The sequence below is a fragment of the Sphaeramia orbicularis genome, chromosome 5, assembly GCF_902148855.1.
Source record: "Sphaeramia orbicularis chromosome 5, fSphaOr1.1, whole genome shotgun sequence".
Taxonomy (NCBI): Eukaryota; Metazoa; Chordata; class Actinopteri; order Kurtiformes; family Apogonidae; genus Sphaeramia; species Sphaeramia orbicularis.
In genome coordinates, this window is record NC_043961.1 from 37,921,645 (window position 1) to 38,195,430 (window position 273,786).

General features: G+C 38.7%; 1 protein-coding gene across 1 annotated transcript; it reads left to right on the forward strand.

The window, feature by feature from the left end:
- The first annotated feature begins 24,936 nt into the window (after nucleotides 1–24,936).
- Nucleotides 24,937–214,259, forward strand: chd6 (chromodomain helicase DNA binding protein 6). Its single transcript, XM_030135292.1, has 46 exons — nucleotides 24,937–25,302; nucleotides 35,169–35,305; nucleotides 70,687–70,736; nucleotides 112,890–113,550; nucleotides 120,126–120,258; nucleotides 133,550–133,703; nucleotides 133,923–134,072; nucleotides 134,648–134,713; nucleotides 135,564–135,625; nucleotides 140,285–140,402; nucleotides 141,918–142,004; nucleotides 142,116–142,253; nucleotides 147,800–147,921; nucleotides 151,246–151,489; nucleotides 151,748–151,924; nucleotides 153,013–153,156; nucleotides 153,726–153,824; nucleotides 156,709–156,865; nucleotides 157,168–157,378; nucleotides 157,793–157,988; nucleotides 160,261–160,425; nucleotides 160,558–160,737; nucleotides 162,014–162,124; nucleotides 166,265–166,467; nucleotides 167,199–167,279; nucleotides 169,788–169,906; nucleotides 170,895–171,054; nucleotides 172,919–173,008; nucleotides 173,197–173,300; nucleotides 177,667–177,796; nucleotides 185,771–185,849; nucleotides 188,317–188,374; nucleotides 189,354–189,726; nucleotides 190,407–190,615; nucleotides 190,756–190,853; nucleotides 191,598–192,380; nucleotides 193,239–193,493; nucleotides 195,203–195,524; nucleotides 195,886–197,355; nucleotides 198,386–198,513; nucleotides 200,949–201,212; nucleotides 202,884–203,525; nucleotides 204,761–205,000; nucleotides 207,002–207,142; nucleotides 207,437–207,541; nucleotides 207,864–214,259. The coding sequence occupies exons 3-46, from the start codon at nucleotides 70,707–70,709 to the stop codon at nucleotides 209,007–209,009; spliced, it is 10,605 nt and encodes a 3,534-aa protein (XP_029991152.1). The 5' UTR covers nucleotides 24,937–25,302; nucleotides 35,169–35,305; nucleotides 70,687–70,706; the 3' UTR covers nucleotides 209,010–214,259.
- The last annotated feature ends 59,527 nt before the right edge of the window (nucleotides 214,260–273,786 follow it).

Here is a 273,786-nt window from a genome sequence, read left to right on the forward strand (position 1 = left end):
CAGCTCAAGGCCGGTTATATTCCCACCAGAAATGAACTGGCCCAGGGTCCATTTGGAAATGGACCAAGACCACCTCCTCTAGATTGTCTTGGACCAAGAGGTGGTCTTGGTCCGCTTGTTTAGTTCGAATTTTAGTTTGCATGTTTGTATTCACACCTAAGAAAAAAAAAGTTCAGACTTTACGGGGAAACAAACTCTGGTCTGTTTTAAATGGACCAAACGAAGTAGGTGTGAATACACCCTAAGTGCATTTTGGGGTCCCAGTGAACTAAAGCTAATTGCAGCATCTTCTCCTTGGGGTTAACAAAAAAAAAAAAAGAAAAAAACAAAACCAAAAACCAAAAAAAAAACAACAACTTAAAAACTCATCAAATTGTAGAATTTCATCAGTGGTGGGAGTTTATTGTAGCCACTCTGTGCAACATCACTCTGCAGCACAAATGTAGACTGTATGACTGAATCACAGGCTACGAAACAGGTAAATGTACCTGATTAGTGCATGCTGTCTATCTGTGCCATTATAGATGTATAATGAGGCTAAACTTATAATTGCACTGTTACAAATGTGACATTTTTAACCAACCAAAACCTCCAAAGTTGATGAGCAGGAAGTAGAAGAATATGGACTTTTTTTTACTTACATAAACTTACACATCATTGGTGTGTGTTATTTCATGTTGAATTACTATAAGTTATTAAGCAGATCACTAGCAGTTGCACTGTGAGATGGTCTTCCTAAAATCTGGACAATGCCAGAATTTTTTCTCAGGTTAAGAGTAAAACCTTCCAGTGTACAGACAGTTTCATGAGGTGATAGATAAACTAATTTTCTCTCTCTTTTTTTTTTTTTTTTTTTTACCTTGTTCCCACTGATTTCTAAGATTTACAGTGTTTTCTTATTTTCTCTTTAGAAGTGACGAAGGACACATACCAGAATAATCAGTATTTATGAATACGTACAGAACATGATGAAAATTAAAACTGAAAACCTTAAAATGCTTGAGATGCTTTGTGTAACTTTCAAATACAGGGGAACTCATATTTGGGTGGCAATAAGGCCCTGTCCATACGAAGACGGCTTCAGGTGTATCCACGAAAGTTTTGTATCAGATAGGCCTTTCATCCACACAAGAGCAGTATTTTCAGTCACGAAACTGCAGCTTTTTGAAACCAGGTCACAGGGTAGATAAATTTGAAAACACCCGTTTTGCGTCTTTGTCTGTACAACCAAACCACAACTTTTCTAAAACGATGATGTCCTAGCCACACCTCTCTAATCTTTCACCCCGGAAGCAAGATGCCACTTCACAACAACAACAATAATGGCGGACTACAGAGTAGTGTTTGTCACTACCTGATCGGTTTGCGCATGCTCCACATCTTGTTCTCCGTTTTTTGTGAGAGGATTACAATGCCACATACAGGCCTGGCATTTGTAATACATCGTTTTCAGTGGTTTCATGTGGATGCAAATATTTCCTGAAAAAGATCAGATAGGAAAAGATGCGGTTTTGTGTGGACATGACCTAAATATAATACATAGATCAAACTGCCGATCCTGGGTCTGACCAAAAGATCTGGTCTCAGTCTAGTTCAAACTGAACCATGGTTCAGATCATGTACAGTGTGAAGTCACTTACTGGATATTTCAGACTTTTAGACCAATTTACACCAGAAAAACAAACAAAAGGATGGAAGGAGTTAAAAATTAGGTGGACTCACAGCCTGTAGAGGTCACATGTAGCACATGTAGCTGATGACAGGATGTATTAGTCCACCACCAGAAACGTAGTGTGAAAGCAAGTCTAACAGGACCCAAAGTTTACAATGTAAAACAAACCAAACCCCAACATGGAATCTTTTAATGTCTCATATAATCCAACAAAGCCACTGTATTTGTGTACACCATGAACCATTAAGTTTATGGAAAATGAAAACAGCTTATTTTATATTCTTGCACTGTTAATCTTTTCCTTTTATTAGCCTGTTGTCTGAAGTGCCTTTTTCTTCACTCTCTGTTGATTCTGTCATGGTGTGAAGCATTTTGTGCCCTCTGGCTGGGAAAATGGTAGACAGTTATTATTATCATTCAAGATCTGGTTGAGGTCAGCTAACCACCTGCCCTGAGTTGAGTCCCGGAAGTTCACTCCGGCTTCATCTCAAAAACCCTGCAATCATCTGTTACTGACTGGACTTCTTCCCTGGAGTCTCTGTCTGTGCTTTATCTCCTCAGGTTTTCTCTGGATCATCTCTGGACCTGCTGCTGTGGTCCTTCTTCTCTCCTGCCTTCATCATCATCACTCACTTATCCATATAGTTGTGATAGTGTTTATTATATAGTTCCATAGATGGTAGAGGTTTCTATTATTTGTACTAACAGTTGCAGTAGTAGTGTATCCACTGTTAATACTTGTATTTGTAGTAGTAGTATTAACAGTTATGGACATTTGTTCTTGCTATACCAGTACCAGCTGTTCTACTTTTTAACAGTTCTAGTTCAGACTGCTGTGCATCCATGTGTCTCCCCCTACTTCCCCCCTTCTCCCCCTCCCACTCTCTCTCGCTCTCTCTTTCTAGCCACTTTTACACAAAGATCCCGGAAAAAAGATGAGATGGTGATCTCACCTTTTTTCCACCATTGACTGATTTCCACAGCCCAGCCAAAGGAGTAACAGAGGTGAGACAGGCTGGACTTTTACACAGTGGACCTACGTTCCGGAATCAAAGGGGCGGTGATGCAACGTAGCAAATAGTGTGACATATAACTTGCATGTTGGAAATATCCAGATCATAGCGGTGTTGCTGGCCTCTCCAGAGTCGGCCTGTCTTTCACCATTCCACAAATGTTAACATGGATAGAGTCCTCCACCCAAAGTGAACTTAGCTTGCAGATCTTGGCATCTCCCCAGTTTGACATCTTTCTGGTTGCGTTGATATGTTTGTTTTCTGTACACAGCCTGCGCTCATTTTTAAATCTCCCTGGCGCAGGGTTTGCTCACACGATATGTCATCAAAACGTCACACCTTGGTTGCGAAACAAGAGGTTTTCCTTTTACATAGCGTTCCGGAATCCTGAGTCCAGGTGGACTATATATGGATAAAGGTACCTTTATCACAGTTCTATTACTACCTCCAGAGGCGTTACAGAGCCATGGTAAAGGTGGAACCAAGTGATCCCAGCATTTCATTTACACAGACATCGTTCCGGAATAAAGGTGAAATGTGAAGTGTTGTGTAAAAGGGGCTTCTCTCTCTTTCTCTCTCTCTCTCTCTCTCTCTCTCTCTCTCTCTCTCTCTCTCTCTCTCTCTTTCTCTTCCTTTACCCTCTCTCTTTAACCCCAACTGGTCAAGGCAGATGACCATCCTCCAAGAGTCGGGGTCTGCTCCAAGTTTCTACCTGTTAAATGTAGTTTTTCCGTCCACTGTCACTAAGTGTTTGTTTCTGGAGGATTCTGTTAGGTTTCTGTAAACTGGCTTGAGAGTCTGGTTTCGACCAGCTCTATAAATAAACGGTCATGAGATAACTTTTGATATGATTTGGCGCCATATAAATAAAATTTGATTGATTGACTGATTGATTTGTTTGTTTCCATGTGACAATGAGTCTGTTTACATGACCATAAAAATGTGATAACTGGGAGTAATCACTTTGTAATAATCACATCTGATGCATTTACATGCACTTTGGAAATGCGATAATCGTAAACCTTAGTTTGGATTGTCACAGCCCAGCGTTTCTTTTCCTTAGTTTTTTCTAGTTGCTCTAGCTCTAGGGCCTGCAGATGCTCTGTCTCCTGCAGTCACCTGGGGTGTGGCTATAAAGCCAGAGGCATCCAGCCTCTCCTGCTCTTCCCTGCTCATTTTGGGCTGTGCAGACCTTTTGTTCCTTTGTGCTTTGAGCTGTTTGTCATCTGGCCAGGTACGGTTCCAGTTTTGGTTCTTGTCTTTTGGTTTGGTTTATTTTGCTTTCTTTTCTGACTTATAATAAATTTTGGTTTGACGTACTTGTTTTGTTTGGTTGTTTTGTTATGGCTCTGAGCTAGGTCATGACAGGACGCTCCAGTCCATTATTGGATTTCTTTCAGAATACATACGTACATAGTGATGGTAGAATCAAACTTCCTGTTCTTCTGCTCACGTTTGACTGGGCAACTGTAAAAAAGACTAAATAAATCAGATGAACAGATACATCCAAGTATTGGGGAGAAATCCAGGTGTGTTAATCCAATGTCTCATAATCAGATTACTACTGTTATCTGATTAAACAGATCAGATTATCCTGTTTACATGATCCTAGAATAATCTGATAAAACCGGATAATGATCTGAGTATTAGAGTGGATGTAAACAGGCTTAATTAGAATTCACCCAACTTTCACATTCCTAAAGCCCACTAAGGAAATTGTTCTCACACTGTTGATGAGGTTATAAAGTTAGCGTATACCCGGCTTTTACATAAAACTACCTCTACATAAATTCCATGCACTTCTCACCAATTCCTTCAGTGTGAACATCAGCACTGATTGTTTCTGATTCATAATATGCCTTTTCATCTAAAATTGTTAATAAATCATAGAGTGTAAAATGTTTCTTGACTTATGTTCTTAAACACAACACTTAAAGTGTAAGGTGATTGAAATTCGCGTCCATATCCAGTCAAATAGAAATCCGAGTTTTTACATGCATGATGCAGCACGGCTCACATCCCTCCTCCCCCAAAAGAGATGTCATTTAGTGAAACGCAGGATACACACAGGCAGGTAAACATCTACAGTGGCTGGCACAATAGTTATGTAACGTGAGGGTTCGTTGGTGGTTAATGGTTCATTCTTGATAAAATGAGACTGCAGGATGGAGACGGATTTCTTCTTACAACAGTGATTTTACTGAGCATATGTCCTGACAGCTACCACACTTCCTGAAAACAACCACACACATGACCAAAACCAGCCAATCAGGAACCAACAGTACTTAGATTGGCAAATGTCAAGTGATATAGAAAGGCACATTCAACAAGCCATTCTAGCTGCTTATAGACAACAAATGAAAATAATTAAATGTATAAATGTGTAAATAATAATTCTGCAACACAAATGTAAATAGTTATTTGTGCAAACACTGTCAACACATAAATTATTTTAACTTCTGAGCCTTGCATTCTTTCCTCCTTCACAAAAGAAACGTCCTCGTTTCACAAACATTAAGAAGAAAACAGTTAACTGGCAATGAGGAGAACAAGAACAAAGGAACAGTTCATTTCAACACATAGTCCATGAGGTATCTTGGAGGGTTAACTGCACGTCTGGAGCGCAACGAAGGACCAGGGCCCTGACCCAGGCTGGGAGAAGGGACAGGTCTGGTTTGGGGCACTGTCACATCACCAGAGGGGGAAGCAGTTTCACACTGAGTCCATGGAGTAGGTGGTGAGAGAGGGGGGGGTTGGGCCTGTGGCTGGGGTTGAGGTAGAGTCTGTAATTGGGGTTGTGACTGAAGCAAGGGTGCAGTTTTGGGCTGGAGAAACTGAGGGGCCACTGAGGTAGAAACGCTGCAATCACGCATGCTGGAGTTCTTAGTAACTGCAGGTAGTGAGGGTTTAAAGGGCAAAGCACCTGACAATGCAGTCAAAGGGGGGAGCTGGAGATGCACAGAGGGGTCACCTGCACGTTTTGTAGGTCCGTGATCTGGCACAGGAGCATTGTAGGGTCTGAGACGGTTGTAATGGACAATGTGGGACTTATCAGGTTGATCCAGGAAGTGACGAATTCTGTATATCACACCAGAGGAATCTGCATCAGATCCAAGGCACTCCAAAACTTCGAAGGGACCTTTCCAGTGAGGCGCGAGTTTGTGTTTGGATGTAGTAGGGTCATTTAACCACACGAGGTCTCCAGAAACATAGGGAGTGTGATTGACAGTTTTATCATAGTGTTGTTTCTGCTTGTTGTGGGCACAGTCTCTGTTTAATGCAGCAGAACCAAAAGCTGACTGAAGTTTCTGGGTCAACTGTGTAACATAGTCAACAGGAGAACCTGATGTAGCTATAGACGGTGTATTGTTTGGTAACAGCAGGTTAGCAGGCATTCTCGCTTCATGACCATGTGTAAGAAAGAATGGAGTGAAGCCTGTAGATGAGTGAGGGCTGGTGTTGTAAGCCAGGGCGACTAGGTTCAGACAGTCATCCCATTCACCAGGCTGCTGAAGAAGTGACTTGGCTAACTGATCGATGAGAGTTCTGTTGAATCTTTCAATCATGCCATCACACTGAGGATGATATGGACTGGTTCTGGTTTTCTGAATGCCAAGCAGCTCACAAAGGTGTTTCACAAGGTCAGACTCAAATTGGCGACCTTGGTCAGTGTGCAGCATTTCTGGAATCCCGTGTTCACAGATGAACTTTTCAAACAGACATTTTGCTACTGTTGTGGAGCGCTGGTCTGGAATGGCATAGAGGTTGACATATTTGGAGAAATAATCTTGAACCACAAGCACATACCTGTTTCCATGGCTTGTGATGGGGAGTTCAAGTATGTCGGCCGCAACTTTTTGGAATGGCTCAGTAGCAACAATGGTTTTCATCGGAGCCCTATGATGAGGTGTGGGACTCCGTCTTGCATCACATGGAGCACACTGTTTGCACCACACTTTGATATCACGTGACATGAATGGCCAATAACATAGTAGCTGAGCACGTTTCAGAACTTTATCAGCTGACATGTGAGAAGTTACTGGATTTCCATGCAGTAGCTTAAAGACAGAGTCTGTTAAACTGTGAGGGACCACAACTTGATGTATAACTGACTTAGAGGATGGATTGACAACTCTACGACAGAGTAGGCCATTATGCAGAATAAGTCTGTGGTATTCTTTCCAAAGTACTTTTTCTGCAGCTGTGCGTTTTTTCATTTGCCAGTAGGGTGGTTTCCGACCTTTGGCTTTCCAGCTAAGAACCTCTGAAAGCGCAGGATCTTTTTGTTGTTCCTTTTTGAGATCTTCTTCAGGGAGCTGAAGCACAAAGGTGGAAGAGACAGACTGTGCAGAACACTTTGAGTTTGGACAAGGGGACTTTAAGTTAGTCTGGTTAGGGGAAACTGGCTGTGGATTACCATCGTAAGAGCAGTGGGGCTGCACAGAATTAACAGGGCATGATGGACTAACAGGACTTGAATGTGTCTTGTCCAGATGGGTGATGTTCTGCTCAGTTTGTGAGGTGTCAGCAGGGCGTCGTGACATCGCATCTGCATTAAGATGTCGGTGGCCATCTTTATGAATTACAGTCCACTCAAAAGGATCAAGTTCAAGAGCCCAGCGGGCGCGGCGACCAGTTCTGTCATTGTCAATGGGAATTTTTCGGAGACCTAAAAGAGGCTTGTGGTCTGTGACAATAACAAAGGGCTGTTTGTGGAGATAGTGGCGGAAATGTCTTATGGCCCAGACAATAGCAAAGAGTTCTCTGTCATAAGTTGACCACTTTCTTTCTGCTTTTGTGAGAACATGGCTTGCATAGGCGATCACTTTTTCCTGATGTCCATGTTTCTGGGCTAGCACAGCACCAACAGCTGAACCCGAAGCGTCTGTATAGAGGGAAAATGGCAAAGTGAAGTCAGGAAATGCAACTACTGGGGGATTTGAGAGTGCATGTTTCAGATAGGTGAATGCATCTTGACACTGAGAAGTCCATTGGAAGAGGGCATTCTTCTCTGTGAGTGCATGTAGTGGGACACTGTGATGTGCAAAGTTCCTGATAAACTTGCGGTAATACGAGCAAAGTCCTAAAAAGGCTCGCACTTCTGTTGTCGATCGTGGAGTAGGCCAGTCAGTAACACTTTTCACATTCTTTGGGTCTGGCTGAATGCCATGCTTGGAGACCACATGACCCAAAAACTGTACCTGATCTCGAGCAAAACAGCATTTTGTTGGATTTAGCTTGAGGCCACTTGACTGGAGTCTGGAGAGGATTTCCTCTAGGTGCTGGAGATGTTCGCTGAAGGATCGACTATAGATAAGTACATCATCCAGATACACCAGGCATATTTTCCATGGGAGACCACGAAGCACTGTTTCCATCAAGCGTTGACATGTGGCTGGAGCATTTGTGAGTCCCATCGGCATAACTTTAAAGTGATAAAGTCCACTGCCTGTTGTGAATGCTGTCTTTTCACGATCTGACTCTTCGAGCTCAACTTGCCAGTAGCCATGTTGAAGATCCATGGTGGAGAACCAAGCAGAGCCTGACAAAGCATCAAGCGCGTCGTCAACTCTTGGAAGAGGGTGAGAGTCTTTGATGGTCACCTGATTGAGTTTTCTGTAGTCTAAGCAGAAACGCCATGTGCCATTTTTCTTGCGCACCAAAACAACGGGTGCTGCCCAGGGGCTGTAGCTCTCTTCAATGACATCTGCTTTCAACAGGTTGTCAACCTGAGATTGTATTTCTGCTCTCTGTTCTGGTGTTACTCTGTATGCTCTCTGTTTAAGTGGCGTGGCGTCACCAGTGCGAATATGATGTTTTATTATGCCTGTACGACCTCTGTCCTCTGAATTTTTACTGAATACTGCTGAATATTTCTGAAGTAGTGATTGCAGAGACTGAATTTGGGAAGGTGTCAGGTTTGTTTCATTTAATTGGACAGGTGGAGCTACAGCACATACAGGTGAGGTTGCACTACATGTCCCTTCAAAAGGTATGATGTCAACAGATGAGGCTGTATGAAACTCACCAAGGTGCTGACCAGAGTGAAGCTCAATGTCTTCTCTTGAGGGATTTAACACTCTAACCACAGTCGTGCCATTTTGAACTTCACTGAGAGAGTGTGCCACCATGATGTCACAGGATGAGTTGGGCATAAGTACACCACAATAGTCAGTTGGCACAGGGGAAGCAGGTGTAACGGGTGATACACAGGCTGTGATAAGGGTTTCACTCATAGCAGGGATCTTAGTGGGGGTCAGTACTGACACATTACAGCAAGCAGCCACTTCATATCTTTTGGGCAAAAGGGGAATTTTCATGTCCCAAAGCTGTAGCACTTTGTTTTTGAGATCAAGGAGAGCACAGTGTTTTATCAGAAAATCCCAACCTAATATGACCGGTTGGTAGGCATCTCTGAGAACTTCAACTTCCTGTTGCCATACCTGTTTTCCAAGTCTCAGTCCAACGGTGAATTTGCCTAAGATGTCCAAGCACTGTCCATTAACTGAGCGAGCTGGTACAGATGAAGCTGATAGTGGACGCTTTTTCAAAGCTGGATGAGAGTTGCGAAAGTCCTCACTCACAATGCAGACAAAAGAACCAGAGTCAATTAAAGCACATACTTCAATGCCTTCAACAATAGCAAGAATGTTAGCAGAAACAGCATCATCAGACTGTAAATCACTGTTATCAGTCATTATGGCATCATGTATGAGGGTATCAACCTGGGGCTGTGATGCAGTAGCTGATGTTTGCCCCTCAACAGCAGCTACTGAAAGTTTCCCTGGTGGCTGGAGGGAGAGTGGGAACGTCTGTCAGGAGACTGAAAGCGAACACTGTTCTTTGTATGTGGGCTTGGCTCTCTGTTTCTTTGTGGAGCTGGACTAGGGCTGCGTCTGTTTCTGTTACTGTCATTGTAATTTTGACCATACTTGGAGTACTGTGAGGATGGCCATGAAGGAGAGTAGTACCTGCCACGTCTGCCATTATCATCCCGCTCAGAGCGTCTTGGATGAATAGGGGGAGGAGCATAATGTTCATAGCGAGAGTCAGGATCATGACCATAATGCTGCTCAGGTGAATAATGGTCTCTAGGGTAATGTCTGTGGTAGTAGGGGGGAGGAGAGACACTGCGTGAGCTGTATCGAGAATCATGGGAAGGGGATTTGTTAGATCTGGTGTCCAAACGCTGAGCAAGGTAACTGTGATTCTCCTGCAACTGCTGTACTTCATGTTTTAAACTGTTTACAGTAAGTGTAAGCTGCTCAACTGCATGAAGGAGTTTGTCATCAGATGGTTTAGATCGAATCATGGCTACCTGCTCTGAAGGCTGAGTGTGTGAGAATCCAGCAGTAGTCATTTGAAGCGCTGCACGTGCTCTCTCACAGCGGCTGGCATAACGTAGAGCATCCTCAAGGTTCTCTGCTCCCATCTCATGTATTTTTGACTGTAGGGTTGGGTCCAAACCAGCAACGAAGCGGCGAAATTTCTCACCTTCCAGTGCGTTGTCATCATAGTCAGGGAAAGCTTCTAACACAAGACGTGTGATGTCAGCACTGTACACATCCAAACTTTCACCTGGTTTACGAGGACGAGCATTTACATTAGTCTGGAAGAATGGTAGAGAATATTTTGGTCCAAAAACTCCTTTAAGTTTCTCTTTCACCAAATCATAGTCTTTCTGGGTCAAAGGAGGTAAGCTATCCCAATACAGAAATGCAGCATCAGCTAGGCGAGTAGGAAGAATGGAAGCCATAACTGCAGACAAATCAGCATCAGGTGTAGTCATAGCCTGCACTGCTACTTCAAAACGGCGAGACCAACTTGTGAAAGATTCAGTACCATCTCCTTTAAAAGCAGCTGGAAGATCAATTTTCAGGGCACTGGAAACAGTATGTGGAGTCAGAGGGCTGGCGTTGTTGTTTGTAACCAACACTGACCTCTGCTGGCGCATTGTGGAAGGCTGTCCGTCGTACTCAGTTTCACTTTCGTTTTCCGACATGATGGTAAAAAAAGTCCGGTTCAAAATTGACAAAAGCAAGAAAAAAAACACACTGCAAAAATCCTCAATATCTCCAAAACGTTTGCATACAGTCCACTTGCAGCTCAAAAGAATGAGAAAAGTTCATGCAGCACAAAAGTGACGATGGCCACACGTCAGGGAAACAAAACTCACCAAATTCAGAAAAACCACCAAAATAACACCACGCTGCCACCAAATGTAACGTGAGGGTTCGTTGGTGGTTAATGGTTCATTCTTGATAAAATGAGACTGCAGGATGGAGACGGATTTCTTCTTACAACAGTGATTTTACTGAGCATATGTCCTGACAGCTACCACACTTCCTGAAAACAACCACACACATGACCAAAACCAGCCAATCAGGAACCAACAGTACTTAGATTGGCAAATGTCAAGTGATATAGAAAGGCACATTCAACAAGCCATTCTAGCTGCTTATAGACAACAAATGAAAATAATTAAATGTATAAATGTGTAAATAATAATTCTGCAACACAAATGTAAATAGTTATTTGTGCAAACACTGTCAACACATAAATTATTTTAACTTCTGAGCCTTGCAGTTATGTATGCATGGATGCTCGTCTGCCTCAAACATTTGTTGCACTGTGAGTGCACCTCATGGCATTTAGCAGTTAATTCACATGGACTGAGTTTGCATTAACACCTACATTTCACTGATGTAATTTCATATGAATGACAGAAACAAATACTTTAAATATTTATGAAATAACACAATTTCTTTAATTTTCTTATTTCATTTGCTGAACAAAGAAGCAAGTACTAAATAATTGCTTGTTTTTTGTTTGTATGTTTTGTGTCTTTAATGCACTGTTGTCCATAATGTTGAAATAAAATATTTTTACCTCCTCTGATGAAATGATTGTGATGTACACCTCTGTTTTCTGGTTTGATTTTGGATCCTGCCACCTCCAAAAAAATTTCCAATGACTCTTCCATAGTCAAATGCATCGGCAGTGATGATGAGGAGGAGTACAGGGGATTGATGAAGCGGTTGGAACCACCTTAAGCTCAACATCAGCAAGACTGAGATGGTGGTGGACTTCAGAAGGAACCAGAGTCAACCTGCCCCCATCACCATCCAGGGCGAGGAGGTGGAGATCATGAACTCATACAAGTACTTTGGGGTCCACATCAACTGGTCTGGTCTGACAACACAGATGCACTTTACAGGAAAGGCCAGAGCAAGATGTTCTTCCTGAGGAGACTGAGGTGGTTTGGTGTCTGTAGTGGGCTCCTCCAGACCTTCTGCCAGTCTATGGTGGCCAATGGACTATGTTCTGCTGTAGTGTGCTGGTGGGGCAGCGCTAGGACTGGTGAGGGTAACAGGCTCAACAAGCTAGTGAGAAAAGCCTGTTCTGTGGTGGGACTGGACCTGGACAGTCTGGACCTGGACATTCTGGATACGGTGGCTGAGAGGAGGGTAAAGGACAAAATCTGTGCAATCCTGCACAACCCTTCTCAACCTCTTCATAATGAGCTGTGGCTGATGGGCAGCTCATTCAGCCGGTGGATTATCCCACCCAGGTGCAGGACTGAACGTTCCAGACGCTCCTTTGTTCCAACTGCCATCAGACTGTACGACAGCAGCTTGGCTTGAATTACATCCTGCTCTAAAGAGTCTTTTTGCATCTGTCACGCACACTTGTCATTGTCACCTACTGCATACACTTTATTTTTAATCAGTTTAACACATTTGTATATTTTTATCTTCTCTTCATTTTTCTCTTGTATTTGATGCCTCTTGTCTTGTGCTGCTTATCTTATCTTATCTTAACTTATCTTATAATGTGATTTATTCTTGATAGATGATGTGTAACTGAGACTCCGTATGTAATCATTGCATTTGGTCAAAGATGATTACTGATACGTATAAATATGAATAAAAACAGGAACCCTGTGTCTGAAAACAAAATTATTCCAACTTAACCAGTGGATAGAGATTTAAAAAAAAAAAAAATACTCTGAAGTATTTGATGTTTTTTGTCAGTGCAACATGTCTCTTCTCTCTTTATTCCAGTTCCTGCTAACTGTGATCACTTTCTATCCCAACTTTTGTTATTTTTTTGTACTCTGTCTATTTCTTATTCAGTGTTTTTATCCTCTTCTTTCATAATTGTTTTATTTCTGTATTATTTCTGTGCCCTTTTTTTCTTTTTGTTCATGTTACACTGCCATTGTCATATAATGTAGGGTTTGAAAAAGAGCACATTGTTGCATTATGATCAGAGAGCCTATGACTTTTCCAGACACACATAACACTGTGGAGCAAAGATGAAAATGCTGTAGAACTGACCTGAGTTGTCATGCAGGGTCTGGTAAGTCCCACCAAGATCTATAGGTGACACAGACCAAATTGAAAGTTGAATAAAACCTGTATGACTTTGAAAAATACAATGTATGAAATACAGTGATGAAACTTAGCATTAAAGTCAAAGCAGCAGAGGTCATGTGGTCTAAGAGTGATACATGTGTGTCAAATTCTGTCTGTGAAGGTCAAACATGCTATAAGTAGGCATTTTTACACACCTATTTATAAATCCCACGTAGTATAACAAGTTTTCAAGCATGTTAGGCCCCCCAAAAGGTTATTCATTAGACCTAAGGTATAATAATATTCTTTACAGTTTCAAGAGTTTCACTGCTGTTGGCAATAGAAGTGGCAAATGTTCAAACATTCTTTCCTTCAGAAGAACAGATACAGATAAGAAGAATACTCTGAGGTGGAAGACCTGAACTTTGACCTCTTTAGTAAAAGTTCTACATTTCTACAACAACTAGTTTGGTGCAAATCTATCTCACAACATCCACTTCATTATGAGTTCTCCTGGTCTCAGATGTTTCAGAGTCAGAATACTTTATTAAACCCAGAGGAAGTTGTGTAAAATACAGTAGATTACCTGTTTTCTATTGTCTTTTTTATCTTGTTCTATCGTTTGTGTCGCTATCTATCATGTGTGACATGCACTCCTCTGTAAACCAAGGGCTTGTCTTGTCTTTGTGGTATTGCCCCATCAGGGTCAAGTCACTCTTGATGTTGGGAGGGGAGCGCAGGACCTAAGTATTTATACTTCTTTTGCTAGCCATGACTGGACTATTTGCCATGACTATTTACAATGAATATATATTATTACAACAAACAAATTCTAAATTTGATTAGGTTTTACAGTTTTTCACATCACACAAAAACTTGATCGATCAGATTGGTTTGATGTTCTGTCCTGCCCTGTAGGAAAGCAAGGGTACAAGTGTGTCAAATTTAGCTGCTGCGTCATTTTACACCTCACTATAAAGGTCACAAAAAGGAGAAGTTTCATTTTGACTAATTTCCTTTTCAAATAGAGGAAGTGTTGAATTACACTGATATCACTATGAGTCAGGGGCAGACTGGCCATTGAGAGTATCGGAAGTTTTCCTGGTGAGCCGCTGGGTCAGTGGGCCGGTATGAAAGGAAAAAAAAAAAAAAAACCTGCTGTAGCCAATGCCTACACAGGGTTGTAGCGAGCGGACCACAACAGGGTGAGTATTGGAACAGTTAGGCCGGCCTTTAATATGGTTAATATTTGGTTAGTTGCTTATTTTGACAACATTGATGCCATTTTAACAAAATGTGACTTCTGCATTAAATGTTATCCAAAGCTTAATGTCCAGACTTGTTAGCTTTGAGTCATGGCACTGACATATTTACCTCCGCCAAGGAGGTTATGTTTTTGCCAGGGTTTGTTTGTTTGTTTGTTTGTTTGTTTGTTTGTTTGTTTGTTTGTCTGTCTGTTTGTTTGTCTGTCCGTTAGTGTGCAACATAACTCAAAAAGTTATGGACAGATTTGGATGAAATTTTCAGGGTTTGTTGGAAATGGGATAAGGAAGTAATGATTAAATTTTGGTGGTGATCGGGGGTGGGGGGGCCCACGGGGGGGTGGGGGGCCACTGATCGTTAGTGTGCAACATAACTCAAAAAGTTATGGACAGATTTGGATGAAATTTTCTGGGTTTGTTGGAAATGGGATAAGGAAGAAATGATTAAATTTTGGTGGTATTCGAGGGCGGGGGGGCCCACGGGGGGGCCCGCTGATCAGCCTTGGCGGAGGTCTGCGCTCTCCGAGTGCTTCTAGTTGTTATTGTGTCTATACTATTCAGTATTAACGAGACAATTAACTGACTGAATTTGATATAATATTTAATAAATTTGATAAAATCTGAATAATATTGCCCATGTCATTTATTACCTCCGCCAAGGAGGTTATGTTTTTGCCAGGGTTTGTTTGTTTGTTTGTTTTTTTGTTTGTTTGTTTGTTTGTCTGTCTGTTAGTGTGCAACATAACTCAAAAAGTTATGGACAGATTTGGATGAAATTTTCAGGGTTTGTTGGAAATGGGATAAGGAAGAAATGATTAAATTTTGGTGGTGATCGGGGGTGGGGGGGCCCACGGGGGGGGGGTGGGGGGGGGCACTGATCAGCCTTGGCGGAGGTCTGCGCTCTCCGAGTGCTTCTAGTTTCAAATCTGATACGATTTCATGTTAATATGGTATATTGATCACTTTTGTATATTGATGTATTGTTAATTGAATTAATGTATTATTGATTGAATCTTGACTATGTATTTAATACAGCTAGTATTATTTATGTAATTATGTGCGCACTAGATTTAGATTATTGACTTGTTTAGTAATTACCTCCACCAAGGAACGGCGGAGGTTATGTTTTCATCTGGGTTTGTCTGTTTGCTTGTTCGAAACATAACTCAATATATTCAAATGATTAAATTTTGGTGGTGATCGGGGGGGGGGGGGGGGGGGGGGGGCTAATCTGCCATGGCAGAGGTCTGCGCTCTCCGAGTGCTTTTCTAGTTTGGTCCTGTCCTCTACACAGGCCAAGTTTTCTGATATTTTGATAGATGGCGAGTTAACGAAGCAGGGCTTGAGCCTAAAGAGTACTGCACTTACCGAGTGTGCAGATCCACTCTACTGCCTCCTGCTGCTGGGCCAGTAGGAGGGCTTCTTGCAGCCCACAAACCCTTTTTAGACTCCCCCACACATACTTGTTTTACCATTACCCACATCCAAAATGTTTTCCCCCATACAAACTCTGTTGCACTTTTCTGCACACATGGACTCACCTCCGTAAAATACCCAGTGCGAACTGTTGGTGGGCGGACCTTAAGTTTTACAGACTCTTTCAATCCTCTTTGTTTTGTCAAACCAGTTATTGAATACAAATTGGAATATAGTGTTGAATTCTGTGTTTAATGTAATTTCTGAACCATTGTTTTGAATGGCCATTCATTGATGCACTGTTTGTTACATGTTATTGTTTGTCTTACTTTCAATATATGGAACCAGTTTAAAAGCAAACTTTCGGTCTCTGCCTCTCTCTCCTAGAGCTGATCCTAGTCTTCTGGTCATTAGACTATTACCATATAGTTACTGTGTTACATTACATAGGCCTTTAATAGTATTCACACAATACATATTAGTCTTTGTACCTTTGTAATAACACAGATGCTACTCTAGTTTCATTGGTGACAGGCCAGATAACTTTGGTTCTGAGTGAGTCAGTCAGGTACAAATTCCTGGGCCGCTTTTTTGCCCCAGTCCGTCCCTGTTCTGAGTTACGCTGTGATAAATATAATATGACTAACAAAGGCTTCATGTTCATATATGTGGGACTTAGCTCTCATTGGCTCTCATTGGGTTTTAATCTGGCTGTCAAGTTAAAACCCTGAATGGGTAGAAGCTTACTTGAGGAATGTACTGATAGTAAACAGTCAAGGTGGGCTAGGATAATTAGCTTTGTTGACCAGAACATAAAGTTTAGTTAATAGAGTGTTTCAACTAAAACTTTTCTGCAAAACCAAAAGCCATGAAAGCCTAGTACTTCAACAAGAACTGAATGTGGCCTACAGCATGAGTTACATTTTTATGGCAAAATGAACTCATAATTACGGGAGAATAAGTTATTTTCCTTAAGATTTCATTATTTTTGTGATAAGCTCATTGTTTCCTCATCTGTATCATCATATTGTATGAAATATTCAAATCTGCTTTCATTCATGCTTTGAATGTGAGCCAGACTTGACCATGGTTTTACTGTGGCCGACAAGGGCCAAACACATTGCAACGGCCCAGTGCATCTCAGTTCGAGAAAACAGCTGCAAGTACAGAAACAATGCAAATTCACAAACTCAAACACAACTCTAAATGAGGTTCAAAAAGAGGAACGTGGTGCAAATGAAAAAATGTGCCACAAGACACAAAAACAAATGCATAATCATCAAATGCTCTGCAAGTAGAGAAACAATGCAAACCAAGAAAACATCTGCAAACAGAAAACGCTGCATAACTGGTCACTACAACGGAAGTGCCCCAAACCTGCAGCCAGCCAGTGTTTATAGACAACTGACTGGTGTCAAATAGAATCAAGTAAAAGTCACATTACCGAACTACACTGTAACTTCAATTTGTTCCCCCTATAGTTTGAAACAGTGTCAGTCAGCTGTTCTCTGTCTCTCTCTCCATCCTGTGTGTCTCTGCATTGAGCTGTACTGCTGACAGCGCCCCCTATAGGCTTGGAACACATCTGTTGTAGTGACTGGTTATGCAGAGTCTTTCTTTTGCAGATGTTTTCTTCGTTTGAATCATTTTGTGCTTTGCATCGTTTCTGCATTTGATGATTATACATTTGTTTTTGTTTCTTGCAGCACATTTTTTCATTTGCACCACATTCCTCTTTTTGTACCTCATTTAGACTTGTGTTTGACTTTGTGAATTTGCATTGTTTCTGTACTTGCAGCTGTTTTCTCTAAATGAGACACATTAGGCCGTTGCAGTGTGTTTGGCCCTTGTCGGTTACCGTATGTTTTGCAAATTACAGACAACATGCATGAGTTTTCAGTCATATGTGCGAATGATGCAACACAAGGCAAAGCTGTAGATCATATGATTACCTAAGTTTCACATTCAGTGTATGTGTGTGCTTTTTTTTAGTGGAATGAAAATAAATTTCACAATTGCACATATTTTTTCTTTTTTTACCAACATTCTTATTGTTGTCTTCACAATAGTCAAGCGATTCAAGATTCAAAGTGTTTATTGTCGTGTGCATAGTAAAAAAAACAGGTTTCCCTGTCCAATGAATATCTTACTTTGCTGAATGCACTGAATGCCACAAGAATTTAAGATAAGTATAAAAAGTGTAAGTATAAAAATTGAAATAGAATAATTTAACTAGGAAATTACAACAACCAAAACAAAGTGGCATTTAAAAAATTGTATGCAAGACAAAAAGACCATAAGAAACACAAAAATAAAATAAACTACTATTACTAAGAGAAAAATATATTTTCACATAAATACGCTACATCTGGTAATTGTGTAAGCTGTCAGAGGTAAACAGCATACAGGATGTGCAAAATGGCATGAGATAGGTGAGATGTTAATGTGCAAAACTGTCAGAGATAAATAGTATGAGCAGTCAGAGATAGCAGTATGATATATGATAAAGAGTATGATATATAAGGTGCATAAAATGTCAGAGGGAATCCTTATGGTGTAAACATATATATATATATATATATATATATATATATATATATATATATATATATATATATATATATATATATATATAAGGTGTGTAAACAGTATCACAGTTGAGGTGTAAACACTGTAAACAGTCAGTATGGCTGTTGTTGTGGACTCCTGTCAGCTGTTAAGGAGCCCGATGGAGGAGGGAATGAAAGAGTTCCTGAGTCTGGATGTTCTGCACTTCAGACTCCTGTATCTCCAGCCTGAGGGGAGGAGAGTGAACAGTCTGTGTTGGGGTGGGTGGGGTCCTTGATGATGGAGGCAGCCCTCCTGTGGACTCTGCATCGGTAGATGCTCTGCAGAGGGCAGGGGAGTCCTGGTGATCTTGGATGCAGTCTTCACCACTCTCTGCAGGCATTTGCGGTCCATGATGGTGGCGCTGCCGTACCACACAGTGATGCAGCCGGACAGGATGGACTCAACACCGCAGCTGTAGAAGTTGTTGAGGATTTTTAGCGACATGCCAAACCTCCTCAGCCTCTTCAGGAAGTACAGCCAAGCAGGAAGTACAGCCGTAACCAAAGAAAACACAATCACATGTGTTGAACAAACAAATCAAAACTAGCCAAGCCCCCCCACCCCCCAATTTGTTTCATTTCTTGGTTGGGGATCAGGTTAAATACTCTAAGTTATACTTAATTTTAGTCTATTTTATGGGGGAAAAATACATTTCTGTTAAACTGAACACCACAGAGGGCTACTGTTAACATGTCCCCAAGTACTGCCATCATACCATATGTCCCCAAAAAAATTTCAATCAGACTTTCCGCACTGATAACTTTCAAAATAATTAAACAATCTAAATGCTATTTCAGGGTATGAAACTATAACATATTACCTACATCTTGCAGAAAACCCCATTTAACTTGGTTATGTTGGTCATGGAGAAATGTGGATCTTTCTATAGCATGTCATGGCTTCGTTTCTTCCAAGTTTGGCACTTGGATGCTCTTGGCATTCACATGAATGAAAATATTTAGCTCACAACTGACAGGGCAACTCACAAATGAATTCAACTTCTGTGCATAACATTATATCAGTGCTGTGTACTTTTGTGAGGTTTTGTTGTTGAAAGATGTATTGATCTCTCAATTACCATTTTGCATTTGTTCCCTGAAAAGCTAACATCTGTTGACAAGCATTTCACTTTGATTCTTACCTATCCAATTCTCAAACTGCAAGTTCGCTATGGTTGGTCAGCAACTAACTCCTGCTCAGAGAGCATTCATTGTGTTAGGGTTAGGGTTAGGCTAACCCTTACCAACGTTTGCAAAACTCAGAAATCTGCTTCCTTTTTGATTTAATTCATTATTCATTTAGTTAGTTGAAAATGAAAAGAAACAGGGAGTCACTTTTTCAAAGGAGATATTTTTGTGCGAGAACACAATGAACAACTTTGTATTTGTAAGGTGTGGACACAATGGACAACGCATCTCCTTGCAAAACTTGGAGGGAAGGGACTTCTGACATGCTTTACAAAGATCCTCATTTCTCCAGGACCACTGAAGCTAATCGAATGGGGTTTTCTGCAATTTGTAGGTAATACGTTATAGTTTCATGCACATAAATTGCAATTTGATTGATTCACTATTTTTAAAGTTATCATTGCAGAAAGTCTGATTGCAATTTTTTTTTGGACATACAGTATGTGTCATGTCTGTTCATGTTACATACTCAATGAAGGGGTCCCAGATCTGATGAAGATTTGATGAAATTATGTTGTTGATGTTTAATTGTATAAGTAATTTTCTCTAATGGGAGAGTTGTAGATTGCTCAGACAGCAACCTACTTACTCTACTAGTACTTAGTCTTCCGATGCTTCTCCAAGACAGCTAGTACTCTTTTTGCCAATAATATGCTTAAATCTACAAATATTTGTTAATTCTTATTAATCTTCAGATTATCAGGATATAAACAGCTGTGGTACTTGAATCTGTAGAATATCATGGATATATTGTTTCATTTCTTGCCAGAATTCTTGTATTTCTGCATTTCTGTCATAGACATTGAGGGGATACATAACATTGGATTTTGTTGTGTTCATAATAAAGATTTTCAACTGTAGGTATTTAAAGAAGTGGTTATGGAGTATGTTGAATTTATCAACTATTTCTTCAAATGTCATCAGCACTCTTTGTGGGTTGTAAGGATCTGCTAGTTTTCCCAGACCCTTTATAACCTAGCGTTTAAATCCTCCATCTGCTTTCTGGAGAGAAGGGGTCATTTCTCTATATTGGACTGAAGACAGAGAGAGAAGGTCTTTGTTGCACATATATTTTTTTCTTGATGCCACACTGCAGTTAGCCAGGCCAGCCATCCATCTTTCTCAATGAGAAATCTGTCTGGAATCCAAATGTGAAGGCGGGACAAATAGGCACCGAATAAACCAATCACAAATAAGACGGATGTCATCATCAGAGAAACTTGAGCATAGAGGGTGTAATATGTAATTCAGTCCTTATTTTTGAATCAAGTGAACAACCGACAACAGTTGTAAAGAGATTTGTGGACTTGGAACTGACTTTGACTCGTGACAAAAAGAAGTCGATGTGTATGATGCATCGTGAAACACCTGACCCCCAGACTTGTGATTGGTTCGGTATAGAATAGATTGTGCATATTTCATTTAATCTAATCTAATCTGAAAATGAAAATAAATAAATAAAAATTTTGCAATTTATTAGGGTTGAAATTATTGCACAGTATAAAACACAGGGCCACATTTGCATTGATGGTACCATAGACACATGTGACTAAAAAGCATAGCCTGACTAAGTATTCATTGTGGATTGTAGGAAAAATGTTGAAGTGTATTTAACCCTTTTTACTCAGAGAAATACTCTGAAATTCTAAAGTTCACCCTTAGTGTGTTATTGGATGACATAACAAGACTTCATTACTTGTCAAAATTTTCCAATTTTTGCATTGTCAAAAATCATGGTAAAGTTACCATATTTGGTTCCTTACCCATAAGTGGCAAAAAAACAAAACAAAAAAAAACAAAAAAACAAGAAATATATATAAAAACTATATGAAAATCACATGTAAGGTGCTAGGAACATGTATTATAGAACATTAGAGCATGAATTTTAGAACATTATAACAACATAAATGCTGATCCAGACACATTACCCCTTTGAACATCATTCCTTACATTAGTACCATTACTTCATGGTACCTAACAAAGCAGGTACACTCACTGTTCATGCAGAGGTGGACCTTACAGGGTCTGTAAGGATCTGAGATTGGTGACTCACTGTCCTCACTGGAACTGTTGATGTCACAAACTTGTATGCATGCGGAAATCACCAAAAATAGTCACTTGCCCAATAAAGGGTTAAATCTCAGTGTATAAAATGCAGAATGACAATACAGAGTTAAACTGGAGTAAACTGTATGAGCTTACTCACTAAGACAAGAAGACATCCAAACTCAGACATCATTTAGAATTCAAACAGCTTCACCAAGTTTATGTAAAGAGAAACCAGACTGTTGTGTAGGATTTACTTTCATGTAGATTATTTTATTCATATTCTCAAGAATCAAGAGCTTACAGTTCTGATGTTCACTCAGTTTACAATCCTAAATGGGGGTATTTGAGGGTAGAAAACAAAATTGCAAATTCAACTTTGTAGACCATTTCATTGTAAGAACACAACATATTTCATGTTTTGTCTCACTGACTTAATTTCATTTGCAAATATACATCCATCCCTCACATTCGGCTGCAACACATTCAATTAAATCAGCAAATAGCAAATAATGAAATACTGAAACACTGTGGAACAGATGATGTGTAAAATGTGATTTGGTCAGACAGCAAAACAACTTTAAGGGTTCTGAAAAGAAAATGCAATGTTAGAAAGTGGTAAATGCATCATATTCAATAAGATCATCATGTTTGTGTCATCATGAGACAGTGAAACCATGTCTAAGCGTCAACTTTTCATAATCTTCGTTCCATCAGACAGAAGACTCTGCAGCATCAGAGCCAGAACCACCAGGCTCAGAAACAGCTGCTACCTGGACGCCATAAGACTGGTCAACTCATACCATAACTGAACACACTCTGGTGCCATTCATTCATTCGCGTGCAATATAATAACACCTTACAATATTCAGTCAGTCTTATGTTTATATTCCAGTCATTTGTCCTCCTCTTTCATGTTTATTATTCATTATTATATTATTTGCACCTTGCTTTTATTGTTTTTCTATGTTGTTATTCTATTTTCAATGTGTAGTTCTTTTTTATTTAACTTTATAACGTCACAGTCGATCCTGTGGATGGTAATTTCGTTCTTCATGTCACATGCTGAATGATAATAAAGGATCTTGAATCTCTTAAAAACAGACCTGTTTCTGCTTTGTGATAATGCAATGTCCAGTGAATTTGACACAGATTTTAAAGAGTTCATCTAACTTAAGCAGGAGTAGTAGTAGGAGAATTTCCATAAAGGAAACACATTATCTTTCAGTTTATCACAAACACATGTGGAAATATTATGTGGTTTCCGCTGGACAGGAAGGGAGTAAAAAGAAATATCATTTGAAAAGGAAGGAACTGAAGTGGTGGTAAAGGATATTTATGGGTATGTATTATCCATTTCTCTGCCTCTTGTATGCACCCATATACCAACACCAGTTCTCCTGCTTTTAGGACTACACGTGGTAATGATCTGATCCTGTTAAAATGTGGGTAGTGGAAGTTTGAATTGTAATAGTATTTAGTCAGCTGTAATGTATGAAAAGGTGTTCATTTCTCTTTAGACTTGTAATAATGCATGCTCTCCTGGCCAGATAAGAGTTGGAAATTCATACTCTTAATAATTTAACCCAGTGGTTCCCAACCTTTTTTGGCTCGTGACCCCATTTTAACATCACAAATTTCTGGCGACCCCAGACATTAAAAACAGAGACATTTTTTTGCTAAAATTAATTGGTTTTTGATCATGTAATAGTTTGCTATACTATGTTGCAAATAAACATTAGTTTTAGATGACATTTAGTCTATATAATGTATATTATTATGGACAGAGGCAGAAAAGCCAGGTGTAGATTACTGCACAAAGTGAGAATTTGATTTTCCTTGGTCAGGATATGTACAGTCAGTCCAGCTCGTACTTACAAGGCTGCAATGAATTACTGAACGAACTACTGAACAATTAAAGAATTTTGAATCAATAAATACATCCTGGCCACAATGAACATTTGACAGATAAACAGTACCACAGTGCTTCAGTTTCAGCTACAGAGTTTGTCATGTCTTTTATGCATTATGATTGTCTCTGTCAAGTCAACATATATTTTAGTAGTACGGTTTTTTTTTTTTGTATTTTTATCAATTACTAGACATTTCAGGCGACCCCGTTTGAATTCCAGGCGACCCCATGTGGGGTCCCGACCCTAAGGTTGAAAAACACTTATTTAACCTGATTAAAAAGAGGATATGATAAAGTAAAGAGTTGTCAGAAAAGGAAATGAAGTCAGTCAGTCTATATTTACCTTTGCTATGTATTTCAGTTGAAGTAAAGTTGTATAAACTGTCAACAGTCATATAAAGAAAAAAGACCTCATATTTGTCATTTCCAGGCATTTTGCTGTTTACTTAATTGTCAGTACATGCATTTGTTAATGTGCCTGGCCCTTAAATGTCTACATTTATCTTTAAAAAAATTCCAAAAACAGGCATTCTTCAAATCATCCTCAGTCTATTCCTGTCAGAGCCAGGAGCGGCTGGTTGTTGAAGCTTTACCCGACATCAGGTGAAGCTGAGGGAGAGGGAAGGCACAGAGCCCCACCTCACCCCCCACCCCCCAAAAACACATCCTCAAACCCACAAGGACACTGCGACCACATCAGAAAAACACAGTCGGTCAAAAAAAAAAAAAAAAAAAAAAAAAAACCCGGCTAATTAAAGTCCAGCACACAAGCGGAACATCCGGGAAACACAACCTGATCTGCAAAAGACGTGGAATGCCTTATTTTTTTCTTCCGCCCTTCAAACCCGGTAATGATGGAGAAGTAAAAAGCGACATGATTGGTGGATGCAGCTAGCAGAGGAGAAATGTAAACCTCTCGGTCTTGTTGCATCGGGGGGGTAGAAAACTGAACGCTCCCCTCTTGTTTTTTTCCCCCTCCTTCCGTCAATGACAGCAGCAGGAGCCAGCCGGCTGAAGACACGGATTTCCCTGAAAGTCTGCGGTAAGGGCACCCAACAGCCGCACTACAGGCACACAGACAGCAGGCAATGTGCGAGAGGCTCACACCAATGCGAAGCACCAGGAAGGGAGGAAAAATGCACACAATACACAATGGTGTTGCCTGGGGCTGCCGCGATAGCTCTCAGACAAACCCGGGACAGACTCACTCGTTCGTGCTTGCTTGACAGCTGCAGGGCCAATGGAAATATGCATGGAGCCAGCTGCGCTAGGCTGCAGCCAATGGCAGAATGTGAAAAGCTGAGCTGCGTCTGGATCCTCATGCTAATGTTAGGCTGGCTGCAGCAGCCACACCGCCGCCGCCGCTGCTAAACTTCCACCAAATAAAGAAAAGCTGTTTGTGTTTTGGCTGCTGCAGTGGCCATTTTAGGTAAGAAACGACCTTTAATTTTGAGTCTTTGTGGGTGTTGAAGAGGAGAGGCGTGTGTCTAGACTGGACTGTGATGGCAAGTCTCCGGCATCCAGACTGAATGAACTCCGTGGAGCTGCCCGCTTTATGTGGATTAAATAGATATTGCACAGAGTTCCACTCCTCCTCCCTCTCCTCCTCCTCTTTCCTCCCTCCTCCTCCTCCTCCTCCTCCTCGTCCCCTCCTCACCTCCCCTTCCCTCTCCTCTCTCCCCTCCCTCCCCTGCCTGCTAATTTTTTATGCATTTTTCTAACTGTCATGGCGATTTGTGTCCTTGGAAATAAAAAGCGCCAGTGTTTTTCGGGCTAACCGGGGGGATGTCTCGTCGGTGAGAGCGTGTGTCCGGTGTCCGGAGCAGGTGAGCAGTCCGCCGGGGAGGGTTTTACGGTGGAGAGATGTGTCTGGGAAGGAGTTTTAGCGGCTGTCCACACGTGTAAGGACTCGGAGAGGGCTGGTATAATGTATTTACAACAGCGATGCAGTGACATTACAGGGCTAGCGGAGAGGGCTAGCTCGGTAGCTACGCTTGCTAACATAAAATAGGACACAGTGTCTCTTTCCCTCTGTCGGTGTATGTGCTGTGTGTTTGTTATTTTCATCTCAAGTTGCCGTTTTGCTTGCCGGGAACTTCCTTTTCCCCCCCTGACAAGCTAGCTCTCCCAACTTGTGGCCATCTACTGGCTTGCTACAGATAAGCTAGCTGCTGTGTGTGTTAGCCCCTGCGTCTGCTAGCAATCATTAGAGCCAAAACCTCAGAGGAGGTGTAAGCTAGGTTGTTAGCCTGCTAGCTTCTTGAAACATTTGCAGCTGTAGATGTGTGGTTTGTGTGCCGGCAGAAAGTGAGTCATTCAAGTACACTGAGTCATGAAGACCATCCACTCTACTCACTTTCACCTGGCCAGGTGTGACAGTCCTGCATCACAGACAAAGGCTGTGCTACGGACCAACCCAAATCACTCTGGGCTGCCTTGATGGGTAATTGGAGCAAATATGAATATGCAAAATACATTCGTGATCCTGAACTTATTTTTTCCAAAGCAGTCTACCTTTGCTGCACACTTGGATTCTAGTGGTCCTAACTCTAACTCTGTGAATTTTCTTTGAAAAGCATGCATTTGACACAACTCAGCTGTCAATTTGTAAAATCCATAAAAAAAAAAAAAACCCTATTGTGTAAATGTGGGTAGTTCAATTGCCACTAAGAGGAACCCATTTTGCTCATGTAGAGATTTGAGAATTTGTTACTGTCATTATGTGTACACATAACAAAATTCAGGCAGGTAGTTCTCGGCTAAGGTGCAAAGTTAAATAGGACTTATCCAGAAGTCCGAACTTTCCCAGCACACATTAAAGTAAAAGTAAAAGTAAAAGGTATTGGTTATTTTAACTAATGAATTATATTATTGTGATATATATGATGACTATTTTAATTTTAAGAATATCTTTGGAACATATTGAAATTGTCCCATAAAAAACTTTGGAAACTCCTTCAGGAGGGGAGCATTTTCAGGTATGAACATGCACAGTAAATCTTCCAAGATCTTTGGAGTTTGTTGATTATATAAAACTTTGGTACAACAAAGTGGAAACTAATACAATCTTAGCGATACATTCTACTTTCAGACAGCTAGGCTAATTATTTTATCCTGTAAAACATTCATTATTTACATGAATAGATGTTGTAGATTGCCTGTATTACATGTTCTTTTGGTTAAAAAAAAAAAACATTATTAATGAGTAACCTTTTCAGCGGGGTTTGTTTGAAGACATGTAGGGAGTCAATCCTGATCACAGAGTGTAGTACACTGAAGACCATCCACCTGGCCCCACCCCTAAGTCTCAGACAAAACCTGCACAATGGGCTAACCCAAATCTGTCCACTCACTGTAGTCTGGCTTAATGCATAATTACACCAAATGTGAATGGGCAAAGCACGTACAAGGCCTTGAACTTCAGTAATGTTTGAGGATTCTGCAAGATAAATTGCTGGTGTTTCTGTTGCTTCACCCTGTTGAGGCTGATTCCTCCAATGATTTTTCATTGAGATAGATGCATGTTTTTAATCCTTTATGTACTGCATGACTTGTTTGTTTGACCTAAATTAGTGATTAATAGCCTAATTAGGAACACTTTCTTGTAACTTAACATAAATGTAAAGTTTGAAGGTTCAGTTATTGAAGGGTTACTCAATGCCAACTCACACAATTTACAACTTTAATCATTACATGTCAGTTCTTGTAAAAACTATTAGCCATTTCCAAAAAGTTATGGAAAGATAAAGTTATATTAAGCCTTTACATTTGTTGTTAATTTGTTATTCTCACAAGAAGTTTCAAGGGCATTAGAATAATCAGCCCTTCAGTAGATATCTTAAAAAGTGATCTTTTATCCCCTAGATGAGGAAAGAAATATATTAATACAACACACAATTAATATATTTTTGCAAGAAAGTGAAAACTAGTTATTGATTTTGAAATAGAATCATCATTCATTTGCAGCAATTAATTTATTTTGAATGTGAAACAATTTATCATCAGCTATATACATGGACACACTGTGAATTATCCTAAGTGTTTTGTTGGCTGTTCAGTACAAATTCCAACCTGATCCATTGGGAAAAAAAAGCAACTGGAGAGGTGTAGTTTGAACATAGTAATGATGAAATTTGGCTCTGAAACTTCAAAAAACTCAGACCTTAAATGGATTCAAAGAAGTTCCATGGACTAAAGAGACATTTTCACAATTTCCCTGACCTGAACAGGTGAAAATTGTGAGCTTGGATGAAATGGCCCCTGACCTTTCTTGGAGTATCTGGTGGGGTGCACTGTATGTGTTTAGGGACAGATTTGATTGCTGTGGTGTTTCATCACTGGGCAGGACCAAGGCCCATTGGTTGGACACAGTCACCTCTAAACTGTTTACATGTCACTTTGTTCTTCCTCCATACACTGTGATGTCTAGGGCTGGAAATCTCAGGGTACCTCATGATATGATATGTGATAAATGACTCACAATGATAATATCTTGATATGGCAATTATCGATATGTTGCTCTTAATAACCTGTGATATATCTGTGTGTTTATAGGGATGAAACAAAAACAAACAAAAAAAGTAAATTTCATAGTTTATATTTTGCAGCATAATTTAACCGGAGTACAAACAGCAATAGTGCAAAAACAATGACACTGTTTTAGTGCAACAGAACTGTAAACAGGATTTTTTTTTTTTGGTATCTGACAAATAGTGACACTGTTTTAAACAATTTGATATGATGACTCGCATAAATATACACACCACTTTTAATTGGTGTGTTATCTGTACACATTATAAGCTTTCCACATGTATGTTTAAACTGTTAGTAGCCCTCTGCCCAACCTGAATCGGTGCATCAAATACCACGCACTGAGGGTTAGGGTTAAGGCGGCCTTACACTGTGCGAGTTAAGAGACGATTTCTCACTCGTGCGACTATTTCTGGGATCGGGCCCGATGTGCCTCTAATCGTGTGTCGTGCTTCGTGCAGTGTACATGGGGTAAAGAGAAGCGATTAGCACCTCACGACCACCTCACGACCATCAGTCGTGTGTTCGCAAGGAAAACGGAGCTGTTTGAAATCCTGCTCGCTCCTCGTGAGTGTATCGTACTGTCAAAGCAGTACCACGAACCGATGTGCCTCAAATTCTCACACTGTGCATGCGCGAACACAGACGCGTACAGTAGCGTACAAGCTAACAGTAGCTGGCTGTTGTCCTAGTGCAGTTTAGCTGTTGCAGCTTACCTCTAGTTCCTGCTGTAGGATGACAGCCCATACTGTCCACGTCTGGACAACCAATTCCTGCACCAAACACGTCGTCGTCTTTTCTTCTTTTTTGATTCCTCACAGATAATGGCACATATTGCCAAAGCAGCTCGTTGGTTTTTGTTTAGCACTACCATTTCGTGACTCACGCCAATACACAATCGTCTATACACTTTTACGGATTCCTTGGTATTTTAACGTTGTATTTCCGGATACAACACTCAAACGTGTCGTGCGTCCTGTGGTGTTTGGTCCTACAGTGTGAGCAGTCAGGTCGCATACAAGCGTCGGTCCGTGCAATGTGAGAACAGGAATCGTGAGTCTGACTGTACGCCTGATTCGCACAGTTTGAGATGGAGCTGCGTGCAATGATCGAAATAATCGCACAGTGTATGGCCGCCTTTAGGGGTTACGGTTATGCGAACCGGAGATCTTGGCATACATTGACACACCATCAAATGGCGTTAAATACCACGCGAAAGGTTGAGAATTGTGTATGTACAGCACGCCAAATGCTATAAGAACTGGCGTGACATACAATGCCATTTCATGAGGTCGGTCTCATTTTAAACTCATTCAGAAAACATGACGTCTCATGTCTCTCAAGGGTGCATGTTTGTTGTGCTGCCCGTGTATTGTGTTTTTGTGAGGCAGTTCTTACTTACATACTGCAAAGTTCTTATCCAGCTCTGTCCCATCCACAATAAAAGCCAAAATGAGTCCACACTTTGGATTTAAATGATGCTTGTGCGTCTTTCAGTTTAACTGCACTGCTTGAGTATGCCATATTTGTGCCTTTGTTTGTTTTTTCTTCTTCTGTGACTTCGGCCCAATTTTCAGCCATTCACATGAGGAGCGCCCCCTGGATGACATTTAAAATGGTGACTTGACTCATTAAGGAGGAAGTGAAGTAAAAGTGAACGAAGTTTATAACGGCTATATTTCACTAATAGAAAAAAATAAATGATACATGGTGAGAGCGCACTGATAAATCATCATAAGATTAAATATTGCGATAGTTTGCCATATTGATATTTTGTCACACTCCTAGTGATGTCAACATTGGAATTTGTAAATAAGGGATATTTTTCAGTGCCCTGCCATGGGCATTCACACCATCCCACCACTGTACCCCCCCTTTGCATTTAGACTACTTTCACACCTATAATGTCTGATTAAGACTTTCAGACCTTTCAGTTTGATACAAACCAAATTTACAGATGTGAAACTTCCCCTGGGCAACATTGTGGACCAAACAGCCATTCGTTGGTCTGATTAGAGGTGGGCTTGGTCCATATCAAACTGAACCATGGTCCACTTCATTTACAGTGTGAAAACAGTTTGTGGGTGATTCAGTCAAATTGCAGGATGTTACACAAGGCTGTTGTCACCAAAAGAACAAAACAAAAGAAAGAAAATCATACAGAAAATAAATTAGGCCTGACATGACGATGACAGACAGAGCTTATCTATAAACTAAGCTGTGTAAGAACATGTAGACGAAGTCAACGGGACCTGGGAATATCATACAAAATGTTTTGGTCCAGGCCCAAAAGTTTAGTGTCCAAGAAAAACTAACCAAGATGGCTGTATAGAATGTAAAAATAATGTGCCTCCTTGAAACAAGATGCTGTGAACTCCACTGTAAATAGGGTATATCAGTTCACTTCTAAGGTTGGGTTGCATGAGCATCAAGGAATTTTTGTCTTTCATTAAATCATGGTTAAGCTAATGGAGGTTAATGTTCATTATGTTTACATATGATCCAATGTTATATTGAAACTAGCACTTTTTAGAAGGACCTTTTGGACAAATGAATGAAAGTTATGGGACCGACTCAACCAGTGGAGTTTTTTGATGCTGGTTCAGTGAGGATCCCGTTCTGGAACCATTTGTTCTACATACCTTCACTGTGCACATTTATATATCTTCTGTATATTGTGATAACATGGAAAATGAGTTATTTCTTTACTTATGTGTATTAAGTTAGGTAAGCAAGCATCTCTGCATTGATGAAACTCTGTTTAAGTTAAATTTACAACATTTTAAGTTACTCAAAGGAGGTTAGTTTTAAATTTAGCAAAGTTGTACTGCACAGTTAAAATGGGGATTTAGTCATTTTAAAGCTAATCTGACTAGAATTAATTTTAGATTAAAGAAAGTTTAGTAGGTGTAACTCAGGTTTAGAGGCTTTTGTATTAGGGTGTAGTCACACCAGGAAAGTCCGATGGTTCACTTGCTTTGGTCCAGACCAAATTTTTTTTTACATTTTTTGAATTTGGTATGGTTTGCATTCACATTGTAAACTGACGGAGCGGGGTCAGCGGATGCTGAGGCGCATAGTGCGAAGAGGTCGCCAACTTTCTGCAGAGTCAATCGCTACAGACCTCCAAACTTCATGTGGCCTTCAGATTAGCTCAAGAACAGTGCGCAGAGAGCTTCATGGAATGGGTTTCCATGGCCGAGCAGCTGCATCCAAGCCATACATCACCAAGTGCAATGCAAAGCACTGGATGCAGTGGTGTAAAGCACGCCGCCACTGGACTCTAGAGCAGTGGAGGCGCGTTCTCTGGAGTGACCAATCGCGCTTCTCCATCTGGTAATCTGATGGACGGGTCTGGGTTTGGCAGTTGCCAGGAGAACGATACTTGTGGCACTGCATTGTGCCAAGTGTAAAGTTTGGTGGAAGGGGGATTATGGTATGGGGTTGTTTTTCAGGAGCTGGGCTTGGCCCCTTAGTTCCAGTGAAAGGAACTGTGAATGCTTCAGCATACCAAGACATTTTGGACAATTCCATGCTCCCAATTTTGTGGGAACAGTTTGGAGCTGGCCCCTTCCTCTTCCAACATGACTGTGCACCAGTGCACAAAGCAAGGTCCATAAAGACATGGATGACGGTCTGGTGTGGATGAACTTGACTGGCCTGCACAGAGTCCTGACCTCAACCCAATAGAACACCTTTGGGATGAATTAGAGTGGAGACTGAGAGCGAGGCCTTCTCGTCCAACATCAGTGTGTGACCTCACAAATGCGCTTCTGGAAGAATGGTCAAAAATTCCCATGAACACACTCCTAAACCTTGTGGACAGCCTTCCCAGAAGAGTTGAAGCTGTTATAGCTGCAAACAGTGGACCGACGTCATATTGAACCCCATAGACTAGGAATGGGATGTCACTTAAATTCATATGCCAGTCAAGGCAGGTGAGCAAATACTTTTGGCAATATAGTGTATATCCAAACACTGTTATCAAAAGCATTAGTGCTACGTAGTGCTTACCTGTTTGTATCTGTCCTATATCACCGTTCAGTTTAGCCAGAGACAGAATTCCTTAACGCAGGTAAAGTTTGCTGGGGGTGATGAAGTAGTTTATTATTTTTTCTTTTCAAGCACAACAGACAAATCTAACTGTCATCCTAATCATTCTCTCACTGAACAAGCTGAAAACGTCAGAGTTTTTATGTGTCCTTTCTAGCAGTTGTGTTATATGTACATTTGCCCAGATGTCCAAAAGGCTGCGTGTCTCTTCCGAGCTCCAAGTTTGACCACGGCTCATTTTCAGCTACGTAGCCTATCCTCACTCTGAGCGGTTCTCTGGTCTCTGGTAAACCTCTGTTGTCCATAATGCTTGACACATGACGGGAGCTCGTTAGATACAAAAAACCCAACTGTGTTGGATCGGGTCCGGGCTGCTTTCACACCTCAAACAAACCGCACCAGGGTTCGTATGGAACTGTGCCGAGACCACCTCTTCAAATGGGTCTCGGTTCGCTTGTTTGGTCCAGAACAGAGTTCGGTGGTTTTTATTCACACCAGCCCAAAAGGTCCGAACCAGGGAGCAAACGAACTCTGGTCCATTTTAAATGGACCAAACAAGGCAAGTGTGAATACACCCTTACTTGCATTAGGATATGTATGTCAGTTACACATTATGGTAAATTTGTGATATATCCTCTCATCCCTTCATCTGTCTGATGCTAAAATCTGTGAACCTGCATAAAGTTTGAGTCTTTATGGCAGATTACTGTCACACTTACCCTCACACTGTTGTTGTCCTATTGGTGAAGGCCTTTTGATTGAATGGCTTCCATTCATTACATGGCCTAAAAATAGAATCTTTATGTATTTTCCTCCATTGTCATGGGCAATGCATTTTTTTTCTAAATACATTTTTCTTATTCCTGTTTACGAGAGCTCAAGAGAGAACACGAGTCAAAATAAATTTCTTTGATCAAAAACTAGGCTATATGCAGTTTATATGACACATCATCAGTCAGCAACCAGAACAAAAAGCTGAAATTTTGATTGTGTCAGTGTGACAAAAAATAAAGAGAAATATTCACCATGAGCAAACGGGTTGCATTTTCAATTCTTGATGAGCAAGTTTATCGTAACTTAAGATTTGGCCCCAACAGAGTGGAGCGTACTTGACTCCGTGGACATCAGCGCACATCAACCTGTTTTTGAATGTAGAATTGGCATGCTTGACTGAAACCTCCAAGGTCCGCGGACAGCGCACACAGACAGTGCACGCGGAGTACGTGCTGCTCACACGTGCACAATATGTCTGACTCTGTAGAAGCCTTTAAAGGCCACTGCTGTTGTACAGCTAATTTTCCTTTAACCTATCTTCGGAAACTTTAATCTAAGGGGCAACACGTGAGTCCTCCACATACATGTCTGTTGCGTTATACTCTTAGAATAATGTATGTCAACACTATGAACCTGTTCAATCAGCTGAAGAGACAGCATCCCAAACAGTATGTTCTGTATTTTTTTTTTTTGTATTTTTGTATTTATTTATTTATTTTTTACTTTTCATTTTTACTGAAAGCTACCTCAAAGTCAAGTGCACTTTAGTTTTTATGTTCAAGAGTGCATTTAATCAGAGTGGTGTTCACATTTTAGTATGTTTATATTCTTGGCACATGTTGGCAAAATTGCACAAACAATATTAAAAATTTTCTGGAAGGTTCTTTGGGCTAAATAATGGTTTTTTTTTAGGGCTATGTTTTACATAGGGAAATTGTTTGGTTGCACTGTTTTGAAACTTGCAAATTAGTCTCAAATATCAGTGTAAAGAATCGTGGTAAAACTGAGATCGTGATTTTATTTTTTAAAAATCGTGATATGATATTTTTGGCATATCGCCCACACCTATTTGCGATGTAAGTCTATATTATTAAAACATCAAGTGCATTTATTTTAACCCATAAAGACCCAAACATCAAATGACAATCAAAAGCATCTACTGATCTAAATTATTTAATACCTGTTGATCCACTAATCCTATCAATACCTGTAAATAATTGGTGTAACATGCAGTTTGTCATCTTTTCATGGTCATCAGCTATGACCCATTTGGACGTTCAGAGGCTCTGTAGTGAATGTGGAAACACTGTCATCTTCTACAACATTGATTTACCAGTAAAACCCATGGAGTTGGATCAATGACAGTGGATGGAGACACTGGATTTATGTTCAGTTAATGATAGATTTTACTGAAAAAGTCCCCTTTTCTTTAGTTTTCTCTGTTTTTGATTAAAAAAAAAAAATTAAATAAAGGAAAAGACATGATTTACACTTAAAAATGCAAAATACAGAGAATAATCTTGTAATAGATGCTGATAATTCACTTAAGAAAGGTGAAATGGAGAGTAAAAATTAATTGTGGACTGCCACAAAACTAGCACTGGGTCTTTAGGGGTTAAACTGATCACTATCCTAGACTCTGATTTTATTATGACAGTTGTGTGAAACAAATATCATATAATTATTTACTGTGAAAGAAAATAGTCTTGCATTCATCAGACAGATGAACTATGAGCTCAAACTGTGTTGTCCAGTGAAGTGTCCATGTTCCCTTGTAGTTCTCAGTGAACACTGGGTGTCTGTAGGATGTTTGTGTTTTTGAGCTGCTCAGAGCTGCAGTGTGTGACAGAGCTGACCTGTCCCTCAGAGACCCAAACCCAGGTCTCTTATCTCATCAAATCACAAAAATGAATCACAGATGAATGCCTTCGAAATAGAGTCGGTGACAAGTATGAGCTAAATGACTTTTGAGTCACTGTATTACACATAAAAACTACTTTTCTTTCTCCAGTACAGTTAAGAAAAGGGATAGCATCAGAGCTTATTCATACTCTCATCTTTAATGACTTGTCTGTTTAGTACTGGAGTTTGGTAACCATCCCTATGTTTTAAACGTAAGTATAATATTCATCTACAGTGTTATTGTCATAGGGTAAAGATGCAGATGGTGTGAGCCTATGTTCACAGAAAAAGCACAAAGACCATTAAGCTAGGGCAGGGTTGAGTACTTGCAGCTGAGCAGGTGACCTTTCGGCTACAGCAAACCTTTACCCTTCATATGAATAACTCCTTATTCCTAAATCTGTTTTCATTTGAGACACTCTGCATCTTACAGGGGGAGCTGTCAGGGAGCCCACCTGTTGTTTTGGAAACACAAGAGCAAAGATGATACAGCTGCAGCATCAGTTTTCTACATGAAGTGGTTTTTGCACTTCCACATCTTCTGCACAGATCTCTACATCTAAACTAAAGGTCAGTTTATAGTAAACACACTATATATTATCAGTGATGGAAATCTAGCACATAGTTACAGATTACTAGTTTTTCTGTTGAAAAGCACTGTAGTTATTTTGATAACTTCTCCTACTATAATTTATTACGGTTAATTACTTATTCAACAAATGTTTTAAAGATAAAAAAAAAAGTTCCTAAAAACATTTAAACCAAGCAGTGTAAACCTCACAAAATACAAAATTCACACTTGGACTAAAGGTGTTCCTCAGTATGACTTGAATTAAGGCTTCTTCTATGTTTTCATGTAAAAATCTTATTTTAAGATGTCCATCTAAACAGGCATCTGGTGAACATGCACCTTGTCGCATGCACCTGTTAAGCGGGGTACACAAATAAGGATTTTCTGAATCTGAAGAGATTTTTTTTATCTGTTCCCAACCCCACACACGAAGACAAAGAATCAGGCATTGAACAGTTTTGATTGTACTGTGTGTGGTGTGCTCCAATAATCTCAACACAGCACATCACACACATAACGATTCTGTCCCACCACCGATCTAGAATCTAGTCCTCCAAGCCACAAATCTCATGTGATCAAACGTGATGTAGCAAAACGAAGAAGAAGAAACATAGCAACAACTGGAAAAGACAACACACAACATGCCATTTTGGTTGTGGTACGACTTGGTGGAGACGTTGAATAGACATTCTCGGGGTTCCCACAGCCTCACGAGCTGGTCCTCCATTTCTGAGGTCCACCGAACTTTCTGTTTCAGTTCTGTCATGCTTGTTTTTATTTATGCCTGCTTCCTTGTTCCTCAGTCAGCTCGCTTCTTGATTGGCTACATTCTGTTCCATGTCACAATTCACAGTCATGACTCGAGAGTCGTTGGCTTTCCCCACACACACACAAAGATTTTTGGTTGGAAATATTGAACAAGTTTAATATTTACGATTGTTGGCTCCGAATTGTTTCAGTGCCAATTACTGGGACAAATTTACTCTTAACACACCTCAGACCGCAGGATAATCTTATAGAATAATCTTATAAAACATAAGATAATCTGGCATTTGCTGTCCTTGATCGGGAAGGTGGAAAAGCGGGACAAAAACAGCCTGATTACCTTTATGTGTGTACCCCATTTAATTCAGTATCCATTTATAATAAATAGGCGGTACTCAAGTGTGATATCTTGTTGTCATCTGGAAAGTGGCTCAACAAATTAGGGAGAGATCAGTGTCTTTATCATTGTTTCCAAGAATCCATCCACATTATAATGCAATCCAAGAGTCTGAAAGATATGACAAGGTCAGCTGTTTTAAGGAACCTGTCATGTTGGAATAATGGAAGTATAACATTCTATATAAATATATGTTGTTTTTGTCAGCACAGATGTATTAGCCATGGCTTTTGGATCCTGTAAGCACTGAAAGGTGTCCTAGTTTTCGTGATGTGGTGGCAGACTGATGTTGTTTAATGTACATTGATTTGATTGAGAGGTGGTACAAAATAACAAAGCCCAATATGTGAGTGTGTACTGTCATACTGAATAGCGTCGGTGGAAATGTGGAGATGGTTTCCTGTAAACCATTCTACGCTTAATGGCATTTGATGCAAATTTGTCCCAATAGCTTTCCTGCCAGATCTGTCCAGAAATCCATCAATAAAAGACGTTCCTACTCAGAATGCAGTATTCTACATTTAAGAGCTTTTACTGAAAAAAATATATTCATATACAGTCCCTTTGTAATTTGCATGATGGTGAAAGTGTAATTTATCAGAATTTTTCTTACTGCAAAAGTAACTGATTACATTTAGATTTATTATTATTATTAATTAATCATTATTATTATTATTATTATTATTATTATTATTATTATTATTGTTGTTTTATAGAAATTACAATTTTTAGACAGGGTATAATAATACATCTAAATGTAGTAATAAATGTAGAAATAACAGGAATCCCGTTCGTCTTTTCCTCTAGTTTACAGTTACTAGCTACAATTATTATTAGTGCTTTTTCACTTGTTTTGGAATTGAAATATACTGTTACATGTTATTAGTAACTCAGAAACTGTACGCTAGTATGCAATAAAATGACTAATGTCCATCTATGGAGGACATGAAATACTGATCCGTGTGACGGAGCAGGGAGATTCAGTGTTGGTTTGTTTCTGCTGGTGTTCATGTGTTTGTAAATAAGGGTTTGCCACATTTGTTGGTTTCTTTACAACAGGAATTAACTGATTTGGTGAATATTATCTCTTGTGTTTCAGTTGGTGCAGAAACATGTCTGTCTTCTTTTACCCACTGACTTTGTGTTTGTAACTGAAGAGACTCCTTAAGATATACAGGAGTCAATCATATTAAACATTGATAAACTTTGTTGCCATGTCACATTGAATGATATATATTTTTTCTCTTATTGTGGACCTTTGTGCAAAATTTCAGTTAAATACATGACAAAATGTTCAGTCTCAATGTGTATAATATAAAAATAGGAAGTGTAAGTAGAAAACACTTCTTAGATATAGTCATGAACAAAATAAAACAAATACCTTTGAATGGTTGAGTCTGGGGATTGTTTTAGCACTCCACTGTGCTTTCATGACTCTCATTCTGAGTAGGTGATAAAACAGATTAGAGGTGTTTGAGTCTGTTGTGGGGACACGTCTGAGGTTTCCTGGTCTGTCAGAATTTTCAGATCCAAAACTGTTATAGTGATGCCTTTGAGGTGGGGTTAGTTCTAGACTCACACCGATTACAACTTTTTGGGCCGATTCCGATTTGCAGAGTGCTTGGATGGCTGATACTGATTTTGGCCAATTCCCATCAAATTTTTTCCAAACACAGCACACAAGACATTGCAATGTAACTTTCCCATTACAACATTTATTTTAAAAACAGAAGAAAAGTGTGCTAAAAGGTGCCATGTTTTCTGTCTGAAAACAGGTGCATTGATTGAAATGATTGATTGATTGGTTTTTAGTGAGTCCCGTATCGTACCAGCAGCTGAAAATTATCATATTTGAAGGAAAATTATCATACACACCCAGAGTTTATATTCTGATGTGGCTCAGACCATCTGCTTTAGTAACACATTATTGTAGACTGAGCATATTACACACTGCAACCCAGTTTTACTTTTAAATAATCTAACAGAACCTTGGGAAAAAAGCAAGCGTCTCTACATATGTGGAGCACAGGATGAACCCCTGCACTGAATGGACCAGAACACCATTTATACATTCACAACTTCTACATGCTTTGGGCTGAACAAAGGTCCTGCCTCACAAGTAGAGAGGCACGTGAGAGGATGGATAAAAACAAGTGCCGCGCTATGCAAAGGATCCGTATCCTATTTGTGTTTGGTAGTTTATTAATTTAGTCATGTAATGAAGGGGTCAAATTATCGTAATAATTAAGGGATTTTTGGAATTATTGATCATACATCGTACAGAGGGTAAAATCGTTAAATAAATACAATACGATAATTATTGTAGGTCTGGCAGGTTCGGGGGGGGGGGGGGGGTGCAAGAGTGGGCAGTTCCCACCTTAAACAAACATTCTGCCCCTTCAAATGAAAGTTTCCGAAGGTAGGGAAAAGGAAAATGAGCTGCGTAACAGCAGGAGATGTAGAGGAATTAGTAAAGCATCTTAAGTTTCACTTTCACTTTGTACTGTTGTATGGTTTGCATGTACTCAGTGTGAGGTACGTATGGCACGGAACGCACCCCCCAGTGTAACCCCTCACCCATCGCCGCCTCCATCAGTGGCATGTGCCCCCTTCACATTCCTGATTGCATTCCTGATGACTATCTGGAAGCGGCCCCAGGTCTGGCTATGTGGCGCGGCAGGAATTTGACCTGCTCTCAAAATCAGTCAATTTCAGACTGACCGGCCGGTCGCAGGTCAGGGCTGATCACGTGCATATTGGACAATTTCCGAGCATGACCTATTAATAGTTGCAAGTCCAGTTAGTTCTCAAGAGTTTTCGTCTGGTCCAGAATGACCCTGTTGTGTGTCATATTCACTCTTCTCCATGTTTACAGTGGTACCTTCCTTTATTCATCTGAATCAATGTGGAAAAACACAACATCTTATTCAAATTAGACCTTGGGCAATGGGGCCACAAATGTTCTCAGTTAAGTACTATTAACCCTGCACAACATGATGAAACAGTTATATTGCATTTATTGTGGGCAGTATTGCAATTGTGATGCGAGTCCACTTGCTCAGTTATGAAGGAAGATGTACTGGTTATTCATTTATAGTTATACATACATACATACATACATACATACATGCATACAGTACGTACATACAGAGATATATAAAAAAGTGATATCATATTGTTATTTTATAAAACATTATGCACCATTTTTCCCTGCTTGATGTCACCAAATCCAAAATGTAATCCAACAGTGTTTAATTATCGTTTATGTTTTTCCCCCAGCTTTGCATTTAGCTCACCCTCATACCTCCTAAATACAGACCTTAGAAAATGCAGTCTTTTCTGAATATATAATTACACAGGCCAAGATTGTGATTACAATCGGGGATTTGATTAGTTCAGTCTCACTTAATATAATTCCAGATATCAACAGTAGCAGGACAAAGTTAATTGTTAACAACTTGATGGGAGTCATCAGTAAGAATAGGCCAAACCTTTTTTGTAGTTCTGTCTTCTTTTGTAGGTTCAAACATCTACTTGTACATTTTAACAATCCCTTCCAGCCCATTCCGTTTCTTCGTAACACACATTCCACTGCTACATGTCGCCATTAGACTAGCACCATATCAGTCCTCAAAATGTCATGAGTCAGGAGCAGAATCCGCCCAAAACTAAAATTCATACTTCTTGACTGAAGTCTTTTAAAGTCTTAACTATATCAAGTTTATTTACATTGATGTAAACTGCAACTTGACTCGTTGATGGAGGCATGTAAGCATGAGGTGGTAATTCTAGTCAGAAATGTACAGAGCAGAAAAAACACGACAGACCAGTTCTACAAAATATTTGTTGGTTGACCTCATTAGGGAACTTTAGGTGGGAGAGATGTAAGAAGTGTTGGAGGCTGCTAATTATAGCTAAAGGCCCTTATTAGGTTAGAGGAGGTGGACCTAGTCTACAAGAATAACAAGTGTTCAGAGAACCCAAACCTCCGCCAAGCACCCCGAACGGTGTGCATGTGTGGATCGACTATTTCTTTTGGAATTAAACAGTTTCAAGGTTGTTCCATACAGCAGAAAAAGTTGAAGCTTGGTACCAGTCGTGTATGTCAAATTATATTAAATTCCAATCAGTATTTGTTGAGCTATAATGAAAAATGTGTTGTAAATGGGATTTTCAATGTTAAATTGAAATGTCTACAGAGTCCACGTTCCACAGTGGATGTGGACAATTTTGTGCCAGACACAAGATATTGTTATAAGCTACAGGTGTATCAAATTGAAGGCTAATTGGAGTTGTTTTGAATTTTTTATGAATTTTTGAATATTGCTCAATGATGAGAGATAGGAAAATTTGAGATTTTGTGACCTTGAACTTTGGCCTACTTGGCCCAAAATTTAATGGGTTCATCCCAGGGCCTAGGCCTATCTGTGGGTAAAATTGGGTAAACATGGTTGTAATAGTTTTCCCGTAAAGTTGCTAACAAACAAACACACAAAGCAAAGTGATCACAATACCTCCTGGTGGAGGTAAAAATAGATAAACAAAAATTAGGTGTACCCCATCGCTGTTAGTAATTGTTAGTGTTTGGATGACTTGGAGGAGTCAGTTGGGACTGTAAGTGCACCATGTGACAGTGTAAATACTGTATCAATGACCCAGGAAGTAAAAGGGGAAAAAAGCTTTTGTGGTGATGCTGCAGGAGTTGGGATTTGGAGGCGACTATGATTAACAGCAGATCTAAATAATGGGAGACTGTTTATTGAGGGTGAACATCTTCTAACCCAGACTGGGCTCACACTGACAACACTGTCCATTCCTTTGTTTGTTCCCCTTATGGGAGCGTTGTACAGCGTAGAGCACAGATGGAGCAGGCAGCACTGTGTTCCATTTTGAACACACATACACACTCATGTTTGTGCATACAATCGTATACACGCATGGAGGGAGAGAGAGTGGGAGAGAGAGCAGGGACAAATTTGGGTCTGATTTAGCACGGCTGCTCCTCCTTGTCCTCCACCGAGTTGTCTCCCAATGACTCGCAGATACAGCAACAGTTAGGCTCTTCTGCTCTTTAGTCCAAGGGCAAGTGGCTGAGTGAAAGGATTAAGGAGAGAGAAAATGTACAAAAAACATTTCCTACATATTTGAAATGTTTCTTTGCTAACAACACTGAAAGGCTTTTTTACAGTCAGCGTCCTTATTGAGGTAATTTCATACCTACATTAACAAAGATATCATAATATACGACTTTTTGTGTCAATTCTTTCTACTTTCTACATAATGACCTCATGGAAGGGTTTAGTTCATATTACATTCTGAATTATACACTCAGATTTCCAATTAAGCAGTGAACAGAATATACACAAGAGGATCATTCAAAAAGCACGGACCTCCACCAAGGAAAAAAAGAACTTTCTTTGTCTCATTCAGTAGTAATATTAAACCTCTAACAAACTACACTTTTGACCGATCTCTTCCTCTTTTTTGTCAGTTCATGCCACCTATTAATTTAACTGACACGGGGGATCTCCAGATTCTCCCCCTGTAAATGGATCTATCGCCAAACTGAAAGATCCATATTGTCCTTGGCCCATATCCAAATCTTGCATACAGTTTTATGAAGATCTGTGTCCTTGGGAGAGGTGAATCAAGTATAAAATAATGTGTGAATTATAAAAATGTAAAAAAAAACAGCCAAACAAAAAATGGTTATCAACTATAGTTATAGTTTTATAAATCAAGTCCTTGACCCAGAAACACATTCCCATGATCTGTGTGCATGTTCTTGTGGTTGTGTGCACTCTCTGCTAAAGTGGGCTTTGTAACATGTGATAATCTAGGATCTGGATCTGAATATTGAAGATATAATAGAGACCTACTTTTTTTTTAAATGGGGAAAAAAGTGTTCTTTTTAAGTCGAAATGTGGTCTAAATTTTGCATCAAACAGACACTACAGACTTGCTTCTTGCTGTCACCAGTACAGAGGTATTAAATATAAAGTTATGTGAATATGGCCAAAAATATCAAAACAAAACAAATAATACCCTTGAACAGTAGGACTGTGAATAAACAACAACATGAATGCAGGGCAAATGGAACATGGTCTTCAGGCTCAATAAAAATATAGGGGTGGACAATATGACAATATTAGATTGTGAAGGGTTAGAACGTATTGACAATCCAACAAAGCAGAGAGGGGTGCGTTTCGTGCCGCACGTACCCCACAATGAGTACGTGCAGTGAAAGTGAAACTTAAAATGGCTGGGCAAGTCTATCATAACTTAAGACTTGACCCCCACAGAGTCAGGCGTACTGGACTCTGTGGACATCCGTGCACATCAACCTGTTTTAAATGTCAAATTGGTACGCTCGATTATGAAACCTCAAACATGCTCGCGCGGAGTCCGTGCTGCTCACATTACGTGCACAGTATGCGTACAGTATGCGTACAGTATGCTGACGTGTGTCCTCCACGTCCTCCACATACAGGTCTGTCGCGTTATACTCTTAGAATAACGTATGTGAACACTACGAACCTGTTCAATCAGGTGAAGAGACAGCATCCCAAACAGTCTGAGAGCCAAACTGGACTAGAAGACCAGCCACACCACAGCCAGAGGCAACAGGTAGAGTTAAACAAAAGCAAGCAACTGTAATGCAAGTATTTAGTAAAGGCATTCTATGAGAAGAGTAGCAAGTAGTTCCACATTGATCCTGTTTTGGAGTGCCTGGATTCTTCTTCTTCTCATTTTGGACTTCTTCCTCCATCCAAGACCACCCAATACACTGATTACCAGTTGAAAAACCAGAGCTACCAGCCACCTGTTCTGCAAGCCTGGATGAATATTTAAAACAGACATTTCTTCATTGAGATTTTGTTCTGTATTTTTTTTTTTTTTTTTACTTTCAATGTTTATTGAAAGCTACCTCAAAAACCAAGTGCAGTTTAGTTTTTATGTTCAAGAGTGCACTTATTCAGTGTTGTTTACATTTTAGTATGTTTATGTTCTTGGCACATGTTGGCAAAATTGCACAAACTAAGTTTAAAATGTTCTGGAAGAAGGTTCTTGAGCTAAATATTTTTTTTTACTTTTAGGGCTGTGTTTTACACAGGAACTTTGTTTGGTTTCGCTGTTCAGAAACCCTGTAGATTAGTCTCAAAGATCAATGTAAAGAATTGTGATAAAATTGAGATCATGATTTTATTTTTTAAAAATTGTGATATTTTTGCCATATCGCCCACCCCTAGTGTGTATATATTAAAAGAAAACATTTGTCAATGTTCACTCGCTTCTGTGTTTTTTTTTTGTTTTTTTTTTACATTTCCATTATACAAAGGGCTGTCCAAATATTAGAAATACTGGCATATAACTGGACACAAAATGAATGATTGAGGATATGAATGTGACATGAATATGATGATGAATACTGATAAAGATGTATGTTTTGTGTCATCACATCAGATACAGCCTCAGTAAAACAATAAAAATCACCTTTTTGAAAAAATAACACTGCATTATCAATATACTCATATTTTGTTAAGATGAATATGGATAAAAGCTGCAGAATGTATCTTTTACCGAGCTAGGTTCAGTTTTTTGAAACATACTTGTCAATATCTACCAAAATATGGCCAGTTGCATGAAAAAATGTCTACAAAATTAGAAAAATAGCAAAATGCTTGGCATACAGTTATCGATGCCAAATAAAAACTCATAACTAGTTTAATTATTTTTCAATAATAGTCTGAATCATAGCTTTGCACATTTAAAATGATGGGTATGTGTACAATTATTAAGGAAGAAAACTGTATTTGTGGGTGACTGGTTGGTTTCAGCCTTTGTAGACAAGTCATCCATACATACCTCATTCCACACATTTTGGATGTGTGTTTTATTTTTTGGTGAGTTGGCTCTGCCACGCAAGTTTGCAGGATGTTTGAGCAGCAGACGGTCGTTTCATTTCTGCTTCTATATTCATGAGTGACAGGTGTGCAGGGATAAAACAGCTTGGCACTAAACTGAAACAAACTTCCACATACTGTTCTTCTCACTTAGATGTACCTTTTCCTAACTTAGATTTATCTACTGTCGTTAGAACACTCCCCCCCCCCCCCCCCCCTTTTTTTTTTTCACCGTGCCAGGGTTCTCCCTACCGTTATGACATATGCACAGCAACTGAGCTAGAGGAATGGAAAGAACTCTGCTGAGAGTTTTCTGCTGATGTGAAGAGAAAAGTACTGTAGTAGCTCAAATGGATCATGCATGTTTCTCTGGAAATGCTTGTTATTCTTAACCATTTCATGACAATTACTACAATTTATCATGATAAAAACTTTGATAGTCCATAGCTCATTATCACAGTAAATGTAAAGCCTTATTTCTGTCAAAGCAAAGGCTGATGTTTGGTCCTGATTAGAATAGGAAGAAGTCAAACAGTTTTGTGTTTTTAAATGATTTATAAAAGACCATAGATGAAAACGACACAAAAGATTTAATAAGGCAACAATTAAAATGAAAGAAATAAGGATGACTTACAAGATGAAAATGAGATAAAAGGTTTAACAAGAGGAAAATACCTTAAAAAAGACTCATGACAACATGGAAAACACCATAAGAGGCAACAAGGGACAAGATGGAAACAGCACAACAGATGCAAAACATAATACCCCTCAACCAAATATAGTGTAAGATTCTGTTGAAAGTTACTGCCCTATAATTTAGATTAGAATGTCTTTGCATAAAACTTATTACAGACATATTTATATTACTCAGATTTTACGCACAAGGCCATTGGACCTTGAAAAAGTAGGTCAAGGTGACTTGTTTTCAGTAGGCTTTTGCTCTGTGCCGAGATGCATCCACAGTATAAATCTGGTGCACATAATGTGACTATGTTGTTGAATGGACAGACGGACGACAAAATGATTACTATATCCCTTCGGCCAGAAGTTGACTGAGGGGTAAAAACCAAAACAAAAACAAAGAAAAAGATGTAATGAAGACAAAACAAGTTAAAAATAACAAGACAAATGACATAAAAGACAAAATTTGCAACAAAATCAATAGCATTGTCTTTACAGAAGAAATGATGAAGGTGGAATCCAAACCCAAAACTTTGCTGCAAACGTCAGAACCATAAAGCGCTCTGGAAACGATGTGAACATCCACACTGATGAGCGATAACGTTCTGTGAACAGTGATGCCAAGCACACGCTGCTCAATCCAGCTGGAGGTGCAAAATGAATATTTATCAGGTTTACTGGCTCAGGTTGTACTCAGTTGTATTTGTTCCACACAGCAGGGCGGATTAGTAAAATGGTCTTTGAACATATTCTGTCACCAATGAAGTGTCCTTAATGAAATATACAGCATCTTTGTCTGTGTTTGGTGTGTGGTGGGGAAGGACACAGCAGACTGTTCAGCCACAGATGCAGCTACTATCTAACAGGTTATTCATTAGAACAAGGTAAATAAAAGCTTGATCAAGTGATTTGCAGGGAAAATGTGGTGTATTGAAGAGGAAATCTTGTAAATTAAGATGGTCTTTGAAAAGCATGAAATCCAGAGCACTCTGAAGTTTAACAAAGTGTAATAAAGGTGCTCTTCCTTTTTAGACAAAAAACTAAATAGCCTTTCGGAGCATGAGGTGATTTTCAAAACATTCTTGTGCCTGTTGAAGAAACAGCTGTATAGTGCCTTCCAAGGTTATTATTTTTAACGAAAACGAACGAAATGAAAACTAAAATTGAAAGAACATTTTCCTTAAATGAAATAATAAAACTATAATTAAAAGAAAAAACGATAACTAACTGAAACTGTATTGTGTGCTTACAAAACTAACTAAAGCGTATAAAAATGATGGATAAAATTCCCTTCCATTTTGTCTTTGTCAATGTCGAATTGATATGAAAATGATTTATTCCACTCAAGCAATTTTAGCTGGTGGCACCATATGTCTGATTGTGAGGGAGGGGAGGGGTCCGTGGCCACACCGGAGTAGACTGTCACATAACCATCAGATAATATCAAATATATCAGGCTATATATCAGTAAATATTTTAGCCTGTTATAGGGAATTTATACATCATACTATACAGATTTTGTGTCTCTGCTCAATCAATGACCTGCCTGAATCCACCCTGCAAATAAAGTGTCCTGGGTAACCCGCTGATTCACACATCACTAATTTCTTTGAATACGATGGCAAGGAACATGAAAGATATGAAAAACTAAAACTAAACTAAAACTAAGCTTTTAGAAAAGAAACAAAAACTAATAAAAACTAGCCAACCTGCTCTAAAAACTATTTAAAACTAACTGAATTAGAGAAAAAGTCAAAACTAAATAAAACTAAACTTAATAAAAAATGCAAAACTATTATAACCTTGGTGCCTTTTTCAACCTGTGACCCCAAGTACAGATCCAGGGGCTAAGGGGGGTGGGGTGGGGGGGTGGGTGATCATTTTTTCAGCAGGTTGAAGTGGATTAAAAGTAAACACCTAATTGTTTGACATCTGCTGAAGTATCATTATAAACCGGTTTAAGTAAACTGACCTTGAGATATTAATTCTACAAACTGATAGTGTAATGCCCTTTACATTACTTTATAATTACATGGGTACTTGGGCCAATCCAAACAAATGTCAGCTAAGTAGTGAGGTTTTCACAATGCTATTGTTAATTTTTCTAATGAAGTGTTTTATATGATCGCTTTGAAAATGAGGTGATATGACAAATTAAGATGGATCATGATCTAAGATTATGAGATATCCTAGACCTTTTGGAGCCATTTCCAAAACTGTGAGGTGATTTAGTTGTTGTTCTTGTTGTAGGTGACCTTTAAGTCTGGTTTTACCGGTTTGTCCATTTGGGGAAAAGCTTCAGGATATGGTGCTTATACTTCATTGGAACCTTTACTTTGCTTTTCTTCTGTCTTATGTCTAAGTGTTACAATGAGGCCATTTACATGACCATACAGGTCAGATAATTGGGAGTAATCAGATAATTGTAATAATAAGGTTTAACACAATTACATGCACTTAAGAAATGCGATAATTGAAAAACCCTGGTTTAGACGTTCCTAGTCCATTATCGGATTTCTTTTGGAGTACTTACGTACATAGTGATGGTAGACTTAAACTTCCTTTTATTGTCTTCTGCTCATGTTTGACTATGTAACTTCTGTTCTCTATGATTTTAGTTGTTTTTACACATGCATAGATGTAAAAGGATGAAATAAATCAGATTAACAGGAATACGTTGATCTGATTTCTCATAATCACATTACTGCCGCTATCTGATAAAGCATGTTATCCTGTTTACATGGTCACTTAAATAATCTGACAACTCCAGAAGTTGAATAATGATTGGACTATTTTTGTGTGTGTAAACAGGCTCAATGATATCAGCTCGAAATGATGAGAATCTGCAGTTTGTAGTCAATGACAGCATATTTTCTAATGGGAGGACTCCTAAAACCCGTGACCCACCCATCGCCCAAGTCCTCTAGAAACCCAGAGAAAACCCTGCTTTGCTGTTTCCCTCTTTTTTGCACTTCTGTCTTCCATGTAATTTCTATTTAAGCATTAGTGTGTTGCGGCTCTCACTGTTTGGTTCTCGTAGTGTTGGCGGAGTTTCATTTGTTAACTGCAGCTATGGAGGACAATGCGTCATGTTTCAGGTGACAAAATAATCCAGTACAATGTGTGAATGCATAATGCCATGTATGAGGAGTTTGAATATGTCTGTTTGGGGTGTCCCACTTGGTTATCTCTCTGGAATGTGTAAAGATGTCTGTTACTGCATTTTAAGTGGTTGTCTTCATTGTGAAATTTTGGTAAAGATGAGTGTAAGGTAAGATGTTTGTGACACCAACAGTGCTGCAGTGTGAACACCAACACCAGATTTTTATTTTCCACAACTTCAACAGACAGTGAAGAGTTTATTTAAAATATCTACTGTCACAGGAAATGGGCGAGAATCCCACAGGCATAAACTGTAATTCAGTAATTGTGCTTTTATTTCAATAGGTGTGTGAATTCTACCGTAATCACCCAGTTTTTGTGGTTCACAGGGCAGTTTGTTTTAGTTTGAAAAAAAAAAACAAAAACCGAAATGTTACTAATTTACTAATGAAACACAGGTTAAATTTAATTATAGGACATGAACAATGATAAGCCTGGGTTTCCCTTAGGCTTTCACAGGGCCAGGTCCTCATTGGGGTTGACCATTTTCCCTGACATTGTGGGTTTTTTGTTGTTTTTTTTAATTTGTTGACTTGTAGACGACTTCAGTGTCATTGTTCTGTTTGCAGCTTCTTAATTGTGATTATTTCCTGTTTTCATTCTCTCTATATGACAGTAAATTGAACATATTGGGGTTGTGACCAAACAAACCATTTGAGGACATCATCCTGGGAAAAAGTTTTTCACCATTTCTTTACCTTTTTCTTACCAAAAGATTAATCGATAAATTGACAGTTGCAGCCCCAGTGATATTTCCAGAACAGGAGCAGAACAGAATGTCTTATAATTTGAACAAATGTTCTCGCTGACTACATTTTTTTTTTTTTTTATGCTGTAAATGTAAGTGGGAGACCTGTATGAACATAATTCCACTTTTATAATTTAAAGCAGTGTATGACTTTCATCACAAATTTTTGTTTCAAATTTCTAAAATCCCAGTGATAGCCTAATTATTACTAATCCATTAATCCTTCCGTGCTTATGGACCTGAATCACTTCCCTCACGGTGAACAACTTCAAAGATGTGAGAAACCACTTCAGCTTGGTCACCATCTTTGTTGCTGCTGCTGTGTGGAATTCCCATTTCCACAATGTACTTTGTGACGAAATTCCTGAAAAGGCCTGAGTGACGTTTCGATTTGTTATGTAAACAAGTGGAGTGTGTTTATGATGGAGTCATCTTTGAAGTTGTTCACCATGAGGGAAGTGATTCAGGTGCGTAAGCACGGAAAAACTAATGGATTAGTGAGAATTAGGCTATTACTGGGGTTTGACACATTTGGAAAAAAAAGTTGTGATAAAAGTCATATGCTGCTTGAAGTACTTTGATGCTCAGGGATTCTGATTTATTTCTTAAGGAAATTAGGACCGATGTACGGTGGCCCAGAGGTGCAACAGGCCAAAAAATTATCCACTAGACGAAAAAAATTATCTACTACAAGAAAAAAAAGAGAACAGCCTAAAAAAATTATCCACTAGATGAAAAAAATTATCTACTACAAGAAAAAAAAGAGAACAGCCCAAAAAAATTATCCACGAGATGAAAAAAATTATCTACTACAAGAAAAAAAAAGAAGAGAGAAAAGCCCAAAAAAATTATCCACTATAAGAAAAAAAAGAGAACAGCCTAAAAAAATTATCCACTAGATGAAAAAAAAAAAATCCCCTATAAGAAAGAAAAGAGACCAGCCAAAAAAATTATCCACTAAAAGAAAAAAAAAGAGAACAGGCAAAAAAAATTATCTACTAGCCCAAAAAATTATTCACTATAAGAAAAAAAAAGAACAGGTGAAAAAAATTATCTACTATGAGAAAAAAAAAGAGAGCAGCCCAAAAAAATATCCACTATAAGAAAAAAAAAAACATCATCCACCTTTTCAATTACGGGGGCGCTGTTTACCCAAAAGGTGCCTTGCTTTAAAATTAAGACCACCACAAAAAAGAAAAGGATAGGCTGAAAAATTTTAAGGCTTTCGGCTAATGTGGCTAATGCTAAGGAAGTACCCCACCGGAAGTGGAGGTCGTGCGCTAAAAAATAAAGTTATTTTAAAATATAGATATTTACATTAATATAGTTTGCAAAGCAGTTAAATGATTAAATACGGTTCCAGTGTCTGCTCAAGGTTAGGCATGGGCGTTAAATGGTTAAGGTTAGGGTTAGGGTATGGTTGGGGTTAGTTTTCAGTGGTAAATGGCCCTTGTGTGCACTGTGTGAAGGTTCGTTGCTAAGCTAATGCTAACGCGAAAAGTTGACGGCAACTTTGTGAACTACCAGTGCGAGTAAACAATTGTGTGATTACGGTGTTGAATTGTTCAACTGCCTGACATCCAATATCATTTTGATGAATATTGAATATACAAGAAGTTCTAAAATTATTTTATTTTGAGAAGAGGAGCTTCCTGTGGAGCTCCACTGTCATGGCATCGCCCATTTGTTGAGAGACAGCGAGTGCATATTGCGGTGCCGTGGCACCACGGTTGATGCCGCGAGGTGCCGTGACGTACCGCGGTACCACGGCTCGGTGCCAACCACTTGCCGTGGCACTGCGGTGCCGCAGCTCGGTGCCAGGTACCCCAGCACGGCACCGCGTACCATGGCTCGGTACCACAGCTCAGCTCGTTGCCAGGTGCCGAGGCACTGCGGTACCACGGCACACAACTTTATCTCCACAAAATGTCCTTCTTGATCTAGTGTTAGTGAAGACACTCCGTTTGAGTTGAGGAGGAGAGGTCTACCTGCAAACAAATGGGCGATGCCATGATAGTGGAGCTCCACAGGAAGCTCCTCTTCTCCTCCTCTCAAAATAAAATAACACAAAGTTGCCGTCAACTTTTCGCGTTAGCATTAGCTTAGCAACGAACCTTCACACAGTGCACACAAGGGCCATTTACCTGGTCTCTTTTCTTTCTTATAGGGGATTTTTTTTTTTTCATCCTGTGGATAATTTTTTTTAGGCTGTTCTATTTTTTTTCTTACAGTGGATAATTTTTTTTGGGCTGTTCTCTTTTTTTTCTTGTAGTAGATAATTTTTTTCATCTAGTGGATAATTTTTTTAGGCTGTTCTCTTTTTTTTCTTATAGTGGATAATTTTTTTCATCTAGTGGATAATTTTTTTAGGCTGTTCTCTTTTTTTTTTCTTAGTGGATAATTTTTTTGGGATGTTCTCTTTTTTTTCTTGTAGTAGATAATTTTTTTCATCTAGTGGATAATTTTTTTAGGCTGTTCTCTTTTTTTTTTCTTATAGTGGATAATTTTTTTGGGCTGTTCTTTTTTTTCTTGTAGTAGATAATTTTTTTCATCTAGTGGATAATTTTTTTAGGCTGTTCTCTTTTTTTTTTTCTTGTAGTAGATAATTTTTTTCGTCTAGTGGATAATTTTTTGGCCTGTTGCACCTCTGGGCCACCGTACTGATGGGATGTTGTTGCCATTTTCTATTACCAAAAAAAAGTCATAGTTTGAAAATAGAAGAAAACTTTAAAAGTTGTCCAGCTTGAAAACTAATAAAAAGCCTCAAACTAAGTTTGAAGTTCTGCATGTTTTGAAAGGCTGAAAACAAATCTGTCAAATCTCTACAAGAATGATTTTGTATTTCTTTGTTTTTCCAAGTTTTAGATGAGACAGAAGTAGCACCAGCATCACCATGACTTTGAATGGGTCAAGCAAACAATTTTTTTTACAAGCGACATGTTTATAGGTAGAAAGGAAATGGTAATTCCCATGTTAAGAGTATTGTAATTGGTTTTACTGTTGCTTAAACAAACACTTGATCAAGTTGGCAGAAACATGGTGTATATGACAGAGATACTATGTGGGACTGCTTAGATCTCATCCCACGGTTTACACATATGCCATTGTCTGTTGAAGGTCTTATTGAAAAAGTCTCCTTTTTACACCAGTAAAGTTACATTTCTTCTTAGAAAATGGGATTTCCTGAAAAGAATTTCAAGTTTCTACAGATTCACAGATACACGGATACACATATTTAGAGACAGAGGTTTGTCTCTGTTCTCCTGATGCCTGTATTAGTTTGTTTCCTTGTTCAAATCCTTGTAGTGTGAAACGTGGCGCACGTATGTTGGGAAGATGTTCTGAGATGTTGAAATTTGATTTTCAAAGAGGAGAATCTTTATTTTGAGGATTTTGTGGAGGCACATTTTCAAACGTGTTGCAGTCCATCCTCAAAGCTGAGCTACTTCACATCACCTGCATTTCAGAAATCTTTCGACATGGTTGTATGTAGCCTGAAAGTTTAAACCCTGGGCAAAAAAAAAGTCAGTCGAGTTTGTGCTGCTTATTAGATTGACTAACCATCTCAGTGTATCTTCTCATTTCCATGTATCCTGGTTGGTAGGCATGTGAATCGTCACTGTCCTCACAATTCCATTCAATTTTGATTTTCCTGTCCATGATACTGAACATCACTTCCTCAGTTTTCTATATTATTGTAAATTGATACTTTTTCAGCAATTAATGCTAGTAGTCAGCTAAATCTGAACTCCCAGTTATTTAGAACAGTGATTGTCAACTGGTGGGTCGTGACCCAAAAGTGGGTTTTAAACCTGTTTTCAGTGGGTCGCAGGCCTTTGTCTGGGCAAAAAATAATGTTAAGAAACCAACCCTGTGCTTTATTTTTTAACTTGATCTTTTAACTATTTTTTATTGAGCTGAGCTCTGCCCGTTCACACTCCCCAACTGTAGGTGGCGGTAATGCGCTGTAATGCTAATTAATAGCAGGCATTTCATAACATAAAAAAAGACCCTGAAGTTTTTATTCATATCATGAAGAAACTCAGGTATGTCAAAGACTGCATCAGATATGGTTTTACCCACATGGACAACAAAAACCTGAGTGTGTTTAATTCTTGAATAAGTGACTGAATGCACTTTGGTTTTGGTTAAAATGTACCTAATTTAGTGTTTAAGGGAATATTTCCCTCTTCAGCATCACCATCTGCTGGTCAGTTTGGTTTATCATTAAACTTGTCTTCTGCGTTTTCATACTGTGATATTCTGTATTACCTCAGGTTCAAAACACCATATTTTTATTAAAAACATTTGAGAAGTTTAACTGTTATCAATTTGGATCGCAGCTTGTCATTGAGGGATGATAGTGGGTCCTGATAAATATAAACACCTGTGTTCAAGTGAACATTCTAAAACATTGTAGAACATGAACATTTTAAAAACATGACAAACCAGTACAGGGCATTACACATAGATTTGTAATCTGTGAAACTGCAGTTTGATTTCACATGTCAGCTCTAAGCCATTGTTCACACTGAAGGCAAAATTAGCTGGATTTCTGACCTTTTAACTAATTTGCAACTCAGATCTGTTTTTTTCCGTGACACAGCACAGAGTGAATAGCACAAATCACATGGAATCTGATCTTTCTAATTGTAATCTGGGCCAATTCTGTCTGTGGTCCAGAGTGAGATACAGATCTGATCTTTTTCAGTGCGACTGAGTCCATACAGTCAGATCTGAATTGATGTGATATTGTGTCATTGCAGATGGAGATTTTTCACAACTTTGCACTGGACGAAATCCTTCACATGCTATAAAGAAGTTCAAATGCAACATATACATGAATATTACAATAAAATCTAAAACATTTTGTAAGGGAGAGTCAAAAGGTTCTCAGACAAATGTAATGAAAAGTTTATTTATCAAAATAAAATTATTTTTCTACATAAGCTTCATTAAAGTCTAAACAATTTTGCAATTCAAGTTTCCATTTGTAGAGTCTGTCTTTGTAGAATTGCCGGACCTGAGCGCTATGCTTTTTGAAATGATAATATTTGTCTGAGAACTTTTTGAGTCCCTCATTGACATTAATAATTTCATTTATATCGCTGCATAAAAATCTTAATTACCTGATTGTTTCAATTGTATTTTATGGTTTATGTGCTTTAAAAAAAAATCTGCTTCAAAAACTGGCTGAAGATATCGGCCATTGGCTGACCAAATTTTGTCTATAGGCATTGACCTTAGAAAAACCCACCTAATTGAAACACTCAGATAATTAAGATTTTTATGCAGCAATATAAATGAAATTATTAATACATGTACACATAGTACTTGTAACATTCATTGACTTTCAAGTGCTGCCCACAAAGGTGCCCGATCAAATATCTTATAACATTTTTTCTATTGATCAAATATTGGCTTTCAAAAAAAAATTAAAGCTGGAATTGAAAAAAAATCAATATATCAGCCTGATATATTGGCCGGCCGCTATATCAGTCAAGATCTAGTGGACAGGAGTACATTTAATGAAGGAAATGATCTGTAGACATCTAACTGTCCTGGTTTTGTGGATGTGTTTCAGTTCAGGACTGTGATACTTCACATTGGAAACTGATATTGGCCACATTAAAAAAAAAAAATAATGTGAACAGCCAAACAAACAAGACATCAGATCTGAGCAAGCTAAAACAGGGAGCTTCACTTCCTGGACTAAACGTAAAAACCAAACCTACTCGTACAGCCCTCTGGAGTTGGTTGGAACAGAAGTGCATCAATCAAATGGAGGAGTTACCTGAATAGCTTTAAACAGACTCACTACTTTGACTTAAGTTTCTGGGTAGAGCACGGGGATAGGCTGTTAGTGTCAAGTGGCTTCAGCAGGCGCCCAAACCCTGGGCTCTTGGGGGCTGTGGAGCTTTGGCTGTGAAGGCCTCCATAGACTGGGTAATTCTTTGCATCCTCTGAGTTGGTCAGTAAAGTTAACAGCTCCTTGTCAGGTCATTTTAGCTGGGTTTGGTGTGTTTATGTTTTCAGGTGTTAGCTCAGGGTGAAAACTAACGTCGCGCTTCAGATTCACTGTATTCCCAATTTATGACAGCCTTGAGAGGCAGATTTTACAAACTGGGTATGTCTTGTATGGTCATTTTTCCCAGCATGTTAAAATAATATGCCCTGATGTCCACTTTCACTATCTCTACTTTATTTTTCCGCTGATGAGCCAAGTGTGGTTTTTAACACCTTTATACTTGAGGTGGACTTTTTTAGTGACAAAATCCACCTAAAATAATACCAGTGACAAAACAAAAGACATTAAACATTCTATTTATTAAACGGTACAATAGTTTCATACCTTCAAATGGCTGGAGCTGTGTGTCTAGACAACCTTAATAATATGCATTTGCACACACTGTCTGGCCTAATAACTGGGGCACTTTATTCTACAAATATTACTGGCATTCTGTTATCATATTGAAAGCAGTAACGTTATTAGCTTTCTGAAAATAAAAAGCTTGGCAGAGGAAGACAGAAATAAGGTTAGAGAAGCACTGAACAGTGTTGGAAGCAGGGGTTGTACAGCGTCAGGAAGAAAGGAGAGGGATAAACGGTTACCATGCTCACGTACTGGAGCAGTAGTGCAAAGAACAAACAAGAGTCATTTATTTCCACAGTTTATTTTAAAGGTGTGAAAGGCTAACTATGAATGTGGTGGATTTATTCAAGTCCGTCCTGCAAAATCTTCATTTAGTTTCATTAACATACAGTTTCTTAATAAAAGAAAATTTGGCAACACATATTCATTGTAATTCTAGTTTTTTTTTACTTGTTAATCTCTTTGGGTAATTTGTTCACATTCTGGATGAAGCCTATATAATGAATGTAAACATCACACATGCTGCTTCTCAGACTGCAGTCAGGATTGGTGGAGGGTCCACCAGAACTCAAAATATTTAACAGATCTGGCTTCAGTGTTTTACTAAATTAGAAACGCTATTATTTTGTTGTTTAGTCACTAATTTACATTCTCAAGAAGTCCAGTGTAAGAAGTTTTCTAAAGGCTTCAGACACAAAGCAAGACCTCTAACTTCAAGTATCCATTCATTATTCCTAGATCAGCAGTTTTTCAGCTTGACTGGAAATAGCTGAGAAAACTGTGGAGACCTGAATATTCAGCGTTTCAAATTTTGTGAGATGGGTAGACATCTGATTTGCAATTTTAATATTCACAAATTCTCTTTTTTTTAATGTTATAGCAGTGTGTTGTAAGATGATCTTTCTAAAATTGACTTCTAAATTAAAGAAGAAGCGTTATATCCTGTCTTTGAGATGGGCTGGTTATGTTCACATCAGCTACTGTTTTCACTCACATTGTCAGAGTGTTTCATCATGGGTTGTTAGCGTTACTGTGGTCAGGCTAATGAATTTTATTCTGTTTGGAGTAGGGATGTGGGGATGTATTGACTGCAAAATTGTTGCCCCATACCACTAATAAAAAACACATCTTGGCCGATAGATGATACTTGCACCGATGTTACGTTCATTGTCAATTTTTTTTTATTTACCTCCCCTTAAAAAAGACATCTTCATTATAAATATATAAATATTTAGCATTTTAAAGTCTTTCATGCCCTCTTCAGATTATATTAAGCTTTCAATCTAAAATGGAAATGAAAAGATGGTGATATTTTTTCAAAGTTTGCTTTGTTTTACTGTCAGTTTTGCCGTATGTGCATCATACAAAAAACTGAAATGACGAAACTCTAAGGCCCCATGGTGCAAAATTGACATAGTCGAAAAGAAAAAAAACAAAACTCAAAAGTAGAATAGAATATAACTATAAACAAAATATAACTATAAACAGCAGGGGGGTGAGGAGACAATAAAGGTGCAACAGTGAAGTTAAACAGATGAGTTACTGAGTTAAAATGACATATGCAATATGTGCAATATTGTATATTAGCCTATATCAGCAAAAATTGGCTGATACTGATGTCCAACTGATATACTGGTGAATCCGTAGTTGGTAGTGATTCTCTTCAGTTTGTCAAAATGGCTAGAAATGTAGTTCACTTTAAACTGCAGATTTTTGGCTAAAGTGCTTTGCTTCCACTCTGAAGACAGTGTCAGTGTTAAAAGGAATTCATGTATGGCTTCTCTGAGTTGGAATGTTGGGGAAGTCCTAGTTTATGTATCAATAAGTTAAACATTAGTGAAACCGTTACTCATTTTACTAGATAGATAGATAGATAGATAGATAGATAGATGGATAGCTAGATAGATAGCTTCATTGTCTGTCCTGAGTAAAAACAGAAATTCCTCTTTTGTCATGGCTGTAAGACAAAGTTTAAAATCCACACTCAGGATTAAAAACATCCAAACACAATCAAAAACAGTTCAACAGATAAAAAAGTAAAACCCCTAAAATAACTAAAAACACAGTGCAGTCTTTTCTGTGTTACGTTTTATCATCTTTATTGTCATGCGCATCATGTGATGTGTTATTAAATATATGCTGAATAATGAAAGCTGTGACAGAGTGAGTGCTCTTGTGCTGAATTGAAGTCCATTAGTGGTCACAGGTAGGTTTGAAAAGACTAAGGGAGTGATGCTGGACTCTGCTTGGAACTGGCATTGAAATGGCATTAAAGTCAGGTCATTTAAGAAAGAGTAGTTTTTACCCCTTGGCCAAGTTCAGGCTGAAGGGGTATTGTAATCATTTTGTTGTCTGTCTGTCCGTCTGTCCATTCTGGCCAAGGGGTATTAGTGCGCAGCATATGATTTTTTTCCTACAATGTTCTTGGTTTATTATGAGCCAGAAAAAACAAAGAAACCAAAAAAGCAAAAGACCGTTCATTACATGACAGTTGGAAATTGCATAGCTTTTGGCAATAATCACAATAAGACTCATCATCCAGATCCTTCAGCCCTAGTCCCAACCCTCTGGTTGGCTCTCCTGTCTTTTGTGGAAGTATTGCTATAACATACAGTGACACTACCTGTCAGAATACTCACTATGATGCCATGGTAAAAGATCACAAACTGCTGTGTGCTTTTGCTGCATTCCCTAAAGCCTTGCAGGAGGTGCTTTATCCAGAAAGGTTAAAGTGACTAAAGAGAACAGTATTTGTGTGCTTTTTGGTGGCACTAGTCTTCATGACAGGTGTCTGGGAAAAATTTGCTTTTCACACAATAATCAGACAGATTGTTTTCTTCATTTATAATTAACGTTTCGTATTGACAGCAGTGTTTAGTGTCACTCGCTTGAAGAAGGCCTGGTTTAAACTTTGTGTGCAGGTACTGCCGTTATCCTTTATGGTACAGTAGGACAGGTGCTGCTGCTGCTGAGTAAAGCAGCACAGATGCTGGTTTATCATCCATGTGTTAAGCAGTGGAAGGTTGTCACGTACTGAGTGTACAAAATATGAGGAGAGCAGTGTTTTTGTGTGAAGCGCAGTGAAGCTGACCTGCTTGTGATGACATGTTTTTTTTATTTAAACATTCCTCAGTATGTGTTTAATGAATCTGTTAGAAGAAGTTTCTGCACAACAGCACAGCACACATTATTGATTAGTTGTGCATTTAAGTGCATCCAACCTTTTATCCTATGTGTGCCTGCAGTTCTTCATGTGACCAGTTACTGTAATGTGTTTGTCAGAAAAAGCAGTCATTAACATCTAAATAAAGCTCCAATATGGATTTAAATCTAATTACTGTAAACAGCAGCTCCATCCTCACATGAATCACTGTGACTTCAGAGCTGTGTATGCACTTCATAGTAAAAGCTCCAATTAATTATTTTGCTGGAAGGCTTTTACCGTGAAGATGCAGGAGGAAATGATGAGTTGGCATGAACTGCTTTTAAACGGTGCGCACATACCTGTTTTCTGACAACAGCTGTCTGCTGCTGTCTTCACCGAGCAGTAAGTAGTTTATGTGTTCATGGGCATACATGTTTGGTTTGTTAAAGTTGCTAAAAAGAAAGACATATGACTGTCTGCCTAGATAGCATTAGAATGGGATGGAAGTGGAAATCTGCCCATGTGCAACAGAAGAGGCTAAAACAGCTCAAAATGAAACTTTGGGCTGACTTCTCACATGAAACGCTGAAGTCAGAGTAGCTTTTTTCTGTTTGTTCTCTTCCAGATGCCAATTAAATGACTGAAAATAATACATGAATTACCATTTACTGAATAAAATGGGTTCAATCAAATGCATGAAGACCCTTCACTGATTACTGTTTTACCAGCGTTGGCCCAAAAAAAATGACTATATAATAATGAGTGGACTGTAATATAATAAGGAAATTGGTTTATTTTAGTCATTTTAAAGCCAGGAATTACAGGCTTCACTTCTGTCTTTAGTTTTAAATTTATGCTTAATTTTGTTGCTTTTTTTTCTTTTGAAGTAATGGCAAAGTTTAATGATACTTTCATCTTATTTCAGTAAGTTCCATCCATGTATTATGAACTATCAATACAATTAATGCACATTTTGTGAACGATCAAAAGTGTCAAGTGAAAAGTAGAAATAAATTACAATAAAATGACACAGTATTATTATTATTATTATTATTATTACACCCGGGTGGAGGTATATAGATATAACAGAAATTCTGTCCGCCAATCCGAGAATTTTGTCCAACTGATTTCTCGAAGACTAACTACTGTTTGATGACTGAATTAAAATTTTAGTTTTTTTACTCTTTTTAAAAAATTTTTTTTTGCAAATTTTAAGTTAGAAAATTTGTACATCTGATTTTTCTTTTTGGACACTATTCTGTATCAGTGTGATAGTGGAAATTCATAAATTGTGGAATTTTTTTTTTTTGCCTAAATGAAATCTGACAGGACAAACACTGTGCAGGTGTTTTTCTGTTTCTGCTGAACGTAGAATGACAGAAGGTTTCAATGCACTCACCTCAAATCTAAGATTATGGTGCAAGTTTGTATGTGGGATTTGTGACCGCACATGTTGGTATGAGCCAGGATCTGGTGCGCTACTTTTACAAGAGCAATATGAATATTTAAAGCTGAGCACTGTACACACTAAAAATAGACATTTAGAAAGGTCAGCATGTCCAGGACTTAAAAGTTTTCAAATGAAATTATATTTTTTACTCAGAAATACTGGATTTTTATTTCCATTTCTTTTGAACTATTTTTAACTTGATATTTCAATAACTATCGAATACAAATATTCCACATATATTCTTTAGTCTTAAAACATGTCTGTAGGGAATTTTAAAATGCTTGCATGGAAAAACTTGTTTTCACCAGCTGTGAAATATATTTACAATATAAAACATCTGATCAGTCAGATATATAACAAAACAAGTAGGTCTGACTTTTAGGCTTGCAATTAGATGTTGTTTTCAGTACTGGGGCTGGATTTGGTTGATGTTGGTGGAGCTACATTGATTAATCAATGAATTGCCAACTATCAATTGAATTGGCAATTGTTTTGATAATTAATAGTCACTTTGATTAGTTAGAGAATTAGCAATAGGAGAATGACTGAAATGTTTGATTGCAGCTTCTGAATGTGAAGATTTTCTGGTTCCTTTCTTCTGTGACACTAAACTAATATTCATTTATCTTCTCAACTGAAGAGTCTGAATCTGGGGAGTTGGAGCTTATCCCAACTACCTATGGGTGGAGGTGGGGTTCACCCTGGACATGTCGCCAGTTCATTGCAGGGCCGACATATAGAGACAACCAATCAATCACTCTCACTCTCACACCTGTGAGCAATTTAGATGAACCAATTAACCTATTAGTGCATGTCTTTGGATGGTGGGAGAAAGCAGGAACCCATGCAAACACTAAAAGGGTCCTACCATGTCAACTGGTGTTGGAATAGAACCTAGGAGGCGACAGTGTTATCCACCTCACCACCGTGTCGCCCAGTAAACTCGTATATCTTGATCAAATAAGACATTGAACAAGGACATTATCTAGGGTATTAAGAAACATTTCTCACATTTTTCTGACATTTTGTAGACCAACCATTTAATCATTTAATCAAGAAAATAGTTGACAAATTTCTGGACAATGAAATGAACTGTTAGTAGCAGCCCCAGTGGATATCAGTCCAGTCTTTTTACCTCCATGTTTGTGTCCCTTCTGGAAACTTGTCATGTCACCTCATGTTATCCCTAAATCAGTCTTTCTCAAATGGGGGTGTGTGTACCCTCAGGGGTACTTCGATGAAGCTCAGGGGGTACTTGAATTTTTTGGGGAAAAATACATTAAATAAGTCATGTACGAATACAAAAGAAATAATGAAAATTAATGCTGAAATTAATGCTTAGTAACATTTGTATTTTATGATATTCGAGATGAGTTTGAGTAATTCAGTAATTATTTTTTGTTGATCAAAGGTACATTTGTTCATTAATGACCAATTAATTTATTTTTCTTACCAGTAAAAGAGGGCACTTTTCCGTTTATATTTTGCAAAATTTTGTTTTTATTGATTTGTTATTTTTAATATATTAAACTTAAATATATGTTGTTTGTTTACAGAGTTTTGAAAATAAAAACAGACACTTGTCACAGGAACAAATTTTGCCAGATTTTTTCAGTCAGAAATGCTGAAGTGAGAATTGGAAGTACTTGACTGAAAAACTAAATTTCAGGGGGTACTCCACTGTAAAAAGTTTGAGAACCACTTTCCTAAATGTAGCAAAGCATGAGCTGGAAAAATAGATTTATTTCAACCAGATGGCTATTTGATTGTTTACATTATTATAGTATATATTACAAATTATTTTATTTTGCAATTGAATGGATGATCAAATGTTTATATCACATTAATAATAATTCCTTTCGATAGGTCCAGTCATTTCTTATTTTTTCCGTTTTTTCCAGTATTCGTTGGTTATTTCTGTCTATGGAAACCCAGCTCATAAGAAACTGCAGCCAAATAAGTTAGATAATATCTGAAAAAATGGAAGATGTCCTAGTTCCTCTAGAAAAGAATGTTTGGAATGAGGCTCCACCTACAGTCACGGATAGTTCATAAACATACATACATGTGTATACCCACATGTTAGTAGTAGCCATGTTGCACCTGTACTCTTCCTGTGGAAATTTCCATTGCACTAGTGGAACTGCACTGTGATGTGTAGATTTGGTGAAAAGCAGAAGAAGCCATCAAATGGGACTGTAACAGATATGAACACAACGCCATACAGGGATGCACCCTCTTCTGCCTCCTTTATGGATGAATGCTGAAGACATTAGTAGTTTAAGGTTACTAGTGTAAATGTTAACAGAACAACTGTCTGGACAAATAGCTGCATGTTTTATTCACCAGGTTTATTTATTATTCTGACTTTTATTAAAGGTGAACACTGTTCACAGCACAGAACAATATAAAGAAAATAGCACTCTTATTTATTTATTTATTTATTTATTTATTTATTTTTACTTATACAGCTTTATATGTACAGTTTATGGACACAGTGACACGGTGATGCAGTGGTTAGCACTTGTGCCTCACAGCAAGAGGGTCCTGGGTTCAATTCTAGCACCAGTCGATGGGGGTGGGACCTCTCTGTGTGGAGTTTGCATGTTCTCCCTGTGTCTGCGTGGGTTCTCTCCTGGTACTCCGGCTTCCTCCCACCATCCAAAGACATGCACTGACAGGTTAATTGGTTAATCTAAATCATCCATAGGTGTGAATGTGACAGTGATTGTCTCTATATGTTCAGTCTGTGATGAACTGGTCACATGTCCAGGGTGTACCCTGCCTTCACCCATAAGTAGCTGGGATAGGCTCCAAGTGACCCCCGTGACCCTAGTGAGGATAAAGTGGGTTCAGAAAAGGAATGAATGAATGAATGTACGGTTTAATAGTGATGCTAAATGGACACATGTGTTCCCTTATTCACATTTTAATCTTTGTGCCCCGCACATTGTCATCTCTATAAAATCTGGACAGTGTCCTGCTTGCTTTTTATGTTGTTGCTGTAAAACTTATACTTTTTAGCTTTGTAGTTTCTCTCTTTAAAAACACAGCTTGTTTTTAGTTTGCGTCTGGTCGACAAACTTGACATTAATCCTGTCAAACCCCGTTGTACAGAACCTCTACCCTTCATAAGGAGAGAACATGCCCTGAGAGATAGAGATTAGGCAGTGAAAATTACACCATTTGTTTTAACTATGCCCGTTCGTACTACCTGCTTAATGTTAGCTCAATTTGTTCAGTTTTCAATTATTTATTTATTTTCTAATTTCTTTCAGGCTCTTAAGTATCAATTTAGTACTCAATGTAGCAATTATGTAAAGACTGAGATAGTAATAAGGAACAGTGTAATGCTTGCAAGTTATAACCATGCAGTCATACTATAGTCATGTTGAACATAGGCATTTAATTTTTGTTGATAAGTCAGTGTTATAAAAAAAAATCTTTTTCATGTAAAAATATTTTAAATAAGTTGTTATACTAATACAACAAACCCTTTTGTCCTGGAGTAGACACTGGGACACGCTTGGCACTGAGGGACACTGTGTTCACACCTCAGACTGTGTTTGACCAGTAGAAGAACCATGACATCATCCATTGATTTCTGAGCTGCTGTTTTAAGGCCAGTAGTTTGCTATTTGGCTGTCGCCATATTGGGTTATTGTGACCAGAAATGACCATATTTAGACAAAAGAATGTGTCTGTGGAGTGAATGAATAATGGCTCAACTGTAAAGTACTTTGAGTGCCTTGAAAAAACACTACATAAATCCAATCCATTATTATTATAAAAGGGGTGGGGCTACAGGAACACGACGGGTCAGAGCCATCTGTGAGGGTTAATGGGTAAGCTGATAGTGCACCTGAGTATGTTGTTTCTATCATCCACACTAACAGATATTTCTTCTAAACCGAAAAGTATGTGGATCTAAAAAAAAATTACCTGTCTACATTACCTTTGTTTTACAAAGTGACTCTGCCCACACAACCATGCATAAACAACCACAAACTAGTCCAAATAGTCAGACGAACCTTAGTTTGTGTTGGACAGGAATTCCGTCCGTCTGCCCGAGATTTTTGTCCATCCCATTTTTCTTTCAGTTTTTTTATTTATTTATATATTTATTTTTGTACAAATTTGTGAAAATTTCAACTTACAATTTTTGTCCAACTTATTTCTTGGACACTGTTCACCTGATTTTTTCAAATTGGACACACATGTTCATTATCACTAGGAGAGGTGCAATACACAGTTTGATGGCTGAATTTTCAATTTTTTTTTTCTAAAATGTCACCTCAGACAGTTTGTCCAACTGATTTCACAGACACTATTCACCCAATTCTTTTCAAGTTACACACAAATGTACTTCACATATGGGCATTTGTTTTTACTCATTTTTGAAAAGTTTTTAAAAAGATTGAAGGTTTAGGCTTAAAATGAATCCCTGGGTAGGCAAAGTATCACTGAGCCGGAGGGGCAAAGTGTTGTGTGACCGGGCGGGGGTATTAGTGGGCTCTGCTTACTTTTCGACTTGTTCTTTACATCATGTGTATTGGTCCATAACACTGGTCCAGTCAGTCTCCCAAAGGTGTCCCTGCTGACCTAGATCTGCTGCAGGTCATACACTGATTTATACACCTGGATCTGACATCAAAGTTTTCCAATCTCTCTGATGACAAGGAAATTGCAACATTGCATGTTAAGATTCTCATTAGAAAGGGATACATAAAAATCTAGACTTTGGAAAGTGTTTTCAGTTTGGAAAGAATCACAGTTTTTGCAGCCTAAATACTATGTGTGAATGAAAGGCCCACTTGAGGGCTGGAGAAAAATATTATTGGTGTTGCAAAATATCAGTGTGAATGTGGATGGAGTAGGTAAAATGGGAAACTTCAGCAAGCACTGGAAAAAAGGTCATTTTACAATCTGGGTAGTGGAACGTATTAACTCCAACTTCAGGGGAGCTCTCTGTCAGGAAAAATACATCTGATTAAAGGTGCCCTGCCACACATATTTCATTACTTTTGTAGTAATGTCTGAAGTTCTACCATGGACTCTGTAACATTTTTTTGTGGAAAAAATGCCTTGGTTACCAAATTTCAAGCCATTCTAAGGTGGTATAGAAAGTCTGCTTGAAGACTCAGCTCAATTTTTGCCAGTTCTTATGAATATTCAACTTGCTAATCTGCTTGACTCTGATTGGCTAACAGCTAGCCAATGAGAGCCTGGTTTTTCAGAAGACTGCCGCGATGGTACTGCTCCAGGCTTCAACAGCAACCTTGCTGCAAAGCATCTGCTGAACTTACTGAAGTTGATGATGTCACTCTTTATAATGTGAGGAACAGAGAGTTAATTTCAAATTATAGTGTTGTGGCATTATTCCAAAAATAAACTGAAGCCTTTTGATCCTCAACTCTGGGTTCTTGGGTAACGTGCATTTTTGAAGTTCTGTTCGAGCATATAGTGCACAAGAATTTTGACATTCCGCCATTCTTTCTGTATACGAAAACTGCCACTGAGCTAGACGAATTCTGTGGGCGTGGTCTCACTGGGCGAGCTCATGAATAGTAATGAGCTCAGGCAACAACACGTCACATAGACCAGCTTCTCTAATTGGCCTGATTTGTCTGCTTATTTCTTTTCAGTGGCAATAGCAGACAGAGGGGGTAGCGGTTCATTTTCACATTGACTACATAACGCAAACACCTATGGACCTAACATATTTCAAAAAATACAAGTAAAAAAAATGGTTTTGTGTGGCAGGGCACCTTTAAATAAACAGAATCTCAGAAAATCAGACTGCAGATGAGTGAGCTGTTAGTCATATCTGTCAGTCAGGGTCAAACCCAGATGACGTCAAAGCTCAACTCAACCTGCTCTTCTATTAATGGAGGAGCAATTTAAAGATGGGCCAGATCATTTATCAGAGAATCCAAGTCAAATGAATGACACCAGGGTTTTGTGGAACAGCATCTAGTGGCCATCAGTTGTATTACACTTCAAAATACATTCAGTGACTTCATTTGGGAGCTGAGGTTCCCTAACCCTTGATTCAGTCTGACACTTGACATTCAGAGAGGGGTCACTTCTTACAAAGTCTACTGTTTAGAACCCAAAATGTTTGTTGAATATAGGTCACATGCCTCTGGGTTCAGATGGGAACAGGAAAACATTTGACTTAGTTCAGGTTTGTGCTTCTCACTAAGTAGAAAATATCAGGTCTATGTCACATGGAGGGAGGTGCCAACACAGATTGGACATTAGAACAGAAGTTCAACTACTCCTCTCAACATTTTGAGATCAACATTGACGATCTAGATTGTTTTCCAACCTGATTGAATTTATATTTTAGTTTGTTTTTAAAGAAATTGGATTTTTGTTGTCATTAATCTTAACAGATTATTTCTTGAATGCATTTGGAAAGCAAACATTTATTGTGTCTTTTGCCACAAGTCACATTTATAAAAAAATGTTGACTTACCTTTCACACTACCTGTAATTACTAAAAATTAAAAGGCTGCAGGCATTTAATAAAGTTGCCTAGTGTCTCATAAAAAAGCAGCAAATCTGTCACTGAGAATGAAGCTTTGACTGACTGATGCTGAGATGGACTGTTTTATCTTGATTCAGATAAACTGGTCTCCAATAGTGGTTGGTGTTTATATTAATGTTACTGGAACTGCTGACTTTTAGGGAGAATATTTGCTAAAATATTAAAACCACACCTTGAGCTATCGAGATGTTTGATAGTTCAGTTTTAGACTTATTGGTTTATTCCTCCAAGTTTGATGATTATCCAGTAGTCCAGATGAGGTTCTTATGTACTCATTTGAATTTTTATAACTTTGACTTGGATATTTGACCTCAGTACTGTACTGGTCTTTGAAAATCCATGATTGGTTGACCTCTAATTCTGCTTTAATAAGTCTCCAACTAACTATGAGTAACAGTGGATTCTTCCTCTGTGGTTCAGAAGTGTGACCCAAATTACTGACCTCTACCTGAAACTTTTTCCATTCCTCTGCAGTAAAGCCTATTGTTGAGTTAAATTTAGATGCAGTGTATCATGGAAAGTCAGACTGAGCTGAATTTTACTTTATGCATTTTTTTTGTCTAACGTAATGTTGGTGGTATTTTCATTTGAGGTACAAAATTGACTGCATAGAAGAAGTTTTCAGTGGTAAAGCTGTGGAACTGGAGCTGGAGCTGTGGAGTTGCTGTAAGGCTGTTCTTCAGAACTCTGCTGGATCTTCACAAACTCTTGACCATTTGTACTCTGTGATATCAGTACTGGAGATGCACTATTCTTATACTCCTGTCTGCCCCATAGGTATATAGGGGGTATATAGTATATTCCAGGAATTCTGTCCGTCTTTCCACCTGTCCGTCCGACATTGTTGTCCAACTGATTTCTCGACCACTATTTTCCCGATTCTTTTCATTCTTTTCAGTTTGACACATTTTTAGCTCTATGAGAGGCACAGTGCAAAGGTAGATGACTCAATTTCAATTCATGGACTTTTCACAAGTTTTGGAAAATTTTAACTTTGTGCAACTGTTTTTTTTTTTTTTTCCCAAGACTATTCAACCAATTATTTTCAAATTCGACACACATTGGTGCAGTGCACAGTTTAATGGCTAAATTACATTTTTGGAATTTTTGAAAATTTGAAATGAGAAAAATTGGCCAACTGGTTATTATACCCCCACCCTATAGGGGGGATGGTTATATAGTACAGGGTGTCCCAAAAAATGTATACACACTTTAAATAATGGTAAAGTAGGTGTTTATTAAAATTCATTTAATTTTCAAAATGTAATAGAATTTACAAATATCATTTTATTGTTTTGTCACCGCCTGTTCTCAAACTGACGTCCATTCTGGTCCAGACACTACTGACAACGCCAAGCAATGGAATCGCACACATTACAAAACAAATCTCTTGGTATTTGCATGCATTCATGTTCAATGGCTGGTCTCAATTCAGCGACTGTTGCAGGTCTCATAGCGGAGACTTTGTCTTGTAGGTATCCCCATAAAAAAGTCAGTGGTGTGAGGTCTGGTGAACTTGCCGAACAGGTGGATTGGACAGAGGGGTTTCGTTGAATACCCTCCCTGTTCACCAGACCTCACACCACTAGACTTTTTCACTTGTTAAACTTACTACATTTATTCAGGGTTTAGACTGTTAACTCTACCTTGTTCTCTATTTCATCTTGTTTTGCGTTTTTGCATCGACAGACACTAATGTGAAACCCCTGTAAGGTGTTTGCCTCACAGAACACTCCTGTATTGACGTATTTTAGAGTGCTCTACTCTGACTTACAGGAATTGGTCTGTTGCAATAAACCTGCCACTGTCCAACCATCACACTACCCATTATATACCCATTTTACTATCTTTGTGTTACTGTTTTTAAAGTTCCTCTGACTGTGTGAAATCCTGTAGTTCCAACTACACAGAAAATGGCAGGTTTTGATGAAATTTTGATCATCCAACAAGGCATGTTTTACTTATTTGTCTGTAGTGTGTTTTGTTGGGGGTGGGCCAATTCCATGCCATTGTATGCTGAGTTCATGTGTTCATGTCTTGTCACTTCTTGATAAATCATTGATTTTTTTTTTTCTTGTTTTGTTTTACCTTTTATGAACTTGTTTATTGATGTGTCGTGTATGTTTTCATCTTATACTGCTGTTTGCACTGTTTTTGTCCTGTGTCTTTTTTGTGTCTAGTTGTTCTGGTTTCAGTGTATTTTGTGTTTTATTCATAATTTGATACCACAAATAACCATCTGGTTGTGTCAACTTTCATTAACAACTAGAAATTATTCTTTAAATGATAATGAAAATTTTGGACATTTTGCCCAACTCTACTACCAGCTTGCAAAACAATAACTTTAATTACTTTTTAGTCAAATAAATGTAATTTTGGTAAAAATATCTTTGGCAAATGAGTAGTGATTGTTACTGAATCCTGATACCAAATGTGCCCCAGGGCCACATTATTAAAGACTGGAGTATGAAAAAGGTATGACGTTATTAATTTCCCCAATGGTACTGGAGAAAGAAAAATAGTTCTCATACGTGTAACCGCAGCTTAAAATTAGTTTGGCTAATATCTCTGAGTAAGGGTCCTTGAGTGTCGGGTCAGCTTTCTGTCACACACTGCAGTTCTGAGCAGCTCACACACTCAGACGACCTAGTCACAGCAGCCAGTGTTCACCAGACAACTACACGGGAAAATGGACACTTCACTCGAGGACACGGACCAGCAGGTCTTTTACATATTGGTGCACAAACATTACTGATCTGTCACCAAACCTAGCTGTCTAGTTTGGTGTTTAGCTCATTGTTTATCTGCCCTTTTTGTTATGTACCACTATGTTAGCAACCCGCTGCCCTAATACAACTCCGAGTTAATGATTTAAAGTGTCCAGTAACAGCTGATTGTTTTACTGTGGGTCCGTTCATAAATATGGGAAATGGTCGGACTGCATGGACTGCACCACCCTGTGCCCCCATAGTATTATAAGTAGGACGGAAAGTGACGCACGCACGCATCCCCCAGCTGAACTGTGCGCATGTGGCAGAGTACCCCCCACACACACTGACGAAACGCATGCGTGTGCACCCCCCCATTACACACCGCCGCATCAACAAATGAATTCCACAGGAAACACTGACTGTATCCAATGGTTCAATAAATCAATAATTAAGGAATATGACATGTTTTTTTCATGAAGCATATAAACAGTATTTAGCTTTTATTCTTATAGACCATATTGAAAAAGAAATTCAGGTTCTCAGGAAAATCGCCGCTTATCAGTTAATTGTTAATCGATCGATAAGATCAACCAACTATTGATTAATAAATTAATCGATAATTTGCATCCCTAGTATCGATAAGAGTTGTTGTGTCAGTAAAGTCTGAACGATACCCTTCCTTATTGTTAAGTGTTGGTATGTTTGTAATATTCCTTCATCGGCCTCTGATTTGCTCTGACCCTGATGTTCTTTACTGAATGCAATGGGGGGAAGTATAAGAAAAATACAATAAAAATAAAGAAATAAATGTGTGCATGCGTGTTACTTTTCCCTTCTTGAGCAACAACCTTAAAACATATTGGAAATGAAGAGAACTATTGATTTTATACTGGAGATGGCGTCATCTGACTCATCTGATACCATGCAGCAAAAAGGCCAAAATATCCCTGTAGCAAACAATGGGGCGTCCACTGTCCGTGGCTCAGATATAAGACAAGGTATGGGGGGGGGGGCAGTGGAAAGTGGATAGTGGTCAATTATTGTGAAAAGACTTTGCAGCTGCTGTTTACACTTGATGTATAATAGATTTCACTCTTTGTATATTACTGCTTTTAAAATGAGCTAAATAAGCACTATGTCATAAAAATCAGTATTTAAGTATGTTATCTTGATTTATCTTGTTTTGTTTTCATTTTGTTTATATGTTATGTAGTTTTCACCTTGTTTTCATCATGTTTTTTGTTTTGTTTTGTTTTTTTTTGCAAAATTTATTTAGCAATTTTTGTCTGTCCTGTCTTGTAGGTTATTTTCATCATGTCTTATTATTTTATTTTCTTTTGCCCTTCTCTGACCTAAATTCTATGTTGGTGCAGTTAATGAAAAATAATTACGAACAGAGTAGTAGGTCCATTTTTCTCAATTATCATTTCTTCTGAACATTTTATCTGTAAAACTGAAAGTAATAACAGCGATGTCCTCTTCTGTTCACAGATGCAGTGAAGGTATAGAAGATGAAAATACACAAGAAGGACAAGCAGCAGGTTTGTGCTGTGACATCACGCACACACACATTCTCTCACATTAGAAAAGTAGGTCATTTGTGAGAAACTCTACTCATGCAGCTCTGCTCTAAATATATTTGAAGTCTCAGTGTTTGAGTGTTCGTCAGCTTTTGGTCATCTTCACACAGCTTCAGCCACTGTGGTGTAAATGTGCACATATTAACAGCAGCAGGTGCTTCCAATAAAAGCTATATACATGGGGGTGCGTTCCATAAGTGCTGTAACTACCATAACCTGCGTGAAACCGACTCCCATCTTTTATGCCTCTTTTACTTCAGAGCTTACATGAAATTTTCACAACTTCCAACCTATATCCACTGGACCAAGCACTAACCCGCTACCTAGACTTGTTATGGCTAGAGGCTAGCAAGCTATAGTCTTCAACCAGCTCTGGTTATGCGGTTAAACGTGCAGGCATGCCTAAATACTAACATGCTCAAGACCCAATGAATCGACTGCCGAATTCGTTGCCAACTCTTAAGAATTGATTTGGATTGATTTAACCCATAAAGACCCAAACGGCAATTGACAACTCAAACCATCTGCTGATGTAAACTGTTTAATACCTGTTGGTCCATTAGTCCTATCAATACATGTAAATAACTGGTATAAAATGCAGTTTACCATCTTTTTATGGTCATCAGATATGGCCCATTTGGATGTTTGGAGACTCTGTAGTTACCGTAGAAATCCCGTCATCTTCTACAACACTGATTCACCAGTAAAACCCATGGAGTTGGACCAATGACGGTGGATGGAGATGCTTATTTTTACATTCAGTTAATGATATATTTTACTGGAAAAGTCAAATTTTCTTGAGTTTTCTTTTTGATATAATAATCCTCAAGTGTATCATCAGAATGAAGATTAAAGTACGATTTATAAATGAAATATCGAAAAATTCCTGATTTTCACTGAAACAGTGCAGAAAGACAAAAGATAATATTGTAATAAATTGTAATAAATCACTTAAGAAAGGTTAAATAGAAAAAAAAAAAAAAATTTGGGAACTGCCACAAAAGTAGCAGTGGGTCTATATGGGTTAATCGATTCGTTGTTGCAGCACTATTGCTGTCCTTTGCAAACTTAATTTTAATACAATACTTTTTAACACAAAAAAACGTGCGCACAGGACACACACAAGGGGGTACTGGACATTTTACTCATTGTGTTCTGTTTTTTTTTTTGCAGGGGTTCAAGGGGGGTTTTGTGTTTATGCCAATGTCAAGTTGTTGTTCACATGCCATTATTAAGAGCTGTGTTCTTCTAAACTAAAAGTACTTCCTGTACTTCTGAAGATTTGCATAGCAAACTTACTTTAAATTGAAGAATGTCTTGATACCATCATTAATCTATTGCAGTGGTTCTTAACCTTGTTGGAGGTACAGAACCCCACCAGTTTCATACGCGCATTCACCGAACCCTTCTTTATTAAAAAATAAAATATGATTTTTTTCAAATTCAAGACACAGGTATATGTTTTACTGGTGCACAAAATGAACCGTGCATTAACATCACTGTGTTCAAAGAACAAAACCAATACAATGCATGAACTCACAACAAATTACATACCTTTTCACAAAGACATGACCTTTTTTAGTACTACCACACTGAAATGGTTTTAATTTTTAACCTTATGTATTCCAATAATGAACTTATTGTATTTATGCTATTTATCATTTTTAACATTTTAACACACACCCATCACCTAATTTCCATCAGGCTACAATAATAAGGAATATTTACTGCAAATCAGTGTGACTTCTGCTGTTGTCTTTGAGAGACCAGTTCAGAAATGCGTGGCTTCACCTTGGCAACAGTGCGTCGGTCGTCACATGATTGTAACTGACCAGTGCGGTGACTGAAAATGTAAACAAATGCTACACATGTCTGCCTCCGTGGTTAACAGGAAGTAGCAAAAGTCATAACAACGATGTGGAAAATAATTCATCGTCAGACGAGTGGAAGAGATTATAAACACTTACGGATGTGTTGTAGTGCTATAAGCAACAACAATACACCACGTATATTGGATGTCAATCAGAGAAAGAGTCTCCAAAGCCGTTTGTTTACATACACGGACCTAGCCCGGCACACACACCCGACTGATGAGTTGAGCGTGTGTCTTGACCTCCGCCAAACCCCTGAGACTGAATCACCGAACCCCTAGGGTTCGATCGAACCCAGGTTAAGAACCACTGATCTATTGTATTCACCTCAGAAATTCATCTTGCGACCCCCTGTTAACACGACCCCCAATTCGGGATTCCCTGGTCTAGTGTATATCCACTTTAATTAAATCTCATCGTGTCAGTGCCCCTGACACAAATGGATTTTACGCATTTTTATGAACGACCCCAGAAGTCATCTAACGAGGTGGCCGAGTGATGAAGGCGATGGGCTATTGTACATACAGTATTAAGATGTTTTACTGTTTTGTAGTAGTTTTTATTCTATTCTATTTAGCTCTTATCTTTTTATTTTTTTATTCATTATTGTAACCTGTTCCTTCATGCTGCACACACACAGACCTGGGTAACTGTTTCATTCTGATTGTGTCTAATGATTGAATGACAATAAAGCTGAGTCTGAGTCTGAATGGATACCCTCAAGCTGTGTTAAAAAGGTTCTTATTAATTTTGTATAACTGCCTTGTGTGGAAATATGCCACAGAACTAAATTGACAATCTGGAACTGAAACATTAATTTAATTTCCTTCAAGGGATTAATAAACATCTGTATCTGTTAAAGCTGCAGTGCTTGATATATTTTTCCGTATTCTGTTTGTATATATTGTATGTTACCTTTCAGCATGTGGTAAATCAAGTGGTCGGACTGTGTGACGGAGCAGCTCTGGCCCTCACTGCAGCTCCATCTCTAGCCGCAGCTCACACACACCACACACAACATGCTCGCGCATGCATGCACACATGCATGCACAGATACCAGACCACGGACAGACGCGTGTTTTCACTCACCTCCAAATTCAGCAGTAATGATCCTGCACTCTACTTTTGACCTTACTCCACCTTTGTGCCATCAGAGAGAGTTCACAGTGGCTGTCCTCATATGTGTACACATATATTCACACTTTACCTACCTTTCAAGTACATGCAGCCTAACACAGATGGCAAAACCCTATTACTGGGGCTTCTGTGTTTAAATAATTGAATGTGACGGGCTTGGAGAAGATGTGCCATGCCCAGGAGAGGGGCTATGGGTTTAAAGCGTGCTGTTTTGTCACAGTAAGGAGAGAGAGTTTATAGTGGTTACATGAGAAAGTAACAGTGAGTTTTTGAGAGAACGTTGAGAAGATTGTTGTGATTTTTTTGTTGTTGTTTTTTTCTTGATGAATGGAGTTGTTTGTGAACTCCTTTAAGCAGTGTATATATTTGTAAATAGTGTTTGTTTTTTTTCCACCCTTTTGTTTTTTTTTTTTGGCTGAATATTTTTCGGACACTTGTTTTCACTGTTTTTTCCATACACTTTTGGTCAGTATTTAAAGAACCCCACAACAGACTAGAAATAAGAATATTAACCCCTGTGACAGCCTGTATGGGTTGTGGACTAATCACTAGGGCAGCAACTCATGACTCAATACCAGTCACCGACTACTGTAAGGACTAGTCAGATTATGAACTGCAAAAAAACAAACAAAAAAACCCCCTAACAAACCATGGCTCTTATTTATATTCATTGCAGCAATAAAATACTGTACGCCAGAAGGATAGACAAGGGTTTATTCCACACTGGTTACTTTATTGGAAGAACAGTATTGGTTAGTATTGGCCTTAACCACGCCAAAGTAACTGACAGAAAAATGAGTGGGAAACTGCTGGCCCTGTCTCACTCATCCACTGTTTTTTTTCCTGCTCGCACCTGTTTCGCACACACCAGCTCACTGGCTCCGCCCCCATATCTTACTCATCCACTCATCTTTCCATCATAGCCCCTTACACACTCAATGCATCACAGAATGTCAGTAGTTGTAATCTTGGTTGTGTCACATACGAAATGTTTGGACCATTTGTTTTGCGTAGCCTCGTTTCAGCAGCCTTCTATTGCTGCCCCATCTGGTTCCTGTCATTAGTGCACATGTGCAGTCAGTCCATGAAAGATTTGAGAAAAGTGTTATGTCTCACGCTGAGCTACTTCAATTGGCTACAGTATGAGATTGCATGCTGTGCGATACACATGATGACGTCACTAACGACCCGTCAGTGACTAAAATAAAATCGCATTGTTTAAGAAGCGGTGTTGGAGCCATGTTATTAGGCCTTTTGGTCTTTCTCTGCCTATACTTGATGTGTTCAGGGACAGGAGTGGTTGTAATTTGCACACATTTTAGGAGCACTCAGAGCAGTCACCGTTGGAAGAGGAAAGTTAATATTAGTATGTGAGGCTAAAAGGTTCTAGAGAAGCTTGACCCCAAATTCTGAATTAAGGCAGTTCTTGTCAGTGTTGAAACGCATGAATAGCAACTTTTATTAAAGAGGCCTATGCAGGATGTAACCTTCTTCTGAATGGAGTGATAATACTGCTGAGGATGAGATGTAAAGGATCATGTAATTGAGATAATGGTACTGTCAGTGAGAGCCTGCTTTGTTTCTATAAGTGTGTTATTGTCAGGCTGCCTGCTTGGAGACATGTTTCAAACTTTGTATTACTTCAGTACATGAAGATTTTGTATTCATATTCCACATTGTAATGGTTTTATATAGTGATGATCGAAAACACAGTTGATTCTGGAAACAACTACAGCAAGAACAGAAATGTCGTAATAAGCGGAAGCTATCTGTGGTGATGTACAGTATTATCAAATACTATGTGCACACACAAACCAGGTAGCTTGAAGAGCTGCATTGATTTATGTGCCTAAATGAAGACCTGATGTCCCTCATGTTTGGCATCATGGTGACAGTCAGCGTCAGCAACTAGAGAATGTGTGTTCACAGTTTGAGCCTCAGTGCATAGTTCAAATACACGATGTCCCATAAGTCTCCATACATAGGAAAAATAAACGTTTCCTGACATAAACCATTTTTATTTATATAATATGCTCTATATGACTGCCATTTTGTCGGGAACACATTTCAATGCGTGTCCTCCACTGCTGAAGAACTATAAAGAAGAAATATAAAGAAATACATGTTAGAACCATATATGTATGGAAAGTATTATGTCTCCTATGTATGGAGACTTATGGGACACCCTGTATATTGCTGTGATCTGTGTGGTTAAATACTGTGCATTCAGTTTCACACAAATTTAAGATTAGATGCACACATATTATGCTGTTGCACAAGTCTGGCACAGACTTATGGGAAATAATATGTAGAAATATAGACATAATATAGGGCTGGGTGATACAACCATAACGATATATATCGCAAAATAACTTTTCCTCAATAGAAATATGAGACATGCTTGATACAATTTTGATAGAATTCATCCATCCATGTTTTGACAGACTTAAGAACAGCAATTAAGTAACGCCTCACCAAACCAATCACGCTAGAGCCACGGCAAGTTAGGTTGACGCACATATATCTGTTTTTTCAGGGAGGATTCTTGAGCGCTCCACACTAATAGTATCTCCTGATATGGAGAATACCCTCTCTGAGGGAGTGGAGGATGCCTGAGTGCACAAATATGTTTGTGCAACATCATACAGAAGTGGCAAAGTGTTGTTGTTCTGCCACCACCACAGAACAGGGTCAGATGAGGTGGGACTGGCAGGCAGGCCTCTATACATTTGTATTTCTAAGTCTAGACACTCACCAATGTTCTGGGTCTCTTGGGGAGCTACCTGCTGTGTGTCTTGCTCCTCCTCTGTAAACAGCTCCTCTAAAGCCGTCTTAGGGTGCTTTACAGGTAGTCTGACATTGAAAGGACCATAAACGTTTTAGGTTTGTTTTAGTGGTTTGAATTGATTAAAGCTTATTAATATATACCATATAATCATTATAATAAACTATGCTTACATGGCCTTCCTCCTCACCTTCCTCTTCCTCCACATCCTCATGCTGTCTCTGACTCTGCGTGTCTTCTGGCATTGGTAGCTTGAGTAGAAACATATTGTGAGAGTCACATGCATGGAACCGGAGTATATAAGCATCACAATGGAAATGTGCCCCAGACTGTGATTCGAATACCTCTTCTGCTGCTGTGAGTGTAGCTGCTACTGCTGTGCTCCTCAGTCTGTCCCAGATGGCATCATCATTGTCCGTCTTCAGCTTGAACCTTGGGTCCATCACTGTTGCCTCCTCCAGGAAGTTCTGGATCTCTTCATCCTTAATTTTAGAAAAGAAGAAACATTTATGTTAAAAAACCTGGGAGTGTCTGAAATCTGCCTTTCATGGAGTATGAATTAATATCAGCTATGGTACCTGGTAACGAGCAGAGAGATCAGTCCAGATCTTCTCCTTTATATTTCTAGCAAATGTGAGTCCCAGGAGTCCCCTAGCTTCATGGATGGAATAGTGGCACTCCAACTTCTTTAAGATGGGTAGAATTTGACCACTGGTTGGACTTTTTTTCACTTGAGACACGGAGTTGATGTGTAAAGCACCTGCATCAGCTGGACAAACTCCTCTGCCTTTGTGAAGTCATCAGGCTGCAATTTCTCCATCAGTCTAAAGTAGCAAATAATTAGCAATTAACACACAAGTCCTCTTGCAGTCTTATAATCCACAGTTTTAAAATAAGCCATATTTTAACAGTTGCAAAATCTGTCCCTTACTTTTCCTTCTCAATCTGCTTTTTTATCCTTGGGTCCATCATTACAGCCTGAATGGCAGGGAACTGCTCAGAAAATCTCTATCTGATAGAGAGATTTTTCTTTTTCCACTGTGTTTTTACATCAATAATCAGTGAGTGCTGGGACAGGTCTGAAAAACAAAATCAGATGAACATCAGCATAAGCACATCACACATAACAATGAATATCATATAACCATAAATCATCATTATTTGATTTATTTTATATCACTATATATTAACTACTTATTTGAATCTAGTGAAAACAGCAGTGCATGGATACTTACTCAGGAGTTGCTGCTTCTTTGTGAGGATGGTTTTGCCCATGTGAGATTTCCTCATCCACTTCACCACAGCACGTGCCCTTGCTGCCCAAGTGCTAACAATGCTGCATTGGTGGATCTTTTGGGCTGTGAGGTTTAAACACACGCTGTGACGTTATTTTTAAAAGCTCTGTGCAGATATGCCGTATGGGCTCAAATGGGCTGTAATATACAACCTAAAACATTGCACATACTAGTTAGATGTGCATCTGCTTTGAGCTGTAGGCTTCATAGACTGACTGATCGGGTAGCTGTATGGTAGAAAAAGGATGTAAACCTTTTCACCATGAACTTGGTCACTGCCTGGTGACATTCTTGCATCCTCTCCTCACTCCACCCATTTCCCTGAGCAGCAAGCGTGAAAGGGGTAACTTGACATGGGGCCAAATTGAGGGGCCTGCTGCCTGAGGACTATCTGTGTAATCATCAGCCTGCCTGTGCCTTTCATTATCTAAAATCCATGAAACGGAAGGATATTTGTACGTAGCTCGACCTTATTAGTCAAAAACTGTACATACTGCTTGAGCTTTGGATCACTTTTTCCTCTCCATGATTCCTTGCAGTTGAAGCAGGTCAGTGGGTGATGTAATTACATAATGTACGACGATGTGAACTAGGGAAAACCAGAAAACACTGTGCTAGGAAATGAGAGAATCATTAAGAAGAATTGATAATGCTTGAGGTGTACAATCTCAATGAAATTGATCAATTGGAACCGGTTCTAAGTCGGAACCAGTTTTCGATTCCCACCCCTGAAGGAAACCCTGTGGAAAGTTTTTTTTTTTCACCTTTTTGTATGTAAATTTATACAAACTTCCTCCAGTGAAATGAAATATATTTGTAGCATAAACAGTTTTTGCTTAAAAGCCCACATTCATTGTTAATTCGATTATGTGATAGTACACCTGTCTGCAATAAGATTTGTACTAAATTACTGCTCACTCTAAAATAAAGCACAGTTGAAGATTAAGTTTGACATAACATTAATTACACGCATCAGTCTCCACACTCTGTGCTCCTTAATTGCTTTGTTACTTAAGTCTGACAGAGGCCCTGCTTCTGTTTGCAGGTGTCTTCACACCTTTGTGATCAGTGTACTTTATTGTTCTTTATTCCAATTGGACGTTGGCTTGTTTGTAATATTTGTGAGTCACGCACAGTGATGAGTCAGAATTTCTGTAAGTGTGATGTGGCACAGCAGTCTGTCACTTGAGCACACAGCCTCGTACCGCAGCAGCAGCAGAGGCAGTAGCGCCAGCTCTCACTGTCACCACACCACCATTTGTTTGTTTACAAAGCAGTGTTAGGGCCACACTGAGGATAACACAAAAAAATTTGACATTTCCAGCATTAAGTTAAAGCATGGGTGGCCAACCATTTTTAAACTAAGGATTCATTTTAAAGTTGCCAGCTTGTTGACATCTATCAGTTTACATTAGAAGCTGTATCCATTGCCTATCTATGCATTTAATATGTACACAACAAACTGTCAACCCTTTCAGATATACTCAAAACTAGTTTGTGAGTGGCAATGCTGTTGCAACAATTATATTTCCCTACCTCAGCTAGATTATTGGCATTGGAGGAGGCAGCTAGTTTCAGTAGGAGCTGGTTGCAAGCCTTAAGCAGGTCACTAGATGAATGTCTGCCATTGTGGATCTCTACTTCAATGTGATGATTTTCATGTAGAAGAAAGCAGTCTCACGCAAATAAGTTGATCCAAACAGTGCAGTCAAGTTCAAAGCACATCTGAAGTTGGGATATTTTTGTTTCAGCGGTAGGCTCCAGAAGTCTCCTTTCATGCCAGGTATTGCCCTGGATTTGATCTCAATGTCATTTTGCAGTGTGAGAATCTCTCTCAATAGCAGAGCTATCCAGTTGGAATAGTGATGCTGGTTTGGAAGTAGTGATATCCTCCCCAAATGAAAAACACAGACAGCTGGCACCAGGCTCAATGGATGTAAAGTAGGGATGCACCGATGCGGGTATCAGTCCGATACTGAGCGTGTGTACTTCTGCTCGTACTCGAAAAAATGCTCCGATACAAACACACCGATACCACTTTACAGTAGCGTGACGTTAACAGTTAAGTGCATCAGGTACGTGGCAGAGGAGTAATGTCAGCAATGTGGAGATTTTTCAAACTAAATGATGGTGACAAAAGTAATGGTGACTGAAAGTTATGTTAAAGATACAGATGGATATGGACGGAGCGTTCTGTCCGTCCTCTGCCTACATTCTGTACGTAATTCTGTCCATTTTCTGGGTGCTCACAGATGCGTACCCCGACAGAGAATATGGAAATATGCAAATACCCAAATGCAAATATAAAATATATGGAAATATGCAAATAGGCAAATACCCATAACTGTTAATTCTACTTCTCCAAGTACTAACAGTGGATATTCTACTACTACTGCAGCTGTTAGTAACCAGCAATAGAGACCTCTATCATCCCAGTAACTATGTAATAAACACCATCACAATTTACTACCGGGAAGAAGTCTGGTTTCATTAGGTTCGAGGGGTAAGTATAACTGGATATCATCAGCGTAACAATGAAAATTGATGGAGTGTTTCCTTTTTAAGTTACCTAAAGGAAGCAAGTATAAGGTGAATAGTATTGGTCCAAGAACTGAGCCTTGAGGAACTCCTTGATTAACTGTGGTCCATTGAGAACATTCATTATTAACATTAACAAACTGGAAGCAATCTGTTAGATAGGATTTAAACTACAGATAAAGTGCCAAACTTTATTCTCTTCATCTGAGGTCACAGTTAAGTTTCTTTATGAACACAGTCTGTGCAGCTTGTTTTCCTCAGGTCGCAGCTATTTGCAGTCTTTCACACCACCTTTGTAATTGTATGTAGAAGTGGACTTATTAGGAATTTCTTTGTCTCTATGATTTACAAAAAAAAAAAAAAAAAACGGTGGAAAAACACTCCAAAGGGTGTAAGACAAGGTTGCACCGATCATATATTAGGATCGTATATCAGCCCCAATATCAACATTTTAGCTGGATCGGAGATCTGTAAAAGCAACCGATCCTTCCCCTTGAAATTTTTGCAACACGGGCTGCGTCATGCATGCTGAAAGTTCAGTGGAGCTGTTGCAAACACAGACAGACAACATGGAGCAAACTAAGGGGTCTGTGATTTGGAGGTTGTAGTGTAGTTGGAGTTTTAGCAATTAATGACTAGACAGGTTTCTTCTCAAACCGAGCGTTTATTATAAAACATGCTGCAGCTTACAGAACACAAACAGGTAACTGGCACTCCACATCTTGAAAGTGTAATTTTTTTTCTTTTGTACACACAGTCTAATGCTGCGTTTCCACTACGTGGTACCGGCTCGGCTCGACTCGACTCAACTCAGCCTTTTTGCATTTCCATTATGAAAAAGGACCTGGAATCTGGTACCCGGTACTAGCTTTTTGGTATCACCTCCACTGAGGTTCCAAGACAGTCAACCAGATGCTAAAATGTGACGTGTAAACACTGCAGACCACTGATTGGTCAGAGAGTTGTCTCTGTGACCCACCGTTTTACAAAAAACAGATGCAGAAGTTGACATTAAATAAAGCGGTAGGTTAATCCACATGATAACAGCCCGCAAAACTACACCATTCAGTCAGGAAATTCAGTCTTTGGTGGCCGATGTAAAAATTCAGCATGAGTTTGATGAGACAACACACAACAAGCGAATTTATCAGCAACTCTCTGAGCAGACAACATGGAAGTAATGTGCCACATCGCTATGATGTCCAGGTACTCTAAAGTCGTTAGTATCCTGTAATGGAAATAGTCTCCAGGAATAGTATCTGGTACCTGAGTCGAGTCGAGCCGAGCCAGTTTCCACATAGTGAAAACACAGCATAAAGGTACTTCCTGTTTTGACAGACTTCCAAATAAAAGTACTTTCTGAAATTACTTAAAGTGTTTTCTCTGAATAATTATCGCTCTCTTTTACTATTAACAATCAACTGAAATATCTGAAAATAAGTAAATAATGCATCCTTTTAATATAAACTTAAACCAACATGAATTGCCTGGTTTTCTATGAACTTATTTTCAGCCTTAATACATTAGGTATGGCTTGTAGCGTCTTAAATCAACAGTGATATCGTATCGCTATTGGGTATCGACCGATACGCTAGGCCCCAGCATCGGTATTGGAACTGAAAAAGTCGGATCGGTGCATCCCTAGTGTAAGACAAACAAATCCAATGCCTAGAAAAGTGAAATTGTCTTTTTTGTTGTTGTTGTTGCAGACCATGTAAAAACTCCCCGAGCCTTTAAGACACACAGAGCTTGTGTTCATCCTGATTGTAAAAGGCTCCATCTGCTTCTGAGATGACTGCAGAAGATCTTTTAAGTGTCCAAATAAATATGCATCTATCACTTTTCACAAACATGTTTAACACTTTAAGTATTTTGCTAATTGATTTACATCTACTTCATCTAGAAATACAGTTTGCCTGCTGATTTAGGAGATATTATTTTTAAAACAGCTGATGGGTGTATTTAGATTAAGTTTATGACATGTGCAATGTAAAATATAGAGGCTTGAATCTCTTTAGTTAATAATATCAGGTAAGATGAGCTTTAGCTTTGCTAAATATGTGATTTTGATTGATATGAGCATTTTAAAGGCATGCTTGTTGTGTCACATGAGAACAGCATATTTCTGATGGCAGGGATTTGATGGAATAATATTTGGCCTGAGTGGAGGAGGAGGGGTAGAAGTAGGAGATATGCTTTACAGTTAGTTTACGCTCATTCGTAGGTAGGAGGTGGTGAGATTTCCACTGATGCAACACCATTGTCTCTCATATCTCATCTTCATTTCAAGTGGCCATCAAGTAATCTGCCACATCTTGAAACAACACAGCGATAACGGCATCCCAGCTGAGGAATTGATGTCTAATGGGAAATGTTTAGAGAATGCATAGTGCTGAAGGAATGATAACAAACCAGTGATAGTGATGACATTAACACGCTCCTCTACATTCTGTACAAACCCACAGCACATCTGCAGCTGCAGGTTATTCGAAGCAGAACGTTGTCAAGATGGTGAGGATTGCAGTCCAGAACAAAACCGAAAACACACTGTAAACCTGCACCTGCTTAGACGTTCTGGAGATGATAACATCTGTAAGTGTGTCAGTAGATGTGAGAGAACTGGAATCATGGGACAGAGAGCTTTTTGTTTTTTTTTTTTTTTAACCAAGGTCTTTTTTTATTTTCAATTTTCAACATACAACTTTAACATGAAACTGTTGTATCCAGTTTTTGTCCGACTGCCCTCACACCCCACCCCGCCCCACCCCAAGTGCTGGACCTTTGTTAAATTTATATAGAGCCAGACATAATATACTTGGGTGCAAAAATATATAAGCCCCCCTCAAACACATGTACAGACACATATACACACACACAGAGACATGTTTTTAATATATGTGTGTGTGTGTGTAAGGGGATAGAGAGGTTTTTACCATAATTCCTGAATATCAGCCAGGGAAGTAAGTTTCCCATCAAAGTCTGGGTCTGCATATAGCAAACTGAAGTCAAGGTCTAGTTCCAACTGTTCTTTTATCTTTATCAGCACATTAACAGAGGCTGGTCGTGAACTGAGTTTTGTCCATCTCAACAACATAAATGGTCAGAGGTTGTGGGGATACAGCTGCCGTTGGGCTAATGAAAAGAGGAAATCATGATGATAAAGGGTTACTATTAGCATATATAGATTATTGACTGCTCAATTATAGAGTGAATAAAAGTATAATAATTAATAAAAAAAAAACCATATATACATATATATATATTTATTTATTTATTTATTTATTTATGCCTGCAACAGTGCTACATTGTGCAGCATATTGTCATTGCACATGCAATCTGCATATAGGCATGGGAGGGGGGTAACACTGGAAAAGTGGTTGTGCTGTTTAAGTAACTGTATTTTAGAATTCTAAGAAGCTGTGCCACACTTACATTGGTAGGTTGTATGGGCTCTATGCTCAGCCCCACTACTTCCTGAATTGAAGGCAGCTCCTTTACGTCCTGTCTTTCATTATTGGACACACTGATTAATCCAGGTGTTCTGACCACAGTAGTCTCAACAAGTAACTGGAACACCTGGATTAATCAGTGTATCCAATCATGAAAGACAGGAAATAAAGAAGCTGCCTTAAATTCAGGAAGTAGCGGGGCTGTGCATAAAGCCCATGGAAACCAGCAACTTGAAGGCAAAGAAAAAATGACAAACATTAGACCTCTACCAGGAGCATTTAAACCCCAACTCAATACAACAATTTCATCACTATTAGCTTACAAAAACATGAATATGGAATACAGTTTACACCAAAAGTAATCATGGAATTATGGAAAGAGTGAGATTAATTCATCATTTATCATTATCAATCATTAGTCATTCATTAAATGTCTTGTTTTAACTAACAATTAATTTGCTTTATTTTGTTTCAAAGTTATTATATAGCTTTAAATTGTCTGTGTGACAGTATCAGTTTGAAATCCACCAATGTGTCATAAATGTATTTGGTGTCAAAGAAACTGCTGAAACTCTGGTATTTGTTCTACAATCTATGAATGGGCAGAGTGCTGCAGCTGCTCTGTTTTGTGTACTTGATGGTAAAGCAGAGGATAAGCTGAATGTCGGCCTCAGACACTACAGAGGAGACACTGTTTTTGATCAGACTTACTGAAGCCTCTCAAATGTCGATCTGCAGCGCTCTCCTCTGTTCCTCCTCTCCCTGCTGTTCTTCTCAAAGATGTTAAACAAGAATGTGGATCTCAAGAGCAGGCAGTTTTTATTGGAGTCTCCGTTTTCCATGCATCTTTTTTTCAGTAGAATCTGCAGATAGGTTCAGTGTATGTCTCTAACCCTTTTTACCCTTGGCCACACTGGTTGCAGGGTATTGTCATCAGTTGGTCGTCCGTCCGTCTGTCAGTCTGTCCATGTATGTGCAAAAAATTTTGGCATGCACCAGTGGTTCTCAACCATGGGGGGCAGTAGATAGTCAACAACAACAATGATAAGGCGAGGGGAGCTCACCTTCACTCTCTCAGCTTTATCAACTGGTCCTTCCTATACAGGTTACCATTACTTGTAGAATTATGTATTGAGGATCCAGATGGAGGACGGATTGAGGTCTGTGAGTGTGTGTGTGGTGGTGGTGGTGGGTTTCAATTGTGTACACGTTATGTTTTCTTAGATGAAGTACATCTTGGACAATACAGCTGTAAGGATCAATCAGGGAGTCAGTTAAGACAAAAAATTTAAAGTTTTCTTTCAGAGTGTTTTGTTTTTTTTTTTTAAGCCTCCTCTTCACGTAACTTTTTTGTACGTGTTTTGATCTCTTTCGCAGCAGGGTGTTTTGAGGTTAAACATACTAGTTATTTACTCGTTATTTAATATAGCCTATACTAGCCTTTTCCCCTACTCATATTTTCTGAAGACAGTTCTATGAAGACTGCTGTTTCTCTGCCTCTGATTGGATAGAGTTTTGATGCTTGATTATAGCAAAAGTATTATAGTCAAAAGTCCAGTGGTGGAATTGAATACTAGTTACAGATTTCAACCAACTATTTAGCCCCAAGGTCACCATTTTTCACAGGCCACAGGTCTTCATAACATTCTGGCTGTAAAATGACAGTTTTCAGACCGATTTGGACCAGTAGAAAACTGCCTTTATGTGAGGCCTGCCTCTGTCTTATCTGATCTGGCAATACAAAGCTTGTGTAGTAGATCTAAAAATGAGTATAAATGGAAATTGTAATTATGATGTCAGTTACCAGTGTAAAAAACCCCCAAAACCCCCAAAATAAAACATGTTAATATGTGCATTTAAATGTTATGTGGATATTATTTACTTGCCAACTTTCATTCATCTGCATGGTGTTCTCAACCCTTCTGACCATGGTCACTTAGGAGACAGGAGGTGAACTTTCTTCGTATATAGAGCATCTAACCTGTCAAATGACAAGTTAGACAGTGAGAGCTTAGACCTCTTTTAGACCTGTGACAGACAGATTAACACCCATATACTGACAGGCCTTTAGATTACACCTTGGCTGGGCCGATTAACGGTGTGCCCAAATTAAATGTCCCCAAATTAGTGTCCCCAAATTAAAAATAAAAAAAGGCCAGAGCAGAGTGTAAACGAAAGTATCGACTCACTCGCCCCTGCTTTTTTCCTCCCGTAAAACACATCGGTTATAATATACAAGGCTTGTTCATAACGACAGAGAAAACATTGACAACAACACATATGTACTGAACAGGAAAGCACAAGTATTCATGCTTCCCGCAGAAGTCATATTTTGTGATAACGTTAGCACAAACACAGAATCCAAATGCAGAACTCCGACAACAAAAGTTAGTTCCAAAAGGTTTATTGTTCACACACACAGGTGAAAAAATATAATGAGTGACAGAATCTTGAGGATAATGGTTGGGGATTTCCTCCTCAGATTCGTCCTCCGGATTGAGGGCAGCAGCCCGTCTCCCCGAGCGGTGTTAGGAGTCTTTTCCCCGACTGGGGAAAAGCAAAGGGAGGTCAGGGACGGAAACAGGTCATACACAGGCAGGCTAACAATCGAGCAACAGGACATAAGGACTAGGCAAACTCACGTACCGGTAGTCAGGGCGAGAAGGTCAAAACCAGATCAGATGAGGCAGACAAAAACCGACAGGGATCAGGCAGAAGACGAAAAACCGAGGAATCCAAAACAGGTCAAAAAACAGGCGAACAAACGAGGTCAAGTACGCTGGTCTGAACTATTGGAGTTACAAACTGGCGACTGACAAGGGGAAAAGACAGGATTTAAATACACAAAAGGGAGGGAAGACAACTAGACACAGGTGAAGCAAATTAGGGCGGAGACAGGTAATCAGGACAGAGGTCAGGATGAGCGGGGAACAGGAAGTAAAGACGACAGACAAGACACATGAGGGAAAACTTAACAAAATAAAACAGGAAGTGACACACAAAACATAAAAGACAGACAAGACCAGACTATTGTCTGGCAGCAGGTATGACATATTTGCGCCGTTTGATTGGTCTAAATCACCCGTTTCGGCCAATGAGAGGTGATGAGAGCTTGGAGATTGACTCGTACGTTGTACGCCAAAGGTTTTCTCTCAACAACCATGCCTCGTGGGCGACCTATAAGTTCAGGCCGCTCACATAACAAACGCAGTGAAACATATGACATATGAATTATCTACCTGCATGCAGTCCTGTGATTTTGGAATTAAAATCAGCTGGCCATATGCTGATCAATACTTCTGGAAATTAGACTTGTGGAATCCATGCCTTCATACTCTTGAATATATCTGAAATAGTCTGAGAAAACAGGAATTACTGTTGAAAAATCTAATCCCGCACCCACCCCCTCCGCCGATTCCAGCATCTGATGTGCCCAAATTAAGGTAATCTAAAGCCCTGACTGATGATGGTGACCCTATTCATATGCACTGGGTAGTAAATCTGACCAGTCTGCTGTGACATGTCTTCCATCAAAACTGTCATTAAAAAACAAGTAAGATAAGACCGAAGGTTTGTTGGAAGTCTTATAATAAAGGAATGATGTGTTGTTTCTGCAGATGAAGTGTATTAACTACCAGTGGTAGGGCCACACAAGAGGAAAATGTCACATATGTCATGAGTAACTGATTATTTGGATAATTATCACAACAACCTGCTTCTACAACATCTTTTTAATAATTTTATAATACTATTCATATACTTAGTTAAAATACATGCATAAAATGAGGTTTTAGCTGAATTACCCCTCAAATACTGTTATATGACTGCAACTGTGGGACCTGAGCCCTTAGAAAACAAGGGAAAATCCTGCCAGTGCAACACTTTGATTTTCAATTGAATACATAAACTGTTTACCATTTAGTTTTAGTATGAAATGATAGCTTAGCGTTATGACCAGCAACAGAATGTTACAACGGACATTTGTGAAATCATTAGGGTTGAAGTAAAACACAAAATGCATAGGCCTAATGTATTGTTTAAATAGTTTATTAATATGTAGTATGTTTATTAATAGATTATTATTCTGACTGAAAAATGCACTGTACATTTCCTCTTGATTCTTGATTTCTCACAAAAGCAGAACAGCATTAGAGCTGTGTTCAACCGGCCTGGAGGATGGGGGCGGCCTTGTTTTGGATTCGTGTGTTGTCCAGTCATGAACCCATCGCCAACGATCACAAACAGTGTTTCTTTTTTAATTGTTAAAGTGAGTGTCACTTCAGCATAAGCCCCACTTTCTAATCCTCCTGGCAGTTGTGGTTGTGAAAGGAGGCAGCAGCATTGATGAGACTGCGGTGTTCATGGTCTGTGTTCGTGACAGAGAGACAGACAGTCATTTTGTGTGTGTGTGAGTATGTTGCTTGTTTGCGTGGCTGTGTTATTGATTCATAGGCAGTGTGATTGCAGGCAACCTCTCTGAGCTGCGTTGGCTTAGTTTTTCTGCCAAAGCCTGCTTCACTGCAGCGCATTACTCTGTGTGTGTGTGTGTGTTAAGAGAGAGAAACAGACTGTGTGTCTTTGTCGTGTGCATGTAGTCCATGTAAGCACATTGAGCCGTGAAACTCATGAATGTGTGTTTCAGTGTGGATGTGTGTTTTTAAATGGTCTGATGTGAGTTGTGTGTGTATGTAGACGGTCATGTAAGTGCATTGAACCATGATGTGATGCATCTATGTTGTGTGTGTTTGTGTTGTGGTTGTTGTGGAGATGGGTGGCAGCAGTTCAGGTTGTTACTGAGCTTGTGTTAGCGTATTAGATAATTCTAGCTTGTGAGTTACCTGTATGACCAGAATAATTTTCATGTACAGTATGTGGAGAAAGAACAAGGAGCGAGGCTAACAGGAAAATGGTGTTCTTCATTTTCTTTCTATTTTTTCTATCTTTTCTATTTATATTACCTTACTATATGTGAATGGGTTCGCGCACATCCCAACAGATGTTATGAGCATAGAGGTCTACACTAGTAGCAGATAGAGTAGAATGCTTTTATTGTCATACATATGTACAACAAAATTTGAAAGACAACTCTCTTGTGGTGCAGAGTATGGAAGTATGGAAGGCAAATAGACCAAAAGAATTTTTTAAATAAATAAATATATAAATAAATAAAAAACAAGCATGACAACCAACAAATGGTCGATATAAATATATTGTACTATTGACCCTGGCTGAACACTGAGGACATATGTTAAATATATGTCCTTATTCGAGATATTGACACTATTATATGTTTTAAATATAAAACCCTGATGGTGTCTTTTCTGAATGGATGATGCTGATCATATGGTAAAGCCTTCACATGTCACCATGTCTCATCCCAGCTGAACACCTATGAGAAGCTTTCTTAAATGACACTCTCCATCATCAAAATGCCAAATGAGGCTCTCACAAGACTGGATATGGATTTTAATTGATTTAATTGTCGCAGTTAATTTCAATTGATTGTATCATTGTCCTTTCTATTAACACTGTAGTGGAAGTGTAAAATGATGGCCTTAAAAAGGAGAGACATTCATTGACATAGAATTTAAAACATGTAAAATGAATTATATATGTGTGCCTTTTGTAAAATTGAACAGAGCAATAATGGTGTGACTAAAATATACTAAACCCATTAATGAAATGCTAAATCAAGGAAAACTCATAGCAGAAGAATGAGATGTAATGACATGATGTCATGAAGAGAGTCAGTCAGATGATGTTAAAATTATTTCTGATATTTTCACTAAGTTTCATCCAGGTAAATGGAAACAATTATATTAAATAATCAGTATTATTTCAAATACTGATATGGTGATTATGCCCTAATAGTGCCAGGTTTAGGATTTTCTTTTGTTCATTCATCCCTCAGAGGTCACTGTAGTGCTTTGTCATATGGTACAAAAGTGCACTGTACTTTCACAGTACACTGTGTGGTTTGACAATGATGCCAGTCTGAAGAGAATCCTGAGCACCTGAAAGCTAAAGAAAAATCAAATTGGAAGGCAGTAAGACTAATTAAAACCACTTTTTCCACATTTAATATTTGCAAGTGGTCCTCAGTGCACCTTGATTGCAAGATTTTTGGATGCTTTTCCACATTTTGTATATATGTACAATATCAAAGTGTCTCAAGATTATGCAAAATAATATATTTGTTAGTGAGGTCAAATCTACTTGCAGAAAGACCTTCAGACTCCACAATGTCTTCTATAAAGTCTAACTATAAACTATAATAAGTTAATGCATTTCATACACAAGGGCAATTCTATGTGCTTTAAGGAAAGGAACATCCAGAGAAGAAGAAAAAGTACTTAAATGGTAAAGTATCAGCATATTGGAATATATAAATAGAAGAAAGCCTAGAGTATACAAAATCATAATAGAAAAATAGAAAATACTTTAAAAATCTGCATTAGAATGATTAAAACGTCATTCAGTCCTCCAGGCCTACATAGCACTAAGAATCAGTAATGACTTACAGTGCAATTAGAATGAGTGTTAGTTATAGAATTCAGTCATCAGCATATGAAAAGAAAAATGTTTTCAGTCTATATTAAAGTAATCTCTACCAGCAGTTTATTCCAGTTTGCAGCAGAACAGCTAAATGACCGGCTAAAGTCTTGATGTTTAGTTTGAACTCTGGACTCGATTAAGTCGCCTGAGTCCGAACTTAAATTACACCTAAGCCTCTGAAAAATACAGGAAAGCCCTGGATGTGGTCACATCTTCTGCCATGGCTTCAGTGGACAGCTAGCATAGCCAGATGTTAATGTCACAGTGTTTAATGTGATAGTATTTGACTGCATTTTGGATTGGAATGAAATTGCAAGTTGTGGACGCATGTAGAGTTTGAAAGCAAATGGGAAAGGAGAGCCCAGTAACATTCAAGATACAGTTTGTGGGGTTTGCACCAAAAAAGAGAATTCACCAAGCTCAGAGAAGTAACCATTGTTCCACCCTGATCACTGGCCATCACTGAAGATTAGGGCCAAGTATGTCAAAAATAAATGTGACCAGACAGCACACATCAACCCATATCATATCTGCCAAAAGGCAAACATACATGTAATTAATTTTATGTTTGAATTTTTTTCTTCAAACAGTATTTCTAATTTTTCAGAATTGTATGTATGGTGTGAATGTGTGAGTGATTGTTTGTCTCTATATATCAGCCCTGTGAACTGGCAACATGTCCAGGGTGAACCCCGCCTTCACCCATAAGTAGCTGGGGTAGGCTCCAGCAACCCCCGTGACCCTAGTGAGGATAAAGCGGATTTAGAGAATGAATGAGTGAATGAATGTAAAACTATTATTATTAGTCTCATACAACAATAAAAATTTTATTTCTCTGAAACGACAGTGGTTGCAAAACTCCAATGTGAAGCGGCCCTGGTTTTTTGCAGATACTTTACCAGTATGTTGGTACTAGGGATGCAAATTATTGATTAATCCATTAATCATTAATTGGTTGACCTTATCGATCAATTAACAATTAATTGATAAGCGGCGGTTTTCCTGAGAACCTGAGTTTCTCTTTCGATAGGGTCTATAAGAATAAAAGCTAAATATTGCTTATATACTTCGTGAAAAAAGCATGTCATATTCCTTAATGATTGATTTGATTTATTGTACCATTAGGGATACAGTACAGACAATGACATTTATGGAGTAGAACTAAATAACTTCTGCAGAGAAATTCAATAAAATAAATGGATCTGACAAAGGCAGTTTTAAAGAAATGGGCATTTCAGACTTTGCATCACTAGTTGACACATGATGAGTGAGATTTCAGTGGAGATGCCGCCCGCCCACTATTTTCCCGTGACCACCGGGATGACCACGGACATAATGTAGGACATACCTGTGGCCCGGATCAGGAGGCTGGAGGACGTTTTCACAGCAAGACAGCATTAGGGATCATTTACCTTCATATGAGAGGTGTAATATAGTAATACATAGCACGAATATGCGTACTTGGTTCATTATGAATCTATTGTGAGATAAATGAGTCTAGGTTGGGACATTTTAGTGTAGAACGTTAAAATGAAACTAACAAAAGAGAACCATTCATCAGAAAACATATCATAGTGTGGTTTGAACTCACCTGCATGGACTGTGATTTTACCTTATCAGAACATCACTTGATATTTGCCCAATACTACCGTGAGGTTTGTTTATTCAGACAGACTTCATGTATTCTTTATGTGCTTTAATGGGGGTCTGAATTTAGGTCAGACAGACAAACAAGTAATTAATCAGGTTTCTTACTCTTGATAAACTATCTGTGGTTTTATCACTCGAGTCTATCTAAAAGTGTTTGTTGGATATGTGGAGCTAACAGTGGCCTGGAGATCAGCTCTTTTCCTTGTCTAGCTTTTTATGTCAGGTGAAGTTTGTAGCTTTGTGCGAATGTGGCCTACTTGGCGAGCACAGATTCTCTTGTTGCTCATCTTGGTGCAAGTGGCCTAGTTACATTCACCCATGTCCTTCATCACTCAACACACAGAACATACAAATAACACTACTAATAGACACAAAAGTCTCTTCTTTAACATGTTGGAACTTCTTTCTTGCTCCATCTCTTTGCCCTGTACTGTATGTACAAAGTGTGCTGATATGATGTGAATGGACCAAAGCAAATGTAATTTAGCTTTCACCGCAGGTGTAATTCAGGACGCATTTAGATGACTAGAATCAAACTCAGCAGGGTTCAGGATGTAAATCTGCGCCACTGGCGCAAACTTGAATAGGTAAACAGCCCCATGCTGTTCTGTAAGGAAAATAATGCTTAGTAAGGCCTGGTCAAGTCTTCCTTTGCCCAGTAGGATTAAGGTTCATATTTTCAGAGCCTCTGATCTCCAGCTGTTAACGTGTTTGCTGCCAGATTTAAGTCTGATTTAAAGAAGCTGGCATAAGAGCATGTGGAAGGGGTGTGCTACTCACTGAAAATTATTTTCACATATAATATTCAAGACAAAGAAGAAGATAACTTGTTTTAGTATTCATGTTTAGCATTTTTGGTTCTTCTATTTTTCTTCTGTTTTTGAAAATTAATCTTTTTTTATTTTGCTCTTATTAAACATTGTGTTTGTTTAGTGTGCCCCCCTTTCATTATGCCTAATTATTTTACTCTACACTAATTACACTAACTATTTAATCATTTAATATCAGTAATATCAGTAAATATTAAAGTACCTCCTCTTTTTAGCTTTATATTTACAAACAATATAATATACTGAACATGAGGACTATATGAATGTTTGCAACCGAACTGCAAGGTGACACTGTCTGTATGAAATTAACAAGGTGTTACTGCATAATCTCAAGTGTTTAAGAATTTACTGTGAAGAACAAATACATTGGTTCTCTCTTGCAGGGCTGCAAGAAAAGAATGAGATTCTTTTTTTGCAGCAGTGGTTTGGGAGTTGTCACATCTTACTCTTGATGCATCATCCGGGCAGGCCTTTTTTTCTCATGTGGTGTCCAAAGACTATTATGTGATTGGTCAGGGATTTGAAGTGGGTGTGGTTAATATGGAAGCATTCTCGAAGTGTCCTCAACAGAACTAACTTTGTTCTTGCTCTTACAACCTCAAGAAAAAGAACATGTTCCTCTGTTGTAGCAGAGTATGTGCAGGCCTTTATTTTGAAGGACAGAAGCCTGCTAAAAGATGTACTGACAACATTTATGTCAATGTGGTTGTCTCAAAAACAGGATAAACCAAGCTAAAGAGTCTTCAAGTTGAACCAAGATAAGCTTAAATAATAATATACATCAAAACTCAATAGGACAAAGGTAATGTGCAACGAAGTCACTAGCAGCCGCAAAGAATCAGTGACCTTCTGCAGAAGTCTTTCTTCTCAACTACATATTCTCACACATGTTTATGTTTATGTTTATGTTTACGCATTTGGCAGACGCTTTTTTCCAAAGCGACTTACAGGGGAAAACCAATTAAATCACTCAATCAATCAAAATTATATTTATATAGCGCCAGATCACAAAAAAAGTTATCTCTTGACATTTTATATATAGAGTTGGTCAAAACCAGACTCTAAGGCAATTTACAGAACCCCAACAGAATCCTCCAGGAGCAAACACTTGTGACTGGTGACAGTGGCGAGGAAAAACTTCCCTTTAACAGGCAGAAACCTCGAGCAGACCCAGACTCCTGGAGGATGGCTGTCTGCCTTGACCAGTTGGGGTTAAAGAGAGAGGGTAGAGAAGGGGAAAAAGAGAGAGCGATAGAGATAGAGACTGGGGGACACATGTCCTTTTCAGATTAAAAGCCTCCGTAGAGTCATGCGATCTCCTTTACACAGTATTTAAAAATTCGGAAAGCAGCACTTGGAATAAATTTATACTGGTACACCATCCTGCAAAATGTATACAAACGAAACCCTGGAGTTGTTTACTTAGAAAGTGTATGAGGTTTAGTTGTGTTGTCTATGTTTAATTATTTGCTGTGAAGGTCAGCTGCTGATCAGAGGGATTGAGTTCAAGTAGGGTTGTAACGACGTCATGGTGTTAAGGTTGATCACGATTTTAAACATCACTGTTAATTAATCGTCAACCATGCCAAAAAACATCTCATAAAGTAGAGCAGATTAAGAGTGGAACCAAAGACACGCCAATATGTGCTTCCCGCATGGAATGAAACCAACATTACAGAAGCGCTGCAATCAACATTCCTCAAGTGAAAACTACAGAGAAAAAACAAGCTCACCGTCTGTCTCAGGAGGCAAACTTATTTCTGAATTGTTTTGACCGTAAATATATTTGTGTTGCGGGTTCACTTTCGTTTCCATAGAGTTTGCGTTCGTTACTGTCATCTACGCAGCTTCAGGTAACCATTGTGCAACCTATTCACAACAATCTGTCTGCATAGCTTTGGTAGAGTAAGGCCATTCTTCTCCGGCAGTTCAGACTGTCATACAGGATTCAAGAGGGTTGACTTGTGAATTGAAGCAGTAAACATGCTCTGTCTGATCACAAGGCACAATGCTGCCTTAAACAAACGTCCTGCCCTCTCAAATGAAAGTTAGCAAACTTTCAGGAGGTAGTGAAAAGGTAAATGAGCTTCACAACAGTGGGAGACAGAGAGGAATTAGTAATGTGTGTTGTTTCACTTTCACTCTGCGAAGGGACGTACGGTCATATTGTCTGCACATACACATTGTGAGGTACACACGGCACAGACCACACCCCCATATATAAAAGTCCTAAGAGTCCTAAGTTGTCCCTGATTGGAGGAATTGCAAGAGTTACAACTGACCTGAGTGACAACTGTCCCCAGTCTCCCCTACACTGTTAATACCCCGGCTGCCTGCAGAATAAAACTGTGAGGTTAGTAGTCCATAAAAGTGGGGGGTGTCCACGATTTTCGGACGAAGGGGGTTAAGCGGTCCTTCCTCGTCAAAACGGGGGGGGGGGGGGGGGGGGGGGGTATTGGAGCGGGGGGATTAGCAGTCCATCCTTGTCGGAACGGGGGGTAGCAGTCCATGATTCCGTGATTGTATGTGTGTGTGTGTGCGGGGGTAATAGCATGATTGTCTGAAAAGTTAATAAATCGGTTACATATTAGCCAACTTTGATTAATGGGTGATAAGCTATAATCGGCCTGATTAATCGACCAGTCGATCAATCAGTCGGACTCTACTGTTGACAACATTACTTACCTGAAAAGCATGTGCATTTCAGCGTATGGTCTCTGCAGGTCCTGTAAAAGCCAGTCATATAAATATTGTAACACAGGGTTTGTACAGGTGCTTGAAATCCTTGAAAATGCTTGAATTTCAATGTTGTGTTTTCAAGGTCTGAAAAGTGCTTGGATTTCAGTTTAAGTGAATTTCCCCATTGTAGGATCAATAAAGGAATATCTTATCTTATCTTATCTTATCTTATCTTAATTGTAACTTGATGTGATTTCTTTCTTTCTTTCTTTTTAATATTAACTCTGCTAGGTTAGAATGCAAACCAAAGCTACTTACAGAGAGGTGACACATTTTGAAAAATAAAACTTTGTCAAAAAAAGAAAATTGCCAGGTGCTCTCAGTTCAACTCCAGGTACATTTTTATCTTAATCTTTGTATCAGTGTGAGTGTGTCTGAAGGAAGCCAAGTGGCTTCCCTTTTTATAGATAAAACTTTGTGTTCGCCTATAATTTCTAAACGTTTTGCTATTATGAAACATAATTTTCGCTGTTCATAGCATAATACAATGTATATCATTGTGATAAAAATTGAAAAAAATAATTATGAGTATATGTATTCCTGTAGTTAAGTATTTTACCCCAGTGATAAGGTACTGTGCTGGAAAAATTGAAAATGACCCTTTAAAGTGCTTGAAAAGTGCTTGAATTTGACCTTGAAAAATGTGTACGAGCTCTGATTTTACTTTGGAAGTCCTTTAATAGTTTGAAGCATTTGATGTCTTTTTTTTTTTTTTTTTGTGAAACCTACCTCTGTACAGGGCTCTATATAAACACCTTAATTTTTATATTTAACTGCAGTGCTTGAATAAGAAATTGGACAATTTTTCACCAAAATTCAGACTTGGTGAACATGATAAAGTCTTGCAGTCCAGTTAGAATTCATCACAACAGTGATGTCTCAGTGTGGTGTGAGGGCTACTGTAGAGTCTCCTCATTAAAAATAATAGTTATTTCTAGAGGTGATAGGTTCAAATGGTGCTGTTGATCTTACTTTCATTTAAGTGTAGATCCTTCTTGAGAAGAGTGCAATCAATGCTTAATTGAAGTGAAAGAATGTTGGTTGGGTAGAAGGACATAAAGTGGCTGTAAAACACACTTGCAAATGCCTGGCATCAAAGATAGAGTTCTGTATTCTCATTGGGAATGTCCGACTCTGCAGTACAGACACGGCAGCCAAGAGGGCCCGGTGAGAGGACGTTCCTGTAAATTTCCCCCCTCCCTGCTTGTACTGTGAAGTTCCTGTGGTGAAAACGCACCTAATGACTTGACAGAAGGGTACTCTGACCCTGTGTGTCTCCACTGCAGTCGGACCCAGCGCTGATGTAATCAGTCGCGATCATTGTGTCGTGGATTTGGCCATAAAATGCAAGCAGTGCCTACACATCTGCGTCCATCCACTTATACATTTTTCTTTTGCCTGTACAATCCATCGATACTCCTGAAATCTACAATTTACTACTTGTCTTCTGCAGGGTTTTAAAAATGCTGCTTGTGTCCTTTCCTGCTCCCAGTCCCAGTCAGCATCAAGTATATCATTAAGCTCCGCCCAGGAGTTTTCAGGGCCGTTTGGAGTATCTACCCTGAAGCATGGAGTTGGTTAGACCCCATAAAGGTTTCTGTAATTTGATCCGCGGGGGAAGTTCCTTCAGTGGAGACACGCACCAATGGCCCCGGCCCTGTAAAACTACCCCAAAGGTCCTGCAGTGGAAATGCACCTTATGCCACCAGTGTTCAGGGATCTGATTTATGTTGTGCATTTGTGTTTAGATTGCACCAGAAACTGTACTTTTTTTTTCCTGGATAAAATGATTTTCAACATGTGAAACACAAAAACTACCTACCTGTGAAAGTTGCAGTACTCACTGAGTATTTTGTAGTAGTATGGACAATGACATGTTTTGTTATTTCGCTCTCTGGTCCTTTTTGATACTCTGTTCATGCCTGAAATGAAGACATTTTGGTAGTACAGGTAAACAGGTGTGAATGCACCTTGCATCAAAGAAGGCAGTTCTAATTATGACATTAATAGACTAGTGTCCCCATCTCATCTCAGCTTACCTCTTGTAACTTCAAGTTAGGGCTGGGCGATATGGAAAAAAATCCCGATATTTTTTTTTTATATCAGACTATATCGCCATGTATCACGATATAAATCAAATCACTATTTTTGTCAAGCTTAAATTTTCTGTCACTCATAAGTTAGTTGTGTAGACATCAGAAGATTATTTTTGATTTAAATATGACTTACTTTCTGTCAGAGGTTGAACATGACAGATGTGCTGAAGAACATTAGACAACTGTTTAAACAAATAAACAAACAATACATCATTTGGTGACACTGTAGGACCATTTAAATACAGAGATGTACCTTGTGACAGTTGGAGTTCGACGCTTTATTTATTTTATATTATTTTCTACTTTTGGGCAACACGGTGGTGCAGTGGATAGCACTCGTGCCTCACAGCAAGAAGGTCCTGGGTTCAATTCCAACACCAATCGACGGGGGGTGTGACCTTTCTGTGTGGAGTTTGCATGTTCTCCCCGTGTCTGCGTGGGTTCTCTCCGGGTACTCCGGCTTCCTCCCACCATCCAAAGACATGCACTAATAGGTTAATTGGTTTCTCTAAATTGGCCATAGGTGTGACTGTGAGAGTGATTGTACCCCGCCTTCACCCCTATGTAGCTGGGATAGGCTCAAAGCGACCCCCGTGACCCTAGTGAGGATAAAGTGGGTTCAGAAAATGAATGAATGAATGATTTTTAAGGGGTACTAGCCAGGTCTCTCTCCTGGCATTTAAAATGTTAAGACAGCTAGTCGTTTTAATTCAGTCTTTTCTATATGCTTGAGTGTTTGTTTTTAGTTATTTAGTTTTTGTCTGTTTGTTGTTCCTCAAACCACAGAAAGGATGCAAGTCTAACTTAAACACCCTACACATTAAATGACAGAAAAAGAAATCGCACATTTAAACCAACTAAAATTCAAAATCATCTATTGAACAATTAATGCACAAAAACACATAAATTCAAACACACAGTCCCCCCCCCCAAAGTCCAAACTCAAAAAAATCCACCAACCAAGCAAAATCAAACACAAAATTTCCACTCTGGTTTTAGATCAGTTCATCATCAGAAAAAAAAAAAAAAAAACAGTTCAGTTCATTTCAACTAAAAATTTCGCTCCGGGTTTTCTACAGTCTCTTAGAACAAAGAAGAAAAAAGAAAAAAAATATTTCAGTTCATCTCAGTTCATTCGTAAATAAAAAAAACAAAAACAAAAACACACAGTTCCATTTTTGGGGCTTTGAGAAAAACCAAAAATATTTTACTCACGCCCTTTTACTCACAGTCCTGTCATTTAGTCAGTCAGTCCAGTCCAGTCCAGTCAGTCTACGATCTGGTCTGGGTTATGGCTGCTGGTGGTCTGGCATGAGAGGATGACTAGCTTTTGATGCAGAGGAGTGAGTGGATGAGATGAACCAGAGGGAGAACGGAATGGCGATGAATGCGGTATGGGCGAATGAGCTAGCGAAATGGACGTAGTAACAGGGTTAACTGCCGTACTTTTTGCCTTCTTCACATAGGCTACATGTATCTCCATATTGTATTGAAAGCTCCGAACCCAAACGGTTCACACCCTACTTTTCAGTAACCTGATTACCCAAGTTCTTCGTCACATTTTCTCCTGAGGGAACACTCATTATCTCCCACAGCAGTCCAAACATTAGTCTGCTGTGTGCGTCAACCTAACTTGACGTAGATCTAGCGTGATTGGTTCGGTGCGGCGCTACTTAATTATGATTGGCTGTTCTTATGTCTGTCAAAACATAGACGAATGAATTCTATGGAAATTGTATCGAGCATGTCTCATATTTCTATCGAGGAAAAGTTCTATCATGATACATATTGTTATTGTTTTATCACCCAGCCCTACTTCAAGGCTTACATATTTCCATAGTGCAATGTGTGCATTTTCCCTCTCCTTCTACTGAGGTGTTATTCTAAAGTTGTAGCTCCTCAGATCCTTGCTTCAACTCATTGCCTTTCCCACTACAGATGCAAAAAGAAGAGTTGAGGTGAGGACCCAAGGCGCTGCAGCTTGTGGGTCACAATCACAGCAATCACCTGAAAGTGGCATGGTTCGATCCAGAAAGGCAGAGAACTTTGGCTGAGGGCCATAGTTTTTTTTATTTCTTTCTTCAATTTATCTGCACCAGTACTATGACTGTGACTATGACTACTCCTTTATTGTTGATAACATACACACAGATGACCAATATTGCTGTGTAAGCAGCACCTTCAGCTGTCCCTGAAGCCCAAAATGAATCCTGATGGCCTGCTGTAGGATATAAACTGTGCAGACGCAAACTTTAAATCAACATGTTTCTTATCTTATCCACTTTTGTCACCATCAAAAAGGCAAAGACGTTTTTAAATCTACTTTTATCTTATTTATCATTGTCTTAATAAATGTGTTCTACTAAATATTTAAAGTTGGTGGTTGTCTCAAAAGGGTCATAAATATTCACCAAGTCAAATACAAGGTCATAAATGGTCTCTCTCCTCTGCTTTCAACTGTCACTGGCTGTATATGATAGGATTGTTCATTTAACAGTGCTGGGCTGTGGGACCAACTGCTTCCTTATTCATATTTTTAAAAGATTAAAGTTCAGTCAAGCGCTGTCGCCTCACAGCAAGAAGGTCCTGGGTTCGATTCCGACAAGGGACCTTTCTGTGTGGAGTTTGCATATTCTCCCTATGTTTGCGTGGGTTCTCTGGGTACTCCGGCTTTCTCCCACTATCCAAAGACATGCACTGATAGGTTCATTGGTCAACCTAAATTTGCCCATAGGTGTGAATGTGAGAGTGACTGGTTGTTCATCTCTATATGTTGGCCCTGCGATGAACTGGTGATGAACCCCACCTTTGCCCACAGCTGGGATAGGCTCCAGCATCCCCTGTGACCCTAGTGACGATAAAGCGGGTTCAGAAGATGAATGAATGAATGAATAATAAAAGTTCAGTCAGGTGACAGTTAGTGGTAATATGACATGCTGAGTCCCTCACATTGCTCTGAAAGCTTTTACAACAATTTATTATTGTCATAGCTGTGGTGTGGATAGTCCTTTTGTTTTGGTCAGGAAAATGCGGGATGTCTGTTATGTAGTGATCAGGACAAAAAGATCTTTTCTGACTTTTTTTTTTTTGGCCTAGATTTTATGTGCATCTCCACAACAATCCCACTGACTTTTTGACTACTTCATGCATTGATGGTTGTCAAATTCTTTTTTAATACATTGTCAGATGTTCGTGTAGTCAGACAGTTTAATGCACAGACTGTCGGGATCTTGTGGCAGTGACAAGGTTACTATGGTGACCGCATGTTTACGTCCGCTTCCCGCAACTTGGAGAGCCAGTTTCCATAGCAACGGCCTTGATACCCCATCCTCTCCCTTCCAAGCCAATGGGTGATGAGGCCACTGAGCTCGTTGTATGTGTGATCCTCGTACCTGTGTGAGAAGGGAACTCTGTCTGCATTCACTTCAGCCTCACAATGAGAGACAGCTGCAGAAATACACATCTGATCCATGCATGGCATACTCTGGCTATACGTCAATCTGTCACTCAGACAAAAATATACACACACACACCATGTGGATATTTACATGCCTACACAAACAGACATGGGTCATCCAGGCGCTCCACGTCAGACTGACCCTGCACTACGCGTGTTTCTAAATCCACTGAAGAGTCACAGAATGAGCTGCAGCCCCATTTAGACTCTTTATGGCTCTGCTGTCATAGGACCCATGTGGCTACAGCCTACAGTAAAACGCATGTAGGTGTTGTGCTATAGGCCTCTGAAGGTTGCCCGGGTGCATTTTCATCAGCAGTCAACCTTTTCTGATTCACAATTCTGCATAATCACAGTAATGAGATGGTGCTGGCTCATTTTGGCTCATTCTCACACAACTGCTTCCTGTGCCAAGTGCAGAAATGTGCTACACTTTGTGGCAGTAACACCAGTACAGAAACATACGGGCGACGCATAGACTCATATTCCACCCAGATGGAGAGAGCACACACACACAGACGGATGGCCAAACGCCGCATACTGGAACACTGCTGGTACATTTAACAGCGAGCTGCGTCTGCCTCTGTAGTCAACTTGCCAGCCCTGACCGGTTAATAGTTTTAATGTAGGCAGTTCATATTCAAGAGGAAGCCCTCTGTGTATCATTAAAGGATGAATTTTTGATTGTGTTTAATATTTAAATACTCAGCACATTTTGTACCACTGCATGGGAAAGTCAGACCCTTTGCAGGCTTGATTTGAAGGCTGATGTCTTCTCACAGTTTAGCCTTTTCAGTGAAATTCTGGCAAGTTGTTTGGAAGACTAGTGTGCATGTGTCTAAGACGATGTTAATGTTTTAGGGGTAACCAATTTGGATTTGCCATGTTTTTTTTTATTTTTTTATTTTGTGAACAGACTGATTTTCTTTCACTGAGTGAAAGGCAGTGGCAGAACAAAGAATCACAACACACCATATGAGGGTCGGTAGCAGGTTAGTTTGGACTTTGTACCCTGTTACGAAATGTATATGATTTTAAATTTACACTCTATTTTCCCTCTTAATATGTTATCATACAGTTCTTTCCCACGTTGAAATGAAGCGCTGAAGTATTCTTCAACCAGACTCGCCTGGCAATTGCATTCCTCCAGCCTCCTTGATTATCCAGTGTGGTTTTGTGCATCTATGACTTTGGTGTGTTAAGACATTAGGTCACATACAAACTGACAATTGAATCTGGTAGTCTAGAACAAAGTGATATAAAGGCTTCAGTCCAGAAAATATATAAGGTTTTTCAGACTCGTCCGAAAAGCAGGTGGACCACTCAGCCCTGATTAGAGGATGTTAACGTTGTTCTTTTTATATACATTTTAATGATGTAGACTAATCCCAAACTGTTGACTACAGCCCAATCCCAATTCACCCCTTAGCTCTCCCCTTTACCCCGACCCCTTGGCCCCTGCACTTGGCACTACCCTTTGAAACGGAGTTGCAATCAGAATTGAGAATTTACCATGCTGTCAGCAGCTGTAACATCTCTGTTGCATGGGCTTTGGTCATCTTTTCACGGCTATCAACTGCAAACCACAGAAATGCGGGCTATAACCCATTGAAATGGTATTAAACAGTCGATGAAATGATTAAGTTATTTACAAAGAAAATACTTACATTTGTGTGTTTCTTTCATCACATTACTGCACTTTTTTGTTGTGTTTAGCTCCATCTTGCTGATGATTTGAGCAGAATTACGGGAGATTTCTCATACCCCTCTGTTTGTAGTGAGAGCCTGAAAAATCTCAGTTTTGAGGGCCAAACAGCCGTCCCCCTTAGCCCTTCTCCTCTGATCATGAACGTGTAAAATGGTGGGGTAGGGTTAAGGGGGAGGGCTAAAGGGTTAATCAGGATTGGGCCTAAATTTTCATTAAAGTGGGAAGGTTCAAGACTATTTTGAAAGACGTAATGTGGAAAGCATTTTCCACCCATAAAATGCAGATTTTTTAAAATATAGATTTTTAAAAATTTTATGGGAAAAAAGCATAGGTTTTATTTCTGCTTGAGTTAATGAAATAAATTTTTCAGCCTGTAAGCAACTTGGTGGGAGGGGGGACCATTGAATGCGTTCCAAAGACCCTTTCATGGTCTATGTGGCTTAGGAGGTAGAGCAGGTCGTCTAATAACTGAAGAGTTGGCGGTTCGAATCCCTCTCTGTCCTAGTCATTTGCTGTTGTGTCCTGGGGCAAGAAACTTCACCCATCATGCCTCCAGTCACTCACACTGTATTAATGCGTATGATTGTATGGTGGTGGTCGGAGGGCGCGTTTGGTGCATATTGACAGCCATGCTTCCGTCAGTGTGCCCCGGGGCAGCTGTGACTACAAACATAGTTTACCACCACCATATGAATGAATAATGGATCACAAATGGAAAGCGTTTTGGGTGCCTTAAAAAGCGCTATAGAAATCTAATCCATTAAAACCTCCTGTCATCGCCATGTTTGTTATTTTTGACTTTCTTCTTTTTCTTTTTGGTGCCCTCTGGTGGATTGATTGACAAACACTCAATCCAATGCAATGGACGCATCTAAATATGAAGGCAGTGCTCGATACACTTTGAAACAGATGTATCTATTTACGTACGTAAAGTGAGCATGAATGGGCCTTAAGTGGGATAGTATTTTATTATCTCCAAGTTAAATGGATTTGTCTTCCATTGTAGAAGTGAACAGGCTCAGGGTTCTTTCTCAGCATCTTTCCAAAATAAACAAAAACATCCTTGGGCAAACAGCAGCATTGGATCACTGTAAGACTGACATGAACAATGCAAACAGTAACATGTAGACCAGACTCATTGTGGTCTCTGTTCTTTATACGGCACCAGAGGAAAGCCTCCTCTTGTAGCCAAGTGTCTATCAGTGGCTTCAGTCGATGTCCACATCAGCTGTGCTTTGCTGTCAGATGGACTGAACACACACACACGCCTTTGTCATTGAAGACTGCAGTGTCCCACCCTCATTGACTGGCCATTCTTCATACACCCGTCAATGTGAGGATAAAGGCCTGCTTCTCACTTCCTCCTGACAGTCAGTGGTTGTTCAGTATTGATCGTGCCTGACAGAAAACTGACAAGCTTCACTCCAGATAATCAATTAATCAAGCAGAATGTCACACATCTTCTTGTTATTGCGCTTTGCTTTTCATTTATGACAGTCAGATTATGAACTTGAAGCTTGAGGCCAATAAATACTGAGCCTCATGGAAGAAGATTTTCATATTCTTGTCTGAACTTTTTGGATCTATTTACCAGAAAATTGCCTCTCCACATAATATCAGTAATTAAAATGTATAAAAGCTGTGTATTGAAATTTTCTCCTTAGGTAATAAAATGTAGATCTATCGACAACAGACATTTTTTGGTGATTGATTGTATCGAAGGAATTCAATCAGTGATATAAAAGTATTGAAGTTTGGCACCTAGATGTGCTGCAATTCCAGACATTTTCAGAAATCTTTATATTCTGAGTTTTATTTTGATGAAATCTTCAGGAAATATTGATTCTGGCACAAGGAACAAATGATTAACTTTTGGTATTGATGGGGGGGGCTGACCTGCCTTGGTGGAGGTCTGCACTCCAAGTGCTTTTCAAGTTTTTTAAATGGTATTATGCATTTTAAAACATTTCCCTGTGGTCTACATAAACTGTAAATGCTATGCTTGGGTCTGAATTCTTCATTAATTCAACTCCACAGGTCCATCTTCAACCTGATTTCTGAGTAATGACACTAGGAAGGTAATTTTGAGCGCTGGCCCTTTAAATGGAAATGAGCCACTTCACACCCCACCCCCTCCCGGTTGTTGTCTGTGCTGCTCTGTCCTGTTCAACCAACAACTGAACATTTTAGGTAATTGGCTCAAAGTTTGGACATATTTTCAGTATGGACTACAACCACTACTGCTAACAAATAATTATGGCGCACTCAGAGAAATGTTCATCGGAACTCTTGACCTTATATGTGCAAATGTCATGACATAACTAGTTATAGACTTAACAAATCAAGGAGGAATTAAAACGAGTTGTAGAAATCCACTCGATTTTTGCCAAAATGAATATAAAGATAGCTTTGCAGCACCTGAAGGGTTCAAATTCAAACTTTTTAACTATTAGGGTCCAAATACACAAATAAATGTACCAAAGACTAATAAAAGTGGGTTTAGCAAAATATGACCCCTTTAATAGTCAATAGAGCAGCCTTTGTTCTTGATGCTGGTTTCTGTAAGTGTCCATGGGCTTTCTGCATGTCTCCTGTGGGGTGATGGCCCACCCTTCCTTGGCCAAACCCTCCAGCTGGGTCATGTTAGATGGTCTCACTCTGGTCTGCAGCTCCATCCACAGATTCTGTTGGATTTAGGTCACAGCGTTGTCTTGGCCATGTCCTTGAACCACTGCTTCACTATCTTGAGCAAGAGGGGCAAAGGGTTGTGTGGCAGGGCTGGGGTGTTAAGAGTAAATTAAGTTTTATTCTGAGACACCATATTGGTTATATTAAAAATATTGATCAGAGTAATCATTGTCTTTGAGTGATTATGGCTAAAGATAAATGAGTAGAAATGCAGTAAGAATCTCCCACATTAGCCTGACATCACCACACAGTACCTTTTTAAAAACCCTTAAGTTCCTTTTTAAATGTTTTCTCCTTCTCAGGGTTAACATCATTCTTGGGAATAAAATGTAAATGTCACACGTTGGTGTTTAAAGGTGCATGTTGGGTTCTCTTTTTAACTTAATGGAGTATAAGTTATAACTGGTACAGATATGTAGCTCAATGATTGAGTTACATGTTGACTTTGGAGTGTCGGAATGTTTTAGATACTGCGAACAGTTTCAATTTTGTATGAAACAATCCCCACTGCGTCCTTGTGTCCTTGAGCCAAGAGTCGTCACTAGTTCCACGGTGCTGGTTAATAGCTGACCCTTTGCTTTGAGCATCCTGTGCTGCTGTAAAGAGAGAAGGCAGGGCATTGTGATTCATTATTCACACACTCACATTCATAGTGGCAGAAGATTCTGTGAGCAGAATACTCCCACCTTTGAATCTGACTCGTTAATGCAGTTTAATTCTGTATTCCTGAGCAATGCTGCAGTCTTTAGTTAATTTAACAGTGGGCACACACAATACAGAGCTGAGGTAATTGCAGGAAATAAGTCGCAGTCATTATTAAAATCACTGCTGACTAAAGCTGGACACTGAATGAAATTAATAAAGAGCTATTTGATGACTTAAAACAGCACATTTTACTATAACCTCAATTCTATATTGCGAAAGAACTTCCTGTTTATATTTTCTGAAGTCAGCAGTGAAGTTTTGTTAAATCCTCCTGCATCTAAAACTATTTCTGCCCTTGGACTTCAGGAGGAAAGAGATTTGTGTGTATCATTTGCTGAACATGAGTAGGATGAAATTTGCAAAACACCCAGAAACTCCAGAAATCTGAGGGCGAGGCTTATTCTCTTATGCTAATATTTAAACCTTGACTTGGCTTAAGCATTCTGCAGCCTGCATCCTGTGTTATAGATTTGTGCCAAAACCCATGAATTCTGGATCAAGATCTACCAGGGGCTTTTCCATAAATGTATCTTTGCTTATTTGGAAGTTTCACATAAAAAAAAAAAAAAAAGTTTTTTGGAGTTTGTAAAATTAAATTATTTTTTTCCAGTTTTATAAAAGTTAATGTAATGGGATATGGAAGTATCTTTTACCAATACATTCTGACATAGTGAACAACAGAGGCTGATCAGTTGATTCATCCTTGGTGGCCCCCCAGATATTCCCATAAAACATATAGTTAAACTCACAGACTGATGAAGAGATCACATTATTACTCAGTCTCATCCATCACAGCCATTTTAGAGGGAAAAATGATCTGATTCCTCTGCTCTTTTTATTACAATCATGTATAATACGGACTAATGCCCCCCCCCCCCCCCCCCCCCCCCCCCCCCGATGACACAGCTTTCATGAATTTTCTGAAGGTTGCTTTTAATTCACTTGACACAGAAACACATTCTGCTGAACCGGTAAAAAAGTGCAGCAGTAAGACTGTCATCTTTTGGTTGCTGTCACTTTGGCTTGTGTGTCAGATTGCATCAATGTGGGGTCATAAACCTGGGTCATGTCAGCCTTTAATGACATGTATGATGTACTTAAGAAGGAATTGCTACCAACCCACTGTAGAAAAAAGTCTGTAAATGTCTATTATGGTGGCTAATGCTCAGTGAATTTCTAATTGTAATACCCCCACCTGCCTCAGAGGGCAAAGTGTTGTACGACTGGGCAGGGGTATTAGTAAGCTTCGATTACTTTTACACCTGTTTCACATAGTGTCCATGTCTATAGGTTTTATAGTGAAATGTAAGAATGGACACAATGAATTTCAGATGTTGCATTTGAATGAGCACTAAAACATTCTGTCTTGGGTCTGATAGAGCCTCCATGGCATTATTTTATAAATTTCCATAAATATAGGAGTGATTTTTAACCTGCAGCTAGGCTCTGAGTGGATGCATGTACTGGGGAAGAGTTTATACTGATGAAGCTACGCTATGTAGGTAAAAGCCTAAAAAAGAAGAAAAACTATGGAGCTGTGCTGGGGTCACACGAAGAGAATGATGTAGGCTGTTGATCCTTTACAGACAAGTGGAGGCACAAATACTGATCTCTTCTATGTGTGGTCCAACTGTGAGAGGGTGCTGTGTTCCTATTGGTCAGTTTTACAGCAGTGTATTAACCAATTTAGTGAAGTTCAAACTTGCTCAACTCAGCTGGTGGTCAGGTCTTTCAGAGGCATTCATCAACTCCAGCATGAACTAACTCTTCATCAGCTGGATTTTGTGATGGATAATGCCCCTTTGTGTTTTCTATAAAACCCAAAATCATATTTGAGGTGGCAGTTAGATTCACATACCATATATATAGTCTTCATTTATATAGTACTTTCAATTGGGAGGTGAACTTTGTTTGGGGGGGGGGTCTTCAATTTCACGAAGACTATTCACTCAATACTTTTCCAATTTGACACACATTTTCTTTATTACCAAGAGAGGTGCAGTGCCATGTTTAATGGCTAAATTAAAGTTTTGGGATTTCTTATGAATTCTTGAAAATTTGAACTCAGAAAATTAGTCCAATCGATTTCTTGAAAACTATTCACCCAATTCGGCAGACAAAGTACATTCAGATTGAAAGTTAAGACTCTTTAATTCACATAAAAATTTGAAAGCAAATGTAACGTGTTTAATCTCTTTAAAAGATCAAGAAGTAAAAACGTAAACAGAGCTTACTGTTATCCCCGCCGCACAACACTTTGCCCCTCCTGCTCCCTGATACCCTGCCTAGACAGGGATTGATTAATATTTGTGTAAAGATTAGTTTTTATGTTTCATAACTGAGGTTGATACCAACACATAATTAAAAAAAACCCACAAACAATCTAGAGAGCTCTGAGAAGTTAACAAATGTTGAAGGCCAAATAATACCCTAACTGAATATAAAGAACAGATAAAAAGGTTCAGAAGAGGGTTATAGATTGGTTTCTCTTTAACCCAGCGGAAAACGAAAAATGTTTGGCAGAGTCAAGAACATTTTTTTTCCCCCAAAATTTCATGAAGAAAAGTAATAAACCAATACAGATCTGACTCTGCTTCATGTAATGTGCGGGAAGACTCCAAAAAGATTTACAAGAAACAGCCAGCTAAGGTGTTTTTCCTTAGAAAGCCAAATCTTTAAATATTTGTACATTTCTATGTGCATTATCACTGGTGATCAGACCTATAATTTAGTTTATAGCTCAAAATCATGTTATAGTGTTCAGTATCACTTTAAATCCATCTGTTTTCAGACCACTGTGCCTCTGGTCCTTTGGCAGCTTTCTATTAATATTTCCTAACTTTCATCCAGGGCACTCATTGTTGTAGCTTTGTGTGTAGACCTTTAGTATGTTACTGACAGGGAGGTAAGGCTCTACTGTGTGTGGTCTCACTTTTGGCTCAGCTGGGGTTTGTCGGATCACAATAAAGCAGTGACAGAAAATTAAGAGGGAGTGTATCCAGACTTACAAGTGCAGAAAATCGGCTTTATATTTAATTTTATGCCAGTGAATACAGGACTGTATCTCCACCTGTAGCCTATATAGAGTGGTTCAGCATGCCTAATCAAACATGAAGTATTGTAGTAAAATCTACATTTAACCTCAGTGGAATCACATTTTGAATCTGCATGAAATTAAGTCACCAGTCAAGGATCTTTGTAAAATTGATTTAAACTGATACCATTATTTGCCCACATGCTACTCTGACCTTAAGGTCCATATACCAATTATGAATATTTATGTAAGGAAGCACTTCTGCAGACACCAGAGGAATTCTTATAAAAATATCAGGTGTGTAAGTACTATTCTGCAGTTGCTTCCCTCCCAGTGTCTTTGAGCTTTTAGTCTGTATGGAAACATAGTGGCACGCCTCTAGTTTTGCATCTGTTCTCCATTCCACCTGCAGAGGCAGCAGCTGTGCTGGAAATCCCCCATGTCTGTGATACAGTGCTACTGCAGGACTTTTCCTTTCTGAGATGACGCTATGAAGAAGTAGCAGCAGAGCATGCACTTTAGCATCTACAGCTTATACATGTGTAAGCCAGAGTTAAATTCAGAACATCTATAGACAAAGCTTCTGTGACCTCAGCCACTGGTCTGTAGACTGCTATTTTTGAAGCCTTGAGTCTGGTACTTTGGTCATCACCATCTTGGATTTTTGGAATCAAACAAGACCATATTTGGAAAAGAAGACAGGGTGTCAGAAAAAAAAGGGGTGAAACAGGTTAAAGCAAAAACACAAAATGTCAGGTTAATTTGACCCAAACTTTTTAAAGGAGTGGTATTTTGCTTTTTAAAAAAAAATGGAATTATGCATTTTAAAACGTTTCCCTGTGGTCTACATAAACTGTAAATGCTATGCTTGGGTCTGAATTCTTCATTAATTCAACTCCACAGGTCCATCTTCAACCCTATTTCTGAGTAATGACACCAGAAAGGTTGTTTTGAGCACTGGCCCTTTAAATGCAAATGAGTCACTTCACGCCCCACCCTCTCCAGGTTGTTGGCTGTGCTGCTCTGTCCCGTTCAACCAACAACTGAATATTTTAGGTAATTGGTTCAAAGTTTGGACATATTATCAGTATGGACTACAACTGCTGCTGCTGACAAACAATTATGGCGTACTGGGAGAAATGTTTATCGGAAGTCTTGACCTTATATGTGCAAATGTTGTGATGTAACTAGTTATAAATGTCACAAATTAAGCAGGAATTAAAATGGGTTGTAGAAATCCACTTGATTTTTGTCAAAATAAATATAAAGATATCTTTGCAGCACCTGGAGGGTTCAAATTCAAACTTTTTAACTATTAAGGGTCCCCAAATACACAAATAAATGTACCAAAGACTAGTAAAAGTGGGTTTAGCAAAATATGACCCCTTTATAGAGGTAAATGTGAAATATGTTGAATACCTTAAATGAGCTTGGAGTGAATAAAGTAGGCAGTGTGGTGTAGTCATACGGTGCTATGTTACTGGTGACTATAATAAACAGGTAAAGAAGTAGAGCATCCTGCTGTTGATGTGTTTTTGCCAGATCCCACCCCTACTGTGATGACGCATGTGCTTCTTGTATTTTTTGCAAACAGCCCTGAAATTATGAATGAATAATTAATTTTTATTTCACATTCAGCTGCATTCCTCAGCACACAGCAGCACCTCCTTGTTTTGGAGGAACATGTGCCATTGAGTCTGCATTTACTGTTTTTGGAATGATCACTAAATAATAGCGAATATCATAAAATATCATTGAATTGGTCGATTAATCAATCTGCCACTAAATACAGCTGTATATCTCTATTTAAAAATTGACTTATAGTTGCTGTTAAGGTTACTGTATCAGTCACTGATGAATAGTGAAACCGACTCCCAGCTGTGGGAATCCCCAGGATTTCAAAAAAATATCAGCCACAAAGTGAAGGTTGACGTCCCATCTCTACAACTCGTGCAAAAGAGACATCTGAAACAGCATGATCCTACTCCAGTACAGTGATGTGTTAGATGTGTCTAATCTCCCCATTTGTTGTCGTTATCGCTCAGTTTCATGCACTGTAGTGTAATATATGATGATGATATGACATTTTGCAGTTTTATTGTGACGGCTGCTGATGGGGAGAAACTGTCAGCAGTCTTTGAAACGAGGTGACACAGTTGACAGTCTCACTGCTCAGCTCTAGTCGGTCTTCGTCATCTTCATCACTGCCTGCTGTCTTTACCAATAACATTTCTTATTCCAGTCACATGGGTTTTTTTGGGAAAAAGTCCCTAGTATTCAGGAAGTGATGCATTTCATGTTTCAGTTTTATTCATTTTTTGGTGTTAGATAAAAGAACCACTCCATGCTGAGCAGGAGTTGTAGCATCTATTTTAAGTCCCCTGAGGTGCTTCACAATAGATGTGTACACAGTCCTTCATTTACTGGATTCGTGTAAAGCTCTTTGTGGGATCAGCAATGTGGCAGAGTAGCCGAGGAGATATTCAATCATTGATGTAAACCTGAACATGCCATAAACCTCCCTCAGTGGGAGCATGTCCTATTCATAATGCCGACGCACTGTGTCACCGCTCAACAGCTTGCATGGGGCAAGTAAAATGCCATGTCAGGCATCTGTGGTGGTGTAAACATACAGAATTATGCATTTGATGGAAATGGAAAATTAGTTAGCAGTACTTCGCTCTTTCATCTGTCAGTGTAGCTCATGAATTGAGTGAAAAGGGAAAATTATATAACAAACATTAAGCAACTAGTGATAATGGTTTTATGCCATAGTTTTTAGAGCATGCACTTTTAGTTTGAAGTATTTAACAGGAATTTCTAACAGCATTTATGTAAACAAAACCAATAACTCAACTGCATAGTACAAATTCATATTTACAGTTTACAAAGATAAGCTATAAACCAGTTATAAATAATAATAATTTAAAAAAAAAACTTTAGAGAGTACTTAAAGAAACTGAAAATTTTATAGACCAAAATCCCTACAGAGAGAAACTATAATCAAATTGGGCAATTCAAATAGTAAGAGTAGTTAAAAAGCTGAACACTGTTGAACAAAGTTGATAAACTATAAACACTGCAAATTTTACAGGGAAGAGCTCCAAATAAGCCTAAACCTCTGCAAATTAAAAAAAAATGTAATAAAAACAAGCTAAAAGCTCTATGGAGTGTCCAAGGAGATGATCAAAACACGGTAAAAGCAAAGATTTGGGTGAAGAGGACAAAGATGATGCTCGACTAAAACAATGATGACACTCCTCTCCTGACCCTGATATCATTTTATTGGTAGTTAAAGGATTCTGTCTTTTTTTATCACCATATCGTCGCTTCTCATATCCATCATTTCCAGTTAAAAGTCCACTGCAGAGCCATGAAATGCAACCCCGTGATATAATATTTCATAAAACTGAGGCAGCAGTGGCAGCTGCCACTGTAGAATATATGAAAAGGAAACACTGGTTTAGAACCTAGCAATCCAAGACCTAGATATTGAATGGATTGTGCAGAAGAATCAAGTGCTAATGATGAGTGGATTTTCTGACTCTTTTCTTTTCCGCTTTTTTTTTTCTTACAGATGTTCACTGGTCTCCTGAAGCACACACCACCTTCGGCCCCTGCTGCAACAGCCTCCTCCTCTGCCTTGGACCAAAACAGCAACTCACAAACCACAGTTCCCACAATCCCACGGGGACACCTGGTTGTGGGCCCCAAGGACCAGCTCCGCCTCCTCACCCCTGTGGGCAGTACGGCGATGTCCAATCACTGCACAGCGGCGGCGGTGAAGCACTCTGGAGGAGTGCCACGGCCTCCCTCATCCCTAAGTGAAGAAGATGATGGGGGTGGAGGAGGAGGAGGAGGCGGCGGCGGCGGCAGCAAGGTGAAGAAGAAACGAAAGAAAAAGGACAAGAGGGAGCGGGAGAGAGGGGGAGGGGAGGGGGAGGAAAGGGAAAGCGGCAAACCAAAGAAAAGGAAAGAGGACAAGGAGGCAGTGATTGCTCCGAGGAAGAGCAAGGAACCGAAGGATGGAAAAGACAGAAAGGAACGGAAGGAGCGCCAGCCCAAGCCCAAGGAGGGCAGGAAGGAAAGTGCGTCTCAGCTGAAAAATGTGACAGGAGGCGGGAGAATACCAGGTAGCGCTGTGGCCCTGGGGCCCACTGAGGCTCCTGTCAAGGTGCCCGGGAAAAGAGGACGAAAACCCAAGGTCAAGGTTCTGCCCCCTGTACCTCCATATAAAGGTATGGAATAACCCTGGGCTATGCTTTATGAGTGTGAGTGTGTGTGTGGGCTGGTTGACAGGTTTATGTAACTGTAAATTAAATGCATGTGGATCTTTTGAATATTAATGAGCAAAACAAACAAGATGTTTCAAGTTTCAAGATGTCATCAGGTCATTTATTTCAAGTTTTATATCATTTTATATCATTAAACAGGGGTCCCGTGGGGTCTTTAAAAGTCTTAAAAGTCTTGCAATTACAAATCTACATTTAATACCATAAAAAAGTCTTTAAAAGATATTAAATTTGATCTGGTAGATCTTAAGTTCTGTTGCCATAAACTTGTTGGCTGTATTGTGTTTGAATGTGTCTGTTAAATGGCCAAGCTCCGAAGAAAGTAACATTTGTCTACTCAGTTCCACCCGTTTCAACCCGACAGTTTATATTGATATAAGGGACCAATTTTTGCTAACTTTGCAATCCCTGGTGAGAAATGACAGAATGGTGAGAATCAAGGCATTGGAGTAAACAAATACATTTTCCTAAATTCGAGGAGTAACAAATTTTTGCCAGTATGGTTGTGAAATAGGCTGTGAAATGGGTTTTAAATTCTGTTCTAAGTAGTCTTAGAAAGGTCTTAAAAAGTATTAAATTTAACTTGTAGAAACCTGTAGGAACCCTTATAAAAGTATACTATAAATGTGTTAATTATAAAAACACACACATTAATTAGCTCCACTAGGATATTGTTGCAGATGCAGTGTCAAAAACTGAAGTAGCACTTTCTCTGCTTGGGTAGATACTTGTGTGAAAAAAGACTTAGGTAAAAGAATTGCTGATTTTTTTTTTTTTTTTTTACTGCAGTTAAAGTGAAGAAGTCCAGACTATGAAATACCTTCAAATATTGAAATCATCCTTCAGCATTCAGGGCATTTCTGGTGTCTGATGGTGAAATGAACCTCATGTCATATTAATATAAAATGGAAGCTCTTAAATAATATGAAGAGAATATTGACAACTAAAAGAATGACACTAATGATCAGCTTTAAATCAAATCACAAACAGTAAAGTGATATATCTATCTACCCCTGCCTGCCCCAGAGGATGGGAGTACATATACAAGGAATTCCGTCTGTCTGACATTTTTGTTCAAACAATTTCTCTGACACTGTTAACCCGATTCTTTTCAAATTAGACACACATAGTCATTACATTACATCAACAACAACATGGTTTAGATTTTGTATTTCATAGGCTTATGTAAAACTTGAGCTGTTACTTGAGGTGCTGATAGATACACAAGGTGATTTGCCAAAAAAAAAAAAAAAAATACAAAAGCTGGTTTTAGCCTTTACTTCCATAAAAAAAAACTCTTTTCTGAATCATACCATTTGAAACTCTTCCACTCATCAGCCACAGTTTGTCAAAGCCTTTGTCTAACATGTGCAGCAACATGTTCTTTCATACCTGGTGGTATTGTGTTGTTGTCTCCATCGTATATGGCTTTCAGTTGTTTCTTTACAAAGTTGTTTTACATCAGCGATTCTCACCTGGTGGGTTGTGACCTAAAAGTGGGTCACAAACCCTTTTTCAGTGGGTTGCAGGTCTTTGCCTGGGCAAAAAATAATGTTAAGAAACAAATCCTGTGCTTTACTTTACATGGAGCGAAGTCCTATCTATCCACACTTCCCAGTAGTAGGTGGTGGTAATGCGCTGTAATGCTAATTAACACCAGACATTTCACAGCTTAAAAGATGACCCAAAAGTTTCTATTCAAATCATGGCAAAATACAGGTGTGACACCGACTACATCAGCTATGATTTTACCTACATTTAGGACAAAGGAGGACAACAACCTCGGTGTGTTTTTTTCAGCCAGGCGTTCGCATCTGAAAGTATGAAACCGTCAAAACTGAAGCAGCGTTTGGAAACAAAACATCCTTCTCAAAGATAAGCCAGTTGAATACTTTCGAAGACAATTTCAAGATCTGAGGACATCACAAAAGTGGGTTACATCTTCGCGCTAAAAGCAAGAACAGGCACCCGGTGCATCCTACCGGGTGGTACATCATATTGCTAAGTTAAAGAAGCCCCACTCCATCGCAGAGGACCTTATCTTACCTGCAGCCATGGACATGATCAGAGGTGTTAGATCAATCCGCAGTGGAGAACCTGAAAACTATACCACTGTCAAATGACACTAAGTAGGTGAATTGAAGACATGTCAGATGACATCGAACAACAAACAGAGCAGGTTTACTTGTTGATGTGAGATGTGTGGGACGGAGATTTACAGGAACAATTTCTCTGTACAAGGGAGCTCCCTATTACTATGACTGCAGAGGACATTTTCAGTTCTCTGGACTTGGATTTGAGTTCAGTGGGCCTAAACTGGAGCATGTGCATCAGTATCACAAGTGATGGTGCCGCATCCATGACAAGCAAACAACTCTGGTGTCGTGAGGAGAATTTTTGAGAAAGCTCCTAATGCAACTTGGAACCATTCTTTTATGCATTGGGAGGCCCTGACAGCAAAGGATATGGTACCAGTGCTTTATGGTACATTAAAAGATGTCATCCAAGTGGTAAGCTACAGTAAACGGAGTGCAAAGAACACCCAATGTTTTCAAAAACTGTGCCAAGATCTTGGTAGTGACCATGTACAGGTGCTGAGGTACGATGGCTTTTGAGGGGAAAGGTATAATATGATGGCGCCCAGCTTGGCTGTGGCTGCATTGGCTCAAGTTAGCACCGGTGTTTTAATGAGTAACAACTAGGGATGCGAATTATCGATTAATCCATAAATCATTAGTTGGTTGACCTTATTGATTGATTAACGATTAATTGATAAGCGGTGATTTTCCTGAGGACCTGAATTTCTTTTTCAGTATGGTCTGTAAGAATAAAAGCTAAATATTGTTTATATGTTTCATGAAAAAAAAAAGTCATATTCCTTAATTACTGATTTATTAAACCATTGGATACAGTCAGTGTTTCCTGTGGAATTCATCTGTTGATGTGGCAGTGTGTAATGGGGGGGGGTGCATGCGCGTGCATTTTGTCGGTGTGTGTGTGGGGTACTCGGCCACATGCACGCAGTTCGGCTGGGGGATGCGTGCGTGCGTCACTTTCCGTCCTACTTATATTTATATTTATATTTATATAATTGTTTCCATCCCTAGTAACAACCCAGTCAATTTGCACAGTTTTACCGAGAATCAGCAACGGAGTTACTCCAAATTAGTATATGACCCTCAGGAAATACTAGACTTAGCAGAATTCAGCAGTTGTGGGCATGTAGACGGAACTACTCTGGACCTTCTACATAGCACCGGACCGCTATGTCAAATACATTCAGCGGCCTATGTAGCAGCGGAGCCTCATACCAGCAGTGTCCACCAGGAGAAGAGATTGAGACAGTGCGACAGAAAGTGGAAGAGGGGGTGTTGAGCGAGGCTAAAAGTAATTCAGAACGCCGCTCCCTTCTGTCCTGCTCGCCAACATTCGCTCCCTGGAGAACAAACTTCCCTTCTTTGCATTTTTTTTTATATTGACAGGCTGACCTTTCATTGTCCCCAAAGCATAAAAACTTTTTTTTGGTGATATTTCAAAGCTTTTTTCTACACATTTTACAGCATTCCCACTTTTATATTAAAATAGAAAATGCTGAATTGATACATATCTTGTTATTAACTCTGCTATGGTGTAAACTGAGGTGAATGACTAAAAAGAACAGGTGGTGAGCTGTTCATTCACAAAGGGTAGAACAGTAGATGTAAACATCCAAGTCTGGTTTCTGTCTGAATTTAAAAATGCTTTCCCCGGTCTGCCATTGTGATGTCTGTCACTATCGTTGATAAGATGGATAGATGGATAAATAGACTTTACTGATCCCAAACTGGGAAATTGTAGTGCAGCAACAGCATGGGACACAGTAAACATAGAGTACAAGAATAAGAAATAGAACGTAAGAGCAAACACACTATACATAATAAATTAGAAGCTTAAAAACAGAAATGGTTAAAAAAAAATCTGAACAATCAAATGGTAAGGTGCAACAAAAAACTGTAGTGTGTAAAGTAAAATGGAATTTTTTGGTAGGGAACAGGTGCATAAATAACATTTAATTTTTATCAATTTTACATAACATAAATTCTGTTGTGCTCTAATGAGCCAGAATTTACACCATTTTATTCCTAATTTATTTTGTTGATGTGGGAGAAAACCGGTAACATGTCCCATGTTGGAGAGGAACACTGTCTCTGAATCCAAGTGGCATCATATGAAATCCTTTCACAATACAGATGGATCACTTGACAAATGTGACTGAGCTGTGACATGAGGTCTGTGCTGCATCTAATTCACACAATCAGATGTGTGCATTTGTGTTTATCTGTGTTGACAAATATGAGAACATTCAAAATGTTGTGTCAGCAGGAGATCTTAGCGCTAAACTACAAGACAGATTCTATTCTTGAATGTCCTTAAATCATCATCAGGCGTGTTGGCATGAATGTACCTCATTACGGCGTGATTGTTGTATTCAATTACAGCCCAACTTGTGTGTGGGTGGCAGTAGCTGCATTCTTGTAAAGCTGAAGAACAGATTAGCTGGTTGGAATGAAAATAAGTGCATTTCTTTTGATCCCACTCCTCTTCACAACCTGTGATGAGGCTGTGTGATATGACCAAAATATCCTCAACTATGTCTTCAAATTTCTTGAGTAGAAATACAGTTAGGCCCAGAAATATTTGGACAGTAAGACAATTTTAATGATTTGGGCTCTGCCTGCCACCACATTGGATTGGAAATGAAACAATTTAGATGCAAATGAAGTGCAGATTTTCAGGTTTTAATTCGAGGGGTTGAACAAAAATATCCATTGAAACATTTAGGAATTGCCATCATTTTTAGACAAAGTCTTGTCATTTCAGGGGTTCAAAAATAATTGGACAAATTAACATTACCATGAATAAAAAGTTCATTTTTAATATTTTGTTGAGAATCCTTTGCAGGCAATGACTGTCTTAAGTCTAGAACCCATGGACATCACCAAGCGCTAAGTTTCCTCTTTTTTGATGCTTTGTAGGCCTTTACTGCAGGCGTCTTCAGCTGCAGCTTGTTTGTGGGTCTTTCTGCCTGAAGTTTGGTCTTAAGCAAGTGAAATGCATGTTCAATCAGGTTGAGATCTGGTGATTGAGTCTGCCACTGAAGAATGTTCCACTTCTTTGCCTTGAAAAATACAAAACAAAACGCCTGGTTTGCATTTGCAGTATGTTTTGGGTCATTGTCCGTCTGTACTGTGGAACCCTGTCCCATCAACTTTGCTGCATTTGGCTGAATCTGAGCAGAAAGCAGGGAGTGGGAATTCCATGTAGCAGCAGTGTGGCTGTCTCTCGGTGAGTGCTGAACCCAAACGTGGCCATTACCTCCATCTACCGACTATGCTCATTCTTTAAAACAACCCTGGTGGACTGTTTAATTTTACGTTGTAGTGATCTGGCTCGTTTTCTTGCCAAATCTGGGAGAAACTGCTTTCGCTTCCCATAATGCACTTCACAACAAAAATTCCGAAAAGGCCCGAGTGACGTTTCAGTTTGTTATGTAAACAAGTGGACTGTTTAAGATGAAGTCATCTTTGGAGTTGTTCACCGTGAGGGAAATGATTCAGGTGCGTAAGCACAGAAAGACTAATGGATGAGTAATAACTAGGTTATCACGGGTTTTGCACATTTGAAGAAAAATTTGTGATCAAAGTCATATGCTGCTTTAACCAGAAATTATAAAAGGTCATAAAACAAACATTCTAAAAAATGTAATCATTAATTCCAAAGATATATGTCACAATTGTTGTCTAAATGTTGATGATCATGTCAGGCTTTAATGTCCTAACTGTGGTTAAATGGCTCATGTGGAAGTTCAGAGTGTCAGATTTGATGAGCTTAGAGTCCCTCTTTTGTACGTCCTGTTGTTTAATTCAGCTGATTCCCACCCAGGCCAGGTTTCCCCTTGTTACAGTTTGATTGGCAGATGTGAATAAGCACTCCAGAATGTTGTTGTGGTCAGGTAGTGTTACTCACCGTGGAGCTGTTTGCTTGTGGTGAGACTGTGATCAGGCCTTCATCTTGTCTAACTACAGTACAGGTACAGGTGTACTTTTTAGGTTTTAGCTAAATGTCTCCTGTAGGATGGCGAGCACTGCAGACACAGATGCATCAGGGTTTCAGAGAGTCCCTAAAAAGTCTCAAGTCCAGTAATCTGAAGTGTAAAATGGTTATAAATTGAAAGTTCTTTTTGTCTTGCTTTAAATGTGTTTTGGGAAAGAAAATGATTGTTGTCACTGTAATCACCCTACCAAATAAAACTAAGAAGGATCCAATAACCACATCTGAAAAATGGCTATTTCTTAAAGGAATAAATGAATAATGTGTCTGTTATTGTTATATCAGGATCATCACCAGAAGTGCAAACTCTGATCTTTCTTCATATCCTGCATTTATAAAAATGTTTTTTTTTTTTTTAAGTCAAAACTGACAGTAGGTTTCAAAACACCTTTAATGTTCTTCTCTTTCCTCTCCTGTGCCTCCTCCGTCAGCACCTCCTTCTGCCCAGGGAGTCCCTACCAAGGGCCAGGGGCAGATCCATGCTGCCCACAGCAGGAGCCACAGCCCAGCCAACAGCAAGACTCTGGTCTCTTCAGCACCAAAGCAACGGGGCCGCAAACCCAGGTAAGACAGGAAGACGGATGATGGCTGGACCATGAGAAAAAACATACATTTCACTTTATCAATAGTTATGATAAAATCAAATCTTTTCTTTGAAGTTTATTTATTTATTTATTTTTTGGGCCCGAATAAAAGTTGAAGTTATTTGTGTTTTTTAAAAAACACAAGCAAAACAACGCAAAATGAAGACAGTGATAAAGATGCAAACAACAAAATTGGTGTCAAGGATTTAACAAAACAAACCTGTTTGTGATTTTACTACATTTCATTTTTTACATTTTGTTATAATGTTTTGCAGTATAATTTAGTGCAATATAAAATGATATTACAATGAATATAAGTATTTCAGATTATTATCAAGTGATTTCGAACAATGTAAAATGAAAAAAAAAAGATTCCTTGACGTGGATCCTGATAAAGATGCCAAGGCAGCGGTAAATCTGTCAAGCCCTTAAAGATCATTATGGCTATAGATATTTCATTTTAGGTTTAAATACTGCTGTATATGGGAAATAAAAAAAAAATATATAGGGAAGATTCCAACATTTCATAGACTTTGTATACCGTATGTGAATCCATTGTTTTATGTGCTGCTGGTTGAAGTCTAGATGGTCTAATTAGCACAGCTCAACATTAGTAATACCTCCTCTGTATTTGTCATGTTCGTTATTACTGACTTTCTTCTTCTGTCAAAACACTCTAGTCTTCTTCTTGGTATTTAGCCAGTATGTTAATTCAGAGTGGCGTCCTCTGGTGGATTGATTGAAACACTCATTTAACGCAGTGGATGTATGGAAATATAAATGCGGTGATGTTTACTCCATTTGAAATGCATGCATCTGTTTTTGTGTGTACATAGAGCATAAATGAGCCCTTGAACTTACTTAAAACTTTTAGTTGCCTGTTTACAAGTAACTAAAATCTCACTTCACTTCTTGCTCAGCTGTGTCTATCTCCTGGATGGGGCTATGCTGACATTAATACATTTAGTTTACTCATCTTCCTTATTTATCTTCCTTTTAGCAGGACAGCGCAGAAAACAAGGCTGACAACTTAAATATGAAGATGTGTAACATGTAATGTAAAAGCTTTATCATACTGTACATCAACATTATCTGTAAAGGTCCAGTGTTGTATAAAATGGGTACTAGCAATAACAATTAGCCAACATGCTAGTTGTAGCCAAATAGTATCGTCATTGGAAGTAACTTCACCTCTCAACTCTCCCACTTCCTCTGCTCTGTATCATACATGTCAAGTGGAAGAATGACAGATAAATGTATACTTGGGGTTTGGATCCATTAGAACAGTAAAGGACCCAATTTGAAACGAGTTAGTGGATGTAGACTGAAGTATTGGACTGGGCCTAACAAGCAGAATGATATATACATTTTCTGTGTCAGGCTGTAAACATGCAAACATTTCAAGCTCCACATTTTAACAGTCATTTTTGGAGCCTTGACAATTACTTGTCATATTAAAAACTATAAAGAATAAACATTTTGTTCATAGAAACGGGCTACTGCAGAAGTCCGACAAATGATTTAATGGCTGTATAACAACTTTGTGACCGACACTAAATCTGTTATTTATTAATGGAATTGATGCTTTAACAGAGTAACACATGTAAACTACAAAATAAGTATTTAATTTAAAGTCAGGACAAGCTGTGAATATGGTAAATATTGCACATTACACCATAAACACTTCAGAAAAGTACTTATATAAGAAGTTACCGCAAACTTTCTTACCTTGCTGTACCTTCATAGTGCTATTTGATGTTGATATTCCAAATTACAGCTGATGTAATCCCACTAATAATAGTTAATAAATAAGTAATTAGAACTGCAGCTATCAATTATTTTTGTAATCAGTGAATCTATTGATTATTTTCTTCAATTCGATTAAACAGTTATTTGACTAGGTGAAAAAAACAGTAAAAATGTGAAAAAGACATGTCTGAAAATGACAACATGTCCTTTATTCCAGAACCAGCTGAAACAACAACCACGGAAATTATGAAAGGAAAAGGATATCTAAAATTGATCTATATACAGAGTTCCCGCGGGGTCTTAAAAAGCCTTAAAAGTCTTTAATTTACAAATCTGCATTTAATACCTTAAAAAAGTCTTTAAAAGTAATTGAAATTAATATGGTAGGTCTTAAGTTATGTTATCATAAACTTGTTTGCTGTATTGTGTTTAAATGTGTCTGTTAAATGTCCAAGCTGCAAAGAAAGTACCGTTGGTCGACTCAGTTCCACCCATTCCAACCCCACAATTGATATTGAAATTAGGGACCAATTATTGCTAACTTGGCAGCCACCGGTGAAAAATGATCACAGAACGTTCAGCCCAACACACTGTAGCTGTTAGTCGCTGAAGAAAGCTGACTTTGTATGGTCATGAAATAGGCTGGGAAATGGACATTGAATTCTGTTCTAAGTAGTCTTATAAAAAGGTCTTAAAAAGTCTTAAATTTAACTTTCACCCTGTATCTATATAAACAGGGGTGGGAATCGAGAACTGGTTCTTTTTTGAGAACCGGATCCCAGTAGCTCGATTCCTTGGAATCGTTTGCCTGCCTGCTTAACGATTCTGCTTATCGATTCCACCTTCATTGTGCATATGTGATGATGTCACGCGTACGCTGCATTGTTTTGGTCAGAACGGAGCCAACATGGCGTTAAGGATGAAACGCTCCAAAAAGACGACACCAGGGCAACTTGTAACACTTGCAAAGCTTCCATTTCTTCAGAAGGGTGGAATCCCTCCAATATGCTCAAACATTTGCCCACAGCATTTGATTAATATACAGGAATGTCACGTATTTGTTGTGCTACTTAGCGGCGCTTGTGAATCTAGCAGCAGAGTGAACACCAGGCCATCATCTGGGCCCGGTTCCGGTGTGGGCAACAAACGTCCTGCCCCCTCAAATACAAGTTTCTGAAGGTAGGGAGAAGGAAACAAGGTGCACAACAACGGTAGATGAGACGAGCCGAGCCACGCAAGTTTCACGCAGCGGAAGTGTGGCAATAGAGGAATTAGTAAAGCATCTTAAGTTCCGCTTTCACTGTACACCCCCCACCCCTGAACGGGGCCCAGCGTCATTTGTTATTATTATGTGTGCATACTGTATATGTTATATTTTCTGTGCAGAGATGGAAATACAAAAGACAATTAATGCAAACACACCCGTCTGTGCTCTTTTATTCCCTCACCCAATGAGAATTGATAAGAGAATTGATAAGGAATCGGATCAATAAGCAAAATTGATCATGGAATTTGAATTGTTAAATTCTTATCGATTCCCATCCCTATATATAAACAAGTCAAATGACCTCTGTAAAGAAGAATAGAAATGTAGTGCACTGCAGTCTTCAACACATTTGTGTACAACTTAATAACTCACTAACAACTTAAGATCTGTGTGGAACACAAGAGTATTACCAATGTTTAGTGGCAGCGAAATTAAGGAAACGAAGCTTTTATTCAGGAAAATTGTAATTGAATGTTCTTTTTTAATTGTTTTGATTCAATTAATTGATCAATTGTTTCAGCTCTATAAGTAATTAATAAAGATGATATGCAAAATAAAACTATTGAGTGATATTTGGAGTGAACTATGGCTTTTGAGAGACCTTCCAGTCTGGATGTTTCCAGTGTGCTTTTTAGGTTTTTTAAATCAGCGTATGAGGTTGCCTTCCTTTCTGGGAGACTGCACCGGCTCAAACCTCTGTGTCATTTCAACTGAAAGAAAGACAGAAAAAAAATTCTGTATTTCTTTTTTCTCTCCAAACGAGCGCTCTCATGCCCTCCTTTCTTTTCCTTTGTACTTTGCTCTTTATGCATCTCCCTAATTTTATTTTGTTTATTTTTTATTTATTTTTTGTCTTTTTAGCCTTTTCCTGTCAGTCTTTTTTTTATCTTTATCTTTTTTTTTTTTTTTTTTTTTACAAACTTTTTTCTCACTTAGTCTTTCAATTCATCAAACCACTTGGGAAAAGCTGAGTGTCTTCTTAGAAATGGGAACATAAACAGAGAGGCACAAAGACATTTGGACAATAACTGTGACTCTGCTGAAGTTAAAAGGGTATATAATTGAATTGTACTGCCTGGGAAATAATTAAGCTTGTCTTTATAAAACTAATTTTTACTGAACTCTCTTTATTACCTCCGCCAAGGAGGTTATGTTTTTGCCGGCATTGGTTTGTCTGTCTGTCTCTTTGTCTGTGTATCTGTCTGTCTGTCCATGTGCAAGATAACTGAAAAAGTTATGGACGGATTTGGATGAAAATTTCAGGAAATGTTGATACTGGCACAAGGAACAAATGAACAAATTTTGGTGGTGATTGGGCGGGCACTGATCTGCCTTGGCGGAGGTCTCTCCGAGTGCTTTTTTAGTTTCCTTCTGTGTTTGAAAAAATGACAGCAAATATTTGCATTGACTACAGTCGACTCTAGCCACTTTTTCCACCCTTTAGTTGGTTAAAATTCATCAGTAAATCTGGTTTTAAATAAAACTGCAATAGAAGTAACACTAAAGAAACTGGATTAACAAAGTATTATAATTTGAGTTATAATCAAAACTTTCCATCATTTTACATGATGCTCTCATCACTAGTAGAGAAAAAAAATATACAATACAATTAATAATTGATACATTCTGATTTCTAAATTATATTTCTGATGAGAAGATCAATGAAACAACATTAATGTCACCTCAGGGAAATTTGGCTTGGGTAATAAAGCTGCTATGAAATATATAAACATAAACACTTAAATACCAGCATAGCCATGAGACGGTAATACACCAGACACAACAGTTCATCCAAATACATCTAATCCACTGATGTTCAGACCTGCTCATTCAGTATATTCAGGTTCATCTGATGGACATATGATGTTACTGAACCTACACCTGACCAACTGAAGCATCCCCAGATGATAACACTGCCCCCACAGGCTTGTACTATAGGCACTAGGCATGATGGGTAATCACTTCATCCACCTCTCTTCTCACCCTGATGCGCCCATCACTCTGGAACACACATGACCTTTTCCCATGGCTCTACAATCTTTTTTCTGCTAATGATCCTCAGTGATACATGCTTTCTTTAAGGCTACACAGCTGCTTATTCCCAGTCTGTTGAGTTCTCTTTGTATTGTACAAATGCCTTGACTTTAACTATTAGATGTAACTGTAAATTTCAATGTTGATTTTTTTATATACACTCTGATTTCTCAAAACTTTTAAGTGATCCTTGATCATGCTTGTTTAAATTATTTTTTTTTTTACCACTTCTCTTCATCAAATATGGTGGTTCATCACTATCCTTCCAGGTTTTATTAATGCCTTGGGCTTTTTTAACTCAATTTTAATGGTGTAACTAGGGCTGGGCGATAAAACAATAACGATATATATCGTAAAATAACTTTTCCTGAATTGAAATATGAGATATGCTTGATACAATTTCAGTAGAATTCATTTGTCCATGGTTTGACAGATGTAAGAACAGCCAATCATACTTAAGTAGCACCAAACCTATCATGCTAAAGGCCACTTCAAGTTAGGTTGACACACAGCACAGGCGCAAGATCAGCCGCAGCACACACGCTAATGTTTGGGCTACAGCGGGAGGTAATGAGTGTTCCCTCGGGAGAAAACTTGGGTGACTGGGTTACTGAAAAGTAGGGGTGTAATGGTGCACTCTTTACTGAACTGTTTCCGTTGGGGCCTTCAATACAATATGGAGGTGTACTGAATGAATACATGTAGCCTATGTGAAGAACGCAAACACTCACCTTTCCACACGAACCTTTTTGGAATGACTGTTTTATTATTTGGAGTTGACCAAAAAGTTTAATGGTCTGTTTTGTTTGTGTAACTTATGAGTAACAGAAAACTTAAGCTTGACAAAAATAGTGATTTGATTTATGTCGTGATACATTTCGATATTGTCTGATATGAAAAAAAAAAAAAAAATTGTGATATGATTTTTTTCCCATATTGCCCAGCCCTAGGTGCAACTTTTCCACAACCACTGGATATGTCATTTGACTTGGTTGTTTAAGAAATGAGAAGCTACTCGTTGCATCAGTCAGAGTTTAAGAGCTTATTGCAACTGAAACACTATAATCACTGCATTAAATCTTTTTTGGCCAGACTATGTATTTCTTACTGATTTTTGCAAAGCTTGAAGTTAGGAGAGAAATGAAAGACGGAGTAGAGTGATTATGAGAAAAATATGAGAAAAGGAGCCATCAGTCAAAAGTTAGTGCTAAGAAGAATTTTATGGCACTGAAAGTGAGATGGGGAGGGAAGGAAAAACCGTCAGAAATAGTGTGAGCAAATGGAAGTGAGAGAGAGAGAGAGAGAGAGGAGATGAGTCACTGATGAGAAGTTAACAAGAGAAACAGCTGACTGATGAACAGAAGAGGCTGAGTGTGACAGACGAGGATGGAGAGACATGGAGATGACAATCAGATGCAAGACTACAAGGTTAAGTAAGGATAAAAAAAAAAAAAAGGATAAAGGATTTTTATCTGAAGAGTTTTTTAAATGAATTAATAGTTGTTTTTCAAGATTCATTTGGAACAATAACAAAACCTCGGATCAGCCTAATGACCCTTATGAAGCCTGAAGCCATGGGAGGTCTTGGTTTTCCCAACCTCCAGTATTACTTCTGGGCAGCCCAAATAAGGAATCTGATTTCATGGTCAATGGGGAGAAAAGAATCCTTGTGGGTCCAGATGGAATCAAAACCATTCGAACCCCTGCCTCTTATCTCCCTATTTATAAATCACTTTGAAAAAATAAAAAAAATATGGACAAATGTTCCTCTGTAACCAATACCTTGAAAACTTGTAAAGACTGTTGGGAAAAAAAAATGGAATCACCTCCTGTACCTCTACAGGGTGGGGAAGCAAAATTTACAATGAACATTTAGTTGTTTTTTCTCAGCAGGCACTACGTCAGTTGTTTTGAAACCAAACATATATTGATGTCATAATCATACCTAACACTATTATCCATACCTTTTCAGAAACTTTTGCCCATATGAGTAATCAGGAAAGCAAACGTCAAAGAGTGTGTGATTTGCTGAATGCACTCGTCACACCAAAGGAGATTTCAAAAATAGTTGGAGTGTCCATAAAGACTGTTTATAATGGAAAGAAGAGAATGACTATGAGCAAAACTATTACAAGAAAGTCTGGAAGATACTATTAAAGAAGAATGGGAGAAGTTGTCACCCGAATATTTGAGGAACACTTGCGCAAGTTTCAGGAAGCGTGTGAAGGCAGTTATTGAGAAAGAAGGAGGACACATAGAATAAAAACATTTTCTATTATGTCAATTTTCTTGTGGCAAATAAATTCTCATGACTTTCAATAAACTAATTGGTCATACACTGTCTTTCAATCTCTGCCTCAAAATATTGAAAGTTTTGCTTCCCCGCCCTGTATACACTCCCCGCTTTTTCAAAATCCATACCTAAACACTCAAATCACTTGGGTTAATACATGTCAATGGACAAACTCTGGTTTAATACAATTCAAAGACTTATTAAATTTGAACATGCGGTTAAAATCATTCATAGATCTAAGATCGGAATTCAACATCTCCAATAAACACTTTTTAAAATATTTACAAATTCGGAGCACCACAAATAGTCTCATTAAGGAAAAGAAGTTACGCTTGGATTATCTGAATTGGAGGATTTTGCTATCCTCAGACATGATAAAAGGAAAGACTAGTGAATCTTATAATATTCTGACAAGAGATGACCAATCTTCTTTACAACTGTTAAAGAAGATTTGGAGAAGGAGTTAGGCAGAACATTAGAAGATAATGCCTGGTTAAACATCTGTGAAAGAATTCATTTTCCTTTTACAAGTAATAAAATTAAGGAAGCCAATTTTAAATTCATCCACAAACTCTACCTAACTCCAATAAAAATGCATAGTATATCAAGGGATATCTCATCAGTGTGCCATAGATGCAAAAAGAGGGAAGGGACATTCATGCACATGTTCTGGGACTGCGACCTTTTAAAAAGTTATTGGAGCTCAATTCACTCTTTCACTCAATCAGTCTTGGACTTACAATTTGATGTAAGCAGCAGTTTATATTTACTAAATGACACATATAATTTACAGTTAGATCATAAAAAATGCAGGATACTAATTTTGATTACTTACTTTGCAAAGAAATGTATACTTTTATTTTGGAAGAAGGACTCCCCTCCATCTTTTAAGATTTTCCATAATCAGTTGTCTTCTTTTTTACCTTTAGAAAAACTGACTTTGGATAAATATAATCGTGGCCATCTCTTCAGTGAATTTTGGTTGCCTTTACTTACTGGTATGGAGAAAGTTTGAGTTTGTACGTCATGAATACTGCGCTATTACTGCTATTTATGTTACAGCATGCATCACTATGCTCATGCTTATGATGTTACCCGTATTACTGTTATTGTGATGATGATGATGATGATGATGATGTTTATTATTATTATTATTTATTTTATTTTTTTTTATATTCAGACTTTTATGTTTTTGGCCTGTTACTTTTGAGTGTGTTTAGTTTGTTTATTCCTTTAGGGGTGGGAGGTGGGAAGAGTGCACAAAGGAGAATTGCGAAAAGTAAGACCCAGTATCACTATGTTTATACTGTATCTGGATGATTTTCTTTTGTGAAATAAAAATATATTAAAAAAAAAAAGGATAAAAAAACAACAGAGGTAATAGTGATGTCAAAGAGACAGAGTCCATGTGAAAGTGGAGAGCAAATGAAAAGGTGAGGGGGTCATTTCTAGATCAGCCTCAGTTTATCAGGTCAGATTTGGTTCAGATATGTGTTGTTTCTGTGGCTCAGAATACACTCAGGCTGGATGGTCAGATGAACATTTGTCAGCTTCCATTCTCTACTGCCCGTAAAGTTCAGCAGTCATTATTAGCAATTTTCTACTCATTTGGTGAACAGAACTTCCAAAGGCCTGACGGTTCCACTCATGAGCAGACTAATAATTGAAATGTAATTTGTACCTAATTTAAAGGAGTTATATTTTGCTTTTTTAAAATGGAATTACGCATTTTAAAACATTTCCCTGTGGTCTACATAAACTGTAAATGCTATGATTGGCACACACTGTGTTTATAGAAGTAACACTCCTGGGACGCAGAATTGTGATGTTTGTTGCATTTCAGTTATGTAAAGGTCAGATAAATTCGACCTGGCTGTTCAGACTGAAGTCTCATTGCAAAATATCAGATATGTATCGGGACCATTATTTACATATGAAAGTGGCCTGGGTCAGATTTGAAAAAATTGGATTTGTGCTGTTCAAACTGTCTTTCACAGATCGGATACAGGTCACATATGGACAAACAATTGGATTTGAGCCACATTTGTCTGCAGTCTGAATGTAGCCTAAGTTTAACTAGACTGGTTTTATTCATGAAAACTTTTCATCCCTCATCCAAGAGACTTCATCAGTTCTGTTTGCTGTTGGAGGAAAGCAGACTTATAAACCCATTTGGGGAGTGGTCTGTGAAGGTTGTTTTTCCCATATTGCGTAGCTTGTATTGAGTTACAGAAATTCATAAAGGCTTTCATGAATGTTGGGTTTTTGCCAAAAAGTTTACACTCTTCAGATTCATACCAAATACTTATTGGTATGGTGTTGCAAAAATTATGTATTGAAATTTTCACCTTAATATGTCTATGTGTGGTAGAGCACTAGCTTAGCATGCGAGAGGTAGGGGGATCGATGCCTAGCATATAAACCTATCTTAAGATAGCCTGTGTGTCGTGATTACTTTAGCTCACTGGATAGTTAGACACTAGCATCATAGTTATAAAGTTTTCATCCATCTCCATTTATCAAGCCACCAGACTAACATTACCTATCACTGACTAGAACTAACACATACAACGCTAGTTTGATAGCCTGTAATGGAGCTGGTTGAAGACTATATTTGCAAGTCTCTAGCTGTAACAAGTCTAGGTAGTGGGCTAGTGCTCACTAACTATACCCGAAGCCATTGTGGGGATGTAATCATTAGTGGCATGTCTGTAGCCTGTATGGCTTTGGGTTAAATACCGATCTTTGAGAATTAAGTCTTGATTGATTGATTGATTGATGTATTTATTTTGAAAATGAATCTCAAACAGAAGAAAATAAATAAAACACTTAAATATAAGACATATAATACATATTCGAAAAGGAGTGAGGAGAAGTACAGCTTATAAACTCCCACCCCTTCTCCTTATATAATTAATAACAATAATAACCTTCCTAGTCTAAGCAGATCTATACTATGTACCATAATTTGACTGATACTTACTACTAAATAATTTGGTTTCCGGCCTTATATTATTATGACCAAATATAATATGATTTACATAAATACATAATACAATAACATATATGTAAATACATATTCATACATAGATCCATACACCCACACATATACACATACATATACACACACACACATACACACCTATACATACATATACACACACATACCACATAAGTCTTTTGTGCTTGTCTGATGAATTGATTAGTTATTAAAATAATCTGCAGATTAATTGATTATTACTATTATCGTTCATTGCAGTCCTGCTGGCCAGAATTGTGACATTGCTGTCTGAGTCTTGGCCTGAGTCGCAGGCTGTCTTGTGTTGAACCATGTGTTTATGGAGGGGTTGCTTGGTTTCCCCACTGTATAGGTTAGTGTGCTCCTCACTGCATTGAACAGCTTACACAATATCAAACTGCCTCTCCCTAGGCAGTTGATCCTTGGGGTGTACCAGAGCCTGTCTCAGGGTGTTAGTGGATTTAGCGTTTACCTGGATATTGTGTTGGTTAAAAATCTTTGGGAATTTCTCAGACTTCAGTCATGTAAAGGAATGATGATACATTTTCTTTGTTCCAGCTTTTCCTTTCTGTTGTCTCTGGGTTCTTGGTGCCTTAGTTTGGTTTTGAGGAAGGTCCAGCCAGGGTAGCCACAGATCTTCAGCGCTTCTCTGATCTGTTGTTCTTCCTTCCTCTTCCCTTTGGTCTCTGTAGGGATTTCCTTTGCTCTGTTATAGAGAATTCTGTTGACTCCCAGTTTGTGTTCCAGTGGGTGGTGAGAATCAAATAGGAGATACTGGTCCATGTGGGTTGGTTTCCTGTAAACGTCTATAGTTAAACCTCTCTCGCTGTTGATATGGATATTGCAGTCCAGGAAAGGCAGGCTGTTGTCATGGATATCTTTCTATGTGAAGTTGATGTTTCGTCCACAGAATTTATGTTTGTGGTGAAGGTGTCCAGGTCTCCTTTTCTCATCTTGACCTAGGTGTCATCTTTCTTCACTTGGAAAAAAAAAGACACTCCTTTGAAGACAGAAATGTAGGAATATTGGCCACGGAAGACAAGTGATGGTGGTCTCAGACACTACTTGTCTACACTACGGTCAACGTGGGCCTTTCTGTGTTGAGTTTGCATGTTCTCCCCATGTCTATGTGGGTTGTCTCCAGGTACGACATACACCTTAATAGGTTAACTGGTCTGAATTGATTGATCTCTAATTGCCTGTAAGTGTGAATGTGACAGTCAATGGTTGTCAGCCCAGTGATGAACTGGTGACACATCCAGAGTTCACCCTACCTTTGCCCATTGGTAGCCAGGATAAGCTGTGGCACTCCCACGACCTTCACAAAGACTAAGCAGGTCAGAAATTGGATGGATGGATGTTTCGCGTTTGTCAAACCCAAAATATAATTTTGCTTTCAAGCCAGGACACAGATTTAGAAAATAACATCATCAATTACCTTAAAATCTACACTTTTTTGTAATCAACTCTTTCACTGTTAATTCTGTTGAAAAATTGCTGTCACCGGTTAGAGACACAATCAGTACATTTTTTACAGCCGCACTAATTTATTTTTATTTTTATTTTTTTGAAGATGATAATATAGAATGTGACAAGCACCTTGTGAAAACCATATTCCATTTGGATATTGTTAATGGCTGTGTTTAATATGGACTCTATTGCTTTAGTCTGAGTGAAATCCTTCTGGTTAGAGGTATTTACATGATCACTGATCCAATAAAATGTGCATGAACACACTCAAAGTTTTTAAGCAGAATGTAAGTTTTTTTGACATGTGCATATTAATTTCAGTCCTTCTGCCGGAAATGTAACATAAGATGACAGGCATGTAAATGTAGTCAGTGTCAAAATGTCCACATCACACAAAAATAATCACAGCTGAATTATGTGTCCTATAATTCCCTGTCCAAACAATTTTAAAAGTTTAAATCCTTTTCTTTGGTGAAGGAGGTGTTTATGAATTTCATTTTGACGTCATGTGCATGACACTTGACCTCAGGCATAAACCATGTTATGAGATCCAGCTTTATAAGTAGACACACACGGTGTCTGAGCTGAACAGGGTTGAAGCAAAGGAGAACTTCCATCCTCTAGTGGTAACATTACTTAACAATAAAAACAGCTCACTAACAAGTGGTGCCAGGCACAGCCAACCCCGTCCCTCACATATATTGTAGCTTATTTTGGCATCGATCCAGCTGATGTCATTATGTCTATGCGTGTGGTGATGTCAGCATATCAATTGCCTCTATATATGTGCCAAGTTTGAAGTAAATTTAAACAAAATTGATGGTTTTATAGACTTGTGAAATGTCACCCATTATAAGTAAGTGGGAGAAAAAAAAAGTTAAAAATTCATATAAAACTGGAACTTTGACCTACTTTTCCCAAAATGTAATCACGTCTATTCTGGGTCACTGGCAATAAACCAAATTTGGTATGAATTCAACCAATAGTTTTGCTGCTACAGACATTTGAAATTTCTCCCATTATAAGTAAAAGGGGGGAAAAAAAAGATTTTAAAAAAATTCAATAACAATTTAAACTTTGACCTATTTTTCCCAAAATGTAATGACATTTATTCTGGGCCACTGGCAATTTATAAACCAAATTTGGTATGAATTCAACCAATAGTTTTAGTGCTAGAGAGTTAACAAACACCCCCCCACCCTCACTCCCATTTGTTCCTTGTGCCAGTATCAACATTTCCTGAAATTTTCATCCAAATCCAGGGCACTGATCTGCTGTGGCGGAGGTCTGCGCTCTCTGAGTGCTTCTAGTTTGTAATGCTACAATACCTGGTTGAAAAAAAAAAAAAGAAAAACAACCTCTGTTGCAGGTGACCGAGGCTTCTGAACACTCATCAGAAACCCCCTCTGATCACTCCTCTCTTTTCTCTCTTTCTCCAGAGATCCTGGCTCAGCGCCGGTGGAGAAGAAGAAGAAAGGGAAGAGGAGAAACCAGGAGCTGGCTGTCCAGGAGGGGGCAGAGAGTGACGACACTACCTCAATGTCCGCCCACAACATGGGAGGAGAGGACAGCCAAGACCCTCTGGACAGCACTGTGAGTGGACACATTTGAGCTTTTCATCCAACATTTCTCAACTACTTTATGTTGTTGTGGCTATTTTGATCTTAAATGAAAAATTTGAGCCTGTGACTTTATACTTCAGACAATATGATCCATCACTAATATTTGCCCATTGCTGGACCCTCTTTGTTAGTATTTTACCTTATCTTCTGCTCTTTGTTTTCTCTTGTCTTCCCCTCTTGTCCTCATCAGAAGCGGCGTTCGGGACGTCAGGTTAAAAGGAGGAAGTACAATGAAGATTTAGACTTCAAAGTGGTGGATGACGATGGAGAAACTATTGCAGTTCTTGGGACTGGACGCATCTCAGCACTCAACGCCACAGCTCTGGCCTGGCAGGCTGAGGTAATAACACTTCTTTCTTTCTTTCTTTCTTTCTTTCTTTCTTTCTTTCTTTCTTTCTTTCTTTCTTTCTTTCTTTCTTTCTTTCTTTCTTTCTTTCTTTCTTTCTTTCTTTCTTTCTTTCTTTCTTTCTTTCTTTCTTTCTTTCTTTCTATTTACAAGATGTAATAATGTCCAATTTTAGTCAAATTACTGAACATCAACACGTGTCATTAAAGCAATTTTAGTGGACTTAACATTGATGTTATTATTCCATCTACAAACACTTACTTTTATTTGAACATTTCCAATAACACAACGCCAACAGGGAAAATAGGGGGAACTTGAAAAGAGCAGTATCTTGATATAAAGACCAAGCACTTTCTGCAGTACAGTCACTATTTATTTACACATAATTTTTTCTCCCTTCACTTTGATAAATGTTGTGGAACCCATCAGTTTGTCAATGTGTAAAACATGCTTCATCACAGTGCAGGAACATTAGCTGTCATCATCTGCGAGTCAAGGTGGACTCTATCACATCTGTGAACACAGCTGCTCTGAAACGGCATTCTGTTTATCTTTTGTGTCTCTGTCAGGAACCACCTGAGGACGAGGCCAACATCATTGAGAAAATTCTGTCTGTCAGAATAGTGAAGAAAGAGGTGACGTGCAGAACACACAGTATCGTGTCTGTGTAATTGTTGACTCATTAATATACTTTGATACATTCCTCAAACCCTTCTTTGATTTAACAGCCAGCTTTTTTTCATTTTTTTCCTCTTTTTTTTAAGCATTTTTTTCTCTACTATGTTCATTTTGCACCATGGGACCTTAGAGTATTGTAATTTCAGTTTTCTGTATGCAATGTATATAGCCTATGGCAAAACTGACAATCGAGCTGACTTTGACTTTGACTAAAGGCTTTCCAACAAAGTTTTGGCTCAGAGTTACTCTAGAGCAGTGGTTCTCAACCTTTTTTTTTTAACAAACGCCTCTTTTCTTCATCATGAGCCTCCTGCTGCCCCCCCCCCCAAAACAATTTGGTGGTAAGACCCCCCTCCCTTCATCATTATCCTCCTTGTCACCCCCCCCCCCCCCCCCCCCCCCCAAACAAATTGTTGGGTGGAGGGGCTGGAGGGTGGAGACATACAGTACATTCACTTCACCGTAGGAAAGCATCAGCACAAGCAGTGCTGGAAACTATGGTTTTTCTGATATGGATACATTGTGACCCATAACACTAATGCCCTCCATTGGTGCCTCAGGGCCCCCCTCTCAGCTTTTTCCTCCCAAACACCCCCCAGTGTTGTCCCAACGCCCCCTGGGGGGCTGTACCACCCCCAATTGAGAAACATTACTCGAGGATTTTTAGTCTTCTCGATTACTAATAATCAGTCAAGTCAGTCAATAATCAGTGCACCATCCACTTCCAACAGTATATGTTTTGTTATTATTGTAAAGAATAATAAATATTTTTGTGGATTATAAAAGTACTCTTTTTGTCTTCTTTAGACTTCTTCACCAGAGGACCAAGCGGAGGAGACAGAGGAGTTTTATGTCAAATACAGAAATTTGTGAGTGTTTATTATTGCTCATTCATACAAATATTTCCATATGCGGAGACTGAGGTGACATCACTTCATATTAAACATTTTCTGCCACTGTTGGACTTTTTGAACAGTTGGGCAGCAGAGAATGACATCCATTTAAAAGTACTAGCAATCAAACCACAGTGCCTTTTCATGCAGCTCTTAGTTCACAATCACAGTGTAACATCACTGTCTTATTCCTTCCATGTCCGTCTTTGCCAGTTAGACTGCTCACATTCATCTCAACACGACAGTGCAGTTACTCATAGTGTCACAGCTTTGATGAGCCAACATGCATTTAAATAATACATAACATGTTTAACTCAATGGTAAAGATGATAAAACAGAACAAAGAATAGCTTGACATGACTACATGAATGCAACATGTTCACCGCTGTCCATACTTTGATATATAAACTGGAACACACCAACTCAGAACTCAAACATAACATGAGGTCACACACGGACCCAAACATCCACCGTTTACCAAAATCATTTACTGATCTAAACTGTTTAATCCCTGTTGATCCACTAATCCTATCAATCTATGTGAATCGTTGGTGTAAAATGCAGTTTGTCATCTTGTCATGGTCATCAAATATGACCCATTTGGACGTTCAGAGGCTCCATAGTGAACCTGGAATGACTGTCATCTTCTACAACATTGATTCACCAGTAAAACCCATGGAGTTGGATCAATGACAGTGGATGGACACACTGGGTTTATGTTCAGTTATTGAGATATTGGACTGAAAAAGTCAGTTTTTTTGTCAATTTTCACTATTTTTGATATAGTAATCCTCAACTTTACTCTGAACTTTTATGAACATCTACATGATTAGTAAAATAATTGTAGAAAAATAGCTGATTTTCACTGAAAAAAACAAAACAAAAAAACACAAAATGCAGAAGATAATATTACAGTAAATGGTGATAAACCACTTAATGACGTTTTAATATAGAGAAAAATTCATTTGGGAACTGCCACAAATGTCACACTGGGTCCTTATGGGTTAACAGAGATAAACTGTGAGAAGCATCATGCAACAGTTTCTTTAAAGGAAAGGTTAGTTGTCAACAGTGTCTCATCTGTGGAATATTGAAGAGTGAATATTCAGATATCAAAAATATTAATTGGTTGTTGACCAGTTAATACTGTCTCACTTGTCCATTTGAGCAAGAGGTAGAAAGGAATACCTGAGTAAACAAATGATCAGATATGATGTGGACCTGAGTTCTAGTGCCTTTATGAATGGGTAAAATGTCTCAAACTTCTGAATTAGCAATGTGTTCATGTTTGCTCTTTGCGGTGTTGGTAAAAGCTTTGTGGTTGCATTCTTGGTCTTGTTACACTGTTAGTTAATAGTTTCATGACACGGATGTTTGTCAGGGAAGTGGTCTTTGCACACACATTCACATGTGTTCTCCAGAGTCAGTGAAGTGCTTCTCAGCAGTAGTCATTGAAGGAGGGGAGTTTTCATTCTTTTACGGAGTCTCAGCTCTGTCAGCTAGTCTGGGATCTCTGGAGACCAACTGTTTGTTCCACCACTTTGTATCCTTTAGGAAGCGTGCTACACAGATATGAATAGGTTATCATAACTGTAATTTATTCCCAGCAGTGATGAATAAATCATGATGAGTTGGCTTGAGCCGAATCAAACTCAGTGTTTTGCTTTTCAGCGACTTAATTTTAGAATAATATATTCATTCATTGTCACTAAAAAGTGCCACAAGTTAATATTTGTTAGTGTAAAATCATGAGTATACATAATGCATAACTGTACAGACATGAAAGTTCTGTAAGTGCATCACATACAGAACGCTGCAGTGGCATGTGTCTGCCCATGTATAGATTGTGGTTTATAGATTTAAACAGCCATGACAAAAAGTAGCCATAGTAACACCACTGGTTCTCCTTTCTCTTTATTGACTAATAGCATAATTCTTTTATTAGTTCACATTTGAATTAGTGGAAAACATCCTCATTCATCTCCATTCTGTAGGATTTAGTGTTTTATGTTGCAGAAAGATCTAAACCTTGGCAGAATCAGTGTTGGCCTATTCCTTGCTCACATGGGATCATTTTATGTGTGGGGTGGGGGTGGGGTGGGTCTATATCTCTGACAGTTTTCACAACTGTCTAAACCCACAATCTAATTTTTTTTCACTATCTGTGTTGTTTTCCATTTGTTGCATTATTATTGTAGAAGGCATCAAATTGTACTCAGATGCTCTGATTTTCTTGTTGTCATAGTGGGTACGGTGGAAAGTAAAGTTCACATCACTCCTGTGTTTATTGACCTCCATTTATTTATACATCAAGCCCTGTATTCACCCACATTTAGCAGTTTTTACCCTTCGGCCAACTTCTGGCCGAAGGGTACTGTAATCATTTTGTTGTCTGTCCGTCTTCTGTCCATTCAATAACATAATCACATTATCTGGAGAATGCATTGACATATCTGCACCTAATTTATACTGTTGATGCATCTTGGCATGGAGCAGAAGCCTATTAAAAATAGATGACCTTGACCTACTTTTTCAAGGTCCAATGGCCTTGTGCAGTTATAATACCTGTGGACATTGAAATATAAATATGTACGTAATAAGTTTTACACAAAGACAATCTAATCTAAATTATAGGGCAGTAGCTTTTCACAGAATGAATGAATGAATGAATATTTTTTATTTCAGTTATATACAAAACACATACATATAAAGAACATACAATTAACACAACTGGTAACTGAAAAAGGAAGAAGCTGAAGGTAGAGGCTTATTTCTGCTTCTCCTACTCTTATTAGTGTAGAATCTTACACTATACTTGGCAGAGGAGTATTAACAATACACAGCACGTTATGTTTAATTTTAGACCCAGCCAAATAATCAGAAATGTTAAATGTAAACAGCAGGAGACTAGTGTAGTAAACAGGGTGCTTGCACAGGTCTTGAAAGTCTTAAAAAGTATGAAATTTTGAAACGCTGTTTTCCAGACCTTGAAAAGTCTAGAATTTTGTTTGAAAGTCTTAATAAAGCTTGGAAAAAAGTTTCTCTCATAGTTGAATTTTAGAGTATGCTCAAAGGCACATAATCTTGTAAAATAAGAAATACATGAGGAAAACATATTAGTTTCAGTTTATTTTGAATCCTACCTTAGTCCTTAGAAATAAAACAGATTGCAAGAAAACATGAAAAACTTATATATACACATGAAAACAAACACCCTCCGATGATTAACTGATACAAATGGATTCCAACTTCTTAAATGTGAAAATAGCATTATTTCCATTTTATTTATAGTCGGTTAATTAACAGTCATAATCGTCTTGTTTTTAGCCCTTTTATCTATTCTTGGCCAGATCAAGCATTGACACACCTATTCAATAGTCTGTGTTGTAAACTAAATAACTTATCTCCATGTTTAATACATGTATGAATAGGTCTCAGTAAGTACTTTCACATGAAACATGTTAAAATTTACAGAAATAAAATTTTGGGGTAAAAATACGGAAATTACTGCTGCGTCACATGGGGACTCAAAATGAACATCATTTTTCACTTTACTCTTTATGTTCAAAACATGCTGTTCTCATAAGAAACTGATACTAAATGAAACATAAGGCTTTAGCTATGATTTTAAACTAAATTTGTGATCAATATTGGATAAAAATATTGAAATGATAAGTTTTTATGAACGCAAATATGTTGCGACACAGGGACAGCTGTTTGTCACTTTGTTCAGTGGACAGAATAAAAGACTTTGCCTGAACTAAAACACTACAAATATGCTAATAAACTTTTATTTAACATATATATTACAACTGAAGTTATATATTCAGCTAGTAGCAGAGCATATTTTAGAAATAATTGGATTGTACATAACCTTTCTATATTCTTATACTGTTGAATGATTAGTTCCCACAGATTCACAAACTTAAAATATCACTGATACAAGCAAGAAAAAATATTATTATTAAACTTAATAGTGCATTTATATATTTTAGTCCTTTTTAGGTTTCATTTTATATTGACTATATCTTTATATATTTTTTTTCTACAAAGTGATACTGAAATTTTGTAAACAATTCCATAAAATAGATCTTATTTGATAAATGACAGGTGAAACTTTGCTTTTTTTCCCATATCTTTTTATTGGGATTTTATAACATACATTCATTCAGCAGAGTACAGAATGCATTGAATGTAACAGTGAAAATAGAACAACTGATAAAGTAAGCTAACACTATAGCAAATAAGGACATAACAGGTTTACTAATAAAACCTCTTATCCCACCCCATGGAGACCCTGCTGAAACTTTCATTTTTGACACTGATGATCACTTTTGCTTGATCTGGCCCTCTTATGAAGTACATTAGAACATATTTGTTATTTATTTCCTTCCTGTTACTACCCTAAAGGCCTGAACCATCCATGGTTTACCTTGAATGAAGCTTCCTCTTTGTGTCCGATCCTACTGTGTTCCATGAGAAAATTCTGACAGTCTATAACGAACGGGGTTAGGAGTATTTTAAGGACTATTGGAGAGAGGGAAGGTTAAGTGTGATTGGTGATTTTAATGGGGTTTTCTCTGTTTATTTTTTTTGTGTGTGTGTGTTGATGTTTTTTTTCCCTGTGTTTTGTAGTTCCTACCTACACTGCAAATGGGCCACTCTGGAAGAACTAGAGAAAGATCCCAGAATCCACCAGAAGATTAAACGCTTCAGGACCAAACAGGCGCAGATGAAACACCTGTTCACTGAGGTAACAGTCAACAGTGTCAGCTGTCAGGCTGGAATGAAACGGGCACATTTCAGCACTCTGTTGTTTTGTGTTTGTTTTTCTTCTAGTCTATAGTGAAAAGTGTTATTAAATGTGATGACTAGGTGGGTATTAAATGTGCAGTTTTGCCTTAAAACTCACAATATATCAGGGTTACAGAAGTATTATGACTAAAGGCTTTTTGAAATCTTTCATGTAATTAATTTGCATATCATAATATTTCCAGAGTTATGTTTTAATTAGAAGCAGTTGACGTTTTTTTAAAAATAAAAACCAGCTCCCTTGCACAAGGTATCTGCAAGTCCCTAAGTTCTAACTTTTGTAAATACATATTAATTTGTAAAAGTCATTAAATAATCTTAAATTTAAGGGTTGGAGGCCTTAATTGCCAGTGCTTTATCAAATTTAATTTCTGCATCCATAAATATATTTTGTCAAAATAAGTTTATCATTTTTGTGTCACAGTAGCTTCAATGGCAGATTTTAACTTAATCAAATATATAGTTTGGCAAGATTTTTAGGGAAGGCATGGAAACTTAGACAAAGAACTTATCCCGAACTTAAAGGACCTTATGTAATAGTAATTGGGATGAGTATATGCTTTATATGTTTGTCATCTTCCTGTTTTGAATGTTAATAGAATCTTATAAACCTACATGGGCTGGGCACCTAAGTGTATGACACTGAAATAAAATATTCATTCATTCATAATCCTAACAGTGAATCTAATATAGTCCTTTTACACGATACTTTCACTTCCCTGTGGGCAGAATGTAGATTGATCTAACTCTGTATATACTCCTAACGTTTACATTTACCTGCAGTGCTTGAAAAAGAAAAAAATATTTATTCAAAACTTGCTCTTAAATTTGTTTAAAAATAAATAGAGTTTTTAAAAACTTTCAAGTTAGCGTCTGTTAGTTAACAACCAGCAACATCCGTATTTGAAGCATGAGGTGCATTTTAGTTCATATATTTAATGTACTTTCAGACATTTCCTTTCATTGGGAATTTTTGCCAAAAAAAAAAAGTTTGCACAATTTGACTAAAAGGTTTGGTCTTCTGCTTCAGGGAGTTTTTGATATCAAAAAATTGGAGGGGAGATGGAAGCACTGTTTGTGAATAAATTCTGGTAAAAAAAAAACCATAACTCTCATGACTCTCTCAGACATCTACTTCTTCTACTCTTGTTTTTAATACACTCTGTTTTGCTCCCAGGTGAACACACAATGCAGTGTAGTAATTCACATTTTCTTTATTTTTTTCTAAAGTTAATTTCAAATTAGCTTGACATTTTATGGAAACATGGCTAGTCTCTACCTGCATGACTACAATTCAGAATCAGCTTTTCAAATCCACTTCATAGACCCAGTCCAGGTCTTCACTACACATATTAGATGAATCTGGATAGACATGGATGTGAAGTGACGATTGACTGGTTGGTGGAGGTGAATAGGCATGAGGTGCTAATTGTCCTTTCTCTCCCCGTCTCTGTAGCCTGATGAGGATTTATTTAATCCAGACTACGTGGAAGTGGACAGAGTGCTGGAGGTGGCTGTTACCACAGATACTGAGACCGGAGAGGTAGGTAACACACAGACACACAGTTTGTCTGGTCTATATTGACATGTTGTCAGTCTTCTGCCACAGATACACTTCTATGTTTTTATTTGTTGTATGGGTGCTGTGTTGTAGGAAGTGACTCATTACCTAGTTAAGTGGTGCAGTCTCTCGTATGAGGAGGCGACATGGGAGCTGCAAGAGGACCTGGACGCAGAGAAGATTAAAGAGTTTGAGGAGATCCAGAAGCTGCCAGCAGACCTCAGACATATGGTGAGTACAAACACAACACAAGAAGGGTCAGAGTGAAAAGAAATGCTGGACCGTCGATCTCTTCTGTTGTGAAAACCGAAAAAAATGGGACAGTTGTGAAATAAGAAATGCCAGTTTGCTATTCACCCCCAAGAATAGAGAATTTATCTATCACCCAGGGTTGTTGATGCAATAAGTATCCAATCAGCTGTTTGATCGCTTGCCACTGAGCCTGTTTACATGACCATAAAAATCTGATAACTGGGAGTAATCAGATTGTAATAATCAGATCTGACCTATTTACATGCACTTAAGAAATGTGATAATCGTAAACTCTGGTTTAGCCGCTCCAGTTCATTATGGGATTTCTTTCAGAGTACGTATGTACATAGTGATGGTAGAGTCAAACTTCGTCTTATTGTCTTCCGCTCTCATTTGACACCGTAACTTCTGTTTTCTACAATTTTAATTGTGTTTGCACATGTGCAGATGTAAAAGAACAAAATAAATCAGATTAAAGGTAGGATAGGAGATGTTTTTGTGGAGAATATTTTTTTACTATATTGCATAAAATCCCCTTCACACCCCAATTGCAACCAATTAATTAAATGCTCTAACACAAAAATACAAAATGTAGTCACCTGTAGAACGGACAGGACTGAAAAAACACCATCCAGTCATTTTAACTGGCTCATCGAAATTATTGAATGGTGATATGCAAGGTTATAATAGTTTTGGATTTTTAATTATAGTTTAGTTGTAATTAGTTTTGACTTTTTTTTCTCTTATTTAGTTAGTTTTAATTAGTTTTTAGAGCAGGTTTGTTAGTTTTTATTAGTTATCGTTTTTTTCTGAATGCTTAGTTTTAGTTTAGTTTAGTTTAGTTTTAGTATTAGTTTTAGCTATTTCATATATTTTATCTTCCTCATCATCCTATTCAAAGAAATTAGTGAGGCGCAGATATGGGTTACCTTGAACACTTTATTTGGGGGTAGGGTTAGGGCGGCTCATGGACTGAGCAGAGACACAATGTACTGTACAATGTATAAATTCCCTATAGCAGGTTGAGGGGGGGTGCAATCCATACACAACGTCACTTACGTGAAACAATGCGAAGATGTGCAAAGCATGAGGAGATGCACAAAGCAGCCAGCAGTTAAACCAGATAGAAACATATATAACCAGCTAACCAGCAGTTAAACCAGATAGAAACATATATAAACCAGCTAACCAGCAGTTAAAGCAGATAGAAACATATATAAACCAGCTAACCAGCAGTTAAAGCAGATAGGAACCTATTATAAACCAGCTAACCAGCAGTTAAAGCAGACAGAAACATATATAAACCACTTATAAACATATATAACCCAGTTCCTCAGCAGTAAACCACACCTTAGCAGATCTCTCATCTCTTAATCATCTCCAGTTCCATTATTAGCCAACTTCGCTTCAGTTCAGTTCAGCTAGCTGTAGCTAGTAACATCAAACGTTTTTTAACATTCTAACGGGTTCCATACCTCTGTAATTGGATTAGTTTTCATCCTCCTCTTTTCTCCTCTTCTAAACTGTGCAGTTCAGGGCTTGGAAGGCCTTTTCATGGTGATAAACTCTCCAGTTTTAACCTGGATGCTAGTTCAACACTGACTGTCCTTTAGCTCTGCTCTGTCTCTGTCACTCACGCGCACACACACGGTACGCCAAAAAAAAAACAAAACCCGACCCCACTCATCACTACAGTAAACCCCAGACAGGACTGTGCTGCTGTGTCCCAGCTTTAGTCTGTATGTTCCAGGTAGAGTGGGGACCAGAAGACGACTGGAAACCACCAGTGACCAGACATGACAGACTGTGAAGTGTCATATGGTGTCACCAGCTAAAACTGCTGGAGCGAAATAAATTAATTTCATATCAATCCGACATTGACAAAGACGAAAACGAAGGGAATTGTATCCATAATTTTTATACGTTTTAGTTAGTTTTGTAAGCTCACGATACAGTTTCAGTTAGTTATCATTTTTTCTTTTAATTAGAGTTTTTATTAATTTCAGTTAACGAAAATGTTTTTTCAATTTTAGTTTTCGTCATTTCGTTCGTTTTCGTTAACGATAATAACCTTGGTGATATGTCTATCAAACTCAACTGCTGTTTGCCCCCCCCCCCCATGCAAACCCCTCTTCGTTCACGAAATGCGCATTCTCAGAGTCTTGGAGCACTTGTACAGGAAACGGAGCCAGAGCCAGAGCTTTGCTATATTAGTTATATTAGGATGGAAAGTTCACTGGCAAACTGGTTTGTCGCCAACATAAATCACTAGGGAATGCAACGTTAGCCAGTTAGGTATGAACTGGGGCTGTTCTGCCGACAAACATAATGGTGAAATGCAAAGATTACAGCATTCAAAGCAAACTTTAGTGGGCTGCTAGCCTGACATCAGTCTTACTGCAATCAGCTGTTCTTACTACCCCGAGATTACTTAGAACATGCATCAAAACAGCAAGAAAAGTCTAACTTCTAATCTGATATACTGATATACAGACCTGAATTCAGAGGTACATATAGATGGGGGGGGGCTCATGAACCCTCAGGAACAAGCATTGCACATTCCGGTACTCTGGAGGCGTGGCTTCGGGGGGAAGTCTGAAGAAAAGGGTTTGGACTTTTGAATTGTGTGTTTTCAAAATGTAGCTTTCTTGAACCATTTTTCCAGGATCTCCTACCCACCTTTAACCTGTATACATGCAGAAAGACATCAGAGTATTGAGGAGAAATCCAAGTGTTTTAATCTGATTTCTCATAATTAGATTACTGCTGTTATCTGATAAAACAGATCAGATTATGCTGTTTACATGATCACTAGAATAATCTGATAACTCCAGAAATCAGATAATGATCTGAATATTAGTGTGGATGTAAACAGGCTGAGTCAGTATCTGTCACATTCCAATCAAATAATGTATCTGTCTAAAAGCTGATTGCTGATTAGTATATTCATTTTGGTATGCCAACTAAATGCCTTTAATGTACTTTTGGCCAAATGCTTCCGTTAAACACAAGGGACAGTGTCTTAACCTTTCAATGTTGAGAACAAAGCACACATAGGAGGAAGTGACTCTGCTGGCTGAAGCATACAACTGTGAGGTGTTAATTCTTATTCTGTCTTTGTCACAGCAAGATGACGTCCGTATTCTCAGTACAGCTTTCAAAGCTCAGTGTTTTTCTAAGCGAGCGAAACAGCTGTGAACAGCAGCCAGGCCTATTTTAAGAGGCATGCAGTGAGTCAGTGCTCTAGAAGCAGACTACCTCAGAGAAACAGTGAACGAAAAACACTTCCACTTTGCACTTTTCCTCCTCAAACTGCAGAAGAACACTGCATCATTATGGTTGATATTTCATCTTCAGGCCTCTGTGAAAACAAGAACAAGCAGGCCTTTCTTCTCCACAGCATCACTCTTTCTCTCTCCCTCACATTCACTGGCTTGTCCTTGTTTCTTTTCTGCTGCTAATGAGTCTGAACAATAAGTCTGAGCTTTGACCGCCCTCATCCTGCTGAAGGTCGGATTTTATGTCTCTTTTTTTGTTGTTTTTTGTTTTTTAATGAGATTGACATGTTAAAATCCTCCAAATGATACTTATGTAAAAGTTGTGTCGTGTGATCTGCTGTCTCTCCCACATCTGTGTTTCAGATTTCACTGTGGGCTTTACTCTGAATACAAACTAAAGGGGCAGACAATTCATGTGCACAATAGAGATGCTACTTTTGTGCTCATCATGAATCAACTGGCCTATAGTCCATTTATTTTGGTGGATGTTTAAAAACAAAAATTGCAGTAATTTTCTTGGATTTGTCCATACACCATTTGTGAGTGTGTAGTTTAAGGTTCCTTAACCAGTGTTTATTTGAGAACATGCATTACCACTCATTACTCACTGACAGCAACAATTTGATGCAGTACTTATTGTATTATAAAGTCACATCTTATGATGCGCCGTGAGTAAGTTAGTGGTTTTAAAATGTTCACTAGTTTTTATTGTCTTTGCAGATTTGGGTAGTATTACAAGTGCATACATAGTTTTAGTGTTAATTTTATTTGGTGTCATTAGCCACTTTTACACAGAGATCCCGGAAAAAAGGTGAGATGATGATCCCACCTTTTTTCCACCATTGAACGATTTACACAGTCAAACCAAAGGCAGGGTTCCTACGGAAGTATGGAAAGTATGGAGTTTGATTTTATAAGTATGGAAAATTGAAACAAATGTCTGGAAAAACAGGTGATGTCCACACACTGTTGATGAGCGAGCTATTCAACATGCCTTGTATGATCGTTGGCAGAACTCATAATGGGTAGATGGAAATTCTTTGACGACTGGCTCATAAGTCCTAAATATAAAGACTGGTTGGAATTTTTTTAACCAAGACATCTGGAAATTAGGGTCTGAAAAAAGTATGGCATTTTGAAATTTCAAATGTGTAGGAACCCTGCAAAGGAGTAACAGAGGTGAGACAGGCTGGACTTTTACTCGGTGGACCTGCGTTCCAGAATCAAAGGGGCGGTGACGTAGCGTATAGTGTGATGTATCATTTCCGCATTGGAAATACCCCGAGCATAGCGGTGCTGCTAACCTCTCCAGAGTCGGCCCATCTTTCACCATTCCACAAATGTTAGCATGGATAGAGTCCTCCGACAATGACAACAACTCGCAGATCTTGGCGTCTCCACAGTTCGACATCTTTCTGATCGCACTGATATGTTTATTTACTGTATGCGGCCCACACTCATTTTTAATTCCCCCAGGTGCTGGGGTCGCACACACAATACGCCCTCAAAGCATCACACCTTGGTTGCGGAACGAGACGTGCTCCTTTTACATAGTGTTCCGGAATCATGATTCCACCTTTATCACAGCTCTGTTAGTACCTCCAGAGGCGTTACAAAGCCACAATAAAGGTGGAACCAAATGATCCCACCATTTTGTTTACACAGACGTCATTCCGGAATAAAGGTGAAATATTCCCGTAACAGAAGTGCTGTGTTAATTTTATCCTGAGATCTTGATATCTGCTGTTTTTATTTTTATTTTGGTTAATGCTTGACAATAAAATACCCTTATCAAAGATTTTTAAAAGGTTCATTATCCACTTTTCCTTCTTTCGTTTCTTTGTAACCCCGTGTGTATGTCAGTATGCAGCTGTAAGACATAAATATGTTTTCACAACTACTGCTGTATTGATATTTAATATAGTACAGTACAACTACATGTTTTTACTTGAAGTTCTAAACCATTGCTGCACAAGTTTGCAGAAAAAGATACTTCTCAAATTGATCACATGAATGACATCACACCCATATGACATAAAACACTTTTAGCTGCTAATATAAGGTGCATCTGTTGTCATTACTCAAACTCTAATAGTAATCTAACAGCATACACATGGTTAGATGTCTGTAACGTCTTAATAAACATCAGCTGAACTTGACTGGTGTAAATACTGCTGATGGAGACAAAGAAAAAAAGAAAAAGGATTGCATCTTGACTGAAAGGTGAACGCATGTGTTTTATTGCAGGAACGTCCTCTTCCTGAAAAATGGCAGAAGTTGGAGAGCTCCAGAGATTATCGGAATGGAAACCAGCTCAGAGAATATCAACTGGAAGGAATGAACTGGTTACTGTTCAACTGGTACAACAGGTGAGTAGACTTCTATGCTACACTCAGACAAAAGTTAAAGCGTTTCAGTGAGTACTATTCAAAGCCATAGTTTTATTATCTATTTCATGTGCTTTTCCAGCTTTAGTATTACATGGCCTTGACCAGGTTAGTGATCTACTTATTACAGAATCATGGCTGAAATGTCAGTTTGTACCTGTAAATACCCAGTGTCAATCAGTTATGTGTTGTACTCTGGTGCCATACACAGACTCAATTTTCAACATATGAAATTTCATGGATGCAAGCCAAGGAAGCACACTTCTGACATACTGTACTTCTCACTTGCACAACCATGTTACAGCTACTGTATGTTCTACAGTAGAATACATAGACTCAAGCCTCAAATACTTGTATGTCACTGTCGATCCTTGATCTTATGCTCAGCAGGTCTGAGTCACAGCTATAGAGAGATGAAAAAATATCCCATCTGATCTTAAAAAAGCCTTTTTTGTTGTTGTTTTGATGCAACCTTTTAGGAGTGATTTCAAAATTAATATGTGATGAATTTTACTTTCTCTTCTGTCTTTATATGTACATATAGACTGTATTTTTAACCTGTATTTCTGTACATTGGTAGTTTTTAAACCAGCCAGTCCACTGCTTTTCAGGTTGTATGAAGTAATATCTGGATTGTGGATCATGTGCGGCACCACCAATAACAAGTCCTCCTTGATCTGACATTTCCAGATTAAATCAGTTTTCTGCTTGTGAAGATGCTGTCGTTTCCTGTTAGCACAGTGTTTCTTAAGGCGAAGACACACCAACCCGACTTTGGGCGGTCAGACATTGTCGGGCAGTCTGGTGAGGTCGGTTACATGAGTCCACTTGGTGTGTTCTGAGCGATCGGCCGTTGTTAATGCCGTCGCCAGTCTTGTCAGCCGATTCAGCATGTGTAATCGGCCACTACCCATCGTTCAGTCGGACCAGTCTGATTGGTGGAGGGATAGCCCTCAGCTAGTGAATCAGTGAATGAGAAGTTTCCATGTGAATACAGCTATGCCAAGGTACTTCACACTGTTATTGTCTTCTATAATCAGCCATTCACTGCTCATATCGTATCTGAATGAGTGCCAGTCAGTGTTGACTACGGACTTCATTCGTTCCATGAAGTGAACACTGTTAGCATTGTTAGCATAGTGGGATTTCTTCTTAGTTTTTACCTGCGACATCTTTCTTCTTCCACAAGAAGAAGCCCGAGAGCTGACAACGCCAGTATCTTCTTATTACTAGCCATCCGTTCAACAAGTACAACAACAACAACCCTTCTGGACTACTCAACACTTTCTGCTGACAACAATGACTGATGACAGCGAGCTCTGGGTTTAGAGAGATGTTCCGTCGTTTTCTGGTTTTATGTCTCGTGCAAGCACAGAATGTACGCTGAAGTCGGTAGTCCATTTGGTGTATTTTTCACACTTTTTTGACTGTGTCGGGGAGATGGGAGCCAACTGATAGTCGGGCTACCTTTTCTGGTGATGGTTTGGGTTGGTGTGTCTTTGCCTTAATGTAATAAACAGTTGAAGCAATTGGACAAAACCTGTGTCCTGTAGAGGTGGCTTAGTTACTATACCATATAGAAGTTGCAGTCCCACCTGTACAGAAAGTGTGGAGGCAAAACTACTTCTGTGTCTGAACATAGGAACATTTTTTGTTAATTGAACATGCAGAAAACACACATTGAACCAACCACAGGATGATGGCTTACTTAACCATTACTGAGATAACAAAGCTTGAGATAATGAGATGACAAATTAATCCATTATCATGAGAAAATGAGCTGAGTCATCTGGATAATGAAATAATTAACTCATGATCGTCATAACCACATTAACAACAACTGCTGCTCTCACCAAAAGATAAGTGTACACACAGTAATGGCAGGTTCACATTAAATCAAATCACATTTTATTTATATAGCGCCAAATCATAATAGAAGTTAACTCATGACACTTAACATGTAGAGCTGGTCAAGACCAGACTCTAAAGGCGAAGGTATGTCATATTTCCCCTAAAAAACACCATGCAGACTATTTTGATGAATAATCCTTCTCATTGTCTTTTGTGAATGTCTGTTGGTGTGTACCGGTGTTGTTACTTGCAGAGACCCTACCCTTTGGAGTGTCCTCTTATTTTGTTGTGTTCAGTTCGTTTCGGGACCTTCAGACACTGAGTTTGTATCATCTGATAATAACAGCACTATGCAGTGTGTTTGGGAGGAAATGTAAAAGTCAATCCCCTCAAAGCGTGTATCTCTATAAAATGTTGAGCCACAGATATATGGTCTATTTAGAATATATTAATAGAATCTCTGGCATTAATGAGAAGGAGGTTAATGATGGATTAAATTCTCAGAAAGCAGGGAGTGTGTGTGTGTGTGTGTGTGTGTGTGTGTGTGTGTGTGTGTGTGTGTGTGTGTGTGTGCTCATTTACTTAAAACATAACCATGAGGATATAGATATATTTTATTGAAACTGAAACTTAAAATCTATTTCACATTTGGCCAAATTTGACCTGGATTAGTTTCATTACCCAAAGATTGGTTCACCAATTGTACAGTTACAAATATTTTCTTTTCTTCACTTTTCATGTAACTTTAATAAAAGTTATTACCCCGCCCCCCCAAAGGGAAGGCAAGGGGTGTTGTTTTTGGTTTGGTTTGTTTGTTTGTTTGTTAACACTCTAGCAGCAAAAGTATTGGTTGAATTCATACCAGATTTGGTTTATAAAGTGCCAGTGACCCAGAATAGATCTTCACATTTTGGGAAAAGTAGGTCAAAGTTAAAATTTTTTATGAATTTTTAAAATCTTTTTGTTCCCCCATTTACTTATAATGGGTGAAATTTCAAATGTCTGTAGCAGCAAAACTATTGGTTGAATTCATACGAAATTGACTTTAGATTGCCAGTGACCCAGAATGGACCTCATTATATTTTGGGAACAGTAGGTCAAAGCTCAGATTTTTTATGAATTTTTTAAATCTTCCCATTTTCTTATAATCGGTGAAATATGTATGAGGGGCGGGATTTGTTATGCCTGGCACCACTTGTTATATATAGTAAGGTGGTTTTTACTATTGGCACATGCCAAACTAGGTCACACTTCCCCAGAAAATGGCAATTTCTAATGAAAACCCACATCTTTTTCTGTGCCATTTCTTTTCTCAGGTTTTATTCATTTTAATACAGTCCATTTTTCTATAGGCAGGTACATTTGCTGCCTCCTGTGCTGGGATCACAACAGACAGAGCAGTCCATATCCTCTCGTAGCTGGTCCCTTACTGCATTTTTTTCTCCAACTTTGCAGAAAAAACTGCATCCTGGCTGATGAAATGGGTTTGGGAAAGACCATCCAGTCTATCACCTTTCTGTATGAGATCTTCACTATGGGGATCCGCGGGCCATTCCTCATCATCGCCCCCCTGTCCACCATCACCAACTGGGAGAGGGAGTTCCGGACATGGACGCACATGAATGTCATTGTGTATCATGGCTCACAGATCAGTCGGCAGATGATCCTGCAGTATGAGATGTTTTACAGAGACAGACAGGTAATGGATGATGTCAGACACTTTCTGAAACAGGGCATTTTTTGAAAGACATTTTTTATCAATTATATGTTGACTCATTGCTTTCATGTTCAATAAGATTATTTTAGCAGTTTCACATTATTATGATTGCTACATTGTTTTTGTGTTTATGTGTACTTGTTGTGGAATTCTTTATCAGCTGTGAAGCACTATGTACCTGCTGTTTTTGAAATATCCTACGCAGATGATGTTGAATGGTTTTCCTTTATCTGTCCACAGGGTAACACCATTCCAGGGATACTGAAGTTTCACGGTGTCATCACTACATTTGAAATGATCATGGCTGACTGTCCGGAGCTGAAGAAACTACACTGGCGCTGTGTGGTGATTGATGAAGCCCATCGACTGAAAAACAGGAACTGCAAACTTTTAGAGGGACTCAAACTCATGAACCTGGTCAGTGCAGCTGTGTCATCAGCTTCAGTTCTAATGGAAGACTGTTTCCATAATTGTATCAGAAAAAAAAGAAAACTTTTAAATGCTGTAAGTCAAAAAAAGAGAGACATCATTATAAAGTGGACCACTATGGGATCCTTTTTCAGGAAAATATAGCAGTCAATGACAAGCAACAAATAATTTTTCAATCTCATTTAAACAATACCATCAATTACACATATGGTCAGTTGACAGTTTAGAAGATAATTTTCCAGTTAATAAAACCTTTTTTTTTGTTTGTCAAATTAGCTATTTATTAGACCATGAAAAAAACATTATTATAAAGATGCCATGCTCCAAAGTCAAGTCATGGTGTCATCTTAACTTTGTCTTTCCCTAATCTGCTCCGAGCCTCTGAACATGACCAACAGGACCAGACATATTGCTCATGTTCATCTACATGTTTTCTCTTGTTTTTGAAGAGCAACGTGAAATGTGTCCTTTTACATGTTGGTGATTCTGTCCATGTTGTCAGGCTGTTTGTCATCCTTTAGTTACTGGAGCTGAGGCAGAAAACCATCAGATATTTTTCTAGACGATGGGCTAACTAAAGTAACAAGGCTTAAGAAGTACCATATGTATTTGTGTATGTCAAATCATGACTTGGATCCAAAACACTTCTGTAGCTCTCCCAGTTTAATAAATGTATCTTTAATAAGTATGAGCCTGCCAGCACTGGATGGATGGATGGATGGATGGATGGATGGATGGATGGATGGATGGATAGACAGACAGACAGATAGGTAGGTAGGTAGGTAGGTAGGTAGGTACGTAGGTCGATATCGAGATTGCATTTCATGCAGGCACACGGGGAACAACAAAACGCATGGTCAGTATGAGCAGCTTAATGCAATCATCAGTATATAGTGCAGCAGCAGTGTACAACATCTTAGGGGAAAACAAAAAGAACTTTCTGGTCAGCTTGTTGTTTGGAGTCTGTGGTCCATCCTTTTATTTATCAGAATACTGTTTACTAATTAAGTTTTGAAGGCAAATGTATTTTCAGTAGTTACAAGATGTGGTGTTTTGACATTATTTGTTTTTAACAGGAGCACAAGGTCCTACTGACAGGAACCCCTCTGCAGAACTCAGTGGAGGAGTTGTTCAGTCTCCTAAACTTTCTGGAGCCACTGCAGTTCCCTTCAGAAAGCTCCTTCCTGGAGGAGTTTGGAGACCTCAAGACTGATGAACAGGTATATATATAGCCATATTTAAGTTTTTGTGTGATGGTTTATCAGCTATGTACATTTATTTCCTCAGCTTCTGAAGCGAAATGACATGCAGAAGGAAAGCACATTTTTTTAGTTTGTCAGGACTGGCTTTTAGGGCCTTGACAAAAGACACAAATGCAAGAGGATGTCAGCAAGCAAATATTTTTTAATAAAAGTGTAGGCAAATAAAATGAATCAGGCTAATAATAGGTAAGGCCTACATAGGTAATCTGCATAATCAGGAGTGAGGTGTGTATGAATGAAAGAAAATGATGAATGCTAAGTGTAACTAAACAAAATGTGCACAAAGGGAAAGAGGAGAATGCTGGTGCAGCGATGATTAGAGAGCTGCAGGCTTCTGCCGCAGCTGGATTTGAAAGGCAGTGGCCACACCCACAGCCTGGAGAGGGAGGGACCAAGCCACCTGATTGGTAACCTGCAAGAAGTAGGAGAGAATACAAGGAGCAAAGCCCTGCACTGAGGTTATCACATGTAGAATAACCAAGAACATCTGAATAGACCTCATTCTCCTCCTGTATTCTAATTGACAGGTGAAAAAGCTTCAGGCTATTTTAAAGCCGATGATGTTGAGAAGACTGAAGGATGATGTGGAAAAAAACCTTGCTCCTAAAGAAGAGACCATTATTGAGGTAAGGCTGTGTGAGTTTACAGGGTGAGCTGTCTGAAGTCTGCTTCCTTCTCCTGTTCAGCTGTGTGGCTCATGTGAATTCAGTAGAGAAACTTGATGAATGCAGCCTTCAAGATGGTCCATTAATGAAATGTCTGATCCCATAAGACCAGTTGAAACACCATCTGAGTGGACACATTCACTGTTTTCACTGACTGGAGCATATTGACAGTCACATACCTAACAACTGGGTCACCACTGGACATCCTGACAGCAGATGGCCAGAGCTCGCTGCAATTGTCTGACAGCTGCCAGGATCAAACACAAACATCAATTGTCAGTTTATTTGGTGCAATGGGTGGAAAGAAAAAAATAATGACACCCAAAAATTAGGTTGTGGGCAGAACTGGGTCAAGATCCTGAATGGATAGGTGTGTGGAGTGTATTGTCAACAGAGGAAATAAGGAGGCTCATACAGAACTACTTTTTGGTCAGGCTGTCAGTCTTTGAAGAGAACCCTGATGTAGTGCAGTGTTTTGTTGTCTATGAAACACTCTACAGGGCTACAGTCTCCTGCCACTGTTGAGTCATTTTTCCCTGTTTCACTTCACAATACAACTCTGTTTGGTCACCTTTCCTCACAATTATTAAACATGTTTAAACAATATTTGGCATATTTGCTGACAATGACTGGATCTTAAGACTAAAAACCTGAATCTGTAAACACCTCAAACACTGCATGGCTGTAAAGCAGACTGTCCCCAACTGGAACAGACTCGGTCCAACTGGACCCAAATCCCAGTTCCATTCCACCTGTGTTGACCACACTGCTGTCACACTGTACACCACAACAGTGTAACCCCGTCCTGTATGTGTCTCAACTGTACTGTCTGACATTTTGCAATTTCCACTGTTGTAAATGTGTATATAGTCTGTGTACTATTTCTTCCTCTTCATCATCGTAGTCTTCGTATTCATCGTATTCTTATTAGTATTGTTTTTTGCACTATCTTTATGCATGCACTTTATTCTGTTGCTGCCTTGACTGTTGAATTTCCCGTTGTGGGATCAGTATAGTCTTATCTAATCTAATCACGCCTGTTTTTAAATTATTTTTGTCACAGTGAAGACCAATACATTTTAATAGATTTAAAACTGAAATAAGTAATCTGACACAAAGCAAATGAAAAATGCCATTGGGTGTGAAAGTCACTGCAGTTAGTAGTGAAGTGTGAGTGTGTGTATGGATGAAATAAGACGTGTGGAAATAGAATGATCCCATTCTCAGCCAACATGCTGGGTACATGTATGACTTTCCCTCCACTGATGAATGTGAATATATTGAACTCAGAGTTCACCCTACTCTCTGAAACAGGGCCTTAATCTTGCTTCTATTTGGTTTTATATTGTTATGTTAATGGCTCCATACCATGAGGGCCAGGGCCAAAGGTATTATGTTTGTTGACTGTTCATCTTATTCTCATGAGCACACTTTCTCAGGATGAACTGGTTCAATTTTGCTGGTCAAAGGTTAAAGTCAGTGTGAGTTCACACAAAGAGCTTTGGGCCGTAATTCAGGATTCATGTGCCAAATCTGAAACAAATTTTACCCAAATGTATTATAGGATCAAATGATGAGGCGATGATGTTTTATATCCCACAGCTGAACCTCACTGTGACATCTGATTCTTTGAAAAAACCTTTTTCTGGCTATTATTCAACTCTGTTCAGTCTGTTATTGTAGACAGTATGTAGATAGAATATGACAAAAGGTCTTTACCACATACTAGGGCTGGGCTGTGGAAAAAAAATCATATCACATCATTTTGTTCATATCAGACGATATCGATATGTATCACGATATAAATCGAATCATTATTTTTGCCAAGCTTAAATTTTCCGTCACTCATAAGTTAGTTGTGAAGACATCAAGGGAGGGAGGGAGAGATAGAGGGATTATTCCCCTGTTTTATTCATCTCCCCCAGCCCCCCATCTTAAGATTTATTGACCCCCGTCTTATAAGCGTGTCATATTTCAAGTTTCAGTTTTATGGCTAAATGGTTTGGTGTATTAGTTTTGCGGTAGGCATGGACCGCCACCCCCCCCCCCGTCTGTTGATGTGTGTGTATTGTACATAAACTGAAAATTGAAACAACATGCTTTGAATGTCTGACTCCCAGCTTTTATGCCTCTGTTGTACACCAGAGCTGAAACAGTTCGCACCCTACTTTTCAGTAACCCAGTCGCCTGAGTTTTCCGTAAATTTTTCTCCTGAGGGAACACTCATTACCTCCCGCTGCAGCCCAAACATTAGCGTGTGTGCTGCGGCTGCTGTTACACCTGTGCTGTGTGACTCAATCTAACTTGACATGGCTGTAGCGTGATTGGTTCGCGGCAGCGCTACTCAAGTATGATTGGCTTTTCTTACATCTGTCAAAACATGGATGAATGAATTCTGTCGAAATTGTATTGAATGTGTCTTATATTTCTATCGAGGAAAAGTTCTGTCTCGATATATATCATGATCGTTTTATCGCCCAGCCCTACCACCTACATTATATGAGTCTGTACAAACACTGAAGGCTCTGGTATGCAGAGGTGTGAAACAGTGTCATTCTAGTTTTCTCTCTTGTTTGCTTGCTTTCTTTTGTATTCCTTACTTTGTGAAGCACGCTAAAGGTTCATTATGACAGACTGACCTACGCCTGTTTTGTGCTTGGAGCTGGACATTTTTTGATGTTGGCTAACTCCACAACAAAGCTAAAGATAACTGTCTCTTACATCCATGATAGTAGCTACAATACACTTCTTCAACAATGTGCAGCACTAGAGACTGGTGCCGAGTATTGATTTTCTAAACGTGGATACCGAACACTTATTTCTTGTTTTGTTTTTGTTTCTGAAGGTGGAGCTGACCAACATTCAGAAGAAATACTACCGAGCCATCTTAGAGAAGAACTTCTCCTTCTTGTCTAAAGGAGCAAATCAGCACAACATGCCCAACCTCATTAACACCATGATGGAGCTCCGCAAGTGTTGCAACCACCCCTACCTTATCACAGGTCAGAACACACACGCAACTCACTAGAAACTGCATCTTTTATGTTCAGCTCATTAGATTTTCATTGTAATCAGGTTTTACAAATGGTTATATGATGTTTACTTTAAAATGCCTAAATAATATGAGGTGTTTTTTCTTCTCTGTGGTCAAAAGGTGATGGACGAACATCAAGAAAAGATGTAATTTTCTGTTGTGCAGAATAAATGATCCATTATTCATTGACTCCTTTCCTTTTGTCTTCTATTATTGGGCAAAAAAATAGTCACATTCAAATGAAGGTGTTTTCCTTTGTTTTCCTTCCAGGAGCTGAAGAGAAGATTCTGGAGAGCTTCAAAAAGTGCCACAGTCCAGACGCACCAGATTTCCAGCTGCAGGCCATGATCCAGGCAGCCGGCAAACTGGTGCTGATCGATAAGCTGCTGCCTAAACTGCTGGCAGGGGGACACAAAGTCCTGGTGTTTTCCCAGATGGTGCGCTGTCTGGACATCCTGGAGGACTACCTCATCCAGAGACGGTGAGGACACGGCAAGGGAACAGAAAGGAAAGTACACAGGACAGGAAAGGTGGAAAGGAGGAGGAAAGGAAGCAGTGGAGGAAATCAAAAGAAAAGTGTGAAAGAAAGCAAAGCAAGAAAATAAAAAACGAAGAATTGACAAAAGAACACAGAAATCCCAAAAGCAAGAGACAAATGAGGAGATTAAAGAAAGAAGTAAAGAAAAATGAAAGGGAAGAGAAGAAATTAGGAGCCAAAGACAAAAAAGAATGTAAAGAGAATGAAGAAATAGGAGGAAAAAATGCCAAGGAAAGAGGAAATGAAAAGAAAGGAAACATGAAAGAACAGAAACAAGGAGAGTGAGAACAACAAAGAGAACAAAGAAGGGAGGAATAAAGTGATTTCTAACTGTTTGTGTTTCTGTCTTTGGTTCAGCTACACATATGAGCGCATCGATGGCCGTGTGCGTGGAAACCTGAGACAGGCGGCCATTGACCGCTTTTGTAAGCCCGACTCGGACCGCTTTGTGTTCCTGCTGTGCACTCGAGCCGGAGGCCTGGGAATCAACCTGACGGCTGCAGATACCTGCATCATCTTTGACTCAGACTGGAACCCCCAAAACGACCTGCAGGTAGGTTCAACACAGCTGTGAAGTATGAGAAGGAAACAGGAGATCAGTTTACACACCACACTTCTCCTCCTCAGATCTGCTTGTTGGTTGCTAAACAAATTGTCTTGTCAAAACATGAAAAAAACAGATTTTCTTTGGATTCTTCACATTGTGTCAGCTGCACTGAGCTGTTTAATGCACAGTGGCATTTGTAAAGCCTTTTGGGAACACACTAGTTGACACAGTGCATGCTTCAAAGGATGACTCTGCCTGGAATAATGAAGCGAACACACTGCTGCCTTTGAAAATGTGCTTTTCTTGTCAGGTATCCAGGGATCAAACAGCCTTCAGAAGAAGTGCAAATAGGTTAAACATGTATTAATTTAAAAAGCTGTTTCCAAATCACAGTAAAGGAATTCTTCATTTGATATCAGTTTTAAAGAAAAGTGCTTATTCTCATGCTGCCCAAAGGTTGGTATCTCTTTCAAATTCTAGTTAATCGTTGAATTCAGTACAATACACGAGCAGAAGAAGTTGTTACATGATGTAAAACATGTATTTGTGGATTTTGGGGGTCTCAAGACATTTTTTGAAGGTTTTGGTCTCAAGACTAAGAGGTTTGCCTGATTTAACTGTAAGCATCATCGCTGTTGTTGGATGTAAAAAAAAAAAAAAAAATCTATTTCAAAAGCAACCAAAATCTTTGACATTTTTGGAGAAGACGCTGTGTCTGTCTGAAGGAGATATCAGCCAGATACAGGAATACATGTCAACCTAAATCACAAAGAAGTCATCTATAGCAATAAAACCAAACAGGTGTAACAGTGCACTCATTTGTACTGAACTGTTTCGGTTCGGGGCCTTTGATACAATACGGAGGTGTACTGACCGAATACATGTAGCCTAAGTGAAGAACACAAACACTCAGGAAGCAGAATGGACACAAGCAGAACCCATGTGCAGGGTTTCCTCTGTATACATTCAGCAGCAGTGGATTCTCAGCTCCACTGCAAAAAAAAAAAACAACTAAACATGACAACAGAGAGTATAACAGAGGCACAGAAGCCAGGTCGCACGTTCAAAGTATGTTAAGTTTCAGTTTTCAGTATGTTGCAGCTTTGAGGCACAAAAGAGTCCACAGGTTCCTTTATACAGCAAAAAGGTTTTTATTTTTTAACTCAAGTTGGCAAAATCAAGTGAACCTTCTCCTCCTCTCCTTCACCATGCCTCTGCTGCGGTGTTACTGTGAGTTCATGCTCACAGCACCTCAGGGAATACTGTGAGGCATTCACAAACATTCAGTAAATTACATGTTTGACATACACGAACATTGAATATTAAAAAATACATGACATGTGGGGTGCCTGTTAGTGCACAATATTTTATAGAAACAGCTTGTGTCCCACAGGTAGTTACGGAGCCCCCCCCCCCCTTCACTGGTCTCCTTCACTGTACCGAAAACATATCGAAAATGTATCGAACCGAAGTCCCCTGTACTGAAAACATACCAAACTGTACAGTTACACCCCTACAGAAAATGCAATTGCTTTGGTCTCATCAGGACATATTGGTAATATTCTTGTCTTAAGTGTTTTAAAATGATTCACATTTTAAATGAGTTCAAGCCACGGGGCATCGTGTTTACATTGTATACATCTAATATGTGTGCTGCTGTGTGTCCCTGCATGTTCCACTGGTATGCTCTTGTGTTATCGTTTGTTTTTCAGGATAATGACTTCTTGTTCTTGATAATTACCTGTAACAATGTTTTATTTTCTGTTTACATGAACCAAGCTATGGTTCAGTTTGATCTGGATCAAGACCACCTTTTTTTGTTGGACCAGACTAGTTGTTTGTTTCAGATCAAACTGGCGACTCTGATTGTCAAGACCAAATGAGGTTGATGAGGAAGTGTCCATTGCATAATGATCTGTATCTAGGCTGGCGTTGGATTTCACTTAGTTTCAATCCCACTAAGCTTTGGGTATGACTTGGCCTTGGTTTCAGTAGTCTGGCCTACAACACTACATTACACTGATTTCTGTTTTAATGCACATTTTCCATACCATCACAACTTTGTCTGATTTTGGTTGGACTTCATTTGACATAGTTTACTTTAAAACTTCCATATTCAAATTTCATTAACTAAACCATACAGTATAAAAACCACAACATCCATGTTTAAACATAATGGCGTCACAGACACAGGAAAACTAAAGATGAGTACATTACAGGATGCTTTACACTAAAGCTGTGTTTTGTTTTCTCCTTTTCTTCCGTTCCTGTGTCCCAGGCTCAGGCTCGCTGCCACCGGATTGGCCAGAGCAAAGCGGTAAAAGTTTATAGACTCATCACCAGGAACTCATATGAGAGGGAGATGTTTGACAAGGCAAGTCTGAAGCTGGGCTTGGATAAAGCCGTTCTGCAAGACATCAACCGCAAAGGAAGCCTGAACGGGGTGAGACACGGCACTTGGACTTAAATATGGCCCCTGACCATATTCAAATGTCCTGCAGTTCTCATTTGAAGGTCTGCAGTGACTACAGACGCAGATTTGAAAATGGCTGCATGTGTCCATTTGCCTCCACAGGTCCAGCAGCTTTCCAAATTAGAGGTGGAGGACTTATTGAAAAAGGGAGCATATGGAGCGCTGATGGATGAAGAAGATGAGGGCTCTAAGTTCTGTGAGGAAGACATCGATCAGATTCTCCAGAGGAGAACGCAGACCATCACCATTCAGTCTGAGGGCAAAGGGTCCACATTTGCTAAGGTTGGAAAATCTGCACAAATCTTTCACAAGTAGAGCATTGGAACCTATTTCTAGAAAAAAAGGTGTAGTGCATGGGTGTCAAACTCATTTTCTTCCAGGGTCCACATTCAGTCCAATTTGATCTCAAGCAGGCCATATCATTAAAATAATAACATAATAGCTTATAAATAATGACAACTCCAAATTTTACTCTGTTTTAGTGGGAAAAAAAGTAATGAATAACTTATTAACTTATAAATTATGAAAATATGTACATTTACAATCTACCCATTCCCCCCCAAAAAAGATGAATAACTTGGGAAAAAAAAGTAATTTCTAAAGCAAAATAAGTGAGATTTTAACATTATTATCCCTCAGCTTATCATTTATACATGTACATTCCAGATCGAATCTAGTAAGGCTCAGAAAGAAAGCTTTTGGTAACAGGCAGAATATTGTTAAAATTGCACATAATTTTCTTTAGACATATCAGGTTGTTCATATTTGTTCAGGTTATTCACATTTCATTATATTTTGTAACTTTAAGTATTTTCACTTTAAATCTGGAAGCAAATTTGGAGTAGTCATTATTTATCGGTTATTATCCTATTAATTTACTTAAGATCACATTTGGTCTGTATGTGGCCCCTGAACTGAAAACACTTCAACACCCTTGACTGTTAATATCTTCAGTGTAATTTATGCACTTTACGAATCATCCTGCTGGAACCTTTGCTGGGCAGGTTTAGGCCCAGGGGCCGCATGTTTGGCACCCCTGGTGTAGTGTAAAACGAACACATTTGATTCTTTAATGCTTTATGCCTTTTACCATCCTCTTTGAGGGAATATTACTACATTTGCTGAGAAACAAATCCCATAGAATCTACAATTTCAATCTAGTTTCAAAGTTCGAGAGCACAATATCAAACATCAACATTTTCTCATGCTGTCAGACTGCAGGTTTGTTTCAAAAAGGGAAAAATTGCAAAATTAAATGTTTATGAAAAAATTCTAAATGTTTGGTCTTTCAATTTCGGATCTGTATTTAGTTATGAAGTTAGACATGATTTCCTGTTTCCTTGTATTGATTTGAGTTTTATTTTTTCCCCTTTGGTCCACATGTTGTTTTAAGGAGATGCTTGAAATATTTCGGCAGATCAAATGTGAAGACTGTAAATATCTTAAAACATTAGCAGTTCATCTTCCCTCTAATGTCAGCCAAACTTGAGTTTTAACAACCAATGTTGTTGACGGCTTTTCTGACATAGCCATCGTATTCTTTTTGTCTTTTTTATAGGCCAGTTTTGTCTCATCTGGTAACAGGACGGATATTTCCCTGGATGACCCCAACTTCTGGCAAAAATGGGCCAAGATTGCAGAGGTGGAGATTGACTCCAAGTCAGAGAAGGTGAGAATTGAACAATAAAAGGACAGGAGAATAAAAGAAAAATCTGAGGGTGTTAAAACATGAAGGAGAGAATAAAACAAAATCAAGACAAACTGATAAGAGAAGTGCTGAAGTGAGGACTTTTCCAGAAAAGGCAGTTGATGGTGGGATGGATGGTAGAAAGCTGCAAACAGTGCAGTGAGAAGATGTTGGTAGAAGAAGTAACAGATGGACTGCTTTAATGAGTGAAGCAGGTTACACACCAAACACTGCTACAGTTTTCAGAGTGTGTGTACAATCAATCCAATCCAACTTTATTTGTAAAGCACTTTAAAACAAGCACAGTGGACCACAGTGGTGTACAGAAGACTGAAAGCACAGTGAATAAAAGTAATCAAAGTATTAAGAAACACTAAAATCAAATAAATTTAACAAGTCAAAATATAAAAACGGAAACAAAATGTCAACATGGCAAGTGTCAAGAAGCCAAAGAGAACAGGTGTAACAGGAGAACAGAACAATTGTCATGATTGTTCTATTCCGTCGTGCCTTGAATCCCTGATTTTTACCTCACCCCCTTCACCCCTCTCTTTAACAACACTTTGTTTTTTTTTCTTTCATCTTGCCTGTAAAACTCAAAAACAAATCAAAATTGTCTTGTTTACAGACCGATCACTCTCAGACATAAGCAATTCAGTGTCGATTTATTATAATTTTGGTTTATTAACCCATAACAAACCAGTGCTACTTTTGTGGCTGTTCCCAAATACATTTTTCTCTATATTTAAACTTTCTTAAGTGATTTATCACCATTTGTTGTAGTATTATCCACTGTATTTTTGAATTTTTTCAGTGAAATTTCTAATTAATTTAATTCACTGATGAGATAGATGTTCATAAAATTTGCATTAAAGTTAAGGGCTATTATATCAGAAACAGAGAAAACTGAAAAAAAAAAGTGACTTTTTTTTGCCAAGATGTAATTAACTGAACATAAAAAAACCAATGTGTTTCCATCCACTGTCACTTATCAAACTCTATGGGTTTTACTGGTGAATCAGTGAGCGTATTTACATGCACACTAATACTCCGATCATTATCTGATTTCTGGAGTTATCAAATTATTCCAGTGATCCTGTAAACAAGATAATCTGATGGGCTTTATCCGATAACAGCAGTTATCTGATTATGAGAAATCGGATTAACACATCTAAATTTCTCCCCAAAACTCTGTCTTCACACATGTACACAGGTTAATCTGATTTCTTGCTTTTTTTTTTTTTTTTTTTTTTTTTACATCTGTGCATGTGTAAAAAAAAAAAAAAAAAAAAAATCTATATTAATGGAAGTTACACAGCGACAACCTGAGCTTAAGGAAAATGGTAAATAAACAATGAAATGAAATGAAGGATGTGTGACCTGTTTTTTTGTCTTATTAGCGCCCACATTAGGACAGCTAACGCTGACACTGTAGGCGTTGCCATGGTCAACAAGACCAGACCAGATGTTTTGAAAATGAAAAGAAGTGCACGTCTTGCATCATAACGTACATACGTACTCCAAAAGAAATCAAATAATGGACTAAAACATGTAAACCAGGGTTTTTTGATTATCGCATTTCTGAAGTGCGTTTAAATGCATTGCATTTGATTACGGCAATTATCGGATTACTCCCAGTTATTGGATTTTTATGGTGCAAATTTGCGCCGGTTATTTGAGATCTTAGTAAATCAAGCCCTTAGAGAAAGTAGAGGTTTAAAGTAAGAGGCACACAAGTTACATAATGATTTGAGTTTGCCTAGTTAGATGGGAATTACACAAATGTCAGACATGAGTAGCCCAAGTGACCTGGGTTTGACAGTTACATAAGTGACATATAATTTTGCCACTACATGACAAACAATGATGAAACCATGCTGACCATCAGAACTCATTTTGCACTGAAGAGAGGGTAGATGTGCACCATTGAATCTCCTGGAAGACATTACCCTCACATTCATGTCACATTACTGACACGTGTCATAAACTGTAAAATATTGATGTCTCGGAGAAAAAGAAGACTTTAACCACAGATGTATTGTTACATTTTACATTTGATGCACTAAAGGGAACCAAGTCATTTTTAAACTAGGTGTATCCTTTGAAGCACGACATTACACAAGAGACTCACAACTGACATTTTCCACAAGCTCTTAAAGTAAAAATCCATTTTTCACAGTGAAAAGGAAATTTGTAACTACTAACAGCAAAACTGAGTTCATTATAAAGGACGGAAAGTAAAGCACCCATTAAGTCCGCTGGTGTCATTCTGCTGTTAACTGAGCCTTTAGTCAGTACCACTGGGAGAAAGTAACAACTATATAAATATATTCAGTTTATTCCCATGCAGCATGTCATTCAGTGTCCTTCTGTTCTCTCCTCTTGAGCTGTCACATGCAGCAGGTGTGTGTGTTACTATGTTAACTCACACACAGCAGTATCTTTGTGTTTCCAAAAAATAGGCTTTAGGTTTACAGTAGTACTGCTTTGGGAATGTACATGTAAATATAATGGACTTCAACATTTTGTTTGACATTAAACTCACTGTTCCCCACACATAGACTTTAGTTGAGTGGGCCACGTAGGTAAATATGAACAGAAAGCTCAAGTATTAAAGAGTTATAGTAGCTTTGTACAGTGCAGCCTGCTATAGTCTGTGGCCATATTCTCATAATAAATTGAAAACACTGTTGCAGATGCTTTGATGTACTCTTAACACAAATAGAGATAACTCGTATGTCTTTCTATGCAGTTTTCAGTTTGCGAGCAGAACATGAGTATATACACATGTTAAAGGCTCATTTATGCTCTACGTTAGATACAGATACACACACAGCCATCCATCCATACTCTGTGATCATTTCGTCTCCTGGATGCTTACAGATATGAACCAAACAGAGAACGTCGAGATTTGAAGCAAATAATTTCCAGAAACGGCAGAACTTTTTTAAGAGCAACTGTTTGAGTTGTGAAAAACTACCAACATATTTTCGACGACTAACCCCTCTCAATATCAACATTAGTATCAATCGAAAAACTCTATTCTTCTTCTTGGTATTTGGCCAATATGTTATTTCAGAGCAGCGCCCTCTGGTGGACTGAGTGCCAAACACTCATTCCAAAGCAATGGATGCATGGAAGTTTAAATGTGATGACATTTACACCATCTGAAATGCTGTTTTCGTGTGTACATAGAGCATAAATCACAGAATCACTCAACTCACTCAGTGTCACAGCTTTGACTTCAGAGTAACACATAAAGAAGCTTACAAAAGTATGCAGGAACAACACGGGGAGTTCTAACTTAGCAGGTGAATGTACACACTGATGAGTGACTACTGTGTATGCACTCTCTGTTGGTGTCAGTGGTTACCTGTCAAACATTTACATGGGTGTCACATCTTGTGCAGTTAAATGTTTAATGACATGGGAGCACAGAGGTCCACAGATTCTAATTCATTTACAGATAGATAGATAGATAGATGTACTTTATTTATCCCAAACTGGGAAATTACAGTGTACCAGCAGCATGACACACATTCAAAAACAATAGTATAATATCACAGCAAACATGAGAGTAAATACAAATATAACATAAGAGCAAAAGTTGACCAGGAGACTTCAGCTATTGGTGGAGATTAGAGCTTTTCATAATAGAAGTTGTATGTAGTTTCACTTATGAATGCTCCATATTGATGTCAAAACAACAGAGCCAGATACATGTTAAAAAAAAAAAAGCATAAAGTACAAAAATAAAGGGTGTATATTCAAGGTGAAAGCCTGTTGAACCCTGAGTAATTGATTGTCTGCTACTGCTGCAGTGTTGACATAACACAACTATACTAGATACAAATACCCCAATAAACATGAACCGTACAGACTGTAAACAAACGGAGTCAACAGTGTAGTTATTAAACCTTGACTCAACCATCTCAGACAAAAGTAAAACACATACACATACCTGCCAACATTCCCATCAGTTCAATTTTCTTACCAAATAAGAAAACAGAAATGAAAACACTCACATCAGTGATCCCCGACACTAGCTTCATTAAACCATCAATTGTGTGTTTTGTTTTCTTTACCTGTCAGTGACGTTCAGAGTGTTTCTGTTTCACTCAGGAGTCGTTGGTGATTGATACTCCGCGGGTGAGGAAACAGACCCGTCACTACAACTCATTCGAGGATGATGAGCTGATGGAATTCTCAGAGCTGGACAGCGACTCTGAAGAGAGGCCGTGTCGGACGCGTCGCCTTGGTGACCGCAGCCGGCGCTACCTAAGGGCAGAGTGTTTCCGGGTAGAAAAGAACCTGCTCATCTTCGGGTGAGACCTGACTCTTAGGTTACAAATAAAATTATGTGGACACCTGACCATCAAATCTATGTATATGTAGGACATAAGATTCCAAATCTGTAGGAATGAATAAGGAGTCTACTGCTATGGTGGCCCTCACTTCTCTAGGATAGTCGTCCATGAGATTGACTGTGACAGGAGTTGGTCACTGGTGTTAAACCGCCTAATTTAAAATGACAAGGTGGTCTGGCTCAATACTTTTGTATTATGTAATTCATAAGTAAAATGTCATTCATAAATCTGCTCTTTCCATCTCAGAAGTTAAGGAACATTTGCACCAACAGAAAGGTGTATAGATAGATAGATAGATAGATTAGATTAGATTAGATTAGATTATTAATCCTGAGGGAAATTCAATGTGTAACCTTTGAAAGCTTTAAGCGGTAAACAATTAAACAAAAGACAATTTGTATTTATTTCAGTAGGATAGACATAATGTTTCTAACTGAACACAAAATATCCAACATTCCACAGGCAAAAGTATGAACCTGAGGACACCTAAAAATGTCCAGTGAGCTCCCATATGTCTAGTTTTTCTTGTGTAAACTCAGACACTGAAATTCAAAGTAAATTCTCAGTGCAGTTTATTTTTGCGCTCATGTTTCAGCGGAGAAATGTGTGTGTGACCTATTTCCTATTTCTGAGTCATATTCTTTCTCCTGTTTTTTTTCTGTCTTTCCATCATTTTGCTGCCATGCCAGTTGGGGTCGGTGGAAGGATATCTTAAACCATGGTCGGTTTAAATGGCACTTGGCAGAGAGAGATATGGAGGTGATCTGTAGGTAAGGACAATGTTTTCTTCTTTTCATGGTTACAATGTTAAAATATGGTTGATATTCACGTGCAGAGTAGATTGAGGTCAGAAGTTTAAAAGGTTTTCACACATTTTATTTCAGTGTTTAAACTGTGTGCGAGATACGTGGTTAAGATGTTGCCGGTAGCATCTTTTAAAAAAAGTACATAAGGACTATATAATGTAGTGTTATTTGGCTCTTTGAGCAGCACAACAGGCCTTTTGAAACTGGAAGTCTTCATCCCCCCATGCTTCAAGAGATGGTTTAATGAAATGGTTTCTGCTGCTAGGATGGAGCAGATTCGCTTTGGTATGAAGTTACTATCAAAACATTTCATGGCATCACTGGATGAAGATGAAATCTGTGGTTGATTTTATTTTTAGTTTAAAAAAGGAAATATACCTGACAGTTCTGCTGGATGAAGTTGTTGAACTTGGTATAATTGTAGTAATTATTTTTAGCTCTGCCAAATACTATTATTATTTTTATTGACTGTCATGGTAATAGTATCAGGTGCTATTTGCTTTTATAATTATAATTTATCATTTATTTTTCCGTTTGTCTGTCCAAGATATTTGTCCATCCCATTTCTGGGACACTATTCACACTTTTTAAATTTCACACACATGGTCTTTACCATAAGGAGAGGTGTGGTGCACAGTTTGATAACTGAATTTCAATATTTGAATGTTTTACAAATTTTTTTAAAATTTCAATTTACAATTTTTGTCCTTGGACATTATTCACTCAATTTTTTACATGTGCCTTTTTCTAAAATTTTGCATTTTTTTCAAGTTTTTGAGAAGTTTTTAAAAGGATTGAAAGTTAAGACTCAAAATAAATCCCTGGGAAGGCAGGGTATCAGTGAGCAGGAGGTGCAAAGTGTTGTGCAACTGGGTGGGGGTATTAGAAAGCTCTACTTTCTTTTTCCACTTGTTTTGTACCGTATGTCTATGTGAAAAGGTTCAAATGGATGGTTCAGAATATTAAAAATAAATAAATAGGGAATGTGTTATCTGAACTGGTGAGGCTATTTTCTAAAACTTAATTCAGACCTGAGTTTCACAAGGACATATATCCATTCTGGAATGTTGTGGGTAAAGATGTACATAGACTGTACATAATTACTGAATGGAGGTAATATACATTATACTCAGCAGGATGAACCAGTTGTCATACAGAACTGTGTTAGACCTGAGATCTAGGTAAAGATGAACGAAGAGATTACTTACTGGAGGTTCCAAACAAAATGACTGTCACACAGTGACTCTAAAAAAAAAAAGAGGTCTTATGTTTTGAGAGAAGTCCAGTGTAAGTGGAATGCGTCACTGGTGTTAAAACTTGAAGGCACTTCTGCATTGGCTTCATTCAGTTGTTGTAAACAGACTCATGTCAGGTTTATGCAAGTCAACTGACAGCATTGCTAGTAATTCAGTTTAGAGGTAGACCGATATGTCGACTGGCCGATATATTGATTTTTTCAATATTGGCCATCGGCCGTAGTTTTTTAGTTTTTTTACAACTGATATTTGATCAGTTTTAAAAATATCATAAGATATTTGATCAGGCACCTGTGTGGGCAGCACTTGAAATTCAATAAATGTGAAAAGAGCACCTTGTGTACACGTATTCATAATTTCATTTATAATGCTGCATAAAAATTTTAATTATTTGAGTGTTTCAATTGTATTTTACAGTCAGTGTGCTTTTAAAAAAAAAAAAAAAATTGGCCTCAAAAATCGGCTGTAGATATCGTCCATTAGCTGACCAAATTTTTGAAAATCGGCCTTAGAAAAACCCATATTGGTCGACCTCTAATTCAGTTTGTCTGGAGTGGTTTTACAACATTACACAATATAGAATGAGTAGCAATATCATCCACTGTCCTATCTTGATACTATGTTGAATGTTTTATTTGCTTATTGGAGAAAGTACCAGCTCTGCTAAACAATAATACTGCTCTGTTAATATATGAAGTAATGTATTTATCAGTACTAGAGATGTAGCTGTAGTAAATAACTTAGAATCACTGTCCTCATTTATATTTTAAATTGCCACATGTTAATTCCAGCTACAAAGCTGTGCTAGAGTACACAGTCATTATCATTGGAACAATAGACCATCTTGTCTTGTTGCATAGGTCTGAATTTACAAGGTTTCAGAGCATCTGGACTGTGCAAGCAGCTAGAAGTTGCATTTCACATTAATATGAATCTTAAGTCTGAACTGAGCTTTTAATGAGGAAGCCACTACTGCAAAGCATTAACTTAGGAAAAACAGAAGCAGCAAGTATGGTGACACAGACATGTGCTTTAAGAGGAACACTCTCTTGTCAACGGTGTTGAAATGAATGAACTGAGTGCTGTTTGTTGTTTTGAGTTTGATCTAAAGCTGAGGTTGATTGCATTTAATCACGTGGATGTCTGACCTCACATGTATTGTTGAATGAAAAGTATGAAAAATCCTCAAAGTTGTTCTCATTTCATCATTGTGCAGGGCTCTGCTGGTTTACTGCCTCAGACACTACAAAGGTGACGACAAGATTAAAAGCTTCATTTGGGACCTGATCTCACCCAGCAAGGAAGGCCAGGACCAGGCTCTGCTCAACCACTCCGGTTAGCATCTCACCACAAACTCATATTTAATGTTAGCAGTTCACGTCAAATTACCCCACTTTTTTTTTTTTTAGAATTGTATTTTTTCATTTGGGAGAATACTTTACAACTGAGTAAAACAAACAAAAAAATGACTAAGCGCATTTGTATATCATGTCTGAAAAATCAACAATGGTAAAACATGAAATTTAACATAAACACATTATATATAAGGTCTCTGTCGACCCCTTTTTTTTGTATTTTGTTAAATAACATACGTAAGGACGAAAAGATGTCACATTTTCCCCCTTATTTTCACTATTCTTATTTCAAAATCCACACAAGTTTCAGCTCCATTACATTCAACCAGTACAAATATAACTCGTCATTTCCAGTTAAGTTAAATCTGGCCTCAGTGGGGTGATATATACAATCTATTTTGACCACATTTCCATAAATTTATCCTGCTTTACTTTTAATGAAAAGGACAGTTTCTTCATTACATAGATTTCATAGATTGCTTTTAACCATCTTCAAGTTGTGGTGCATCTGGTTGTCGTCACTTCCTTGTCAGAGCTTTTTTCCCTCCAATAAGTAGTACTCGCATTAAATATTTGTCTCCTTTAGTTTGAATGTTCTGTGGCATGGCCCCCATATACAATGTCAAAGCATCAAATGGGATTGTGGTCTTAAATATAGGTTCCAAACAATTGTGAGTGTTCTTCCAGAATGACTTGAGTTTTGGACATTCCCAAAATAGATGGTAGTGATTAGCTACTGCTGATCCACATAACCTCCAACAGTTAATTCCCACCCCTTGATGCTTTTTCTGAGCAGGAGTAATTAAAAAAAACTTAAATTATTTTTCCACCCAAATTCCCTCCAAGTGTGAAGTTACCCCACATTTTTGTCTCCATTTCCTACCTTTATTATAGTGAATAATCAACAGGTAAATTCACTAGAATTAGGAGATAGGGTAACATTTGTCCTGTCCATTTCTGACTTGCAGGTTTATCAGCTCCAGTTCCCCGAGGCAGAAAGGGGAAGAAACTGAAGAATCAGCTCAATGTACCTGAGGTTAAAAACGCAGACTGGCTGGTCCACTGTAACCCCGAAGTAGTCCTGCAGGATGAGAGCTACAAGAAACACCTCAAACAACACTGCAATAAGTAAGTCAACTCCTCACTTTTCCACAGTGTTTTTCAGCCTTGGGGTCGGGACTCCACGTGGGGTCGCCTGGAATTCAAATGGGGTCGCCTGAAGTTTCTAGTAGTTGATAAAAAAATAAAGACAAAAACAACTTACTAATAAAAAATATATGGTAAGTTGAGAGAGACAATCCCAATACATAAAAGACACGACAAACTCTGAAGCTGAAACTGAAGCACTGTGGTACACTCTATCTATCAAATGTTCATTGTGGTCAGTTTCAGATGCTGCAGCTCTTTCATAATTCATAGTTTGAGTTATTGTTTGTTCAGTATTAATTGTCAGCCTTGTAAATACTAGCTGGACTGACTGTACATATCCTGACCAAGGAAAATAAAATTCTCACTTTGTGCAGTAATCTACACCTGGCTTTTCTGCCTCCGTCCATAATAATATACATTATATAGACTAAATGTCCTCTAAAATTTATTTGCAACATAGTATAGCAAACTATTACGCTATCAAAAACAAATTAATTTTAGCAAAAAAAAAAGTTGGGAACCACTGCTTTACCAGGACTAAACTACATAATGTAGCTCTTGAACCTTGAGGATGTTCAGAGTACATGTTGACTATAACAGTATTATCAGTTGATAAGATGAAGTAAAGCTGTTTTTTGAGTTGTGTTTTAGCCACTAGTGTAGTGCATTAATTATAAGGCTTGAGAACACAACCACTGTAATCAATCCCACAGGTCAGTTAATGTGATTCAACAATTACTGGTATTTGGTGTAATGTATAGCTGTTTCTACCGCAGAGGTGCCTCAGAACAGGTAGAGTATATTAAAAGCGGTAGAGTATATTAAAAGCTTTGGCAAAATAACAAATCAGCTCAGTTAACAGTATTGACATATTTGTTGTTGTCCCATGAGGATGTCAATTTTATACTGAAGCACATTTGGAGCAGTTTAGTTTCGATGTGAAGTGTTTATTCCTTCATAGCAATTTGCACATCCAGATAAGAGCAGCAGATTTGAATATGTTTTGTTCTCAGAAAGCCAGTTGATAGAAGTAGTCGTAATTACAGTGGTGCCAAGGATAAGCATCCAAAACAAAAAACATGAGACATTTAAACTATGATGATTACCAAAATGACAGACTTTTGATATGGTCAAGATTAACCCATAAAGACCCAAACGTCCACCGTTGTCCAAAATAATTTACCGATCTAAAATGTTAAATAAGTGTTGATCCACTAATCCTATCAATACATGTAAATAATTGGTGTAAAATACAGTTTGTCATCTTTTCATGGTCTTCAGATATGACCCATTTGGACGTTCAGGGGCTCCATAGTGAACGTGGAAACACCGTCATCTTCCACAACATTGATTCACCAGTAAAACCCATGGAGTTGGCTCAATGACAGTGGATGGACACCCTGGGTTTATGTTCAGTTAATGAGAGATTTTGATGAAAAAGTCACTTCATCTTCAGTTTTCTCTATTTCTGATATAATAACCTTTGAATTCACTGAGATTTTATGAACATCTACATGACCAGTAAATTAAATATCAAAAAATAACAGGCTTTTACTGAAGAAATGCAAAATAAACAGGATAATATTATAATAAACGGCAATAAATCACTTAAGAAAGGGTAAATATAGAGGAAAATTTGCGAACTGCAACAAAAGTCGCACTGGGTCTTTATTGGTTAATCCCATCATCATATAAAACTTTGACGTTGCTTAATTAGACACAACCAAAGAAGCCCAATCCAAGCTGTTCTGTGTAAAAAGGTTCCATAAATGAAGCTAATTAAAAGAATGATTTCTAGTTTTGATCAGTGCAACAAAAGTGAGCAAAACCTTTATCTCTACAGGGTGCTACTGAGGGTGCGGATGTTGTACTACCTGAAGGTGGAGGTCCTGGGTGAGGCTGCCAATCAGGCTCTAGAGGGGATACCTGCCAGGTACGACACAGCTCGTGTTCTGAAACAAATAACTACAAGACTGGTTTGATGGTTTACTGTTGAGATGAATTTCAGCTCCTCTTTCATTGACAGTAAGCAGAAAGTCTGGGTATGAGGCTGAAATGGTTTGACTGACTGTGTATGTCAATTTGACAGTGACAGCACTGACTGGCTGTTTGTGTTGACAGTAAACTGGAGGTGCAGCTGCCAGACATCGACTACATCGAGATCCCAGCATCATGGTGGGACGCAGACGCCGACAAGTCTCTGCTCATAGGAGTTCACAAACACGGTGAGGACCAGTGTCAGTTCATATTCTCATCAGTTCACAGCAACGACAGATCTGTTTGGGGACACTAACTTTTCATATGTTGAGTGATTGAGAGTACAAACATGGCAAACATTGAATCTGTTGTTTTTGTGTTTTGTGGTTTATTTTATGTATCAATCAATCAATCAATCAATCTTTATTTATTTAGCACTTTATACGACAAAAATGTAGCACAAAGTGTTTTACATAAAAAAATCAGTACACCCCCCTCCCACACACAATCACACCCACACCCCACCACCCATATCACCAGTGCTGATATGCATAAATAACAGCACAGAAAAAGACTGCGCACAGGAGGACCAGAAAACAAAAGAGGAGGCGCTATTACAGGGAGCCATCCACACCAGGGGGCAGCCACCACCCCCAGCAACCCGGTGCCGCCAACCTAGAGCCACATCCAGACCGGTGAGGAAGGGCCAAACTGCCACTGCATCTTGGTGGCAGGGACCCCTACCAGGGAGGAGCAGACCCCAAGAAACTGACACAGCCACCCCCGGGTGCAGAGAGCCCCCCGCTGAGGAAACACTCGAGAATACAAATTAAAAAACATTAAAAAAAACAGAAGCATTGGTTTAAAGTCAATTTAAAAACTAAAAGAAATGGGAAGTAAAAATATAAGATAAAAAAGGGGCATTAATAAAGCCAAATTATAAAAGTGGGTCTTGAATAGGGCTGAACGATATGGACAAAATTTCATATCTTGATATTCATGCCAGATATCTCGATATCGATACGATATGATATGACTACGGGTTCGGTGAAAACCAAGCATTTCTCAGAAAAATACAAACATCATAATACAAAAGAATGTGGAAAGTGCAGTTTTATTTATAAGAACTCACTGCCAGTCATCAACATTAACATAAAGTACGAATAAATGAAATTTGTTGTGACTTCCAGAGCTGTACATGCAGGGTGAGCGCGGGGGAAATGTAAATCGTTTATATCGTTGCTTTTCGATATTAATACCTTGAATGTTCATATCTAGATATCGATGTGATAACGATATATCTTTCAGCCCTAGTCTTGAGCCTGGTTTTAAAAATGTCTACATTGTCTGCGGCCCTCAGGTTCCCCAGCAGGCTGTTCCATAGGTGAGGGACATAATGCTGAAAAGCTGCCTCACTGTGAGTTTTTGTGTTTATTCTTGGAACAATTGAAAGGCCAGTGTCAGAGGACCTCAGGGTCCACAAGGGTTCATAAGGTAAAAGCAAGTCATAAAACAAGAGATAAGAAGGTGCAAGACCATTAAGACATTTAAAAACCATTAAAAAGATCTTAAAATCAATCCTAAAAAACACGGGGAGCCAATGCAGTGATTTTAAAACCGGTGTAATGTGAGCCCGCCTTCTGGTCTTCGTCAGCACACAAGTGGCTGAGTTCTGGAGAAGCTGGAGTTGTGAAATTCTATCTTTAGGAAGACCAGAAAGCAGGGCATTACAGTAGTCAATTTGACTGGAAATAAAAGCATGCATCAACATCTCCGTGTTGGCTCGAGAGAGAACTGGACAGACTCTAGCCATATTCTTGAGATGATAAAAACCTGTTTTTACAATGGATCTAATATGAGAAATAATAGTGACCAAAGTAAAAAAAAGTAGTTCATAAACCAGTTCTAATACTATGACTATATACTTACATGCTTGGCAGATTTACTGTTACCTGATTCTTCATTAATGAAATTGTTTCGACAGGCTAACATTCAATAAAGCTGTGAATGCTAACTGGAGCTTTCCATGAAACTGGGTTTATTTTGGTACCTGGCACTTTGCCAACTTTGTAGACCCAATAATAAAAGAGAAATTTAGACATATTTCCCTCCAGGATGTACCTAATGATGACCTCAGATAGATGCAAAAAAAAATATGCTCTTGCTCTGAGCCATCCCAAAATTAATGAAAAAAATTAGGACCAAATTTGGGACAGGAAAAGCTACCTAGGTGTCAGTGCATTGTGTTAAATTTGAGGATCCTAGTGGTTTTTCTAACCCAGACTTGCAGGTTTTTCATGAATCTCAGTCTCATTTCAGGTTTTATGTGTAACCCATCGTGTCCACTCATGTTACATGTGGAACCTGCCCATTTAAACACATAAATCGCGAATGATTTTGCAACAGCAGTAATTTTTGTGAAACACTGCCTTGCATATTTACTCTGATTTCCAAAATGTACCTGAGAGAGAAAAAAAATATACAAAAAAATAATAGCGTGTAATTTTCATGTCCTTTTTACCATGATTTTTGTATGCGTGCGTCAAATAAAAATGTGTTCTATCTGAAAAATAGTTTCCCTTTTATCTCAGTAAATATTTGTTTTTAAAATAGACCCAAAGTGCTTCCAAACTTGCTTCATAACAGTCTACATCTTGTTTGAATTTTTAGCCCCTCTGTCCTGCTTTTAGATACCAGTTTCATAGAAGCACCCAACTTCAAATAAAGAATGTGCTCAAAGCATGTGATATCCTACACTATTATTAAAATGCACTTATAGCTTTTTTATTCAACAGCCAGTTTATTTATAATTGTAGATCTTATCAAAGTATGTTGCTGGCAATATGGTCATAGAGTTTATTTTCTGTCATGTGTTTGTACAGGCCATAATACGGAACGGGGTGGCAAAGCCATTTGAGGATAGCGTCTGTGTTTAACAGTAAATATAGACTGTCATAGTGATATTTGTCGTGTTGCAGTCCCACAATGAGCTAATAATATTGGGACACAGGCTCCTTTTTTATTTTAAATCAAATATGGAGCTTGTTTCTACTCGGCACTCACATTGTTCAAGTTTTTCAAATATACATAGGAAATAGAACGACTTGGTGAAACGTGTGTCTTAATAGAGATACAGTAACACAGAATCATGTCAGTCAAATTAGATTTAGCTATTTAACCACTGAATCTTCATTCCTGTTTATTTATTTTGTGGCATGAATTTCAGTGATGTTTTGACCACACGTAATGCCACACAGTCAAGGGAACATATTTTTGATTATCTTAAAATGTGTCTTTTATCCGATTTGTTGATGTGAGTAGAAACGGGTTAAGACACTGACTGAAAGTTTTTTTTTTTTTTTTTCATTGTCTGACCAATCAGATTACACGTTACCAGCCGCACAGAATCATTTCATAGTCACAACCTTCAGCGGATCAGATAGTATTCAAGTGGATGAGTGAGTAAGGGGGAGGGTGAAAACATCATGAGGACAGAAGACTAGGGGAGAGTGACAGTGAGGAGACAGAATGGACAGCTCCATTCTCTTAGGGACCTTAAGAGGTCAATTCAGGACATGGACAGAGAGCATAGACAGTCTGGACAGGAAACTCTGATCCTCTGAAGGGCTTTCTCACCTAATGGACCACTGACTCTACCTGCTAGGTATTTACCTCCCCACATTTTGTTGCTACTCCCACTGTGTAGTAAAGCCATCAGGACTGAGGACAGAGAAAACCTGAGACCTTCCAGGATTATCAGGAGGCTTCGGTCTCACTCGTACTCTGAGTCCAGTCAGATCTTCAGACAGGATGAGTGTTGAACCCAGCTGCGTAACAGCCAACAGAGGGAGCTGCTGCACTCTTTACACTGCAGCCATGGATTTGTGCAGGAATGACACTCCTGCAGCTATCAGCTCATCCTCTGAACCTTCTGCTCCTCTTCCTCCCTCAGAGCTCTGATCCTAGTCTCTTCTTCTTCTTGGAGAAACTGGTGGAGTTTCTGGAGCTGCTCCTTAGTCTGCCTCACTGTCTGTTGGGTGTGGATCTTCATGTGTTTTACTGTTTGATTCACCTTAAGTTTCACCTTGTCCCTTTAGGGTTTCAGCATTTCCTGGAGTTCCTCCTTTTGCTGGAGGGTCTGAATCTGTGGGTGTGGTGTTTTTCTGTGTCACAGTAAACTAGCTGTTGATGGTCCAAACAGGAGAGTTTGGGTTTGTCAGCGTGCAGAGACTCTGACGCTTCCTTATCTCTATGCAGTGAGAATGACTCACAGCTGTTCTCTAAGACCAGGTTTCAAGTTGAATGATCTCTTGAAGATTTACTTGTACAAACTTGACACTCCTTCAGTGGTTTGCCATCCTGCCAGCTTTGCAGACAGACTTTACAGAAGCTGTGGCTGCAGGGCAGAACAACAGGGTCCTTAGAGATGTTATAACAGACCGAACAGTGCAAATACTCCTCTGATCTAGAAGCCCTTTAGTCCACTTGAGTCAGGGTTCCTCACTCACTCATCTTTACCCCATACTGATGTTCATGTGCCACAGATAGTTAGTGTGTGTATGTGGCTTTACTGTGTGTGTGGCTGTATTTACTGGGGCTTGTGCTCTTCAACAGGTTATGAGCGCTACAATGCCATGCGGGCCGATCCAGACCTGTGTTTCCTGGAGAGAGTGGGGATGCCTGATGTCACTGCACTGACCGCTGAACAAGGAGGAGGGGAGGGGGCTTCGGACGTCACAGATAGGTGGGTACTTTTATGTACATGCACACTTACAGTGGTGGCCAAAATTATTAGAATACTTATTACATATTTAAGAGAGTTTTTTTTTTTTTTTTTTTTTTTTTTAAAGATTGGCCTTTAAAATACCTATATGCCACACAATCATGTTCCTTCACAGAAGAAGCCAAATGACTTGTGTGATCATTGTCAAGTGTTAAATTGTTGGTGAGTCTTAGGATAAAGCTGTGTGATTCTTTAGGGCCTGTCCTGTGCATTTCATCCATATTAAAATTAATAGCAGATAAAAACAATAGGATTCACTTCATCCGGTATTTGTTGTGCACAGAGCAACCATCTACACGTTTCATGAACATTATGAAATGAAATCATGTTTTGGAGGCAAAAAAGACCAATATTTTCAGATCTGTCAGGTGTTCTAATCATTTTGGCTACCACTGTACAGTAACACTTAAAGACTGATACAAGAAGCAGTGCTTTGCCTGTGCATAACTGTAGAGATGTAAATTTCAAATAGATTCACACCAACTTGTATAAATCCTCTGGGAAGTCCGCTGTCATCTGTTCCTCTGAGTTAAAAGTTAAAACATGAGTTAACTGAGTTAAAAGTGCAAAACATATTAGTTAATGTTAAATAAGCTGTGCACTTTCCTCAAAGTCTTGTGGTTTGGTGTTGCTGTTCCGTCTGTTGTCTTTCAGTTTATTATTGTTATCATGTCCTCTCTCACATAATGCAGGGGTGGATTCTAACTACCAGCACATTCACCACTGTTGTGATTTGATGTCAGTTCCACAAACACCCACTCAATGCACCTAGCAATGACTTAATCGCATGAAAATAGAGTAAAAGTAGTGCTGGAGTAGAGCTTTATCAAGCCCCACTACTTCCTCAATGTCTGGCTCCTTTATTTCCTGCCTTTCATTATTGGACACACTGATTAATCCAGGTGTGTTAGCTACTTCTTATTGTGACTGCTGTGGTCAGTGGGGCTGTGCATAGAGCCCATTTATTTATTAATAAAAATTGAAAGGGCACTTTTTTCAATGAGGCAAAAAGGGCAGGGACTCAGGCCCCCTTTGGGCCTTATGTGTGCATGTGCCTGTTTTATACGACTGTATACAAATGGTCAAGGAATAAGTTTGGGTTCTGTTGTTCAGTACAGTAAGTGTCATTTTATTCAGTACAGTTATCAAATTTGTTCCTACTTTGAAATTCAGTTTTTACTGACAAGTAAAATAAAAAATATAATTTTGCGAGGAAAAAAAAGCCTGGCATTCATATACCGTACCCCATATATCGATATGGTGTCTTGCTTTTTGATTGACTGTAGTCTCCAAATTCTGCACACTGCAGGGCACACACTTTTCTAAAGTGCGGCTTTTATCCAGTGGCTGTCAGAAAAGCTGTCATCACAGGGTAGTGTAGATGTCAATCAAACTGCACACACGTGGGTCAAAAGCAGGTTAATGTGTCACTGCCTTCACTGTAGCCAACGGGAGATGGCAAGTCACCACAAAGTCCCAAGGGCTCTGCACATGAGATATCACTGGAATATGATGAAAAGTTCCACAGAAAAGAGGAACTGCAGATGCAACAAAGACTAGGCAATGACCATTAACTGTAGTGATTTCACATTAAAGAACATACATTTGACAAGAAGACATCTCACAAGAAACATATATTTTAGACAGAGGTATGCCTTAGATGCTTTCCTGCTGTTTTTGTATTTAGTTTAGATATAGTCAAGAAACAAGCCCCCTAAAAACCCTCCTCTGTATATTCACCCACAGTAGAACAAAGAAGACCCATGCTTCAGTTTCATCTTTTTGGTTTTTTTCTTTGAAACTGATGGTTCATATATTTTATAGGTTCTTAAATCAGGGTTCCTTCCGGGTCTTAAAAAGTCTTAAAAATCTTGAATCTACAAATATGCATTTAATACCTTAAAAAAATCTTTAAAAGGTATTCAACTTGATATAGTTATATTGCCATAAACTTGTTCGCTGTATTGTGTTTAAATGTGTCTGTTAAATATCCAAACCGCAAAGAAAGTAATGTTAGTTGACTCAGTTCCAACCGTTCCAACCCGACAATATATATTAAAATTAGGAATCAGTTATCACTAACTTCAAAGCCCCCAGTGAGGAATGACTCGAAACGGTGGGAATCAAAGCGCTGGAATAAATAAATGCATTTTGCTAAATTCTAGGAGTCACAAATTTCTGCTGGTATAGCTGTGAAATGGGCGTTAAATTCTGCCTAAAGGAGTATTAAAAAGGTCTTAAATTGAACTTGTAGAAATGTGTAGGAACCTTGATAAATATTTTACTGCTAAGGTGGTTTATTTAGTTTATTTATACTTGACTCCTTCCCACAACAAAAAAAAATTGTGAAAACTTTGGTTAGCATGTGCATTGTTTGCTTTCACACAATGCTCACATGTAGTGATAATCAAAAATCACTTTTTCATAAAGTATGAAAAGGTAAGACTGCTTATCAGTATTGTTAACATGTCTCACTTTTTCCACATCATATCTGGAGAAACATGCAAACGTCTTGCCCAGATTCATTTAATGCCTTAGATGGTCCAAATCAGATAAAATACATTTGACTAATGCTCTCAGATACTAAAAATTTTTAAACAGATTAACCACAGGGTTGCTGTGGATTAATTTTGATTAATCATGATTGAATATTATTCATTTTTAATCTATATTAATCGCTTTTCATTTTGCATGAGCAAACAGACTCAAGACAGAAGGGAATATATATGCACTGAACGTGTTTATTAAACACCTTCAACAGTTTCAACAAAACTACTTGAAACAAAACAACTTGACACAACTGTTCCGTCTTGGTTTTTTGTCCTCATATTTCCATCCAGAGGGTCAACGTGCTGTTTAGTGTCTTCCATCTTTATGGGTTGGTTCTGCTGCCTGTCACTACCGGATCAACTGTCCATTTGTTCATGCGCAACAGTAACTCTACTTGGACAAACTGACCCAAATGTGTTGACAGACAAGTTCAGAGGCATTCTGCGTTGCAGATGGGTTAATTACATTAAAATTTTTAATCAGATTAATCATGCTGATGGATTAATCTGCATTAATATGTTCATTTTGACAGCCCTACATTTGACATAATCATTTTACATCTGAAAGAGTTGTAACAGTACAGGGAGACAGGACATGTAACAATGAAAAGAATTTCCATCAACTATTAACAATGTGAATTTTCAATAAGTGTGAATGAAATTGGAAAAGAAAAACACTGAAGAGTTGTTGATCACAGCCTGTGTGTATGTACACTGGTTGCTGTTTTGTTGTGTAGCCTTTAATTCTTTTTATTCACTGTAGTAACATTCACAGTGAGCGCCAGCACTGGTGTGAAAAACACAACCTGTCGTCTCACATGCCATTTCTGTTTTTGTTGACGCTGCCACCTCTCTGCCTACACATGTCCTTAAGATGTGAGTGAGAAGATTAAAAATATGCAAATAAATGAGTAAGATTTTTTTTTTGTTTTTTTTTATTCTATGGAAATAATGGAAACACTGCAGCATCACTGAGCCCGTTTACATCCACACCAATACCCTGATCATTATCTGATCTCTGGAGTTATCAGATGACTCAAGTGATCATGTAAACAGGATAATCTGATCTGTTTTATCAAATGACAGTACTAATCTGATTATGAGAAATCAGATTAACACACCCGAATTTCATCCCAATACTCTGATGTCTACCTTCATGTATACAGGTTAATCTGATTTATTTCATTCTTTCACATCTGCACATGTGTAAAAACAATTAAAATCATAGAAAATAGAGATTATGTAGTCAAATGTGGGTGGAAGACAATAACAGGAAGTTTGATTCTGTCATCACTATGTACATACGTACTCCAAAAGAAATTCAACAATGGACAGGAGCCTCTAAACCAGGGTTCTCAATTATCCCATTTCTTAAGTGCATGTAAATGCATCAGATCTGATCATTGCAATTGTCTGATTATTTAGAGGTATTTTTATGGTCTTATGGTCCACTGATGGATGTACAGCTTAGAGTTTGGTTGCATCTCACCTAAGCAATAAGAAATGTGTGATTGAGGTAATTAATTGTTATTCTGTCTCAAAAGATCCTCACGTCTTTTAGATAGTTTTACCCACCCCCAAACTCATTCAGAATATGTTTCATAAGTGGAATGAAGTTATGATGTGCCCCCTTTGTTTCCTGTAACCCAGAGCAGAGGCAAGGATCCTCTCTAGAGATGGATGCTCCAAAGAAAAATCCACATTTCTTGGCACATTGATATGTATATCTGTTCCATTCTGAAATGTTTATATTTAATGGTCTTTACATGTTTCCTGTATGCTCACCTAATGCTGGTCTATGAGCTTTAAACCCTACTGGTTGGTCCAGGATCCTGCACAAGTGCATTGTTTTCAGTCAGTAACAAGAAAAATCCTCTGCACAAACTGAGGAAAACCCCTGTACAGTTGTTTGTTTTGGTAGTTTTCAGGTATAAGTGGAACATATAGTGACTAGAACCCAGAAAAAACTAATTGCAAGTGAGTGAGAGGAATGAGTGCAGTGTGGTGAAGGTATTCTGTGGGTGCTGCAGCTCTGGAAGACATCAGAGTGAACGGAGACGAGACATTCACTCTTAACAGAAGCTTTGATCTTCGTCCTGATGGCAATTGTGAATGTCATTGGCTTAGTTACCAGTTCAAACTGAACCTCTTCCCAGCTAAGCACCACCACTTTGTGACTGTTTGACTTCCCTTCATCACACAGTTGTAGTAACTCTACAGGCTTTGACACATGACTCCAAATCCAGTTGGAAGAAATACACAAACATGTAAATGAAAAATGCTGCCAGGATGAAAATACACATGGGGGCTGCACCATAAATACATGCATATTTCCTCATCACAGTCAGAACAGTGTTTTCACAACCACATCACTATGTAGGAGAAGCACATAGAATACATGGGATATTTATGAAAGCTGTTAGTCTGTAGAGATGAATCTATCTATCTATCTATCTATCTATCTATCTATCTATCTATCTATCTATCTATCTATCTATCTATCTATCTATCTATCTATCTATCTATCTATCTATCTATCTATCTATCTATCTATCTATCTATCTATCTATCTATCTATCTATCTATCTATCTATCTATATATATATATATATATATATATATATATATATATATATATATATGTGTATATATATATATATATATATATATATATATATGTGTATATATATATATATATATATATATATATATATATATATATGTGTATATATATATATATATATGTATAGGGTGCCCCATAAATAATTAAGTAGGTGTTTATTAAAATTCATTTAATTTTCAAAATATAACAGAATTTACAAACATGATTTTATTGTTTTGTCACCGCCTGTTCTCAAACTGACATCCGTTCTGATCCAGACACTGCTGACAACGCGAAGCAATGGAATCGCACACATCACGAAACAGTTCCCTTGATATTTGTGTGCATTCACATTCAATGGCTGCTCCGAATCAGCGACTGTTGCAGGTCTCATAGCATAGACTTTATCTTTTAGGTATCCCCATAAAAAAAAGTCTAGTGGTGTGAGGTCTGGTGAACGCGGGGGGTATTCAACGAAACCCCTCCGTCCAATCCACCTGTTTGGCAAGTTCACCAGTTCACCATTTGCAACTAAAAAACTGGGACATTAATAACTGGAGCTGCCAACATTATACATTTTGTACTGGAAAACTTGTATTGTACTCATCTGTGTTTAAGGTATTTTAAATTTATGTTTTATAAATTACATTTCATGTTTATAACCTTGTGCTACCTTTTAGGGTGACAATTCAACATCTGTCCAGGTTCTGCAGGTGAAAAATAGCCATTATTCTAACTCTGGTGCATTTACAATAATGTGATTGAATGTACAGTGTCCCTGTTCAATAAACCAATAAAATAAATATAAAAATAATAATAAAATAAACATAAGACCACCTGTTTTTCAGCTGTCTCTGTTAATGTATAGAAGTGTTTAGTGTACACTTTTTCCCACATTACTGTTTATGAAGAAAAATACCAATCCCCAAATATTCTCTTTTTTATTCTAATCAGCCTTACTGAGATGTGGGTCAGGTTCTCTTTTTCTGAGACCTGAAAAAAGACACATTTCAAGTACACAATTACCAAACAGAATTAATGCAGCTACGCAACAAACAAGAAATGGATGAAAGATCTTTATTGTCTGATCATTTTTGACTTAATTATCACTCCACTATTGATCTGAATATGACAATATTGTGAATTCAACAGGTGGAGCAGAAATGAACTTCACACATTAAAAATTTAGATTTGCTCTCATACGTAAATGCGCCTTAAAAAATATGAATTTACCTCATTAATTAATCAGAAGAATTATTAGCACTGCATGTATATTATGTTATGTTTATTTATTCTTTGAGGATGGGGGTATCATTTAGATGAATGACATTTAGTGTACTTTATGTTTCCGAAATTGACTTATTATTTCTTATTTATTTTCCTTCAGACACTCTATGTAAGTCGATATTGTGAGTATTAAACCAAGTTGATGTCATTGTTTACACTTTTAAATTTTTATGTTCGTTAATTATGACGGCACTCAGAGGGTGATGATGGAACATCAGGCTAAGGCTTCATTCATGAAAGTCCTCCTTTTTTTCGTTTTTACCTTTATTTAACCAGTTAAAACCCATTGAGCTCAGGATCTCTTTCACAGGGGTGACCTGGCCAAGAGGTCAGCAGCACATGTCATAAGAGCGGTTATGAGGAAGTGACAGTATAGATTAATTCATACAATTTTAGAGGTTCAATCGTGTTTTTAACAAGAAGTGCAGGAGCTGTGACACTATAACAAACAATAATTTCAAATTTAAAAACACAGGCTCTGTCTAGTGGTTCTGTCCCTCAGAACAGAACAGAAGCTCTAAGTGGAATCACTTCAGAGAGTTTCAGTTCAGTCTGTAGAGTATTCCATGCCGAGGGGCAGCAAAGCTGAAAGCTCTTTTTCCAAATTCAGTCCTTACTCAAGGAACAGGTATAACAAGTGTTCATGAAAGGGATATGGATATCCTGAATAAAGTCTTTTTCCAAGGGAAGTCTTTTTGGACTAATATGTATTGGCTTTACTGTTATTATTTCAGTTTTATGAACATTCTTTGGAAATGCATGCAGTGAATATCAACTCATTTCTGTGTCTCACAACTTGAAGGTCTGCAGGTGAACAAGCAAAGATCGACTAAAATGAAGAAAACAAAACGCCTGCTGTTGAACATTATGACAGGATTTCAGCAGGTTTTTGGAAGGGTTGAAGGGTTAAATTAGATTGAAAATAATTGAATAACTGAATATGCCTCACTTAAACGAGGATAAAAATGTCAGTCAAAAAAAAATGTAAAGCAAAAAAAAGTTTTAATTAATTTATTGCTATTCTTATTTTTGGTCAAGTAGTCATTAATGTTTTTTGGGGTTTTTTTTTAGAATTTTAAGTACCACTTTAAAGTGTTATGACCCTGTTTTAATTTTAACATATAATACATGCTAAGTGGATTTTCTCATCTTGTTAAGTGGGAAAAGTCAATTATTTGCACCAACATTGCTTCTGATGCATTTCTTAAAAAAAAAAAAATCTTTTCCCAGGGTCACTTTAATAGAGAGTATGTACTTTATTATTTTAACATGACATTTAATGCACATTTTCATTGTCCTTGTTCTGTAAAAAAAAAAAAAAAAAACTTAATGACAAAATATGACTGTTGTTTATCTATTCAATCTCCTCATTTGCTCTTATCCTTTAGTTTGTGATTTAGGCAGAAACAAAAGCATCATTTATTGTATGCCAATGGGGATATTGTCTGTGTTTGTTAAAGTTTCTTCTTCTCCTTTCTCTTTTCTCTCTTTTTCCAGTGTGTGCAAAAATGAAGAGGCAAAGGATGACACAGAAAGCAAAGCTGATGGAGGGGAGGATAGAGATGAGAACAGCAAGGTGAGGACAAAGCTCTGCGGACACACAATACTAATGTTTACAAAGATGTCTTCCTGTCTGTTTTTCTCTCTTGGCCTCTCCACTACCTCCTTAAGAATCATTATTGAATGATTTATTTACCTGAGTATAATCTGTCCATTTGTGCCCCATTTCATATGAGTATTCTCAAAATTGCTTTTAGAATGACATTTCTAAAAATTGGAAGCTTCCAAAGTGATGAGGCAATCAGAATAGTCCTGAAAAAGCCATTGCAGTATATGAAGTCAATGAGCCCATTTTCATGCACACCAGTACCTGGATCATTATCCGATTTCTGGAGTTATCAGATTATTCTAGTGATCATGTAAACAGGATAATATGATAGGCTTTATCTGATAACAGCAGTTATCTGATTATGTGAAATCAGATTAACACACCTGAATTTCATCCCAGATTTCTCTCCAATACTCTGATGTCTTCATGCATGTGTACAGGTTAATCTGATTTCTTTCATTTTTTTACATCTGTGCATGTGTTAAAAAAAAAAGGCTCTATATAAACAGAAAATATGCAGTGAGAATGGGAGCCTAAGGAAAAAGGCAAACAAACAATGAAATGAAATGTAGGATAGCAGCAACATGTGACCTATTTTGTAGTCTTATTAGCTCCCACATTAGGACAGCTAACACTGACACCGTAGGTGTTGCCATGGTCAACAAGACAAGACCGGATGTTTTGAAAATGACAGGAAGTGTATGCCTTATGTCATAACGTACATACATACTCTGAAAGAAATCAAATAATGGACTAAAACATGTAAACCAGGGTTTTTCGATTATTGCATTTCTGAAGTGCATGGAAATGTGTCGCACCTGATTATGCAATTATCGGATTACTACTAGTTTTCAGATTTTTATGGTCATGTAAATGGGCCCAATAATGTATTTAATACAAGAACACATGGGTTTAATTAAAGTATTCCAATGAGGTGTATTTTTTAAAAATCTAATGTGTTCCATCCACTAATACAATACACTTACATTTACATGTCAAAACACATGTAGTGTCACTTAATTCTTAATTAATTGGTTGAATTAAATAGAGCTAAAAAAGGAATTGCATTTTCTCAGTTGGAAGTTGTTTGTTCTGGTTCGAATAGGTGTGTAAGCTTGTTTTCCTCATGTTTTCTTTTTTTTACTGGTTTTCTCGACTAGTGCGATCTCTGGTGTGCTGCTATCATTTGACTAAGACCATCGCCTCTAAAGGGTGTTATGCAGAAAACAGTTACTGTATGAATGAAATATACCAATGGAAAAACGAAGCAGAGTCCAATTTTAAACTGGAATACTTTGAAAACATCCATGCACAGTCTCAAACCCATTCTGATAGTATTTATGATATGATATATGAGATGATATCCATATGGTGAAGAAGGGTGTAATAGCCTATCCACCACTTTTTCTTAGTGCTTAATCCAGGGGTGTTAAACATACGGCCTGGGGGCCAAAACCGGCCTGTCGGATGAATTTGTGAAATGCAGAAATTACACTGAAGATTTTAACAATCAGTCATTTTTGTTTAGGGACCGTATGAAGCCCTACTTTGGTCACAAGTGGGTCAGACCAGTAAAATACTATCTTAGTATCCTACAAATAATGACAACTCCAAATTTTATTTCTTTGTTTTAGTGTAAAAAGGAAATTACATGAAAAGTTCACATTTATAAAATATCCTTTCACAAAAAATCTGAATAACCTGAACAAATATGAACAACCTGAAATGTCTTGAGAAGTAAATGTAATTTATTCTACCTTTTATTAAATGTTTTATTTGTAGATCCACTGTGATCTGCAAGTTGTAATGCACATATATACATGTTAAACTGAGACAGAATATTCTTAAAATTGCACCTTTTTTTCTTAAGAAATTTCAGGTTGTTCATGATTGTTCATGTTATTCACATTTTTTTTCAGGATAGTTTGGAAGTGTAAACATTTTCATCATGTAATTTTACTCAGACACTAATTTCACTGTTATTGTTTTACTGGTGCGGCCCACTTCAGATCAAATTGGACTGAATGTGGCCCCTGAACTAAAATTAGTTTGACAACCTTGGCTTAATTACTCAAACATGTCCTTGTAGTTGAAGCGCAGCCTATGATTTTTCCAGTGATCGTCCAATCTTGATTTGAAACAATTTAGGGTTGGAGCGGTAACCAGTTCCACAACCTCCTCCCATGAAATGAAAACAATGTCCAGGTCCAGGTCTACACCCGAGTCTGGTTCAGACTCTCCTCTTTTGGAGTCTGTGTTCATATGTGTGTGATGTGTCTGGGGGGCTGTCGATTTTCCCCATATACTGTTCTTGTGGATCTTTCAGTCACCACACAGGGTTAGAGTTTGAAAGTGAAATAAAGAGTCTTTTGTTACTGATTTTATCATAACTGAAATTAACTGTTGCTGTGTGTCTGTGTCTTTTAATTTCTAGGGAGAGGAAACCTGTTCCAGCACTGACACCTCAGACAAGCCTGACAGTACAGGACCAGGTGGGTTATTTATTTAGTACTGTGGATGAGACAGTAGACCTTTTACACACTTGTTGGAATATGTAATTGTCATGGAAAAGGACCTCTTGCCAAGTGTCAACACAGTGGGGACTCCTATGTTTTGGGGCACTTCATGTTTGATGCACGTTCTTATGTCTGTGTGGTGTTATAATCCGGTTATCCCTTAACCCTAAAATGTAGAACATAACCCTGGCCTGGGCTAAATGCCCCAAAAAATAGGAGTGCCCAACACAGTGTGACAGAATGGATAAAAGAGTGTACACAACCTGCCTGACCGATTTACCAAATATTACATTGCCGATGTTGCAAGGTTCATTGAAGAAAACTCCGTAGCCAAAAAGGACAAAATCAATAAAGGGTACACATTTTTCCACAAGGAATTTGTCCATAAATATCAATGTAAATAGAGGGCGATCAGGCTGTTACTGAACTGCTGGCTAGAGTGACAAGTCATTAGCATGTTTACGTAGACATAATTTATTTCTAATGTACAGTTGACCTTACTAAAGCATCATAGTCTGCTTTGAATGAAGCATTATGGCATCAGGTTGTTCTGTTTAAGGTTGTCCAAGTGGAGGTCTTCTATGTAGCAGTAATGTTAGCCCATCGCCATCATCATCCTTTTTTTGGGTAACGTTTGTGTTTATGTATGTGTGTGTCTGTCATCTTAGTATCAAATGTACTAGACGGGCAGGTTTTTGTGAGGGTTAGGGTTAGTTACTAGTTAATCTTTGGAGGTGAAATGTCTGCTGCAGACATACGTACTACCCTTTTTAATCACAAACTTTGGTCCCACACCCCTCCAGACTGCCTGAATCCATTTCCACCTTTCCTCACTGTCCACATGAAAAGAATGAAAAGACAGATGTGGCTTTTGTATGACTCCAAACAGATTACAAAACATACTCTAAAAAAAACTCTGAAAATTAAAAATAACCTCTGTATCTTGTTTTCATAGACTTGCAAGTGTCTGGTGATCTGAGTGCTCAGGACAGTACTCTGGTCACCACAACAACCACGGGGACCTTTTCCGGTGTGGCAGCTCTTCATGTGGTCCAGGCTCGGCCCTTGTGGCCCACTGGTCCCGCGTTGACAGCCCGTTTACGGCGCCTCATCACTGCATACCAGCGCTTCACATTGCGTCGAGAACCCCTCCTTCGGCACGAGTTCCTCCTTCATGATGGCCTTGTCGGCATGGGAATTGGTGGGGCCGGAGCCACTCACAGTCATCATGGTGGGGGGCCATTGGCATGGCAACTGGGTGAAGAGCTGAGGCGGTGTTCTGTGGTCGCCACAGATCCAGACCCTCTGTTTTTAGAGTGGCAAAGAAGGTAAGACAATTAGGAGTTTAAAACCAGCCAAGGTTGTAATAGATAGTATTAGCATTTTTACCCCACTCCCTAAAGGGGTTAGGTTCAGTATGTTTGTTTGTTTGTAGGTCAAAGTTGAAATATTTTATGAATTTTTAACGCCCCCCTAAGCTACAATACATGCAAGGGGCGGGGGTTTGTTTGTGCCTGGCACCACTTGTTTTTTATTTTAATTTAAATTTTTATATCATTATGACCTTTTATTTTCAATATCAGTTTACATTGAAGTAGTACATAACTTGTTTAAATATGGGGATATTTGTCAGGGGTGAGATTCATGATGGTCAGGAAAAGGGTTGTATAATAGCTAACCGTTATATCCACCCAAAGTATTAGGCTTACACTTTAAAACAAATCAGAAGAGATGAAACATAAAAACATTTTCTCTCACATTTTCATTTAAGATCTTGTTTTAATTTTTAGTCCAGTCAAGTAATGAAAATGGTTTTTACACACCCTGATATTGTCAGTTGTGATAACCTAAATGCAGGAAGGGGTATAAAGAGCCTGAAAGTATTATTACCTTCTCCCCAAGAGGCCTGTCTGTCACAGTAAGAAATGCCTCTGCTCTCCGCAATCTATGAAAGTGATTTTTGACACATCACATTTGTCTTTTCTGTGTTGTCCCCCCTCCATTCCAGGTGGACTCGTCGGGAACAGGCAGATTTTTACAGAACTGTGTCATCATTCGGGGTGGTGTACGACCCAGACAGGAAGGCATTTGACTGGTCCCAGTTCAGGGCGCTGGCTCGTTTGGAGAGGAAGACCGATGAGAGTTTAGAGAGATACTTCAACTCTTTTGTCAACATGTGCAGGACGGCCTGTAAGCTGCCTCAGAGGAAAGAAGAAGGTAAAGACTTTCCACGCTGTTAACTGAGAGGGATCACTTTGTGTCCACAAAGACTTCATGTATGCTTCATGGCTACCTGTCTGGCCTTCCCTTTTTTCTTCTTTTCCACTTCCTCCATTCTGTCCTATCATCTTTTCCAGGTTTGGTGGATCCTGCTGTTATCGTTGAGCCACTGACAGAGGAGAGAGCTGCTCGGACATTATACCGCATCGAGCTCCTCCGCAAGATCAGAGAGCAGGTAGACAGTAATACAGTTTTACTGCTACTCAGATTCACTTTATTTCCAACACAGCTATGGTTAGAGCTGTTGATCAATTCATATTGATGATGCATTGATAGCTAAGCAAAAGGATATAGACATTGTTTGTTTGTTTTTTTAATTTATGCACCCTTTATTCAATCCTTCTACAAATCTGAAATCTGGTTGGAAACCAACCTAAAAAAGTAGAAGTTCCTCACGACCATAATGTTTTGCTTTTACTTTTTAGGGTAGATGTATGTACTGGCCCTTGACATAAAGGCACATACATAAGACACAAACAGAGTAATAAATTTGATCAAAAAAAAAAAAGTAGTTTTAAAGCCTTAAAGTGGAAACAATTTAGTTGTCATATATCATGTGATCTTCTTTTCTTTCTGGATATATTCACTCATTTCTTGAATGCTGAAGAACGTGTATAAGATGACCAATAAAATGTGAATTGACTTTGTCACAAAATATTTAAGCACAACGCAGCATGAAATGTAAGGACTCCATAACACACCTTTGTGCTCAGTTCAAATTACATCAGAAATATTTTCCGAGTCATGTCTTAAAAGTGTATTGTGGAAAACAGAATTTTGTACAGGCTCTTCAAGTTATTTTTTGAAAAAAACATGTGAAAAGAATGTTGTTGTTATCTTGTAATACACATCAGTTACAGTTTTCTACCACACCTCAGTATGTGCTGAATGTCCTGCCTGACTGTCCGTGTCCATCCAGGTTCTTCGTCATCCATTACTCTCGGCGCGGCTTCAGCTCTGCCGGCCCTCCCTCTACCTCCCTGTCTGGTGGGAGTCTGGGAAACATGACCGCGACCTCCTCATCGGGGCTGCACGCCACGGCTTGAGCCGCACCGACTTCTACATCCTCAACGACCCCCAGCTGAGCTTCCTGGAGGCTCATAGGAACTACGTCAGAGGACACCCCGCACACCTTTACCCCCAGACTCACCACCATCCTCACCACCTTGGTTTGGCCTCTCACATCTCATCTTCATCTTCGTCATCTCACCAGCAGCTTCCACATCCTCATTGCTGTCTGTACGACTCCCCTCAACCCCCTGAGTATCCCCATCAGGCCTCTCACCACCAGCATCACCCAGTGCCTTCATCTGCTCCATCTCCCTCCTCCTCATCATCCTCATCGTCACACCCTCACCTCCACCCTCCACCTCTCGAAGCCCATGACTCCTCCTCATCGAGCTTGGGAATTGTACCTGGCTCTCGGGGGGATTTCCTTGACTGCCCTCCTTTGGACGAAACCCTGGAGTTGGGATCACTACAACATGACACTGACACTTTGCATGGAGGAAAAACGCCCAAAGATGCACTGAATGGTTTCCCATTTAACTCAGCTGCTGGAGGACAGAGCATGCTGAACTCGTACGGTGTTGGAGGAACAGATCTGGATTCAAACCTGAGGAGTGATGTCCTGGTTGGTGAGCAGGGCTCATCAGAAGAAACTGGACTCATGGCCCCATCAGTGGAGCTAGATCAGTTACAGGTCAGTGCTGAACTTCAGCTCTGTGTTTGTGAAGGCAGTAGGTTACCTCCTTAATTTTTTTATTGACTTTCACTTCCAATTCCAATATTCTGTAGAAAGCAAAAATGCTACTTATTGTATAACGTTGAGCAAATGTTAAAGAATGTATCTATTTGCATCTAAATGCACACCAGTATCTGATTGGAGACAGTGAAAGTATGAGTTATAGGCAAAGTTAAGCAAATAAGGAGAATCAAAGGGCACATCTTAGTAAAGTCAGTAGTTGTTAGTCCAACAACAAGAAGGGTCCGATGGACTATTGGCATCCATTGTCGTTTGTAAACAATTTTTCAACAGTCGTCTTCTCTAAAAACCGTCTGTCAGAATGACTTGATATTTGTTGTGAAACATTGTTGTGGTAAGGTCTAAGAACGTTGTTCAAAGAATTGGGAAATATTGATTTTTTTAATTTTTTTTAATGAATTTTTGAAATTTTTAAAATCCCCTTTGGTTTATAATGGGCCAAATTTCAAAGTGCTGTAACTTGAAAACAGTTGAAGATATTGATATGATTGCCATTGGCAATAGATAGGAAGTCACATGTGGGCTTTCATTTGGTGCCATAACCTTTGATCTTGAATGACCTTGAATGGTCAAATGAATGTCAATTAATGTATTTAAATATGCCGTTGGACTACAAGACCCTTGGTCCTATTTTTATTTTTAATAAGTAATTTCTTTCAACTGCTGACTATTAAAGAGAATGATTCCAGTTTACCAGAGTTTACAACAGTCAGTATAGTTTATTTACCCTGTCTGTAGCCGATCATTGTTTTACTGTCACACCCACATGTGTTCATCCATCACCTCCACCCACAGGCTCCCTGGGACAGTACGGAAAACTCTAGTCCAGCCCACCACATGTTCAATGAGTCCGATCCAATCCTAGGTCCATCCACCCTGGAAACAGGTTTTCTGGAGGAGGAGGACGAAGAGACACAAGGGGGAGACAGAGGAGGGGAGGAGGGTGCAACTCTGGAGGAATGTTTGGGCCTCCCCCCCTCATCGTCCCCTTCTCATCCCTCGGGTGGGGATTCTGTGGAGCCGCTGTCATCCAGCTACATGCTTTTTAAGGTATGTGGGTTTTTGTTTCATTTTCTATTAGAGTAACATTACAGTGACCTGTGTAGTCACAAGTCTTCAGGGAACACTAATCTGAAGACCATTTGGATATCAATGTTTTTAATGGGATAGACACACAAACATTATAGTGGAATGTTGTTGCTGGTATTAGCTCACCAGCCAATAGGCCACGAGGTATTGTGAAGGTGCTGTGTCTGCCGTCATCTTTTGTTGTTGTTGTCTTCTTCGTCTTCATTTGCAATTTCTTCAAACATCTTCTCCAAAACTACTGGTCAGATTAATTTCATATTTTATATACAGTTTCTTTGGGACAATATCCACAATGTTTGTTCACAGTTTTGAGAAACTTTTTTTAAATGTGAAAAAAATGCCTTTACTCATAATGGTCCATATTTTGATGGCTTATAACACAGAAATGGTTAGAGATATCAGTATACTTACTATTGAGCACTGATAGAAAGTCATATATGGGCTTTCATTTGAGTCCATGACCTTTGACCTTGAGTGATATTGAAGGGTCAAACACAAGGTTTTGTTGTTCAGATTGTTTAGATTTCAAGCTTCTTCTCCGAACACGCACTGTACAACTAACTGTGTCCAAGTGTTTTTCTGGACTTTATAGTTCACAAACAAATGCATTCTGCCTGATTTATGTAAAATGACTGTTTTTGTTTTGAGATTTAGGCCTCTGTTAATGTTCTGTTATTATGAAGAAAGGGGCAGCTAACATACAGATAATCAACAGCGGATTTTCCTTCCGGCACCCTTGGTGCCATGCCCCCCCATTTGAACATGTAAAATGTTGAAAAATAATGCAAGTGTCCTTGCCAGGAGTCGAAATTTCAAGTCTCCCCCATCGTAGACCATAGTGTTACATTCTGAGCTATCCATCCACATGTACTTCAAGATGTAAATTTATACGCCCCAAGGCTCTCCTATCTGTTGTATGGGGGGGGGGGGGGGGGGGTCAACTGTGCACGTGCCATATATGATCAGAGTCTATTTGATAAAGGGAGTTAAAGTCTAATCATGAAGAGACAACTCTCTGTTCAAGCAGCATTTGGGTCTGCATGAAAACCAAACAGGCAGCCACAGAAGGTATGGAATGTATGATTATACAGTGGAACTATAGAACTGCATGGACTGAATATTAAATATATTTGAACACAGACAGTGATTGAGTGAATCACACAGAGTTGTCAAACATAGGTCTATACCTCTACTGTATCCTGTTGGTTCTAATTTTAAATTAGTTGGAATTCAATGTCATAATTGAGTCCAGCCTTATTAAAGCCAGCTCTTTGCTTTGGTTTCAAAAGTGGTCACATTAGTGAGATTAAATTGTATTAATTTTATTAGTGTATGATAATTAAAAAAAAAAAAAAGTTCTATGTGATTTGAAGCATTTATAATGTTAATTTTTCTTCCCGTTGGCCCAAAGAACTCCCATCAGGGCTCCCAACCTGGACCGCACCATTCTCCTGCCCCCCCCCCCCCATTTGTTTCTGGAGCTGCCACTCATAATACACTGATTACATCGAGGGCTCTGTGGGTTATTTGTTTTCTAAAAGTGGTTCAGATTATATTCTACACTAAAATGAAATGTGAATCTGAAATCATACAAATAAGAATATTAATAGGACAATAATCCTATTTTTTTTTTTTTTTACCTATCTGATTGTTTCATTGAATACATTCAGGACATTGGTGTTAGCGAGGACCACAGTGCCGACCAGACCGACCTTTCAGCCAGCCCCCCTCCCCCCTACGTACCACCACCTCCTCTGTCTCTGTCAGACATCACTGCACACGAGCCGCAGGATAGGCTGAGCCATTCCGATGTCACCGATAGCCTGACCAATCCTGTGGAGGATGGGGAGGGCCAGGAAGGAGGCACTGCGTTTGAGTTCGATGAGAAGGAGGAAGAAGACATGGACAATATGTCGGGAGAGACTCTGGAGCAGAATATAGAGGAACAGACTGGTCAAGTCCTTGAAAATGAGGAGAGCGAAGCACACCAAGGTATGACAGGGAAACAGTCACCATGTTTAATCTGTTGAGCATGACCAAAACCAGCCTTTTTTTAGTTGACCTGTTGAGTAGAGTTTGGCTCCTTCCTGTGTAGGCTAAGGGCAGACTCAAGGCTACAGTGGCTCAGTACCCACTCTAATGGTATAAAGTGGTGCTACTGCAGTGCCTTCCTAGGCCTGGTTGATTGGTTTAGTGAAGACCTTTCCAATGAAATACAGTATAATACATTGGAATATGAGGATTTGATGCATTTTAAAGTTCAATTTTGAATATTTAAGTAGAACTTCTACATGTATCATCTTCATATCTAACTTATCTTAACTTGTGTTAGACCTTGTATTTGTGGTTCCAGGTGGAATGTTGAATCCATCCATGGATGTCTCACAGATGGATGGTGCAGGGACAGAACCAGGTCTACATGAGCAGGATGAAACAATGGAGATCTCAGAACAGCTTACTGGAGACCTTCAGGAGAGCTTTGGGCAAAAACAGGGCTTACAGGTGCACCCGTTTCTGGGAAAGCTGGAGGAAGAGAGCAGCCTCACATGCCCTGAGCCCATTGAAGAGCCAGGGGAGGATGTTGACAGATTGATTTTGTACCAGACAGTGGAGGGGGATACTGTGGAGAATTGTCTTGATGCTGATACCTTAATGGGACACACAACGGGGGACTTTCTAGAAGCAGAAAACTCTAGAGAAGACAGTCCAGTGCAGCACACAGATCTTGCAGATCAAGTGGATGAAAATTCAGAAGTCCAGGTGGATCACGTATCTCTGATGGATGTTCCAGTTGTGCAGCCAAGTGATGAAAAAGGACAAAAGCTCTTGAAGCAACAAGAACCCAATGAAATGGGCCTGGAGGGTATTTACTCTGAATATGCACATGCCTCTTGCCATTCTACCTCTGTTTCCTCCTCTATAGTAGCATCAAAGTCTGATGAAATGACCAGAGGTAAAGCTAGAATGAAGACTGAAGTCTCCATGGATGAAGGTACAGCTGAAGACCTTGATTTACCAAATGGCAGAAACACAGCCCTGACTTTATCCCTTGATCAAGACAACAAAGATACTATGCTGGATCAAAATGAAATGAATATTTCTGCAACTCTTCCTGCAAACAGCATCAACGCAGATGCTTCAGATCTCAGATGTTCTCTGTTAGTGGATGATGAAAGTGAGAGGAAACCGGAGCAGCTACCAATAAAAGTTGAGGAGACAAAGATGGAGGCTGTCGAAGAAGCGGGCTACCCTGATAGTTCTGAAATCAAACCCGCTAAATTTCTTGCCTACACAGTTAAATCAGAGGACTTGGTGACCAAAGCGGAGCAGTTTGACTACTCCATCAAAGCAGAAACATTAGAGACCAAACCAGAAGATCTGAGCCTTCCTGTGAAGCATGAGAACTTAGACAGCAAATCTCATGTTCTTCAATTTGAATCCTACTCCAACATCAAAACCGAGGCCAAACCACTAGCTCTGGGTCTTCCTTCTTACCGAGATGGACCCCAGCTTAAGACTGAGATGAAACCTGAAGGCTTAAAGCTGGCAGCTTTCCCTGATACCTCCGCAGTTAAACCTGAGGCCAAATCAGAAGGTCTGGACTTCACCACCTACCCTGACAGCTCAGAGGTCAAACCAGAGGCCAAGCCAGAGGGACTGGAGTTTAGAGGGTTACCTGAGGTCAAAGCTGAGACCAAGCAGGAGCCCCTGGAGGCAGACAGCACTGTGTTGACCCCAAGGCTGGAGCAGACAGATGAGCTGGTAGACACCTCCGACACCCTGGTAAAGAGTCAGGTTAAGGAGGAGAGACCCAATACACCAGGTGAGAACACTGAGTACAGGTTTCAGAGGTGCTGATACTCATCCGTTGGGTATTTGATTAACCCTGAAGAACTTTGACAAAATTAGCATTTGCTCTAAAAGGTCTAATGACTTTTGAACTATTAATCCTGTCCATACACAGGAAAGAGGAGTGTGTCACTTTTTTAGTCGTATCCTACGCTGCCCGGCCCTAAAAATAGTCACATATGCAATATTTGACTGCACCACCTTTGGGTCTGATTACAGGAGACATTCACTGTCACATCTTTTGAATGTCTCCTGTTATCAAAACCAAAGGTGGTGCAGCCAAATATTGCATGTGCGACTTACTTTTGGGCCAGGCAGTGTATATGCACACTATTTGATGCACTGTTGGCTTATATTGTTCACAATGAATTAATAGAACATGGAGAAGTCAGTTTTGCTCAACTGGACTCCGTTATGATGTTATGATATTTCTATTTGCTCTCTGGACTCATTTGGACACACGATCACTAAGTAAAATACAAGTGGATACTTTTTTTTTCCCCCTGAATTAATGATTCAGTGAATGTGTTTTTTAAAAAATCTGATGTATTCGTGCCTACTTAGAGAAAGTAAATTTAAAATAGGAACTTAAAGTGAACCTCATTCTCCTAAATCAAGTGATGCCGATTGTTAGGATTAGTTAGAAAAATAAAGTAAAAACTGGCCAGTAAGACACTTAAAGAATTGTTCTCTGTCTTTGATCATTTGGTACATGAAATGGCTAAAAACGTGGACTAATGGACAGTGCAAGTTGAGCATATTTGATGTTATATATCTATACTTTCTTGTCTGTAAATATCTGTAATAATGATGAAAAAAGCTAACACTCAATGCACACTTTACATTTTAAATGTTTATTTCATCTGTACTACACATTATTCAATCGGCTACAAACTTCATTTACAGTCGTGTTCTGGTGTTTGTGGTGGTGGTGTGATGATGACAATCTAGTCAAGTCCCATAATTCAGTCAAGCTGTTGACTTGTAACCTATCCTGCATGCAGGAAGCCCACGGTTTGCAACTCCTATCTCCATATGTGAGATTCCTGACAGCCTGCATGACGCCAGAGAGCCCACCATCGCTCAGCTGCTGCAGGAGAAGGCACTCTACTCATTTTCTGAGTGGCCCAAGGTAAAGCCTGTTACCCCTTTATATTGCAGAGGTTGGAAATACATGTCCACCTTGGCTAAATGTATTTCTTAACAGTTTTTCACAAATCTATATCAGTCGCTCTTTGAACCAAACAACTCTATACCTGTTTTGCAGCTGATATGTTGGGCAGGCTCTACAAAATATTTTTTTGTAAATAGCAACAGTAATATTTCAGATTAACTTACCTTGTGTAACCAGATTCTAAGTAGGGCTGCCATTTGTTGGTTCAGCTCTTGAAATATTTAACTATTAATTATCCAGTGTTTATATGACAGCAATGAGGGATTACTTTCTTTCATTGATTCAGTCATTCAACCTTCAGTCTCAAAGAATCTTTTGGGCCTTGCCTTCATTTTAAATGATGTTGAGAATGTAGTTAAAACAGAATAAATACATACAATAATTGGCAAAAAATAAAAAAAAATAGCAAGCAGAACATGGTTAAAACAGTTCAGAAACATTTAGAAGGAAAGTGCTATGTTTCTGAAAGCAGTCCCTCCACATTCAGTGCTTGTGTGCAGGATGCAAGCATTAGCCCATCACTTTGAACATCACATTAGGATATTCTTAAAGCTGCGAGAGACCCTCATCACCAATTTTTCATCACATCTGTAAAACCCCAGTCATATCCTAAGTATCACAAATCCGTTAGTCTCTCTGTGATTACTCACCTGAATCTCTTGCCTCACGGTAAACAATTTTGATGCCCGAGTTACCTCCCAGCTCTGTTTATAAACAGTTGGTTTGTTTATGGAGTACACTTCGAAATTGTTCACCGTGAGGCAAGAGATTCAGAAGAGTAATCTTGGAAAGACTTACGGACTCGTGATACTTAGGCTATGACTCGGGTTTTGCAGATTTGATGAAAAATGGGTGACGAAAGTCTCCTGCAGCTTTAATGTAAACTATGTCTATCTATCAGATTGTACCATTTCTACAAAGGATTTTCAGGTGTCCTTCCCATTTAGCCACGGCTGACTGAAAACATGCACTACTGCCTTTAGAAGAGCTTTCTTAGCTGACATTAAAGTCACCTTGTGCTTGTTTTCTCCATTAAACACACTGTAGTCTGCATAATAAACAAAAACACATAACTACAGTACTTCACTACACTGTGTTTATTGTAGGTCTTGGCCAGAAGTTGTAAGTTATGAGCAGCTACTTGTGGCGAGGCTAAAACAGTGGTGATAGTACTCTACCAAATCCTGGTAAAAAAGAAAAAATGGTTTAAACATTAGCGTAAGAAAGTAAGAAGATACATTTGTAGCATTTAATCAACTGGAAACATCTCACAGTTAAGTTTTCTTAAGTAAAAGCTGTGGTTGTTATAAGGCAGTGGTTCTCGAACTTTTTACAGTGGAATACCCCCTGAAATATATATTACCCCAACTCTCACTTAAGCTTTTTTTTTTTTTTTTTGAAAAAAAATGAAGCAAAATTTCTTGCTGTGCCAAAGGTGTCTGTATTTATTTTGTAAACTTTGTACATAAACAACATATATTTAACTTTAATATATTTAAAGTAACAAATCTTTATAAGAAAATTTTGTGTGCTAAATATAAACTGATAAGTGCCCTCTTTCATTGATAAGAAAAATAAATTGAATGGTCATTAATTAATACATGAATCTTTCATCAACAAAAAATTATTCCTTAATTATTCAAATAAACTCATCTTGAATAATATAAAATAGAAATGTTCTTAAAATATTGCCAAAGCTTAAACAAGATGATTGACCATAATAATAAAAAAAAAAAAAATATATATATATATATATATATATATATATATATATATATATATATATATATATATATATTGAAATGAAATAAGGTCGGGAATGTCAGTTTTATTATATGAATGTCTTTATTGTGTTTTATATTTCAGCATTAATTCTCATTATTTATTTTGTATTCATTACATGATGACTTATTAAATGTTCTCTTTTAAATATCAAGTACCCCCTGGGCTTCTTCCAAGTACCCCTGGGGGTACCCCTATTTGAGAAAGACTGTTGTGGGGTGCGGCATTTTTCCTCTTTGCTAACAGCCATAATTAGCTGCAATTAGTTCAGTAAAAATGTAACAATCAACTTTGGATACTAGGCTTTGTAAGAATTTGCCTTTTACCAGTAGAAACCAGTAGTAAGCTAACAGCTACTGGTAAACTAATTAAGTGTTATATGAAAATCATGGGACGATAGTTCCATGAAAGACTGTGTGTGTGTGTGCGTACGTGCGTGTGTGCGCGCACGTGCGCATTCCTGCCTAACACTGACATCCAATAGCCATAACTGTTGTGACTTCCACCAACTGTCCAGTGTACACTCCACCTCCCCCCTGAGTGTGACTTAATTATTGTAGTTCACAGTATAGATGCTCCTCATACTCCGTTCATCTTGTCACCCTCTGTAGGACCGGGTTATCATAAACCGACTGGACAGCATCTGCCAGGCCATCCTAAAAGGGAAGTGGCCTTCATCTGTTGAGCAGTGCGAGTCGCCCGCCTCGCTGGCTGCCAACTCATGCTTAGCCAACAGCTTAGCTCAGCACCATCAGCAGCGAGCAGGTTTCCTGTCCACCACGGCGCCAGTCTCCGTCTCCAGCCAGGCTCGAGTGCAGCAGGCCACCCCTGGACTGGGCTTCTCCATCCCCCCACCTCTCACCAGAATACCTAAGGTGAGGATGTGCTGATCTATGCTGAACTACTCCCTTTGTTGTATTTATCATCTGTCTACATTTATTGTCACTGTCTCACATCATGGCTCATGAAAGTGGTGTCCAGTTGGTAGTACTGTTAGTTATTAGATAAAAGCAAACATTTTATCCCTCAAAAGGTACTGGGCTAGTGGGGTTACACTGGCTTCCCTGTTAATATAGTAAGAAATGAAACTACTTTGGTTAATTTTAAACCAGGCAGTGTAACCACTCTTAACAGTCGTTTATGTAATTACTGTCAGTGTTCCTTAAAAGATCTGCAGTAGAACTTGGAAATGGAAAATGATGGATTTTAAACATTTCTAGCACTGAAAGGTGTTCTTGTTCGGCAGCAGGTCTACCTCTCATTTTTGTCAGCTGATCACAGTAAGTCATGGCAGACTTTTCATTTTTAGAGAAACGCACATCGATTTGATTGACAGATGATGGATGGTGTAAATTCAGACCTATCACAACCAGTCAGAAACAACGATCAGAATATGAGCTCATACTGCCAAACAAATGGAGTCTGTCTAGAAGTAGAAACAGCCGTTTGTAAACCATCATTGGGTGGGGGAGTTTTTTTCTTAGTAACAACGATCAATTACGTTTACATTTATTTTCTGATTTTATTATGTAACTTTGTTACAGCAGATATAACTATTTAATCTCAAACACTGCCTGAAACGTACTTCTATCAGTTTTATAAAAAGAAAAGTAATGCAAAGAGACTATTAGTCATAATCATGTGGGTGAATTAAATTATATTGATAAGGGCTTTGAATATATTATATAAGTTCATTCAATACTGATTTATCATAAAAGACGCTGTTTTCTCACTGCTGACTGTGTATACTGGGCACCTCTAGTTCACACCATTGTGCTGTTGCTTTATTGTAAAGTTTCCTGTCTCTGCAATGTGTACTGTTAATATTATATATGTTGATCAGACTTGGGTAGTTAGAGACATCTTACACATAACTGTAATTAGAATTTTATTTTAGAATATTTTTAATGAACATAGATGAGTAGTGTAGTGATGATTAGACAATGATATACTTTACTCTATTGTAAATCTTGTGTCCAAAAGCATATTATAGCTTGCTGATGATTCTAAGCTGTTTGTCTAATTTTATACTTTTATACACATGAGGTAAATAAATCTTTGTATCATCAGCTGTTTGAAGCCACAACAGTTTATTTGGGCCAGTGGAGGTTAAAAATATAAACGTAGTCAGGGGAGGATAAAATACAGAAGAAAAAACCTCAGAATTTCTGAGGTACGGTACAAACAGAACATATTCTCTCTTACATTATTCTTAACTGTGCATTACTTGAAAAACATCTTTCACTTTAATCTCAAAGAATGTCTGAGATTTATCTCAAAATGTTCCTCCCCTTCCACACCTATATATCCTGTCTTTATTTATTGATTATTTTTTTCCTGCAATGGCCCTAATCCACTGTGAGATGAAACACTGTCTACAGAATCATCCTGTAGTTGGATGAGTATGTTTGTGTTTGTAATTGTAGTTTTACCCAGGTCTGGTTGAAGCCGCCTCTGTGTTGTATCTCTGTCCATATGTATGTTTAACAGAGACATCATCTCTCTCCCATTCTTGTCTACCCCTCACCCACCCTTCACCCTGACAGTACATGCCGCGGGGCGGCGCATGTGGGCGCGGAGCTTGGCGCCTCACCTCCTTGCCTCTCTTACAGGAGAGGCTGGTGGCTCCTCCCTTCCTCCCTGAGCTCAAACGAGCGGGAGGTCGCAGATCTTTTGACTACGAAGCCGCTGCTGCTGCTGCAGCCGCTGCCAAGGCTTTAGCTGGCAAAACTGCATCATCATGCCACACCTCCGCCACCGCCAGCTCGAGCGCTGAGAAGGTGCCGGTGGTGGCCCCGCCTTCTCACCGTACAGGAGCCATGTTGATTAATGGGTGGCAGGAAGCAGCCATCGATCTGACCAAGTCGTCAGGAGAAATAAGTACCAGCAGTGGCGTTGGGAGTGGTGAAGCTGTGGGCGCACCGGGAATTAGCCACCACGCTGCTGGTGCCGGCAGCAGCCATAAGCTGCCTCCGCCCCCCATCACAGCCCCGTTACCCGGCTCTGTGGGGATCGACATGGCCGGTATACTACAGGCTGGGCTCATCCATCCTGTAACAGGGCAGATAGTTAATGGGAGCCTACGGGGAGATGATTCACTTAGGAGGAGGAGAGGCAGGAGGAGAAACGTGGAAGCTCTGTATACTGAGTTCACCAAGAACCGAGGACTGCACCTCCCCGAGACACAGGTGGGTACAGGGAGGACTGTGTGTGTGTAAATAATAGTCCACGTAGCACCTGATCATGTCCTAATCTCCTGAAAATATTAAAGTTGCACTTAATCAAAATGTTATCAAACCCAGTAACTTGGCTGATGATGTAATAAAATGATCTGATATTGTAACATTTTACCAGTTGTTTAATACCTCATCATCACATTTAAGTGAAAGTCAAAAAGTCTCACCTTTTAAATGTACGTCAGTGTTAGAGCTTTTTTTTTTTTTTTTTACTCTAATCCATTTTCAAAATCTGTCTAATACTGAAATTCCATAAGACCAGGCAAACCTAAGGAATACCTGAGAGAACCAGACTGATCTGCTTTCCCTCTGGCTGCTCCTGTTCCCATTATCCCAGACTCCCACTGGGTGTAGTCAGCTTCACTTCCAGTAGAACACTCTGACTGGGCAGAACACATCATACACAACTGCATGAGTTTTAAATGCTCCAAATATGTTCTCATGGTCTAGTTAGATTTAATTTGGTCAAATCATGATTGCAAGACATGAAAAAATAAAGACACATAATAGAAATATTTTATTAACAACTTCTTTCCACCAAAATCTTATTCATCCTTCAGTCCCAGAAAATATTTGAGTCAAATTTGAAGAAATTCCCTTAAGGTAGTACAGAAATATGGGATTCATTAAATTGAACATGTCGTCACACTGATGTCAACATTGCAAATATCCTTTTTTGTAAAATTGTCTTGAAGAGACATGTTGTGGATGCATCTAGCCTTTACCGTAATAAAGTTAAAAGTAAATATGTAATTTTTTAGTGTTACTCATGTGTGATGGACTATTAAAGTATTACATTAGTAGAAGATATTATTACAGGAATAATTAAAATTAATTTATTAATATTTAATTTGAGTATGTTGTTGGGTTTCATTGCATTTTTGAACAGGATAAGTGCAGATTTGATGACATTTTTAGGTGATATGACAATTTTCAGACATTATCAGGTGCTACAGTCCAAGTGATCTGTGGATTATCAAGATATAGACACTGATCAGTGTCAAAACCTGCTTGATACTTCAGCGTCTCCATGCTCAGCTCCAGTGGCAGCCTGTAAAATTCTATAACATACCATTCTATCAAAGCAAAGTTGAAGTTGTCAAAGAGAGAACCCTCCCACAAAAAGATCAAGTGTCAGCATGTTAAAATATTCATATTCTGGTCCCTGTGTGTCTTTACGTCTTCAGGGTCGGGTGGAGGTCATCAGCCACTCCTCCGTCTCGTCCTCCACCTCCTCTCCGTCTCCTTCTCCCTCTGACCGACCCGCTGGTCCTCCCACCCCGTCCTCCTCGTCCACGCCCACTCCCACCCAGACGCCACCTCAGCCGGAGATTGTGGCCATTGACAGAGAGGCAGCGAGCAAAGGCCTGATTGAGTGGCTCAGACAGAATCCGGGCTACAGCATGGACCTGCCTGCATTCACTCACGTGAGTTGGATGGGTCTGATTGTGCACCTGGATACTGTCCGTCCACCAGAGTTTGGCAAAGACATATTCATACATAGAAATTCCTGGGAGCTTATACAGTGTCTCCCTTATGCATTTAGGTATTATTTAAAACCATTTTCTACTAAGAACACCAAACTACCACTACAACCCAATCAGTACACAAGTAGAAGAGCACAGTTAATTACTTTGGGATCTGTCAGTGTAAGACAGTTTGAGACAGTTCTGAGGTTCTCAACAGCAAGATTAAAAAGCCATAACACAGTGTGACCACAGTGGGACATCTGTCATCATCATCTGGAAATACATATGGGTCAATATGTAATTAAGGGAGTTTTCAAGTCCATGGGATATATCTTGCATACATCTTTATTAATAGTAAACAAAAAACATTTTTTATGTAAATAATGATCATGTCTTTAAATATTTCATAATTATTTAATTACGGAACCAATCATTTATTAATAAATGATTAATAAATAATTAATAAATGACTAGATATACTAAAATGTCACCTAAATACCTGTCCGAATTTAATAACAACCACCTTCTAATTAGCTAAACAATAATAATATGAGCTTATTCAAAAATGTTTTTGATTGGGTTCTGTTTATTAAGTTGAGATAATCATGACATATTTCTTTTTTGGCAATAGATCAAATTTTATATGGAAAATAAATTGCATCTGTGTCTGAGAAATCACTTTAAACTAAGTTACCCATTACAAAAACACCTCTCAAGGAAGTGTGTTAATTCCAAGTCACATGACCTGCTCCACATGATGTCATTTCCTCCTGAAGAAAACACTGGTAAGAGTCCAATATATGTTCTTTCTCCTCTTTCTTAAATATTTAATATAAAGTAGTGTGTGAGTCAAGTGTGTATTTATCACACTCTTATGTCAACAGTGTTACTACAACATCTTTATAAACAACTTTCAATTTCAATATTACTCAGTTGTATATATGATATTTAGAAGAATCTTTCTGTAAAAATGCCATGTGGTGTTATGGTTATGTTGATTTTATGCCTGAAAAAAAGGAAAATGTCAACTATGTTACCCTGTAATGGTAACTCAGAAAGTCCCTCAATTATATATTGACCCATATGCAAATGCATAATATGCATATAAAAAAACTGCAGCTCTATCAGATATGAACAGAAATTAACCACAACAATGTAAAACCTATTTTTAGTCACAGTAATACCAGGAGTTTTCATGCCTCTGTGACCTATTCCTACTTTAAAATCTCTTTCTTTCTGTTACTAATATCTTTGTATACAATAAAATAAAGTACCTAAAGTGAATCTGGGGAGCTACTCCTGGTTTTTACACATTGCTGTTGGTAGTGGATAAATGGGTGTTTACTCAGGCTGGAATACGATGGTAGGAGAAAGGTGTGATTTCCAACAGTTTGCCTGTATATAACACTTGTCTATGGTGAAAAGGTAAAACCAAAATGTGTCTCGTATCCTCTGTGGTTGTGATGAGTAATGTTTACTGCTGATTTTCCTCCGGGCTTGAGAAGTTGTGGTGTACGTTTTGTGAAGTCTTTTGTACTGTTTGAAAGGTGAGACTGCCTAGTTTTATATAATGCAACAAAACATGTTGATGTGACATGATGGGGAAAAAGTCAGAGTTGCAATTAAAATTTGACAGTGCTGATGTTTTAGGACACACAACAATTCAAACCATTACTTCTCACCTTTACTTTTAACTATATATGTTTTGTTGACATGATCTGAAATGTTTTTTTGTTTTTTTTTCACCTTTTCAAAACAATGGAACACTCTTGGCAATCTTCTCAAAATGGTGGTGTTTTCTTAGTATTTTAGAGGTACTCTTGAAGGAGGTGCACACCCTGACTGGTCACCTCATTTATTTCTTCATGTTCCAGTTGTGTTTATGTAGTACAAACACCTGATCAGTTCCCTTGTTCATCCTTTTCTTCCTTCCTTCCTGTCTTTCTTTCCTCTGTTTAGTCTGGAACAGGTCTGCTGCATGGTTTTGTGGATCGTCCCAAACAGAGGAGGCATCGCTGTAAAGACCCCACCAAGCTGGATGTCAACGCTTTGACAGGGGAGGAGAGGGTTCCTGTTGTGCACCGGGGCACAGGACGCAGGGTACAAACACACGCACACTGCAGATTCCATTCAATGATGGTCATATGTGTAATGTGTAATAAATACAGTAATATTTTTACGGGAATATTTCTCTTCATTCTGGTTCAACATCAAAGTAAAGCAAATATGACTTAGCAGCAGTGTATTTACTGACTTTACTCAAAGAGAACAGTAGCATCCAAGTGATGCAGCGTTACTGTTTTCTGCAGCCTAATCCTTTTCCAGTCCAAGCACAGCCTATGGAGGCCTCCCATGGTGCTGTTGTCATGTTGTTGTGCTGTTCTCCTCTTGCAGCTTGGTGGTGCTATGGCTCCAGCTATAAAGGAGCTGTCCAGGTGGCTGGATGCCAACTCAGAGTATTTTGTAGCTCCAGACTGGGCTGATGTTGTAAAACATTCTGTGAGTATAATGCACTGGGGGTAAAGCTGTCATACTCATGTCAGAAGGATTTACTTCTGGTCATTGTAAACTATTTTTCTTCATGAATATTCATGAGTTTCATCTTTTTCTCAGTTGTGTAATTTTTAGTGCAAAGTTGTTGCAACAACTTTAACTTAATTTAAAACTGCATGTGTGCGCTGTTGAACGTGTGTTGTTCTTTTAGTTAAAAGAAGAGCAGATAGAAGTGAAATGTGAAACCATTGAAAAAGTCCAGAGGTTTTGTGATTTTGACAGCTTGTCCTGTGCTGTATTCATATCTCATTTCCACCTCTGTGTACAGGGTTATCTTCCTGAGGGAAAGTTCACTCGAATTCTAACTGAGCCGGTCAACAAGGATCCGGGCTCCAGGCGTCGTGGGCGTCGCCCACGCAGTGAGATGCCTAAGCCCCTCCTCTCTGTGTCGGATTCCTCTCCGTCAGCCCTTGGACCTCCTCTCTTCATGAACGGCGGTTTAATCGGCAGCATGGACACCATGGTGGCCATGCAGAACCTGCGTGGTGCCATTCCTGGCCTTCCCATCTCTGGGATCATGGCGGCCGGGTTTCCTCATGGATTTCCTGCTGCTGTGACCACCACGGGTGCAGCAGCAACGGCTGAAGATGCAAAGAATGGCCTGAGTATGTTACCCATGATGCTGCACGGCATCCCACACCCCCATGGTGCTGCGATCTCGCAGCACGCCATGTTCAGTGTAGGGGCAATGATGACGCACACACCGCCACCTCCTCCTCACCCCAGCTCGTCCTCATCCTCCTCTTCTGCAGCAAAGGTCACTACTACAACAGCGCCGTGTGAGGCGGGCAGCCCCTCATCAACAACACCTGCTGAGAGAGAGAATGCGACTGCTTCACCGTCAGGTGGTGAGAAAGAGAAGAAGGATGAGAAGGGAGGTGAGGGAAACAAACGAGCTGTAGTGGCGGAGTCAGCGGCCATCATCACCTCCACCAGCAGAGCTCACCTGGGCGCTGCTCACCTGGGGGCCGGCACCGGCAGCCACCTCACCTTCAACCCCTTCCTGATCCCAGGCATGTCCCACGGCCTGCTGTACCCGCACATGTTCCTACCGCACGGGGGTATCATGGCACTGCCTGCCATGCCGTCGGGGGCTACCGACAGCTCACCAGGAAGCCCGAAGAGGAGGAGGAAGAAAGGGGAGAAAGAGGAGGAGAAAGAGAGAGAGGAAGAGGAGAAAGAAAGTACAGTTAAGGTGGGCGTGGCCTCCTCCTCGTCTCCCTCCGTCCCCTCTACCTCAGTTCCGGATCCAGCTGAGGAGCCCCAGACTGCAGTGGGAGAGAACGGGCCCTCAGAGTCTCAGGAACCGGACTCCCATAACCAACCTGAGGGAGCAGCAACGGAGGAAGGAGGAGGAGAGGCGATGGAGGAGGACGAGGAGGAGCAGAGACAGGCAGAGGGGGAGGAAGGCTAAGAGCAGTCAGAGCACCTCCTCCTGTCTCCCTTCTCAACTGAGCAACAGTGTAAAATTTGTGCCGTGTCTGTCAGTCAATGTTCATGTAAAGACTTTTATTATGACACTGACTAATAATTATACCCAACTTGGTCATGTTTATATACCAAGACCCCGGCCACCCTCTCCACTCCCTCCTTGTATACAAAAACTAGTGTAAGAAAAGATCTTCAGTGTATTCTTCCCTTTCATTCTGCTTCGAGGCTGATCAGGAAGGATGACGGACCAGAGCAGGAACACCATGCTGTTTGTTATCAAAGTGACCCGGTGTCTAGTTTGGTTTTTCTTTTCTTTTTTTTTCTTTTTGGTGTGTTTCCATGGACATCATGGTGACTGAGGAGTTGTTGTGGCGCAGCTGTTAGGTTTTCAGCATTTCTTGACACATTTTGGGAATTTTGAGAAGCTCAAACAGAAGAACACTTATGTATCTTTGGTTCCAAAACAAGGCTGCATCTGTATTTTTATTTCTTTGTTTAATTTTGTTGTGGGGTTTTTTTTTTTTGCGCACACTCCATTAAATTATGGGAGTTTTTGGGTTTACCTACGTGCAATGCAAGAAAAACAACCTCCAGACTAGATTAACATGAGTCTGAACCAGCATTCCCACATACGTATGACACTAAAATACTGTTTACTAGCTGATGCACCTGCAAATTCAACTAATATGCAAGCGCCAGACTTAAACCCAAACACGTTTCAAAGACTGTAACCTCTTTAAAAATCTCCTCCTGATTTAACATGGCATTTGTGCATTCAAAGGGTTAGTTTGGATATTATTGATATATCTGTGATTGTATGATGTACTTATCAGTAGTTTGGAGAAGCAGACTGGACTGTCTCAGAGGCAGCAGCAAAACTATTTTGGCACAAAAATAAATATCACTTTAAGTTTATGCAGTATTTAGAATATTTTCACAGCTTTACTGAGCAACAACACAGTGGTTCTTAATGGGAAACTAAAGCTTTTATGTGACGCATTGACAAACACTGGCTGGCACTTTAACGCTGTTTCAGTCTGTTACTTCACCCATTCATTTAAAGTTATCTCCTAGAACTTAACATGAGGTGGGTTTATAACCCAAACATATTCAATTTGGTGTAAATAAAGAATTAAATATTGAAATTTAAGAAGATTGGATCAAATGTTTGATAACTTTTTAAAGGATTTATCAAAATACTAAATTATGTAATTTAATAGTGGATGTCTAATTGATGGAATGTGTTAAAAGTAGTGATAAATTAATTGAATTATAATAATAATAATAATAATAATAATAATAATAATAATAGTGCAGGGAAACTTGACAATTCTGATGTTTTTGGTTTTTTTTTTTTAATGAATGCAGTGCCAGCATGATATGGAATGTCTAGTGTGGAATATTTAGGTTGGTTTTGGAGGATCTGATTGTAAAAATGAATATCGTGTAGTTGTCATTAGTGAATAATCAACTGAAAATAAGTCCAACATGTGTGGCCATGTTTTTACAGTAGCCCTCCTGTGTCTAAGCGTAGACCAGAGTTAGACCGGACTAGTCTGATACTGAGGAAGACAGAGCGGTGCTATCTACAACCGCACCAATAAATGTCCTTAGGTATTGAAGTATTGGACACTAAACCTTTAAATAAATGATCAGCAATTTTTACAGTCCTATTATCATTAAACAGCTGCCTTATTTACGGCCCTGCTCTGTGAGTACATGCCATGAGTCAAAACACAATTCAACACAGCCAAGGTAACTGATGGAGCCAACACTAACCCTGTGGTGTTGATTGTAGATGGCCATGGCACATCAAGGTAAAGCAGTGAAAATATTGTAAATATAGCACAAAAAATCCAAGTTCACTCTTTTAAGAATGCTGCCAAATACAAATAAAACTTATATTTCTGTTTTTTTATGCCATTTAAGACTGAGAAAACACTGACCGCAAGCTGAATGTTTAGGTCAAAAATGTATCTTAATTCTAAGATGAGCATCATCTGCCAACCCCTGATTTTAAGATGACGCTGGTCATATTTTTTTTTTTTTTTTCACTCCAACTTAATTATCAATGCTATGCCATTGCTGCTAGAACTTCTGTTTTTTTTCTTTGAAGAAATGTAAAGAGTTGAAGTGAAATTGTTCAAGAAGAATCGAGAATAAGAATCCAGTTCAACATTGAGAACAAACTCCGCCTTTTTCATGTGCTTTCACTGATAAAAGCAAAGAACAATCATGAGATTAATGTGTTTTTTTTAGCATCATGTTCAGATGTTTTTGTCACTTGAAATCAGTTTGGGAGATTCCCCTGAGTGTTAGGTTCTAATTTCAAAAATGGAAATTTACAGATCTTCATGCGGCCACCAGGAGGCAGTAGTCTGCAGAAGGTTGTAGTATCCTGTGTGTTCGACTTTAGGAGGGTTGGACTCTCAGCTGCCTTTTCCACAGGCCTAAGTACAAGATGTGAAAGTTCAGACGTTCAAGTGCACAGTGGTTGCAATCATAACCTGTAGCAAAGCAAAGTCTTTTTTTTTTTCTTTTAACCATGATACTGTCCTCTGCAGTTTTCAGTGTAGGTTTCTGTGCTTTGTCTGTGTAGTGAAAGGGAAAGAAGTCTTTTTTTTTTTTTTTTTTTTTTTGAGAACGGAGAATCGGTGGAAGAGGAAGGGGAGGGATAGTGTGTGGTCTGAATCACTTGGACTGAGTGCCTCATCTTTGTCCCCTTTTTCCTCACATTATTATTATTCTTTTAATATTCTTTAGACTAGCCAGTCATACTAAAACTTTCTAAATATGTAAATCTGTCGCTGTATATTGCTGTTTTTTGCACCATTTATTTCTTTGCCTTTTTTCTTCATCGGGGAAAAAAAAAATACTTGACATACAGTATGTGAGGGGGGTTTGCAGTGTTTCCTGTATCAGAGTGTACTGTACATTAAATGGATGCAAGTCGCTGGTTTTATTCAGTCTTTTCATAACAGGGTCTGTATTTTGGGGGTAAATATACATACATACATACATACATACATGTACATATGTATGTCAAATATTTCTGTTGATAAAGTTCACTTTTTTGTGTTTTCATACATGAAAACATTATTTTTGCACAATGTCTTTTTGTGAATGTTAACCCGTCTTTTTCTTTCCTGTGTGTGTGTGTGTGTGTGCATGTGTGTGTGTTCGTTCACACACACTTTACTGTGGAGCTGTTTTGACTTCTGTCGTGTCATACTTCTTGTTAGGGGGGAAAAAAAACATAATTGTTGCCTTGTCACAAATGTGTGGCTCCATTTAATTTATTTTACTTTTCTTTTGCTTTGCCAGACTTTCGCCAAAAATGACATTCTTTTTTTCTTTACTTTCATGATGTATTATTCAAAGTAAAATGCCTTATTTACTCTACTCTGTTTTTGTATAGATGCTCTGTTACATCCATATAGCTCCATGTATTTGTGTTGAGTTGCTCATGTACTCTGTGATGACTCTGTACATTGTCGTCAGAAGCTACACATTAATGCGAAGGTACCACGTTCCAAATCACAGTCAATCAGTCCTCCCTTAAAGCACAAATGGAGAGTTAAAGAAAAAAAAAAAAAGGAAATGACTGTTTTTTTTACCAGTGCCTCTAAACACATCCGATTGGAATCCACGCTCCTGTCTGTTCGGATCATTTGGCCATTGATGACTCGGGTGATTTACAAAGGCTCATGGGAGCTTTTTGTTGGAGTTCACCATTAGCTGATACTGTTGTTTAAAGGGAAAGAGTTTTTTCCATTTTTTTTTCCACAAAGCTTGTGATCTAATATTTTTGTCCATTATTTAATACTGTGATGATACCAGTTTTCTTTGACATCTCTGTTATGGAGTGTACAAACATGAAGTCCAGATTTAAACCAGAGTCCAGTTTCTGGTACACACAGCGTCGTATGCTTTAAGTCCGTGTAACTGGAACAGAAACAGGGTTTTCTGGGTACTGAAGCACATTACATCCAACAAAAAATAAGTGAGACACGGGATGCCACAATGACAATGATCCCTTTTACAGAACAGATTATATGCTTCTCTATTTTAATTGGATTTTAGAACCGTGGCTCTACCATTTGGTCCAAATATGGTCACTTGTAGCTCTGAAGAGCCAACACAGCGAAAACAAAAACAGAATCTCATGGCTTCAGAATAAAATAGCAGTGAAAAACCAATGGGTGACATCATGTAATATACGGTCTGTGAATAATATCAATATTTAATGTCATGTCATGTGACCAAATGACTCCAAATCTACGCCAAGTAGTAGCTCTGCTCTGGGAAACCATGATGCACCTCATTTTATTGGGTTTTTGGTGTTCCTTCTCTTTTACATCAATATTTTTCTGCAAAAATGTGGTGAAACTTTAGTTTGAATAGATTCCATGTACACTCCAATCAGACTGTAACTGACTATTAGTCTAAATTTTCTCATGAGAAAATGAGACTGTTTCTCCAAATTGTAACATCAGGATCTCCTCATTTCTGTTCTTAGTATCCACTTTTTCTCTTTAACGGAAGTAATGGCTCATTTATCAGCTGTCAAATGAAAATGTTTGTGCAGTTGTCTGTAAACTACACAGCGGAGCTTATAACATTTTTTTTAAAGGTGGATCTTTTCATTATCCATAACAAATCTTGTCATCTCAAGAAAATGAGTTTTGTCTCAAAAGAATTCATATTGGCCAGTTTGGACATAATGGTTACTTCATGTATGATTTTACAGGTGATTTTATTTTTCCTTGTAAAAAAAAACAAAAAAAAACAAAAGAAAAACCCACATTGAGTAAATCACAGACATGAAGTTGTGTTGGGTTTAACTGAAAAACTGTGAGATTTGGACTTTACCTCCTACAGAGCACAGAGATGGAGAGGAAAATGTAATCACAGCTAAAAGTAATAGTGAACAAAAATATTAGGTCAGTAAGTACCAGAAACACGTTTGTACGAGGCCTTCTGTTTGGTAGCCTGCACATATCGGATGATAACGGACACAATGTATGTATCCAACAAAAGTATTGGATTATTTTGTTTGTTTAATGAAGATTTTTTGACAACAACACAAATTATCACCACAGCTAAATGATCTTCAAATGTCAGCATTAAACCCATGTTTAATTTCCACATGCCCATGTGTGTGTACAAGATTTTCAGTTACTGGCTGGTTCTTGTGTAAAAACTTGAAACAAACTTGTGGTGCAGTGTGCAATGGCTGTGTATTGTCGTTCTTGTCGCACCATGCCTTCGTTAACAGTGTTCTCTCTGTTCCATTGAAGTCTCTTTGGTTAACGTAGATGTTCTGCAGAACAGTCACCTCAAAATGTTGTAAATGTTGATCTCTCTTCATAAAATAATGTATTTATTGTACAGTTCTTGTCTTTTACATCGTTGTCTCCTGACTGACTAATGGCTGGCTTTGTTACTCTTGAATATTCTTCTGAAAGACAAAAGCATTTTGGTTCACATGGAGTTCGACTCTGCTTTCCTCTGTAGCCCCTTCATCTGCTTTTCTGCTTCTTACATGGGATTACTGTGGGATTACTCTCTTGTTGTTCTAATAGAATTTAGGGGAAGTCTAACCCAGGCCTCAGGATGCAGCAAAAGTCTTTTTTTTTTTTTTTTTTTGGTAGGACTTTACATTAGAGCTCAGTAATAACATGGTAATAGCAGGTTAATAAACACATAATTGTGTGGTACAATGTAATATCCAGATAAGAGCTGACCAGTGTTTGGATGCATCTGGGTAATATTAAACTGAAATATAGAACACAGCCAAAAACAAAGGGGAATAACCAAAACGATAACTGTAAGTAGTTGTACCAGGTTTAGATCATTCCCATTATTCAGTTTGTACCAAATGTCACACTGACCCGAGTCAGCCTGAAGAAATGGGCTGTGCATGTTATGAAGTATTCAACAAAACACATTTATCTGAATTCATCCTAACAAGAATTATATTACACTGTTTACCACCATCATTCTACAACAGAGGTATAAACTCTAGGTTCTTCAGCTTTGTTTTTAACCAAAGTATGTAGCGACAGTATCTTTGCAGAGAGAACTTAATGTGGTGAAACCGTTGCATGTGAGGAAGTGAGCCGTGGTGTTCAAATGACTCCATCCACTAACCTGTAGAAATACTCAAAAAAAACAACAAAAAAACCTAAGTTTATCCAAACTTGCTCTTTTCAGTGTGTAGGAGTAGCTTCAATGATGCTGTTCTGACGCACTGAAGAAGGTGTTGAACACAGTAATGCACAGGAAGTGTTGGCCAGACTACCGTCAGTAATAATAAACATGAGCCAGAACAGGAACCATCCCTTTACTGTTGACATTTGAACACATAAGAATGGGACACACATTTGTTCTTTAATACTTTAGTTAAAACTAACCTGATTCTGTCGCAGTCATATCATCGCAGTATTTACACATTACTGTCAGAAGAATAATCATCAAAGTTTGTGGAGGTCAAAATGAGTCCATACCAAAGTCTTAAAAGTCGCCTTATGTTTCAAACCTTTACATTTTGTGTTAAATTCTGTGGCTTTTGACCTTCAGATTCTGTGGAATATCCATTTATCGCAGGAGCAAAATGTACCTGATTCAAAGTAATTTAACAATCATGTTTACCAGGAAATACTAACATGACAATGAATAAGACATGATTTCCAAAACTAGAGCTAGAGGATGACCACCTTATGACCTGTGTCTTTTATCAACCAATAGAAATGCTGCTACAGATCTGACATTTTCTTAAAATTGGGTTATTCACCTATTTTCACATTGTATGTATGTTTGGATTCCAAACCGCCCTCTCCCCATTTAACCCAGTGCTGAGTTATTATCTGGTTATTCGTTTAGTTCTCAGTACACTTTTTCACATTATAATGATGTAATAATACATCTGTATTATCAAAATATTAACATATTACTACTGAACTGTAATGGAGTGTCCTTATCTATTATTATTTTCCTATAAACAACAGTGAATTATTTTGAAAGTTTGAGTTTTTTTTGCAGTAGTATTGAAGAGTTCATATTTCTGTTGCCACATTAGAAGGGATCCATTAAAATTTGGACCCCTGAACGGGTCCATGAGCTGAGGTTTGTTGAGCTCTGGCCCACGATAAAGACGACAAATGCATTTTTGTGCTCATGGGTTCAATGGGCAGTCATGTCACCCAGTGAGTCCCCACAGGGTTTGAAGGGAGGGTCCATGACCGATGAAAAGGCCTGATAAAGACGAATGATCACTGTTCTAAAGTAGAAAAGTGTGCACAGAACATTTACAGACTGCATTAGAAAATGATTATGGAAACGCCAAAATTTGAAAAACCTTTCTGTGATTGGTCAGAATTGCCAAATTAACAGGTAATTGAACTGGGGTTAACTGTTATGATTGCAACCTGTTCAACACTACATTAAAGCAGCGTATGACTTTCATCACACGTGTCAAACCCCAGTGGTAGCCCAACTATCACTAATGCATTAGTCTGTCTGTGCTTACGCACCTCAATCACTTCCCTCACAGTGAACAACTTTAAAGATGACTTCATCATAAACACAGTCCACTTATTTACACAACAAACGAAAACGTCACTCAGGCCTTTTTGGAAATTTTGTCGCGAAGTGCATTGTGGGAATGGGAATTCCACACAGCAGTAGTGTGGTGAGTGCTGAAGCCAAACGTTACCTTTACCTCCATCCACCGACTATACTCATTCTTTAAAATAACCTTGGTGGGCTGTAGAATTTTACATTATAGTCATCTGCTCATTACCTCTGCTATTATACAGGGTGGGGAAGCAAAATGTACAATATTTTGAGGCAGGGATTGAAAGACTGTATGACCAATTAGTTTATTGAAAGTCATGAGAATTTATTTGCCACAAGAAAATTTACATAATAGAAAATGTTTTTATTCTGTGTGTCCTCCTTCTTTCTCAATAACTGCCTTCACACGCTTCCTGAAACTTGCGTAAGTGTTCCTCAAATATTCGGGTGACAACTTCTCCCATTCTTCTTTAATAGTATCTTCCAGACTTTCTTGTAATAGTTTTGCTCATAGTCATTCTCTTCTTTCCATTATAAACAGTCTTTATGGACACTCCAACTATTTTTGAAATCTCCTTTGGTGTGACGAGTGCATTCAGCAAATCACACACTCTTTGACGTTTGCTTTCCTGATTACTCATATGGGCAAAAGTTTCTGAAAAGGTATGGATAATAGTGTTAGGTATGATTATGACATCAATATATGTTTGGTTTCAAAACAATTGACGTAGTGCCTGCTGAGAAAAAACAACTAAATGTTCATTGTAAATTTTACTTCCCCACCCGGTAACTCAACAAATATTGATTGGAGTTTAATATAATCTGACATACACATGACTGGAACAAGCTTCAACTTTTTCTGCGGTATGGAACAACCTTGAAACTGTTTAATTTAAAAAGAAATGGTCGATCCATGCATGCACACCGTTCAGGGTGCTTGGCGGAGGTTTGCGTTCTCTGAACACTCGTTTTCTTGCTGAATCTGTGAGAAACCGCTTTCGCTCGGTCCCCATTCCCACCACACACTTCACGACAAGATTTCCGAAAAGGCCCAAGTGACATTTTGGTTTGTGATGTAATCAACTCGGACTGTGTGTATGATGGAGTTGTCTTTGAAGTTGTTCACCGTAAGGGAAGTGATTCAGGTTCGTAAGCACAGACAGACTAATGGATTAGTAATCAGTAGGCTATCACTGGGGTTTGACACATTTGGAAAAAAACCTGTGATGAAAGTCATACGCTGCTTTAAGATGACACCAAACTATTTCGCTTATAAAACAGGAAAATAGGTCACGGCTACTAACTTGTCTTTCCTCCTTTATCGAATCACTGGACATTAACTGGACATTATGTGGCTTTATAACTCAAAATGATTTATAGACTTAGTTCTGTTTGCTCTCAGTTTTTAATTTTCAGACACATCCTACATTGGAGCTTATTGTGAGTTAACTGTTCCCTTGTCATTAACTCGGTTGTTTCCAACAGCACACACTAGTGGAACTGACATTTTATAGAGCTTCAGTCTCAGTGCAGCACGGGCATGAAACACAATCATTTTACTTAAAACATCAGATTATCTATGAGTGACAATGATCTGAATCAGTTAATGGAAGCAGAGAATTGACTGTATTTTCCATGTTTGTATCTGAATCCACTCATCTCCCTATAACCATAACCAGTACCATTCAAGTGGACAGGTAACAGACCTGCCCCACTGTAACCGTTTATACCCACCCCAGTCCAATGTCAGGCACAAGATGGTTCTTCTTAAAAGTGAAGAAAAAATCGCTAACTGACTCATCCTGAAGTCACACGTGGTCACATACAGCGAGTCATGTGGAGGGGTTTTTATCTTTTGTTTCCTTTTTCCTTATTTGTAACTAGCTCTCTTTATTCCCATGTGGACCAATCTCATGAGTCAAAACATGGTATGTGTGATCTTTTATTGTGCAATAAAAGATGACTTTCAACTTTCTGCTGTCGTCTGAGTCTTTGTTTTAAGTCCTGACTCAGTTCTGTCTGTAAGTGCTGCTCTGATGGCCGTGTTTTTTGTTAAAATGCCATCAGCGTAGTCGACTGGATCCTGTTTTAATCCCACACATTATGCAAAGTGTGATGGGAAATGTTGCTGCAAATCTCAGTTTATGGAAAGGACACAGCAAATACAATATGGCTAAAATTTGCTTAGAGGTCTTATTTCTGTCTTTGTGCATAAGAAATCAATATAAGTGAATTCCCAAAGGAACTTTGTGTTGGTAAATGCAAGTTATGCAAATTTACAGGATTTCAGTTCTGTTGCAACATGTCGATGGTCATGTGAACTATGTTTTCAGCTCAAAAATGTCCAATTTCATAACAATTAATGCTATATTTTCATTTCACAAATGGCCAAGTTATATTTGAACTGAATTTACCTGAAAAACAAATATTCTATTCTTTTAGATTCCCTATTTTTTTCTTACAAGATAATATACTAAATATCACATGTTTTATTTTTACAGGTTCAGTATGGAGTATGGTGCTGATCCATCCTGCTTATGTTACGCCAATGCATACATTAAGAATGTCACACGTCACTTTTTAAATCAACAGTTTTCTAATAAGCATTTTTTAAAAGAAATAACAACTCTATATTGTTATTTACTCTTTAGTATGATGATAAACTATACGATGAATAATTCTGATACTAGTTTTTGCACAAGGATCATTTGTGGAAACGGTGACATGGCTGCCGAGCATCAGTATGATGGGATCTGGAACAACCATGTCACATCCGTCCACTGCCACATTTTGTGTTTTTGTGTCAGCTGTTATTGTTTTAGATCCACAATACTAACATTTATAAATAAGAGGAGAATTAGCAATAGTAAGTATATAAGTTTATTACTAATAAAGTACTGGTACTGACCAGAGCATCATGGGTAATGTCACGTCCGTCCACCAGCAAAAGTTTTCACAAACGTGCTATTCAAAATCCAATATTTCTGAAAATATAGCTTCCACTGTCAAATAATATCAGTAGTCTGTGCACAAATGTATTAGCATTAGTTCAACACAGTTCTATGCATTTCTTACAAGTTTGTTTGTTTTTTTTTGACAGAAATGGCCACTCATTTGACCCCCTAAGTAAATTTTAGCCGAATAGGATCCTGCACTTCTGAAATCAGCTGAGAAATAAAATAGCAACAGAGCATTAGTAGTTTATTTAGTAATAGTTACCTTATAATTAAAAAGTATGACAACATGTTGTCATACTTTTTAATGATCGCAGAGTTCAAAATCAGGTGGCCAGGCCTGTTCACTGTGGCAGAGGTAAGAAATGCTTCTTAAAGAAAGCAGTTTTTGTACATTTTTGTGAGAGTATTTCTGTTTAAAATGTTTTAATAGGTTCCAATAATATGTTGTTTGTGGACATTATCTTTTCAGGTGGAATCAGAATTTGTGAGATTTACAACTGGTCCCCTTGTTTCCAAGTTTCTTGCACAGCTGGATCAACACAGTGCCAAGTTAAGTAAAGTGTTCCAAAAAGAAAGGAGGCTCCACAGGAAATAACATTAGCAGGATTTTGGTCCCAATGACACAGGTATGTTTTGCTTGTGGTAATGAACATTATGGAATTATAAACGGATACTGACTAGTATACTGACAAGTTAACAGTCAATAATATTTCAGTATTTTTTTCTGTCTCTTTAGAATGAAACTGTGGACAAGAGGAGGGAATGCATCCTCAAGGCCCTTTGTGTCTATTTGAACGAAGACCCCAACCTCCTCTTTAAAGAATACCTGGTTGGTCATTTTAATAGCTTAGTTTCTGTAATAAATCAGTTTAATCCACAGGATCCCAAACCTGCTGGTGGCTTCAAAATTCCCCTTATTTTTAAGCAATTTCTAAAATGATACAATCAGAAAAATTCAATATCGTTTTTTCTTTTATTATTATTCTTTTTTTACACTGCATGAAGACATAATTGAGTGACATCAGCCTATAGCCATGGTTGTCCTGAATCTATAGTGCTGGACTTCACTCTGCAGAACCAAATAGGCCACAGTGAGCAAAAATGTGACAGAAGCAAAAAAACAGTCAGAAACTGCTTGGGATTCTGAGGGTTAAGTTTGAACCTCTGTGAGGATCTTCCCAAGGCCACTGATGTTGATGACTTATTCTCTGGGTGTTGCTTTGTTAGTGCTCCATTCTGTTGTGAGGACAGCTAACGCTAAGCGATATATTAGATGAAATAACCCAGCTGACAAATTCTTTCTGTAAAATTTTATTGGAAATCACTCGGCACTGCTTTATCTTTTTACACAAGTAGCGCTTTTTGAAGTATGATTTCATAGATTGGTTGTGTCCTTTCTTTTGTCCCTATGTAAAGGATACTGATGGTGCTGCTGTACAAATGGAGCTTGAGCAACTTACTCTGGCCATCTTCATCATCAGTGTCAAGGGAGGTGATGCCACCACTGCTCCAGCAGATGTCGGAATAGTGGTCGAGGGTGCTGAACTTTTACACGACCCGGGAGACATTGCCTCTGCATGTGCGGCCTTAATGGGTGTAATATATGCACTGAACCTCAATTATCCGAAGGAACTGAAGACCTTCTTTGAAGTACTTCAAAAGCTCTTCCTTCAGCTGGATACTGGCAAGCTGTCAACAAAGATGCTCAAGAACAAACTCTATCAAATGTGGAAAAAAAGAGAAAAAAACAGAACAGGGTTCCCACACTTGAAAATCCTGGAAAAGTTAGAGAAATTGATATTTGTATTTTTTTTTTTTTTTTTTTTTGTAAAAATTACTTTGAACCCTGGTTGTACGACTAAATGACAAGTGAATTGAGAAACCACGCAGCACCAAAATTGTTGACAACTGAATGGATATATTTTGAAAACCAGCTACACTCGAAACGGCACCTAAACAACTGCAGAGAAGTTGAACAAAACCATCAAAAACAAAAGCCAAAACAACTTAAAGCCAACACAAGGAACCTTCGTTTGGCAGTTTCAGTGGACAAAAGGCATCATACTAGACAGGTATCATTGAAAGCTTTGCCTGAGAAAATGTAAACAAAGGCTCTTCTGCTCTTGTTTTGTCTGATTTGGCCCGCCTCCAATCCAATGGCAACCAATTAGAAAGGAAAATCACAGAAATAGAAATAGCAAATCTTTGAAGCTGAAATTCTTGTTTATGTAGATATTGAAATTCTTTCATTTAATCTTTCATAAACTCCTTGTAGTGGCTACAACACAAGTTGACATGCTTGTAAACATGTTATAGCAGTTTATGGTTAGATTATTATGCTGTTACAAAAAAAAAGAAAAGAGAACTGCAAGCCAGTTATATTGTTGATCTAGAATACTGGGCTGCACTTAGCTAAAAAAATGCAGTATTGATGTTCCTTCAAATCATTATGAGGAATACAAAGTATTTGTCCCCGTAGCAGTTATTGGCCAAGCAAGCTGAAATTTTTGTTCCACAATTGATTTTTTTCCCTCTTATTCTAAAAACCTGCTTGCCTGTTTTAGTTTGATGACTTTTGAATCCATGGTAGTCTCACTGACAGTGATACCGAGCCCCTCTGACAATGTGCAGCTAGTAGAAAACAGTGACTGACGCTGTTGATGCTTCATTATGTCTTACATTGTGTTGAAGATGCATTTTCACCACTGCTGTCATTACTACAGTGTAATGCAGTGTCACTGCTCAAGTGGTCTGCCGTGGTTTTATTTTGGACCAAAGGGCAACAAAAGGTTCAGTGAATATTGCTAAATAAAGGAAATAACAAAAATATGTTGGATGTACGTAATTCATTTGTGTGGAACCTGTTGACAAACTAGAATTTGGTTACACTAATTAGTATAAAATGAATTGGATGAAAACCTAATCTAATAAATTGAACTTAAATGTATTATTTTAGTTCTATGAATAAAATATATGTTTAAAGGACAAATGTAAAATATGTAGCCTGAAAATATATTATTTATGTCCATATAACATAACTGAATTTGATTGCATAAGCTTAAATATCTTTTGTTGAACAGATGTAATTTTATCTAATTGGGTCAATTTACATTGTGTTTATGTAATACAAATTAATTAAGTTAGATGAACTTAACATTTTTGCTTTCAACTAACATAATACATTTACGTGGAACCCGTTGACAAAATAAACTTAATTAAAGTCAACGTTTCAGTTTTTTGAGTGCAGCCAGGAATATTTGGTATTATTAGACGAAAGTATTTAACAGGTGTATGATAAACCTGCCAATGTGTTAACAATATACTGACTATACCAGTAACATGTGAATGATGATGTAGTGACATTAGAGGTTTAGTAACCGTAGAGCAGGGATGTCAGACATACAGCCCACCAAAGGGTCCACTTCAACCCACTGGATGAATTTGTGAAAGGCAAAAAATACACTGATAATGAAGGAGGTCAGACTCAGGTTACTTCAGGTTCCACAGTCAGCCCAATTCAATCTCAAACGGATCAGACCAGTAAAATCATGATACTGGGAGGTCTCAGAGTGTGTGTGTGTGTGTGTGTGTGTGTGTGTGTGTGTGTGCATGGTTCTGAGAAGTGTAGACAGTTTTACCTGGTCAGTTTGGTTCCTACAGTTGAGGAATAGTCCCATCTCCACATTAAATATTTCAGCAAGTTGATAGGACCAATATTTTCAGACATATTAGTCATTTTGGAATACAATAGCCTTACAATCACAGAAGCACAGTACCACGCTGCATGATGGGAAATGAAGTTAAAAACAGGAACGACATATCAGTATTAACATTGGCGCCTGCAGCCATATGGCCTGTGCATACCTCGTGACATTAGAGAGAGAAAGAGAGAGGTAAGGTATGTTTCTAAGCTGAACATCAAAACAGACACTGAAGAAATTTGTCACACAGACCTGACATTTCATCATAATCATTCAACAAGTAATCCTGAAGCTGCTAACGTCAATGAAATACCAGCAGAGAGCTATGAGAGGGTAAAAACTCTGTTTCTGCAAGGATGCACCCCAGCCAGAGCCAGGCAGAAGTTTCTGTCAGAACTTAGAAAAGGTTGTAAGGATGACTTGGATTTCCACTTGAAGAAAGCAAACTGCGCAATCACTCCCAGAAGGAGGGATTTTAAATATATGTACATTCAGTACACCAAGGAAAGATATGGTGGTCAACATGCAGAGCTGTATGACCAGCTGACTGAAATGTTGGACCAGTAGACTGAGGCAGCACCAGGAGCCTGTGTTCATTATCAGTTGTATGGAGGTGAAACAAGACCCCTGATTATCACACTTGTGACTCCACTGATGAAACGTGTTGGAGAAGAGGTAACACAAAGTGGTGAACTACTGTTTGTTGATAGTACATCTAACACAGAAGAGCATAAATTAAGGGCATTATTTCTGTGCACACACAGCGTTGCTGGTGCACTTCCCCTTGGTGTTCTCATTACCAGTGATGAGAAAGAAGATACACTGAAACAAGGATTTATTATGCTGAAACAATGCCTCCCCAAAAAAGGTTTCCACAGCAGGGGAAGGGAAGGGTCCACAGTTAATCCTCACTGACAACTGCAAAGAAGAAAGGGCAGCACTGGAACATGTGTGGCCATCAGCAGAGCTCCTGCTATGAACCTTCCACATTTTACAACAGACATGGAGATGGATCATGGACAGGAGTCACAGGATCAGTGACTGTGACACACCATACATATTTATTCTGTTCAAGAAGGCTTTATGTAGCAGTACTGAAACTTCATTTGCTGCAAAGTACCGTGACCTTCTTCAGGATGACATTGTGGGGAAGTATGAAAATGCTGTTGCCTATTTTGAAGGACTGTATAAAGACCGAGCTGACTTCGCCCTTTGCTTCAGGTCAGACATCTTTACTAGAGGTGTAAACACGCCAGTAACAGTAAATCACAAAAACCACAATTAATTTCGGTTAATGGATTACTGCGTCAGAAAAATCTTTATACATCGAGCAACTGTGTGTTCTTGCAAAATACAAATGCATGTACGTGTTTCTCTACCTTACTCCAAATACTCCGTAAAATGGAGTCCAGCTCAAATTATCCGGACTGCCCCAAGAGGGGGGTCGCATAAATTAAATTAACTCACCAGTTATGTTTTGGAGGGAAGGACCAAACCAGGATAAATGAAGAATTCCCAAAAAGGTTTGAGGTTTTAAAAAGTTAAAACAATAGTTAGATTTATTGTTTCAGGCAAAAATAGAAGAAGTTACAAAAAAAGAAAGAAGTCAGTTATCAATTAGTCTAGCATCAAAAACAATATTCGTCTCTCAGGGAAAGAGAAAAAGCCAAAAAAAAAAAGTTTCCTTTATTACCTTTTTATAGTCTTTAGTGACTCTTGGAGACTCCTGTTTTTCAGTGTCATAATTCATCACACACATTATTGGTTAATGATAGTTACTGGGCAGAACATGTCAGTCATACGTCAGTTACTCCACACTAATTCTAAGAAAACACATGTTGAAAGTTCACTTGAGTTCAACAACCGCTCTGGACACCTGTCAATCAAACCAACCGCATAGCTTAAAGGTGGGATCTGAGATGTTTTTCTGGAGCATTTTTTATTATATACCTTAAAATCCCCTTCACACCTCAATTACAACTAATTAATTAAATGCTCTAACACAAAAATTAAAAAAAAAATCAGTCACCTGTGGAACGGACTGGACTGAAAAAACACCATCCAATCATTTTGAGCGTCCACTCGAAATGATTGAACGGTGATATGTCTATCAAACTCAACTGCCATTCACCCCTCCCCCCTTCCCCCCTCTGTGCGTACCCCTCTTCGCGTTCCCAGAGGCTGGAGCACTTATACAGGAAGCGTAGCCAGAACCTGGATATATTAGTTATGTTAGAATGGAAAGTTCACTGGCAAATTGTTTTGTCACTAACATAAACCACTAGGAAATGTAACATAAGTCACATAGGTCTGAACTGGGGCTGTTCTGGAAGAGTGGGGGGGTTAGAGGAAACTGAACGAGGTATGCATGGATACGCCAGCTGGAGGCTCAGCCGGGGCCGTGGTCAGGGTAGGAGCCCGAGGTGTACGGGAGCGAAGCAGGGGACAGAGCTTCAGCCGGTGTCGGTAACGGTTCGGCCGGACCAGACCGGACCGTAGACGGCGTCAGAGCCCAACCCGGGTATGGAGCAGAGCAGAGCCTCAGCTGGCGAATTGTTGTGCAGCGCTTGTGAACCCTCGAAACAACCATTATGCGTGCCACTACTCTGGAGGCGTGGCTTCAGAGGGACATCTGAAGAAAGGGGTTTGGACTTTTGAACTGAGTATTTTCAAAATGTAGCTGCTCAAACTGTTTTTCTAGGATCTCAGACCCCACCTTTAACCACAAAGAGTTTTCAGAAAGCGTGTCCTTGCTTAACACCTGCACAAATAGGCTAGCATTTCTTGACCACAAAAAATCCCCAGGTTCATAATCTGGTTTTTCTGCTCGACTCTCTTTACCACAATTACTTTCCAAAGATGTAAAATTAGATCTTTTACGTAGTCTGACCTTTTCTCCAAGTTCAGCACAGGCAGGTGTGAGTTCATCAAAACCACACATGAATCAAATCTTTCACTTTCTTTAGAGCTAGTCAAAGTCACACATTCATCTTCCATTTAATACGATCTGTACTACAGAGACAATCAGACCAACAGTTTTGTTGAGGCACAGGTTTTGGTTTTGAAGGACACAGTTCTCAACAGAATAAAGGAATACAATGCTGTGGCCCTTTTGGAAAAAATACCAGTGGATATGGAACGGCACTATAAAGAAAAACTGCTCTGTCTGATGGGAGCTACGACTGCAATCTGAGACACCGATTCAGTGGAAAAGGAAGATCTAAGAATGACAGGCTTGGATTCAGGACCCCCACAGAAGAAGAGTGGACACAGTTGATATGTTCTCTGAAGCAATTCCCTAATGAAGTGTTTGAGGTTGACAGCCTGACAGAACCAGGGAAAAGGTGAGGCATGTTGTCATCATTTCCAACACACAGCCTGTGGGTATCATGTCTAAACACTGCCTCTCCTCTCTCTCTCTCTCTGTGTGTGTGTGTGTGTGTGTGTGTGTGTGTGTGTGTGTGTGTGTGTGTGTGTGTGTGTGTGTGTGTGTGTGTGTGTGTGTGTGTGTGTCATTACATTACCTCTGTCTCTCATCATTACACTTTTGAAAGTAAAAGGCTGCTTTAAAGGGTTTAAGATTAATTATAATAGTGACTTATGAAATTGAACAAAAGCCACTTTATGAAAAGCCATGGTCTACGTAGATAGGTACTCAAGCTCACTGAATTGCACTGCATGTTGTTTTTTACCAGAATGAATTTGTTGAATTAGAATGTGCTTAATTGCTCTGTATCAGGATTTGGGTGTGAATCGCATTGTATCGCATCGCGAGATGCCATACACGTTGTTACAAATACACAAAGCTTGGACCCAAATGCACGAGACTGACACACAGCAACTTAGTTTGAGTATTTATTTACTCAAAATATTGAAACAACAAAAAATATCTTTACAACAGTTGAATCAAAAATTTAACACAAAAAAATCTTCTCAATCGAGGTATCAAAAATTCTAGCAAAAAGATCTTCAAAAACGTATCAAAAAATTAACCAAAAAAAGTCTTTACAAACGTGGTATCAAAAATTTGACACAAAAATCTTCTCAGCTGAGGTATCAAAAAATATAACAAAAAAATCTTCACAAATGTGGAATCAAAAGACTTACAAAGTGTAACAAGCAGCACAGAGGACCGGGATCAGGTCAAGGGAGATCCAGACATGGCATGAGAGACACACTGACAACAGACATGAGGAGAGGAGGGTATATAAAGGGTAGAGAGGTAACGAGCCCCAGGTGAAGACAGTCAGGGAAATCAGGGAGGACACAGACAAGACAGACACAGTGCACACAAATGAACAAAACCCCTCACCAAAATAAAACAGGAAATGAATGAAACCAACGAACATGAAATACTAGCACCACTGAGGGCGGTGCGTCACACACATATCTTTAATATATCAGATCGGAGAAGCTGTATCAAGATGCGTATCGAATCGGCCTTACAACTAAGATTCCCAACCCTAGTTTACATCCATCTCTCAACCCATAATTACTTTCAGACACTATAAAAAAATTTTTTGCACACAATCTGATAGTTTGTTTGTTTTTTTTGCTTTAAACAAGATTTGAATTATTCTATAATAAACCAAGTCTCTAAACTTCAAAACATGAGAATTTTAAAAATAATGGATTATGTCCCAGGATCATCTCTGGACCTGCTGCTGTGGTCCTGCCTCTCTCCACCTTCAGTGTCATCAGTCACTCATCCATATAGTTATGATAGTGTTTATTATACAGTTCCACAGATGTTCTAGTTCAGTTATCTGTGCATCAGCTGCTTCCATGTGTCTCCCCCTACCTCCCCCCTCTCCCCCAGTCTCCCTCTATCTCTGTCGCTCTCTCTTTTTCTCCTCTTTTACTCTCTCTCTTTAACCCCAACTGGTCGAGGCAGACGTCCATCCTCCAGGAGTCTGGGTCTGCTCCAGGTTTCTGCTGTTAAAGGTAGTTTTTCCTCACCACTGTCACCACTCACAAGTGTTTGCTCCTGGAGGATTCTGTTGGGTTTCTGTAAATTGGCTTAGAGTCTGGTTCTGAGCAACTCTGTTTGTAAAGTGTCATGAGATAACTTTTGTTATGATTTGGTGCTATATAAATAAATTTGATTTGATTATGATCATAATACTCCACTTTATTTAGGATACGTATGGCTCGTTTTTGTTGTAAAACAGTTGAATTAGTTGTGGACAAGGCTGTCTTTCACCCTGAGCAGGACTGTACTCACCTGGACTACAAACTAGGAAACATGATTTACATAATTATTACTTGTTGAAGGTCCCAGATTGTGTGAAGACTTGCACACTATGTACCGTTAACACTGGAGAAGAAGGAAAACAAAGCTGATTTACTCACTAGTCTATTTATTTATTTCCATTTGTTTAAATCTGTCTTTTACTTTAATTTGAAATTCAGTGTTCACTGCTTTTATCATTTGAGCTTTTGTCAATGCTAAATGAAACCTCCGGTCCTTCGACTATAAGTAGCATAAATCCTATTTAATCATATTTACAAGGTTGTTGAAATTTTTGTCAGTAAGAGAATATCAGAAGAAAAACATTCTCTGTGGAGTATTTCCTGTCTTGAACACATCTGGAGGGTATTTTTTGAAAAAGTCAGAAGGAATTTATTTTGTTAGTTGGCAGCATCAGTGACATGAAACATATTTAGCATGAGTGGATATAACATCAGTGGCTGATTAGATCGACACAACAAATCCTAATAAAAAACTTCTTTGATTGTGTTTTTTGACACGACACACTTTGAGGAATTTCAGTAAAGAACTGAAACAATATCCAAAGACAGACACAAATCAGTAGGTGGAGAAAATATTTCATTTTAATTAACTTTTGTGCTGTGGAAAAAACATAACATCTTCAAATCACATATGCTTACATGTGCCATTAAATGGTTATATCCTTGCAGTCAGAGATAAGCATGTAAACAAAACTGTGTACCATGGCTGCAGCATCAAAATATACATTGATGGGAAAATACATTCATTCATGTTTTGGACAAAAAAGAAACATTTTGTCAAAGAAATTTTGATAAATATACAATCAAAAAAGCTAGCCAATGAGCAGACAAGACATGATCTTTTCTCATCTGCAGAATTACATAGAAATCAGCTATAATCAGATAAAATATGAAGAATACCCACATCGTCAGTCACACCAGCCTTCATCTGAGCTCTGGATCATATTATAAGACAAGCAGACACCATTTTGCAGTCACTCTTTAGCTCACAATAAACAGATCTGGGAATGCAGAACTAAATACTTAAAGTGCAATTTAAAGGGGATGTTTAGTTCTTTGGCAGCAGAGTTGGCTTTGTGGGAATTTTATACAACATTCAACTTAGGACCATCCTGGAAAATATGACTTATAAACTGATGAGATGAAACAATGTCAAGTTCAAAGAGTTTACACTTTTTCTCCATTTGTTTGGCTTTTTTCTCAAAAACAAAAATTATATTCTCAAAACTGTAAAATCATTTGGCAAAACAGTCTTACAGTTCAGCACAACACCATAGCTCCCTTGGAAAAGCTCATATCTCTCCTAAAACTGTTCACTCATGCTTCAAACTACATTCCTTTCCTATTTAAATAGTCACTGCCACCAAAAAGGCAAAGATCTTTCTCATTTGCTTTGGCTCATTTCTTGAAACAGAGCACACTTTCTCAACACTCTTGTTGCTTTTGCCAAAATAACCTGGATAGTTCAGCACAACACAATGGTTCACCTGCAAGAGCTCATATCTCTCCCAAAACAGCTGACTCGTGTCAAAATTTAATTCCTTTCTGTGACCACAACAATAGCTGGACATTATCGATAAAATAATTACCATGGAAAAATTAACATTTCATCTGAGGATTAAAGTGGGAACTTGTAAGTGAAGATGGGAGAAATGGACCACATTCAAGGACACTAATTCTTGATATCAGATCTGGTACAGAAAAGCAGTGAAGTGCATACAGAACAGCATCCCCCCCCTTGTATTGTGTGTGTTTTTTGTTTTTTTTGTTACTGCACTGAAAAAGTAATTTAAAATACTAGAATGAAAAAAAAAAAAAGCCTTTCCTATATAAATAGTCAGTGCCTCCACAATGCATCATCCCTTGGACATTGTGTAAGCACTGGAAGTCCAAATGTTTACATGTTTAGTCCCTATGGCAGAGGAGCATTGAAATATCCCTCAGTCTGAGCCCAGTCCTTCACTGACATTGGTTACTGGAGTAGTTTATTTTGTCTCGCTAACGGAATACAAGTGTGTATAAAAGTGAAAAAATAGGATTTTATGGTGAGAGTAGGTTTGACATCACACATTGCACTCATACAACTAAAGAAATTGTAACCGTTTCAATTCCCACACACATAAAGTAACTTACATACATCAGAGTAAAAAGACAATGTAAACAGCATAATATACTGTAATATAAACACAGAAACAAAAAACAAGGAAAATGATATGTAGCCTACAGTGCTGTAAATAAAGCTTTCAAAACTAACTTTTCTTTACTGGTCGCTGTTCTCAACCTCCCTCTCCTGACCACCATCGTATTATTGTCTTGACTAATTTTGACAGTTGAACAGAATATTGTGCATGTGACGACTTATACAATGAAATGACGCCCATATGTTTAGGAGAGAACAACTATTAGACGGAGAATGAACAATCAGCTTAGATAAATGATCTACTCACTTGGGAATTGTCCTAAATGTAGGCTAAGTGTACTTAAGCATTTGGAAAGATGTACTCAGACATTGAGACAGACACTAAGACATCTGCAATTTGACGAAATGAATGACAAATTCAATTCTGTTGTGAACAGTTGCCAAATGGTTTAGAGGTTTGTCCATGTTATTTTGAAAATGTAATTTCTGTTTCAAGAAATGAGCCAAACCAATGAAGAAAAACTGTAACATCCATTCTTTTCATGAAACTCTGTCAGGGTTAGAAGGAATGGAAGGTCCATAAACATACTTCTGACAAGGAACGTGTAGTTTATGGGTTTAACGCGCCTGAATCCCAATCACATCAGTTTAAAAATGACCCAAATGGAACCCTCATTTAGACATGGGTCAATGCAGGCCTTCTGGATCAGAAGAGTTTATTCACATCCGGTAAAATAATTGTTGATGCATCTGTGTGTGGGAGCCTCAGATCACAAAAAAAGAGCTTTGGTTTAGCTCACTGTAAACATCCCTGTTCATTTTCTGACATGTTAAGGTGAACAGAACAGTTTTGATATCTGTCATGTCAGACTTTGAGTTTATTAAAGAAAGCATTTTTGTTCATTAAATTTAATTTTGTCTCTACTAGACAATCTTTGTCAGACTACTGTTTAAATTAAAAACTTACAAACTTACTGTAGATAGATAGATAGATAGATAGATAGATAGATAGATAGATAGATAGATAGATAGATAGATAGTGCACTTTATGCTGTTATGTGTGATTTTGATGACATGTACAGTATGTTATAGTGTCTGAGCTGTGACATGTGAATGAGAGCAGGTTGGATGTGACACTGGTGGGAGAAATAATACAAGTGATTAACCCAGTGGTTCCCAACCTTTTTTGGCTCGTGACCCCATTTTAACATCACAAATTTCTGGCGACCCCAGACATTCAAAAGTGAGACATTTTTCTCTTGGAGATGTCTTAGCGGGGCCAGGTGGGTGAAAAAATATTTCCATTCTCTGTTCAGTTCGGTTTCCACTCTTAGGTTGAAGTGTAGTAACGCATGCGCTTACGTGATCGGGTCAATCAAGATACGCCCTCACAGCTGTTATATCCTGCATTTTATTTGAACTTGATTTTTATTAGGAAAAATGTGTGGTGTTTTAATTATAATGAAATATATATTGAATCATTAAAAAAATTTTTATTAGTAATTTATTTACATTTTTTTTTATCAATTATTAGAAACTTTAGGCGACTCCACGTGGAGTCCCGACCCCAAGGTTGAAAAACACTGGATTAACCCTTAAAGACCTACACATTTTTATAGTGACTTCCAAATGACATCCATTTTACCTGAATTATCTAGTAGCACTGAAGTATTGATAGGATTAGTGGTTCAGGACTATCGTTAGCTTCATAGCATACACTATATGGACAAAAGTATATGGACACACTGAATTCAGGTGTTCTTTTCTAACAGGGGTCTGGTATACAAAATAATAATGACAAATGACATAATATAGTTTTACTAGTGCGTTGACCCATGGGTTCTAGATGTGGTAGTTTTTATGTTGGGGAGAACTTCATTTCACGTCATGCAGCGTGGTACTGTGCTTCCCATCAACCGCTATGGCCATAGCAATGTGACTGTAAGGCTAGTTTGGAATATAAGGTATTCCAAAATGACTAATATCTCCCAAAATATTGGTCATCAAATATTGGTGCTTATTTTTTTTTGCCTATCCTTTTCACCTAATACACAGCTTACATCAACTTAAATGTGTACAGCATCGAGCATTCACACCATAAAAAAAAAAATCAACAACAAAAACAGATCTACCATCTAAATTCAATATTCCTAAATAATTTTAAACTTACGACACTACTTTTTTTCTTTTTTTTTTTAAACTTCACCAAAGGAGTGAATAACTTAAATGCATGATCAGGTCCATCCCATAATTTCACAACCACAACCCCAGTCCATCTAGACTTCACATTTGTCCTCACTTCAGTCCACTCACAAATATAAAAATCTCTGAAATTATAATTACTCTCTCTTAATTCCAAGTAATCACAAATGGTCTTTGGTACAATACTATTTGTATCCCTCATCTTCCATATACCTATTTATAGCTCTTTTTAAATATATTTATGTTTGTACTTTCCCTTATCTCCTGTTCTAGATTGTTCCACAGTCACTCCACAGCTTGTTATGCACATACTTTTCATTGTTGCTCTAACTTTATGTTTTTTTTATTTTAGATCTCCCCTAAGATTATATCCTCCTGCTCTTTCAGTGAACATTAGCCGGATATTTTTTGGCAGTAGATTATTTCTTGCTTTGTACATTATCTGCGCTGTTTTAAATTTAACCAAATCCATAAATTTCAGTGTGTGTGATTTTATAAATAGTGGCTTTGTGTGTTCTCTGTATCCTGCTTTGTTTATTGTCCTTATTGCTCTTTTCTGTAGTGTGCATTTGGGCTGTACAGTGCTTTTATAGATGTTTCCCCACACCTCTGCACAGTAGGATAGATACGGTAAAAATAATGAAGAATACAGAATGTGCAATGATTTAGGATCCAGAATATGACATTTTTCCCAGAATTGCAGTGCATTTTGCCCGCTTTGCTCTTACGTGGCTTATTTGAGGTTTCCAGCAGATTTTGTGGTCCAAAATTACACCAAGAAATTTTATTTCATTTGCTCTTTCTGTTTGTGTATTATCAATTATCAGTTCTACATGGGATTCAATTGTTTGCCTTCCAAAAAGTATCATTTTTGTTTTGCTCAGGTTTAAAGATAATTTATTTCTGTCAAACCACAGTTTTAGTTTATTTATTTCTGTTGTAATTGTTTCCAAAATCTGCTGCAAAGCCTTCCCAGAACAGAAAATGTTTGTCATCTGCAAACAAGACAAATTTGAGTAATTTTGATACCCTACATATATCGTTTATATATAATGTAAATACCTTCGGACCTAATACTGACCCCTGTGGTACTCCACATGTTATTTCCATGTATTCTGATTTATGTTCACCTATTTGTACAAACTGTTGCCTGTTCCTTAAATAGCTTTTCAGCCAGCTCAACCCAACCCCCCTAATCCCATACCTTTCTAGTTTATTTAATAATGCAGGATGATCAATGGTATCAAAGGCTTTTTAAGGTCCAAAAATACTCATACCGCTTTTTTTTTTTTATCGTCTATACAATCTGTGATTTCTTCTATTAATTCTATTAATGGCAGAGATGTTGATCTGTCCGCTCTGAATCCATACTGACTTTCTGTAAGTAGATTGTGTTTTTCAATGAATTTGTCCAGTCTGTCTGTAAATAGTTTTTTGAGTATTTTGGAGATTGATTCCTTGAAGACAAAGAGTACTGATGTTTGATGATGCTCTTTGTCTGCACAAATGCATCCAGGACAGTGTTATATAGTGTGAATGGAATTCTAAAACAGATGGTTTAACAGAGCCCAACTGAATTTAAATGTAGGTTTATTCATTCTAATCCTGAAACTCTGAAAATTATTCTGTGTTGATGGAATCCAGTCGTAATTAAATTTGTGCTTTTATTGTATTTCTTTAACAGTTTTTTATGCAAAACATTTCATTGTTGTTCATAAAAACCACAAATCAAAGATGCAACATATTTTTTATGAGCTGAGTCTTCCCTCATTATCAGTGTGGTCATTACTGACATACTGGGAAATCAGTCACTGTGTAACATTCTTGGAAAATGCAGGATTCATCCACGGAGTCAGATTTACTTATGAGCTTAATTTCTCTTGTTAGGATGTTGTTTCATTGGTCACAAACACTAGAAGAACTTCTTAGTCCTAAAATCGGTTTATTTGTTTGTTTGTCTGGTGAATGGCTGTGCGTTGAAATAAAGAAGTTGAATTGTAAAGGCTGATTAGAAACCCAACTGCTTGTTTTAATGCTGTTCAGACTGTGCTGCTGAGGGCCCCAGGGTGCCTTGGTTTCATCCACAGGGGTCTCTTCCTCACTTTTTGGTGGTGGTGGCGGCAGCCGTCCCATTGATGGCGAGCAGTCGTAGTCGTTTTCTCTCTCTCTTCCTACCAAGCCCTTTCCTATTCTTTCTTCTTTCTGACAAGGTGAAAAACAAAGTGAAAACAGTTAACGGTACGAATGTTTTTGTTTCTGTATTTATGTAACATATTTATGTAACATCATACATAAACAAGATCAACTCCAACACACAAGTATTACAGGCACAGAAATGCTGCTGTCGCCTCCATATGAGTAACTCAGACTGTTGGCACTGCAGACGTCAAACACAACAGTGTGTGTGTGGAGTGAATGAATAATGGATCCAACAGGAAGAGCTTTGAGAGCCTAGAAAAGGACTATATAAGTCCAACTTATTAGTATTATTATTATTATTTCACTGGCCTCATAGCATAATTGTCTAAGTCATCATACTCTATGTGGACAAAAGTATGTGGACACATTGAATTCAGGTGTGTCTTTTCTAACAGGGGTCTGGGATGCAAAACAAAAATGACAAATTTTATATATATTTACGTTATCCTCCAGCTGCTTAGAGGTGAAACAAAATGTAGGTTCAAATGCAGTGTTATTTATCTATAAACTGCCTCTTCATTCATTCATTCATTTTCTGAACCTGCTTTATCCTCACTAGGGTCACAGGGGTAGCTTGGAGCCTATCCCAGCTACATAGGGGCAAAGGCGGGGTACCCCCTGGACAAGTTGCCAGTTCATCGCAGGGCTGAACATATAAAGACAAACAATCACTCTCACATTCACACCTATGGACAATTTAGATTAACCAATTAACCTAACAGTGCATGTCTTTGGATGGTGGGAGGAAGCTGGAGTACCCGGAGAGAACCCACACAGACACAGGGAGAACATGCAAACTCCACACAGAAAGGTCCCACCCCCCGTCGACTGGTGTTGGAATCGAACCCAGGACCTTCTTGCTGTGAGGCACAAGTGCTAACCACTGCACCACCATGTCGCCCCTGCTGTAGTTGTTGAGTATGTGTCCCTGACACTGCGACACTCATACCTAAGGTGCCAACAGTGGACTGAGGGATGAGATGAAGCATGTGAACAGCAGTGGGAGTGAGGAGTTAGAAACATCACTCAATATTTTCCTCCCTCTTTCCACTAGGACCACAGTTCTGCTTTAGGTACTTCTCCCACTGCTCTGAAGGCCAGACTTATTGAAGCTCTGGCTAGAGTGGAGAATCTAGAGCAGGAGAAGACGACCAGCATGATCTGGGAGCCAAGGGCAAAGAAAAGTGTGCATGCTCTTCTGGAGGAACTGAGGGAGAAGAACTTCATAAATGAAGAGCTGAAGGAACGACTGGAATACTCCTCTGGTCAAAGAGAAATACTTATTTGAATATTTCATATAGGTGCTTAATGTTTACACTCTGTTAGACTCCTTCCTCCTTATTATTTAAAGGGGTTTTACTTATTAGTTTGTGCTAATGTGGGAGTACCAAGAAATACACAGGAAATGTTAAAAGGGTGACAACAGAGGCTTAGACTTAGACAAACTTTATTGTCATTCAGGAATGCACAAACTGTAGACAGAACGAAATTTCATTGTATTTGACTCAGGACAAGAATCTAATATAAAGTCCTAAGTTGTTTAATAAATAATGATAAAATTCTGTTATGGCGTTATAACAAGTGTATGTGTGCAAAATACAGCAGTGATTTAAAATGAGCAACAGAGATAAAAAGCAGCAGTGATTAAAAAGAGAAACTGCAGCAGGAGTAAAATATGGCAGTTAGGCCATTTAGTTTAAGATATTTCATTATTTGTTAATTCAGTTTATGTGTTCATGTTTTTAAATTATTTTACTCCTAAATTCTGTATGCCAGACACAGATTTGCAGTGCTAGTGTAGTTCCTAGTTTCACCACAAGGGGGAGATACCCAGTAAAAAAACACAGTGATGCTGACTCATGTTAATGTACCACAGTTCTGTGTACTGTGGAGGTAAAGTACTACTTATACTCAGGGTGTGATTTCTTGTGTGTGTGTGTGTGTGTGTGTGTGTGTGTGGGGGGGGGGGATCAACCCCCCCCTCCTTCTGGTTTTTACATCCCTACTTCTGCTGAATGAATTTCATCTGGGGGGGGGGGGTGATTATTAAAAACCAATTGAAATTACAGGCAGGTGAACATCAGCATGTGCAACCAACTCAGCTGTGAGCTCAAGGGAAACCCTTGTGAACTCCTGAAGACCTCTTTTGCACATCCAGTGACTGGTAAGAGAGTGTTTATCATGATGGACGCATGTCACATGTTGAAGCTTGTACGCAGCATTTAACAGGTAAATGCTGATTGAGTTCTAGATGTACTTGCTTTTTATCCTGTTATCGTTGTGGTATTTCTATTTACATAATTATGACTGCATGTGATGCTTTGCACTTTCTCTCTGTACTTGTGCGAGCTGTGACTAAAAATCCTACAGTGTATACCTAGCTTTAGATTCTAATCCTGAAGGCTTACAGCCCACTAATGAACACCAGTGGCCCCCTCAACTGGATGTACATCATTCATCTCCATGATCTTCAGATGAAGGACAGACTGCATGCTGGAAATAAAATCACACACAAGCATGTCCACTTCGACAGCCAAAAGATGAAGGTGTCCCTGGCTGCACAGACTTTGAGTCGCTCAGTAACAGTCGCCCTCTGCACATTGAGGGACCTGGGCTACTCACAGTTTAGAGACTGTGAAGCAACGGCTGAATTCTTTGAGCTAATATGATTGAGGATGTACATAGCGCCATAGAAGAAGTAGAGGGAAGTTCCAAATACTTGCATGTTCAACATACTAAAATGAATAGTTTTTCCAATTTTGAATAGATTAGTATTAATTAGTTTAAAACACTGTTTTGGAGTTGATTTTAGATGCCTTAAGTCAGGGGTGTCCAAACTTTTTTTAAAGAGGGCCAGATCTGATAATGTGGACATTGCCAGAGGCCAGTGGTCCCTTCAGACATTTTTTAAACAGTAAAAATTACATATAAATGCGCTGTTCTACAACATTTTTATTTTCATTGTCACAATATCATTTTATTAAATGGCAATGTAACCAAATCTAAGCCACTCAGGTGTGAACAAATTAAAAAAAAAAAAAAAAAAAAAAAAAACAATTCTGCCTTCCTTTCACATCTGGAGTCAGATAACATAGAACAAACTGTGTGAAGTATCTTAGACGTCCAAGAAGTTGATAAAAATCTTAACCCCACATTCATTTTAAACATGACTTGTATGAGTAATCATTACTCATATATTACTCAGTAATGTAAAGTCTGTTAGCGTTTAAGATGAAAACATATGACTCTTACTCTCGTCTTTCACAAAATCATTCAGAAAGTAATATTTTGTGTCACATCTACAAGTACATAACACCAGCAGTTACAGGCAACTAACCTGGCAACTTGGTAGCCTGCCTTGGTGGTGAATTCATTGAACTCCCAGGTTCACATGAAGAGTCACTGTTGAGTTTAAAGCAGCTTGAATTTGCTTCACTTTTTCGGAGCGCTCACTCCCTGCTAGCTTGTCGTATGCGTTAGCATGTTTTGTCTGCTAGTGTCTCTTTACATTGAATTCCTTAAACAAGGCAACAGTCTCTTGACAAATTAGGCAAACATAATTGCCTCGATTTTCAGTGAAAAAAATTGTAATTCCCATCTCTCCTGGAAGCGGTGGCCCTCACTGTCAACTTTGTTTTTTTTTAATTTACAGGCGCCGTGGTTAGAAATTAGCGAAAAAGGTTCACAGCGAGGTCACAGAGCCAGATAGAGTTAGAGTGGTGCTGCCACCATGAGGTGAAAGGAGAAACTGCATTTTGAACCTTTTATGATTCATGTACTCGGTTCAACAGTCCAAGCGGGCCATAAATAATACATTCTAAAACCCAAGCTGTGGGCCGTATAAAATCTGACCGCGGGCCGTGATTGGCCCCCGGGCCGGACTTTGGACATGCCTGCCTTAAGTTAATGTAGATATTGGTTTGACAGGGTCTTTGACATCATGAACAGCCGCAATCCCTGTGTCAAAGGGTTCAAAGCTCCCCTAGGGTCTTTGAATTGGTCAGAGAGTGGAATTCTCTTGGAGAGCCAGGGAGTATTTGATCAGGCTGTCAATGATAGATGGCACATCCCTGCACTGATCCAAGAGGTTTTTTACAAAAGTGAATATTCAGTTTGCAAGTAAGTTCATATAATGTTCTGTTCCCATGTTCTGCATCGAGTTCAGAAGATGCTCTTGTTCTGAAATAGGTTTAAATGATGCTCTTGTTCCAGTGTTGGTTTTTTTCTTTATGCAGTTGTTTTACTGTTGAAAACTATCTTGTTTTCAGTGTTTTTTTTTTCAGGTCATACAGGTGTTAATATTGTTATGAGATTGGTGTGTGTGTTCCTTTAAGTGTGACAGCAGTGTGTGGCACATGCGTGTGCGTATGGTGTGAGTGGTCGAGCAAAGTGAGGGAGCGGCAGTTTTTGAGTATGCATATGTAGGAGTGAGAGAGTAAAAAGTGTATGCTAATGCCCATGTACAGTTTATAAAATAAAGCTGCTGTCTGAGACCAAGGAGCTGAGTCTGCTGCTTCCACTGCTGGTAAGGGGGTTAACCCTGACATCAGCCCTGGAGGAAATCTCCCCTGTGCTCTCTGACTATGGTCGGACAAGCCGAGCAGGAAAGGTTAACAATATGTTATGCAGCAGGTAAGACTGTGACTGATGTCTCTGTGTACTCCTCCACAACTGTCCTCCCCCAAGCCAGTAAGGTTTATGATAATATTTAACTGTCTTCTACCAATTTGTTTTCTATACAGACTTAATGCGCAGTAGCATCAAGTAGCGCTGTACCAAGATGGCCGCCCTATAGGCACGCCACTCCAGTGGGCAGCAGCAGTGGATGCGTACGTCTCTGCTTTTTACTATATCAACTGCATTGAATACTGCCATACATACCGGAGATACTTCCTTAAACAGTGATGCACATATCGAACAGTGCATTCCAGAATACCTTGCACACGTGTCTCTTAAAATGACGGTCATTCAGATTTGTCAGAAAATGTCTCATCAGAGATAATAATAGAAATGTGGCAATACTTTCCTTGTAAGTCAAATATCTCTGATGGGACACACCACCCCCAGTACTAAATAATGTTTCCACAATATTAGTGTTAGGTGGCAGTTTTCTATGTTAAACTTTTACTTTTAATTAGTTTAACATATTTGAACAATAAAAACATGAAAAAACCTAATTTCTGACCTAGGCCAATATGACCATGTGTCCCGTCAGAGCGGCAATTTTTGTCCCCTTATGTTTCCCAGTGTCTCACAGAAAAAGTACTGGGTGTGTATTACTGAAACTTACATTATCTGAAAATTTGAGTTGTTTGCTACAATGATGTAAGAATTTTAAATTGCAATGAAACAAAACATTTTCTGACACTCAGGGCACCATTACTGTGTTTTGACCCTATATTGATTCGGTGAGGGAGCAAGAAGTTGAGTGTGAGAAACATACAGAGAAACGACATTGGAACCAAAGATTTAGGGCAAAGACACACCAACCCGATTTTTGGGTCAGACATCGTTGGGCAGTCTGGTGAGGTTGGTAACATGAGTCTGTTTGATGTATTCCATGCAATCGCTTGTCATGAATGCTGTCGACATTCTTTTCAGCTGATTCAATATGTGTAATCGGCCATTATCCAGTCGTTCAGTCTGACCTTGACTAGTGAATCAGTGAACGAGAAGACCAGCTGACAACGCCAGTATCTTCTTAGCCATCCGCTGTGCTGCTCCTGCTGATTCAGTCAGATTCATGTTGAACTGAGGGCAGACTAGATGCTGCAGTGCCACATAACTCCCTCTAGTGTAACAAAATCATGATAAGGGTAATATTATGCAAGATTAGTGTTTTAATGTAGAATTTTCATAGCTCCTTTAAGACAAGTAGATGCTACCTACTTAATAGCAATTGTTGAAAACAGATCATCCTTTCACAGGAAAAACCGAGGTGCTCTATTTGTTTACTCCAGCTCAAATGAACTGGTATCAATCGTACCATCTGGCATTTGTTCACATCATCAAAAGATGAGAATAAACCTGTAGAAAAGGTCACATTAACCCAACAGTTTTCCACACATTATAAATGATGTTCAGGTGTTTGGGAGCCTCAGATTCAAGCCCAAGATAATTACTGTCAAGTGAATTGATGTGTTGGACCCGATGGCCTGATGGTCAGATACATTTCAGTGAAATATTCTGAGTGATGAATTGCTGCCATGAGAGCAGGATTTTGGCAACAAATGTACAGACAGAAAAAGACTGAACTCTCAGTTGGGACCACAGAGATACATTAGATTTTACGTCTTTTCTGAAAGCTTGAGGACTTGAGATCCAAACTTTAGTTCTGATATTTCACAATACATCGTGACATATCAGGTTAAAATGCATCCTTATACCTCCTTTAACTGTCTCATGCTGTTAAAGAAGGTTTTAGGGGAGCTCAAAATGTGGTTTTGATGTTCAAAGAGAGAGTCAGTATTTTTGGCCTTAGTTGAAAAAGTGAAATCATTTGATGATTTAGTGGTTGGTTGGACATCAGAGTGAAACCAAATGCACATAGAAAGGGAAGAAAGACAAGATGAGAAGCAAACCTCAGTTTAGTGACATATCTAATCACAGTTCACGACTGATGTTTTGGCTTGGCTGCTGATGGCAATAAAATATTATTTCCAATGAGGTTTAACAAGCTATCCAACCCCAAAAAAAAACATTCAATAAAAATGATATTTTGGATAATAAATATCTACTGTGCATTAGGACAGATGATGATATGCATGTATACCAGCTGCATATCAGGGGGATAGTGCTGCGTATGCAGGTAAAAGGTAATTATATGTAGCACTTTTCAGACAAAAAGTGCTGTGTATGTGTCAGAAAACAGCATAAAAAGTAAAAGTACAACTGAAAGGCTGATTATTTAATGAAATGTAACTGCCACATACCTGATAAGGTCAAATCTACTAGCATAATAAAGTGAGAAATAGTAATATTTCATTACCTGCAGTTTGACATACAATAGATGGAAGTTTTAATTCTTCAGTTTTCAAACGAAAAGAAAATAATTTCTGAATAAAATAAATCACTTGTAATTTCATAGGAAGAACAGTGATACAACTTTGGAAATAATCATTTCTTTCTTCCTCTAATTGTCTTGTGAATCTTGTGAGACTGAAACAAATTTAATAAATAAGATGCACTGAAATTAAGTGACAAAACCCCAGTTTTCTCAATAACAAGAACCTAAATTAAAAACAACTCATGTTGAAGTCCAGTATAGAACTGATTAATATTCCAAAAACTGCATATCAAAAGGTCTTGCTGAAGGGCTTTTATACTGAGTGTTGTTTCCTTGAATTTATGCAGAGATGAGTTGGTTAGAACTGAGTTTGTAACTCAGGACAGTTTGCACAGAAATGGGATAGTGCCTCAGAGTTTACAGATTCCTCTAAAGTGCACATCAAAATAGACAAAACCACAGATGCTCAGGCTGTCACCGACAATATGAATGACCATCACAGAACCAATTTAATGTTTCACTATTATTATCTTATTTCAGTAAAGTTGTTTTGTTGAAGTCTACATGAAAACATACTACAGCTTTGTTCAGGGAAGTTTGTGGTTCTGTTTCGAGGGTTTAGGGAAGATCATGGTCATAGTTAGGAGTTAAAAGCAGCTTTGACAGAAATCAGATGTAGACAGGGTTTCCCCAGAATGTCGTACATTTTTTGATATTGACCACCTCCTTATGAAATTTTGCAACACCGTTTCCACCGGACGTGGTTTCGTCGTGTTACCCACAGGATGGTGGCCACTCCACATATTGTGTGTGTTTCCACCAGATGTGCTGCAGCGCATTTGTGAAGAAACAGCTCTCCACTAAGAATATGCTGCTTTAAGGGAATCCACTTTAAGATGCACAGAGCAGATGAGACCGAAAGGACGAAAGACACAAGAACAATATCTGGTCAGTGTTGACAGTAAAACACTACAGAAATAAGAAGTGATTATAGTAACTTTGTCTATCCACCATGATATCTGATACAGCTATAGAATGACAAAATGTAAAAGTCAAAGCTTTCTAGTGCTGAAATGCTCCCAGTGTGATACAGACGATGGAACTAAATGTACCACAGCACAACACAACTGGCAAAACATTTGATAAATATTATGTCCACTTTTAGCTGTTCCAACTTACAACAGACTTTAAGCTCCTACTAGCACTTTGAATGTTACACCACCTGAATATTTCCAATGCTGGAGCAAGGCACAACGTAGATCTTACACCTAGGCCTTAGTAGGAGTACTGTAGTGGTTGGCATGGAGCATCACTGGAAAGGGGAGGTGCTGTGGGAGATGAGGAAGAGCCAATTGCACTAGCTGTTTTACATGTACAATGCACTCTATGTTACAGATGGCATCCTGAAACAACTTTAATAGTTTCCACTAACATCAACATAGCATTACATTACAGGTCCTGTAGGACTTTCCACATGATCTTTAAAAAGTCTCATTTTTATATATATGCCTGATCGTAGTCCGCAATTTAAAATGAGATTATCAGCGCCAAAATAGGTTATTTCCAAATGCTATTTCTCAGCTTCCCTGGTCGGGTTGGACAGGACCAAACTGATTTATGGCAGACTTACATCACTATGACAACACCACACCGACCAGCAATGTTTAGCAGTGAGAAGTAAGCTGAGCGAGTGAAAAGTAAGATCCATCGTTTTTCCTAAAGAAAGGAACTTCTTGGATTTATTTTGTTGTAATGGTGGACACTGGAGCTGGCAGAAAGAAAAAGGACAGAAGAGCAGAAGAAAGCTAAACAGGAGGGTGATAGAACAGAGGCTAACACGGGTAAACCTCGGCATCACTTTGAACCGATGGATAGAACTAAGGGAGTTAAAGGAATGAAAACAGACCTGAAGTTGTCCCTCTTCCTTCTACACAGGTATAGAATGCTACTGTTCTTTATACATATGCGTTGTAACATTGTATTTTACTCCAGTGGCAGTTGGTAGCTCAGTCAAACACTTAGTAAACACTTCTGTGTTAGCCGCATGGCTAGTTCTTTGGCGTTCGTAATATGTTTTATTTGGAGCATTGTTTCAGTCCCAAACTAAGGGCTTTTTAAGGTGAGACTGAAATGATTCTGTATGGAGTTTAATGTCCATGCCGGGGCCTGGATACTAAACTGTCCTTCAGGAACAAGACAATTCTAAAAGTAGAATACTGTGAATGCAGAAGGCTGAAGCAGCTAGAGCTGAACGGTTAATGCAGAATGATGAAGATGTTGAATGACTGAAGTCATTCCTGAAAATGTTTGAATGCTTTGTAGAAAAGCTAGAGCAAATGTATATTATTGGGACATGTTGTAGAGCTCTGGTCTGTGAGTAACACTAAACAGAAAGTCTGCTCACCTTCTGGACACTAAACTCTCGGGCACCGTAAAGGGGGGGTAAACACGACAAATGCATGAGGCCCAGTGGATATAAGTTAGAAGTTGTGAAAATTTTATGTAAGCTCTGGAGTAAAAGAGAGGCATAGAAGCCGGGAGTCGATGTTCAAAGTTAAGTTTCAGTTTCACCAGTTACTAAACTACGCTACAAACAGACTTTATGAAGTCTGCTTGTTGTCTCGTTTCAAACGTTACTTTGCACCTGCAAGTTACTGTCTTGAAAAAATTAATGCAGAGTTGTTAAGAAGATCTGCTCTTCATTCATTAGCTTCAAAACAAATGCACGCCTTGGCCAGAGTTATACCCTTACGACAGTAGTTGCTAGTGCTCATGGGAAGCGGAGTCTTTGTCCTGGAAAAACACCACCGATTCCAATCGAGGATGTCCCTGCAATCCACTTCAAACAGATGCTCCTCACAGGACCTTTAAATTCTAGTATTAGCAAAACTAGTGACGTGGCTAACACTGACATTAGACACAAATGTTAAAGTGTTGGTGAGAAAATATATTGGGTGAGGCAACTTTCTATTTAACAGATACTCATTTAACAGTTTTCAGTATAGACAATTATTAGGCTATTTGTTACAGCGCTACAGTTTCACCTCCCCACCAGGACGTATATGACCTCGTATTTTAGTCACTCACTCACTCAATGTAAGTGTTGTTCTTTTGCACAGGATTTGGGTTAAGTTATCACTAATCATAAGGTTTTGTCCCAGTTTCCATTGTTGTTTGGTGATTAATGTTACTTTTAGCCTCCATTTTTAGTCTTGCTCAGAGACAATTGGTCAAGACAGACAACAGTCATTATGACTGCTTCCTGTCACGTACAGACTACAGAAAGTAAAAATGTATATTTCTCTTACTGTAGTTTGGTAAATTTAGACTTTTTACCAAAGTAGATAAGTTGTGACCACTGATACAGCTTTAGTGGTAAATGTACTAGTTTCAACATATGACTTATTTAGTGTGGGCTTTGCATCCAAACTTGAGAAAAAGTTTAAATATCACACGTTTTCCAGACGCCTGGGTTCTCATTACAAAAAAGTCATTAATTTTGCGTTAGAAAGTTTAGATTTTTCTATTTCTGTGTGTAAGTCTGGTGTAATCTGAGGGTACAAGATAAAAGGTAGCTTGTTTAAAAAAGTCCTCTTGAACACTGCAGTAGCCTCATGTCAAATCCAGCATACTGTCTTTGAATCAACAATTCTGATTACGTATTTACAGTGACCATTTGTCTTTTGTAACCCTGATTCTTTTATCACAAGTGCCAATGTTACTAACCTGTCACTTGACATGAGATAAAAGTCATTTTAAGTCCAGTCTAGATGTAGACAGTGCTGTCATAAGTTGTACATACTCATCATAGTCATTTGTCACAATATTCATTAACAGGATGCAGCTTTTTATAATGTTTGAAGGTTACATTTGTCCATGGAACATGTTGCAGCTTACATTGAGATGGTCCACAGTTTTTGTCCTTGAGTCATACTTTGCCAATATGTTCAGTGCAACGGGCTGCTGTAATTTCATGCTGGTCATAATGCTGGTACTTGGGTATTATACACTGCCTGGAAGAAAAAGACAGTCACCACCTGGATTTAACTAAGCAATTAGGTACAAGCCTCCTATTGGATAATTACTGTATGGGCAATTATCTTTCAGCTGGCAACAAGTTATTTAACCCCAACTGATGTGATGAGTAGCTTCTCATTTCTTAAACAACCATGCTGAAAGATACATCCTGTGGTTGTGGAAAAGATGTTAGTGCAGGGTCCAGAGTGATGGGCACATCAGGGTAAGAAGAGAGGCAGATAAAGCGATGCACTCATCATGCCTAGTGCCTACTGTACAAGCCTGTGGGGGCAGTGCTATGATCTGGGGTTGCTGCAGTTGGTCAGGTCTAGATTCAGCAACATTATGTGCCCCAAGAATGAGGTCAGCTGACCACCTGAAAATACTGAATGACCAAGTTATTCCATCAATGGGTTTTTTCTTACCTGATGGCACGGGCATATTCCATGACAATAATGCCAGGATTCATTGGGCTCCAATTGTGAAAGTGTGGTTCAGGGAGTATTAGACAACAGTTTCACACATGGATTGGCCACCACAGAGTTCAGACCCCATTGAGAATCTTTGGGATGTACTGGAGGAGGCTTTGCACAGTGGTCAGACTCTCCCATCTTCAATACAAGATCTTGGTGAAAAATGAATGCAACACTGGACGGAAATAAATCTTGTGACATTGCAGAAGCTTAATTAAACAATGCCACAGCAAACGCGTGTCGTAATCAAAGCTAAAGGCAGTCCAACAGAATATTACAGTGTGTAACCTTTTTTTTTTGGTGGCAACTTTTTTTTGGCCAGGCAGTGTATATACGTATAACCATCTATTATATTGTGCACATGATATATGAAGTTTGGCATGAATCTTAAACGTGATTAAAGAGTCTGTTGGGGCTGAAACGATTGTAAAGTGCAAAAATCCCACCGATAAAGAGCTGTAACGGTCGTCTGTCTTTATGATACTTTTCATGAGAGGCTCCCTGCTGGGAAGCACAGTCCAATAGCTTGGACTCTGAAGTAATGTTGAAAGAATTATGGTTTCTTTTAGTTCTTCCCATCTTCTTCCATCTAAAACATATGGACGATCTGCACAAATTGTTGCTGATATAAAGAAACTACACATGGTCTTTTACTGTATGGTGATCATCGGCTGACATCTATCAAACTGAACTTCTGGTTGCCAGTGGGCAGTTCCACAGTAACTACCCCTCTCAAAGGGATGTCACATGCAAACCTACACAGCATAGAAGCAAACTGACCGCAAACAGTCCAATCTGAAGCCAGCTGCTCGCATGACAAGTGAGGCAGTGAAAACTAAATTCCATGCTGGAGGTCGAGGCACAGATTGCTCCTCACACATTGCTTTGAATGATTCTTGCGAAGGAAAGGAGTTTCATTTTCAGTATGTTTACATCAGAAAGAGGAAAGGCTGCAGTGCCACGCCATAATGCCCCGCTGTCATCTGCCCTTCATTAGTAATGAAGCTCATACTCAGATCGGGTTTTTAAATCCCCCCCTGTCTCCTATCCTCATCCTCCTCTTTGAATCAATCAACTCTTCCTCCTCTTTTCCATCTCCTCCTCTGCCATCAGTTCATTCCTCTAATCTGCACCTCATTAGAGATGCTGTCACAATAGCTTTGATTTTGGATGCTGCACTGATGATTGGGAATTAAGACAGGCTGTCCTGAAATGCTCCTGCACTCGAGGCCCTACAGTGGGAACATTTTACTTGAATTTTGGGGCTGGTAACATTTGCATCGGTGCATTAGCATTCAAGTTCAAGATGAGAATGAACTGATTGAGAAAGTGTGCACCGGATGCAATTTGGGAGGAACTTAAGATGTATCATTTATTATCTTTGACCAGTAAAATTTGTGGAGACCGCTTCAAGCAATCAGGTCAAATTTCCAAAACCACTGGCTTACTGTGATTGAATCTTTAGGTTGTTCAGTGTCTTCTTTTCACAGGTGACAGTCGACCAGTTGTACCCGTCTTTGCCCTTTGGTTGCTAGGATGGGCTCCAGCACCCTCACAACCCTCACAAGGACAAAGTCATTTGGAAAATTAAGGAATGGAAAACTAAATTACATCTGATGCAAGTTTCTTTTTCCTACTTACATTGTCCTCCTTTGATTCAGATTCAGATAACTTTTTTTTTTTTAATCTCCTAGGGGCAATTCAGTTAGCAGACATGGGTCGCAGCAGGACAGGACATTAGACACATATTCCACAATACAATACACTCAGATCAATGGACAGGACAGCTGAAGGGTTAAGCCATAAAGTACAACAGTGACAAAGTGCAACGGAGCAATAAACAGATAAAAACATTTAAAGCCTAAAAACAACACATGTAAATGCACAGTGTACCCTACTCTACACATTAGGCTCTGTCACTGGTATTTAAAAGCCTGATGGCAGAAAGAATAAAAGAAGTGGCATAACGGTTGGTTTTCCTGCTGGGAGCGAGATAGTGCCTCCCAGAGGGCATCGACACAAACCTGTTTTTGAGCACATGGTCAGGGTGAGCAATAACGCCCTTTTCTTTCTGGAGCACCTGCCTGTTCCATAGAGTGTAAGTCAGTAGTCTGCACACCCATGACTCTAGCACAAATTTTAATGATGCCAGACAAGCGGTTTTTTTTTTCAGTGACAACCCATGAAACCAAGATATAAAAGAAAAGGTTCAAAGACTCTTGATAAAAGCATGATAAGATGCATAAAATGGGTTTAGATACATTAAAAGAGTTCAATTTCTGCAGCAGGTAGATACATTGTTGACCTTTTTTAAAATGGCCTCCATGTTTATATCAAACTTGAGGATGGAGTCAAACATTGTTGATTAGTTTTGCCTTCTCACTGCAATTTTGGCAGACGTGCCTCACCTCATTTTTAACTTCATCTTTTTGTGGCAATGTTAGCCTTTTATATTTTCCAGTAATTTGTCCAAAAATCGCAACCATCCATAAGGTGTTTTTATACTAAACACTTTGATCCAGACCATAATTACCTCTTCAGACCAAAGATCGGCTGTTTGCTTCACACCTATTAAGTCATAATAAATTCTCAATATCTCTGACTCAAAGATTCTCAGGGTAGATTCTCCGCCCATTCAGCTGCTTGTAGTTATGGTTCATAAATAAATTAGTAAAATAACAGACAAATGTAACCTCCTTGGTAGAGGTAACTTTATATGTACCATACTGATTTGAGTACCATCTTATTGTTTATTGCATCATATCGTGCTGCACTAATGTGCTTTATGTTGAGTCAGATTGTGTAAAGTTGTACTTCACTACAACAGGAGTGAATCACATCATATCATGTGTGCTGCATTCGTCTTAGTAGGTTATACATTTCAGTCTCCACTGTCAAACTGTAAATCTTCATGTGGCAGGTCTGATGGTGAATCTCCTCATGGAAGGATAAAGGCAGCGTGCATCAGATCCTTCACCATACTGAACATTACAGATTATTTTTGCACCTTAATTGTAGCTGTCACTGAAATATGTGTCATTGTTTATTTAAATATTTGATATTTATATATTTTTGTTTGACCTACTGGCTCTGTTTGTAAACACATGGACTGTTTATGGTGGAGTATACTTCGAAATTGTTCACTGTGAGGGAAGAGATTCAGGTGCGTAATCATGAAAAGATTTATGGATTTGTGATACTTAGGCTATGACTCGGGTTTTACAGATTTGCTGAAAAATTAGTGAAGAAAGTCAAAAGCAGCTTTAAAGGAAAGACACATCTTTAAGAAGAGCTACTCCTTACTTCTGGTTGGAGGGCGCACACGGTGTGGATTACTTGTAATCAAGATGTAAAATTAACTTTTTGCTTCATCTGCCATAGGCTAGTGACCTCCAAAAATGTACCAGCCAAAATATTTTTTCACCGGCCATATAAAAATGACATGCCTTATTTAACTTAAAAATAATTACCATAGGTTTTTATTAGGAAAATCTAACTTAAGCATCACTAAAAAAAATACAGTTATGACCAGATAAAATTAGATTACTGCTATTTTATGAGGTTATATTTAATTTCATGGTGACTGCTGCGTCATCATTTAATAAAAAATATTCAAAAGTGCAACCTTTGACATTGACTGAGTCAGTCAAATGTCTGTCAGCTTTAACAGGAACATTCTGTTTAACCAACAAGAACAGGGAGAAGAATAAAAAAACATCAACTGGGACTGAGTCTAAATGAAATTAACTCCACAGACCAGAGACATTTGTCTAGAATGTTCTATGAAAACTAGCGCTGGGTAAAGAAATCAATTTGATCGATTTTGGATTGATTTTATTTTAATTTTATTCAATCGAGTAATAGTGGATAAGACTGATTTTTCAGAGCGGGACCACGAGTACCTGACCTGGGTACCACCACACCGAGGTGTGGACAGGTCCATCTCGTGAGCCCCTAGGGCAGACAGGCGTCTCAATCTCACTCACGCCGGTTCTGGCGCAGGATGGTCACGGAGGAGGGGTGAGGAAAACCCCTCAGCTGGAGGTCCTCCCGGCTGTAAATTCGAACCTGCATGCATTGCAGAGGAGTTGGCCCCCTAGTCAGAGGAGGCTCTCTGAGGCAGGTTGCGGAAGCCGGTCATTCTCACATGCAATTCAAAATTTTCCATCGGCCACTGGCAGGTGTGTGTTTTTGTTTTACACGCCAAATGAATTTTTTACCCGCCATTGGTGCTTGGCGGGTGTTAATTTTATGCCCTCCTTGTGATTATTATTTATATTGATATGTCTGTGACGTTTATGTTAAATGTTGTGTAAATATGCTTATTGATGCTGACATTCTGATATTATATGTTATGATTTATATTATTTCAGTTTTTCACAGTGGTTTGGTGTCTGAGAGATGAAAAATAAACCAAACATTCATCAACCATCAGAGTGTTGTTCTCTTCTCTAGCTGGAAGAAAAAAAGTTTAGGAGCAGCTGCATTAATTATCCATTTAAAAAAAAAAAAAAAAAAATTATTAATCCAGGTCTGTTTTATACTTAATTTATCATGCATACTGTGTTGGCTATAGTGTTCTGTTTTTTTATGTGAGTCATACTACTGCTATACTATAATTTTCCAGTTTGCAAACTGAAGCTAATTCAAGATGGTGACATGTGGCCATTGCACTGCTCAGATTAGTCAGTGTTTCTAAGGAATCTTTCTCCTTTAGGCAAAAAACCCAAACTTCAGTATGTCAGAATATGAAATCTTCATTTGTCGCCACATCTGCAGACAGTACAGAAATAGACTGAAGCAAAAAGTACAGCATTCACCTCTTAAGTGATCAAAACCTCAAAATGAAACTTGTGTCAGTTGTATTTAACTATGTTGTTATCTACTCCACTTCAATCCACAAGTATGTTAACGTCTTCACATGGTAATGCTTGTTTTCCGCTGCACTGTAGTCTGTGACTCACTAAAATACATAGTATGTACAGTCACACACACACACACACACACACACACACACACACACACACACACACACACACAGTGAACCAGATGGGATGTAGCTGCATGTCATAAGATCCAACATCCTTCTGCCATCTTAAGTGAATCAAGCTCTTCTCTGGGAATCTGTCTTGCTCATCATGGCAGACGGACTACACACACACACACACACACACACACACACACACACACACACACACAAAATATGTGTTCCTTGTGGCAATTCAGTTGAATTCCAGGGACTCTTTATAACACTAAACATACCACCACATCACAACATTTTCAGCTAATACACTCCAAACAGACACCACAGACACAAACTCTCACATGTGCTCCAAGAATACTGTTGACCTGAGGAGTCATAGATCAAATATATGTATGCTTAAATTGGTACTGAATATTGCTATAGAGCAGAAGTGTGTGTGTGCATTGACACTAAAATACTGCTTGTTGAAATGTGGGAAAATCTCTGCAGTGAATAACTTGTGCCCACATTAAAGGTGCTCTTATACTGAACTCTCTCTGAATGCTTCTCCATTCAGCCAAAGGGTCCAGTTCAAACCTGTTAACAGCTGTCTACATCCTGAGAGCATATTTCACCTCTTAAATGTACAGTATACTCACACCCTAAGGATTATATTTACAGTTTAAGATGTTTTTTTTTCTCATTCAAGCACATCTGGTCTGAATGTAAACCCACCGCAAAAGACAACCTGTTTGGACTCAGCTTCACTTATAGCTATCTTAGGTCCAAACATGGTGAATGAAGGGACAATGGTAAACAACTTCCTCTGTCCTTTATGGATACATTTTTTTCAGCAGTGGTAAAATTCTTTTTAGTGGGGCATAGGATCCACGTCAGTATTCAGATGCACTGTAACCACATATCACCACTAGGATATGCCAAAGTATATTCACCACTGTTTTTAAATATTAATTTAAATTACAATAAAAATGCACAGTATGTGTTTTCAGTCATTTATTTCTTATATCATTCTGTCGGACAGGAAACCTCGTAAGTGTAGTTTTGGTCTTTTTAAAATTTTGTCATTCATGTTGGCCTGACAGTTTTAGAAATATTTAACCAATGAAAAGTGTTGAAAGCAGCTTGTGGCTAAATCTCTTAACTCCGTTCAACTCTTCAACTTCAAACCCTTGTAACTCCACCCCCTTGTCATCCAGAGGAGCTGAGCAGAAGCCAGAAGAGAACATGAGTCACAACCTCTTTATTTTGTCCGAGGTAATGCAGCTTCGTCTCAGGTACTTTTACTTGTGTCCATTAAATTTTAATGTTTCTAAAGTTGGAAGTTTCTAAAGTTTCTGGAGTTGGAAGCTTCAGCTGCTGCTGATGGGACAGACTGCGCATATAGCAACTGCTGTTCTTCACCGCTCAAAGCTTTATGGGTAAAACCTCAATTTAGTCTCATCACACCAAAGAACCTTCTTCCACTTGGCCATGGAGTCTTCCACATGTCTTTTGGCAAACTGTAGCTGAGATCTAATATGAATTTTCTTCAACAGTGGCTTTCTCATTCCGTGCATTTACATGACAACTTTTATTCCTGGTTTAATCTGATTAAAGGTTAGATCCTATTTACGATGCCCATGTAAACACCTTATTCCAGTTGAAAAAGAATAGTTTGGATTAAATTTAAACCCGAATAAAGTCACTGGTTTAATCCCCTTTTAATTCCGAACTAAATTATTCCTGGGACATGTAAACCCTTTATTCCGTTTGGACTTTATTCCTGCCATTCTGCACATGCTCGTTGTCTTGTCCTGTTGCGATGGCGCACACATTTTGCGCTGGCGGAAGAATATGCAATGCAGTCTAGTCTTATCAAACTGCTCCAGTGGGATATTCTGATGGGATCTACCAGCCTGGAAAACCCTGAAGGAAGAGTTCACCACTTGTTTTTATCAATTCATTTGTCATGCACTAATGAGTTTGATAAGTGGGCAAATCAGTTTGCACTGCAGTGCACCGACTGACTTGTTCTCGCAGCCCTTCCGTTAGCTTAGCTTAGCTTAGCATAATCACTTCATTCCTATGGTCAGACGTAGCCAGGCTTTTGTAGGGGATTTGTAGTATTTTATGAGTGATTTTGTGAAATTCAGTTCTCCCTAATCATTACTTTAGTCCGGTGGGGTCAATATGATCACAAATTGAGGCTCAAATCATGGTGATGTGACTTACTGCAGTTATAAAATCTTGGGAAATAAAAACTAATGCAAAGCTAAAACGGTAAAGCAAAGCTAATTTAGTATATGCATCCCTTCCAACAAAAAGATTTTCCAACTTCCGTCAACACAACAGTCCCAAGATTGTATGAGTGCAGTAAGTCGCGGATCTAAAGAAATAATTAGGGAGAATCGGATTTCAGAAAATCACTTACAAAAGACAACAAATCACTTTTAAAAAACTGGCCATGTGTGACCATGGAAATGTAGTGACTATGCTAAGCTAAGCTAACAGAAGGGCTGCGAGAACAAGGCAACGTGAGCACTGCAGCGCAAACCCTTTAGCTCACTTACCTACCTCATTAATAGCTCATGTAAACCTTTATATGGGTTTAACATTTCCATGTAAACAGAAGAGAAAATACTTTAGTTCCGAATTCATTTCTTCTGGAAAAATAAATCAGATTTAAAAAACATGATGTAACCGTACCCATTGTCACTCTCCCATAAAGCTTTGAGTGGTGAAGAACCCAAGCAGCAGTAGCTATATGCAAATGTAACCTGTTCAATAATATATCATTATATAATTACACAGAATTGGGTTAAATTGTCATTTTCCATTCATAGCTTACACATGCCTGGTGTGTTGCTTATTGTACAGTCTGTTTGGGGTGTTAGTCCTCCAGCCACACCCACCTCTTCTTCATGTGTCCCAGTAGTGTCCATGTATAAATCCCCTGTGTGTCTGTGGCTCTTCCCTTTTGAATATTGTCTCTGGTGAGAGACCAGTGTCCATATTATCACATCCCCTGTATTTGTACATTTATTCCCTAATATTTCTTGTTATTTATGTCATCCATGTTTATTAAGTTGTATTTATTTTGATATTGAACTTTATTATTTCTTCTATTGTCATTAAGTGTTGGTTTTGTTGTCCATCCTGCACGGTGTTGACACGATATTTTTGTTTCACTATAGATCTGGGTACAGGGCACAAATTAGCATCCCTGCTAACTGTTTTATATCCTTTTATCCAGGCTAAATTAATGGAGACTGCCTCCACATGAATCACTGTGTCTTGGCTTTATGCATGACCAACAACAAAACAATGCAGAGAGAATAAACCGGTCACACAGTCTGTCCCACCTCAGCAGCTGAAGCTTGTATCTCCTTCAGACTAGTCGTAGGGGTCTTAGTGGCTTCTCTCACTCGTCTCTTACTATGAGGACGGCCTGATCTAGGCAGATTCACACATGTACCATATTCCTTCCATTTCTTGTAGATTGATTTCACTGAACTCCAGGGGATGTTCAATGCCTTGGATTTTTTTTGTATCCATCCCCTGACTTGTACTTTTCAATAACCCTTTCCCTGAGTTGCTTGCAATGTTCTTCTGTCTTCATTTGTGTAACGGTGGCCAGGAATACTGATCAACCAGACCCAGGTGTTTGATACCTCAATCACTGGAGACACACCCACTCCACTCAGGTGATCCTCATTTCACTAATTGTGAGACTATTGGCACCAGTTGGATGGACCTCTATTGAATTAAACCATTCAATGTAAAAGGGGGTGAATAATTAGGAAAAAAGTTATTTTTCTTCAGATATTTTTGTTTCCTTGACATTAATGTCAATGTGAAAACAGATTTCTGCAAAGTAAAGAGTTTTTTTTTCCCCAATAAATTTTTGTGTGAAAGGCCAGATTTTATTGACAATGATTGATTTATGAAAGCAATAAAAGGGTAACACATCGTAGGGGGTGAATACTTATGATAGGCACTGTACAAAATACTGAAAGAATAGAAAGGCTTCGGCAAAACTAACAGCATAAAAGTCTGGCCTTTTTTCTGACCATTGTATGTTTTTTCAGCCTTATCAAGTAAATATAGTTGTAAAAAGTTGTAACTGAAAATTATTTTACAAGTGTTAAAAAAAACCCTTCTCTGAAATCACAGATGTCAGACATAGACCTTATAACTTTGATTTAAGCAGCAAAAACATTCATCAGTGTAAAAATCAGTGATCTGGGCAGTGGGTCATCTTGGAATGGGTGTGGACAGACAGACATATTTAGTCAAATGTTACATATTTTTGGAGTACAGTCTTCAAAAATTTTTCCAAGGTGGGCTGTGCTTTTTATGATGTCTGTGGATAATAATGGAAAGAGACAAAAGTGTTGTTTGGAGTGGTTGGAGGTTTAAAGCTGAGGTGGAATTCGATGGTGATTACAACAAATACGAGCTGATGGAACTTTGAGTATTCCTAGTATTTTCTACAGCAGGGGTGTCAAACTCATTTTAGTTCAGGGGCCATATTCAGCCCAATTTGATCTGAAGTGGGCTGGACCAGTAAAATAATAACAGTGGAAAAAAAGTAAAATTATATTATGATCAGGTTTACATCAACAAAGTTTCCTTAAAAATCTGAATAACATGAACAACTTGAATGGTCTTAAGAAAAACAAGCGCAATTTTACCGATATTCTGCCTCGGGTTATCAGTTTATCATTTACTCATGTGCATTACAATCACACACAACATTTAGTAACAGGCAGAATATTGGTAAAATTGCATTCACTTTTCTTAAGACATTTCTGTTTGTTCATATTTTTTCAGGTTACTCACATTTTTTGTAAAAGTATAGTTTGGTAATGTAAACATTTTCATGTAATTTTCCTTTTTTTCACCAAAAAAACCGAGAGAAAGTTTGTTGTTACCGTTATTTATAGGTTATTATGATAATATTTTACTGGTCTGACCCACTTGAAATCTAATTGGACTGTATGTGTCTGTATGTGGAACCTGAATTAAAATGATTTTGACACCATTGATTGTTAATATCTTCAGTGTAATTTTTGTATTTCACAAATTCATCCTGCGGGCTGGATTGGATCCTTTGGCGGGCCGGATTTGGCCCCTGGGCCGCATGTTTGACACCTGTGTTCTACAGCATTATTCTTAGTCTGTCTACGCTATATGCCCTTTTTACTTCATTTGTCTGGCAGCTTTAACACATTTTAGTTTTTCATACCCTGGTGAAAGAATCCCCCACTGTGTATATAACAGTTTTAATGTTCTTAAAATCATAAAACTCACCAAAGACAAAAAGTGAAAAGTACATACAGATTTTTCAGAAAGGTTGCCCTTATCCTCTTGATCCTGTTCTGCTTCCCTGCACAACACACAGTTACACTCAGAACCACATGTTGAGGTAAATCTAAAACCACTGTACATCAGCACAATGTATGATAGATCACCATGAAGTTAAGAAGACACACACTCCTGGGAACACTTAAACCAGCTGGGGTCACAGAAACAGGAACCCTGACATGAACTTTAGCTGTTTACCATTGGACCATCTGAGCTGAGACTACACAAAGTCTGACTTTACCAGGTTTAAAATGTAGCTGAAAATATGTGGAGGTAAACAATTTGAACAAGTAGCACGCTGGTGACTTTATCTGAACTGGAGGTAGGATGGTGTCGAAAAGGCAACTCTGCATTTTTTACAAGCATTCTGAGCTCACATAATGAACAATATTGAACTGAACTGAACAACTACTTACAGCAATAATATATATATATTAGGGCTGTCAAAATGAATGCATTAACACAGATTAATCCATCATCATGATTCATCCGATTAAAAATGTGATTGACCCATCTGCAGAATGACTCTGAACGTCTCTGCCAACACATTTGGGGCAGTTTGTCCAAGTAGATTCACCGTTGCACATGCACAAATGGGCAGTTAATCCGGTAGTGACAGGCAGCAGAACCAGCCCATAAAGATAGAAGACGCTAAACCGCATGATGGCCCTCTGGATGGAAATATGAGTCCAAAAAAACCCAAGACGGAACAGTCGACCGATATTAAGTATTATACATGCTCTGCAGGAAGGAGTTTTCTTTTCACTGAAGCACTTCTAGCTTAAAATACCACATTAACACGAAGCATACGTTAGTTGGGGATTCTGCTAGCACTTCGGCTAATGCATCGCCCAGTTTGCGACAAACATGTTAAGAGCATATATATTCCCTTCTTTCTTGAGTCTGTTTGCTCATGCAAAATGAAACTTGATTAATTTAGATTAAAAATGAATGATACTTAATCGTGATAAATCAAAATTAAGCCACAGCAACCCTGTGACTAATCTGATAAAAAATTTTAATCGTTTGAGAGCTCAAATACCTGTGTGTGTGTGTGTGTGTGTGTGTGTGTGTGTATACATACATACATATACACACACAATTTAATGTGCACAATGGCGTGGTACAACCTGTGTTTGACTTTTTTTTTGTTTTTTAAAAAAGGAAAATTTAACTTTGGTGGATTGTTTGGGGGTGAGTTTAGTTTGTGTTTGGTATTTTAATTTAACTTTTGTTTCTTTGTTGATTGCATGATGCCAACATTTCCTTCTGTTTCAAGTTTCATGCCTGATTTCTGATTTACTCTTGACATTCATACAGTTTTCGTCACCCACAATGCACGGAAACCACTCCTTTGGTCCTAATGAAAGGTTTTGTTTAGGTCCTGGCAGCACTTGATTAGAAACGAATACCAGTACTTGCTGTAATATGTAAAAAGTTAAAATGCTCTGGTGCAAATAAAACTTCTGCAGTGAAAACCATAATTATATAAGCCCTGGAAACATGTGATAGTTTTGTGAGTATCACTTCTATTGGAAAAATTATATTTAGTTCATTAAAGAGAAGCTCAAAAAGCCTGACTCAAGGCAAATACATTGTCATACACAGCTGTCGATTAAACTGCACACTTGAAAGACAGTATTTAAAGCAGCATAAAATGGAAACATCCAAGTAAAGCACCTTAGATTTATATTTAAAAACAGTACTTGAGCAACACACTCTGAAAGAGGAGGATTGAGGTCATTCTTTAAACCAAAGGACAGAGACAGTAGTTGCAGTGGGAGCAAGATTAGTTCCAACAGTGGTACATTTGACAGATATTCAGATATGTTGAGTTACAGTGGACTGGGTCACTTCAACTCTAAAGCACAAAAGATAGCAAACTAAAGATGGGGTTGTGCAAATAGTTCACCAAGGACAATACACATCTGAAATTTGTAAAACAAGCTTTAAAACAGAACAATAGTCCATATTTGATACACACACCACTTCAAACCATTGCATATAAAGACCACCTGTGGTGCATAAATCGGACTGTATTCTGATGAACTGATAAAATGTATAAAAGCACACTAACATGGATTGAATCCAGCCAAATTGAATCAGTCACACTAACAGAGAACCTCATGAAAAAGCCTGGAATCTACTTAGAAACATACTTTTCTCATCTCTACCCACAAATCCAAGGGTAGTCTCTGAAAGAAGGGAAAAAAAAGTCGTTATTTGCTTTAACTTCAGTCTGCCTTAAGAATAATTTAAGCACATCCAGGGAGTGAAAGTGAGAAAAAAAAGCCCCTTGTTCCTTAATGAGTACCTGTTGTCCGCAGTGTGGTTGGCCTGAGGGTATGTCTGCACTGAGATCGCTATGCTTTAACTTAATGCATATGATACTTGGGAAAATGTTCTTTAGCTCAGTGTCTGTGGTTTGTTACACTGAGCTCTACTAGATCCATGTGTGGCTGAATGTGAAGGCCACTGTGTTCTGCACTGTACACACTGTGTATTAAGGTAGCAATGTCCAAAATAACACTAACACTGTCCAGTTAGTTATGCAGGATAAACTAAACTGAGATGACCTGGACAGAAGAATGAATCACCATCTTCTCACTGTTTATAAAACATATATAAAAAGTAAAAACCAAATCATACCAAGTTTTACTTCAGTTTTCCTTGGTTTCTGGAGATGTACCGTACTTTGTGGACTATAAGCCGCTACTTTTTTCTCACGCTTTGAACCCTGTGGCTTATCCAATGATGCAGCTCAAGTATAGAATTTTACGGGCTAACGGCCTCCAGGGGGCGCTCTAGCAGGAAGCGCAAAAGTGAGACAGTGTGTGTGTGTGTGTGTGTGTGGGGGGGCTTATTTTAGGAAAATTTTCAGATTCAACTTTAGCCCTGATTTTCTGATGCAACAAGATGTTCTAAGAACTCCTGTGTAATTTTTTTCAAAATTTTCATCCAAACCCCCACCCTGAAAATTACTTTTTCAACCCTGAAAATGTGGGGGTTTTGGCAACTTTCAATGTACAATGTAACAATCTGCTCATGCTGGGCCCTTAAATGTTTTTTTGTGAGACATGTCATATCTTCAGAGTGCTTTGCACTACAAAAGGTGTAGTGTCAAGGTCAAATTATAGGTCAAAGGTCACCCAAATGGTCCAAAATGTATATTTCATGGAATTCAGCTGTTAATGTGGGTTCTTCCAAATGTTGGGCTCAGGTTCTCTCCTCAGAACACATCTGTTGACCACAAACAACTTCCATTCAATAAGACACATTAAACACAACTATTTACTCAATGTATTCTCCATACAGACATGTCAAAAAGAACAAACGGTAGTTTCACATGACTTTGACATTTACATGTATAAGTCCTGTTGTGGGCGAAACAGTGGTGCAGTGGATAGCACTGGTGCCTCACAGACAGCAGGTCCTGGGTTCCATTCCAACACCAGTCGATGGGGGTGGGACCTTTCTGTGTGGAGTTTGCTTGTTCTCCCCATGTCTGCGTGGGTTCTCTCCGGGTACTCCGGCTTCCTCCCACCATCCAAACACATGCACTGATAGGTTAACTGGTTAATCTAAATTGCCCATGGGTGTGACAGTGATTGTTTGTCTCTGTATATCAGCCCTGTGATGAACTGGCGAAAAGTCCAGGGTGTACCCCATCTTTTCCCGTAAGTAGCTGGGATAGGCTCCAAGCGACCCCCGTGACCCTAGTGAGGATAAAGCGGGTTCAGAAAATGAATGAATGAATGAATGAAGTGTTAGTGATTCCCGCCAAAATGTGTGCTAGTGTTTCCCGCCACACTAATGGCGGCAAATTCAAATGGAATGTACATGTTGTAATATTTTATCTGTAATGTGTCTTTAAAGGGCCAAAGGCCTTGGGGGTCCCACCAGGAAACCAGAGGGAAGAGAACTGAGGACAAATTTGATAAAATGTCAGAATGGTATGAATTTTTTAAAAAACTAGGCATTTTGGTGACCTTTAACCTACAACATGACCTTGACATTAGACTTTTCATAGTACAAAGTACTCTTACGATACAATATGGCACTGACAAGATCATTAAATGGCCCATCATGAACATATTTATACATTGCACTGGACAAAAGAGTGGAGAATCTGTGAAAGTTGCAATTTTCAGAGTTAAAAAAATAATTTTAAGGGTGGTGGGGGGGTTTTGGATGAAAATTTCAAAAAAATTACACAGGAGTACTTAGAACATCTTGTTGCATCAGAAAATCAGGGCTAATGTGGTATTTGATATTAAGCCAGCCCCTTACAGACAGGTGGAAGAGGTGATGCGAAGAGAAGTTTTAAGCTTAACTTTTAACAATCATTTTGCATAAATCATCATCATGGAAAACACACGAAGAAATGCATATGATGCAGTTTTTAAGTTAAAAGCAATCGATGTGTCTGTCCAAGAAGGAAATAGAGCTGCTGCACGGAAGTGCCATTGAGCAACAACGGAGGAGAGACGTAGAAGGTGTGTGACGGAGCCTTTGAGGCTGTTCAACTCCAACACTGAAGAAGACAACTGCAGTGGTTTCAGTGAGCAGAAGGAAGATGAAGATACAGATCAATGACTTTTCTGGGTTTTTTAACCAGCCGTGTTCCTGCTGTTTTACTGCCGTGCTACAGGCACTGTTTGGAAAAAAGCTAAATGTAGTGTCGGTTCACCTACTGCTATTGCAGTGACTGTCTGAAACAAAAGAAGAAGGGAACATGTAATCGTCCCAAAGCAAAGTCCTTATTTATGGCAGCGGCCACACAGAATGGATTTCAGGGAGAGAACTGTACATCAGGAATTCACCGACGAGTTGTGGATCCAGAATTTCCGAATGACCCGGGCAACGTTTAACGAACTGTGTGATGTTATTGAACATCTCATGGCACCAGAATGGTCATGCCCTCGGGAAGGAGTTCCAACACAAAAGTGAGTGTCTATTTCTGTGTACAAACTAGAACCACCTGTTCTGAGTTCAGGGTCATTGGTGAGATGTTTGGCCTGAGCAGAACCACCGTACACAGCTGGGTGAAAATGCATATATTGTGTTTCCATTACACTTTTGTGCTATACTTCTGTATTGAAACATCTCAAAAACCCACCTGAGAGCGTAAAAAGGTTTTTGCAACATTTCAGTGTTTCCATTACCAGTCTTCTATTGCAGAATTTACATTTTGCACATTTCTGAGGGTAATGGAAACCCAGCTAATGGTGCAACAAGAAATGGAAATTTCAGTTGCTGATCCTATTTAAATCATTCCATTGCTTAGATACCGTAAATGGTGTTTATTAGTTTAAAATAGAATATTGCGGGTGAAAAAATCCTAATGGTAAAATATGTTTTGGTTCAGTGTGAAACAGCTTGTGAGTCATATATCCAAAACCAGAAGGATCATCACCACAACTCAATTTTACTTTGTTCTTCAGAATGACTGAAAACATATTTAAAGAGGTGAAAATCAGTGCAAGTTTGTTCATGTTGACATCTAGGGATTTGCAAATTACTTGGATTTGAATTGAACAAAAATAATCACAACAATCTTACACAGTGATCTTAAAACCAACTCTCCAAAACTCATTACCATCTCTGTAACATCCACAAACTCCCACATCATACCAGGCCCAAACGGCCATTTTTATACTCATAGCCCCTCCCCCGGGCATGACGTAACTTCCCTGAGCCCATGAAATTCAAGTATTTTAAACCCAGACGTGAGAACAATACAAATTTTGCCATCTGCACTTGGTTGCTGTTGCTGCATGAACCTGAAAGGTAAATAAAATAGGAATATATGTATGTATGCGTATGGTGATGGCCACTGTGCTGAGTGTGCACCCTCTGTCACAGTGACAGTGGAAAGGTGGAAAAAAGATATAAAAGTCTGCTTTGTGATCATGACTATGTGTAAATAATATTTTCCCACTGTTTTTTGTTTTACTTTTTAAAAGGACTTTTTTTCTTGAACACTTGTTTGCACTGGGAGGCACATAAATAAAACACCTTCACTACAGCTTATGACTAAACCATCATTTTTTCCACATGGTCTTAAAGGACCCGGCAACAATAAACAAATTCTGCAGACCAGAAAATGTATGTGCAATATATTTCCATAATGAATAAATAGCCCTAAAATGCTGGAAAAAAAAAAAAGTTCCTTTGTGAAATTGCGAAACTGAATCAAAAGTTAAAAAATTACAGGTTAATAGTAAAAGTAGCGCATTGACCCATGGGAATCCACAGGTTCTAGAAGCAGTAGAGTTGATAAAATAGGGAGCTAAGATAAGCGTACTGGTGTAACACACAGATTAGGACAAAATAGAGTGGTCCTCATTTTGTTTTGTATTGACATTGACAGGCGACACGGTGGTGCAGTGGTTAGCACTCGTGCCTCACAGCAAGAAGGTCCTGGGTTCGATTCCAACACCAGTCGACGGGGGTTGGGACCTTTCTGTGTGGAGTTTGCATGTTCTCCCCGTGTCTGTGTGGGTTCTCTCCGAGTACTCCAGCTTCCTCCCACCATCCAAAGACATGCACTAATAGGTTAATTGGTTAATCTAAATTGCCCATAGGTGTGAATGTGAGAGTGATTGTTTGTCTCTATATGTTCAGCCCTGTGATGAACTGGCGACTTGTCCAGGGTGTACCCCGCCTTCGCCCCTATGTAGCTGGGATAGGCTCCGAGCGACCCCCGTGACCCTAGTGAGGATGAAGCGGGTTCAGAAAATGAATGAATTGACATTGATGTGGATCATAGACTTTGACACGGGACTGAACATGATGATTTGTGGATTTTATTATTCCCAGTAGCCTGTGAAGGCAGCATAGGACTTTTACACAAGACTGAACATGAGGGTTTACTCCAGTCAGTGATCCGCTGAACTCTGGTCCCTCTGATTGGAGTGTCTGTAGAATGGTTTGTCACCGTGTTATGGCGGGGGGGGGGGGGGGGGTACATAGAGGTCTGACCGTGGACTGACGTTGTGGAACTGGGCCACAGTAAGAACCAGACCAACCTTGTTAGTGTGGGATCACAGCTGGATCTGGTTCGGCTGTGAATGGACTTGACCGCAGGCCGCCTGTAAACCCAATGTAATTTTAAAAACAACTAATAACTCCAAAAGTATTGGTCATATCAATAAGCTGTTTTCGCCTGTGTGATCCTTGACCCAAAATACATAAGTACTGAAAAAAGGCAAAGGCTAACTCTGTTCAGTTTATCAGTTATAAAGCAGATCCACATACACACATGCACACAGAGGTCACTTGGCTTTTATAATATAGATAATTCCACATGTGCATTTTGTAAGGACATACATCTCGTGTTGCCTCCTGTGAGTATAGTGGTATGTTAATGGGAACGTAAAGTGTCAATTCTTTGCTGTTTTCAGCCTCATACTGTAATGTGTTTTGAACTATTTTTTGGATAACTCGCTGTAGCGTGCAAGATCTTCAATGTGGTGTGTGTGACTGCACCAGATCTGTAATTGATATTTATTGCATTTAAACACTGACGGACAGCTGCAGGAATCACTTGTATTAATAAAGCTTGTCTTTTTTTTTTTCCAGCTTCCAGAGGATTTAAGTAATGAGTGGGCAACAAACCATGGGGGACTGCAGTTTTGTATTATGACATGATGACACAGTGCATCATTCAGTCCTGCTTAACAGGATTTAAAAACATAATACAGAGGGGTTCAGCAATGTTTGTAGTGAGTTGTAATAAAGATGTAAAGCCGACATGCTGCTGCTCTCTGACTGTCCACCAATACCACTGTTTTCCTCCGGTTTACATTTGTGCTGCGCTGCATCATAAAACACCAGCTATGTAGCCCTTTCTGTTTTATGGGGGAAATGCATAATGTCCTGAATAAGAGCTGCACTGCTATTCTTCTTAAAAAGGGGGCGAAGAGTAAATCAGTCAGACTAAGGGAGATTAGCACCACCATAAATACAATTTAATAAGCTTTAACACTAACAACAAACACGTGTCTGCAGCTTCAAGTCATTTTACAAAAATATATGAGCACCAATCAAAAACAGGTTGTTTGGGTCATCAACATGTGCACACTACATATATAATTACACTGTGTGATTTGTTATGTTTAGTCATTCTGGCATAATTTGAAGGAAACTAATCTGTTGTTTCTCATCCCAAAAGAAGATTTATGTACTGACAACATAACATAATTTTCCCACTTGTGTATGTATATCTTAGTAGCAGTAAAATGAAACAAATTATCAATCAGTCTGATCAACTTCAGCTAATCCAAGACAACTAGTCCGAAAAGGCTAAAATTATGCTTCAGTGAGGATACATAGAAACATCAAGCGAATATGACTTTTTTTTTACTTTTACTTTTTTTGTGTGTATCATTATTTTATGATTCCTTGAATTTTCATTTCTACACTCACAGTCAATGAAAACTTTGAGACCATATTTTTCGACATAATTTTTATTTTGAAACCCTAAACTGGAATTTTTTCATATGAATCATTTGTTTAGGATATTGGCATACAGAAACAAAAATCTAAAGTTTCAAGAATAATTTCAAAACAAAAAACTTAACAAAAGAAAATGGCACCTGCCAAACACAAAGTCACAACAGTAGCGGTCCTGGTCGGGAGTTGTCACTCTCTCTCGCCCTGGACGTGGTCTATGGTCAGCAGAGCCTGTGGTGTTGTGGTGTTCAACCAGGTTTCTGATTGTGGGTTGGGAACAGCCCATACACCTGGCTGTATCACTGTAGCTCAAACCAGCCTCCACCATACCCAGTGCCCGGAGACGTTCACGTGATAGACGTGGCATAATGCCGTTCACTGGACTAACAATGGTGGCCTTTTTTGGGCCTTTATATAGGCCTTAAAACCAATCCTCAAATTGTGCAGATACCCACTGAGTATTGCTCAATGTGTATTTGGTCCACTTTTGCAAAGAGACCAACCCATGTGCAATGAACCGTGACAACATGACAACTCATCATTATCTCAACTACCTGAGCACTAAGTCATCAATAAATCCACAATGAATAATTACAACCCCCCTGCGAGTAGAAATATGCATACATTTCTACCTCAAAGTTTCTATTGACTGTCAGTATAGATAGCTTTGCAGTACCTGAAGGGTTCAAATTCAAACTTTATGAACACTTAGGGTCCAAATACACAATAAATGTACCAAAGACTAATAAAAGTGGGTTTAGCAAAATATGACCCTTTTAAGGTGCATTTCAGTCACCTTCTGTGCTTGTAAGCAAGGATCAGACTTAAGATCTTAGCTAAAAAAAAACCAGAATAAATAGATAAAACAAACACTGGTTGTAATGAAGGCCTTTCTGGGTTTTTGTGAGTACCATAGAGTTTATGGTTCTCACAAAAACAGCCATTTTATCGATTCTGTCTTTAACAGTGCAGTCAGAGAGTGGGACAGTTTTCACTTTATCCACCACCTGCGGTCCACAAAGCCTCTCCACAATTTTCATGCAGTCAGGCTTGATAAGTTGCTCTCTGATCTTCTGCAGCTTTTTAGCCTTGGCAATTAACAGCAAGCACTCAAAGGATGCCTTCTTAGCTCTGTATAAATCACAGCCTGCTCTTTCAAAAGCCTTTCTGATGTCCGAGGATCTTTTGGATAGTGCTAACTGCTTCTTCCTCTCAAAAAATTCAAGGCTTTTGCCAACATTCTCCTGGTGAATTAGTCTCCTGATGTCGTTTCATTTTACTTGGCTTTATGCTGTCATTAGCTAGCTTCTCGCCACAAATGACACATTCTGAAAATTGCCCTGTCCTTCAATCAAACCAAAGTTCAAGTAACTCACAAGATAGTGCCTTACTTTGTTTTTTGATAGTGATCAGTCATCAGCATTTTTACATTTGTCAGACATGGTGTTTTATGCTTATGATGATACACTGTCAACAGAGGGAAAAAACTCAGATGAATTCGGTTTCTGACCTGACGAGACTGTTGCTCTGGCTGCGGGGGTCACAAAGTTTCAGAGGTCAAGTGGGTGTGACTACTAAATAGTTTGATATTTATAAAAACAGACAAAATATGTTTTGAGTGGGTTCATACCGATTTTTTATTACCTTATTTGGTGTATAAGTATTTTTCTGTCAACATTCTTTAACAAATATATTTTTCACAACTTGTAACCTCAGTTCAGACAGAGCCTCGTGCCACTCCTGGGACCTCTGGTGCACACCCCAAGTTAAGACCCACTAAGGATGGTGATGGAGGTATTTGTTACGACCCATAGGTGGGTCTGTGTGTCACACTGTGGGTGTGCCCTTTTTTTCTGTGCGTGAGGGGTTAATGTGTTACAGGTGCTGAGCCAGATCCCGCACCCGGATTGGACCAGCTGCCGGAGGCGGACTAATAAAGATCGCGGAGCTGGGCTGGACCAGGGTTGCCGTTTCCTCCACTCCCAACCCTGCCTTCATTCTGCCGTTGTTCGTGGTTTCAGCAGTAGGAGTGGGCTGCCCTTTTCTTTTGCCTCATTTTTTCCTGTTTTTGTAACGGAGGTTAGTCTCTGTATTTTGGTTTCTTTTCTTTGCAGGTCAGCCTCATTTCTCGAATTAGAAAAGTTTTGTGTGTTATTTTGGCCTGAGCCCACCCTGAAGTTCCAGCTGCTTTTTTGTTCGATTTTCATTATCTGTCCTATGCACTATGTAAATAAATCACCTTTTTTGTTAACAGAAACAACCTGCATCCGGGGTTTTCTCTGTGTGGCTTGGGAGTGAAGAAAGGTGTCCGCACATTTCATGTTATGCCCTAGGGTTCCCTAGCCGGGGCGTAACAGTATTCAAATAGTTGGTTCACCACTAGACTTTATAGATGATACTGACAACAAATTTCATAATTACCTTTCCATATGTCACTAATTCATTGTCTGAACCTGCTTTTATCCTCACTAGGGTCATGGGGGTCGCTGGAGCTTTTCCCAGCTACTTATAGGCATGGACATGTCACCAGTTCATCACAGGGCTGACATATAGAGACAAACATTAAATCTCTCGCACATTCACACTTATAGGCAATTTAGATTAACCTATCAGTGCATGTCTTTGGATGGTGGGAGGAAGCTGAAGTACCCAGAGAGAACCCATGCAAACACAGGGAGAACGTGCAAACACAAAAAGGTCCCACCCTCATCGTCTGGTGATGGAATTGAACCCAGGACCTTCTTGCTGTGAGGTACGAGTGCAATTCGCAGCACCACTGTGTCACCCTCCTTCAATATACTGTATTTCAAATGGAGAGTGAACAGTAATTGCACCAAATCTTCCTTGTAAATGCAGACTTTGATCATAAATGTTTCTATTGGTTAAACATGTGACAGCTGTAATCACTGAATGCTGATCACATTTAGTCACCTGATTCTAGTTCTCTAACTCTGTGGGTTGAAACAGAAGCTTGGACAAGTGTTCTCTCTTTTCCACTGACATTATCACATTGATATAACTTGATATTTAGACTTTCCCCCTTATTTCTGCTCCTACACTTGACTGCTAACCATTGATTGTATATGAGAAGTGGTTGGAGCCACCATCACATTTCCAGTTGGTTTTTGGACTTCACAGGTGGAAGCTTCATGTTTGCATTTTGGCTGCTTTCATCTTGGCTTTTAGGAACTAGAAGTGAACAACAAAAGGGTGGCTGCCAGAGTGCAAGGTTTGATGGGTGATGGTGTTTTTGTGTGGAAAAACAACAAAAAAATCTGGATTTATACACAAACAGCAGACAGCACCTCCTGCAAATCCTTCACCTTTGAGCACTGACTGGGGTTTGAACCTGACACTAGAGCACTCAGACTATTAGAGCAGTGTAGCATAGCCACAGAATGTGGGTATTGGATGTTTTGTTTTATTTACCTGTATTCCTGGTATAGCTGTATGACCCTAATTCCAAAGGGGTGTGTCCGAGTGCACGCAGACGGAATGCTCATTAGGGGGGTGGTGCAGGTGTGTCGGGGGGAGAAAAAAAAAAAAAGAGACAGATGGAACGGGCTCGAGGTGTCTACGAGAGACTCGAGGTATTGGGTCCCCGTTTCTGTTAAAATTTAAAAAAAGAAACTCTAAGACAGGGGTCGGCAACCTTTAACACTCAAAGAGCCATTTCGACCCGGTTTCCACGGAAAAGACAACACTGGGAGCCGCAAACACTTTTTGACATCTGAAATGAAGATGTTACCTATATATACAGTAAATTCCGGACTATAAGCCGCTACTTTTTCCCCATACTTTAAACACTGCGACTTATACTCAGACGCGGCTTATACAATGATTTTACCGGTACCACGGCTTGGTGCCGCGCCACGCACCTCGGGGCCAACACTAGGTGCCATTGCACCGTCGTACCATGGCTCGGTGCCAGGTGCCGTGGCACCACGGTGGTGCCTCGGCTCGAGGTGCCGGTGGTGCCACGGCACCGGTGGCACCGCGGTGCCATGGCACCTGACACCGAGCAGTAGTACTGCGGTGCAACGGCACCTAGCGTTGGCCCCGAGGTGCCGCGGCACCTTGGTCATGCCATGGCACCTGGCATCATTAAATGTTCTATTTTCTTCAGATATTTTTCTTTTCTTAGATTTCTCCATACTTGGCCTACCTGGGGTTGAAAGTCTCGATAAATGTATGGCGTTTTGGCGGGCTGTCGGAGAGTGTGACGCATATTTTGAGCGACGAAAAATACTACATATATATACATACATATATATATATATATATATATATATATATATATATATATATATATATATATATATATATATATACACATATACATATATATATATATATATATATATATATATATATGAAATTTTATTTTAATATTTTGAGATCACAACAATCTTATAATTTACAACTATGATTAAACAAACGAACAAACACAAATAAAATACTTTGTTCAGATATTGTGCAGTTTTGGTGTCGCAGGGCATTCCGCGCATGCCGGCTGCCGGCTGACATGTTAAGTGCTGTCAAACGTCTCTGAAGAAGGCGAATGCTGATCAACGAAATTGCACAAGGTCTGAAGAAAGAAGTTAAAAACTTTGACTTAATATGAAGACATGATACACGTTTTTGAGACAAATAACATACACTTCAATCGGACACTTATAATTTATTTTCCCAAGCCACGCAGAGCCGCAACATAAGGATGAAAGAGCCGCGGGTTGCCGACCCCTGCTCTAGGACCACCGGGAAGAAGTCCGCGGTGAGACCTTTTAATGGACTACGTACTGTAACTGACTAACGAAAGGAGCAGCGACGTCCAGCCGGGTCCGGGAAACTTTTCATTTGGATTACAGACTATTTTCCTTTGGATTATTTTCGTTGCCTTTGGATTACGTGACTGTGAACTATTTCTCAGTGGATTACCCCTTTTCCTTTGGATTGTATGGTCCGACAATGAGGATAAAGAACTGTGTACACCGTGAGCATCAACAGGTTTGAATTGAGACTAATGGGGGGTTTGAGCTGTAATCAGCGTCGGGGTTTATGGTTTGCATTTGATCCTGTTTTTCGTTGACTGACCATCTTTAACAGTAAATGGCATGAGGCCGTACTGCATATTGGTTTGGGTCTGCATTAATTGTTTTACGACAAATAGCTGAAAGCACATTTTCATCGTTACCATTACTCTTAACACCCTCTTGTCGTAGATTGGTAACCGGGTGTTACAGCGGGTCTTCCAATAACCGAAGGGTTTGTGGTTTGAATCCCGCTCTGATGTAGCCTTGTGCCGTTGTGTCCTTGGGCAAGATACTTCACCCACCTTGCCTCCAGTAGTATTCACACTAGTGTATGAACGCATATGAATGTTCGGTGGTGGTCAGAGGGGCCATTCGGTGTGAAATGGCAGCCACGCTTCCGTCAGCTGTGGATGCAAATGTAATTTACCAGCACCAGAGGGAGAATGTGAGAGTGAATGAATAATGAATAAATTATGTAAAGTGCTTTAGGTGCCTTGAAAAACGCTATAGAAATCTAATCTATTATTATTATTATTATCCCTTCCAAGACTACTGTACTTTCCGGGCTATAAGCCACACCTGACTATAAGCCGCAGGCGTCCACATTGTGACATGAGATATTTACACAGAAAGATGGTAAACAGAAAGATTATTTCAATATTTATTTACATATCTTCACTGCTTTTTTCCAAACAGTGCCTGTAACACGGCAGTCAAACGGCAGTCACAGACTGGTTAAAAAAGCCCCCAGAAAAGTCCTTGATCGTCATCTTCATCTTCCTCCTGCTCACTGATCATGGATTTTTTCACACTGCCCCATGCTGTCAGGATCCACTGGTAGACTTGAGAAAAAGTTGCTCTTCGCATGCGGCCAGTTTTGGTGAATGATTTCTTGCCACTGGTCATCCAAGCCTCCCACTCAACTCAGAGTGCCGCTTTGAATGCACGATTCACGCTGATGTCCAGTGGCTGCAAATACTTCGTTGTGCCTCCCAGAATCACAGCTAGAATTGAGTTTGTCCTCTTGATGGCTGCTTTCACAGAATCTGTTATATGGGCCCTCATGCTGTCCAAAACAAGCAATGCTGTTTTTCTGCGAAAAAATCCCCCCGGGTGCCTACTGTAGCACTCCATCAGCCATTCCTTCATTAGGCATTCTGTCATCCACCTTTTCGAGTTGACTTTCATGACGATATCTTTCGGGAGTTTTTCTTTTGGCACAGTCATCCGTTTAAATATCACCACTGGTGGAAGCTTTTGTCCAGATGCTGTGCAGCTCAGAACACAAGAGAAATGTGTTCTCTCGTAGCCAGTTGTTTTCACTGTGATGGACGATTCACCTTTCTTGTTAACAGTCCTAGTTAGAGGCAGGTCAAACATCAATGGTACTTCATCCATATTTATGATGTCGTCTAGTCTGATGGGATTCTCGCCTATCTTTGTTTGAGTGAATTTGTGGAAGTTTGCAAGTTTTTCCTCGTAGTCTGGAGGGAGTTGCTGACAGAGAGTCGTCCGTGCCCTGATGGATAGGCCTTTTCACCTCATAAATCTGAGACACCACGATGGTCCACCTTTAAAATCTTCAATATTCTTTTCGGTGGCGATTACTTTGGCTTTCAGGCAGATCTGCATGGTGGAAATACCTCGGCCGTCTGCTCTGTGTGTGTTCACCCAGTCCTGAAGAACTTTTTCAAGTTCAGACCATCTGCTTTTGTTACCTCTGAAAGCTTTTGTCGTCTTTTTGCACTGAGTCAGTTCTTCATGCTGCCGTCTCCAACGTCTCACCATTGATTCATTAACGCCAAACTTACGTGCAGCAGCTCTATTTCCTTATTGGACAGCAGATCGGTTGCTTTTAATTTAAAAGCTGCATCATATGCATTTCTTTGTGTGTTTTCCATGGTGAGGGTTTGTGCATGACACGCCAAATGATTGTTAAGTTTAAAACTCCTCTTCTTCATCACCTCTTCCACCTGTGTGTCTCGCTTTTGTGCTTCCTGCTAGAGTGCCCCCTGGAGGCCGTTAGCCCGTAAAAATCTATACTCGAGCTGCATCGTTATATAAGCCGCCAGCAGGGTTCAAAGTGTGAGAAAAAAGTAGCGGCTTATAGTCCGGAAAGTACGGTAACTCATTTGTTTTTACTGTTGATAATATAGATACAAATGGGAGTATATTCATGTTTCCAAGACATTCCCTTGATAGTTTAACATCTTCATTACAGTATCTATGGCAGATGTTGCTAAATTGCCAGGAAAACAAGCAACAAACCCATGTTCGTTTGCTGCCATCAGTGAGGAGATGGGGGAAAACTGGAGGACAGGGAGTGGACAAGAGATGAGACCCGTGTCTGAAAACAATAAAACAACAAGCAAGTGGGAATTAAAAGACTAGAGTCATCTAATCTGGAGTAACGGAGGAATGTCAGGGAGATACCACAGCACTCTTTTATCCCAGATGTGTGCTATTAGGTCCATGGAGCAGACTCTGCTGGATCAGGTTTCTTCCTGTCCTAATGCCACCGGACATATGATCTGACAATGATAATGATAATTACCACAACTGACATGCCTTCCATTGTGGAAGTAGAGAACACATATGCATGCACACACTAAAACAAGACAATATTTTCAAAGCTTTAAAGAGAAATTACCATCGGCTTTCTTGCCAATTTGGAAAAAGTTCAAAACAACGCAGCGCTGTACATTCCTTCGCTCTGTTTAAATGTTTCACAGCTTCTCACACAGTTTGTGTACGAAAAGGAATGTATAGAAAAATAAGAAAAAGGTCACAACAACATCTTGGTTTTGAAGGGAAAGCAAAAAATGACTGCCAACTTTCGTTTTAATGTTTAAATATCCTTATGAAGTTCATCATTAATTTAATGCAGAGTCCAAAACAAGAACCAGGCACTGTCTTAGCACAATAGTTGTATTTGTGACAAGGGCCCAAGAATAAGGGACTAAATTATCAGTGTTTTTGTTCTTTCTGGTACATTGTTAGTGAGTAATGAGTACTGACACCATCTCCACAACACAGGGCTTTCATAATATTTGTCTGCTGTTAGAAAGTCTATTTTCAGATTTTTTTTTTTTTTTTTTTGGATGCATAAAAAACCCTAAACCACATAATGAGTTTTATGCTATGGATACCATTGATTTCTGTCAGTTACACCATGTCTTATAAATGAGACACAATCTATCAACAGTTTATCCTTCGATTGAAGCTGCACAAAGGGGGAGACGTGATGCTTTCAGATGTTATCTGACTGTAAAGACACGCAAATCATATTTTAGCCACAGGCAGCTGAGTGTGGTGGGTAGAAGAGAACCTCCTGTCATTCTTTTCATCTTTATCTTGCTCTTTTCTTTCTTCAGTGGTAATCTCAGTAACACAAGGAACTTTTTAGCAGAGGTG

Coding starts and splice junctions, on each gene's coding strand:
- chd6 (XM_030135292.1), top strand. CDS start 70,707: ATGAAAATACACAAGAAGGACAAGCAGCAG. Junction 133,704..133,922: donor AAGACCCTCTGGACAGCACT/GTGAGTGGACAC, acceptor TGTCCTCATCAG/AAGCGGCGTTCGGGACGTCA. Junction 153,157..153,725: donor ACCTCAAGACTGATGAACAG/GTATATATATAG, acceptor TCTAATTGACAG/GTGAAAAAGCTTCAGGCTAT.